The sequence below is a fragment of the Podarcis muralis genome, chromosome Z (genome assembly GCF_964188315.1).
Source record: "Podarcis muralis chromosome Z, rPodMur119.hap1.1, whole genome shotgun sequence".
In the NCBI taxonomy this organism is placed as follows: Eukaryota; Metazoa; Chordata; class Lepidosauria; order Squamata; family Lacertidae; genus Podarcis; species Podarcis muralis.
In genome coordinates, this window is record NC_135673.1 from 1,131,869 (window position 1) to 1,391,095 (window position 259,227).

A 259,227-nucleotide genomic window follows, 5' to 3' on the forward strand; every position below is an offset into this window, starting at 1 on the left:
GGGTGTTAAATAGGAGGCCATTTGTGGCTGCGGATCATTGCTGCCACCCAGCTCTAACCTGCAGGCTGAAAATGGCCTGTTACAGTAGCCTGAAATCCCGAGGCTTAAGAAATCGCAGCCTGCTTGAGAAGAGGCTGAGAAGAGCTGTTCTTTGGCTGCTGGGTCAGGCCAAAGGCACAGGAGCCTGCTCCTAGGGGCCATGGGGGCTTCAGCCCCCACAATAAAATATTTGAGGGGCAAGGCTTCCACAAAGTGGACGGACATTCCCATTCAAATGGTGTGTGTGCACTGCATCATGTGATCAGTTATGCAAGGTGGGGCTTACCTGGCCCCCCACAATATTTTATTCAAGTTCGCACCCCCTGGCCAATGGTCCATCTAGCCCTGTTCCCACAGCGGCGGCCCATCACATGCCCCAGTAGAGAACCCTCGAGCAGGATCCGAGCACCAGGGCAGTGTGTGTGTGAGAGTGTGTGTAGGAACTAACCTACCGCACAAAGGCAATTATTTATAGTAGCTGCTCCACCTACGCTTCTGGCATGTGGCCCCCAGAAGGCTAACCAGAAGGAATGTTGGCCCCCGGGCTGAAAAAGCTTCCTCACTCCCATAGCAATAGGGAAATGTGGCTTACATGACTTCGTGTGAGATTTAGGTTTGGTGAGGCCCTCAGCTCCTGAAGGTCATGGGGCCCTTTCTATGTCCAGCTGTCCTTTGTCAACAAGAAATTGTCGCTGCTTTTTTGTGTTGAATATATGCTATGTGGTAATTTATGGACCTAATAGGTATCTCAAGCCATTTGCACGTAACAAAATATGCATTTTATCAAAGTAATGGTTGAATTGAAATACAATTAATAAAAAGTATATTAATAGTGAAATACAATTAAGAAGAAGTATATTAATAGTGAAATAATTATTAAGCTCTAACTGTATGTAGGTTTTATTTTATTTGTTTTTTATCTCATATTTTGGAAATGTACACCCAGGGATTTTTTTCCTTTAAATTTTTTGGGGGCCCCCAAGAGAGTGGGCTCTGGTTCGCCAGAAGTGGCTTAGTCCTGCTGGCCACATGACCCGGAAGCTGTACGCCGGCTCCCTCGGCCGATAAAGCGAAATGAGCGCCGCAACCCCAGAGTCGGCCACGACTGGACCTAATGGTCAGGGGTCCCTTTACCTTTTACCTTTACCTTTACTCTACACAGTACTGTGGGGGATGCACCACAGATTTGTGTAACAGCATTAGGATATTTGCAGTTTTATTTTCAATTCCTTTCCTACTGAATTTCTGGCATCAAATTTGCTTTGACAGATCCCCAGCCTCTTCCTCCCCCTGCACCCCAGAGCATTGCTGCTACTCACCAACGTTCTTACTCCGGATGGTGACTTTGGGCCTCTCTGCACTCAGGAGCTGATGGAGGTTGGAAACCATCTTGTCCATGTTTTCCACAACTGTCATAGGTCCATCAAGGATCTGAGGAGCACAGGAGCAGCTGCCCAAACCTTATCATCATCATCATCATCATCATCATCATCCGACTTTGCCCATGGGCTTCCCTGGCCCTCCTCCCTTAGGGAACTCAAGACCTACACTGGCTCCCAGGACATTTCCGAGCACAATTCAAAGTGTTGGTGCTGACCTTGAAAGCCCTAAACGGCCTCGGTCCAGTATACCTGAAGGAGCTTCTCCACCCCCATCGTTCAGCCCGGATACTGAGGTCCAGCTCCGAGGGCCTTCTGGCAATTCCCTCACTATGAGAAGCCAAGTTACAAGGAACCAGGCAGAGGGCCTTCTCGGTGGTGGTGCCCGCCCTGTGGAATGCCCTCCCGTTAGATGTCAAAGAGAAGATCAATGACCAGACTTTGAGAAGACATCTGAAGGCAGCCTGTTTAGGGAAACTTTGAATGTTTGATGCATTACTGTATTTTAATATTTGGTTGGAAGCAAATTATTATTATTAGTAGTAGTAGTAGTAGTAGTAGTAGTAGTAGTAGTACCCTGCCCATCTGGCTGGGTCACCCCAACCACTCTGGGCAGCTTCCAACAAAGATTAAAAATACATTCAAATGTCACACATTCAAAACTTCCCTGAACAGGGCTGCCTTATTATTATTATTATTATTATTATTATTATTATTATTGCACTCTTCCAATCTCTGAGGGGCTGCCCCATTGAAGAGAGCAAAGGCTGCTTAATGCATTGCAGGGGGCTGGAACGAAATGGCCCCTGGGGTCCCTTCCAACTTTACAATTTGAGGGTTCTATGAGTCTATGACTTCTCTGCTGCTATAAGCTACTGGAGGGTAGATTTCGGTCAAAGATTAGGGAAGCTTCTTGATAGCAGGGAGGGTTTAAGAATGGAGCCAGTCACACAGAGAGAGGTGATATGAGGCGTCAGATAATCCTGATGGAAACGGAAGCAGAGTTTCCTTATTTGCCCCATGTCTGGAGCAGAAATCAATGAACATGATTGGTATTCGCCTTTGTTGTGTTCAGCCTGCCAATGATATGGAACCAATTGGGATTCCTGCATTGCAGGGGGTTGGACTAGATGACCCTGAGGGATCCCTTCCAACTCTGCAGTCCTTTGATTCTATGAACTGCCCTTCCAAACTGAATTGCGTTTCCTTTGCATTGAAATGGATGTCGTGGAATAATGTAGTAAATCATGTAATAAAGTACATATTCAGTTACGTAAAATTCTGCCCAGAAGCCTAACTGCTGTGAGCGTAGGTGTGATGCAACTCATTTAATTAGGGTGTGTACCCAGGGATGTTTATTTCCTTATATATTTCTACCTTCCTGAAAATCTTCCAGCAGAGGCCGGACAACCATCTAGTGTTTGTTTATTTATTGTGTTTCTGTCCCACCTCCCCCCGCCCGCCAAAAACCCCTCCAAGGAGCTCCAGGTATCCCCTCCATATTTAACCCCCCAACAACTGCCCTGTGAGGTCAGTGGGACTTCGATATGATATCTTTATTGTCGTTGTCCCATTCAGAACAATGAAATTGAAAAATCTACATAAGACATTCAAAACCCCTAAAAACTCTGAAACCCCATTTTAAAATGCAATATACTCCTATAGAGACTCCTTATACTGCGTTTAAAACCAAAATCGCATTTGGGTAGAAACTGTTTCTCAGGCGGCTGGTCCTAGTCTTGATAACCCTGGACCTTCTTCCAGAAGGCAGAAGCTGAAAGAGATCATTTCTGGGGTGCACACTATCCTGCGCTATCTCTGCAGCTTTCTTCTGACACCTGGAAGCGTAGATTTGATCCAAGGTGGGAAGAGTGCAGCCAGTTATTCTCTCCGCAGTCTCGACAACCCTGGACAGCATTGTTTTTTCCCTGACTGTGCAGCTCCCAAACCACATGCAGAGACTATAAGTTAATACACTCTCCACAGTACAATGGTCAAGTGCCATCAACATTACTAAGAGGCCTGCATTGTCTTCCAAGGTCACCTCTGTCATCTTCATGGCCCTAGGGTCTCCCATGGGTCCTGGTCTGACCACATACTCTCAAGGACGGGAAGGGATGGCAGACTATCAGGGCTGCTTCAGCTTTCTGGATTTCCTGCCTCAAACGGTGAAGCTCACCAGACCCATCCCCCTTACTTCTAGGAAGCCATGATTTTACCGGCTTTATTTCGGACCACTCCTCAGCGTTCTGCTCCTCCAGGATTGCCCCGGCAATTGCCACGTAGTGCTGCCCCAGCTGCTCCAGCGTTGCCAGTTCCTCCGGCTCGTTGGCATCCATGTCTGAGACCTCCTTCAGCAGCTGCAAGATGCCCAGAAGAGCAGCTGGCTCCAGAGAGGGAGGCTCAGCCTCCGTCAGGACTGTCTCCACCACCCCTAGGTAACCAGCGGCTACTGAAAGGTCCACACCTCGGGCTTCTGCCTGGAAGACACGCTCGGGAATCTGTAGCCAGAAACAAGACCCCCCCCCCCCGGCAGGTTAGAGAAGGGGGACTACCATATTTTTTGCTCGATAAGACTCACTTTTTCCCTCCTAAAAAGTAAGGGGAAATTTGTGCGCATCTTATGGAGCGAATGCAGGCTGCGCAGCTATCCCAGAAGCCAGAACAGCAAGAGGAATTGCTGCTTTCTCTGCGCAGCGGTCCCTCTTGCTGTTCTGGCTTCTGAGATTCAGAATATTTTTTTCCTTGTTCTCCTCCTCCAAAAACTAGGTGCATCTTGTGGTCTGGTGCGTCTTATAGAGCGAAAAATACGGTAAATGGGGGCAGGGTGGGTGAAGGGGTTTGTGTGTGCCTCCCCTTTTGGAAAAATCCACCAAGATGTGTGTGATTTGCACACAGGGTCTGTCTTAAGCATATGCGGCGCCGGGGTGCAAAGATCCGCCTGGCATCTGCCCCCCCCCCAGGTTGCCCAGTCCCAGGCACACAGGAAGGGAGAGCTGGCCAGCCACCTCAGCGTCTTGCTGGCTCAGTCGCCCCCACACTCACGGCACAGAAGAGCCCATCACGTCACTCCGACCGACGTGCAGACTCTTCCCCAGACTCAACTCTTGGGCCCTGGACTCTCGGCCTGGCGCCCCTGAGAGCCCGGCGCCCGGGTGCCCTGCAGCCCTAGTGCCTATGGGTAAGACGGCCCTGTCTGCACAAAGCCGTATTTGAAGTATTTTTTCGTAGCCATGCTTCCAAAATCTGTTATTTGGGGATTTTGGGCTGGGAGCAGCGCACAAACTGAAGTCACTTTAGGGAAGCCACAAATCTGAAATCACTTTAGGGAAGGGTGGGAGGCAATGTGGAGAGGTGAGATGAGAAGATGTGCCAATAGCTGCCTGTGCCCCACAACCAGACCTTAAGAAGCTTTGCCCACCGTGGGTCTCCTGAGACAAGGCTAGACATGTGTCACGTGTTCCCAGAGCTGTGGCTCAGTGGAAGAGCCCTGGCTTTGTGTGAGGAAGGTTCCAGATTCAACCCCCCACCCCCCATCGGCATCTCCAGGTAGAGTTATGAACAGCCCCTGCCAGAAATCATCCTGAAGGTGGGAATGTAAGAAAGTAAAAAACTTCTGGGAAATGATATATAATGAGATGAAAAAGATGTTGAAATATACATTCTTAAAAAAACCAGAAGCATCTTTACTTGGTATTATAGGTGAGGATATTAATAGACAAGATGTTAAATTGTTCTCATATGCAACAGCAGCGGCAAGAGTATTGTTAGCCTAGAAATGGAAGCAAGGAGAAGAAATTCCGACGAAAGAAGAACGGCCGACGAAATTAATGGAATACGCAGAATTAGACAAAATGACAGGAAGGATTCGAAACCTGCGGGACTAGAGATTTACAGAAGATTGGAAGAAATATACAAACTATTTGAAGAGCAACTGTAATCAACAAATTACGCTAGTTTTGTAAGGAGAAATAGATGAAATATTGCAGAGAAAGAAAAGAGATATTAGTTATGAGATTTAAAGGTAATAGTGAAAGTAAGACATGTATATTAAGTGAATAGATTGGAAAATTTTCAGACGTGATTGATGGAAGTAAAAAAAATTGTATAAGATGTAAAAGTATGTTTAATTAGTGTTGAAAATGATATGTTTTTTTAAAAAACTAATACGCACACACACACACACACACACACAAAAGGTAAAGGTACCCCTGCCCGTACGGGCCAGTCTTGCCAGACTCTAGGGTTGTGCGCCCATCTCACTCAAGAGGCCGGGGGCCAGCGCTGTCCGGAGACACTTCCGGGTCACGTGGCCAGCGTGACATCGCTGCTCTGGCGAGCCGGAGCCGCTCATGGAATGCCGTTTACCTTCCCGCTAGTAAGCGGTCCCTATATATCTACTTGCACCCGGAGGTGCTTTCGAACTGCTAGGTTGGCAGGCGCTGGGACCGAGCAACGGGAGCGCACCCCGCCGCGGGGATTTGAACCGCCGACCTTTCGATCGGCAAGTCCTAGTCGCTGAGGTTTTACCCACAGCGCCACCCGCGTCCCAATATATATACATACACATACATAAAAAGAAATCATTCTGAAGTCACTGTGAAGTCACACCAGTCACTGTGCCCAGTGGTCTGCAAGATGGCTCAGGGGTCTGGTAGCTTCTTACAGAAATTACAGAACTGTGACGTTGGAAGGGACCCCATGGATCTTCAAGTCCAACCCAAATTCTCCCAGAAATCAACTTCCCCACCGACTCACCCAGGGAACACTTGGGGGCCCTGAGAAAAGGCTTCGGGGCCCATGAGGCCTGGCCAGCAACACAGTGACGCTGGGCCACAGGTGGAAGCCCTCAGGAGTCAGGGATGAGGCCAATGCTTTACTCACCACTGTCGCATTCGCTCGCGCATTAACCTGAGCTATGAGCTGTGGGACAGGTTTCGACTGTGTTTTCTTCAACTGCAAATAAAGATCTGAGGGGGAAACAACAGACATGCAAATGAAAGGCTGTGTTAGAATTCCTGCTCCGCGATTGCAGTCATGGGATTGTTGTCTTTCACATGACAGTGTATGTTTTGACTCCACAGAGTGGGAAGTGACGGAGACAGGATGTTTGTTTTACTGTGTTCTGTGAAGTGGGAATATTGTCCTTTTTCCTTTTTCTCTTTGCTGTCTGATGCTAGAGAGAGAGGGAGCCATGTTGCAGTGCTCCGTGTGTGTGCTGACATGTAAATAAAGTCGATTAGCCAAAATGCTGAGTTGCTGAGGTCTGTCACGCATGATGCACAAACTTTGCGGATCCCTAAGTGTGACGGTGTCGCTTGGCATCGGTCGCTGTGATGTTCGGGCTGAAGAAAGCTTATGAAGCTCCCAAACGATCGACCAGGAGGGAGGGAACATGCCAGTCGGGCACGTGTCTCTGCCAGGGTGCTACTCGAGTGTAGGCTGAACTCCTGACAGGTTGTGGAAGGTGGTTTACAAAGTTAGTACCTTGCCCATTTCATGGAGCCAGGCAAAAACATTCCTCTTCCACCAGGGCTTTGGCTGATTAAGCCATCTACGGCCTTTTAAGTTTGATAGTGGGGGAGTGGCGTTGTTGTTTTGCTATTATGCTATGTAATTTGTGTTTTCATGTTGTATTTTCATGTTGTAAACTGCCCTGTGATCTTCAGGTGCAGGATGGCATATAAATTTTAATAATAATAATAATAATAATAATAATAATAATAATAATAATAATTCTTTCCACAGCCTTGCAAGGTAGACGAGGTCAAAAGAGAGCAACTGGCCCAAATTCACCCAGAGCACTTTGTGGTCAAGGGGGGAGTTGAACCGGTGTCTCTCAAGGCCCCAGTCTGACCACAAATCCAGGCTGATCCAACAGCTGGAGATACCAAAAGGACCCTTTCTCTCCTGGAAACCAACCCAGTGATGAAGACCTCCTTCAGAGGTGCAGTTTCCTTGCTGAACAAGGCATGACAGGGCCTTCCCAGTGCTGGCTCCAAAACCTTGGAACTCTCTTCCGGGGGAAATGGAACCTGATCCCTGGCTCCCAGCCTTGTGGCACTTTGGCATGAGGAATATGAGCATTTAAATAAATAAGTATTCCATTATCGTTATCAAATAAACATTCCCATTAATAAAAAGTGGCTTGTGTTTTAATTAACGGGAAGAGGGGGTGAACCACTCTGGTGATTGTAGCTTTGTGAGAGGAATAGGGGTCTCTTGACAACTCTCAGAACTCTCAGTGGACTACAGTTCCCATTATTATTCTTATTTCGGGGGCGGGGAGTGCTTTTAATGCACTGTGCAGATGGGACCATACTGACCAAAGTAAGAGTCACACCTGTTGCTCCACCCACCTCCCTCTGGTCCACCGATTGCTGGCAGAAAGGAACGGGGACCTTGGGCCACAGTTTGAGCCTGGAGATAAGGACAGTCAGAACCGCCATACCTTTTTTGTAATGGCAGACAAAAGGTAGCAGCTGCAGGCAAGGAGCATAAGCGAGGCTTCCCTGGACGACCTGAAACATTGGGCATTCCTCCACAGGCCCTGGGAGAGGAGAATAATAATAATAATAATAATAATAATAATAATAATAATAATAATAATAATTTATTTATATCCCGAAGCCGGGCTCAGAGCGGCTAACAACAATAAAAGCAACACAGCATTCTGAAATCAATTCATTCTAAAATCAATTCAAAATCAAATTAATGGCAACCATTGGGCTAGAACAAGAACAACACTCTCCGTCTACTAGATGTTTGGGGAAATTGTTTGTTTGTTTGTTTTCTATAGGTTGGGACACCCCTCGAAGCATCGTCACCAAATTCGGTTTCCTGAGGGCGGAGTTGGCAGAGTCTGCCAACATCTTGGATTCTAGGTGTCGCTTTGAATCAAGGCGTCAGACCAAAACGCGACTGTGAGTTTCCCCAATTTTGGTGTCATAAACGCATGAGTTTACCCAATTTTGGTGTCATGGGTCCAAAATCACAAATCACGCTATTTTTAGTTTTAAAATTGCAATTTTTTTATTTCCTAAAAACTCCCAGGCAGCGGCAGGCACTCACTGCCACTAGGACCTTATAAAGCATCTTACTTCCACCCAGCTCTCCTGTTGATGCCTTTGCCCCATCTCCCTGCCGCCCCACCCCTCCCCCACTGCCTCCAGGTAAGTGGCGTTGAGTTGTCAGGAGGTCCAGTCGCAGCCATCGCCCCTCCCCACCATCTGCTCCTGCTCCACACCGTTTATTCGAAATACACTCTGCCATTTGTGTACTTGCAGGTAGCCGAGTCACACAACCTGATCACCATGGACATCTTCAATCTTTGGAGAAAGAAGACCCCGGCAGGTATCTACCTACCTATCTCAACAAGCCAATGGTGAGAACTGGAGACTCAAGAGAGTTCAAAGCTCTTCCAGCCCAAGATGCCTCCTAAACCAGGAAGGAGAACCGGTGGCCCTCCAGTTGGGACTACAACTCCCATCATCACTGGCCATGGTCTGCAGGCCACAGGGATCCCCACCCTTGTCCTGGGGCAGCTTTCTCTCCTGCCCCCATCCAATATAGGCAAATAACCAGCCACACCAACTAAAAAGAGGGACATGCAAATCAACCAGCTCATCACAGACCAGACAGCTGGTGAGGTCACAAGCCGAGAGCGCTTTACCTGGGCAGGTGAGCTGCACTGTGGCCTGCTGGATGCTGGCTTCCACCTCGAGGATGTCGCTGCTCCAGGCAAACACGAGGCTCTCTTGAATAGGGATGCAGGAGCGGACTTTCTCTATCTGCTCCCTGCTGAGGACCCTCCGCCAAACATGCAAACCAGTGAGGTTCCCGCTGAAGGACTCTTTCTCCTTGAAGGCCCCACCCAGGGAATCCTGGTCTTGCCCGATAATGAACGTCCCGTGGCCATCCACGGCATGGGAGGCTGAAAGCCCTGTGGCTGAGGCCTTCTCCTTCCCGTCAGCGTGGATGGCCCATGCCCCATTCTGATGCTGCCATGTGACACAGAAGTGGTGCCACTGCCCATCGGCACGAAAAACGGGCAGGTACGGGGAGTGGTGCCCATGGAGGATGATGGCAAACCGGACAAAGCCATCCTCGTCGACGAAGCCACGCAGCTGGAACTCGTTGATGAAAGCCGGGACCGCGTAGGAGAAGACAGTGGAGATCTCCACAGCCTCAGGGTCCCACTGGACGTGGGCGCAGGCACTCACAGCGGGCATCTCTGGGAAGTCGGCTAAGACCTTCACAAACTTGGTGTCCGTTTTGTTCTTGAAGACCAGGATTGGTGCAGAGATGTTTCCTGGGGGTGGGGGAGAGAGATGGGGATGTGACCAAGGACTGTGAGGAGAGAGACTCCATCAGGCAAGGCCTCCTTCCACCTGCCTTGCCCCACCCTCCAACCCTAGGAGTCCTCATAAGGGAGCTGGTCCTGAAAGAAGAATTGTGAGGAGAGAGACTCCATCAGGCAAGGTTTCCTTCTACCTGCCTTGCTCTACCCTCTAGTCTCTGCTTCTCAATGTGTATTGTATTGTTTTATGTACTGTGGCTTGCCATTGTTTTAGTGATTATAGTTTAGATATTATTTATTGTAACCGTTGAGTGGATTTCTGTTTAACTTTTATATGTTGATATTATTATTTAATACTATTCTAATGATGGTCGAATGTTACTTTTTTGATGGAGGTTGCCTATTTTAAAGTTTTGTTTTATTATCACATTTTTGTATTGCATTAGATTGTTATAAGATGTACATTTTTTGTTTCTTCAGCTTGTAAACCACCTTGAGTATTGTAAGATAGAAAGACAGTATACAAATTAAAAATAATGATGATGATGTTGATGATGATGACCCAACATTTGAAACAGTTCTGGTTGCCTGACATCAAAAAGCACGTTGTAGAGTTGGGAAAAGTTCAGAAAAGGGCAACCCAAATGATCTACGGGACGGAGCGATTTCTGTGTGAATAAAGGTTGTCGTATTTGGGACTTCTTAGTTTGAGAGAAAAAGCAAAGAAGGGTTACATGATAGGATTTTTATAAAAATTATGCATGGCCAGGAGAAAGTGGAGAGAGAAAATTTTTTCTCCTCTCATCACACTGGAACTTGTGGTTGTCCAATGAAGCTGAATGATGGAAGATTCAGGACAGATAAAAGGAAAGGCCTTCTTCTTGCAGCGCAGGGAGTTAAGCTATGGAACTCTGATGGCCACCGACATGGATGCCTTTAGAAGAGGGTTGGACCAATTCCTGGAGGAGAAGGAGGAGGAAGAGGAGGAGGAAGAGGAGGAGAAGGAGAAGGAGGAGGAGGTGGAGGAGGAGGAGGAGGAAGAGGAGGAGGAAGAGGAGGAGGAAGAGGAGGAGGAAGAGGAGAAGGAGGAGGAGAAGGAGAAGGAGGAGAAGGAGGAGAAGGTGGTGGTGGTGGTGGAGGAGGAGGAGGAGGAGAAAGAGGAGGAGGAGGAGGAGGAGGAGAAGGAGGAGAATGTGGAGGAGGAGGAGCAGAGGGCTGTCAATGGCTATTAGCCAGTATGGCCGTGCTCTGGCCTCCACAGTTGGGGGCAGCCATGCTTCTGAATACCAGTTCTTGGAAACCACAGGAGGGGAGGGAGAGGGTTCTGAGGCCCATGTCCTTCTCCCTGGTTTCCCACAGGCGCCTAGGTGCACATGGTACTGTGAGAGCCGGTTGCTGGACCAGGTGGGCCATTACCTGATCTAGCAGGCTTATCTTAGGTTCAATAGAGCAGCATATCTCTACTCACGCCTCTGCTTCGGCTTCTGCAGGAACACCTCCCGGTCATCCAGCCAGACTGCGCTCTGGACTTGGTAGGACTGCAGCTTCTCCCCAAGAGACGCCAGCTCAGATGGCAGCCGAGCGAAGCGCTGCTGGCAGTACCCGTCTGCATGCCACCAGTCCTGGAGGATGGGCACGTATTCATACACATCTCCCAGCATCTCAATGATCTGGGGGACGGAGCCAGGATCTGCAGGGGAACCACATGGAGGGAAAGATAAAGTAGCTGCTGTGATTCCTGCATTGCAGGGGGTTGGACTAAATGGCCCTCCAGGTCCCTTCTGATTCCATGATTCTGGGATGGAAGTGAGTTCCAGGATTCTGGGATAAGCATCCCCCTATGGTGAATTCAACGTCCTCTGCCAAGAAGTCCCTTGGCTGGCATCATTTTATCATTCATTTTATCCAAAGTGCTTTTACCCTGCTGTTCAGCTGAAAAAACTTCCAGAGTGGCCAACACTCTGGAAGGAAAAAACAATACAGCCCCTGTAAAGTTGGGCCAGAATTGGGGCCCCGTGCTCAGATTGCCTCGCCCAATGAGGAACTTGGATGCTGACTTCTGCAAATAAACACACAGAAGCACAACTCAGGATACTCACCCCTTGCTGTGCGGTTTTCAGCCGGTATGGCGAACGCCAGTGTGCTTCTTGGGAGAAGGCCAACCTGTGAAGGAAACTCAGCTGCTGTGTTTGGGAGACCAGTACCACCCCCTTCCCCTTGCAAAAGAGACATTGGAGGAGACTTTCCTCCATCCTCCCAGTCATCAGCCAGCAATCTGCATGGCAAAGGAATGGGAGAATAGCAGTGGCAATTCCTTCCTTCCTTCCTTCCTTCCTTCCTTCCTTACTTACTTACTTACTTACTGCATGTTTGTACCACTTTTTCCTCCAAGGAGCTCAAGCTAATGTATACTATCCAACACTCCTCAGTTCATCTCCACAACAACCTTGTGAGGCAGCTTAGACTGAGAGGCAGGGACTGGCCCAAGGTCCCCAAGTGAGCTGCATGGCGGAGCAGGGGGATTCAAACCTTGGTCTCCCAGGTCATAGTACAAGAATCTAACCATTACAGTGCACTGCCTTATTTGGGATGGGTAGGAGATTAGCCCTCATCAATATGGCCAATAAAAGTGCTGAAGGAAATGCTTTGAATGAAGTGCCTCTGAGCAAAGTGTCCTTCAGAGGCTTCTAGGTCAATTACCACCAACCTGCTACTGTAAAAGGTTAAAGCTGTGCCAGTTTAACATATATTTAAGCCTTAATATATATTTAAGGGACGTGGGTGGCGCTGTGGGTTAAACCACAGAGCCTAGGGCTTGCCAATCAGAAGGTCGGTGGTTTGAATCCCCGTGACAGGGTGAGCTCCTGTTGCTCTGTCCCAGCTCCTGCCAACTTAGCAGTTCGAAAGCACGTCAAAGTGCAAGTACAGTGGTACCTCGTGTTAAGTACTTAAGTCATTCTGGAGGTCTGTTCTTAACCTGAAACTGTTCTTAACCTGAAGCACCACTTTAGCTAATGGGGCCTCCTGCTGCTGCCGCGCTGCCGGAACACGATTTCTGTTCTCATCCTGAAGCAAAGTTCTTAACCCGATGTACTATTTCTGGGTTAGCGGAGTCTGGAACCTGAAGCGTATGTAACCTGAAGCGTATGTAACCTGAGGTACCACTGTAGATAAATAGGTACCGCTCTGGCGGGAAGGTAAATGGCGTTTCCATGAGCTGCTCTGGTTCGCCAGAAGCGGCTTAGTCCTTCTGGCCACATACCCAGAAGCTGTCTGCTGACAAACGCCAGCTCCCTCGGCTTATAGAGCGAGATGAGCGCGCAACCCCAGAGTCGTCCGCGACTGGACTTAACGGTCAGGGGTCCCTTTACCTTTAAGCCTTAATTGTCACTGACTAATTAGTGCATCTCCTTGCCATTCTGCTCCCACCATACCGCTTCCCCCAACTAAGATTTCAATTCAGGCACCTGGCAGAGTGAGCTGCAGTCGCAGCAATACATTTCTTAGCCTTTAAGGTTCCACAAGAGTTTCCGATTGTTCCTCCAAGTCACAACTTTGCCCGCCACCTTCTAGACTTGCATGATTCTGGAAATTGAGCACGAGACATCCTGCAAGTGCCTCACTCGGCCAAGTGCTTGTGTGAACAGGACAGAGCCAGGGCTCTCCAATCCGCAGGGCTGAACAGCACTTGGGGACACAGGTTGATAAACCATCAAAAGATGTATGGCTTTATCTGCCGTGGCAAAAACAGTCCCTTGCTGCAACTTTTTTAATGGGCAAATTTATTAGGACACCAGCTTCTATGGGTCAGCATCTGGGGCAGGCATCCAGGGCCAGGGCCCCACTCCGCAGAGGGACCAGGAGGGGCTCCGAGAGCCAGTTAGCAGGTCGGACAAGGACCTGGGAGGCCAGGCTTCTAATCTCTGCTCCCCCATGAAGCTCCCCTGGGGGGGGGGCAGCCTCTGCCTCTCAGCCTAGCCTTCCTGGCAGGGCTGTTTTGTGGATGAGAGCCTTGAGCTCCTTGGAGGAACAGGGGGGACTTGAATGCAGAGAGTAAGGACAGCAAAGCGCCTTTTGGAAAGTAGGGCAGACCCACTGAGGAACATTGGGCCACTCGCTGCTTCTCAGCCTAGCCTGCCTCACAGGGTTGTTGTGAAGATTCAACAAGGAAGGGGAGGACCATGGACACCACCCTTGGGTTCATGGAGAAAAAAGGTGGGATATAAATGTAATAACAATATTTTTTGAAGCAAGTAAGGTAATACACATAACCACCTTAAAAGACCCCTCCTCACCCCACTCAATAAGACCTGAAATGACTTAACTGCAGCGTTTGCAGACTAGAATCTATGGAGGCGGATGGCAAACGTTTGTTGACCTTTAAGGCAGACAAGCTTTGTCTTGGTTGTTACCCGTCCTCCAAACCTCCACACCAGAGCATGGTAAAGGGTAAAGGGACCCCTGACCATTTAAGTCCAGTCGTGGCCAACTCTGGGGTTGGGGTGCTCATCTCGCTTTATTGGCCGAGGGAGCCGGCATACAGCTTCTGGGTCATGAGAAGGACTGAGCCGCTTCTGGCGAACCAGTGCAGCGCACGGAAACGCTGTTTACCTTCCCGCCGGAGTGGTACCTATTTATCTACTTGCACTTCGACGTGCTTTCGAACTGCTAGGTTGGCAGGAGCAGGGACCGAGCAATGGGAGCCCACCCCGTTACAGGGATTCAAACCGCCAACCTTCTGATCAGCAAGTCCTAGGCTCTGTGGTTTAACCCACAGCGCCACCCACGCCCCACATCAGAGCATGAGGAGAGGCCAAAGGAGGACTATCTAGACCAGCGTCCTGTTCTCACAGTGACCAACCCAGTGCCTCTTGTTGCGGGAAGCGTGCAAGCAGGACGGGAGCGCAAGAGCTCTCTCTCTCCCTGCAGTTTCCAGCAACGCGAATTCAGAAGCCTTGCTGCCTCCAGCTGTGGAGGCAGAGAAGGGCCACCGTGGCAAGTCACCCCTGACAGCCCACCACTTCACGAATTGGCCCAGTCCGTGCCCCACGGGAGTCTTGAACGGGAGACCGGTGCCGCCACCCAGCCATTGGGCAGAAGGATCGCCGTCTGCCTGCCCCCCCCCCCCTCCGCGACCACCTCCAGCAAATTTACCAGCAGTCCGAGAAGCAGAGAGCCAGGCGCCGAGAGTCTGCAGACCATGCCGACGAGCTTGCCAGATTTCATTCTCTGCGTGAAGGAGAGAAAACCCCTTAACTCAGGGCACCCCGAGGCTGTGCAGAAGGGGAGAAGGACCTGGGCTCCAGGGAGGGGGAAGGGGGTGCTATCTCGGTGGACCCAGGTCTCAGAACGCAAGAGGCGACCCAAATGCACCAGAGAGGCTCAGTTTCAGAGCTCTCTGGAAGATGGCTGTGTGTCCAGGAGAACCTGCCAGCAGAGCTTTTTTTGAAGATAGCGCGCGCGCGCACCCCCCGCGGCCCTCTCTAAATGTGGTTTGTTTCGCTTTTCTGAGCCACCTGGGCGGCTTCACTCTTCCTAGGCAGAGGTTAGCACCTCGCGGGGAGAGGAGGGCAGCCGCTGGCCCTTGAACAGAAGCTTGATTCCGCCCAAGTGTCTCCTGTCCATCTTTCCTGGGGCTCTGGAACCCCCCAGCTCCCCCCCCCCACAACTCCAGCGCCCCGGGAGGCGGGTGATGCGTTATCCTTCCTCACTCGCCACGGTCGACGACTGCTTTGAGGACCGTGTGCCCGGCGCTGCGCAAAGGGGGCCGTGGGAAGGGCCTTTAAAGCGGGCGGCCGCCCCTCGGCTCTTCCCAACACGCAGAGGCTCTGCTTAAACCCCGACAGCGCCCGACCCGTCGAAGCACAGCGGACTCCGTGGGGGCGCATGGGAATATAGCGGGGGCGCTATAATCCCAAGCGCCCCATCCCCGACTCACCTGTCCACCTGGGAGCGGGGAGGCGGCCCTGCCACCCTCATGATCGGTGCCACTCAGCGCACTGCGCTGTTGAGCAGAGAAGGTCCTGAAAGCGGGGAAGCGCCCGGGATGCAAACCGCTTTAGCAGAGGCGCGTCCAGAGAGGCCAGCTCTGCTCTCTACACCGCAGCCGCCGCCCCCTCCTCAGGCACTTTGCCCAAAGGGGGCCGGCAGAGCCCCGCCCAGCCAGGGCACAAAAGCCTCACCCTCCTTCTCTCTGGGAAAGGGCCCAAGCCCGGGAGGGGGAGTATGATTCACCCAAAGTCGGGGGGGGGGGGGGAGAGAGATGGAAGGACAGCCCGTTCTCAGGCCCCACCTCGGCGCTGTTTTGAAGAATAAAAGCCCTAAAAATTCTCCCCACGAATGAAGTCATTTTTAAAGAGCCATGAAAGGGGCTTAAGAGAGATTTCAGAGAACCTTAGAACTGTGAGGTTGGGAGGTACCCTAAGGGTCATCTAGATTCTAGACCAACTCCCTGCAATGCAGGAATCTCAGCTAAAGAATCCCTGACAGGTGGCCATGCGCATAGACGGGGGGGGGCAGTTACCCCCCTTCTAGAGCAAGTAAAGCCAGTGTGGTGTAGTGGTTAAGAGCAGTAGTCTCGTAATCTGGTGAACCGGGTTCGCTTCCCCGCTTCTCCACATGCAGCTGCTGGGTGACCATGGGCCGGTCACACTTCTCTGAAGTCTCTCAGCCTCACCTCACAGAGTGTTTGGTGTGGGGAAAAAGGGAATGTTAGCCGCTTTGAGACTCCTGAAGGGGAGTGAGAAAGCGGGATATCAAATCCAAACTCTTCTAAAGCAATAGAAATGCTTAACTAACTGACCAATTACGTTGGTTCTGCCCCCACCCAACAAAAGTACTAAAAGGTAAAGGGACCCCTAACCGTTAGGTCCAGTCACGGACGATTCTGGGGTTGTACGCTCATCTCGCTCTTTAGGCCAAGGGAGCCAATGTTTGTCCGCAGACAGCTTCTGGGTCATGTGGCCAGCAGAACTAAGCATGGAGAACCAGAGCAGTGCCGGAGCGGCACCTATTTATCTACTTGCACTTTGACGTGCTTCCGAACTGCTAGGTGGGCAGGAGCAGGGACCGAGCAATGGGAGCTCACCCCTTCGCAGGGATTCGAACTGCCGACCTTCTGATCGGCAAGTCCTAGGCTCTGTGGTTTAACCCACAACGCTACCCGCGTCCCTATCAAAAGTCCTGCCTCCCCACAAAAATCCTGGCTACCCCCATGCAGATGTCCACCCAAACCTCGTTAAAAAAACCTCCAATGAATGAAAGTCCACCCCCTTTGGGGGTCGTCTGTTTCACTGTCTAACAGAGAGGGCTCATAGGCCTGTATGCTTAGGATCTGCTAATCCGGAAGTTGCCAAAGCATGAAGGACCAGGGTCAGCAGTCATAAACCTGTGTCAGAAGAAGAAATCTTTCCAGCCAAAACAAAGGATCAAGAAGGGAAGACCAGGGACATGGAGGAGGAGGAGGAGGAGGAGGAGGAGGAGGAGGAGGAGGAGGAAGAGGAGGAGGAGGAGGAAGAGGAGGAGGAGGAGGAGGTTGTTCGTAGACCAGCATCACTTTTCCAAGAGAAGGATGCTGAGCAGCTGGCTGGCTTACAGGAGAGGAGGGCTTGGTGCTCTGAATCCCCCTTCCTTTCCAGGCATAACTTCCAGGTGCAGGATGTGGGCCAAGCCCTTTGGCAAAGGCTCCAGTTTAGAGTCTTTTGCAGTCGAGTAGCAGTGCCAAGCCATCCCATCATCAGCCAAAGGTACCAGTTCCAGAGTGATGTTGTGGGTTGGTGGGGGGCAGTCTGGATGATGCCCTGAGTCCCTTCCGATTCTTAGGGTCCTGTGCTCAGTGAAGGGCTGAGGTCTAATGGCGGAGGTTGCTAGACTAGTCAGACAAGTTCATTTGTGAGACTGTGACCTTGGCTGGCTGCTTAAGTGTCCTCATCAGCATCCCAGGCGGATGGGCAAAGCTGCAAGAGCTACAACTAGGTGCTGGTGTCCTCCAGGCTTATGGGCGGACCTTTCTGTGGGATTTGAAATGCAAGAGCAGTCAAGTACAGCATTCCTAGAGTGAACGTGTTTACACATGGGGCAGAATGTTTGTCCAGCCAGCAGTAAACTTCCTGTTTTCTTCTGGGCTGGGACACACTTCCTCTGCATGTGACTAGAGGTGGGTAAGAGCGGTAGACTCATAATCTGGTGAACCGGGTTCGCTTCCCCGCTCCTCCACCTGCAGCTGCTGGGTGACCTTGGGCCAGTCACACTTCTCTGAAGTCTCTCAGCCCCACTCACCTCACAGAGTGTTTATTGTGGCGGAGGAAGGGAAAGGAGAATGTTAGCCACTTTGAGACTCCTTCGGGTAGTGATAAAGCCGGATATCAAATCCAAACTCTTCTTCTTCTTCACCCGTGCAGGTAATGACAAAAGCACAGGGCAGGGCAGCCATCTCTCTCTCTTTTGACTACATGCATCGAAGAAGCAACATCTGCTTAGCCAACGATGCCGTCTTGGCTTCCAGCCAAGAGAGAACAGTCTTCTTATGAGATAGTTTCCAGGTATATGTTACTTTTCTAAGCTACCGCAAATCTGCCTTCTGGGATCCGATTGTGAACAGAATGATGCGTGAGTAAACCTTTTTATACTTTTATAGAAGACTGTGTCGTGTCTTATCTTTTAGGAGGGAATAAGGGGAAAATACCAGGTAACTTATTTTAGAGGCTTTAGCGAGCCTGAGCAAACGCATCCGCTGAGTTTAAAAAAAGGGGAATGTTAATCTGCTAAATTGTGAACTTGTTAACACAAGTTGGAAAGGCTATAATCAGACAATATATCCTCTCCTGCATCCCTGAACATTCCCACACTTTCATCCACCCCCATGACCTAGAATCATAGAATCATAGAATCATAGAGTTGGAAGAGACCACAAGGGCCATCGAGTCCAACCCCCTGCCAAGCAGGAAACACCATCAGAGCACTCCTGACATATGGTTGTCAAGCCTCTGCTTAAAGACCTCCAAAGAAGGAGACTCCACCACACTCCTTGGCAGCAAATTCCACTGTCGAACAGCTCTTACTGTCAGGAAGTTCTTCCTAATGTTTAGGTGGAATCTTCTTTCTTGTAGTTTGGATCCATTGCTCCGTGTCCGCTTCTCTGGAGCAGCAGAAAACAGCCTTTCTCCCTCCTCTATGTGACATCCTTTTATATATTTGAACATGGCTATCATATCACCCCTTAACCTCCTCTTCTCCAGGCTAAACATGCCCAGCTCCCTTAGCCGTTCCTCATAAGGCATCATTTCCAGGCCTTTGACCATTTTGGTTGCCCTCCTCTGGACATGTTCCAGTTTGTCAGTGTCCCTCTTGAACTGTGGTGCCCAGAACTGGACACAGTACTCCAGGTGAGGTCTGACCAGAGCAGAATACAGTGGCACTATTACTTCCCTTGATCTAGATGCTATACTCCTATTGATGAGGCCCAGAATTGCATTGGCTTTTTTAGCTGCCGCGTCACACTGTTGGCTAGAACAACAGCCAGAGTTGTATGTAAGTGAGCTGGGCTAGAAGCAGGATGGAAGCTGGAGACCTAGAGACATGCTTGCTCTGGGCTGGATCCAAAGCTTTGATTACTGTCTTTCATTCTGCAGTTGTCTGATTGGTGCTCATACATAACAGAGAAGGAAGATCGGTTAATTCTGCGAGCCCCTCCATCTTATGCTCAGGTTGCATAGATGTGTAAATAAAACCATATGTTCTAAAGACACCACAGTCTCCACTGAGCTTCATTCTGGGGAAACAAAACCTGCGCAAGCACTTGGAACCCCTGGATTCTCTCATCACTTGTAGATTGGGGTGGCCTGCAACAGTTTGCATTGAAAAACCTTTGCAGGATCCTGCCTGGGGCCGAGTCTTGCTTTGGAAATGCCAGCTTTGGTGTCCCTGTTAAGTAGCAGTGGACACTGGGAGAAAGCAAGAATATACACTGGGGAAGTATTTCTAAAGTTTTGGGGAACTTTCCCCCAACCTACCTCCACTCTCCTCACCCAGAAGAAGAGGAGAAGAAGAAGAAGAAGAAGAAGAAGAAGAAGAAGAAGAAGAAGAAGAAGTAAGAAAGCCAAAAGGTTGGATTTGCAGACAATACTTCTTGCCATAGCCCAGTAGTAAAAGCGTTTCAATGCCATATAAACAAAAGTGGTGAGATTTTAAACAAGTGCTTGATTCAAAATGTTTAAAAAGTGTGAAAACAGGGTCCCTCGAGAGTTTCAGATTCAAGTGAGAGATCTGATAAACATGGTCTCTCTCTCTCTCTCTCTCTCTCTCTCTCTCTCTCTCTCTCTCACACACACACACACACACACACACACAAACACACTTCTGAATGCCTTAAGGCCAACGCCAAGAATTTCCCGGTTCCTCCATTGCTGTCTTTCCCACAGTTGTTTCCCTTGCCATCCGCTCAATAGCAGCCAGCTCAGAAAAAGATGGGTGGCTGGCGCTGTGTCTTCTCCCCCGCCCCAAGCCATGGGCAAACCACATTCTTCCCTTTTTGAGGGAGACGTTCCCCTTTGAGCAATGCCCCATTTGAGTGAGACTCCTCCCGAAGGATGGGATGTTTGTGCTGCTCCTCAGACTGGTGGGCAACTGCCTTTGTCCTTCTGGGCCTCCGGATCCCATTGCCCCCTCCAGCACAGCAATAAATCTCTGAAAGAAAGGCGGGGGGAGGGAACCTGCGGCGCTGCCTTCCTTAGTCATTGCAGATGACTAGCGGATGGTTTCATGAGGAAACAATTCCACCTGAATCGCATCGCGAGGGTGGACAGTGGCTTTGGAGTCTGCAGAGAAACACCTGGCCGCTTTGGGGAAATCTATTGTATAGGGTGGAGGGGCTTGCCATGTTAATTCCCCAACCTAATTCTCCAGTTAGGTTTCTAAGTCACAGCTTTGGGTCCAGCCCAGAGCAAGAGACAGTCTTTTGTTGTTCCAGCTTCCAGCGTCAGCCAAAAGCCAGGCGCACAGTTCCACCGGGCCCATTGTTCCCCATTCTAGGATGACAGGGCGCCCAGCCAGAGGAGGCCACTCACTATCTCTCAGCCTAACCTACTTGTTGTGAGGATGAAATGGGGAGGAGAAGAAGCATGAGATCCTTGGAAGATAAAGGTGGTATATTAATGTAACTGGGACGCGGGTAGCGCTGTGGGTTGAACCACAGAGCCTAGGGCTTGCCGATCGGAAGGTCAGCAGTTCGAATCCCCGCGATGGGGTGAGCTCCCGTTGCTCGGTCCCTGCTCCTGCCAACCTAGCAGTTCGAAAGCACATCAAAGTGCAAGTAGATAAATAGGTACCACTCCAGCGGGAAGGTAAACGGCATTTCTGTGTGCTGCTCTGGTTCACCACAAGCGGCTTAGTCCTGCTGGCCACATGACCCGGAAGCTGTACGCTGGCTCCCTTGGCCAATAAAGCGCCGCAACCCCAGAGTCGGTCACGACTGGACCTAATGGTCAGGGGTCCCTTTTCCTTTTTATTAACGCAATAAATAAGCAAGCAAAATACAGCAAAAAAGAGGGGGGAGCATTCAAATATTTTTGGAATTAAAGACATTCTGAGGACCTAACAATAAGTGTGTTATGTTTCCAGTGTCTGTGTGTTATTAAGTTGATGTGCGGAAGCGATTTTGCAGGAGGACTGCGGTGCCTGGGGGAGAGAAGCTGAATCTTTTGCACCGCAGTCATGGAAGGATACAGAGAGACTTTGAACTCTATGTCAGGCAGACCTAACCGAAATGAAGACGACCTCTGGTGCCTCTTCTGCAGCCTCTAAAATATCAAGAGCGGAGCTGTGATAGAAAAGAGGGGGAGGTAAGCTGTCAATTGCGTGAGTAAGTGCCAAGTGGCAGCCATGTCCCTGGTGCTTTCCGGCAGTGGGGGAGCCCTCCTCGAATCTGATGGGGGGTGACCAAAGAGATCTGGGCCCCTAGGAGTTGGTGCCTATGATTTCCACCTTAATCTTTTGAAAAGCAGGTGACTAAAGGATTCTTGTTGAGTTAGTCAGCAGGTTGGCCTTACGAAGAGTTATTATTGCTGTTGTTTTCCCATACGCTCACCTCCTGCCTTCCTGAGTCCTGGCGGATTGGGCTCATTGAGAGTCTAAAGCTGCCACCAATCAGATGCCTTTGGCTCCTCCGACAGATGACTGGTCTCTGAACCCTTGGCAACCGCTGTCTGGGCCAGCCAATCCGCAGTGGTTGTCACTGAGGTCCCTGTTTGCTCTTTGAATTCCTGCTCCATGGATGCAACCTGGTGCCCAGAGCTCATCAGGGAGGGAGGGTGAGGCTGGTGTGCCTCACAAGAGGCTCTGCAGTGCATGGATGGGCAGCCCAAAGTGGGCTTCCAAGAAGTAGCCTTACAGTAAAGTTATCAGATTTTTTTTCCAATGAATTCAGGGACACTTTTCAACTTCAATGGATTTTGCATGAGGACTGATCTGTAAATCCGAGGACTGTCCCCGGGAAACGGGGACGTCTGGTAACCTTAGGGTAAAGGTAAAGGGACCCCTGACCGTTAGGTCCAGTTGTGGCTGACTCTGGGGTTGCGGCGCTCATCTCGCTTTATTGGCTGAGGGAGCCAGCGTCCAGCTTCTGGGTAATGTGGCCAGCATGACTAAGCCGCTTCTGGCAAACCAGAGCAGCGCACGGAAACGCCGTTTACCTTCCCGCTGGAGCGGTACCTATTTATATACTTGCACTTTGACATGCTTTCGAACTGCTAGGTTGGCAGAAGCAGGGACTGAGCAACGGAAGCTCACCCCGTGGCAGGGATTCGAACCACCGACCTTCTGATCGGCAAGCCCTAGGCTCTGTGGTTTAACCCACAGCACCACCCACATCCTTAAAACAATATCCCTCATTTATGTTGGGACAGAGAGACAGAGACACAGAAAGGAAGCCGTCCCCTGGGTCCTGTCCTGCTGCGGCCCTTCTGCAACCTGCGCCCTGCAGACATCTTGGGCCAAAGCTCAGACCTCCTCTCCCTCAGAGCTGTCACCTGAGTGCAGCCATTACAGCAGAGGGAAAGATGGGAGGCCGTGGGGCTCAGCCCCTCCAGCTCCATCAGGCACCTCTGGCCCCAGAACTTTGCAAGCTGATCATAACAGGTGTGGGATGTCAAGTACAACATTACCTGTTTTGCTAGAGTGGACATGCAGGGGATGTTGGTCCAGCCGGTTGAACTTCCTGTTACACCTGGCTGGAGCATCCTTCCTTTGCATGTGACTAGTAAGTGCGTGTGGCCTATCCAGACCTGGTAAAAGGCCAAGTCAGGTATCCATCTTCCCTTTTTTCTGCTTCCTGCTTTACCTGGACTGCACTGCTGCTCTCAGCCAGCAGCTCCTGGGTTATCTCCCATGTGGGTTAAAAGCAGAGACATCCCCTTGCCAACAAAGGTCCGTATAGTTCAAGCTCTGGTTTTCCCAGTAGCGATGTATGGAAGTGAGGGCTGGACCATGAAGAAGGCTGATCGCCGAAGAATGGATGCTTTTGAATTCTGGTGCTGGAGGAGACTCTTGAGAGTCCCATGGACTGCAAGAAGATCAAACCTCTCCATTCTGAAGGAAATCAGCCCTGAGTGCTCACTGGAAGGACAGATCCTGAAGCTGAGGCTCCAGTACTTTGGCCACCTCATGAGAAGAGAAGACTCCCTGGAAAAGATGTTGGGAAAGATGGAGGGCACAAGGAGAAGGGGACGACAGAGGGCGAGATGGCGGGACAGTGTTCTCGAAGCTACCAGCATGAGTTTGACCAAACTGCGGGAGGCAGTGGAAGACAGGAGGGCCTGGCGTGCTCTGGTCCAGGGGGTCACACAGAGTCGGACACGACTAAACAACAACAACAACAACAACAACAACAACAACAACAACAACAACAAATGTGGGGCGTACAGCTTCCATGGAAGGAATGGGAAATCTCCCAAGCTGACAATGTGTGGGTGGGTGTGGGTCCAGTAGGGAGGAAAGGCACGGGTGGCTGCAGTTTCTCCAGGACAAGAAAAGTTATTTTTCCCTGCAAGGAAGAACCATGTGCAAATGCAGCCCCACAGTCAGATCCCAAATGTGTTGCGTTGCAGGACACAGAGGAGGAAAAGCAGCTAATTAGAGCCAGGGATCACTCTGTGGCAGCGTTATAGCCTGAAGCAACAACCCAAAGCGTCACCTGGAAAGAAATCTCAAAGCAGCAGCAGCAGCTCCCTGTGCAAGGCGAGGATTGCAAGAAGTTCAAAGTTCTTCCCTCTCTGCCACCAACACACACACACACACACAGTTGTGGGTAGATTCTCACAGACTGCTTTTCACTTCTGCAGGAGAAAACCAAGTAGTTTGGAAGCATGCGTAGTTCTGTTTTGGGGTGCAAAACTCCAATCTCTGCGTGGCATACACTCCAGGGGTTCCTATTTTACCCAGGGATCAGTTTCCCTCGAATGAGGGTCAGCAGAGACTGTGGTGTCTTTAGGGTGAATGGTTTTGTTTACACATATGTACAGCCTGGACATTTTATTTATTCCTTTTCCCATTAAAATGTATATACCTCTTGATTGTATGAAAACCCCCACCAAGGCCCTCAAAGCAGCTTACAAAACAAACAATGAAATTATTAGTAAAAAACAATTGAAACATTCAAACAGTTAAAACCATCAGTCAATTAAAAGCACAGGTAGCATTCTGGAGATCTGGTAGGCTTGACTAAACAAAAACATTTTCATTTTAAATTTACTGCTTTTCTATCCCACTTTTCCTCCAAGGCAGCATACATAGTTCTCCCCCTCCCCATTTAAAAGCACTATGTCACCCACTTAAAAAAAAAAAATGAAAGCAGATAAACCGCAGACTTTTGCTGTTAGGAAAGTGATAGAGAATTTCCCTGAGTAGTGTAAGGGGAAAACAAGCAAACAAATGATGAAGCCTGCTCATTGCCCTACTATTGCCCTGTAAACAAATCAGAATGAAGGCTCAGTAAAGATCAGACACATCATCTAACCTCCATGAAAGCTTTATCGCAAGCAAATCAGGATGCTCAATAAAGGGGCCATCTATGTGAATCCCAAATGGGTCATTCCTGTGAAATATTACCTGCTAGAAACTAAATCCAAATGGAAGGATTTTTTTGTGCTGGAGCACAAGAGGTGCAATGGATGGGGATGGGGCCACCTAGAAGCAAGGCCACCAGTCCACTCACACAATCCCAGACACCATGTGCCATTCAACCTGGTGCAGGGCAGAACAAGGCCGCCAGACTGCCCCTCCCACAGAGCCAAGCAAGTGGCAAGGCGACCTGCGCATTGGAAAGGTTGTTGTTGTTTAGTCGTTTAGTCGTGTCCGCCTCTTTGTGACCCCAGGGACCAGAGCACGCCAGGCCCTCCTGTCTTCCACTGCCTCCTTCGAGAACAGTGTCCCACCATCTCATCCTCTGTCGTCCCCTTCTCCTTGTGCCCTCCATCTTTCCCAACATCTTTTCCAGGGAGTCTTCTCTTCTCATGAGGTGGCCAAAGTATTGGAGCCTCAGCTTCAGGATCTGTCCTTCCAGTGAGCACTCAGGGCTGATTTCCTTCAGAATGGAGAGGTTTGATCTTCTTGCAGTCCATGGGACTCTCAAGAGTCTCCTCCAGCACCAGAATTCAAAAGCATCCATTCTTCGGCGATCAGCCTTCTTTATAGTCCAGCTTTCACTTCCATACATCACTACTGGGAAAACCAGAGCTTGAACTATACAGACCTTTGTCGGCAAGGTGATGTCTCTGCTTTTTAAGATGCTGTCTAGGTAAGGTAAGGCAAGCCAAAAAGAACAAGCGGCTAACCCAAAGTCACCTCTTGAGCTTTGGGGCTGAGCTTGGAGGGCCTAAAAGGATCTGGGAGTCTAACCCTATGGCAATAACACTATCCCTTTTTTAGGTTCATAATGGCAAACCCAACCTTGCCAGTACATAGCACATAGTTGCAAGTGAGCAAGGGCATGTGCGAAGGGAGGGCATCCAAAGTGATCAAGGGGCTGGAAACCAAGCCTTAGGAGGGACGGCTGAAGGAGATGGGGAAGTTTAGCCTGTGGAAGAGACGGCCAAGAGAGATGTTAGAGCTGACTTCCGATATCTGAAGGGCTGTCCCATGAAGGCAGAGCAAGCTGCTGCTGCTGCTTTTTGCTGCTCCAGAGGGTAGGACCCTGGACCTAGGACCTAGCCCAGGGGTCTGCAACCTTTAAGACAAAAAGAGCCACTTGGACCTGTTTCCGAAGAAAAAACAACAACTGGGAGCCGCAAAACCATTGCGACATTTAAAACAAATATATCTCTGGAGCCGCGATCTGACAGCGGGCGGGAAGGTGACATCGGGACGGTGTGTGACTAACGCACGCACCGCCCCCATGCGACGTCACAGCCAGTACAGTGCCCGCCACAGTGGGGAGTGTCGGGGCGCACAATGCACCTCCTCCCCTTGCTAGTATCCACCCCGGAGCCGCAGCAAAGGTGTAAAAGAGCCACATGCGGCTCCGGAGCCGCGGGTTGCAGACCCCTGACCTAGACCAATGGATTCAGAGGACAAGAAAGGAGATTCCAACTAAATATTAGGAAGAACTTTCTGAGGGTAAGAGCTGTATGACAGTGGAATGTATATCTCTCAAGGTGGTGAACTCTCATTCGTTAGAGATTTTAAAGCAGGAACTCTTTAGCTTTATTGCAGGGGTTTGGACTATATCCCCCTCGGGGTCCCTTCCATGTAATAATAATAATAATAATATAATAATAATAATAATAATAATAATAATAATAATAATAATAATAATTTGTTATTTATACCCCACCCATCTGGCTGAGTTTCCCCAGAAACTCTGGGTGGCTTCCAACAAAATATTAAAATACAGTAATGCATCAAACATGAAAAGCTTCCCTAAACAGGGCTGCCTTCAGATGTCTTCTAAAAGTTTGGTAGTTGTTGTTCTCTTTGACATCTGGTGGGAGGGCGTTCCATAGGGCAGGCACCACTACCGAAAAGGCCCTCTGCCTGGTTCCCTGTAACTTAGCTTCTCACAATGAGGGAACTGCCAGAAGGCCGTCGGTGCTGGACCTCAGTGTTCGGGCAGAATGATGGGGGTGGAGACGCTCCTTCAGGTATACAGGACTGAGGCCGTTTAGGGCTTTCAAGGTCAGCACCAACACTTTGAATTGTGCTTGGAAATGTACTGGGAGCCAATGTAGGTCTTTCAAGGCTGGTGTTATGTGGTTTCGGCGCCCACTCCCAGTCACCAGTCTAGCTGCCACATTCTGGATTATTTGTAGTTTCCGGGTCACCTTCAAAGGTAGCCCCATATAGAGCACATTGCAGTCGTCCAAGCAGGAGATAACCAGAGCATGCACCACTCTGGCAAGACAGTCTGTGGGCAGGGAGGGTCTCGGCCTGCGTACCAGATGGACCTGGTAAACAGCCGTCCTGGACACAGAACTGACCTATGCCTCCATGTATCTATGTATCAGAGCATTGTGTAGCTGGACACAGTTCCCTGCCATTTGCTGCAGTGGGGACAGATTATACTGTTTTCCAGCATGGCGCTTCTTCTGAAGGGTTGGTTCTTTCTCTCTCTCTCCAAGCACGAGGTTTCATTGAGAGTTTTATTTTTGCAAAAACAAACCGCGCTGGGGACCCATCATATAACAAGCTGCTATGGATGCATCAGGCTTAATCTTCCCTTCGCAGACCCTCCTCATTGTCCGGCCTGAAAAGCGCAGCTCAGAGGCCCTCCCATTAATTGCCAGTTTTACGTTTTCTCATGACAGGTACATTGTCTGGTGGGGACTGGCTCCATTGTGCATCCGCACAGCAAGACGCCAGCTGTTGATTCTGCCGAGAGGCTTCTGGGTGGGTGGGGGCAGGAAGAGAGGCTGGGCAGAGCAGGGTCCTCTGCTGCCATCTTCTCTGACAAGCGCAAGTAGCCGAGAAATGCTTTTGGAAAGGGGAGGAAGTGGGCTAAAGTCCATCACACACACACACACACCCACCCACCCACCCACCCACCCACCCATTTCCTTCAGGGGAGCCTGAAGATGTCCGGGTTCTGCTGCTCAGCATGGCTAGGAGCAGGGGAGATCCGATACAGCGCACAGTCGAAGCCAAACGTCCCTCAGTCTGCACTCTCTGAAACAACATGAGGACCCAAACAGAGCCGCCCTATGAAATTTGCAGCTCTTCCAAATCTTGCAGTGCAATTCCCCAGCCAAGTAATGTGCAGCAAAAAATGCGTAAGTAACATACAGAAATGCATTGTATCAGGGGAAAATAAGCACACAGGCAAAGCTGCATACGATCTATATGAGAAGAAATTCACACTGAAAATATGGATGACTTTCTTTGTTTGTTTGTTTGTTTGTTTGTTTGTTTGTTTGTTTGTTACAGTCATAGACCAGCTCGCAGGGCACACCTGAGAAAGCTTTCACAAGGATAAGACATGCATTTGAAACAGTATACAGCAAACAGCTTAAGAATTAAAGTTAAGTTAAACGCATAGACACGTGAGAACCTAAAATTTAAAATTTGAGATACCGTACAGATTGGCCCTATCACCGTGGAGGCTCACTTCGAATGTTTTCCTAACAATTTGTTCCAGGGAATGGTCTGTGCCTGCAAATCTGTGCGCAGAATCTGGCGACCATCCAGGTCGTCTTATGATCTTTGCCTAAGAGGAGAGCATTAAGTTTAGGCTTAGCCAGAATATCAGCAAGCCTCTCCAGTCGGGGGGGGGGGGGCAATGGTATCTCTGCTTACCTCGATATGGATGAGTTTAATGAGAGCCGCTTCTTATTGTTTTAACTATCTTTCACAGGTACTGTACAATGTAATAACAAAAGGGAAATCAATGCCCTCTCCCACAAGAACAGTTACAAACACTATTCAGAAAAAATACAAGTTCCACCCAAAGCAAATATTAAATAAAATATCTGTCCACAGCTGTCCCTAAGTTGCAGGAGGTCCTTTGCAACAACAACATACGAAATAAAATAAAACCACCCCTTTTTTTGAGAAGCATCCTTTTTTAATGTTTTGCTTGCTACTTCTGCGATTGTGCATCTTATCCATTAATTTGCCTGTTAGATCTAAGTCCCATATTTGCATTAGCCACATTTCACATAAGTCTATATTCAAGGTTTTCCAGTTAGGACTTCTTTTTTTTAAGGAAACTGGTGGGGAACTGAACATAAGACTGGAAAAAATTATTAGATGGTGGTGATGATGATTTACTAAATTGCTATACTGCCCTTCACTTCAAGACCACAGGGCAGTTTACAATATAAAAACACGAAAATACATAACATAGTAAAGGTAAAGGGACCCCTGACTGTTAAGTCCGGTCGTGGCCGACTCTGGGGTTGCGGCGCTCATCTCGCTTTATTGGCCGAGGGAGCCGGCGTACAGCTTCCGGGTCATGTGGCCAGCAGGACTAAGCCGCTTCTGGCGAACCAGAGCAGCACACGGAAATGCCGTTTACCTTCCCGCCGGAGCGGTACCTATTTATCTACTTGCACTTGACATGCTTTTGAACTGCTAGGTGGGCAGGAGCAGGGACCAAGCAACGGGAGCTCACCCCGTCAGGGGGATTCGAACCGCCGACCTTCTGATTGGCAAGTCTTAGGCTCTGTGGTTTAACCCACAGCGCCACCTGCGTCCCAATAACATAGTAACCAGCAAAAAACAATAAACTCTCCCATACACACACAGTTTAAAGGCCATGGATTGTATAATTAGCCAAAGGCCTGGAAGAAGAGGAATGTTTTTGCCTGGCACCTACAGATGTGTCACAAGGGCACCAGGTGGTCCTCCCTGGAGAGAGAATCCCACAAGTGAGGACCCACCGCAGAAAAGGCCCTGTTCTCATGTTGCCACCCTCTGGACCTCTTATGGAGGGGACACACAAAGAAGGGCCTCAGATGAGGACCACAGGGTCCAGGTCAGAAGCACCCACCCCTTTTCTGTTGGGCTACAGACCCCACCATCCCTGATGGTTGGAAATGCTGGCTGGAGCTGATAGGAGTTGTGGCAAGGAGTTCCACAGGCAGCTGGACTTGCACATCCAGGATAAGAGGAAGGTAAGGCCTGTTTCTGATTCTGGTCTCTGGACGGCCACCACCACGGGAATCAGACAAGACTGTGGCAAACAACAGAATCAGGACCATTAGCTGGTTCTCTGGTATGCTTGTTATTGCATCAGGATGGAAAGGAAAGGAGAAATGGACGATAATGGGAAAATGGAATGACTATGTTTTTGAATATATACAGTCTGATATATCTGAACAGGTAATGACAGAAGATACATGGGAAAACAAATGTCAAAAGATTTTGAAATAATAATAATAATAATAATAATAATAATAATAATAATAATAATAATTTTATTTATACTCCATCCTCCCCAGCCAAGACCGGGCTCAGGGCGGCTAACACCAGGTATAAAAACAATTGATTAAAATACAACTTAAAAACAAGATTAAAATACAACAGTAAAAAGCAGCCTCATTTCAGTAGAAACTCAAATCAAAAAACGGACAAGTTATAGGAATTGGATAGCACGGGGGGGGGGGGGAGCCAACCCAAGCATCCAAAGTAGAATGAAGAATCTGTGCACAGGGTTAAAGACTTGAAGAGAGAACATTTTTGGGGGGGGAGGGGTCAAAGGGGAGGGAGGAAGGAAAAATAAATTAGGATAAATGCGTAGGGACAAAAGTATATACTGTTATGCATAACGAATAGGAGGGTGGTTTTGATGCATGGTTTTGTTAGATTTTCGACTGAATGGTTTTTCTGTAAGTTATTCGACGTCCCTGGATGAAAGTGTGATTATAAAGAATGGATAATAATAATAATAATAATAATACTTAATAATAATAATAATAATAATAATAATAATAATAATAATAATAATGGCATGTTCTGTCCCAGCAGAGATACCTGCTCCCTCCAAACCACACAGGCTGCTTTGAGTAAAAAGGAGAAGCACTTAAGGATTTTTGCACTACCTGTGATAGGGTATCTGGTCCAGCCTGGGATTTGAAGGATTGCACCACTCCATACATGCCCACTCAGCTACTCCACTACCTCAACCTGTGGAAACGGCACTTTGACAGGCGCTGAATTATCTTCATTCCTCACTCGCAAATAATTGATATTATTGACACCTTCAATGTATGTTTTGCATTATTTGTCAACTGCTTTGAGGCTTTATGGGACATAGGTGGCGCTGTGGGTTAAACCACAGAGCCTAGGGCTTGCCAATCAGAAGGTCGGCGGTTCAAATCCCCACAATGATGGGGTGAGCTCCCGTTGCTCGGTCCCTGCTCCTGCCAACCTAGCAGTTCGAAAACACATCAAAGTGCAAGTAGATAAATAGGTACCGCTCTGGCGGGAAGGTAAACGGCGTTTCCGTGCGCTGCTCTGGTTCGCCAGAAGTGGCTTAGTCATGCTGGCCACAGCTTCCTCGGCTGGCCACAGCTTCCTCGAGCTGGACACCGGCTTCCTCAGCCAATAAAGCGAGATGAGCGCCGCAACCCCAGAGTCGTCCCTTTACCTTTAAGCTGAGCAAAAATTACAGGGACATGAGAGTGGAGAGTGAAGTGGGAGGCAAGGCCTCAGAGAAGGGTAAAGATGATGATGAGCTTGTCCCCCTGGGCTGCTGCATTGTAGCCCCTGTCATCCCTGACTGTGGGGCTGATGGGTATCCCAACAACATCTGGAAGGGGCGACACAGGTTCCCCTTCCTTACCGCAGAACCACAACCAGCTTTTACAGATGTTGGTAGGATCTCCTTGGAACACCTCCCAACACCAACACCTCTACCCATCTCCCCCAGTGCTTTGGCCCAATTTATAAATTCCCCTTATTATCTTGGGGGGGGGGGGATCAAGAGCTGCAGCTGCACTGTTGGAAAGCTACAGAAATAATATATGACTACAATTGAAGGAGGGACACGGGTGGCACTGTGGGTTAATGGTGTTTCCGTGCGCTGCTCTGGTTCACCAGAAGCGGCTTAGTCATGCTGGCCACATGACCCAGAAGCTGCACGCCGGCTCCCTCAGCCAATAAAGCGAGATGAGCACTACAACCCCAGAGTCAGCCACGACTGGACCTAATGGTCAGGGGTCCCTTTACCTTTACTATCCTTAATGGGGACGCGGGTGGCGCTGTGGGTGAAACCACAGAGCCTAGGACTTGTTGATCAGAAGGTCGGCAGTTCTAATCCCCACGACGGGGTGAGCTCCCATTGCTCGGTCCCAGCTCCTGCCAACCTAGCAGTTCAAAAGCATGTCAAAAGTGCAAGTAGATAAATATGTACCGCTCCGGCGGGAAGGTAAACAGCGTTTCCATGCGCTGCTCTGGTTCGCCAGAAGCGGCTTAGTCATGCTGGCCACATGACCCGGAAGCTGTACGCCGGCTCCCTCGGCCAGTAAAGCGAGATGAGCGTCACAACCCCAGAGTCGGCCACGACTGGACCTAATGGTCAGGGGTCCCTTTACCTTTACCTTAAATCTCATTTAGAAAAGAACTCCTACAACTTTAGTAAGAAGCTTCCTCCATGCAGTGTTTGCTCCCCTAATTCTTTCCTGCTCAATGTGGACATGGTATTACTGAATTTTCCCTTAATCAGCCAGTTCCTGATCCCCATGGTGACGTAGGCTCTAATTACTGACTTTTTTTTTTTGAAAGAAGCACTATCTTACCATTGTCAAAAAGAAAGAGAAATTAAGAAAGGGGCACACAGACACACACACACGCACACACACACACACACTCAAATATGGAAACAGACTGACAACTCCAGCATCTCTCAAGGAAGCAATTCCAGGGTCAGAAGTGACTGGAGGAAGCTTCTAATTAAAGGAGAAGTGCCCAGGAAACCTCAGGGGCATTCTGCTAGCCCACGTTGGACAGCTTGGCAATGCAGTTTCATTTTAAAGTAGGAAAGACAATACTTTTATTTATGCAGTTTTACATTCTTGGCTTTAAAAATTATTTTAATAGCACTTTACAATCTGTATTATGTTTTATTTTCTGTTCCTGCACACCACTTGAGCAATCTCTGAATAAAGGGTGGTTTTAAAATTCTTAAATAAAATGTAAATAGCACATAATTCACCAAAATGCAATGGGTTGGGATGGCACTGTTAGATTCTCCATTTAAGGTGAGTGTGTGTGTGTGTGTGTGTGTGTGTGCGCGCGCGCGCACATGTGTATGTAAGAGAGAGAGAGAATAAGCAAAGCATGGTAGTTCTAGGCAGAATCAGTGCACAACTTTAGCTTCCTGAATATTGAAACAAAACAAAGTTCTGGCTGTTAAGGGCACAGAGCTATGTGGATACTACCTAGGGAAACTGCAGAAGCCAGGGGGGGCCTTGAAATTGGGGGTGGGGGACACAGAGACACTTCAATACTTCATTATGTTTTGTGTCTCTTTCCTAGCAAGCAAGGTAGAATAAGCGGTGCAGAAAATACATATATTTATATTTTTGCAAAGTTGGACAAGAAATTCTAGTTGCCTGTTTTGGCCCCAGTGCTCCATCCATTGGATAAATCCCAAATAAGAGCGCAGAAGTGTTTGCAGTTGTAAAAGGGCAGTGGATTCTTGACATCTCTCTGTTGGTGGGGTTTGTGCTATTTGGCAGCCCTCAAAAGTGCAGCTCCTGCCCTTTCGTGTGGGGTAGTCGCTCGCTCTCTTGCTGAAAAGACCTTTATGGTGGCCAGCAGGGAGCCAAGGAACGCGGGCAGCCGGTTTGAAAATTCCAGAGTTCTCATCTCTGTTCCATTATGTCTGCAAGATGAGTCACAGTTTCCAGCCACCCTCCAAAACCTTTCACATCCCAGGACCCTGGCAAATTCATTATCCAAGCGTGGGCACTTATTTTGCCAAAAAGTTAAAAGGGAGGAAACAGGCTTGCTTGGCAAAAACTGAAGGATTGGAGAACGGTCTAAACAAACAAACAAATTGGGGACAGATCCTGGGAGTGGAAATCCCAGAACAGCCCAGTGAGCAGGACTGAGCATGCTCAGTGGCCACAGAATTCGGGGGGGGGGGACGGGGGACGACACACCTGCTTCCTCCTGACAGCCTTGGTGATTTTCATGCACGAAAGTTTGTCACATTGCCCACACAATGTTCCACCAGCCTTTAAATCCAAATTCACGATTTCTGCAATTCCCCCCCCCCCGCAAAAAAATTCAAATGGAATAATTTGAATTTGAAAATTGATGTAAACAAAGAGGAACATGGCCAAACACCACTCTCTGCATATAAATGTATCTGGCTAACACAATAAGATTCAAGTTTTAATTACTGGATAGTATTGATTCCCTCCCGCCACAAGATAATACAGTGGTGCCTCGCAAGACGAAATTAATCCGTTTCGCGAGTCTCTTCGTCTTGCGGTTTTTTCGTCTTGCAAGCATGGCTATTAGCGGCTTAGCGGCTATTAACGGCTTAGCGGCTATTAACAGCTTAGCGGCTTTGAGAAAAAGGAAACAAACTCGCAAGAACTCGCAAGACGTTTCGTCTTGCGAAGCAAGCCCATAGGGAAATTCGTCTTGCAGAACGACTCAAAAAACGGAAAACCCTTTCGTCTAGCGAGTTTTTCGTCTTGCGAGGTATTCGTCTTGCGGGGCACCACTGTAAGGGGAATTTATGAATTGGGCCAAAGCACTGGGGGAGATGGGTAGAGGTGTTGGTGTTGGGAGGTGTTCCAAGGAGATCCTACCAACATCCACAAAAGCTGGTTGTGGTTCTGCAGTAGGGATGGGGAACCTGTGTAGCGCCTTCCAGATGTTGTTGGGATACCCATCAGCCCCACAGTCAGGGATGACAGGGGCTACAATGCAGCAGCCCAGCAGGACAAGCTCATCCTCATCTTTACCCTTCTCTTTTTTAAAAATGTTTTTTATTAAGTTTTCCATTTAACAATCCAATCATATCACATTAATTATTCCAAATTATACCAATACATATCATAAAGTCCAAATATTTTGCCAAATTATCTATTTTTGTTGGGGGTTCCCATGTTTCGAGTTCAGTAAGGGTCCAGTCATCTCATATTTCTGCTGCTTTTAGTGTTCACCAGTCCCATCTTTCAATCTTCTTGTTGTTATCCTTTTTCTTCTTAATAGCCTCTGAGTTGTTTCCACAGGCGAGTTAAAGTAAGCAATATTATGCTTCTGTGTGAACTTTTAAAGGCTCTCCCTTTTTTAAAAAGTTGGTAAGCCTTTTGTTTGCAATAAATTCTCACACGCTGATCCAAAAGTCCTCCTTGAGCGGCAGATGCCATCATTCTCAATTTCGATGAAATAAAATCTAGGCATTTGCTCATTAATTTTCCCAGACAGGTTGCATCATAAATTAGGCTTTCCAGGGAAAGATTTGCCAAGTCGAACTTAAAATACAAACATGATAACAGAGTAGTGGCTCACCTCCCCCTATGCCTATTAATCTCGCAACAAAGTCTGTCTCATAATGGCGGATCCCGATTAAAAACTGCATCACAAGAGAGCCTTTTATTTTCTTTCCAGATCTTTCAAAAAACAAAGGCTTTAGTTGATATTTTTATTTCCACACAGTTTATTTTCCAATCTCACTTGTTATAAGTCGTATGGCGGTTCTTCTGGCGCGGGGGGGGGGGGGGTTGTTAGGTAATATCATAATAAAAAGAAGAAAAAGTCCCGTCCCCCCCACTTTCCGTTCCGTTTCAACATACCGGCATAGATGTTACTCTTTGATGTTATCTTCTGTCCAGTCCATTCCATCACTCTTAATTTCTCAGTGGCAGGCTTAATTAGCAGCTGGCATACCCTTTTCTTTGCTCGAAGCATGTGCAATAACTTTTATATCCAATTTTTTATCTTAAGTAATGCAACTAGAGTCGCTCTCAGAGACAGTGTCCGGGAGATCCGAACTCACCCGAGGGCTTCCCGTCCAGTGCCCTCACCCCCTCCTTCTTTCGAACTGGGGGGTGATTTATGGGCAACCGCGGACGAGGCTGCATCTTCCCTTCCACCGGAAAGAATTTGGGAGGCTGATTTACTACCATCATCAGCCCCTTAATTACCTCGTGTGAGCCGGAGAGATGGTATTGTCGGCCATCTTCCAAGGCGCCCCTAGTGGCCCCCCATCTTCACCCTTCTCTGAGGCCCTGCCTCCCACTTCGCTCTCCACTCTCATGTCCCTGTAGTTTCTGCTCAGCTTAAAGGTAAAGGGACCCCTGACCATTAGGTCCAGTCGTGGCCGACTCTGGGGTTGCGGTGCTCATCTTGCTTTCCTGGCCGAGGGAGCCAGCGTGCAGCTTCTGAGTCATGTGGCCAGCAGGACTAAGCCAGAGAAGGCCCTCTGCCTGATTCCCTGTAACTTGGCTTCTCGCAGGGAGGGAACCACCAGAAGGCCCTCGAAGCTAGACCTCAGTGTCCGGGCTGGACGATGGGGGTGGAGACGTTCCTTCAGGTATACTGGACCGAGGCCGTTTAGGGCTTTAAAGGTCAGCACCAACACTTTGAATTGTGATCAGAAACGTACTGGGAGCCAGTGTAGGTCTTTCAAAACCGGTGCTTGAGGGCTCTTGGGGAGTTTCATTGATAAACTTGATCCAGCGACACTTCCACCTGCCTTGGGAACCATGGGCGGAACCCTTCAGAGTGGCTTCTGAGAGCTTTCTTTCCACTGAAGACAGGCTCTTTCACCGTTGGTCATCCTGTAAAGAAGGCCAGGGTGTAAAATCGGCTAACCCAACACCACACGTTTCTCTGACGGCAGCCCCCTAAGAAGGCATTTCTGCCACTTTCCCAACAGGTAAGAAAGCCGACGATGGCACTCTCCCCATTTTTCTGGCTGCTGAGAAGATCCAGGAGCACGCCACTCAATTTGGCTTCCTTTGGGAGGGAGTCACTGGAGGCTCATAGTGCTTTGTAATGTTAACTTTCCACCGCAAATATACAGGTTGCGTGGAGCTGCTTCCCTGCTATGCACTTCCCTAAGTTGTTTCCGCCCTGTGGAACTCCCTCCCACCAGATGTGAAGGAAATAAGCAGCTAGCTTATCTTTAAAAGACATCTGAAGGCAGCCCTGTTTAGGGAAGCTTTTAATATTTAATGCTGCATTGTTTTAACACTCGATTGGAAGCCGCCCAGAGTGGTTGGGGAAACTCAGCCAGATGGGCGGGGTATAAAAAATAAATTATTATTATTATTATTATTATTATTATTATTATTATTACTACTACTACTACTACTACTATTTTCAAGGCTCAAAACTCAGCTGTCTCCCACTTTCATGTTTCTTTTCACATACACATCTGGCTTGCACCATCTTTAGCTGTGGGGAAGAAAGTTTTTTCCCCTGGGTGAGCCCATCTCAAGTAACAACTAACACAGGGCTGGGGGATATTTCCAGCCCACTGGGCCAGATCCTTAGCTCTCCCACTCATCGCAGACCACTGCAGTCGCCTGGCATGACCACAGCATCAGGTGACCAATTTTCCTTTGCAGCGGGGCTTGAGATCCAGCCATACTGCACAGGAAGATGCCCCTGCTTGTGAGCTGATCCAGTCCCCAAGGGGCTTGCATTTGGCGCCAAACCTAAAAAAACCCCTTAGTACAAGCCCTACTTGCCAAGGCTCAATAGTAAGAACATTTTAAGGCTCCCCACTGTCCTTTGCCTGCCCCCACACCTGGCATCATCAGGTATGAGCATACAGGTGAAACTAGAAAAATTAGAATATCGTGGAAAAGTTCCTTGATTTCCGTAATCCAACTTGAAAGGTGAAACTAACATATGAGATGGACTCATGGCATGCAAAGCGAGATATGTCAAGCCTTGATTTGTTATCATTGCGATGATCATGGCGTACAGCTGATGAAAACCCCAAACTAACAATCTCAGAAAATGAGAATATTCAAGGAAATCAGCAAAACAAGGATTGCAAATCGAGCAAGATTGGACCTCTGAGAAGTAGAAGCACATCTCGCTTTGCATGTCACGAGTCAATCTCATATATTAGTTTCACCTTTTAAGTTGAATTACTGAAATCAATGAACTTTTCCACGATATTCTAATCGAGTTTCACCTGTACATGCCTCCCAGACTGATTTCATGCCCTTTCCTGATCAAATGCATTTAAGATGACGTGGTTCACCACTAGATGGCAGTAGCACCCTCCAGTTCAGTCCCGTAAAAACAGGAAGTTTGAGGGTTAATGAAGAGGTTAATGATTTCAGAGCTGGGGGCCTGATCTGGAAGGGCCCTAACCCCACACGGTTCAAGGCCATGCGCATTTCAAATCTAGGCTGAGTTGTGGGGAGGAAAGGAGACCACATCCCTGGTGATTGCCACTCAGTGATGTCACTAAGAAACATGTTCCCCCCACCAATACCTGAAGCATTTTTTTTTTAAAGTTCCTTTTCTAAGGATGTGAAAATGGATATTCAAGTAGTCCCATGCAGCTAAAGATGTGCAAGCATGAAATTCCTGTGGGTTTCTTGTAGCATAGGGAAATACTTGGGGTTTGATATTCCAGAAAAAGTAGAAAAGACTGTTCCCTGATACAGTGGACACTCGGGTTGAGAACATGATCCGTGCGGGAGGCACGTTTGCAACCCACAGTGTCTGCAACCTGCAGCGGCGCATTTGCGCACACGCGGGTTGCGATTTGGTGCTTCTGCACATGCGCAAAGTGTGATTTAGCGTTTCTGCGCATGCACGACTCCCGAAACCCAGAAGTAGCCCATTCCAGGTTTGGGCGGCCTGAGACGGGGTGAGCTCCCGTTGCTCGGTCCCAGCTCCTGCCAACCTAGCAGTATGAAAGCACCTTAAAGTGCAATTAGATAAATAGGTACCGCTCCAGCGGGAAGGTAAACGGCGTTTCCGTGCGCTGCTCTGGTTCGCCAGAAGCGGCTTAGTCATGCTGGTCACATGACCCGGAAGCTGCACGCCGGCTCCCTCGGCCAGTAAAGCGAGATGAGTGACGCAACCCCAGAGTCGTCCGCAACTGGACCTAACGGTCAGGGGTCCCTTTAACTTTAACCTGAAAAAACGCAACATGAAGCATCTGTAACCCGAGGTATGAATGTATAGCTATATATAAAATTTCATGCATTTCAGTTAATATCTTGACCCTCCTCCACGAAAATAACTGTTTACGTGGCTGTTTGCATATGTTGTGAAGGCTGAAATTCCAATTCAGTGGAGCCAAAACACAATCCATCGTCTAGATTTACGTATCTCTCCGCAGTCGCCTCCTTGTTATCAGAGGCCCATAATCCACATTCCTTTGTAAGAAAATATGAAATAACATAAAATCATTTTTGCAGGAAAAAATAAATCAATGTGGTGGGGACAAGAAATTTTCCTCACTGGGTACCACCTGAACTTCGTACGCTTCTGCCAATGTGTAAGGGCAGAAAGCCTGTGTCCACTGCCCTTTGTGTGGCCAGGCTGATACCCTGGAATGTTTCAGTGATATCTTCACCATATTTTAGGTTCTGAAAATAGAGTTTTTGAGCCTATAGTGTTCAAAGCGAATTACCACATCTCTCAGGGCTTCCCCTGTTATGCCTCACGGAATCTGATGAGCTCTTTCTGTGTCATTGGGGGAGAGTGGTATGTTTAAAAACAGGGAGAGTATCCACTCAATAATGAACTGAACCACATTCCACCCCCCACCCCCTTCCTGGTTCTCCGGTAGACCTCAGAGACCAAACCTTTCCTCCCATCCCTGTCTGACGGGTGCTCCAGTTTCATAGATAAATCTTCAGTCATCATTTGTAAGAGCTGCATCTCAGACTGGTTGGTTAGAGCAGGATTGTGTGCATCACTTGCTCTTTGAGAAATATCTGATAGAAAGCATGTAAAATTTCTGCTCCAACGTAGCTAAGGCCTAGTCCAAGGCCAGGGCTGCCTTATTTTGTTAATATACTCATCTGAAACCATGCCTTCCTCCATTATGGCAGTTCCTTTCCTGCCTCCTTGGTCTTTCATATTGCCTTTGGTCATGACAGTGTCTGGGGTCTCTTCTGAAGACTCAGACAGAACTCACTCTGTTTCTTCCTGAAGGTTTGCTTTTTGGATCATCACCTTGCTTAAGCTGTATAAAACATTTTGTTTGGATGTCAATAAAATCCACTCTGCTTAGATTTTGTCCGGGGGCCATCGGAGACCCAGAAGTATGCTATCATTTAGCTTTCCAGCTAGCCAAGCCCCCCGCCCCCCCCGCACCACCACTAATGACCATACTTAGGTGGTAACTATATCACAAAGGAAGGGACATGGGTGGCGCTGTGGGTTAAACCACAGAGCCTAGGACTTGCCGATCAGAAGGTCGGCGGTTCGAATCCCTGCGACGGGGTGAGCTCCCGTTGCTCGGTCCCTGCTCCTGCCAACCTAGCAGTTCGAAAACACATCAAAGTGCAAGTAGATAAATATGGACCACTCCGGTGGGAAGGTAAACAGCGTTTCCGTGCGCTGCTCTGGTTCGCCATAAGCGGCTTCGTCATGCTGGCCACATGACCTGGAAGCTGTACGCCGGCTCCCTCGGCCAATAAAGCGAGATGAGTGCCGCAACCCCAGAGTCGGCCACGACTGGATCTAATGGTCAGGGGTCCCTTTACCTTTACCTTTATATCACAAAGGAACTTGCCTGGCTAGTTCAACAATGGAATCCTCCATTGGATTTTAACCCCTGCTGGACCCAGGACCCCAGGATTCAAAAAGGACTCAGGCATCATGCAGACTAACACAGCACCAGTGTTACACACCACCCCAATCTCTGAGCAGTCAGCAAACCTTTTCATCTGTCCCTCAGCCCTTGTGGGGGGCCGGACTATATTTTGAAAAATAATAATAATGAATGAATTCCTATGCCCCACAAATAACCCAGAGATGCATTTTAAATAAAAGGACACATTCTACTCATGTAAAAACACGCTGATTCCTGGACCATCCGCGGGCCGGATTGAGAAGGCGATTGGGCTGGATCTGGCCCCTGGGCCTTAGTTTGCCTACCCATGCTCCAAGGGTTCTACTGCTTACCCCAAGGTAAGGTTTCCTTGGGTTGAAAGGCAGCACATAGAATCATAGAATGATAGAATTGTAGAATTGGAAGGGACCCCGAGAGGCATCTAGTCCAACCCTCTGCAATACAGGAATCTCAACTGAAGCATCCGTGGCAGATGGGAATCCATGATGGACTCTGCCACTGGCCAGAGGAGCAGGGGCCATGAGGAAGCTGCCGCCCAGGAAGAACAGCAAAGCATAGGGAAGGTCACCTTGGCCCCATCCGTTGGCCAAAGAAGGAGCAGCTGCAAGGAGCTCACTTCACTGCTCCCTGATGGAAAGAACACTCTGCTCTGAGTGCCAGTCGTTCCGGGAATGCGGAGGAAAGTAAGCGGGGAAAGGACAGTGGTGTAGCATGGGTTGCCAGAGCCCGGGGCAAGGCAAGTATCCTTGGCAACCTACCTGAGTGGCAGCCGCAGCACCCTGTGAACATCAGGCACAGCAGAGAGCGGGATGGAGGATTGCTCAGGAGCAGGTATCTTTCTAAAGCAAGGGTCAGCAAACTTTTTCAGCAGGGGGCCAGTCCACTGTCCCTCAGACCTTGTGGAGGGCCCAGACTATATTTTGGGGGGAGGAAATGAACGAATTCCGATGCCCCACAAATAACCCAGGGATGCATTTTAAATAAAAGCACACATTCTACTCATGTAAAAACACGCTGATTCCCGGACTGTCCGTGGGCCGGATTGAGAAGGCGATTGGGCCGGCTCTGGCTCCTGGGCCTTAGTTTGCCTACCCATGTTCTAAAGCCTATGCTCCTCAATCTACCTGTGCAAACATTAGGAGATTTTCTGTGCGAGGGGGAAGACACACTATTTTAAAATTTATTATTTGCTTTGTTTTTCTTTTGACATTTCGTGCCCCTAAGAATTTTGCACCCAGGGCAACTGCCCCTGTGGCTCCGCCTGTGCTGTGTCCCAGGGAAAGAACTGCCATTCAGGTAAGGGACAATCTGCCAGCCTGTGCTGAGTAAAAATGCCAACTTCTATATCTCTCCTCCTTCAGCTTCTCTTCTTTCTTCTGGAGGCAAGGACTCTCTTTCTCTTCATTGATATGAGCTGCTTGAAGAGACAATAATTGTCTGTAAAGGGAAAAGTAAAGGGACCCCTGACCATTAGGTCCAGTTGCGGACAACTCTGGGGTTGCGGCGCTCATCTCGCTTTATTGGCCGAGGGAGCCGGCGTACAGCTTCCGGGTCATGTGGCCAGCATGACTAAGCCACTTCTGGCGAACCAGAGCAGCGCACGGAAACGCCGTTTACCTTCCCACCGGAGCAGTGCCTATTTATCTACTTGCACTTTGACATGCTTTCGAACTGCTAGGTTGGCAGTCTGTAATTGTCTGTAAAATAGATTAAAACTAGTGTGAATAAATCATAGCCAAATAAGGCACTGTTAACCCACCAAGCAGAATACTCCGTTTCCCACACAACTCACAAACTTAAATCTTTCTGTCTGCCACTTTGGGCAGCTTTGCAGAAAAGTGAGGAATGTTGGGCTCCTCCAAATAAACTGTTCATTGAGCACTTGTCCTGAGCTGCTTTCATAAAGCTTATGTGGGGGTTAGATTATATCCATTATTCATTCCTTCATATTCGTTTATGGTGCTGGAGGCGATACAATATTGAGAATTTTCAGTGCATTTTCCCACCGCCTTCCTACTTGGAAAAAGTCAGTTTCTTTTTTTAAAGTGGATTTGTATTCTAAATGGTATCTGCTTGGTGGCTGATTTCTAATTTAACTTTTTATATGGCTATATGTTTTTTATGTACTCTTATTGTAATTGTTTTCCGGGCTGCTTGTTTTTTTTTTTTTAAGTAAAAAAAAAAAATTAATAGCAACATATACATGCTTTTAAATAAATGAATAATAGACAATTGTGTTGTGCTGGCATGAAAGAATAAGTTAATCCAACTAAATTGCACAAAACCTGAGCTTCCAGTGCTCCAGTTAAGTATTTTTATTTATCTACTTGATTTTTATTTTGGTGGGGGAGCTGCCCCCCGCTTGGCTATGCCCATATATTCCAGCGCACTCTCCTATCCATCTTGCAACGACCACGCGCGCCCCAGCAAACCATCTCCCCATTTCCAGGTGTCGGCGGCAGGTGGCGCCCTAGCTGCGGGGAGGACGGCTTTGAACTGCCGCCAGGCTCACCTGCACATCTGCAAGAGAGGCAGACACGTGTACCTGGGAGGATAGGGAAGAGAGGCATAGCCATTACTAGAGGTAAAGTAATAATTGTAGGACATCTGCTTCGTTGTCAAGGACCAAGAGGGAAATAAAGCCGTTGTCCCTTCTAGCGAAAACCTGCTGTTTCTTTTCCCCCAGACTGCGCCCCCCCCCCACCAACTGCTCTGTTTGTTTGGATGCCAATCCAGTTCTGAAGCCTGCAATTCACCCCAGAGATTGGAGTTTAACTTCATCAAGTGAGGAGGCGGAGGGTAGGGAAGTGGGGGGGGGGGGAGAAGAAACCAAACAAAAATAATATTAATAAAGGAAACCGTGTTGGAAGGAGAGAGAGAGCAGCTGGCTGCTCATCACAGCCTTTTTGCTTTTCCTATTCCAGCGAGGGGGCCAGAGGAAGGGGGGGGGGGTCTCTGACTTCCTAGTGAAGTTACTCATGTTCTGGGTGCCAAGGTGAGCAGAGGGAGAGGAAGGGCAACTGGAGACAGAGGAATATATATGTTGGGGAGAGGGTATGCAGACCCTGCAAGAATAGGACCAACCCAAAAGTTCTTGCTGCCGGCGGCAGATCAAATGGTACCCACCTATCCCACAAAGCCGGAACGTGTGTGGAGGAGGGGGACCAAGATGATCAAAGGTCTAGAACATGGGTGTAGCCAGGAGTCATTTTGGACTCACAGCTGTCCATGGAGGCGCAGGTCAATTCTGTGTCCAGGGCGGCTGTCTACCAGCTCCATCTGGTACACAGGCTGAGACCCTACTTGCCTGCCCACTGTCTCACCAGAGTGGTGCATGCTCTGGTTATCTCTCGCTTGGACTACTGCGATGCTCTCTATGTGGGGCTGCCTTTGAAGGTGACCCGGAAACTGCAATTAATCCAGAATGCAGCAGCTAGACTGGTGACTGGGAGCGGCCGCCGGGACCACATAACACCGGTCTTGAAAGACCTACACTGGCTCCCAGTACGTTTCCGAGCACAATTCAAAGTGTTGGTGCTGACCTTTAAAGCCCTAAATGGCCTCAGTCCTGTATTCCTGAAGCAGCGTCTCCACCCCCATTGTTCAGCCCGGACACTGAGGTCCAGCTCCGAGGGCCTTCTGGAGGTTCCCTCATTGTGAGGTTACAGGGAACCAGGCAGAGGGCCTTCTCGGTGGTGGTGCCCGCCCTGTGGAACGCCCTCCCTTCAGATGTGAAGGAAATAAGCAGCTATCTTATCTTTAAAAGACATCTGAAGGCAGCCCTGTTCAGGGAAGTTTTTAATATTTAATGCTGTATTGTTTTTAACACTTGATTGGAAGCCGTCCAGAGTGGCTGGGGAAACTCAGCCAGATGGGCGGGGTATAAATAATTAATTATTATATTATTATTATTAGGGTAACTGGAGACAGAGAAATAGTTTACATATATATATATATATATGTGTGTGTGTGTGTGTGTGTGTGTGTGTGTATGTGTATATATATATATATATATGCTTTCGTAGATTTTCACGGGTATAGGAATGCAGGTTTTGGTGTCCTCGGGTGTCTTCCCGTGTAAAAGTTGGGGTGTCTAGGCGACGTTTCGACGAGGTCTCACTCGTCATCTTCATGAAGATGACGAGTGAGACCTCGTCGAAACGTCGAAACGTCGTCGAAACGTCGCCTAGACACCCCAACTTTTACACGGGAAGACACCCGAGGACACCAAAACCTGCATATATATATATATATATATATATATATATATATATATATATATATAAAGTTGGGTAGGGGATATGCAGACCCTGCAAGAATAGGACCAACCCAAAAGTTCTTGCTGCCAGAGGCGGATCAAATGGTACCCACCCATCCCATAAAGCCAGAACGCGTGTGGAGGAGGGGGACCAAGATTATCAAAGGTCTAGAACATGGGTGTAGCCAGGATTTATGTTACGGGAGCCGGCTTTATGTTGGGGTGGGGGCAGAACCTCAGCTAAGTATTTTTTATTGATTTACTTAATATAGGGGGGCAGCTGACCCTTGCCCCACCCCCCAGCTATGCCCATGGTCTGGGAACCAGACCTCAGGAGGGACTTTGGTATGTTTTTAAACAGAGGTTGCCTAGCCACCTGTAGAATCACAGAGCTGGAAGGGACCCCGAGGGCCATCTAGTCCAGCCCCCTGCAATGCAGGAATCTCGACCCTGAGATGAAGAGTCTGGTGCTCTGCTGGCTAAGCTATAGTTGAATCTCCCACACTAGGGATGGATGGGCAGCAACTGCAAAGCAGGGGTCTGGCTTAAGAGGTGCAGAGCAGACAGCTTAGCACACAAAGTGATGCTCTTCTCCAGCCGCCTGAGAAAGAGGGGCCTGCCTGTTGCCACTTCATATATTTGGTCTGTAACCTGAAACTGTGTGGTCCTAGGGCAGGAGCTCCCAAAATGCAGGCAGTGGGCTCCTGCTTCATCCCAGTGGTCCATGGTGTGCCCATGGATTTGTGGCTGCAGACAGGAGGTCTTGTTATTAAATATACCAAGAAAGAAGCACACCAAGAACTCAGGCCCATGTAGGACCTAGATCCCTAGGACCACTCCCACTATTGAAACTTACGTACATTGGCCTGAGTTCTTGGTGTGCTTTTTTCTTGCAGACGGGAGGTGGCGCACGGCCATCGCTCCAAGCATTCATATGGATTTCTAATTTTATTTTCATTCCTCCCTTTCTTTATTCTTTATGCTGTATTTTATGCATTACCATTTAAATTAAGAACATAGGAACATAAAGAAGAGGCTGCTGGGTCAGGCCAATGGCCCATCTAGTCCAGGATCCTGTTCTCATGGGGGCCAGCCACATGCAGGGGGTTGGACTAGATGCCCCTCAGGGTCCCTTCCAACTTAAAAAAACTTATGAGTCTATGATTCTGTGCCCTAGGGAAACCCAGAAGCAGCATTTTAACACAAGAGCACCCTCCCCTCCCGTGGTTTCCAGGAACTGATGTTCAGAGGCATAAAGGTTCTGGTGCGGGAAACAGAGTTGAGCCATTCTGGCCAGTGGACACCCACCACGTGCAAAGCTCTCTCTCTCTCTTTTTTTGGTTGTTTAGTCGTTCAGTCGTGTCCACCTTTTCGTGACCCGATGGACCAGAGCACGCCAGGCCCTCCTGTCTTCCACTGCCTCCCGCACTTTGCTCAAACTCATGCTGGTCGCTTCAAGAACACTGTCCCACCCTCTCGTCCTCTGTCATCCCCTTCTCCATGTGCCACTACGCCCAATGGTAAAGACGTCTCTGTTCTTCAGGGTCTTTGGCAGGGAAGGTCCCTCTCCCGCCTCCCTCACACTGCAAACCAACCTGTGACACTCAAAGGAAGGGTGGTGTCAAAATTTCATGAATGGTAAATAGTGAGGTTCAACATCAAAAAAACGACGATCATGGCCACTGGTCCCATCACCTCCTGGCAAATAGAAGGGGAAGAAATGGAGGCAGTGAGAGTTTTTACTTTCTTGGGCTCCATGATCACTGCAGATGGTGACAGCAGCCACGAAATTAAAAGACGCTGCTTCTTGAGAGAAAAGCAATGACAAGCCACTGATATTCCTCTCCTCCTCTGTGAATTTGTCTACTCCTTTTTGAAAGCCATTAACATTGGTGGCCATCACAGCCTCTTGTGGCAGGGAGTCCCATCGTTTAACTCTGTGCTGCAGGAAGGACATCGTTTTGCCTGAGGCCTCATCCATACTCGTCCGTTTGCCCCGTGATTCCTAGCCATAGGTCTGCATGGTTTTAGGGCTGTTGTCTTTTGCTGCTTTCCTCTGGAAAACCAGCTGTTTACTGCTGAAGTGGACCAAATGCCAATCTTCAGAAAGCCCAGTGGATGCTTGCATTGATTCAGTCGTTGTCCCAGGGAAAGCGGAGGAGCAAAATAAAAACCTCTTGGACCCATGACTCGAAATCCTGGGACAAAAGGCGAGGAGAGGCAGGACTGAGATGTGGAGATTTGCTTCAGAGATCCAGACCATGGGGAGCTCCGAAAAATTAATAATTATAATTTGGACTATAATTTGGTCTTTTTTATTTTAGTTTTTTAATTTTAATTGGAGTATTATGATTGGATATATTAATTGGATGTTTTTTATTGTGAAATCAATAAAAATGATTTTTTAAAAAAAGAAATCTTGGGACAAAAGGGAGTGTGGTGAAAGCCCCTATCGCTGGGCTGGAGGAGCTGCTGCAACAGGGTCTCTACACCCTAACACTGTGCTTTGCCTGCCAGCTGATATCCTGTCTCTTGCCTTTGCCCGTGACCTGATTGGACCCTCAACTTGGACTGCTCCGACTTCGCCTCCTGCCTGCCTGGCCCCTTTGCTGTGGGCTCTGCTTGCTTGGACCCTGACCTTGGACTGGGCCTGGGTATTGCTGCTCACTTTGGAGCCCCGGGAGAACAGGATGCTGCCTCCGGCTTGGAGATGCTCCACACCAGCTGTCAGGGTCCTGTCCCCCCCCCCTTGCAAACCTCCTCCCACCCTTGCGGGGCTACAGAAACAGAAGAGATGGAGGACCAAGCAGGAACTGACAGCAAAGGGGCTGGGCTAGCTGTATGCAAGTGTACTCCCGGAGGGAGATGTACATGAAAGCACCTGCCTGGATCAGGGCCTGGCAGGGAGGAGGAAGAAAGGTGGACCCACACCTGCTAACACTTTGAAAAAAGGGAGATGGGCAAAAAAGGAAACCTTACAGCTCCCCCCCCACCCAGATCCCACTGAAGAATTCGCTTCTCCCTAGAAGCGAATCCTGGCCCACCTGTAGCTGGAACTGTCATGGTGCACTGAAGGGGGAGAGAGAGGTCAGCTTGCCAGGCTCTGCACAGGATGGCTGCACCTTGCTAAGGGTCAGTGCCTATGGGCACCTGGGAGTACCAAGGCGATCTTCATCTGAGGCACAGGCGCTTTGCTGGAGCCTCTGTAATTAGGTGCACACATCTCAAGCTCTAAGCCTTTGGGCTAAGCAACTAATTTAGTGGGCAGCCTGCTGTTCCTGCCAAAATGCCAGCTTCCCAGCACTGAATAGCTGAAAGGCACTTGTTAAGCCCATTACGCTCCAGCTGTACTTTTCCACCTGTTCAAAAGACCTAGTTCAGAGGCTACCCCCGTCCACTGCGTGAGTCACCCCAGCCAACCCCAAGTGCACACTTCTTAGGAGCACGTGCTGTGTGTGTGTGTGTGTTGGGGGGAACTGCAGGTCTTAGTTCCCACAATCTATGGCGATGCACACATTAAAAGCGCAGCAAGATTGTTTCTCTCCCCCACCCCCCGTTTCAAGTTTTTTTTTTTACTTTTCACACACTAGACAAGGGGCAGGTGACGTCTTAACCTGATGCACGTTTTCTGATCTATTTCCCTATGCCTCCAGCTCCCCCCCCCCAGCTGTCATTTGCACATGCACAAAGGCTGCCTCAAATGTACACGCCTGAGTTTAACTGCAGCTTATGTTTTCAGATTGGAAAGGCACTCTGCATATACTCAAAGACACTGTATTGGTATTGTGAAAGCTAATGCTCTCCCAATATTTTGGACCATCAGCCCCAGCAACGTAAGGCCCTGTCAAATGGGATCAATGAGAGTTGTAACCCATAAAGAAGGCTGATCGCCGAAGAATGGATGCTTTTGAATTCTGGTGCTGGAGGAGACTCTTGAGAGTCCCAGGGACTGCAAGAAGATCAAACCTCTCCATTCTGAAGGAAATCAGCCCTGAGAGCTCACTGGAAGGACAGATCCTGAAGCTGAGGCTCCAATACTTTGGCCACCTCATGAGAAGAGTAGACTCCCTGGAAAAGCCCCTGATGTTGGGAAAGATGGAGGGCACAAGGAGAAGGGGATGACAAAGGACGAGATGGTGGGACAGTGTTCTCGAAGCTACCAGCATGAGTTTGACCAAACTGCGGGAGGCAGTGGAAGACAGGCGTGCCTGGCGTGCTCTGGTCCATGGAGTCACGAAGAGTCGGACACGACTAAACGACTAAACAACAACAACAATCCACAACACACGCAGAGTTCCAGAATGGGGAAATCTCCATTCAATAGTAGGGGTTGGTTTTTGAGAGTTCTGGTCAAAAGACCTGATAAAGCAGGTTGCAGTGTAGCTACCCTCTGGCTTTCACACCTGCCCCCATGATCCAATGTAATCTCTGCTCAAAATCTCTCTTGGACTCTCCATTGGAGAGGCCAGGGTATTGGGCATAGAACCTTCTGCCTGCAAAGCAGCTGTCCTGCCACTGAACTGTGACCTCTTCCCAGCCATTTCCACATCCTCATATGAAGAATAGCTGGACTTGAGAAGGTGCAGGTAGACAGAGCTTTACAAGCACACACTCTAGGAGCACAGCAGCAGCTGATGTTTTTAAAATCCAGAAAAACTTTCACTACTGTTTGCTCCACACTGGATCCCAGCGAACGGACGCCCTCTGAGGAACCCAACATGCCTCTGGCTCTGTAACATGGACTAACCCTCTCCCTGCTCCCTTGGCTGCCTCTAATAGATTTCTCAGGGAGATTGCAAATTGTTCCCAACTTCAGTTGCGTATGAGGAGTCAAATCCCTACAGGAGGGGGAGGTCAGCGCAGAGGTGCTCAGAGTCCAGCGCCAGATGAGGCTCAGGTTATTCGCATCCCACTCGCTAGAGGTCTAATTCACCCAATTAGAGGCTGGCTCCCTGCTTGCCACATTCCAGCTCAGGGCCATTTGTTTGTAGACCTTCCTCAGGACAAGACTTCAAGTGTGCTCAGCTGAGCAATGCGCCTGGGCCCACATGCAAGATTTATACTCAATTTTCTGCCTGAAGAAGCAACTGTCACTCACGCCAGATCTTTAAAGATTATGCATAACCTGATGAGATGTAGCAGTCAAGGTAGTTTTGCCCAACTTAAACATCTAACTAAGCAGCAGCTGCACACCTGCACTCGTTGCAAACCTGCCGAATCACTCAGGCAATGTGACGGCCACAGCTAGGTGACTGGGCTGCCGTGGCCTTCTGTGTCTGAGGTTTGGGGTTAAGCCTCGGTCTCTCCTCCACCCTCAGTGCCTAGGACAGGCAGGCACCCCAGCTATTCCTGATTTTTGCCACCTAAGGAACAAGAATCAGCAATTTCTCTCCTCACCCTTAGTTCGGTAAATATGAGAAACTCTTCAGGTGTCTTAATTGAACACTGGAGAAGTTGCTTGTTAACTGTGTGCATTAAAGAGAGAAGTTGGACCCAGTCTCATTTTTGCAAGACACCCTGGGGGAGTCCATAAACCCTGTGTTTTGATTTTGGGTATGTGCAGGGGCGTAGGAAGGGGGGGCGGTGGGGGGGCTGCCCTGGGTGTCATCCCTGGGATGTGTGTGACAAAATGCCCCCCTGGGCGGATCGCTGTGCCCCCCCCCGGGCGCTGATCGCTGCGCCAATCGCCCCCCGGGCAGCTCACCCCCCCCCGGGTGCATAGCATGTGTGCCGCTCTGGGTGCCCAAGCAGCTAGCTCCGCTGCTGGGTATGTGCGCTGTGATTTGTGCTTTATTTGTGTAACAGTTGATGTTACATGTGTGTGTGTGTGCGCGCACATGCAAAACCAGTTATTTATTTTGAACTGTCCAGCAAATTTTATGTTATATGGCAGCAGCAGCAGTGGAGGATGTGTTGGGGCTGCCGTTCCCCTCTGTCCGGCTGAGTCACTGCGGTTACACCAGGATGGAGAAAGGGAGGGGCACAGTGGCTGTGGTGAGGCTGGGGAGGGGGGTTGCAAATGTGCTTGCGAGAGCACCGGATTGGCTCCACTGGCATGTTTCTTCTGCATGAGCCTTGATGCCGCACACCTCCCCCACTCGGTCCCAACATGCTGCAGCGACTCACCTGCATGAATCTCAGGTGAGCAGCTATTCAGTCTTGCTTCCATAGAGCAGTACACAAATGCCAATCTGTCGTGAATGCTTTAGTTGAGATTCCTGCATTGCAGAGGGTCGGACTAGATGACCCTCAAGGTCCCTTCCAACTTGACAGTCCTACACATCTATGGTTCCAATAAGGTAAACAAACACAATGTTAGGAAGAGGATTTTATTTATTAGATATCTTATCTGCCCTTGACCAGAAGGTTCCATGACAGGTAACCGTAATAAAATGTACTATTCCCCTACCCTATTCCTTAGTAAAATGTTGCTGTTGCTGGTTTTTGTTTTATATTGATTTTAATACATAGGAAAGGTTTACTTTAATATACATCTATAACTTTAGATAGACATTGTGGCGTTTGCCCTCCTGTGTGTGAGACATCATACTGGGTTCATAGGGAAAGGGTTAACTAATTGTAAAATGACTAACCAATGGGAACCCAGGGGGCAGAGTTAACTGTGTACAGTGGTACCTCGGGATGCGAACTGGATCTGTTCCGGAGCCCCGTTCGCATCCTGAACGGAACGTAAGACGCGACTGCGCATACGCTGGTCACGTTTCGCCGCTTCTGCGCATGATGTCATTCTGAGCGTCTGCGCATGCGTGAGTGGTAAAACCCGGAAGTAACGTGCTCCGTTACTTCCGGGTTACCGCGGAGCGCAACCTGCAAAATACTTATCCTGAAGCGTATTTATCCCGAGGTATGACTGTATAAGGTTTAAGCGCAGAGGATTTTTTTAGAGAGTTAGAGTGGTTGAGAAGACAGTCTGGAGTTAGACGAGACAGAGAATTCAAGTCCGTGGGTTGGGCTAGTCTGGTGTGAGAGAGAGTGAGAGAATTTGTTAAGAGGAGTCAGTCAAACAGTTGAGATCATCAGTCAGAGAGTATTAGGAAGGTATAGAATCATAGAATCATAGAATCATAGAGTTGGAAGAGACCACAAGGGCCATCAAGTCCAACCCCCTGCCAAGCAGGAAACACCATCAGAGCACTCCTGACATATGGTTGTCAAGCCTCTGCTTCAAGACCTCCAGTATAGGCCAGTAAAGAAACTAAAGTTAAGATACTGACAGGAATATTATCTGAGAAACCATAAACTTGTTAATGTTTGTAAAATAAACTTGGTTTTTTTGGTTCACTTTTAACAACTGTCTGGACTCAGTGTTTTACCAGAGAGTAACGGGTTGGTGGCAGCAGGGAAGTGAGCACAGTGGTGGCACAGGGATCAATAGACCGTTAAATGTCCGGGGACCCTGTGTGATCGCCACAGGCATCTTATTAGAGGGCATTTGAAAGATAGATCTGATTGCTTCTATTATTACTGGTTGTTCGGTGATTTGTTGTTTTAATGGATTGTGTTTACTAAAATAAAAATCTGGGCCGGGGGGGGGACGACAATAAGGCATACCATTATAAACCAATTACCACCATAAAACAAGAAAAGTGTAAAAGCAGCTCCACATATAAATCAATTCCATGTATCAAAGCAAAACAAACATTTAAAAATAAGTCCAAATATAAAAGCAATTTAAAATAGTTCCAAAAAAACAGGTCGTCGTCCCCCATTTCAGGGAATAATAAGTTCTTTTGGCTCAGATCTCCTATAAACATTTGGACCTGATTAAAGTTGTAATAATTAGAAAAGAAGGAATGAAAAGATAGGAAGCATGTTTTCCAACAACTAATGACTGCAGTGCTGCAATCTTTAATTTTAAAAGATTTATTAAAACCACATTGCAAAAAGTCTAAGGCTGTGCCTGATCTTCAGGTGCTACTCCTAGAAGTTTTTTGTAATTTATTTATCTTACGACTAAAGGATCCCCCTCTTGTGCTCCACAGGAACGTAGGAAGCTCAGTGCATCTCACGCAGTGTTGCCTACATACTGATGGCAACACCTCCAGGATTTCAGACTGGGGTCTCTCCCAGTCTTACCTGTGTATGCCAGGGACTGAACCTGGGACCTTCCATGTGCAAAGCTCTTTTGGGGGGGGCGTTTAGTCATTTAGTTGTGCCCGACTCTTCGTGACCCCATGGACAGAGCACGCCAGGCACTCCTGTCTTCCACTGCCTCCCGCAGTTTGGTCAGACTCATGTTTCTGGCTTCGAGAACACTGTCCAACCATCTCGTCCTCTGTCGTCCCCTTCTCCTTGTGCCCTCCATCTTTCCCAACATCAGGGTCTTTTCCAGGGAGTCTTCTCTTCTCATGAGGTGGCCAAAGTCTTGGAGCCTCAGCTTCACCATCTGTCCTTCCAGTGAGCACTCAGGGCTGATTTCCTGGATAGGTTTGATCTTCTTGCAGTCCATGGGACTCTCAAGAGTCTCCTCCAGCACCATCATACAAAAGCATCCATTCTTCGGCGATCAGCCTTCTTTATGGTCTAGCTCTCACTTCCATACATCACTACTGGGAAAACCATGGCTTTAACTATACCGACCTTTGTCAGCAAAGTGACGTCTCTGCTTTGTAAGATGCTGTCTAGGCCTGTCATTGCCCTTCTCCCAAGAAGCAGGCGTCTTTTAATTTTGTGACTGCAGTCACCATCTGCAGTGATCATGGAGACCAAGAAAGTCAAATCTCTCACTGCCTCCATTTCTTCCCCTTCTATTTGCCAGGAGGTGATGGGACCAGTGGCCATGATCTTCGTTTTTTTGTGTTGAGTTTCAGACCATATTTTGCACTCCTCATTAAGAGGTTCTTTAAATCCTCCTCACTTTCTGCCATCTAAATTGTGTCATCTGCAAATTTGAGGTTGTTGATATTTCTTCTGGCAATCTTAATTCAATCTATGTCAGAATCTTGGATCCCATTTCAAGACTGCCTTTATCTCCAACAATTTGTCACTTTCCTCAAAGCAAGGGGGGAGGGGGAAATAAAAAAAATAAAAATAAAGACCTGTACCTATTAAACAGTTGGCAAAGTACATCATTCTCAACTGTCTTCATCACGAGTTGCCCCTTCCCCAAAATCTCTGGAGGATCTTTTTCTCTGCCTGTATTCCAGTTGGGTTAAAGAATCCAGCTTCTCCCTTCTGGACCACCAACAGCACCTGAAATTCAGCAGATGGCGCACCGGATGAGCAATTGCAAATGTGCCAAAGTTAATTACTTAAAAGTCTCTAGGGCTGATCGTGGCAAAAACCTTTTGCACTTGTGTAGCTCCTGAGAATGCGTGCAGCTGAATAGGCTTCAATTATAGCAACGGCGCAGGCAAAGAAATGAGCACAGACGGGAAGAGACAGAAGGAATAACAAAACGACACAAACCACGTGTGCAAGGAGTATAACTAGGATGGGCCATTGCGTGAAAAGACGGGGAGGGGGTAGTCTAAGGAGTATTGACCCAGACCCTCGGAAGCTGGCAATGACCTGTAATGGACATGACTTCCCACAGTCAAGATGAGCGGGGGGGGGGGGGGGAGTCAGTCCGAAGAGGAAGAAAGAGACTTGTCTTTTTCTCAATGAGTAGAAGGCAATGGAAGGGACGCGGGTGGCGCTGTGGGTAAAACCTCAGCGCCTAGGACTTGCCGATCGCATGGTCGGCGGTTTGAATCCCCGCAGCGGGGTGCGCTCCCGTCGTTTGGTCCCAGCGCCTGCTAACCTAGCAGTTCGAAAGCACTCCCGGGTGCAAGTAGATAAATAGGGACCGCTTACTAGCGGGAAGGTAAACGGCGTTCCGTGTGCTGCGCTGGCTCGCCAGATGCAGCTTGTCATGCTGGCCACGTGACCCGGAAGTGTCTGCGGACAGCGCTGGCTCCCGGCCTATAGAGTGAGATGAGCGCACAACCCTAGAGTCTGGCAAGACTGGCCTGTACGGGCAGGGCTACCTTTACCTTTAGAAGGCAATGGGCTGAAAAACCAAAAAATGGCTCTGAGGTTAATGACTGTGTATAATAAATCTTCTTGAAAATACAACCACTGCTTGCTGATTACCTAAGACGGCTGCCCGCCGGTTCCTGACACTACCTGTTAAAGCAACTGGACTCCATAGCGAAAGGATGGCGACCCTGCCTACGGGCAGTAGCAGCCAATGGTGAGGTTGGTGAGTTTAAGAAAGGATGAAAGCATGTCCCTGTTATATACACCCAGAAAGGGAGATCAATGACACCAATCGCTGGGTGGGACAACACGAAGTGACACACACTGCTTAAGGACTTCCTTACATAGCACTCCTGCTAAGCCTAACTGAGCTCAACTCCACAAGAGTCCCATTATCTTGTCCCCAAATTACATCCACATTTCCCAGCCAAAAGCACCTATAATTGGATTGCAGACTGAAATTAACTCACTGGGGAAAATGGCATTAGACCCCCCCCCCTTGGCCCGGGACGGAGGCCTCTGCACCCTATATTAACCAGTCCTGCATTTATTATGTAAACCAGAGTGGAATCTGTAACTCTGATAATTGCTATTGTATTGGAACTTGGGTGTATTTCCTTTCCTTTCAAGAATCAATGCTGTTCTAGGTTTGCTCCCCAGCACCCTCAGTTGTGGTACCATTGAAGGAAGGCGAGACCATCTGTTGAGAGATGCGGGTGGCGCTGTGGGTTAAAGCACAGAGCCTAGGACTTGCCGATCAGAAGGTCGGTGGTTCGAATCCCCCCGATGGGGTGAGCTCCCGTTGCTCGGTCCCTGCTCCTGCCAACCTAGCAGTTCGAAAGCACGTCCAAGTGCAAGTAGATAAATAGGTACTGCTCTGGCGGGAAGGTAAACGGCGTTTCCGTGTGCTGCTCTGGTTCGCCAGAAGCAGCTTAGTCCTGCTGGCCACATGACCCGGAAGCTGTACGCTGGCTCCTTCGGCCAGTAAAGCGAGATGAGCATGTTTGCAACTGAACCTAACGGTCAGGGGTCCTTTTACCTTTACAACAAAAAATGAATAATGAAGTTGCTGGGTGGGAAAGCCAGCCACCTCATTATGTACTATTCATGAAATTTTGACGCCACCCTTCCTTTGAGTGTCACAGGGTGGTTTGCAGTGTGAGGGAGGTGGGAGAGGGACCTTCCCCGCCAAAGACCCCAAGGGGCAGGGACGTCTTTACCATCGGGCGCAGTGGTGTGGCGAGCCAGGGCGCCAAGCAGTGGAGGGCCTGGGGAGGGTAAGCGAGGCGGAGCGGGGGCTTGGTGCCTGCACGCCTCCAACACTCGTTGGAGGCGGGAGGCTCCAGATTCTTTCCCGCAGTCCGGAGCTCTCTCTGCTGGCTCCGCAACACACCACCTCCTCGTCTGCATGGTGTGTGCATGCATCCCAGGCTTTGCACATAACAAACGTGACTCTACCACTGCTCCCTGGTCCACTCGACCTCAAAGATCCCCGCGCTTGAGCAGGCCCAGACAGGGGGGGAGCCATATGGGCCACTTGGCCTGGGCCTGATTCCAAAGGGGGCCTCAGTCAGCATATTCACAATCGCAGGGGGTGCACTGGGGCGAAGGCGGAGGCGCAAAGGCGGTGGTGGAGGAGGGCGGATTCCCTGGGGCCATGGCTGGCAGTCTTTCTTTCGATCAAAAATGGCTCAAGAACCCCTAAATGGTTTAGTCATAGCTGTCAACCTTCCCTTTTTTTGTGGGATATTCCCTTATTCCAGCGCCGTTTCCCGCTTCTATCCCGGATTGTTAGATATCCTGCAGACTGTCCTCAGGACAGGTGAGGCTTCTGGTCCCTTATTTTTGAGGCTGCTGGTCCCTTATTTCCAAATCTGAAAGTTGACAGCTGTGTGTTTAGCAATGATAAACATAGACCATGATAAGGCAAAGTTGCTTGATTTTTCCTGCGCAATTCCAGAATTCGCAGAAAAGAAAGCTAGGAAAGCATTTTAAAATAGAAATACTTAATCCTTTCCCCTATGTATTTTTAAAAAGAACTATTGTATATCTATATTTTCCATTTTGTCTTTATATGCAGATACGGTTCAAGCCTTGAAATAAAATTATTTGTCAGCGTAACTTTTGTGAAAATTATTTATATGCTTACTTATTCACAAGACTTCTGTTATCCCGAGTAAAAAAAAGGGGGGGCACATTATCTACCTGGCCCGGGCCTCTGCCTGGCTCTGCAAGGCCCTGCGCTCGAGGCAACACGCTGCAAATAATGAATACGGCATGTTTTGATATTTTGTTATGTTGAAATTGTTAATAATTTTTTTTAAAAAAGGGAAACCTTGGCTCCCCTTTAACCAATCAATGAAAACAAAACGGAATGAAGGACCACCGAAGGCCCCGCGCGGGGTTTCAAATGAGAGAGAGAGGGAGACCTTTTTATTTTGGTGGGGTGTGTGGTTTAAACGTGACGAAGGAACGAGGACTTTCATTCCCCTTTCCCTCAGCGCTGAGGGGAACCGTCTCCCTCAGGTTTTGGCGGGAAAGGGGCGGGGCCCCGCGCGTGACGCAGCCGCGGAAGCCCCGCCTCCCCCTCCCTCCCTGCGAGGCCGCTTCCGCTTCCGCCGCCGCCTGAGGGGAAACCGATCCACCCCGAGCAAGATGGCGTCGCTCTCCGTCTTGCAGGCCTCGCCGGCCGGCGCTGCCGGGGGATTCAGCTTCCACAACTGCGCCAGGTCAGTGGCGGCCCCGGGGGGGTGGCGGGGAGGCGGCGGCGGCAGGACGGGGGGGGGCGGAGGGGGGGAGAGCGGGGGCGGCGGCGGCGTCGCGGGCGCCGGAGGGGAGCCGGGCGGGCGGTGACTCAGGAGGCTCCGAGGCCTAGCGAGGCCCTGGCGCGGAAGGGGGGGGGGAGGGAGGGAAGGGGCTCCTCTGAAGAAACAACAACAACAACAATGGTAATAAGTAGCGCGCGCGTCGGCGCTGCTGCTGTTTCCCCGCGGAGCTTCCTTCACGGCCTTGGGATTCGCCTGAGCGCTCAAGCCGCCTTGGGGTCCGCGGGTGCTGCGGTCTTTCCGGGGGGCGGGAGGGGGGAGGAGGAGCCCCCCTCGGAAGTGGCTGAGCGAGACCCCCAAGGGCCGCCCATGGGGTGAGGGGACAGCGGCGGGGGGGGACGGGGACGGACGACCTTTCCCTTGATCTCAGAGAGAGGAGGAAGGGCTGTCGCTTCGTCACTCTCAACCTCTTGGAAAGCTTAAGCCTGCCGGTTTCTTATCCACGCGTGGATTTCTTTCCTCCTCAGTAACTAGGCAGCTGACGGAGGGTGGAAATAGCGCTCAGGTTCTTTGCTGGGAATTATTATTATTATTATTATTATTATTATTATTATTATTATTTTATTAATAATAATAATATCCTGCCCTCCCCAGCCAAAACTGGGCCGAGAGCGGCTAACATCAAATGTATGACACATTAACATAAAACCAGACAATCAGTTAAAATACACCCTAAACTCAGATCCAGATCAGCATAAAATCCAATCAAATGGCAACCCGCAGATTAGGATTGGGGACCTTAAATGCTGACCAGGCCCAACTGTTTATTGGGAGGCCACTTTCATGCAAGTTCTTATGATAGGGGATGGGGAGTCAGACTGAACCCCGACCAAAGGCCAGGCGGAGCAGCTCCGTCTTGCAGGCCCTGCAGAAAGATGTCAAATCTACCTTTTTATCATGCTGGGCGGCTCATGCAGCGGCTCTCCACCTGTGGGTCCCCAGATGTTGTTGGACTACAACTCCCATCATCCCTGAGCTCTGGCCTCTCTAGCTAGGGGTGATGGGAGTTGTAGTTCAACAACATCTGGGGACCCACAGGTTGAGAAAGGCTGGCTTAGAGCTTGGTGCTGATAATCCAAGGGAAAACACACTTGCCTGCTCCCCAATAGGGTGGGTGGAGCACGCAAAAGCGATCCAGTGTCGTAGCAAACAGGTAGTCCAGCCCTTGCGCAGGCTTACTTAGAAGGTAAGTAAGGTTTGATTTCATTCTAGCAGGACCTGCTTATACTCTTTAATTTCTAAGAATAAAAATTCTAAATGCACGACCAGTGTCCGGGGTGTGTGTCCTATAATGAACTAGTCGGGGCCAGATTCAGGGAGCGATGGGGGTAGGTTGTTACCTTCCTGACAGGGCTGTCTTTCTTTCATTAAATCGGGAGGAGTGGGGTGTTGGTGGGCTTGGTGCTTGCATTGGTTCCTTTTGCTGTATTCACTTCTTTCTCATCCTCTGGCAGTTAGAGTAGTCAGGATCTCCTTACACTATTTATGGAGCAGACTTTTTAATTTTTAGCACCAGTGCCTCGTTTTCATGATTACCTCCTGTTGTAGGAATTCTCACCTTGAAGCGGAGGGGACCAAGAAGGGTCTGCGTCTTCCCACAGCCCGCAAGACTGGCACCACCATTGCTGGGGTAGTGTTTAAGGTGAGGCCCCAATGCTTGTTGCAGTAAAATCAGCTCTTTCAGTGTTCGTCCTATGCATATCAGAAGCAAGTCCCACTAAGCTTAGTGACACTTGCTTCCAGGAAAGTGGGTATAGGATTGCCATCTCCCTTTCTCTCTCTAGGATGGGGTAGTACTTGGAGCAGATACAAGAGCCACTGAAGGGATGGTTGTTGCTGACAAGAACTGTTCAAAAATACACTATATATCTCCAAACATTTAGTAAGTATACCTTTTTCTAGGCCTGCTCATGACCACAGATTTTCTGGAAGTGGAAAGTTGCAAAGTATTTGTTTCTAATGGAGGGAACCAGTGAAAAGTAGGAAGAAAAAACATGGGTATTTAATTGTTGATGTTTCACAAAGGGATTTCTCTGTCCTCTCCTGAAAATGACCAGCTGCTTTAATGGACTAAGACTGTCTAGTTAGCTCTTGATTCCTATAGAGTGGCAAATGTGTTCACGGGGGTTTGTGGGGCGGCTGCCAACCAAGTGTGGCCATGGCTTCTAGATAATTATTCGGAAGCTGCTTGTTTACTAAAATGAAGTAAATACGTTTGCAGTTGTTGCGGTGCTGGAACGGCTGCAGACACAGAAATGACAACTCAGTTGATCTCTTCTAACATGGAACTCCACTCGCTCTCAACTGGACGGCTTCCAAGGGTGGTCACAGCCAACCGGATGCTCAAGCAGATGCTCTTCAGGTAACTGGCTTGTGGACTGAGCAGTGCTGTTGCCACTCTTTGCCTCCTCCCCTTTCTCCCTTCATTCGGTTAAGCAGTGTACAGACACATGTAGTTGGGAAAGTTCAGCAGTCGAGTGGCATGTTCTAAAATATGTGTGTGTTTAAACAATTTTGCAAGCAGAAGCGTTCAGGGGCAGCATTTAAAAATGGAAATTTTTGTGTTTGTCATCAGCATTCAAAATTAACCAGTCTCCCATCTCTTTTTCGACTCAGTAGCGCCACCTAGCAACCAAAATGAGATTTTCAGCTTTGTGATTTGTGACCAAGAGCTCTGGCTGTGCAGGAGAGCCAAGGGCAGCATCTGAAGTGGGGTTCCCTTTCCGCTTGCTCCCCAGGGAACTTTTCGATGAGCTAAAGGAATTTTCCCCTGGGGCCCAAAGCAGCCTTACTTGTGGTTCTTTCTCGCTGCTGTTTTTGTTACCACCCCGAAATGCAAGTGTTTAAATACCTCCCATCTAGCTGTGGCTGCCGGGCCACTGCACACTTCAGCACAAAGGCTTGGACTTGCCAGCAACGAGCTGCTGACCATGGGAAAGAGAGCATGACCCCCATCACATGGTGGGAGAGAGGAGGGTGGGTGGACGGACTGGTGGGAGGGAGGCAGGATTATGCAGATACGAGATCTCCAGGGCAGAGTCTCTTCCAAAGGCTGCTAGGGGAGGGGATGAACTGGAAAGGACCCCTCACTGCAAAAAGAAGAGAGAGAACAAACCAGAAGCTGCAGTGTGCCTCATTGCATGGCCTCTTCCTCTACACCACAGTTGCATGTAGGCTTTGTGTGGCATCTCAGTGCCCTGTGTGGAGGGAGGGAGTCGGGAGGACTACCCCCTCAGCCCAGCTGTCCAGCCTCACTTCCTCCTGCCCTTTGCTTCCATGCCCTTCCTGCCCAAAGCTTTCACCCTGTTCACCTCCAGAGCAGGCTGGCTGGAGCCACTGGCACATCCTACCAAGGGGGCAGAAAAAACTGCAGCAGAGAGGGAGGGAGAGGCCGAGCATGTGCCCCTTTGCTGTGTGGGTGGCTACTTGCTGGTCATGGGTGGCTGGCTTGTGTGAGGGATGCCGCCTATCCGCTGGCCTAGCAGAACGGGCAGGCAGGAAGCAGCCCTTTACTGCAAAGTAAAGCCTTTTATACTGCAGAGTAAAGGGCTGCTTCCTGCCTGCTGAATCTGCAAGGCCAGAGAGATGCTGCTCTGTGAGCCTGCCTCCACCCGCCAACTCCATGTGTCTACGTCTCTCTGGCTGGGACTCTCTGTCCTGCAAGCCAGAGACTTTGGGCAATGCACAGCTGACAGGTGGGCAGACAGGCAACACTTCCTCCTCACCCCTCTCTCTTTGGAAAAGCTTCAAGTCCTTGTGAATCAAACCAGTGGTGAAGGCTGCCGGGTGTGTGGCCACCATGTTTCCTCTTTGCTCAACTTCTGTTTGTGCAGCATAAGCTGGGCGGGTGGGGGGGGGTTGCAGGTTTTGGGGCAGCTACTTTTTACTCCCTGGGAAGCCCATCTGTTTCACAAGAGGAGTCTTGACTTTTCATCACTCTTAAGCAACCCCCTTGTTTTCCCGATCCCTTTTATGGGTTTAAATAGTTTCTGCTAGGAAGGGTGAGATGAGAGAGAGAAAACTGCACAGAACTGCATGGCTTGCACTGCTCCTGCCCTGCTTTTGCAAGTTGGCTGTGGTTGTGCTCCTTTGGTGCTGCGCTGCTTGCAGATCCCCTGGCTCACGCAGGCACACAATCTCTTTTCCCCAATGAAAAGGCACCTAGGCATTCTTGTAGTGCCTGGAATGCAGGTTTAAGGTGTCATTAGGCTCCTAGCTTTTATATCCCGGTTTCTAACACTGTTTGGAATGCATTTCTGGTGTTCACACACTCTTATGCTAAACACATTCATGTCTTCCAGGTATCAAGGTTACATTGGCGCAGCCCTGGTTCTGGGTGGGGTGGATGTCACTGGAGCCCATCTTTACAGCATCTATCCTCATGGATCTACTGACAAATTGCCTTATGTCACAATGGGTGAGTCTTTCCCTGTTACAATTTAGGTAACTGCACTGCCCACTAGTGGAAATCTGTTGTAATTAGTTTTTCTTTCCTCATCTTTACTCCTGTGTGTGTGTGTGATTCTGAAATGTCGTTAGCGTTGTAGAAAGTGAAAGTAAAACAGGGATCTCATACTTTGTGTGATCCTATCTCTTGATGCCTAATAATAATACTTTAAATCATTGGCAAATTGTAAATGGCTGTGTGGGGAGATGGGAAATACAGCTTGTGCAAATTTGCCAGAGACTCCCAGAGTGTAGCTTCAGTGCTGAATGGCAAATGTTTTGCTAAATCGAATCCCAAGGCAGTGGTTCTTCATCAGAACATTAAAGCAATCACACACAAAGTTTCTGAAATGCCATCAGAACCTCTAGAGAAATTACACTGTAAGGATGATTTCAGATTTCTTAAAGCAGCCCTGTAGCTTATATAGGGGTTGTCAGCAGCAAAAATAATGTTAGCTGACTGAAAATACAGATGTGTAGCACTTGTCAGTGGAGAGTGTGAGAGCTTCTAATGTAATGTTTTGCTCTTGAAATGGATGCAGTAGTTAATAGGCAAATGCTACTATGGATGTTTGGTTCACATAGATTCAGTTCATTCTGACCCCAATTTCACTTTGCTCGAATGCTTTGCCTGCTTATATGTACAAAAACAACAACACCACCTCTGTGTTTACTAGGGTCCAACATTTTTCTTAAATTACTTGAAGAAATGATGTGTGTGTGTGTGTGTGTGTGTGTGCGCGCGCGCGCTAACAGATAAGCCCTAGTTAGATTATGGAAGAGGCGTCCTCAAAAATTAACTGCATCTGTATGGTTTATTTTGATGTTCTTTCATGCCAGTGTTCGGGGAAATTGGAGTCCTGGGCATAGAGAAGCAGAGTTGTACAAAATGCTTAGAACACCAGAGTGTAGCTTTTTTACACCAATAGATGGTGCCATGGTTCCCTACAAAGTAGTAAATTATTTATTCTGTGCATGAAATCTATTTTTGAAAGAATGCTATTATAGGATTTATGATGTAATATTCTATTCAGACCCTTATATGAATTAACATAAAATATGAAATTGGATTAATATTTATAAATGTGCCCTGAAACTTATAAATTATTAAACTGCTGAACAATAAATTACCTTGCTGCATTTGTATAGTGAATGATTAGTGACCCAAAACTGCAGGATTCATGTCTGCCTTGCACCAGGAATCCTTTGACTCTGTTTTGTTTGAAGCTGTAGAGCATGGCTATCCTATGAATATTGTTCACTGAACCCAGGGAAAGAAATCTGACTGGTAAGGACTGCTGTCATTAAATGGGAATAGGCTTCTAAGCCTATGAAGCCTGACAGTATTAATCTGTCTGTTTTATCTACCATGCTGCTATTCCTTTAAAAAGAGAAGAAGAAGGAGGCTGCAATTCCAGCATGTTTAAAAGCAAACCACACTGAACTCCACAGCACTTGTTTCCAAGTAAACGTGCTTCGGGTTGGGCTATTGCATACCTGACAATGCTTCATTACAGGGTACATTGTGCAAATCTCTGGTCTGGTAAATATCATACAGTATGGACAACTTCAGTCTACTGTTTAAATAATTTGTCCAAATGTAGGGGCCATGTTTTAGATGTGATACTGCAGACTGAGAGTCTGAAGAATGAATTTCTTGCTCCAGTGTGCAGCATACCTAAGGCTTAGGGATTACAATCTTGAAATGATCATAAAACCAGACATCAAAATTCATGCCCTCAAGCTCTGTTCTTGGGATGGATATCTGGCACAGACATGAATGTTTTGCAGTGCCTTTACATTGACACAACCCAGTTTTGGCCTCTTCTGGAAAGAAAGGAGCACATCCTTTTGATGGGCAGATGTGATGCAATATGAACACAGTTTGTGTTTTTAGTACTCCTGTGAAGGCTGACTGATCTCTTATGTGCCAAAATATTATCATGATTTTTAAACTCAACATTTTGACAAGCTCCACACTTAGGTTGGTGGCAGAGAATACATATTTAAGCCAGAAGGACTTAGCTATCACAGCAGAATAGTAAATACTCAGACCTGCTCATATTTGATCAGATGTTAGGCACACACAAGGCAGCAGTATTGCTATTCCATGATTCCTCCATGTATCTACAAACTGAATGCTAATTTCCCCATACCTTTCTCTCGTTGTTTTAAGCAATATTTTACATGTGTGTGCGCGTAAGGCCTCTGTATTGTTGCTCAAAACAGGCAAAGAATAGAAATCCAGCATTTTGTGCCTAAATAAGAGACGAGTGTCGTTCCTTAGAAGGAGTTTAAAACATACTCAGTGCTTACTCAGGAGTGAAAACATCAAATTAAAGTGTTTATGCTGACAAAGGACAAATGCGGATTTCAGCAAACGATGCAAGATTGTCTGATTGCTGGCTTGTCTAGAAAAGCTTCTGGCCATGGCTATATAATGAAATGCATGCATACAATTAAAGGGCTTGAAGTCTGTACTTCAGACTTGGGAAGCAGCAAGATGCATTCTGGTGGTCTCTTGTGGCTGAGGCTGATCTCTTGGCACCAGTATTGTTTCATATTCATAAATCAGCTCTTCATGCATTGGCAATGTCTGTCTGCCGCACAGGCAATGCCACCAAGAGACCAGGCCTCTCAGCCAGGAACCAGAGTGAAAAATGATGCCGATCGATGGGTCTGTGGAGAGCACTGGATATCTACCTAGGAGGAACAGCAAATTGAATAACAATGAGCGCTTGTGAATAAGTGCGCTGTCAGGGACTGTTGACACTGATGGATTAGAGAAATCTAAATGTTACTCTCTTCACAGTGCATTTGTTTGCCAGTGTGGCAGGCAGAGGCAGCAGCAAACAGGTTCTTGAATGCTGGAAGATGCAGAAGGCTATTTAGTAAAAGAAAGCACTCTTCGCTGAATGTTTGACGTTCAGAAGGCTGCTAGCTGCAGTGTGCAAATGGACAAGTCCAATATCTGTTAAATATGGGACAGCAAGGTCATTTTAAAACACAAAAAGTATCTCTAGGTCATCAGATGTATGAAGAGGAATGCTGTGACTCTGTAATGTAACTGTAAATAGAACATCATTCAGATATTATTATTATTATTATTATTATTATTATTATTATTATTATTATTTATATATCACCCTATACATGGAGATCTCAGGGTGGTTTACAGAAAAGAGGACAGTTCACAGAAAATATTCCCTTTCTTGTTATTCTTTCTGGGCCTAATAAAAAAATCACTTTTGGGATTGGTGTAGGACTTATTTCTAGGCTGTTTTTAATTTAAATGCAGGTAGCACTGAGAAACTTATGTGCCCTGATCAGTTTATTTTAAAATATTTTTGAAACCACCTTTTATCAGTTAAGATATCCAGATGATGTGCAGAATAAGACCAAAAGTGGCCGTATAACCACAAAAGCCCCACGTATAAAATACAGCCTAAGCAACTTTACAAGGCAGCAAAATATAATAGAGGGACGACACACGCAAAGCAGCTCAAGCAAGCAGGAAAGTTTTGAATTGGCAGTGTGAAAGATGACAGAGTTGGTGCCTATGGAATTCCGTGGGGATGTTCCACAATTGAAATGCCCCGACAAGAGGCACGTTCCTTCTTGCGGCATGTTCAATAAGAGCCTGAACCCCACAGCAGGTTGCAAGATGGTTGTAGGCTGGTGTAGAGGCAGGTGCTGCGTCAGGCATTTAAGAGTGTGCTCTCGCAGACGCAGACTGCCTTGTGACCAGCGTTGTGCAGTTCTCTTCAGTGTTGGGGGGGGCGCATGGCATCCAGAGAGCTTCGTGCAGCTCTGTCCCCAGATGCAGGCCTGTTGACTGTGGGCTTCTGGCGCTGAAGAGCATGAGCTAGTTGATGAAGCTGCCTTGAGTATTTTGTGGTGCTTTGGGAATGTTCTGGTTTAGTGCCTCTTACTTCATTAACCCTTTTGGGTTGTTTTTGCCAAGCTATATGCCCTGATAGCCATCGCTTAAAATGCCAGCTCTGTGTCTTGGCCAAACACCAGCATGATCAAGAAATGGGAAACCAGGGTGAATCTGTGCAGAAAGAGGCTGCCTCCCCTAGTTGAGAACATAGTTCCTGGACATAGCACCTCCTCTGCTCCAGGGAGTGAGCTGACCGAGTGCTTGGGGTGAGAGATAGGATGTGCCCCCCCCCCCCCCGGCAATATCCAGTCTCTGAACCCATTAAGGCTCTTCTTTGAAAGTCAGAAATGAGAGTGCTGCAGCTGCCAAGATGGGGATCAGAACCTGGTTGGGTAACGGGCTGGTGGTAACTTCGTGCCTGTGTATATATCTTTACAGTATGTTCTCTATTCACGTCCTACTCATCCCTTGCCTTCCAAAATGTTGGGAATTTTGCTAGCGTGTGAATGCAAAATGGGCTGTTTCAGAAGCAAGGCCTAGATATAAATTAAATAAAAAATAGATTGTTGTGAAATATTTCTTCTGCCACATTACAGCTCTTGTCTTGCCTGTTAAAACTCCAGTGCGAGGCTCTTCCAGACACCTTGCTTGCCTCTTGTTCCACCTGATTCTGCTTATTCCCGTTGTGGGGAGCTTGGCAATAAGGCTTGCCTCATAAACTGCATCCAGAGCAGCACTACAGGACTTCACTTTGACCTCCTTGTGGTTCAGCGCAGTTCTTCTTGTTTGCTATTTTTGGCAGCTGGCATATTTTGTGCATGTTGCTCTCCTCTCCTGTTAGTCACTTGCAAAGAATTCCTTTTTGTTTCCCATTCCTGCCTTTTTGAAAATGGAGCTGTGCGTGGCTCCGAGGCAGAAACGAATAGCCCTTGCCTGGAGTATGAGAAGATGCTTTGTGCACCCCGCTGTTTATAAATGTGATGTATTTGGTACTGTAAAGGTAATGATCCTCAACCACAGCAATATTCCATAACAGGAGGAGTCTTTGTCACATTCGCTGGAATTACCATGTTCATTGATTTGTGTCTGTAAATCTGCCTCTACCCTTTAAATTTGATCTATAATTGGACCTCCTTAAATGGTTCAGATAAGATAGTCTGTATTTTCTCAGCAATGTCACTGTCAGCTTCTCCCTTTTCATTATACATTCAGCAGACTTGATAAAATCAGCAGGACACCTCATTTGAAACTCTTTAATCGCTGCCTTTTTCTTTACTAAACCATTGAGGTGGTCAAGCGATGTACACAAATCATTTTAAATGGAAAATATGGCTTTCTGGGTGACCCAGCTAAACAGATAGTGGTATGCAAAACAAGTTAAAAAGTAATAAATGCCAAAAAATCTCCTAATTGGCATAAAAAATTGTCGCTAACTTTATTCAATCTCCAAAAGCAGAGCATCCTGAAATACTGTCTGGGCTGCACTGAAACATGATGATGATGTCTATGCAGGGAAGATTCACATTCTCTTCTGAACAAAGCTTATTTAAGATTGCCAAATAGTTCATAGCCGCTCTTTGCGTGGACCTGTAATGCCTGGAGCTGACATCGGAAAGGGGGTTCTTCTGTTAGTGTTTTTGTAGGACGGCTCTTGGAATTGCCAAATGTGTGTGTTTAAACCTTTGTGTGTGATTCATGTTTGCCTCTCTGGTCTGCTCTGCCTTACTGTTTTTTTAGTGCAAAGTAGAAACAACCCAAAACACAATAAAATAAAACACAATTGAACTGGGGCAGATGAGACTGAATGGCCACCTGGATTCCTCTATCTTTCTGTGCATGTGCTAAACCAACCCACCGAAATAATCTGTTCCTTTCAGCTGATCCAAATGATTTTAAAGCCCTGGTCTGCCTCTTCTCAAAGCTTCTGGCTTGGTCAAACGTGGCTCAGTATATATATTTCTAGAAAACGTCTCAGCTGTTCTAGAAATGTTGCCACAATCTATAAATAAAAAAAGCAACTCCAGGATTTAGAGAGGTGCTTCTGCTGCTTCTAAAGGCTTGGTCATACCCAGTAGGATTTTTTTACTTGCCTTGAACAGCATGACCACCCACCACCCTCTCTGCCATACCACACCACTATTCACTTTTGATATTGAGAATATTTTCAAAAGCATTTGGGAAGGGGGCTGGGGTTCAAGAAATAAAAGCTGAAGATGCTCCCGCTAAACCCTGGTGCAGCTTCCGTTGGGAGCTTGGTACGAGTTACCAACCTGCTTTTTCCCTTTGCCTTTCTTCAGAGTAAGGCTCCCTTTGTTACTGAGCTTGAACCAGAGGTGCTGCTCTAAAGTAGCAAAACAAATGTATAGGAATGTAAATCAGTATTTGTAAAGTTCTTGTCTCATTGTCGACTTTTCTGTTCTGTCATTTGAAAACCATAATGGTGTATTGGATGCAACAAAAAAATTAAAACGAAAACTTCTCCTTGCTCTTTTCAGGTTCGGGTTCATTGGCAGCTATGGCAGTTTTTGAAGACAAATTCAAGCCTGACATGGAGGTAAACACTCTCTCCGCCTCCTGTGCTCCCACTGTTTATTTGTATAATTGTGACAGTAGCATAGTGTGGTTTGTAGGATGGGGTCCTTTGAATGATCTTTAATGGTTGGTTTTCAGTTACAGCAATGCCACAACCGTCTGAAGAGTCACTTTGTTGTCTTCTGTGGAGATTATCCAAAGTATTGTTTCTGTGCTAATAAATATGCACAAAACTTGAGTTAGACACAAAACTGTAAAATGTGTGTACCTATGGAGAAATCCGTGCAAGTCTGACACCTGTGCCTTGTGGACGTAATTGCAGGAATTCTGCAGGATGTGTTAAACACATACCTGATGTTTCCTCAAATGCTGGTGCTTCCAGATATTTTGTGCCTGACTCTTTAAGCTATGAGTGCAAAAGTGGAAGGTATGGGTGATTATTGGGTCTCTAGTCTGTGCATGTTCTTCACAAAGCCACATTCTGTGCCCTTGAGGGTTTGTTTAAATGGAGACGGGCATTGAAGTTACTTTTTGTGGCTTAGTGGTTCTCTACTCCCAGCTTGTCAAGGGTGAAATCCTCAGTACCATATTTGTGTGTTGAAACACCAGAATGGCTAAAAATGGGAGCAGAAATAGTATGTTTCTAGTTGCTTAAAGGCCAGCCTGATTTAAGCGATTGTCATGTACACAATCAAGCGGCATTTTTAATTGGCTGCTGAATTGAGCATAAACAGGAATCCATTAATTTTGGTTGGCCATGGTACCTGCTACTGCTGCCTCTCTGAGTATCTGAAAACAATGTACTTTGCTTTCTGAGTCCTTTGAAGGAAGCCCAGTGCAAAGTAATGGAAGAGCCCCTACCTGTCCCTTGCCAGAGGTGTTCACTGTTGGAGGTTCCATTTATCCTCACAGAAGAGCAAAATGTGACTCAGCACTCAGTTGAAGTTGACAGCTTGTCTTGGGAAAGCAATCACCTTCAGCCCAACATTTTTACTTGATGGGTGATTGTATTAATGAGTTGGATCTTAACTGCTGCTATCCTGGTAATATCACTACTTAAGTCACAGTGAATGTCTCCTAGATAGGCCAGGCTCCTTTGTCACCCTCGCAGAGTACACAAGGCTCAGATTAGCAGGCCAGAGCTAACCCAGCAATTCTGAGCTTTTATTCTTGATTGGGAATGGATGTGTTGAGAATGTAGAAGACCAATACTTTGTGTGCCTGTGGTGTCACTCGTCAAGGTGCAGAAGCATCACAAAAGAGGGGCTGCCCCATTTGCCCCAGGGTCTTCACACCTGACTGTACTGCCTTGGCAGTCTTTTTGTTTGTTTATGATTTTACTGGTTTATTAATTTCCATACCACTCTTCATCCAAAGATCATCATCATTACTATATTAATGCTTTGGACAGAGCAACTTGCTCTGTCCTCTGACTAGAAGAAAGAAGCAAGTTTCCATTTTGAAACAGCTTATAACCACATTTTTGGGTTTATATGGAAGAATTGGAGTGAGGATCCCCTACACTCTTGCCCCATTCCTTCTCCTTCATCTTTCAGCCACTCCACTCCCTAGTTGGAAAAAACAAATGTTTTATTGGCTAATCTGGTTTTATGGGAGGGAGAGAATTGTATCCGGCTCTGCCTACTATAGATAGCGTGGACTACCCAGTGCATGTGGGTTTGGATGGCAAAAAGGCTATAATTCTGTTTGTTTGTGTGTGTGCTGTTTTTAACTATGAAGGGAGGCTCTATCTTGGCCAGGATGAAGTGCCCCTTTTTAGATGGGTGTTCTCTAGCACAAATTCCTTGAAGGTTTAGTAGCATAACAGGTTGCACGATGACAGCTCCTCTGTGAAAAGACTGAACAATATTTGGTAAATCTCTGTGCCACCCCAATGTGTTAATGCTGAATTGGTCAACTGCTGATGCACATGCAGTGAAAAGAACTTTAAAAATCTTGGTGCCATGGTCATTAAAATGTGTAGAAAATTAATATTATTTCTGTCAAGATTAATGCAGCTCCTTTGTTTGCTAATTGTCAGAATATCTTGATAGAGCTTTTAAAGGGCAGTGGTGTTCTTCAAGACCATCACATCACAGAGAAATGATTCAAAGGCAAACTGTCCTGCACCCTCTGGTATCAACTTGCAAATTAGCATCTGGAATCTAATTAAACAAGCTTAATGAAATCAGCAGCTGAATACTGCAGGAAAAGACAATCAGCCCCCACCCCCTCTGATATATATTCTGTACTACTGAAGCCGTTCACCAAAAGCATCGTGTGAGCACAGTTAAAGAAATTAGCATTTATTTGAAGACAAGGAACTGTTTTTTTCATTCTGTTACGCTTTTGGCATGCGCCAGCGTCCCCAGAGAGCCGTGCCACAACACATAGTGCACAATATTTATAAATCTGACAGGCAATAATAGCAACTTGAAAAATTTCTTTTGCTGGAATTTCAAGTTGAGAGCTGCCAAAAGCTGAGAGGATCAAACCTGCTCTGGCAGCTGCTGTGCCCTACAGTGAGAGTAGCAGGCTTTGAAGATGTTCGACTTAAAAAAACCAGGACTGCAGGCTTAGCCAATTTTTGCAGGTTTCTCCAGCCCTGGCTCTCCGCCGTTTGAAGATGTCGAAGCTTCTACCACTGCCTCAGGCATCCTCACACCAGCAGGGCTTGTCCCCCCCCCCCCCCACCTCCGACCGTGTCTTGAGTTTTAGGTAGCAAGTGGCTTTGTTGGTGCCAAGTGTGACAGCCCTTCCTTAGGCTGTAGCGCAGAGTCTGTCTGTCGAGCCTTCTCAGGATAGATCCGTGGTGGGATGCTGGCCTCCAGAGGGGCTGTTACGGATTTCCAAGGATGGCAGCTGCTTCAGGCCTAAAGCTCAGACATGTTGTTGATGCCTCAGACAGGAGGTTGAGCCCCTGGCCACTGGAGGGCAAGCACAGTTGTTCACATGTGCACCTAAACTTGCCTGAAATAAGAATGGGAGAGTGGTAAAGCTGTTGATGGCTTGGGTTGAATTCTTGGAGCAGGGTTATACTGTTTGCATTCTGTAGCATCTTCCAGTGGGAGAAATTCTAGGCCCCTAGGGACTTTTCCCCCTCTACCCTTGTGCAAGGCTAACATCTAAACATTTAATGCTTATTCATTTTAACTGAGATTAAATCTAGCTTGGGCAACCTTGGGGAGAGGCTGCATGAGGGAATACGCCGCTTCCTCTTGCTTCAAGGAGATATGGTGGCATTTTTATATGGGCAGCTCTTCTTCCAGTCTCCAGTAATCTTGAACCTATTCATATGCTTAGCAATCATGACAGAAAAGGGTATTTCTTCTCTTTTTTTAATGGTTGAATACTGTCATACTTTAGAGGCTTGGAGGCAAAACGACCAGAATTAATCTTGGCCCAGATGAACCATGCTGATTTGTTTCTCATGTCTGCCTGGAAACACCCCTGAGTTTGCAGGACGGGTGCATGGCATGCAGGACTTGTGGAAGGCAACAAGGGCACATTCTTGAATGCTGGTAGGTTTGCTGTGCATCTTGCTAACAGGGCAACAGAGCTGGACTACAGCTGATGAGGCCTGAAGAGGAGGAGGAGTGTGAGGAGGCAGGAAGGTGAGGGAGTCAGCTCAGAAGAGGGGGAATTGCCTGCTGGGCTGCAGTCCTTCCTTACAGTCACATTTACTCACCATTTAGCAGCTTGAAGTTTTTTCCCTCCCGCAGCCTTGACCTGACTTTAGAAATAGTTTCTCTAGCAGTTTGCTGTTCCCATTGTGGCGGTTTGGTCTGTCGTGCTGGGGAGGGTGGGAGAAGCATTGTGCCGTCCAATTTCATTGGTCCATCATGCTGACATATTATTTATGCTGCTGTTAGGGTTGCCCTTCTCTGAAGAAGGCCTTGCATTCCATTCTAGGACTAGTGGTGTATTATCAGATACTTTGCACTTCCTAATAATTCTTTACAGTGGTACCTCTGGTTGCGAACGCGATCCATTCCGGAGGCCCGTTCGCAGCCTGAAAAGAACGCAACCCGTGTCTGTGCACGTGTGGGTTGCGATTTGCCGCTTCTGCGCATGCGCGTGACGTCATTTTGTGCATATGCACGAGTGGTGAAACCTGGAAGTAACCCTTTCTGGTACTTCCGAGTCACCGTGGCACGCAACATGAAAACACGCAACCTGAAGCAAACGTAACATGAGGTATGACTGTATATGAAAAAAGGGCTCTGGAGATGCTGCTTCTGGAACTTGAGAGCCTCTGTACCGCTGCGCTTTAGGGCAATGCACTATGTATATTACTGCTTTGGTAATAGAGACAGTCATGCAAAGTACCAGTGAGCCCCCAGTGAAAAGTGGCAAGTGCTGCCCCACGCCTTTTTCAACCATGGGGGCTAAAAGAAAGCATCATTCAGAACACCAAATTCAGCCCCACATGTTGGATTTGAACATCGGAAGCTCAGCCCAGCCAGCCATCTGAAATCTGTTTTTGTTTGCAGTTGTGAGGCATTTCGCCTGAAAGCCATTAAGCTGTAGCCACTCCCCAGAAGCTTGTTCCCATCATGCAAGCACCGTGACAAATGCATTGTCTGCAATTCTCTTCACATTCCCACTGCAGTGGAATGTGAAACCCCTCTGCTTTAATAGGATGAGGGTGGCTGGTGGGTTCTGTGTGCAGATCTCACACGCACTGCAAAGTCTGTGGAAAGACACAGTCCAGCCTCCTGCCTCCCAGAGCGTTTTGAAACCACAGCTCTAGAGTGCAAGGGTGGACTGGCCAATGGACTGCTTTTCTGGACTTAAACGGTGGAAGATTCAGGATCTGTAGTTCAGGATGGATGTGAAAGAACAGGGCTCAGATGGGGATGTTGTGGAGAGTGAAGGAAATGACGGACATAATTATTTGCGGCCGGGCGCCTGATTAATGGCTGACAACAATGCTGATAGTTGGGAGTTTTTGTTTGTTTTTTGACAACCGCCGAAACTTAAAACTTGATCAGGTGCTGGCGCCTCATCAGTCTCATTTAGGCTTCCTGTGTGAGTGACTGACACTCTGGAGCGGTGACACGCTGCATATGAATGCTGGCTTCATTAGTGGGGCTGATCAGAATGCCCGTGTCCCTGCCACAGGGCTCAGGTGTGGCTGTCTTCTGGCTAATCCCCCCAGTTGACACTTGGTGTTTTAATGACTCCATAGGAAGGTGGCCGCGTGCTGGGGGGGGGGGGGGGGTTTGCCAGCAGACGGCGGAGATCAAGGGAGACAGCCTGCATTAAGCGGGAGAGCTGCCTGAGCGACCTGCATCCCCACTGGCAGCGCACACAGCTTATGCAGAATGCCTTTCAAAAATGGGGCCCCTTTGCAAGGGGGGGGGGGAGCGCCCACCGCTTTGTGTATCTCTGGTGTTTGGCGCTTGCACTTGGCCTTGCCGGCTGCAGCCTCTCTGCCTTTTTTTCTGGGGCAGGAATTGTGAAGATTGGTGCAAGGATGCTGGTATTTCTCCAAACTTCGCCCCCCCCCCCCATTTCCCTCTCTTAAATACAAACATTATTGGGGGTGCTAATTTGGATTTTACTTCATCAGTGGAACTTTCTACCTGGCATGCAGAAAAAAAGAATCCTGTGGAACTAATTAGAGAAAAAACTCTTGCTTTTTATTTTTTATTTAGGGGGTGGGGGGTTTCCAGTGATTGAGTATCTTGAGCTATTTCATCAGTGTTCTCCCATAAGGAAATTAAACTCTGGAATAAAGCATCACACTATTATAAGTGTTCCATCTGCAGAAGTATTTCAGCTAGGCAGATGAAACTATTCCCCTTTTCTCCCCCCATGTAGCGTTCCAGGGGTCCCCCCAACCCAATTTCAGGGTCCACACAAGGGGAAGGGGAAGAGGAAAGCCCCATTGCACCAGCCAAAGTGCTTGCATAGGACTTCCCCACAGGGTTTCTTAGGTGAATCCCACCCAAAGTTACCTTAAGGGTCTGATTTCTGTTAACATTGGCAGGCCTGCAGTTGCTTGCTAGTTTCTTTAGTACTGTGTATAATTTGAAAATGTATGCTGAACTGTAGCACCTTTAAATCGAGAGGTGCAGCAACAGCCTGCTGAATTTAGTGGAAACGAAGTTAGTGCCGTTTAAAACTTGTATCCTATTATATGAGCAGGTCTGCTCACAGTGGACTGTTGAAATCTGGTGGTTGCTTTCACTCCTCGCAGAGTAGGTATGGCAGACAGGTAATTATTTTTGATGCATTTCTTAGGAGCCAAGCATTCAAACAAAAGTTGTATTACTGTTGTTTCTCAAACTGAAGGAAATGGTGAGGTTTTCCTGGGGGAAAAAATCCCCCCCCCCCCCAATAATGCAAGACTGGTTTGGTGCTTCTGCAGCAAGCAAGAGTTCTTAATACAAAATACGTTTTGTATGCAAAGAGCCAAGAAATACTAAGTGGCGGAGGGGGTAGAGGGGTAGGGAAATATTGGTTGTGAACTTTGGAGAGAGGTTTTATTGGAATTCCCAGAATACTTTAATGATGTGGTTGTGGACTCTTCCCCTGCCTCCAAGATTGATTTTTTTCCCTGTTGACAGTAAAACATGAACAAATGCACCTTAATACCCCACAGAGGGTTGCTGTTATAACACCGTTCACAATTCTGCAAGCTGCCTTTTCTTTTTCTTTTTTGGTTCTCTGTCCATTTCCACCTTTCTTCTGTCACACAGATCCAGCTCCTCACTGCAGCTGTGAGAGGGTGGATTAAGAAGATTTGTAAAATCAAGGCTTTTTTTCTCGCAGCATTCGCTTGCTTGAATTTTGCTTCCAATCAGATCTTGGTTCCGTTTGCTACAATTTGTATCAGTAACAAATTAAATATGCCTGTGCATTTGTGTTTATCTTGTAGCAAATGAAAGCCTGGTGTAGCCTCTTGCAGACCCCTTGAAAATTCAGGTGGAGGCTGGCTCTGTGATGTGAGGTTTTATCCAGCAGAATGGCGGCGGTGGCTGCTCATATAAGAATGAAATAAGAGTAGCCAGCCTTACTGAATGGTAGTTCTAGAATCATACATTTCTGCCTTGGCAGGTAATTCAACATAAATTGTTAATGTAAATTCAGGTTAGTGGGGAAGATATTTTTTACTAAAAAAGATAAACTGCTGATTAATTCAGTATAGAACTCAATTACAAGTTGAAAGGGCCACTGCGGGACTCCAGAACCCTAAAGACAGCAGATGTTGAATTGATACTCCAGCATATTTCACACTGGTATGAAATATTAACATGGTTTATTGTACTTGTGATGTAGATATGAGAAAGGGGAGGCCTGGCTTGCGTGTGTTTGTACTAGTGTGTTGTGAAAACAGCAAAGGTTCAGCCAGCTGTAATTAAAGGCTTTAAGAGATGGCTGATTCAGGGAGGATCTGAAGAACAAAGCCCAGTAAGTCTGTTTACAATTTGTTTTTAGATGTTTACAATGTGCAGAAGACAAATCATGCAGTGTGACATTTTTGCTGAATGCCCCAAAGGCAAGGACTCTTATATTGAACCTTGGCCTGCTTCAGATCAGGGTGAAAGAATGCTACTTTTGACCTGTGTGTCTTGTGATTCCATTTGGAGATTCAGCCTCTTTTTCCCCACATGTCAGAAAAGGTGGGTTTGCATGGTGCGTGGCTGAAGTAGTAATGTTTCCTTGCTTCTCTGAAAAGCTCCTACCTGAAGTAACCCATTGCAGAGCACCTGTGTTCTTGTAAAATGTGGCTAACAGAACAGCCTGAAGGTTTGCTGTGCCAGAATGTGAGCCAAGGATAAGCTGCAGCAGCATACATGTTGATGGTCAAGGCCCAGCATTACTGCCAGGAGGTCTCATCCATGCATGCAGAGTTTATTGTCATGCAAAGCACACTTCAAATATCAGCACCCATACAAGGAGTGAATTCTCGTGATGAAACAACCTCTTGTTTATTTATTGTTGCCAAAGCTTGTGTGTCTGTGCTGTCTGTCATAGCTATATAGGCATCCTAGACAACACGCCCCCCCCAACTCCCAGATGTTTAAATTTTGAAACAGCGGGGGACCCATGACCTCATAATTTCTCTTGCCTTGAGATCTGGAAGATTTCTGTGTGGTTACATCACCTGTTTGATTTCCTGCCTCATTGAAGCAAACATTCACATGGCATTTGGTCTGTAACATGGAAAGCCACCACCTTTCGGTTCCCAGTGTGGAACTGAGAAGTTGTGAATCTTTTGTGTTCCTAATGCTTTTACTCCTTGCTGCTGAATGGTAACTAGAACAGCCTGGCTCTGCTGCATTAGGGATATTACCAGTGAGGTAAAATGCTTCAGAAATGTACACAGCTTGCTATAGCATTATATGCTGGAGGCCGGGTTAGGGTCACTTCATCCAGCTATTTCTGGATGCAAGGAAGAAATTGCTTAATTGGGTGAGGGTCAGTACAGGAGTAAATCTAGTCAGCTTGGATAAAGTGGTGCCCATTTTGAAAATTATTTGTATGGCAGCATAAACTTCTGTGCTGCATTATTTTTTATGGGCCCTTCAATGCATCAGTTCATGAACAAGTGTGACCTTTAATTACGTAACTCACTAAATTAATGTGAGAGTGTATATCCTGTACTGAGATTTTTTTTTATACCTGTTACTAGTATTAAATTAATACAGCTGGGTTACTGCGCGCTATCCTATGAATGTTGATTTGGAAGTAAGTCCCACCAAGTTCACTTGGATTCCTGGGTAAATAAATGCACCTTGGATCGCCTCCTTTCCATGGATGCTAGATGATTCTGTGTTGTGGGGTGGGGGAGGAAGGGAAACCTGTGGCCCTCCAGATGTTGTTGGACTTCCAACTTCCCCCAGCCCCAGCCAGCCTGGGGCAGTAGTGATGGATGGTGGAAGCTTTAGTCCAGCATCTAAAGGGCCACAGGCTCCCCACCCCTGCTGTAGGAAATTGTCTCTTTAATTTTAGCAAATGGAGACTTGGTGTATGTGGGGTGACCTCACATTGATTTCCTCTGCCCCTGGTCTCCTGCCCTTGTGATAGCAGACAGCAGCGTTCTCCAGTTACAAAACTTGTGTTTCTTGATGACTTAGGAACTTGTGTGAAAAGCGTTGGATCGAGTGGAGAACTGGCACCACAAATTTCCCTTGTCCCAAATAAAACAATTGCTTCAGCAGTTTCTGGGTGATTGCTCGAAAGCTAAAGTCAGAGGAAAGCAATAATCTTGCCATCTTATTCCACTAGGAGGTTGTGCTTCAAAGCAACAATATCTGAATTGCTTTCCCCTCCTGTTGTACTTTGGGAAATAAGGAGCATTAGAACTCAGGTCTCTATAAGCCTGTATGTCTCTGTCAGTTGAAGTTGGGGGCTTCCAGCCTTCCCTCTCCTTTTAAAAAATAAAATAAGGGAGGGGATGCAGGAAGTAATCAAACCTTTTTGATACGGAGCAGCTGCCCTGGGTTGGTTCTCTTCCTGAGCTTCCCAGCAGATTTAGCTCCGCTTCCAGTTATGTATTGATCTCGACAGAGTTTCTCCCAGAAGACAGGCATATCCACATTTCTATACAATCGAGGCTGCCGATTACTCTTCCATGGTCTAATTATCCTTCTCTAGGCTTTGGTATCCTTCAAGAGCTATCGTTTTGCTAGTCCCAAACTCCCAGCACTTCTGTATAGATTTTACTGCCGCTCTGACCTCCCGAATGCCCCCCTCCCCAGCCCAGTTATCTCTCTCAGATTCTCACTTAAAGTAATTTGTACATTTTATCTTTTTTATATATATAGTGAGGGCATAGAACATATTCCATTCTTCCACATTGGAACTATGGTGATGTGTTTCAAAATGTCAGGATGCAGCTGTTTACAGACAACCCAGAATACTGTCGGTGAATTTATAGGCACCTTTTCATGAGGTTGGAGTAGCTGGATGCTGAAAAGCTGAAATAACTTTATGCAGGCTCTAAATAGGTAGAAATTTATTCACCTCTCACCCCATTTCAGTGGCACAGATTATTTTTTCTAAGGAAAGAGACATCCAGAAATGGACATGAGGCAGTTCTGGCGTAACGTTTTGTAGATGATGAAGTGACTTCTTTGCTTGCGACACAGCCAGCCTGCCTTTTCACCTGCAGAGTTGCCTCCTGTATGTGGATCTGGGTGCTCTATACTCTTCCACCTGCAAATCAGTGAAGTGACCAAGGCACTTACTTGTAAAACAAATGTGGAACTGTTGTGTCCTGGGGATGGGGAAGGGGAGAAACAGACCTGTCTTTGGGACTCTTGCCACTGCTGTTGGAGAGGGAGGTAATCTATCAGTTTTGGAGCATCTACAAAATGCAACTCTCCTGATAACGGGTTTAAAGTAAAGATTTAATACCGTCCTCTCTCTACTATGATGTTGCAGTGACAGTTTAAAACTCATTCTCTAAATCTCAGCAGACTTTACAGCCAGCAGTGGGCCAATATAGAGTTTAATGGCATTACAACACATAAATCATCTTTTAAAGATGCTACCAGTAGCTCCAAAATTAAATGCAGACAATGTCCTCAGTTATAAATAATTTATCAAACACCATTTCGGATGAGCCTTCATGCTGAGTTATTTATTTTAGCCTTTACTGTTCAATTCCTCAGATACGTTTTGAGAGATCCATTACTGGTCAGTTTAATGAACTTGGGGGTCTGCTGTGCCCCCCTCCAGCAGTTTGGCACATCTGTGGTGACCATTACATGGCTGGTCCAGACCTCTTTGTGCCTTTTACAAGTGCTGCCCATTTGTCATGTGGCGGTAAATGGAGGAGCACATTGGAGCCTTGGGACCCATTGCGTGATGCAGCAATGGAGGCAAGCCGAGCGCTCCATAAAGGCTGCTTGTCACAGCTGACTTGTATTACAGTCCATCACTCTTACTGTAATCTCATTTAAGGAGCAGCCGTGGGCCCCAGAGAAGGATATTCCCAGTTAGCTTGGGCTTTGCAACCATAAAGGAGGAAGTGCTCCTTTTATATACTCAGAACTTTTAGGGTACTTTTTTAGATTAATTATTGCCCTGCGTCATTTGTGCTACCATCGTTAAGACTGCGACTGTCAGCACATTCAATATACACCTCTGTTTTGCAGCTTTAAGAACTTCATTCGGTGGTAGGAATTAGCATATGTGGCATGTATGCAGGGCCAGTTTTTCCTGAGCAGTGTTTCACAGTGCCATTCTTGAGCAAGAACAATATTCCACTCGTATGCAACCGTTTCTTTATTTAATAGGATTTAATAAAATGGATGTTAAAAGTGCTACGTGGGCCTGATGGTGGAAGGTGGTACTTGATTTGGTAAAGTGGAGTTTGGTTTTGTCAGTTTAAACATGTAAAATGGCTTTGAAAGAAGGCTAAAATAGAGCTGAATTTGGCACAGAGCAGGCAGGCAGCTGTATTTTCAGTCTGAGGAAGAATGCCTCTGTTTTTCTGGTGGTGTCAAATATTATGTTTGCTTATTTCAGTACATCTTTTTTCTTGCTAAACTGAGGGATGTAGCTGAGATGGGGTCACATGAACACGTCTGAGGCTTGTCTAAGGACTCATATTTGATGACAAAAATCCTGGAAGCCCATCTTCGCAGGTTGGGGTGTCTGCTTTTAATTCTGAACCAGGACAAATCTTAGTTTGAGTGTGTTCTGAATAATCATTTTGTTCAGTGGAAGCAAATGAGGCAAGCAGAATGCAGACCTCTCTGCCTGTGTCACAACTGAGCTGTGAGACTCTTGGGGGCCTCTGCAGGAAGCACCTCTTGTGGGGAATCTCTGGGGAGTGCTGAACAACTGCTGGGAACAGGCACAATTTAATTTTTAAAAATTAATTAATTAATTACTATACCACCCTATACTCTGAGGTCTCACAGAACAAACTCAAAATAAAAACCTACAAAATATATAATCAAAATAAAAACAATTACCCCCCCCCCTATTTTACAAGGGCATAGGATGTCAGTTAAATCAACCAAAGCTTGGTTAAAAAAGAACGTTTTTGCCTGGTGCCTAAAGGTGTATAATGAAGGTGCCAAGCAAACTTCCCTGGGGAGAGCGTTCCATAAATGGGGAGTCACTGCAGAGAAGGCCCGTTCTTGTGTTGCTACCCTCCGGACATCTCATGGAGGAGGCACATGAAAAAGGGCCTCAGAAGAATGTTCTCAGGGTCCAGGTTCAAATGGAAAGTGGTACAGTATTGCAATCTTGAGCCGTTTAAGGCTTTAAAGGTCAAAACCAGCACTTCAAATTGGGTCCTTTGAATTCAAAATATTCAAAGTGTGTACTCCAGAATAACATCTGGCTGTATTGATGTCCAGCTGTTCCTCAGCCTGCTATGTGTTGTTTTCTCAATCTTCTATACCAGGCACCTAAAATTTGCCCTTTTCTACCCAAAAAGTCCAAAAGGAGCTCTTCAATATTATTCTCATTAAATGTCCAAAATAGTTCTTCTCTGTTCCAAGAAGATGAATTTCTCCCCAAGGATTCCGACAGATCTTAATAGTACTGTGTAATAGTCCATATTTGTTTACTTGTTGTGTCTTTATTAATTCTTACCCAATTCCATATATTCAAGTACTATTTCCGGTTGACCATGCCTCATCTTAAAGAAAAAAGGGAAAACACTTCTTCCACTTCCATTCTTTTTCCAAACCAATAGCCAAAAGCTTAAAGGCTTTTTCTTCTGTCTTCACTTCAGTTTGTACCCACGGCCCTTTCTCTCTCAGCTCCATCTTTGCCATCTCCGCTTGTCTCTTAATGTCTATATTCATAAGTCCCTTCATCATCATAGCAACATCCACTGTCCAGACAGCTATGTGGATGTCATTGCATGTTCAGGCAGATATGGGTCCATATCTTTTCCCACAGGTTCTGAGCATTCTTTAATCTGATGTATCTTTGACGTATCAAATCTTTTTTTTTTTTTAATGTTCTATGCATTTCAGCTCTTAACTTCTGTCAGTTGTTCATCTAGTAGTTTGCATATGATACCAACAATCGATGAGGCATTTGGTGTTGTCTTTGCCGTATTGGGTTCTATTAATCTCTCCCTTGGCAGTATCTGGTTCACAAGAAGCTTATGTCTGCTGCTTTATATATGCAATTCCTTTCTCACACATATAAGATTCAGTTTTGTTTTCGCAGCCAACACAGTATGCATAAGATGGAGACTTACAGGCAGTATAAAGTGAAGATTTAAAACAGATTCAGAGTCATCTTATAAGTTGTATTCTTTCTTAGTCACCAGTGATTAAGATAAGCTTTTTGGTTATTTTTTTAGCCTCTTAATTAGTGTCATTTAGTGCTTTTTTATGTTCTGGGTGCTAATTAACTAGCAGATAGAAAATCCACTTTATATTTATTTCCAGTCTTAGAAATAGTTAGAAGTAGGTTTTGCCAACCTGGTACCCTAATCTAAGGGCTGTTATGTGGTATGTGGGCCCAGTGAATGTTCCTTACTCAACCTCCAAAAACTTTTGCCTCTGGTGTGATGAATGTTTCCTTCTGAGCATGTGAGGCTTATCCCTGAACTCCCTTATCTCAAAAGGGAGTTTGGGTAACCAAGATAAATACTTTGGTTATCGTGAATCACCGCATAATTATCTCTGCCAATAGGAGTATCAGCAATCAATGACTAGTTTGCTTTTTTCCTCCCTGGAAGTCCCCAATGCCCTGCAATCCTGGGAAAGGGCATTTCGGTAACATATTAGCTGATTAGACCAGGAGGCTCTCGCCTAAAAAATGCTGAATTCATTATTTGTAAGCATCCTCCGTTGCGCTGGAAATCCTTATCCCAAGCACCTTTTGAAATCCAAATTTCCTCCCCTCAGTGGGCCTGTAGAGGGTGCTAATGTAATGGGAATCACTTTCCATTTTCTGCTGTGATTTGGTTCAGAGTACTGGTGGCCAAAACATAAATTTTCTACTGGAAAATCAATTAAAAGGAGGAGTTTTCTCTCATAAAAAAATAATGAGTGAGCTTTGGTTACCTGCATAGGATGTTACTTAACAATATCCTTGAGGGACTAAGTAATATGGTCTCTCTTAATGACATTTCCAAGTCAGGTTAGTTTGCCTTTCTGTGAGTGTGGAGACTCACCAGAGTGGGTGATCATGAATTTGCTAATTCTTTTCTTACCGAAATGGGTCCCCTTTCACCATATAGGGATAATGGTGCTGGACTGCAACTCGCAGCAGCCATTGAACGCAGCCAGAAATATCTGGAGGACCACAAATTACTCATCCCTTCGATCAAAATTCCCTCCTTCCCCTGCTTGCTTTCCCAAGTGGGTTTTGGTTTGGGTGTTCTCTTCCTTGGAATAGTTACAGCCTTTATGGATACACTTCGTTGCTGATTTGAATTGAGCAGTATTTCCAGTTGCACAGGTTCCACCGAAGGGTTCCTGGGCCTTGCAAACGGATCCTGTCCTGCATTTGGTTCCTATGCAAGTTTTGCTTCAGGAGATGATCACTCCAATGGAGGCTGATGGCCGGCATTGTGCAGTTGCTTGGAAATATGGGAAGGGGGGCAAATGTCTGATACCCGCTTTGAATTTTTTTCCTAGGAGGAAGAAGCCAAACAGCTTGTGAGAGACGCCATAGCAGCTGGCATATACAACGATCTGGGCTCTGGCAGCAACATTGATCTTTGCGTGCTCAGTAAGAACAAGCTGGACTTTCTCCGTCCTTACGATATGCCCAACAAAAAGGGGGAAAGGTGAGTGTGTCCCTGTTTCAGTTGTTTCCACAGACAAGAGAGTTAAACCTTCAGATACCAGGAACAGGCAGATTATGCCTTCCGAGTGCAAACACTTGTAATTGAAATGCTACAGGTAATCGTATCCCAATTGTTGAGGCTGCACACTAGAATCATAGAGTTGGAAGGAGACCACAAGGGCCATCGAGTCCAACCCCCTGCCAAGCAGGAAACACCACCAGAGCACTCCTGACATATGGTTGTCAAGCCTCTGCTTAAAGACCTCCAAAGAAGGAGACTCCACCACACTCCTTGGCAGCAAATTCCACTGTCGAACAGCTCTTACTGTCAGGAAGTTCTTCCTAATGTTTAGCTGGAATCTTCTTTCTTGTAGTTTGGATCCATTGCTCCGTGTCCGCTTCTCTGGAGCAGCAGAAAACAACCTTTCTCCCTCCTCTATATGACATCCTTTTATATATTTGAACATGGCTATCATATCACCCCTTAACCTCCTCTTCTCCAGGCTAAACATGCCCAGCTCCCTTAGCCGTTCCTCATAAGGCATCGTTTCCAGGCCTTTGACCATTTTGGTTGCCCTCCTCTGGACACGTTCCAGTTTGTCAGTGTCCTTCTTGAACTGTGGTGCCCAGAACTGGACACAGTACTCCAGGTGAGGTCTGACCAGAGCAGAATACAGTGGCACTATTACTTCCCTTGATCTAGATGCTATACTCCTATTGATGCAGCCCAGAATTGCATTGGCTTTTTTAGCTGCCGCGTCACACTGTTGGCTCATGTCAAGTTTGTGGTCAACCAAGACTCCTGTTCCAGCTTAAATCATTAAAACGCACGCCTGAAAAATAAATGCACAAGAATTGTTTTGTCTGAAGTAGTTGTCAGCCTAAGAGAAAGTTTGCTCGTTCCAAAAGTGGAGGGAGTTAATTTTAATAGGAACGAAGGGTTTTTTCGAGAGACATGCACAAAGACTCCTGGATAAACTGAGCACTTAGGGAACATGAGGAGAGGCCCTCGTGCACATCAGAAATGGTTAGATAGCAGGAAGCTAAGAGAGTGGAAGTACAGGTGGCTCATCATTTATGTGGGAGTTCCATTCTAGGCCCCTGCACACATACGCAAAATTGCACAAAATGGGGAGCACCTGGTGGCTTGTGAGGAGACCAACCCCAGAGCCCAAAGACAACCTTTTCAGGAGGGTTTACTCATGACTGAGCCTGAAGGGCGGCATCAGGGCTGCGTTGAGCTACTCAGCCTCTCTGCCTGGCAGCTGCAGGTGCCTCTTCCCAGCGCATCAGCTGAGCAAGCCCTGCCACCCCCTGGCTTGTGAGTAGAACCTCCCCAGAGCCCTGCGGTGGGTGTCCTTGTGAGCCAGGATTCAGGCTGCTCCCCATTTCCAGATACCTCTTCTGGGTCCCCGGCACCACACGTGTGTGCAGTCGTGCACAAATAGATTGCACATAAATGGGGACTTGCTTATAAATTGACAGTTCTCCGTATGAAAAGAGGGTGGAGCTGTAGAAAGCGGAGACCTCCAAGGATCAGTATTGAGACCTGTGCTTTTTAACTTGTTTATAAACTATATTTGCTTAGGGGTGAGCAGTGAGGTGGCCAAGTTTGCTGATGATACTAAATTGTTCAGGTTTGTTAAAACAATTTGAGACTGTGAAGAGCTCCAAAGGACCTCTCCAAGCTGAGTGAAAGGGAGGCAAAGGAGCAAAGGCAGCTGAGTGTAAATAAGTGTAAAGTGATGTATTTTGTAGTGGATAGCTCAATGAAGATGTTGACTCTGTGTGTGGCAGCTGTAAAAAAGGCAAATTCCGTGCTAGGGATCATTAGGAAAATAATGTAAAATAAAATGGCCAACATCATGGTGCCATTATACCAATCTATGGTGGAACTGCCTTTGAAACCCTATACACAGCTCTGGCCCCCTCACCTTAAAAGGGTAGAGCTGGGAAAAGTTGAGAAACGTTCAACCCAAATGATCAAGGTGGAGCAACAGGTTGAAACCTTTGAGACTTTTAAGTTCACAGGAAAGGCAAACAAGAGGTGACCTGATAGACGTTTATAAAATTGTGCATGACATAAAGTGGCTGGGGAGGTTTTCTCCCCAGAACTCATAGACATGCAGTGAAGCTGAATGTTGGAAGAATCAGGATATATAAAGTGCTTCATGTGGACCCTCTCCCACAGGAGGCAGTGATTACTTTAAGGGAGGTTAAGGCTACCAGGGGCTACTAACCAAGATGCCCGTGTTCTACCTCCACTGTCAGCAGTATGCTTTGGAAGACAAGTTGCTGGTAATGGCAGGTGGGCAGAGTGCGGTTTTGCTCATGTTCTGCTTATGGGCTTCCTCCATGTATCTGGTTGGACACTGTGAGAAGAGGATGCTAGACTAGGTGGGCAATTGGCCTGATCCAGGAGGCTGTTCTTAGCTTCTTAAAGTGCAGTTGTCCAGCGCAAATAGTATGGTGTAAAAAGGCAGCAGCTGAGATTGTGACCCTTTAGGGAGACCAGTATTCCCTGTACATCTGCTTTGTCTTTGCCAAGGACATGGCTGTAGGGAAGAGTCAGAACTTTCCATTTTTGTTGACAAGGGAATAGCCACTTTGCTGTGCAGTTTTTCATTCTGTTCCGTGCACCAGGTTATTCTTGAAGTTGCACTAGGATGTGGGCAATAACAAGAACGGCATCATTTTGCATGGCAGCAGCTATTTGCTTCTTTCAAAGACTAGAAAGGACCATTTGGGAACATACGACTGACCGACCTTGAAAAAGGATCCTGTCTTTGCAGGAGCCACTTTCCCTGTGCTTGTAACCTTCTGTAAAAAGAAAAGGCTTATTGTAATCAGCTTTCTGGGTCACTGTCCTAATGCAATCCACAACTCCCCGGAAAGGTCACCTGGGGTTTCCACTCATAGCCTCCAACTGGGCTAACTGGCGGCACTGACATTCTCTCTGTCCAGGAGAGGTTCTTCAAAAGCCATAGTGCAAGAGGGATATGGATTACAAATACAGAATGAGGTCTCTTGGCAGGGGGCGAAGCTCTAACTTGGCTTTCTGCTCCAAAACGGAGTCTTCCTTTCCAATAACTTTGTCTTAGAACGTATTCACATGCAGCATTAAACCGTTGTATTTTAATCTATGTGTCCAGATGCCTCCCTCTTGGCCCATGTCTAACTGCCCTGCAGCAGAGGAAATAAGCTGGAGTCTGGCTTGCTGTGACTTGTAACTGTGGGCCTTGTGGTATTGTTTCCTCTGTGTGGTAGTCAGAAGTGGGCCATTAATCTGCTGTGTTCTATTTGGGAAAAGGGCAACTTTACTCAGTACAGCAACTAGATCTAAGTATGTATCTCAAGTCTCCATCTACCCCCCTTGTTAGTGGGATTTCTGGCAGACACACAGTACTCTATAATTGTTTCTCTATTCTCCACCCTCAAACAGGCAAGGGCGATACAGCTGTGAGAGGGGAACTACAGGTGTGCTCTATACGAAGGTTACACCCTTGGATCTTGAAGTGGCAGATGAGACGGTGCAAACAATGGATACATCTTGACTTCCTGGAAACTTCTGGGCAGTGGAAGAGGATTGAGAATTTTCATACATGAATTCTGTATCTGTATGCTGGCATCAATGTTCTGTATGCAGATTTAATAAAAACCAATAAGAATTGACCGGTTGACTTGCGTAATAACTGGGCCAGGGAAAAATAATTTTCTAAAATGATTATTTGCTTCAGTAGGTCAGCCCAGTTGTACATCCAGCCTATTATGTGACCCCAGCCACTTCACAAGTAGAGCAGCAGTCACTCTTAGATGTAAAAGTTAACAGATCTTATCCCCTGTGTGCTAATGGTGTATTTATGCTGAAGCTGTCTGGTGACCAACAAGCAATAGCCTAGGCTTGTGTGGACTAAAAGCCTGCTTCATTCGATAAATCTGCTGAAGCAAGTTTTAGGTCATGAAAACTTGTGATGTAAATTTGTTGGTCCTTTAAGGTGCTCAGCAGATTCCTTGGTTCTGAATGCAATATCCTTTTATATTTATTCATTCATTTCCCATATTTTTCATAACTCAAGAGGAATAAATAAAGTGTGGTCACAGCATTTTTTGCTGAACATTTTCACGTACCTTAAGCAGGTATGGCAGAGGCAGGGGGTTACAGATCATTTAGTAAGGCAACAAAGCAAAAGTAACAGGCATAAGGTGGAAATTTGACCCTGGAACCCGTGTTGCTCTGGATTTTACACCAATCGGCCCCAAGGGACTTTACCTCACCCCACACCTAAGCTTTTTTTTTTGGGATATAGTACAGGTAAATGAGGTGACAAGTATTTTTCCAAGGAAGAGGAAGGGCAGAAAGTCGGTGTCAAGCTCAGTACTATTCAAACTAACTTTGATAAATGGCTATTATCTTACCTGTTACCCTTGAAACTTACATTTACAGTATTTAATATGTGAACCAATTACCTAGTCCTTGGTTTAGCGGTCAACCATTTCAGCCTGTAACCATGGGAAATTCTTTCCTCAAGATTGCAAAAATATGTGCTCAGACAATATGCTTTTACACCAGGCACCTTTTTCTTTCTACAAAGAAAACTGTTTATTTTGCAAATCATTTAATCTTATCTAAAAATGCACATTCACAAAAAAATTCTTTGGAAATACATGTACTTAAGCGCTAATAGATCTTAAGGAGGAGTAAGTATATGAGACCAGATTTTAGCAGACACACCTGTAACGTGGAATTGCCCAACAGACAGAAGTTTCATGTTGCACCCCAAGACCAGGTTATATATAAATTCAAATGAAGCCTGCAGTTCCAGGGAGAGACTACCTTGCTTTTAAAGACACCCACCAGCAGCAGCACCTGAGAGTTTGTAAGCAGATGTGCTGCCGCTGCACAATAAAGCTGAAATATTCTGACTCCACCAAGATTGATAGGCTGGACTTCCCTGTGGCTTTCCACAGCCAGGATCTTTCACAGCAATTAAACACTAGCCTTATTACCCTTTGTGGATTGTTTCAGAACTGCTTAGTAGTTGGCATTGCCCTTCTCAATTTAAGGCAGACTGAGCTACACAGAAATCCACTGAAAAAGATGCATGTATATTCCATTCTTTATTTCCAGCAAAATAACCTGCTTTGAAAATAGCCCAGAGGCCAGGCCACATTTCAGCCCCTGAAACGTGGACATCCTTCTCTGAATAGCATCCTTCAGTACTGAAGCTGATTGAGCACCATTACTCGGAAAGAAAAGAGAAAAGACAGATGCAAGAGAAAGCTGGCTTCCTGAGCAAAACCTTTCTTGGGCCAATGGAAACTGAATTACCAAGTCAATGAAGTAATTTAGCTGATTGAAAGTATGTGTAAATGCAAAGTCTTAATATGTCCTTCAAATCAGCTTGTTTAAAATATTCACATTCTTCAATGAGTCTTCACAGTTAAGAAGTGTGGGTGATCATTTGAGTTAAAATGAATGAATTCTATTTTAACTTACCTTATTGCATGGTCAATATAATACCCTTTTACATTATGTTTTGAACACTGCTTCAAGGTAGTTGTAGATGGCCAAAGTACCACTGATTTTATAAAGCTTCCCCCCCCCCCCCAACCCTGTATTCTGCGTGCAGTAACACTGGTCATGTAATATTAGCTATTGAGATTCTCACAAGATCTGTGCCGGCAGCGGCACAGAAACTGACAAAAAAGAGAGCTTTGGTTTGAGGCCTTCAGTGGAGGCCTCACTGACTGCAGCCATAGTGACAAATAAAATGCATTGCAAAATATTAATCACAAAGTTTCAATTTCTTAAAAAAAATCTTCAAACATGTTCCCTCACCAGACCCTATTATTGCAAAGGAGGGAAGTACAAAAACTCCAGGCTGGATGTTCCTTTAAAAAATATATGAACTAAAAACTGAATTTGCTATTAACCGTTTGCAAAAGAGGCAGAAGTAGCAGTTATACAAATTACACAAAATCTACTGTAATTCTTACATTAGTATAAAGTGATTTCACCAAAGGAATTATTTCAATATTTCACATTAGTTAAGATACAAGGGGTGTGTCAAATACACAAATGAGAAACCCTTGCTATAATAACCTAACCTAGATTACACACAACAGTTTTAAGAAAGGACCTTTTAAGAGATCTATATCTGTAACGTGTTATTTTAAAAAGTAACACACTTGCAGCAGCATCTCACAGCCTTCACTCAGAGCGGATCCACTCTGTGAGCGCCCCTGCAAATGGCCAGCAGAAATCATGAAGCGTCTTCCTAGGAAGGCTCAACTCTCCCATGTAAATTGGCGAGGCACCTCTTGGTTTCGTCCGAGACAGAAGGTTCAAGTAAGACTACGCTGGGATGGCTTTTCTGGGAGCATGTCGATCAAGTGCTGGAGGTCCACACATGCATCTGTTTTGCTAGCTGGTGCACATAACCAATGTCAGGTCTCTGGTCAGGATCTGGGTATATGCACATGCTGACCAGCTCTCGCAACTGCAAGGGGAAAAACAGAGGACCGTGAGACACACCCTGCCGCCCATCGCCATGCGCACCTGCTGCCTGGTGGTGCAAGAGGGGGCCATTCCCATTTGAAGGCACCCAAAGCCTTCCACTGCCAGCCTATGAATATTCTAACATCCTTGAGTTCTAGAGTAGAGCTCGGTCAGCTCCATGGATTTTAAGACAGTTTAAAGACAAAACATATGCATGCACACCCACCCACAGATGCTCAAGTTAGAGAGTGGCACACTTGACTGGGGATACCAACATTTTTAGATGCAGGTTTCAAAATTCCCACACTCACTGTTCAATACTCATTAGTCCAACCCCACCTCCCTTTCCCTCCCTAATGGGCCTGGGCATACCATCAGAAAATGGCTCAAGCATTCAGGTTTTGCAGTAGTTGACAATATTGGAAAGTATCCGATGAAAGAAGTATATATCTACAGAGAGAGGTCAATGTGAAAGCCCTCATTAGCAATAATTGGCATTCTGTTAATATTCTGTGTTTGGTGGTGAAGAGAATGGCATGTTGAGGTTCTGGCTCGAGAGGAAGCCGAGCCAGGACCTAATGGATATTTAGCCAACCTTCCTGTATGTACAACTGGAATAGCTGGGTATATTCCAAACTCAGAGCAGCAGCACCCCCACCCCCACGATGTTGATGGAATCCCAACCAACCAACAATGCCAATGGCCAGGGATGGTGACAACTGTAGTCTTAGAAGGCACCAGGCAGTGAAACCCACCTGAAGGTGAGAATGAATTACCATGCAGAAGGAATTATTCAGGAGGGTGAAGAAGCCTAATGGAATCTCACATAGACATCTCACTTGCATACCAGAGGACAGAGAAGATGAAGAAGTCTACAGATAATCTCACTGAGCCAGTCCCTGGCGGTGGAGGCTGTGTAGAGCACAGGAGAAGGAATCGCTCTTGCAGACACTCCTCCCTATATCAGAGCTTTTTGCTTGTTAGCTTAGAGCCAGGCTATGCTGATGAGAGTTGCAGTTCAAGACATCTGGAGGGCACCAAGTTGGCAAAGCCTGAATCAGACTGGATATCCTGACAGCGACCCTCTAACACTGCTGTATAATAAAGCAAGTGTAGAAAACAGCTCCAGTTCCCACCCCTTTTCACTTTGCATTTGAAAGATGAGCTTTTAATTGCACAGCCCCTGAAAGCAGCTTAGACACCCTATGGCAAGAGAGAGAGAGAGAGAGAGAGAGAGAGAGAGAGAAAGAGAGAGAGAGAGAGAAAGAGAGAGAGAGAGAGAGAGAGAGAGAGAGAGAGAGAGAGAGAGAGAGAGAGAGAGCCTTGAGCCTCTGATCTTTTCTCATCCTGCCAGTAGCAATAGAATCAGTTATTTTAGTGGTAATTAAAAGCCTGACCATCCCACAATCAGGTCCCGTGCATCAGGCAGAGATCCTCGCAGGAGTAAAAAAAAGCTGTTTCCAGCCAGCAAGAGGGTCAACTGAAGATGGTTGCAGAACACCTTCTGTACTTTTGTCAAATGCAAACCAGTCACGAGTGTTTCTACACTAGTGAAAGAGAATAACCAAGCCCACCCCCACCCTCCCACCCCGTCCGCATGTCCTCAAAGGAAGCCATTCATGTAACTAGGAAGGGAGACACTGCTAGACATGGAAGGCGTTTTGTCAGGAATTAAGGAGCCACTCCAGACAGGGCTGCCTTGTCTTGTTCTGCTCCGCTCATCCAACCTCTCTCCTGAAAGGGATGCCACCTGCACCACTCGCAAAGACAAGACCCCATAGCCACCGCCAAATATCACTCCCCAGTCTCCTCTGCCTCTTCTTCAGCAAGGCACCACAACTTTACAGCATAGATGCCCCCCATGAAGCATTTTCCTGACCCACACAGACTGAATCATTATGGAGTGCCAACTCAATACTCCAGAGACTAAATGTTTACTGACATGGCTAGGAATGTGTGGTGTGTGTGTGTGTGTGTGTGTGTGTGTGTGTGTGTGTACTGGTGCAGTTTCACACAACGGCAATTCACCCAGTGTGCTGGCCTGTTGCATGCAAATGCACCATCTGGAACGGAGTTCTCTGGGACCTGCCACTTTTATTTGAGCTCTCAACCATCCTCCTCGCGCTGAATTGTATCACTAGACTGCACACTCTCTTTAGCACTGCCAGAGGGAGGCAAACCGACAGTAATTGGAAAGACAGGAAACACATCTGTCAACTTGCACTAATTCCTGCTGCCAGAAGGCAGATTCCAAGAAGCTGGAGCAGCAGCAAGGCGAAGGGGAAGACAATGAACCTGGCTGGGCCACAGGAGTGGTCTGCAAGAAGGAATCGTGCTCAAGCAGCCAGAAAGTTGCCAGGAGGGGCCGGCATGGCTGCATCAACACTCCTGCGCATCAGGGAGGGGAGAGGAAATGCAGGCACTTCTCCAAAGTAGGACCAGCAGCAGCCAGGGCCATTTAGCATAAGCCTTCCAGTGTGGAAAGGGATGTACACCACCGGTTTCCTCAGAGAAACAGCCAAGGAGCTGCGTATGACAGCCGGGGTGGAAACTCTGTGCCAAAAAATGCCACAGCCTACAACTTGGACACTGTCCAAGACCGGGGCTAATGTGCATATTGATGTTCCTTCTATTCTGAAGAGGAGGACACAGCACTGGAACCACCTCTTCCTGCCTACTGGAAACTCTGCTCAGGCACACTCTGCCCTTCCAGCTAAGCAATGCTCTGGACTTAGCAGCCAAGAGAAGCGACGGCAAATTTTGCAACAAGCTGATTGGAATGCTCAAGACTGCCTGCTCCTGGTGCAAAGGCTGCCACAACTCTTTCCCCCCCACACCTCCACATCAAACTCTCAGCAACCTATACACAAGATCCCTGTGCATTCATGGTGATCTGCCTTTTACACACTGAATTCAGAGAAAAAAACTTGCTGGAATACTGGTCACCTTGCTACCCATAAGTTGTGTGTGTGTGTGTGTGTGTGTGTGTGTGTGTGTGTGTGTGTGTGTTAAATTCAGAGCTTGTTCCTAGTGCCCCTTCTCTGGCATTTATGCTCACCCCCACTTCCATTACTAAACAAGCAGGTTCACATTTCCTTAAAATCTTAATCAAGACTACAGAAGCTACTATTGGTGTGCGGGAGGCAGCAGGCTTCCGAAAGCGCACTTGGGTCTGTCATCTGCCCTGATCTCATCACCTGCTTTCCAACTCCAAAGGGTTAATATATTTGTTTAAAAGCTGCAGAGGCGCACCTGTGCTGGGAGCACAATCACCTATCGGACTACAGAATGTACGGTGAATATGTGTGTGGCAATGCATTGCCGCTGTTGTGGTGAGATCAAACAACAGAGAAGCTTCCCATCCTCCTTGCACTGCAATAGAAAGGCCTCTGGATTTTTTTACCTCCAACTGGACACTTCTCAAGTACTTGGGTTGCATAAAACATAGTAATTTCTAATGTGGCTATTGCAGGAAAGCGATTTTTTCCAATGTGTGGGTGCCAATACAGCTCCTTGCCAAGGGCGCAAGGGACCCTAGGTATGCCTCTGGAAAACTGGCAGGAACACTGTCAACCAACCTCTCCCACCAGGTGCTCCTTCCATTCGTTCTTAAAACACTGCATTTCACAAATGATAAAGCTCAAAGCTTATGCTGAGATCCCCTGAGGGCTTTACTTGGTCCAGCATTTGACAGGCTACTTTTCAGCAGATGCCATGGGGCAACTTGCAGCACATTTGGGCCCAGTCACACGATGCTGTGCACTGGGAGAAGGAAATCCAAGCTTTAGGCATCAAGGTGCCGCCCATCCTGCTGCCTCAGCACTGCTCTGCTTTCCGTGAGCATCACACTTGCTGCTTTATGGTACCTGATTAGAAAAAGTTTCTGAATATGCAGCTGTGTAAGCAGGAAGGCATTTCTCCCTTCTGAAAAGGCTTTGAGGATGTGCCAAGGCAGTTGCCTGAAGATGCTCCAATCTTGAGCTCCCTGCCATGTGTGTGCTTGTGTGTGTGTGTGTGTGTGTGTGTGTGTTCCTTCCACTCAGGGCCCAAGAGAGAGTACAGCTGAAGTTACTCACCTTGTCAGAATAATGTTCGGTTGGAAGAGGGGGGTAATCACACTGCTCTATCTTTTGGCAGAGCGAAAACAGGTTCATTTTATCGCCATAGAAGGGACTCTGGAGAGCTGCCATCTAGAAAGAAAATATTGGAAAATGAGTAATACAGGAGAAATGTTCAGGGAGGACCAACTGAAGTCCGCATGGGTCTGCTGCTTGGCAGTTGTGCCCAAGTTGGTTGTGACCATTTCCACAAGCACAACTTGGAAACTTGCCAATAAACAGGTGGCTGTTCCAGGAGGTTCTAAGGACTAAACCATTACAAATGAACTTCTTGAGGTGTCCTTGGCTACTGCCCAGCATTGCATTGGGATGGGCCATTGCTACCTCTACCTCCTCCTAGCTCCCAATCCTTCAACCAACCAAGGTCATGAAGCAGGAAGAGTACAAAACCCACAGCGCCATCCAAAAAAGCAGGGAGGACAACTAGTCATTTTCTAGTGAAAACTATTTACCTCCAGCAACTGTCCCCTCTTCCGAGAGCTGGATCTGCTGCCACTCTGTGTTCAAGACTGAGACCACCACTGGCTCTGACAAGCCGGAAAAGGTCCTACGGCTGCCGCCTCACAACAGAGCATCCTGCTGGGGTAGCTCATGCTCAGCCAGATGCCATCAACTATGACTGCCTCCCATAACATATTTCTGGCTCTGACATTACAAATAACATTTTCCCACCTCTATGTACACCTTCCTCCAAATAGCTTCATATGCAGACTTTGTAAGTATCTCTCAGCCACAGGTTTGGCCGGAGAAGAGCAAGTGCAAACTTTTCTGCCAATGGTAAAGACTCATGCTTCATGCTGATGGAAACATTTTGTGTTTGCTTCATTCAAAGGGCAAATTATAACCTTGTTTACTGTACAGAGAGATCCAGCTTCTTACATAACAGCCCTGTCACTTTTTTGGTCCATTTGGTTGCAGAAGAGACACTTGCCCTGCACACGGGAAACATTTTATGCAGGCTTTGCAGAAATGTGAGGCAGCATTGCAAGTGTCTGCTGGACAACCAATCCCGCAGCCCTTATACATTCAAAGCAATTTATAACTTCAGAGATGGCAGAGGATAATCCAGCTGGATATTTTGTTAATTCACCCTCAGCACCTTTTAAAAATTCTGCGGTTGCTTCTTTCTTTCACAAACCCAACCACTAAAAACAAGCAGTGTGGCTGACTGTAAACACACGCAGAAGAGTCAAGCAACAAGGCTAATGGCATGAAAGGGCCTTTCAAAACAAACAAACAATGGGTTGCATCCAACTAAGCCCTACTCAAGAGTCAACCCACTGGAATTAATGAATCCAAGTTAACCATGCTCATCAACTTCAGTAGGACTAGCATTACATACAGCCCCATGTCTCTTCAGTCAAATCCTGCTTCCTACTTGAAACTCTTTCCCAACCCAAAGAAATATGTAAATTCTAGAAGCTGACCTGAACTTCAGCAGGAGAGAGAAGCAGCTCAGCCGTTTGCTCAACTTCACGAAAGTACAAAAGCAGCAATAAGATGCCACTGTGCACCCCAAATACCTTTTCTTCTTCAGGCATGGGAGCAAGCAAACACACACACACACACACACCGTGCCCCCAACAACACGCTCAGCAGAAGCATGAGGCCAGCCCCCCTCACCTCCATCTCCAGGAAGAGAGCCCAAGACCCACACACCCCGCTCCCCATTTACACCCGGCTCTAATAAGGTTGGTCTCCAAAGTGAGCGCCGCCAGCGAGTGGCACAGAGGCTCGGCAAGCGAGAGCAGCGGCCTCCCCTCAGCATGCGGCCCCCACGGAGCCCCAGCTGCTTATTAATCCATAATGCTATTCAAGGGCTCCCTGTCACTCTCGCTGTCACAAGCTGCCCCTCCACAATGAAATAATCCTCCTCCTAATGAAGCACTATTGGATAATTGTGGATATTATCTACTCCGGTTAGAAGATCTTTTAAAAACCATTTTGCCGCAAGCTGCGGCAGATCGGCAAAGCCGCCGCTTCTTTTTATTTGTGTTTGCGGAGCCTCAGCTCTGAGCCACTGTTTTAATAGGGAGGGTCTATTTGAAAAGTGTTAAGTCTTTTGCTCATTATCATGCACAGGGGGTAGCGACCTAAAGAAATCTGCCTCTTGGCAGGCAATCAGCAATCTCCCAGCAAAGGTGGTGGTGGTTGTTGTTGCTGTGGTTGTTTTTAATGCAGGGAGGAGGAGGAAGAGGAGGAGGAGGAGGGAGAAGTTACTCCAAGGCACTTCTCACCCATTTTATACTTTTATAAACAATATTGATAGAGAACACAGACAAATTACCAATATCCATTTGGGCAGTTTAGAAATTTGGCAGTGAGGCAGAGGTCCCTTGATTTACCCATTAAGAAAAGGTGCCCAAATCAAACTGGATTTCCGTGATATTAAAACTTTGTCTCCTTTAGTCACGGGCCTCAATTCTGCTTAATACACCCTTCCATGTGTGTGTGTGGGGGGGGGGGAGGCACCCACCCCAGGGATGTGTTGGGAATGGGGCGTCAGCCATTGACTCCACTGAGGCCCACTGGACACAGGCAGCTCTCCAACCCCTCCAGCGCAGACTGGCTATTCAAGACCCCTTTGCCCATACAGGGGCCTCCACCAAATCCGCAGGTCGTATCCTGCAGAGACGGCTGCAGTGGCAAATCTGAAAACACAATGGGAAGACTCCCAGCAGTGCTGGCCAGAGCCCTGTTCCCCCGTTCTTGTCATCTATGGACAAGGGCAGCCTATCTGAGGCACTGAGCAAGAGCCCCCCTCACTCCCGTGACTGGAGTGGCCAAGGTGGCTGGCTGAGGCCTGTGGCTTAGATGAAGGCTTCATTTTGACATCTGGATTAGAACAATTGCAGTGGAATGGCTGGATCCCCGTTTCAAACTGACCACCATGCTCTACGACTGGTCTAAGAAAATAAAAATTGCTCCCTGTGTTTAAATTGATTATCTTGTTAGAACTGCTAAAGCCATTGCTTGCAGCTATTTACAGGAGAGGGAGAACTTATTTTTATCCCTTGCAAGTTATCTTGATGACAGATCCTCGGGAGACGGCGAAGCCTTCCCACTATTTTGATAAGATTTAATATAAATCAATGTGAGATTGTAAATGTCAAGTTTAAGTGGCATTATCTGGCTATACCCACACCCACACACACCCCAGCCCAAATAATGTTAAAGTGAATTCCAACTGGCATGTGTGCCTCTAGGCTACTTGGAGACAAAATTCCCCCAGTTTATCTGCACAACATAATCAAAAACAAAAAGCACAGAGAAAGCTTCTTCCTCCCAGCCCACCGCTGCTTTCCCTATTTTTAACAAAGCAAGAGCAGAGGCATGAGGAGGAGAACAGAGCAGATCTTTGGTGGCCTCCACGGCCACTAAGCAGCGGGCAGGACGGGGCTTGTTCAGGGCTGGCCACATCTGAGAAGATGCTTCCTTGGAACAATATCTGCAGATACGCTTATCTCCGCTGAACTGAAACTTCAAGATTACAGCTGGAAGTGCCACGGCTGGCTTTGAACTGACTTGGGCCTGAGTCACGGAAAAGCAGGCAATTATGAATTAATATACTAATATATACACACAGAAATAAGGAACACTCTTCCTGGTTGCTGACCTAAATGTGATCAAGGCCTGACTAGAGAGCCTGACTTAATTACAAACTGCCACCATTTATGGAAGGTGACAAATGTGGGGAAAGGGAAAACACACTCTGAGGGAGCCAACCCTCTTCTCGTGCTGTTTCTGAGACAAACATAATCCCTGGAAGGTCTTTTTCAGGAACACCAAGGATAGGGCCACCTGGGGGAGAGCAGTGTCACCTGTGACTGTGGCTTTCCCAGAAGAGTGAACCACAAAGGTTGCAGTTCCACCTGAGGAACAGAGGCAAGAGGTGGGTCACTGGTGGGAATGGCAGAGACCGGCTGTGGGGGTTCCTCCTTTCAGAGTTAACAATACTGGGGAAGGGGGATAATTTTAGAGAAAGTCACACTGCTGTACTTTCCCCACTAGAAGACACTCAAGCAACCGTAGACACAAAAACACACTCCCACCTAGTGCTATAGTTCTAACAACTGCTAACGATGGCAGTATGGAGAGGAAAGCATTTTCATTTCATCTTGCCCATCCTAATGATTCTGAGCAGGACACAATGGGCTGGGTGAGCCTGTTTGGGCTGACAGAAACCACCACCCTATATTTATTTCATTCAAGAACTGCCCAGGGTGGCTCACAACACATTTGAAAGCCACAAAATACCAAAAAATAAAATAAAATAAAAAGCAATTCAATAAGGCAGGAGACAAAAGTAAAATATAGTTAAAACTCATCTTCCAAGGAGTCATACCTGCTTCTTTGTCAGTAACACTCAGCTTGAGGACTGCTGTCCTCCCCCTGCAAGCCTAATCAAGCCTATGGTTTGAGCATATTACACCCATCTGGGCCCAAATGCACTGGCTGACAGTTATTTTCTGGGCCCAATTCAAAGTACTTGCCTAGAACTACAAAGCCTTAAACGACTCAGGACTGCAGTATGAACCTACCTGGATCTTGTGATCATAATCTGAGGCCCTTCTTCATGCGCCCCCTCCATGAAAGGTCCTTTCTCATGTGGCCAAGACTGGCAACACGAGAAACGAACCATTTGAAGGGCTCCCTGTTTTGTGCAATACTGTATATACTCGAGTTTAATGCCGACTTTTTCAGCACATTTTTATGCTGAAAAAGCCCCCCTTGGCTTATACTCGAGTGAGGGTCTCTGTCGGCGGCGGAGGAGGAACGAGCAGCCTGAAAGCAGCCCTTTTGGGCTGCTTGTTCTTCCTCCGCCGCTGCCACCACCAGCCTCTGCCTCTCGGCAGCACCCTAGGTAGGCAGGGGGACAGGAGGGGCTGGGGGGGAGAGAAGCCCCCTCTGCCATGTGTGCATACGCACACATGCACTCTGGCCTACCAGGAGGCTTGTGGTGTGGTGAACCGGCTTATACTTGAGTCAATAAGTTTCCGCAGTTTTCTGTGGTAAAATTAGGTGCCTCGGCTTATATTCGGGTGGGCTTATACTTGAGTATATACTGCACTCGCCCTGGGAGGCTTCCCTGGTACCATCACTACTTATCTTTAGGCACCAGATGAAAACATTCCTCTTCTCCCAAGCCTTTGTTTAAACAAAATATGGCCTTTTAAACTGGGTTTTTTATTGATTTGTTTGTTAATATGTTACATATTTTTGTGCTTTTATACTGTAAACTGCCCTGTGATCCTTGGAGAAAGAGCGGTACAGTGGTACCTCGGGTTAAGTACTTAATTCATTCCGGAGGTCCGTTCTTAACTTGAAACTGTTCTTAACCTGAAGCACCACTTTAGCCCAAGGGGCCTCATCCTAAAGCAAAGTTCTTAACCTGAGCTACTATTTCAGGGTTAGCGGAGTCTGTGACCTGAAGTGTCTGCAACCTGAGGTACCACTGTATATAAATTTAAGAAACAAACATACATACAAACAAACAATTTCAGTCGGAGAACCAATCTCAGTAAGTCCTGCTGCTGTTTGCTTGGCAGCAATCAATGCCAAGGCTCGTTCCTGGCCAAAGGCCCTCTCTCTCTCCACCAGAGAAACAGCAGAACTCTTTCTCCTTGCTATGGTGGCCCAGAAGGCCTTCCTGACCTGGGCTGGGGTGATCCATGCAGGTGTGGACCAGGAGATCCTTGGGGTCTTAGGATTCCCAGGCCAATGTCTGGTAAGATGAACTTCAGGGTCCGCTCCTCAGAAGCAAGCACTGTGTCTCCTGGGGGGGGGGGGGACTCACTCTGGACACATCAGGAGCAACTGGATGGCTTGCCTTGATTAGGTCTGTTTTAAGGGAAATCCCTCCCATCACCCACGACTTCAAAGTCAGTGGCAGCAGAGCTCCTGCAAGAGGAGCAGAGGGCTGTTACGAGTCACGCTGTGCTGCTCTCTCAAAGGCTACTCAATCCCTACCACGGCATCTCATTGATTTCATTTATTGACTTCTCCACACCGATATTTCTCTCTCCCTCTTGATGGACCCTGCATGGTGCTTTTGCACACTGCCAACAAATTAATCAGCACCTATTGAGCTGCTGGATGACTCAGACCTGAAACCCCAACAACAGCACACTGCCTGGTCCAACAAGCATCTCATTACACCTTGTCAGCCAAGCTCCTTCCCCCCGAAGGAACAGCACCATCCCCATGGCTCTTATCTGACTTAGGAAGGGCCTCCTGCACCCAATATTTTTGAGATTCTTCACCTCAAAACACAGCAAGGAAGACTGTGTTCTGGGGAAATGGGTCTTCTCAGGACTCTCTCATCTGCCCTTGGACCTCAAAGCAGAGTCAGCAGCACCTGAGTTCCTAACGGAGACTGTTTCCCATCCTCTCCAGGTTGTTGTTGTTTTAAAGGCAAAACTATTGCAATTCATTCTGTCATTGGCTGATGCCAATACAAACACAACACAACACAACACAACACAACACAACACAACACAACACAACACAACACAACACAACACAACACAAGGACCATTGGAACTCTACCTTCCAAAGTAATACCCTACAGGTTACCCTGACCATGATCTGGCAGACCCTGGGGTTCCCAAGCAGCTTGCTCTTCCAGGGGTCTTGGAACCAAGTCTCTCATGGAGTTTTAAAAGCAGTTCACATTTATGCACAGGAAGCTTAAGAAGAGCACCCAAGAGGCAGCCCCCTGGGATGTTCCTCTGCCCTTGCCATCAATGCTCAAGTTCAGGGTCAGACATGTACTTTCAACACCACTGGTTGCTTGAGCATTGCAGCTCTCAGACCACATCACAAATCATACATAACTTCCTTCTTTAACGGGTACATCCAGTATCAAAACTTCCATGGTACTCACGTTGACAATTATAGTTTAAAACAAGTTACACTTTTATACCAGTGGCATAGTTTCAACAGAGTATTTTGAGAACAGCCCAGGACTAAGTAATATACTAAGTATGGATGGAGCATGAATCCTCTGTGACCAACCCAAGATGCAAGCAGTTTAAGTTTCTGAAACTCACTATTACACAAACTAAACAGCATGAATTTAAACTCTGTGTCAGAACCAAATTTTGGGGCAATGTAATTAATGATTTGCAAAACAGGAATCTGACTTTGTCCTTGATTCTTGCCTTCTTTGGTCAAGATCCAGTAATCCTGTGTGGACTCCTCAAAATTTGGCATTTCCCCGGGTCTGTACTCATCCAACAGTCTACTAACTCGTGATATTCAGAATGGAAGGCAAGTTTTATTCTCTGAACTATTCATTTGCCGCTTATTTCCATTTTTCCACATTGTGCATAAACATGAAAGTGATACTTACCTCATACAATAAGCAGCCCAAGGACCAGATGTCTGATTTAAAATTATAGCCATTTTCATGTATCCTTTCTGGGGACATATAGTAGGGTGTTCCCACTGCAAGAGACAAGCCCAGAAAGAGGGATCACTCTCTGAAACAAGAGCACCATTTGTGCGATGATCTGTAAACAAACTAACGGACCAGAAGCTGTGGGAGCATACTTGACATTAAAGAAATTAAAGACTAGGAAATGAAAACATGGATATATTAAGAAAAACACATACTCTGAAGAAGACTCCATCTTAAAACCAAAGGTCACGTTTTCCTACTGACCACATTCAGCAACACAACTGCTAAAAGTTAACAGCCTCAATTTGCCATTAAATAGAAGATCTCTCTGCCAGACTGTTGAGGACAATGCACAGATTAAAATGGCTTCTCCGGTCCTCATTAATCCAAAGCCAAAGGCGACAATGGGTTCAGTGATTTGGCCCCCCCAAAAAATTGTTCCAGATCTTCCCATTGTCCATCTATAGTATGAATAGGACTGGAATCATATGTTGAACCAAAGGTCAAACGTTCTGGAAGGCCTGCAAATGCCATCTTCCTAGTTAAGATAACCCCAAACTAATTAGTAATTGTTGCAAGAATGAGCTCATGTATGTTTATATTCACTTGGTTTGACATATGTGAATTGGCTAGCTTTGATGCTGTGCTTACCTGTTGGCCTTGGGCTACTGGGCTCTAGGGCCGGAGTGGGGAGAAGCTTTGGACAGCCACCACTCAGGTGTAATAAGGGGTTCTGGGCAAAATGATGTATACTGCTTTGTGCATAAAGGCTGTATGAATGGTTGCTTGGGTGTGGACACACGTCTGTAAGGGCAGTGAGGCTCTGCACATGGTGGTGTAAGCTTACACCTTTCTTTATAAAGCAATAGAACTGGCCATTTTGGTCTTTTTGAAATCCTCCTTTGGTATCCCTGCACCAAACCACTCACTCCTGCCATTCTTGGGAGCCTGCAGTTCAGAACAATTAAGGACTGACATAGCAGGGAGCAGTTCAACGTTTAAGCCCATTAAAGAGGGGACATTGCCACTGCTTCAGGCAAAGCATGATAGCCTCAGTTAGCCCCACCTCTTATAACATAGGCAGTCAGAGTGCAGTAAAAACTCTCAAGGATTTGACAAGTTCAGTGCAGCAAGACATTTGATGTTGGAAACACAGGAGATACCAGATCAGTGTGAGCTCCAAGACCACCAAAACCCGGCCTGGAGTACAGAGGAGAAATATACCAAGCTAAGCTTGCTGGCTCCTCCGGACAGCTGGAATATACTAAAGTAATAGAGGAAGAAGGGCTTTCTCCTCCAGCTGCCTGCTACTGGGCTTTTGCCTTTGACAGCGGCTGGGAACCAATTATCAATATCCTAGTCTCAGTACAAAGTTGTGTGATTTAAGGAGCATCTCTTCTGGTTGGGAATTGGGTCAACAAAGAGGGAGGCTCATTCCTTGTGAAGAGCAGCCTTTTAAAAAAAAAGCCACACTGTTTAACATGCCTACCTCCATTTCTCCCTCCTGTGCCCAAACCAGCATTTCAAGTGAGATAAAATACTCAGTCGAGGTCTGCTTCACCTGAGCCCTTGACCCAGGTCTGCTCTGACTGTGCAGCGGCGCAGAAGCCGGATTTGGGATGTGTGTGTGTGTGTGCTCATTAGCTAGCACCTCTTTTAATGAACTACACAGGGAGACACACGTCAGGACAGCAGAATACTAAGAGGAGGCAAGGCTGGGTGCTGGCTTTTGAAATCCTTGTCTGGCTAGGTTCTTAACTGCACACTTCAGGAAAGGGAAGCATATACGGTAATCAATGACTATTTTGCTGTCTCCTTCCAAAATGCATTCAATCATTTAATCATGCTCTAATCATCGCCCTCCATGTGTTGCTGGACGTCAACTCCCATCAGGTTCAGTAAGCATACTCAACAGGCAGGTATGATGGGTGTGCAGCAATATCTAGGGGGTCACAGGTCCCCCCCTCCCAACCTGATGGTTTCTAAAATTAAGAAAGTCAACTGCTACAGAAGAAATGAATTATCAGAAGCCTCTCCAGAAGGCAACACCCAAGGTCTCTCCTGAATCTGGATACCCAGCAGGACTAATACTGAACATTCCCAATGGCTCCAAAATACTAAGCATTAACTGTGTATGTAGCACTTTTTCTTATTGTGCTGATCTTACAGTCATCCTCTTATTCATATCCACAAAAATTCTTAAGAGGCTGAGAATGATCTGCTTAACACCACCCACAGGCAGTGAAGAAGACCCTTGATTCTTGGCCTCCTCGATGGAGGTTTACAGCTCTATCCATAAAACCTACTTCTCACTTTCCTGCCCCCTCCTATGATTTCAAGTCCTACTAGGTACATTTTCCTGTACTGAAATTAAAGCAGCCTTGGCCCAGCAGGACTCTCACATTCATGGGAGTGCTTGATTTTGAAGGAGAGGATGGGGATGGGCCCACTGAACACCAGATTTTGTTATCCAGAAGACGCACATTCTGTAACCCTTTCCTGCGGTATCCTTAGTGAAGTAACTCTGCACACGCTCAAAGGCCCTGAGCCCTGAGTGAACCTGTGCACAACAGTGGGAGTGAGAAAATGTGTGTGAGGAAACACACACACCTACCCAAACCTTGGGGAGTCCAGAGCACTCTGGGGGCAAAGGCAGAGCCTCTGGCATTCATGGAATCAGAACACAAGTCTTGGGTCACCACAGAGTCCTTTTGCGGCAGATCATGAGGAGACTTGGAAAGTTGCTGCTTTGCATTCTGCAGTTGTGCAATCCATTGTTGGATATAAAATTGTCATTCCAAATAATGCCTGAAAACGACATTCAATCAAAGCAGAACGACAGTGTTTATGTTATGGGTGAGTGCGCCATATTCCTAATTTGACTTCTGCACATTAAACTGTACTATTACGGGAAGTAGGTCTGTGGAACAGCCTGTTTGTCACCCTGGCCTGCTAAGGCTACCCTGGGCATCTGCCTATCGCGGTGGTGGTGGTGCTGTCAGCAAAGAAATGAACAGGCAGGTCTCTGAGCTTCAAAAGAAGGAGAAGGAAGGGGAAATGTATTATTTTTTAAATAAATGCCAAGATAAAAGACTGACAAGCCCAATTGTCTTCCTGGCCTGTCCAGCATTAAGTGGGGATCTCTTGTAATGAGCATCTTCCAGGAAAGTGCACAAGACTTCCGATTTAATCAGCCAGGACTCAGCAACGCATCACATCAGCCAATTTGACAAGAGGAGGCTAATCAGAGGCTATTAACCAGAAAGTTTCCATGGCAGAGAAGACAAGAATCCTGGGGGTGGAAGAACAGCCTATGGAACAAGAAGGCTTGGGATGAAGACCTGGGAGCCAGTTGTCAGGTTTCATGTATGGGCTCTTTTGAGGGACAGGTGGCTACTCTGGGCTGGGCTGCTGAAAGCACCTTTTATGGGTTATGTCATGTATGCAGGGCTGGTGGGCAATCAGAACTTTACCATCAATCCTCCCAGGCTGAGAGAGGAAACTTCACAGGAACATAAGAAGCCACCGCTGCTGCATGCGCCGGGCATGGCTGGACTCTAGGGACGTAGGCTGCGGCCATACACCAGGTTAGGCTATTGGCCCATCTAGCACAGCACCATCTACACTGATTGGCAGTGGCTGTCCACGGCTTCAGGCAGAGAACGACCCCAGACCCACCAGGAAAGGCTGCCATGGAGCCTTTTCTGCATGCAGAGCTGATGGGGTGGCACTTGCCCTGAAGGAGCAGGTTCACAGTTTTGGGGAGCTTCTGGATCCACCTTTGTCACTGGGGGCTCAGGTAGCCTCAGAGGCTAGAAGTGCCTTTTACCAAGTGCAACTGGTATGAAGCCACGGCCATTCCTGGACTGGGAAAGTCTGGCTACAATAGGTAATGCACTGGTTACCTCAAGACTGGATTACTGCAATGCGCTCTATGTGGAGCTTCCCTTGCGCTTCATGAGGAAGTTGCAGTCAGCAAAGAGTGCTGCACTGGCTGCCAACTCGTTACCAGGTGTTGCTCTTAGCATAGAAAGACATTAACAAGTCGGGGCCAGTTTACCTTTCAGATTGCACTCAACCACATATGGTGAACTCAACCACTTTGATCTGTGGAACTGTTGCTGATACAGGTGCCATATAAGACGTGATCCACATTTGTGAGACACAGTATTTTAGTGTGGCAACAGCCACCCTTTGGAACTCCCTGCCTGTTGACATCAGACAACAGGCCTTCACTGTACTCTTTCTAGCACCTACTAAAAACATTTCTGTTTAGGTAAGTCTACCTAGATATGTAAATGTTGATGCGTGTTTTGTTTTCAGTTCTTCTGATCGCATTTTTTTAAAAAATGTTTTAACTATTTGTTTTTAAGTTTTTGCTGCTAGTTTTATTCTTTTATTCTCTTTGTAAACCATGTTGAAGTTTTGTACAATCAAGTAGTTTATAAATTTAATTAAATAAATAAATGAATAAATTGTTAATGTATTAGGGTTTGTGCATGCAGAGAAAAAGGTTTGAGTTGAAAGGGTTAAGTTAGGTGTGCTTGTTCATTCTGGGTGTGAAGCATGGTTATTTGTGCTTGAAGCAGTGCTTCAGGGTAGTACAGGGATACAGGGGTACGCATACCCCTAAATGTTTTGTGAATCTAACAGGAGAAGAAACTAAAATTTTAAAATGCTAAGTTTCTTCTCCAGCAACTGAATCGTCAGTTCCGCTGCCCCCCCCCCAGCTTCCCGGTGTTTCCTGAGTCTCAGACGGAAGCGGGTGTTTAATGTGTGAAGCAGTGTGGAATGTGGATGTGTGATGTTTTACTGATGAAAGTTTGGCCTCCTTGAGGGGCAGTATTTAAATCTGAATAGGAAACTGAGTATTTTTCATTATCACAGCCACCAAAGAATTGTAAAGTTAATGATGACCTCTGTAAAAACAAAAGATGGCACAAGAGCAAGCAGAGGAATGGGGAAGATGTTAGTGCCCACAACTTCATACCAATGTGGAAGTTACTGTCAGCTGTGGGATATGAGGTAATGCATGTTCTTTGTACTTTTGTCCAATTACTGTATTTATTTTCCCCGCTTTGAACTATAAAATAGTGATTTTCTTGAGTCAAAATGATAGTACCCCTAGATTATTATTTTTTTAGAAAAAAAGCACTGGTTTGAAGTCAGTTTGCTCTTGGTCCCTCCTGCCCTTGGCCAGAGCCTAGCCTGTAGGAACCCGGCAAGGAGACTGTGAGCTGCTGGAAGAATTGTGCAACATACAACTGCATGCCTACAAGCTATGGATCTGCACTATACTGTCAGTAAAGGAAGTGACTCTACCTGGAACTGTCTGGTGTTTTTCTGTTCCACTGGCACACTCCACGTGCCACAACATAAATAAGTAAAGATTTACAATCCATTTGGCTACACGAAAGATTGCCATACACACAGCTAATTTAGTTCTTAGATAATTAGCACATGCATTTTCAATTGCTTCCATAGCTATTCATAAGCTATTGTGAAGGCCCAATTTGGGCAAAAAGGGTTGTTCATAGATTTAATAAATAAAATGTCTAAGGCTGGAGAGCCATATTTATGCTTTATGTACTTTAATGGGCAATACAAATGATAGGCAGCCATGTGGGTGACCAGACAAGAGACTTGGGTTCAATACACGCGTCTCTGCCATGGACTCGCTGGGGCCAGTAAGATGGTCTCAGGCTTCCGGTTGCAAGATGGGAACAGTATGGCTGACCTACTTCACAGTTTGCACAAAAAGGGGAACTATTACTTATACTATGCAACTTCATTTTCAAACACCTATCCACATAGTCAGACACTAAATGCTGACACAGAGGTCTAGACATGAAACATGCATGAAGAGATGTAGCTCCAAATGACTTCTATAAAAAGAACACCAATTTGATGTTTGCTTCCTTTGAACAGATACACTCAAAATTTAGAAGTACTTTTCCCTACCACAGCATTAGCTCCAAATATATAAGCAGGCTGAGGAGCAGGAGATGAGTCTTCATTTTACCACGCTGTAAAAATTATTACTATACTATATGCTATTACTATATATCCTGCCCAGGATAGTTTAATTCAAGGCAATTTAGATCACAAAAATGCTGATTTAGAATTCTAAAACCCTGTTTATTAATTAGACAAAAACTTCCTGATTAGAAATGCATGCTAATTTGTTGCAAAAACTATAGAAACTTTTTTTTAAAAAAAAATTAGACTACTGACTGTGAGCCAATTGCAGAGATCAGATAGTTACTAGACATAAAAACGGAGTGAAAGATCATTCAGGGAATCAGTGGAGGCCGCTAGTCCTCAGCCTGTAATAATATCAAGCCAAAATGGCTTTTTCTTTCTCAAGGAAAACAGTTGTAAGAAAATCATAAATTCAATTTTAATTCAATTATATATTTGCATTAAATTCTGTTTTAAAACCATGCATATATATATATATATATATATATACACACATATATATATATATATTTAACATTAATAAAATAATTATAATAATTATAATAATTTAAATCAACTGTTATCTACCCTCACCATGCAAAAAAAAAAAAAAATGTAGTTTCTCCCTAGGAACCACCACCCTAAGGCAGCCCTAAATTCTGACCTTCCCCAGTTTCAAGCCAAGATACAAGAGGGCCTTGAAGGGGCAAAGCTGCTTAAGGCAGCAGTGAGTTCCAGAGATGCTCTGCTCCTGTCAAGACAAACCCTGCAGGTTTTGAGGCATGTTCATGGCGTATGAAAAAGGCAAAGAATGCTCCCTTCAGAAGATGCCTAACTGCTGCAAAGCTCCAGCCATTCAAAACAACTATTTTTTAGGAATACTGAGTTTTAGAGTGTCACTTGCACCTTGGTCCAGTTATGATATAACTCCAAAGCTAGAGAGCGACATTCAGGGTCATTTAAGCCTGAACATTCTTCTCCAGGCACATGAGACACATGGCCTGCTTCTTACGAGGAGCGCTGCTTCTTCAGCAACACTCAGTTTACTTCAGGTATAAATTGAAAAAACAAGTTTCTTGAGGAGTATGCTGTAAAAAGAAAATCTTCCATTTTTTCACCTCCCTACTGTAAATCATCCGGTACTTTTAAAACTGTCTACAAAATAAGACTGTGTCAAAATATTTTAGTAAATTAATATTTTACAATTCATCTATTCTGGTAAACTATTAATATTTATTTTTTTCTTTAAAAAGACATTACCTCTTAACTCCTGTGACGTGGCTGACTTGTACAGAACAAGCATAGTGAATTCTCTGTCAAGACTATTCAAAAGGTATTTTGCTGATTAGAAGCCAGGAGCTCAGCTCAGTGGCTGAGGACCCACCTTGCAAGCAGGAAATCCCAGGTACAATTACCAGCACCTTCAGGTCAGGCTGAAAAAGACTCCTGCCTGCAGCCCAGGAGAACAGTTGCCAGCTAGCAATGACAAGACTGCGCTAGATGGAACAATCCCCTGACTTGGCATAAGACCGCTTCCTGAATACAGAACGAAAAAGCCTTGGTTCCTCCTGCCCTCAGCCCAAACGCTAATGGCACAAGGGAGGCTTCACTACACATGTGGGCTCCTTCAGTCTTCCTGTTCTAGCTAGGGCCCCGTCCACAGGACAAAGCTGGTCTGGCATGAGGAGCAACACCTTGATGTTCTCTTTGGACAGAAATAGAAAGAAAACCAAAGGGGCATAAGTCTGGATAAGATCAATGTGTGTGTGCCCAATCCAGGGTCTTGCTTCCAGCACTGACTAGCCAGGTGCGTCTAGGAAGTCCACAAGCAGTCTATATTAAGCTGTCCAGCCCTGCCCACTGGGTAATAATACTGTACAGATTCCATCTGCTGCCCATCAGCTATCAATAGCTGTGTATTACTTCCAGTATCAGACAGTCTGAATACCAGCTGCTGGGGAACACGAATGGGCGGGTGCTACGACCATTAGATCCTGCTTGCAGGCTTCCCATGGACATCTGGTTGACTGCCAGGAGAGCAAAATGCTGGACTAGGGAGGCCCTTAGTCTATGTTGTGTTACCAAGACTCTCTTTACCACAACATCATTTCCCCAATCCCACATCTCTGCAGTTTTCTACAAGACCAACACAAAAGTTGTCCTCTGAGAGAGTAAATACACAAGACCAAATCCTGTAAGGTGTCTGTGGCATGAGAGCAGTTTCTGCCATTTGGGAAACAAGGCCATACATCAGGTTTCCTCAAAACAAAGAAAGAATGCCATTATTGAAAAAAGACTATTTAAAAAATGCAGCTGTGGACTGTGCCTCATATAGTAATTTCATAAAAGTGACAACTCATTGTATATTTCAACACTGGGTTGCAATGCTAACATAGTTACTTGTAAGCTATTCTAACAGCATCCCATGAAAATCCAGGTGCCCACCTGTGCAAGTCTGAATGTATAGTAATTAAATGTTCCTGGCACAGAATAAACACAGGCTGTCAGAAGAGTAGGCAACCAAATGTATGAAATCCTTAGTTTGGAAAGCTTCTGTAGCTGGTCACTGTATTACATGGTCCCCATATCCCACAATTATTTCCCGGAAGAACTTGCAAGTCAAGTATCTCCCAGCAAACCGTTAAGTGTATTCACTGAACTACAGCTGAACTGGGCAATCCTGACATATGAAGGAGAACGTCTCACCTTCCAACGGCAAAAGGCAGGTGGTCAAAGGGAGAGCATCTGCAGAACACTGCCTAGACTTTGCTAAGGATTTTCTAACTGCTTGCAATGAGCCAATGTCACAATTTTCCCAGTGAGACCGAGATGTTCCCTTCCCATGTTTGAATAAGGTTTGGGGTTTACTAGCATTAAGGACTCAACATGTGGAATGATGTGCACCTAAGTTTATTCTGCCAGCCTGCTGTCAGGTATTTATTTAAGTGGGCCTCACCCCTGTCTTGCTTTATGAATGCAGACTTGTGGTGAAGAAATAGGAGCCTCGAAATCCAGCCGTGTAATTTGTCGTGCAGAGCCGAGACATTCGCTTGTATCTGGCGAGGAGCGTATGGGCAAATCTTTCATTTTTCTTTCATTACCCCGGCATGTACTGTCACTTAATTTTTATGTATGCAATCCTTCCTGACAAATATGATCTGCTGCTGGGTAATTCGTTTGACGTTCATTCTGTTCCTTGCTCTAATTATGGCTTCCATTTCTGACATGGAGGCGTCTGTGCTGCCACAGCCAGGAGTACACCTGTCAGACAAGTTGTGGTACTGCCTAATGCCCTTTTATGCCAGTCTGATGTTAGCAAATACAAAGGGAGGAAAAATAGGTGAATCTATTTGCATAAGCCCTGCACTCAATTCATGGGTCAGCAGCCTTAGATATTAGAGTTTAGGACGGTTGCCAGGGCAACACTGAAATGGGGGGGGGGGGGAATTCCAGTATCGCAAGCAGAATGGCTGTGCATATGCATTTCCTAATGTCTATCAAAATGTAGATTTCCAGATTAAACTAAACCCAAGCTTGTGCTACTGTGGAGCAAATAAAAATAGTAAAGTGAAGGGAGATGAGTTGAACTTCAAGGGGTTGTTTTAATTTTCAAATGAAACATTTCTCTGGCTGCAAAACAGACTTGCGCTTCGGTGCAAGACCAAACTCAGGATCCTTTGGCATTCCAGCACTCCAATTTTGCTGCTCTAATTTTGCTGTTTCTCAAGAAGGGCAGCCTAGCCATTGCCAAGGGGGAAGAGAGAGGCTTCAGCAAGTGCTCTGTTAAAAGCACTGACACTGGTCTCCTGCCTTCCTCATGACTGCCTGGTCCAAAGTCTTCATTTCATTATTCTAAGCGTAGCAAATGAGATAAAAGGATCCTATTTTTTACCACATCTAATGCAATTTTAAGTTGTTCTGAAAGTGAGAAATTCATTGGTGTGGCCCAGCCTGACCACACATATACCACTAAGACAGCATCCTTGCCATTTTCTGTTGAATTCACAAGATCACCCAGGCATACTTTCCATAGCAACCAAAGACCATACTTCTTCTCCCACAGTGCTGCAATGGCATGCAACCTTGCAATCTCAGAAACACATGTTCAATACAAGCAAGTTAACGCAAATCAGTAAGGCCAAATGGACAGCTTGTGAATTAGATGTCAGGAACCAAAGGGGAAAGTGGACATCAATTGCACCTGTAAAAAACCTTCAATACAAAACAGCTAGATGTTGATAATACATTTATCATAAATAAATTTAAACATTTTTTAAAAATTATTTCTAATTGTATTATTTCATCACAGATGTGCTTGCTAGCCTCAGCTCCTTTGAGAGAAGGGATAGAATGTTTACTAACTAATACAAAGTGTCAAGGAGTTTACATTTGCTGGTGTCAAATAAGGTCACACTGGAAGTCTGCTCAATGCTGAAGGAGATACAAAGTCCACATCATTCTACAAGTTTGGAGTGGATAAAAATAATGAAGAAACAAGAAAAATGGAATAAAGAGAGTCATGGAAGTTTCATCCTTCCTTGGTTTCATATTGTTACCTCAATATGTTCCTTCCTTCACACAGTGGTACCTCGGTTTACAAATTCTTAAACTGAAAACCTTCTTAAAACTGAGGCGCGCTTTCCCTAATGAGGCCTCCCGCCGCCGGTGCCCTTCCACCGTTCGGCTTCTGTTCTTAGACCCAGGTAAAGTTCGCAAACTAAGACACTACTTCCGCTTTTGCGGAGTTTGTAAACCGACTGTTTCTTAAACCGAGGTACCACTATATTGTCATCTCAAGTCATACTGCACCTCAGGTGAGTTTGACTGGGAGCGAGTGACACAAGGATGAGACCATTCGGAAAGAATTTCCCCACAGGATACGTGGAAGCAGGTAACTGAAAACAGCAAATCCTTGATAGCCAATAAATTAAGTCTTCTAAAGTTATACAGTATGAACCAAATAGGTATCTGTGGCTTTATGAATAACGCACAAAAAACATTATATGAAGCAGTCCAATTCTGAGTTGCATCCCCTCGCCACTGTCTGAAAGAAGATTCACAGCCTGTTTTTCCTTATAGTCTATAAGCAGGCCTAGTGCATGCAGAAGACTTGCTCAGGCTCCTTTAACCATCTTGATCCTAAACTGTAGAAGAATGTCATGTAAACAAAGGAAGAGCCATCAGAGGCCACAGAAAGTTGTTAGGATCTGACCTACTGCTTGGCCACAGTAAATAGTCCTTTCCATGGTGTGTCTGAAAGTGGCTGCTATATTACTTGCATCACACCAGATAGTCAGAGGTCCGCCTGTGATTTCAGAATTCCCTTGTGAAGAACAATAGCAATTACACCAGCAACCATTCCACAATTCAGGAATGAAAAGAGATTTTTTTCTTTTTGAGCCTTCGTAGCAAATTATTCATTTACCTTCTAAATGGTGTTTCAGATCTCCAACAAAACAAAAAGCAAGGCACTCAAAGTAGAAGGTAATAAATATTGGCTGACGGGGTAATGTTGCAGAATAGCATATTGCACATCTTAGCTGATGATCATAAAACATATAATTTAATCACTAATAGGTAAAAAAAACAGCAACTACCATGTGACCAAGAAATCTCTGACTGAGTCAGGTGAATCGGGCAACTGTCACTCAGGCACAATTTCATGAAGGATGTTACCTAAGGAATGTGCGGCAGTAGTTTTAGAGCTAAAGAAGCGGCCCAGTCCAAGATCTCCAAGTTTCACAACTCCAGTGGCTGTTATGAACACATTGGCTGGCTTTATGTCTGGAAGACAGAAGAGAGAAAGTAAGTCAAAACAAGAGGGCTTTTTTGGGGTCCATCACAGCCCACAATCTCCTCCCCAAGGATGAATGACGAGGTATGCATGTGCAGAACTTTGAAAACTGAATTTCCTAAGCCACAGTATTGATGCTTTCCCAGTCTATTTTACACACCAGGAGAAAGGAAATTTGTGGGGAAGGATAAACATATTTTCCCACAACAAATGAAAATTGAGTCTGGCTTAAAACACTGCAAAAGCATAAAGCGCCGTTATGCTCTTGAAGGGTAGTTTTATTTTTTAAGGATTTTGAACATTTGGAGGAATATAGCAATAAAAATAAGCATGCACCTGGACAAAATACTAAAATTAGCAACAATATTTTCTCTTTCCAGGTTACAATTGCTTGCATTCAGATTGGAATGAGTTCCTAGGAAGACCACTGCAGCCTCATAATTATAGAAATATTAGTATGGTATTTGGTGAGGGTGTCGTCATAGCCAGGAAGGACTGATGGGACTCCCTAGTGCTGCTTTCTCATCTGTAAAATAGCGAAAGAAACAGCAGCCTCGTGGGCCTGCAGTGGGATGAAAGGAAAATCCTCATGAACTTGGTTATGAAGCAAAAGAATTTGGAAGAGCAGGACAAGAGCAGGGAAAACCAATCTGAGGACAGCATCAGGACAAGCAACTGTTGTTACACATTTGTGTTTTCCCGAAGCATCTCTCTTTCAGAACACTGGCTATGCATTCAAAAAGGGGAAAGAGCTTGGCTTAGCATTCCCTGCGCCCATTGGTCCCGGCATTGTGCTTCCAATGCTGTTCTGAATAGATGCTGTGACACTTCTACCGAATTTCCGTTGTGGCAACTGGAGGCACCTCGTCTCCATAATCCTGCTGATCAGCTCAGACTGAACGCTTTGCAATCAGGCACAAGGAGAAATCCATCTTGCGAGCTCCACTGTCTCTAAGCATGCAATGGCTGAACATCAGCATAATTGTTTTTGAATGTAGGCGCTTACTAATTGGAACATTATACTATTATTCAGCGAAAAGAGAGTGAATTAATGTTACCTCTGTGCATCACCCTGCGGGAGTGCATGTGTTCAACCGCACTGCACAACTGCACAAAATATTTCCAAACCGTCCTTTCTGGGATTAGCCGCTTCTGCTTTTTAAAATACTGTGATGGGAAAACAAACAAAAAGATGAACAAGACAGCACTGAATCTCTCTCTCTCTCTCTCTCTCTCTCTCTCTCTCTCTCTCCCTCCCTCAGTCATGGCTAATGTGTTCATCAGCTGCCACCTTACTGTTGTCCTCAAGACCATCAGGCAAAGTAGTTCGGCCTCTGCTTCCCATTTAACTCCTTGCCTATGTATAGAAACTTCAATGCAATTCACTAATTAACAGCATTATGAAAAATATGCTTAAATAGGTTTGACATTTTTGAATGGACACCAATTATAATCAGCATTAATCTCGTTAATTACCTTGCAGAACATATTTAATGCCTCAAAACAACAAATGTCTGGAGTGCTTTGCCTTAAGAAACAAAAGGATTTGTTAGGGGTGTGTTGCTGTTTTTTTATTTTTATTTTTAAACCCAGCATCTTGAAGATGTTCATCAGAAGCATCATTATAAAAGAATTCTCCCTTTAGTAAACAAGCTGCTGAATGCTCCTCTAATATCAGATATGGCAGCACTTTTGCAGCAGTTTGCACATGGATAAAACGCCCCAGAAAGTTGGGATGCCCAAAAACAGACAAGATGCCAGATTACATTAGTTGCTATTCCTGTATTGCAGGGGGTCAGGCTAGATGACCCTGGGATCCCTTCTAACTCTAGAATTTTGTGGTTCCATACTTGTAGCATACTACTGATCGAAACAAATGGACTGCAGTAACTAAGGCTGTGAGTGTTCATAAAATGATGCCTTACAATGCGGTGGCTCAGGTCCGCAATACCTCTAGGACGACCTCTCCCCATAGGAACCTACCCGGATCCTGTGGTCATCATCTGAGGCCCTTCTTCATGTCCCCCTCAACAAGGGGTCCAGAGGATGGCAACACGAGAAAAGACCTTTCCTGCAGAGGCTTCCCATTTGGACAATGCTCTCCCCAAGGAGGCTTGCCTGGCATCTTGTCTTCTCTGCTTACTGTATTTTTCGCTCAATAAGATGCACTTTCCCCCTCCTAAAAAGTAAGGTGAAATGTGTGTGCGTTTTATGGAGTGAATGCAGGCTCCATGGCTTCAGCGAAAGCAAGGCGAAGCCTCCAGAGTGCAGCGGGAGCGCTCCCGCTGCGCTCCGGAGGCTTTGGGCGGCTATCCCTGAAGCCAGGAGAGCAAGAGGGATTGGTGCGCACCGATCCTTCTTGCTCTCCTGGCTTCGCTTCGCTGGAGAGGCGCTGTGCAACTTTCCCTCTCTGCGCAGCGCCCCTTCAGCGAAGCGGGAGGAGAAATGGAAGGGGCTCCATTTCTCCTGCCACTTTGCTGAAGGGGCACTGCGCAGAGAGGGAGAGAATATTTTTTTTTATTGTTTTCCTCCTCTAAAACTAGGTGCATCTTATTATCAGGTGCATCTTATAGAGCGAAAAATACAGTATTTTTAGGCACCAGGCTAAACATTCCTCTTATAAAAGGGAAAGGATCCCTGGACAGTAAAGTCCAGTCAAAGGCGACTATGGGGTTGCGCCACTCACTTATACCTCTCAGGCCTTTGGCTAATACACAATCTGTAGCCTTTAAAATTTGTTTTTGTTTGTTACTATGCTATGCATTTTTGTGTTTTTATATTGTAAACTGCCCGGTGATCCTCGGATGAAGGTGGAATAGAAATTAAACAGACAGATATGACATGGCATTTCAAGAAATCCCAAATTCTGCACACTGCCTAATTTATACAGCATTCTCTCTTGAATGTTTGTTTTCCTATGGAATTGGAACTCTGAACATGATCAGAGTGGCAGAAGGCACGAAGGCAAGACTCTGAACCTACTCCCCCTTCCACCCACTGAACTCCAAAGACTTCCACCACTGCCAAATATTTCCTTAATACATGTATAACAGAAATCAACTTTAAAAATCAGACTTTCAAGGTACTACACCAGGACCAATTAACAATTTCCAACCTTGCACAGTGTAAGCATCCTCAGAATTAATTATCAACTTCTGCCACCGTTTCAGCAGAAAGCAAAATACTGTATTTTCTGAGCAGAAAAATAAACACAATAGACCAGAAACTCATGCAGGGGTTACATTCTGGAGGTCAGTGCAAAAGGCAAAAAACATAAAGTCAGGAAACCCCCCCTGGAACTGTGGCCCCCATGTGACGAATCGTACCCTACCAAGCTCTGGGAAAGTCATGTGAGGCCACTGGAAGGCTGTGGGTGACACAAGATCTCCTGGGGCCTTTATGAGGTCTTGTGAGATCTTAGATGGCCCCTTCCATCTGTTTCCCCCGTTCTCCATTTATTTATTTATTTCCCCACCACCCGCGCAAAGCAGCAATTGCGAAAGTAAACTACGTGTAAGCTGTGGGTCTACTGTACAGCCTTTGTTTGCAAGAATCACACACCTTTAAGCCAAGTGGTACATGTCCTTGCTGGAATGAAGCTTAAATGGTCATCCAGTCCACCTAAACCAATGCAACTGAAGACTTTGGTTGCACCTAGTGATACATCTTTTAGACCATGTTTCCGTTGTGCCCTCCTTCTCTGGACAGATCTGGAACTACATCTGTTTGGAGTAGTACTGTAGGTCCCACCCACACACCCACCTCCACTTGACACCTATGTTAGTTAAAGGCCACAACACAATCTTTACCATTTTCTCTCTGAGGATTACAATAAAAAGGGGAGGAATTTATAAACATTCTACAATTCACACTCTCACCAGAGAGCCTCAACCACTCTTACGGCTTCTATGCCACACTGCAGCCACACCTGGGACTCAGCTGTCTTGAACACAGACTATTCCACACTGGAGCATTAAAGAGTATGTGAATGAGAAAGTCCTGCGACTCCTTGCAGGCATTTCAGACTGAAGTTCTGTGAGATGCAACTTCCGGTTTGATCACATCCCGAAGCAGGTCATGCGTTTGAGCTCTCTGGAGATGAGCACGATCGCTGGGGGATTTTTGGGGGTAGCGTGAGAGCGACGCACACCCCAAAATGCTCAAGAGGGTGTCTTGAGCCCACAAAGAAAGCAGCAGCAGCGTGAAAAGTGGACCCTTGATTCCGTTCGCGGAAGCAAAAGGGAAAAGGTCCCCCCCCCCCCCCAGTGAGAAGCCTCAAAACCTGAGTGGCAATAGCAGTAAAACTTTCCAGAAAATAAGGAACTAAATTACACTGATTAGCATCAAGGCAATGAAGCTATTACTACTATAAACTTAAGAAATAACTGCGGGAGGACAATTAAATAGCAATATTAGGAATGTCATCAATATTTTGGAATACCTGGAGGATATAAGTGATAAACCAGCAGTACTCATGTTAGTAGACGCTGAAAAGGCATTTGACAACATCTCCTGGGATTTTATGAAGACACAAACTAAACACATGGGCCTAGGAGAGACCTTTGGCAGAGGAATAGAGGCAATCCACAAAGGATTTATGAATCACATGATTAGGAAATCGCTTTACACAGTGTGGGCCAAATATAAGGACCTACTAGAACCAAAGACACCATGGTGGCTGTCCCTGACAGAGGCATTCTCAGTTAAGAAAAAAACCATGAGAAGAAATTGGGCTACTTACAAATACTTATTGGGAGAAAAAGAAAACACATTCTACGATTTCCCTGACATTTCACAGAAAGCCAAAAATTCTCCAGTGAGTTGTACTGCTAGCAACCCTCAGTTACATCAGCTTCGTAATGCCTCATAAATAATGTAGGCAGCAGGGGCCGGGCAAAGAGGGAGCCTGAGGGGTGGGGGTGGGGGTTGGGTGTGCTTTAAACCACTCCTCACCTTCTAAGCATTGTTGCAGCTATCCTACTATTTCTCTGAAAGGACAGGGAAGTGACTTTGTTTCCCAACAATTCTGTCTCAATACAGTGGACCCTCGGATTACGTACCTCTCTGGATACGTAATTTTCGGGTTGCAAAAGTGGCAAACCTGGAAGTATTTTTCCAGGTTTTGCCGCTCACACATGTGCAGAACCGCTCTATCGCGCTGCACGTGTGCGCAGAAGCGGCGCCTCTGGTTATGGATTTTTCAGGGTGTGCACAGACCCCTGGAACAAATTAAATCCGTATCCAGAGGGTCCACTGTACTTGGATTTGGTTTAAATAGGAAAAAATCATGGGAACTGAATCTGGAAACATAACAGCTGAAAGGGTGAGCACAGAAACGCACACGCCGCAGAGTAGTTACACACCAGAGAGCTGTGGTCCACTTTACTCCCACAACATTTATTTCCATGTGTTCAGACACCCACCTCCTCTTCAAACATGAAAGTATTCACCGGGTTGAAACTCGCAGTGGACACACTGGAAGTATGCAAACCATGAAGGGCTGTAAAGCCACGTACAGTAGATGCTTGGGTTGTGAACGTGATCCATGCGGGATGCACGTTCGCAACCCACAGAATTCGCAACCTGCAGTGGCGCGTCTGCGCACGCGCGGGTTGCAATTCGGCACTTCAGCTCAAAGCATGATTTAGTGCTTCTGCACATGTGCAACTGCCAAAACCCAGAAGTAACCCATTCTGGTACTTCTGGGTTTCAGCGGGTGCGTAACCCCAAAAAATGCTACCTGAAGCGGCTGTAACCCGAGGTATGACTGTACTTACTGAGAGTCATTTGGTGTAGTGGTTAGAAGACTGGACTTGAACATGGAAGACCAGGTTTCAAATCCCCACTTGGCTATGAAGCTGACTGGGTGAACCTGGTACAGTGGTACCTCGGGTTACAGACGCTTCAGGTTACAGACTCCACTAACCCGGAAGTAGTACCTCGGGTTAAGAACTTTGCTTCAGGATGAGATCAGTAAATTGTGCTCCAGCGGCGCAGCAGCAGCAGAAGACCCCATTAGCTAAAGTGGTGCTTCAGGTTAAGAACAGTTTCAGGTTAAGTACGGACCTCTGGAACGAATTAAGTACTTAACCCAAGGAAACACTGTACAGTCATTCACTCTCAGTCTAACCTACCTCGCAGGGTTGTTGTGAGGAGAAAATGGAGATGAGGTGAAATATGCACACCACCTTCAGCTCCATGAAGGAAAGGAAATAATCAATATCCCAGAATCACGACAGCAGACGGAGCTCACGTCCCGCTGATAATAATGAAGAGCCCATTGTGCTATTTTCCACATTAAGCTCTCTTTTCTTATTATCCTTGCCCATGTTAAAATTCTTTTACACATATTCATGTTCTGTGAACTGTTTACTCTAATCCCTCCCTGACAGTGTGTCCTGAAATTATGAGCAGACAAATATTAGACCAGTGTGGTGTACTGATTAGAAGGGCCAGAGTGTTGGACCAGGGTTCAAATCCCAATTCAGCCATGAAGCTCCCTGGGTGACCTTGGGCCAGTCACTGTCCCTCAGCCAAGCCTACTTCACAGGGTATTGGTGAGGACTAAACGGGAATGAGAGAACCATGTACATCACTTTGAACTTAAGAGGAAAAGGTGGTATATAAAGAAATAAATTTCAGAAATGTAAAGGTAAGAAGCCCAAGTCCGAAATAAGCCATTGCCTGCCTGTTAGAATTCCTGGCCTATGACTGCAGTCATGGGATTGTTGTCTATCCCATGACAGTGTATGTTTTGACTCCACAGAATGGGAAGTGACGGAGACAGGATGTTTGTGTTCCTGTGTTCCGTGAAGTGGACCTTTGTTCTTTTCCTCTTTGCTGTCTGATGCTAGAGAGAGAGAGAGCCATGTTGCAGTGCTCCGTGTGTGTTTATATGTAAATAAAGTAGATTAGCCAAAATGCTGAGTTGCTGAGGTCTGTCACGCAAGTTGTGCAAACTCTGCGGATCCCTAAGTGTGCCGGTGGCTGTTGGCATCGGTCACTGTGATGTTCAGGCAGAAGAAAGCTTTTGAAGCTCCCAAACGATCGGCCAGGAGGGAGGGAACATGCTAGTCGGGCATGTGTCTCTGCCAGGGTGCTACTCGAGTGTAGGCTGAACTCCTGACAGTAAACACAGCACTGCCCCAAAGAAAAGAGAATGCTTCCATGCAAAGCGCTGACTTGGCCACACCAAGAGTTCTTTTAGATCACATCATCTCAGAATCTTGGAACGGATTATATGAAGAAAACATTGTGCTAACATGAACCTTGGGACTTGCTCGGGTCACCGAAAGCCAACTCAAAACAGAGATGTTGTACTGCACTGCAAGGGCAAGGCTCTTAAGTCTGCAGGGAAGACCAGCAGAACAGCAAAATAATCAATATATGCCGCACTCGGATCAGAGCCTTGAGAAATTCTCTATAAATTCTCACAGAATCAGACATTCTAAACCCAAGTGGTATCTAAGAGCCTGGTCTTATACCCTTGATGAACGGCTGAGACCCTACCTGCCCTCAGACTGTCTCGCCAGAGTGGTGCATGCTCTAGTTATCTCCCGCTTGGACTATTGCAACGCGCTCTATGTGGGGCTACCTTTGAAGGTGACACGGAAACTACAACTAATCCAGAATGAAGCGGCTAGACTGGTGACTGGGAGTGGCCGCCGAAACCACATAACACCAGTCTTGAAAGACCTATATTGGCCCCCAGTACATTTCCGAGCAGAATTCAAAGTATCGGTGTTGACCTTGAAAGCCCTAAACGACCTTGGTCTAGGATACCTGAAGGAGTATCATTTTGCCTCCCATCATTTTGCCCCATCATTTTGCCCAGACACTGAGGTCCAGCGCCGAGGGCCTTCAGGCAGTTCCCTCCCTGCGAGAAGCCAAGTTACAGGGAACCTGGCAGAGGGCCTTCTCGGTAGTGGCACCCACCCTGTAGAAGGCCCTCCCACCAGATGTCAAAGCGAACAACTACCAGACTTTTAGAAGACATCTGAAGGCAGCCCTGTTTAGGGAAGCTTTTCATTTTTGATGCATTACTGTATTTTAATATTTTGTTGGGAGCTGCCCAGAGTGGCTGGGGAAGCCCAGCCGGATAGGCAGGGTATAAATAATAAATTATTATTATTATTATTATTATTATTATTATTATTATTATTATTATTATTAGCAGCAACAACAGGAACGACAGGAGGGCGCCCAGGGGTTAATGAAGTGGGGGGCAGAGGGGATGGGCCACCCCAGATGCTACTCTTTGCTGGTTGATAAGATGGCCCCTGCCTCCCCCGGCGGTAGATCGGCTGAATGCGCGCGCAGCCCATACGGGCACAGTTCGCGCGGTGTCCATATGGGCTGCCGCTCTCGTGCACCATCCATACAGGCTTCCATACAGGCTTCCTCTTGCACAGCGACTGTATGGGCTGGTGCACATGCTCACTCCATATGGGATGCCACACATGCGCAGTCTGTACGGGATGCCACTGGCGCAGCAACCCGTACAGTTGTCGTGCAAGTGACAGCCCATACGGACTCCGTACAAGTGGCAGCCTATACGGACTCCGTACAAGTGGCAGCCTATACGGCTGCCACGTGCAAGCAGCAGCCTGTACGGAGTGCGCATGTGCGGCATCCTGTACAGATTGTGCATGTGCAGCATCCCATACGGTTGCCGCACATTATTATTATATTAGTGGAACTGACCTGGCTTTGCCCAAGTGTGGTTATAAAAATATAAGCTGGAAAGGCCCTCTATAACAAACTAGCCATCAGGACAGATGATGAGGTTATTATTGCTGAAGGGCAAGCGGGATTTAGGCAAGGCAGATCCATCCTAGATCATTGCTTTGTCCTAGCACATCTCAGAGACAAGTATGCTAAGAAACAACATGGTGTGCTTTACACAGCCTTCATCAAATTGAAAGCTGTATCATGCCCCTAAATTGGCCACAAAACCCATCTTAATTTGATTATATGCAGATGATGCGGTTCTTCTATTCTATCGCAAACAAAAGTAGGCTGAAAAAGACCTATGAGAACATTTTCAGGATAGTGCCAGAGAGAATAGCTGACCGTGAATTACAAGAAAACCAAAACCATGGTTTTCTCAAGAAACTATAGATGGCGCATGGACAACCAGCCAATTGAACAGGTCAAAGTTTTCAAATATCTTGGCCTTATTTCCCAGGCTACAGGGTCATGGGGAGCACACCAGAAATGTGCAAAAGAAAAGCATCCGAGAGCACCAAAATTCTGACATGCTTCTTCTACACAAAAGGTGGTAAACATATACCATCGGTCCTGAAAGTGTTCCAACCTAAACCCCTAGCACAGTTTTTGTATGGGGCTCAGATTTGGACAGGCACTTCCCTTGGATGTACGGAAGCTGTCCAATCAAAGTTCTTAAGGCAAATTTTCCCTGTACCACCCTGTGTCCCAAACTCCTCATTGCAGCTAGAGGCTAATCTTCCCTAGGTAGAATTATGGATCTGGCGTAGGACACTTAACTATTGGCTTTGCCTAAACTCAAATCACCCCGGTCTAATATCCCTAGTGCTGTAAGATTGTCACAAGAGCCCCTGGACTAAAATTGTCTATCAAAAACTTCACTCTTGTGGGTTATCACCACAACAACTGCTCACTTTGGGTTTTAGTAAAGCAAACAGTCTAACTTGTCGGCACCTAAATGATACTGAGCGTCAGAACAACTTGGCCACAATAAGGAAATTTTGCCCATGGTATGATTATTTTCCACCTTCCCATTTCGACTCTCTGGCACCCTATCTGCATAACCTAGCAATTCTAAAATATAGACGCGCTTTTACTCTCGCAAGATTGAATGTCTTGCCCTTGGCTGTACTGAAGGGATGATTCCAACAGATTCCACATGAAAAACGCTTATGTGGAAATGGCAGTACTGTGGAGATGGCATCCCTGTGGAGCTGGCAGTACTGAATCGGTGGTGCATGCCCTTCTGGCTTGCACTCTTTATAAAGACTTGAGGAATGAGGTTATCACCCCTCTTTTATTGTCCATTCCAGGTCGCCCAGCCACAGCCACACTGCCCTTTCTCTTGGCAGATCAAGATGAGCAGGTGACAGCAAAGGTGGCAAGGCTTTTAGCTGGGGCAATCAGAATAAGATCCACTATTTGACTATTGATTCAAAACCCAAAAATGTATTTTATATAATTGACTTTTTACTTCTATTCTTTGTATATTGTATTGTTGTTTTATTGCTATGGCTAATGCAAATAAAGATTCATTCATTCAATATAAGCTGGGGTTTTCTTGGCATGTGGTGAGCTTTCTAAAACGATCATTTATGATAATCTCAGATCAGTGGCGGCAAAACGGGGGGAAATATGAGCGGCTACATCTGTTCTCACAGGGAATGCCTGTCTCCAGATTAACATGTAAGAAACGATTGAAAACCAGGTGACAGCAGCTGAGCTGAAGCAGGTTCCACCACACAAGGATTCCTGAGAACAGCACAGGGAAAGACACACCCCCCCCCCCAAGTCTCAGGCCTTAAAGCAAAGAAGGCCAAGAGCCGTTGGGAAAGCTTTCAGTAGCTGCCTAAGAATTAGAAGTGCCTATCAACTGAATACCAGTACAGAAAAAGTTACGTGGTCAAAGAGGGTAACTGCCTTTCACAGTTTCATGGCTGCCAATTTGTTACTAGGCCAAGTCCAAGGTTTTACTATGGCTATATAAAGCCCATGGTGCTCGGAACCAGTTTTGCTTGAGAAAGCACCTTGCCCCATATTTGCTTATTTGACTGTTTCAACCTGCAGAACTTGCCCTCTTCTAAGTGCCACTTAATCTTCATTCATTTGCAAGGAGCCAATATTTTGACATGGCAGCGCCTGTGCCTTAGAACTCTCTGCCAATAGACAGGAGGCAGACACGTTTGGTGTAACATTTCAGAAACCTGCTGGTCACCTTTTTTTTTTATCTCAGGCAGGAAGGTAAACAGTGTTTCCGTGTGCTCTGGCTTCCATCACAGGGTCCCGCTGCGCCAGAAGTGGTTTAGTCCTGCTGGCCACATGACCTGGAAAGCTGTCTGTGGACAAACGCCGGTTCCCTCGGCCTGACAAGCGAGGTGAGCGCTGAACCCCATAGTCGCCTTTGATTGGACTTAAGCGTCCAGAAGTCCTTTACCTTCTACCTTTTTTACCCAGGCGTACAAATTAGTTACCTATATTCATTGTTAAACATTTCACTGATTCTTATCTGTGTTTTGATAATTATTTTATGCATATTTAATTGTTCTGTGAATTATAGCTGGCTGCATCTACTATTTTATGATGAATGACACTTAGAGAGCTTGTGATTTTTAATACTTTATAAATTAATTCACTAGCACTGGCCCAAATTATTAAGAGCATAGCAAGTTACACCTCTGACCCAAGGCTGGGAAAAGGGCACTTGGCTGCTCCGCCCTCTAGCTGCTTCCAGCTAGAAGTCAGTAACAGAAATTGAGAAGCTTTTTCTAGTTTCTTATATGACAAATGCACCACCCTGTGCTGACTTTTAAATGCTCCATTTCCCCATGTGCCCTTGATTCCAATCTTGAAAGTTTGCTTTAGCAAAGTAATTGTGTAGCCTCAAGAATAAGGCTTCTCCTTACCTTAATCATCTGAGAGAGGTCACCTGCATCTGCCAGTTCCAATACAATGTTAAGTTCATTGTCCTCAATAAATGAATCCAAATACTTGATTATGTTGGGGTGGTTCAATTGCTGCAAATAGACAGAGTAGAAGGACAATCACTATATGAATGTAGAGAAGACCAGGGTGTCATAATGGCTCACAGGTATGCATGGAGCAGGGAAGGCAAGAGTCTGATGGGGGACTTCTCAGTGTCAACAACTCCCTCAAAGTTAGGGGGAAATCCATGAGGGAATCTAAACCATATTAGCAGAAAGTCAATTTATGCTGTATGAGAAAAATACAAGAACCTATTAGAGAACAAAACCCCATGGTGGCTATCACCATTAGAAGCGCTGTCAGTAAAAAATAACTAATATGGAAAAGGTTTGGGCAACATATAGAGAATTGCTAATTGAGGAGGAAGAAAATCAACTGAATGTAAAAAAAAATTGAAGATATAAGACACTTGTTAACTGATTGGCTCCAATATCATCAATTAAATGACATTTTAGGCTGGATAAAGGAGCTGGTTTTGGTAAAGAATTTTCAAGATTGCAGAGAGAACTGTTGGAAAATAATGAAAAATTTCTGCCAAAAATGTATAAATTGGGGCTGGAGTAGAAAACAAAAGATGAGGAAGTAAAATCTGTAATGATTCATTGGGCAAAAGATGTGGGACATAACATACAAATTACCTCAGTAGAGAATGGTACAACTTTATTGAATACATTAAGGAACACTGTAAGAGTTTAAAAACATTAGCAGGATTCACATAACACTTAAATTAGCATAATGTTAATTTATATTAACAAAGGATAAAAATGGAATATAACAAAGTTAGATAAAGTAAGTAGAGGCAGTTAAAAGTGGAAGAATTGTGGAAGCCAGGGGAGGGGTGGGAAGAAGTCCTGGGGTTCAGGGAACCCCATAAAGGCATTGACATGAATATGGTTTTGTGAAAATAAGTGTATATGTCTGTGTGTATATGTATGTGTGTGTTTTTAAAAAAGTATGTTTTCTTTTTGAAAATATGAAAAAAAAATTAAATAATAATAATTGTACCTTGATACGGTTTTTGTTTCTGTATGTTGTCTTGAGTGTCCTTCACTACAAAAAGCTAGTAATCATTATTAAAAAAATAAGTGTAGCATCACACTCATACTAAAAACGAGGAACAATCATCTCCAGAATATGATCCATTTGGAATAAAATGAACACCCAAAAACATTTCTCACCTACATCTTGTAGGCTTAATGTGGACATGACAAACAAGGAGGTTTTGTGGGCGTATGAAGACCTCGCAATGCTTATTTCATGTGCCCCAGTCAAACAGCTACCACAGAGGAATTGGAGTCAGTTGCATAAACAATTGGAAATGATTATGTTGATTGGTATATTATTTGCCTTTTCTAAAACAGATAAATAAATCTGTTAATATTTATATACTGTTGACTGATATTACATTAACATTGCTAGGTATATCCTGTTAATTTTTTTTAATGGAAATTGGTTCTAGCTTTGAATTCCTATTTGTTCTTATTTTTGCTGTTAACTTTTATGAACCTGCCTGTTATAAAGCAGCATCACAATATTAAATCAAACCAAAAAGGCAAGTTCTGACCTTTTGGATACTGCCCAGAAAATGAAGGACTAAAATAAATCCTCACTGAGCAGCTATGAAACTACAATTTTACCAAGAACACTTTAAGTGCTGTCTTATGCACCCAAGTGCCTTCCTTTCCGGTCACAATTCTGGCCGACTCCTTATTATGCCTCCCGCTATTGTGTGCTTCATTAAATGCAGCCTTCCCACCCAGGCATTCAGGACCAAACTCTGCCTCCAGAGCTCCCCGCTCAGACTCATGTTCTTTCCAAGTACCACATTTATCTGGAGCTCTTGCACCCACAAGAAACAATGCCAGCGAGTGCATTTGTATACTAATAGGGTTGTTTGAAATTTCTGCCTTTTGACATGGGGGAAAAAACCTGCAGAACCTTCACTCCAGCTTCATCCTCTAATGCACATAAACACTCTGGCTCAGACGACGGCTATCCTCTCATTTTGTAAATGCTGCTGAAAAGTTTGATGGAAGCAAATGCCTGATGTATATGTAGAGCAACGCTGTCAGCGACAGGCATGCAAAAATGCAAGTGGCCGCTAACGGGACAGAGTGATGCTGGCAGGCCAGCTGATGTTCAGAGCCACATTACTAGCTGCTATTACTCTCCTTGCCGTTTAGAAAGTGCTCCTCATTCCCCCACCCCCGCAGCCACGACTTTTTATAGGACTAATTCCCAATGACTAAGGTTTCCTCGATTAATGTAGTAAGCATAGAAGTTTAATGCAAAATTTAAAACTGGTTATTCTTTAACGGAATCGTAGAATATTGTAGAGTTGGAAGGGAGGGACCACAAGGGTCATCTAGTCCAACCCCCTGCAATGCAGGAATACTTTGCCCAGGGTGGGGCTTGAACCCACAACCCTGAGGTTAAGAATCTCATGCTCTACCAACTAAGCTATCTACATTTCTTCTCCCGTCTCCAATTAAGAAACAAAATGTTGTAACACAATAATTTAAGCAGCCCTTGCTTCTTCTTCTTTTGTAAATGACAATCTTGTTCTAAGTACAATGCATAGAAAATGTAAATACAGGTTTGGTGCGTGAAGAGGTGGAATCCAGGGACACAGAATGAAGAGCCTTGCAGGGATAACATTCCCAGAAGGAGAGGTGGCTACAAGGCAAGCTTACAGACCAAAACAGATTCATGTACACCTCTCTGAACCACCCACACGCCCAAATACCCCAGACATGAACCACAGGCTTACTACTTCACTGAGAGGAGGTCTTCACCTTTTCTGACTAATATGTTTAGATTATATCAGAATGGCTCTATCTATTGTAAGGACTGGACGCTTAAAATTTTTATTTCCTTTTAAACAACTGAAAAATATGTTTCTTCATTTGTGACAAAAGATGCAACTTTATATATTACTATCTCTATCTGATGGGGCCTGTATTCGAAGAGAGAGGCATTTCCTGAAACAACAGCAAATAAAGCAAACCAAATAATACCTAACTTGTTTAATTGTACAGATGAAAAACTGAAGTTTCAAAGCACACTTCAAAGCTATGCAGGGGACAGTGGGGTGTGTGTGTGTGTGTGTGTGTGTGTGTGTGTGTGTGTGTGTGTGTTCTGTGTCTCATGGCAGAGAGTAGTTGGGAGTTAATGGTAGAACTTTACTTGTTTCCATAGAGCAACCCTGCAATACATCCCAAAGACTGCAGAACATAAGCTAACTTGTTTTCTCTTGGATAAACTGTACAAGTATGAAATTTCTGCATAAGTATACATTATCCCTACCTCTGCTTGTGTACAGCATAGCAAAACAGCCTTCAGTCTGCATATATTTGTAAGAACAATTGTCCAGGGAGCCATCAATTAACAAGAAATGAGTTGCAGATATTTATTTGACATGTTATTAGCTGTGCAGGACCGATCAAAGCGCATTCCAATTGCTGATGCTGACAGACAGACTGAAGCAGTCCCCTTGCCTCTAAACAAATCCTTGAACAACTCTGCCCTCCTAGACTCTGTGGGAAAAATCTGGCACCTGAACCAAATTATCAAAAAACGCTGACCTGCATCATGTCATTAAAAACTGCATCTCAAGTTGACATTTAGATCTTTGCTGTGGTATGTTCATCTCTTCAGAGCTGAATTATATACATCTTGGGCAAAATCTGTCAGATTTGGTTGGAACTTCCAGTCAAAAACTTGGATACATTTGAAAGGAATGCCCGATAGGCAACAACTACTAATAGATCCCTCATGCCTTTGCAACACAATATTATTTATCAAACTGACTTTCTACCATGCTTTGAGCAGCATGCATGCAAGTGTTTGACCAGCAGTGACTGCTCTCTGTAATTTTTCACAATGCTTTCCAACAAAGTGTATTACGCAGTAAAACGAGTTTGTAGACAGCTGCAAATCCAACAGTGTCCTGCAAGGCAAGTACCACAAACCAAGTCCTTGTCACGGATTCTAGAAAAGAAAAATGATCAAATTTGGTACCAGGAGTCTTGGGATGCTGCAGATCGTGGGTGTCTTCCTAGCACAGCAACTTCCATCCACCAGAAATGCCTTCCTCAGGCCAAGCTGACCTCTCCATTCCAAGCTCAAGAAATGATGAGCCAGGATAATGACAAGTCATCACATCGGTCCTACACAACAAGAACTAGCTGCCTTTCCCATACAACTCCACAGCACGCTGTTTCTACAGATGCCAGTGCGCAGAGATTGCCGGCCTCCTTCTCACAACCTGAATCCCTCTGATTCCCATGTGCCTCCAACTATGCTGGGTCTATTCCATTCCATTCACTACTGGTCCTGAATGGAGGACCAGGTGTGCAGCCTAGGAGTCATTCTGTACTCACAGCTGTCCATGGAGGCGCAGGTCAATTCTGTGTCCAGGGCAGCTGTCTACCAGCTCCATCTAGTACGCATGTTGAGACACTACCTGCCCACCCACTGTCTCACCAGTGGTGCATGCTCTAGTTATGTCCCGCTTGGACTACTGCAGTCCGGCTACCTTTGAAGGTGACCTGGAAACTATAACCCAGAATGTGGCAGCCAGACTGGTGATTGGGAGCGGCTGCCGAGACCACATAACACTGGTCTTGAAAGACCTACATTGGCTCCCAGGATGTTTCCAAGCATAATTCAAAGTGTTGGTGCTGATCTTTAAAGCCCTAAACAGCATCGGTCCAGTATACCTGAAGGAGCATCTCCACCCCCATTGTTCAGCCCAGATACTGAGGTCCAGCTCCGGGGGCCTTCTGGCGGTTCCCTCACTGCGAGAAGCAAAGTTACAGGGAACCAGGCAGAGGGCCTTCTCAGTAGTGGCACCTGCCCTGTAGAATGCCCTCCCACCAGATGTCAAAGAGAACAACTACCAGACTTTTAGAAGACATCTGAAGGCAGCCTTGTTTAGGGAAGCTTTTAATGTTTGATGCACTATTTTATTTTAATATTTTGTTGGAAGCCGCCCAGAGCGGCTGGGGAAACCCAGCCAGGTGGGCGGGGTATAAATAATATTATTTTTATTTATTTATTAAATTTTATTATTTTATTTATTAAAATAATATTTTATTACTACTACTACTACTACTACTACTACTACTACTACTACTACTACTGTCATGGGCCAATTTATCTGCATGCTGCTCTGGTAAATTCCACTAGCACTACCTAGATCTCAGTGTAAGCACTCTCTCAATTCAGTTTAGACTCCTTCCTTGCGAAACCTGGCAGCATCCCAGCAACCTGACCCATCACCTGTCCGCAAGCTGTCCTAATGCCCGAGTGAAAAATAATAGGAAGCTGTAGACATTAAACTGCTTTGGAAATATATGCAGGAAAAGTAGGGTGTGAATTATTTAACTCAAAATAAGACACACATTGCGCTTGTTCTTTTCATAGTTCAAAAATCATCATTCTGCAATGCCTTGAAGCGTCAGGTTCCAGCCTAACTCCCACTTTGTGCAGGGGAACCTTGGCCAAACAAGGACAATGTTAGGGAATGCAGGTGAAGCCAGAGAAGGAAGTAAAATGCCTTCATAAAATACACAGGGAAGCAGAGAAGAAAGTGCTAATTATCCCAGTGTATCATCTTTCCTCGTTTTTGTCTTCACAGCCCAGCTAATATGGCATTCACAACTTAACATCTGGCTCCCTGGTAAGCTTGGCACAGGGAGATCTGCAGTTGCCTCTGGACATCTTATACAGGAGGGATGATAATTGACCATCTCAATTCCCCTGTCATTCTGAGGGTTTTGATTTCACTTCTCCTTGATTCTAACATATGTGGACATAATGTTCTGAATATATCTAGTACCATATGGGAGACTCTTCCCCTCCACCTTCACTCAAGCCTTATTTTGTATGGAGCGCTACAACACCCAAAGGCATTACTGATTATCTTCACTTTGTTTGGTTTGGCATTCTTTGCTCTTTCCTCACTATACGTTTACCAGCTCACACAGAACAGCTCTGATGTAATCTCATCTTATGGCTAATCTAGTAATGAAGCTGCATGGAGCCCAAATACTGGTTTAGAGCCAGAATAGAGTCATGCCTTCTTCCAAGGAAAGGAAAGTATGGAAGAAGCACATCTCCTCAACTCTACACTGACACAGAAAGGGGATCATTTCAGCACCAAAGAAAAAGATTATGCTCCCTCCATCAAAAGCATACAAATCTTAAAGATAACTCTCTATTGCCATTCCACAACCCACACACACATCATCCAAAAAAGGAGGAGTTAAGTACAATAGTGGGAGATCATAGATTGCTTCAAGGGCCTCTAACCACACACCACTTTTCTCAAGTTACACCAGAAAACAATAATCTTTTCCATTCCCAGATAATCATCAAAGGTCTGGAGAAATTCTTACCTTCAAAAGGTCTATTTCTTTAATGCAATCTTGTCTAGCCTTGGCATCCATCATTTCAAATATCTTCAAAAGGAAAGAGAGTTACATGTTGAAAGTCAAGCAAAAAATATGGACGTTCCCACATGTTTAAGATTCTAGATCATCCCTAAATTATCTCATCTCCTGGGCAACCATGACCTTTCTGAAGCTCCCTAGTTTCTTGGGGTTCTTAAGAATGAAAAAGACCTGCAAACAAAGCAGAAACTGAAGCACCAGCATTTAGCACATAAATGCAACTGGAGAAAGTATTATTAAGTTTGTTGTTTTCTCATCAATTTGTTGACCTTAATAAACACAAACAAACAAACAAACAAACCACACAAACCAAAGTAATTACATTATACTGTATAAATAAATGTGTATCTTAAGAATACGCTGAAAAGTGCCAGGGAAATGAGTACAAATTATGATCTAAGACTTTTTGGGTTACACAATTAGACTCTCCTCTTCTATTGATAAAATAAATTGCCTTCTTTTGCATATTCCTCTGCACTAATTAAAAGCAAAGAGGCTTAGATATTCATCCTAATAATCAGAGGGCTATTCACTATTTTATATGAGAGTAGCTTGGGTATAAGGGACGCAGGTGGCGCTGTGGGTAAAAGCCTCAGCGCCTAGGGCTTGCCAATCGAAAGGTCGGCGGTTCGAATCCCTGCGGCGGGGTGCGCTCCCGTCGTTCGGTCCCAGCGCCTGCCAACCTAGCAGTTCGAAAGCACTCCCGGGTGCAAGTAGATAAATAGGGACCGCTTACAAGCGGGAAGGTAAACGGCGTTTCCATGTGCGGCTCTGGCTCGCCAGAGCAGCGATGTCACGCTGGCCACGTGACCTGGAAGTGTCTCCGGACAGCGCTGGCCCCCGGCCTCTTGAGTGAGATGGGCGCACAACCCTAGAGTCTGGCAAGACTGGCCCGTACGGGCAGGGGTACCTTTACCTTTACCTTTAGCTTGGGTATACTAAAGAGATACCCAAAATAGGCCCATGTAAAATCAAAATCCAGCCTACAGCATATGGTAGAAGGGAGCCAAAAATATTAAAGATTGTAACATTTTATACAACAAACAAGGGTAGGCTTCTGGTTCATGGCCAACTCCACAAATGGATATCTATAAGTAGCTGCTGTCTGATCCATCCACAGGTAAAAACAGTTCCAAGAAGCAAGGAGGTTCACGACTAGCCCATTTGTGCCACCAAGAGGCACATTCATCCAGTCTTACTTGGGTACTCCAGTGCTCACCTGTACTTTCTTTAATGCCACTGGTTTTCTGTCCAGAAGGCAAGTAGCCTTGTAGACTTCACTGAATTGTCCTCGTCCAATTTTCTTCTCTATCTGAAAGTCTGCTAAGGTGCAGCGATAAGGGTATGAAGTCAGATGCCTCTGTTTAGGGAGGAGAAAAAGAGGATAGTGGGTTAAATGAAAACATATATTCCTACTACCATAATGCTATACTACATCAGAAGGCAACTGAAGCAGAGCTCTTCCACTAGATCAAACCTCTCCCAGCAAAAGTATTTCAGAGCCACCTATATCAGGCTGACCTGTGAACGGAAGGTGAGCTATAGTGCTATATGCTGTGGCTTGTGGCATTATTTCTGGGAGGGACCATAGACAAATGGTAAAGCATTCTGCAAACAGGGTTTCAGGTCAACTCTATGGTACCACTATGCAAAAGGGCTCGCTGGAAGGAGACTCTGGAAAGACTTGTGTATGAGACCAGGGAGAGCTGCAAGCTAGAGTATACAGTGCTGGGTTAGATCAAGGATAGCTCCCTCCAGAAGTTACTGGATTACAACTCCCTAACCATTGGCCATGCTCACTGGGACTGATAGGAGTGCGAGTCCAATATCTGGAGGGAGCCACTTTGGCTACCCCAGGGCTAGGTGGATCAACCTACCAACCAAGACAGTTTCATACGTTGCCTCCACAGAATCTTTCAGTGGCTATTTATTTATTTATTTAGCTGTAAGTCAGGAAATGTTGTTGTTGTTGTTTACCTTGCTTTTCAGTTCCAAAAATGGCTCCTAGAGCAATTTACAAAGGACTTTTTTTAAAAAAGTAAAACAATAAAAACAAGCAAAATGGTAAATAAGAATGAAAACAGCAAAGCAACAACATATTCAGTATGAAAAACAGAGATTAAGAACTAGTCAGAAGCTGTAAGAAACAGAGTGACTGAACTCTGTACTGCTGTACAAAACTTATGCTTTACTAATGTATACTTTAAACCACCCCCTGAAAAAACAACTGCCCCACATCCTCTCAAATGTATTCAGATCCTTCACTATTCAATACCTTGAGGGATTTTGGAGTTGAGAGCTTTTAACTGTAAACGGCACCAACTTTGTCATGGTGTTTCCTGCTATGAAAACAAGGGTTTCCCCAAAGCAAATGGTACAATGGCTTGGTAACATTTTTACAGTATAGCAGGAGACACAAGATCCACATCCCACTTCACAAGATGCACCGTTTCTAGCAGAATTTACTGAACCAATCAGTATTCAATACTGCTTTGGAAAGCCTTTGCCTCAACTGTTGTGTGGGGTTCAGGAAGGATGCCTGTGATTCCAGCGCTGGCATGAATCAGCAACTGGACAATAGGAGCTACTGCATAGATGGAAAGGTCCTGCAAAGCTCAATGATTCTGAACTGTGCTTTCAAAGCTGGGTGCAGGCTTAGAAGCTGGAACGGTAGCAGGGATAACTACACCCTGTGTAGCTAAGCCAGAACCTGGTATGTCAGGTGAAGCTCAAAACAACACAGCTTTTTTTGACAACAAACATGAGGAGCAGTAACTTCTACACAGAACATTACTGGCTTGAACTTTATATGCACTATGCAATTCTATCAACCCCACCAGCCACTCCAATATATAGTCCAGTGAACAGAGGATGCAACAAGGTATCATAATTATGCATAAAAGGCTTGAAATACGCAATAAGTAATGATAACATTCTCATGCACATCAGTACATTAAAGGAATGCCAAGAGCAGTTCTCTGCTGCCTTCTTCACCTGAAAAAAACAAAACACGCAGCAGAGCAGCATAGTTTCCTGCAGACAAGTTCTCACTCTTTGCAATATGGCTCAGCCACAGAAGTCGGCTCACCAAGCCCCATTAATGCCGGGAAACGACTGGACACCTCAGCTGATAGACTCTGGCATCCGCCAAGGCTACAGCTGCACATTTACATATGCAATGACCTAGATTTGCATTTGCTATCACAACCTATCAGACCTAATTAAAGCAATGGAGCCAAAGAGAGGATGTAAAATTATAGCATGAACAAAAGTAGCATATCCAGGTCAGACCAAAACATGCCAAAACTTCCGTATTTATTAGAGCAGGCCATTTTCCCGCCATGTTTAGACAGTTATTAGTAAAATATTGTGTCCACAGCAGACACGCTTTCAGTCTAAGTGGGGGGTGGGAGTGGTAAAAAGAAAGAGAAATGCTAGGCCACAAAATCAACCCACTGCTTGTCATCCAAACTGTCTACAGTCATGGGCGGCTCTTCTAAATTTTTTCCTGCTACCTACCTAGCAGCAGACAGAAGGTACCGTGCAGGGATGAGAGGCAGTCGCTTGTTTTGGCTGAGCACACCTCAGCTGGCATGAAGAGCTGCAACTCCACTCTCCGCTGGAAGCCACCAGTGGGCCAGAGAAGACGACAGACCTCTCCTCTCTGTCTCTGAAGCTATCAGAGGTGGGGGGAGAGAAGAAGGGGGCTTGGAGGAAGCTCACTCTTTGGCACAACGGTCTCTGAGCCCAAGTCTTTCTGCCCTCCTTCCATCAACCCATGTAGGAGTTAAGGGCATGGGTGTAGCCAGGGGGGCAGCTGCCCCCCTATATCAAGTAAAACATAGAGATACTTAACCAACTTATCAATAACATCGGTTCTGCCCCCTAACAAAATTCCTGTCCCCTCAACAAAATCCTGCCCCCCCCAACAAAAATCCTGGCTACCCCCATGGTGAAGGGATTCCCCCCCAAAAAAAAATGCTTTCCCCCCTTTCTTCTATGAAGTTGAACCTCCCTGCATATTTCACAAGGTCCCAATGCATCATTCATTTAGTTCACAATTCACCATACATTTGACCCAATATCAGTTACTCTTAAAGGTCTGATAAAAATAAAAGGGTGTTCACCAATATGAGGATGATACCCAGCTCTACCTCTCATTTAAACTGGAACCAGTGAAGGTGGTGAAGGTCCTGTGTGAGTGTCTGGATGCAGATGGAAGATGCATGGAGGTTAACAGATTGAGGTTGAATCCCGACAAGACAGAAATACTGTTTCTGGGGGATGGGGGTGGGCAGTGAGGGTGGGTGACTCCGGGTCCTGAATGGGGCAACTGTGCCCCTGAAGGACCAGGTGTGCAGCCTGGGAGTCATCCATGAAGGCGCAGGTCAATTCTGTGTCCAGGGCAGCTGTCTACCAGCTCCATCTGCTACGTGGCTGAGACCATTCCTGACTGCAGACTGTCTCGCTGAAGTGGTGCATGCTCTGGCTATCTCTCGCTTAGACTACTGCCATGTGCTCTACATGGGGCTACCTTTGAAGGTGACCCGGAAACTACAACTAATCCAGAATGCGGCAGCCAGACTGGTGACTGGGAGTGGCCGCCAAAACCATGTAACACCAGTCCTAAAGGATCTACATTGGCTCCCAGGACGTTTCTGAGCATAATTCAAAGTGTTGATGTGGACCTTTAAAGCCCTAAACCAGGGGTTGGCAACGTTTTCTGAGGCTGGTCTGGTCCACTCCCTGCCAGACCTCTCAGAGGGCGGGAGCGTGCATGCCCGTGCGTGCGCTCAAGCTATTTCCAGCACACTTCCGGGACAGTGGAGCGCAGATGCTCATGTGCACACGCTATTACCAGCGCTCAGAAATTGGTCCCCGCGGCAAGAGAAAACATAGCGCTGGAAAAAAACCACGGAATCTCCACGCCAATCCACGGAACAGCTGTGGGCCGGTTCCAGGAAGTTCCTGGGCTGGAACCGACCCATGGGCCTTAGGTTGCCAACCTCTGCCCTAAACAGCCTTGGCTCAGTATACCTGAAGGAATGTCTCCACCTGTTGTCCAGTCCAGACATGGAGGCCCAGATCCAAGAGCCTTCTGGTGGTTCCCTCACTGCGAGAAGTGAGTTACAGGGAACCAGGCAGTTGGCCTTCTTGGCAGCAGTGGCGCTCTCCCTGTGGAACACTCTCCCATCAGATGCCCAGGAAATAAAGAACCACACAACTAATAAGAGACATCTGAAGGCAGCCCTGTATCGGGAAGTTTTTAATGTTTGATGTTTTATTGTGTTTTTAGTATCCTGTTGGGAGCTGCCCAAAGTGGCTGGGGCAACCAGTCAGATGGGCAGCTTAATAATACGGAAACTGTATGTTGGTACACAACTGAAAGTTGGCAAAAATACTTCATTGTGTCACTGCGGTATATGTTTATGTGCCAGTACTGGGAAAGCGGAAATACCTATTTTTAAAACTAAGGCAAGAGGCTGAATGTCTGCCTGAGCAGTACACACCACAGTACAGAGCCAATTAAAGGCATCTGTAAGGTGCACCTGACCTGCCTTGTCAGCCTCGTAACATGCTTCCAGCCTACACCATCTGCACTGACGCCACATGGGAATTGGTGAAGCCATGATGTAGAGCATGGTGTTACCACACTGAATATTGCAATGCATTTCATCTTGGATAAAAGTGTATGGGTAGAAAGCACTTATTGGGCACCATGAGTGTTGTCTACTCAACAACTTTGCTCACAACATGAGGTCTGCAGTTAAAAAAATAAAAAATAAAAATAAAAATGCAATTGCACAAAATAAAGCCACAGCTGCTATCCATGAACGTAACAATATTTCTCAACTGATTGGGAAGCATGAATAGAGCAAGTATCATACCATTAAACCTCCTCAGGGACAGTCCAGTTGCTCCACAAGAGAGAGCACACAAATAGATATGAGAACAAGCAGATATAAACATATGTTAACACTGCAAATTCTGGCAGAATGCATGCCTTGCCTGCAAAAGTTTCTAGGTTTAGTCCACGGCATCTCCAGCTGAAAAAAAATCTGCAAAGAAGGCTGAAAACACTCTTCTCAAAATCAAATTCATTGGATTCAAATGGTAGATTGGGAAAGACTATGGAAGAATGACATGAAATTTACTTAAAGAGAATTATATGAAAATATTATACAGATGGTACCTAATCCTGGTTAAATTAGCAAAAATGTATAAAGCAAAAGATAATAAGATTTGGATATGTAAAGAAGCGGAGGGCACTTTTTACCATATGTGGCGGCAATGTAAAGTTATAAAAAAAGGGAAGTGATATATAATGAATTGAAAAAAATGTTCAAAATAACCTTCATTAAAAAACCAGAAGCCTTTTTATTAGGTATCATAGGATTGGACATACCGAAAAAATACAAGACTTTGTTTATGTCTGCAACAACGGCCGCTCAGATATTATTAGCACAACGCTGGAAAGAAGAGGAAGTCCCCACTAAAGAAGACTGGCAAACTAAGTTAATGGAATACGCAGAAATTAACTGGGAGAATTAGAAACCAAGAAGACAATAAATTTAAAAAGGAATGGGGAATGTTTATTGCATATATACAAAAGCAATGCATACAAGTTAATACATTAGCAGGATTTTTTAAAAAAATGCTTGTAATATTATAGATAAGGTATAAAATTGGAAAGCAAAATGAGGTAAAGAATTTATGGACATGCATGAACAACACAAAATAAGGGAACTGGGGCCAGAGTGAAGTCAGGGGATTCTAGTAGCCCCATGTTTCGGATTTAATGTGGATAGTGTATATAGTTGTTTTTAAGGTTTTGGTGTATGTTTTTTCTTTTTTATGTGATGTTTTGTTGTTGTAAAAATTAATAGCAATATTATAAAAAAGGGGGGAAAGAAAACACTCTTCTCTGCTGAAGACCCTGGAGGACTGCTGCCAGTCAGAGTAGACAGATGGGCATATCACCTGTCCTGGAATAAGGCAGTTCCACATGTATCAAAACTGCACAAAGGAACCCACAATGTCTTAAGTTAACTTGAACACTGTGAAACAGAAAACCAAGCTGTGGAGTTCCCTTGATGTTTTATCGTGTTTTTAATATTCTGTTGGGAGCCGCCCAAAGTCGCTGGGGAAACCAAGCCAGATTGGTGGGGTATAAACGTATTATTATTATTATTACTACTACTACTACTACTACTATTACTAGGGAAGCGGGTGGTACTGTGGGTTAAACCACAGAGCCTAGACTTGTCAATCAGAAGGTTGGTGGTTTGAATCCCCGCAACAGGGTGAGCTCCCGTTGCTCGGTCCCTGCTCCTGCCTACCTAGCAGAAAGCTTGTCAAAGTGCAAGTGGATGAATAGGTACCGCTCCGGCGGGAAGGTAAACGGTGTTTCCGTGCGCTGCTCTGGTTCGCCAGAAGCGGCTTAGTCATGCTGGCCACATGACCTGGAAGCTCCCTCGGCCAGTAAAGCAACCCCAGAGTCGTTCGCGACTGGACCTAATGGTCGGGGATCCCTTTACCTTTACCTATTATTATTATTACTATTATTATTATTTCAGGAGCCATTTTTATTTAAGTCTCACTTAAGGCAACACTAACTAAAATTAATTTGTTGCATTAGCTTCAAGCACTAAGAAATGGCTTGATAAAAGTATCAAACCAAATTAGTAGGCAGCAAGAATAATAAAATGCAGATTTTAAACATTTCCCCCATTAGAAATGCCAACGAATTTTGAGTTATTGCCACCTTTAGCTAAGAAAATTCTCTCCATTCCAACCTACACCAATGCGGTGTGGGTCTGACAACAAACTGGCAGCAATTCTAGTTATATATTCACTTACTCTAATTAGAAAACTTCTAAATAGAAAGTTCTATTGTGAGTCATAAGGAAAAGGTTAACCATAATACTAAATATAAATACTGCAGACGAGCAGCAAGGGATGATTCTAAACCACCTCTTCAAGTCTTCCGGGACGTGTATGCAGCAAATTGTGGCACGTAACCAATTTATCTGTCAATGTTGCAACTTTATTCCCTTTCCCAAAAGTGGTTCCCCAACTCTGTGTATGAAAGCCCACAAAACAACTACTGCTCCCACTTTTGCATAATCCTTTAGAATGCAAGAAGTCTATGTGCTTGTGATGTATGTTTGGTGGACAATGTGACAGTTAAAATTCCCCTGCATGTTTTGCCTTTCAGAACAAAAACCAGAGTTGCAATGGATCACAAAAGTTACGTCCGGTGGTACCTCAAACAGCCTAGTTCATGAACAACTTAGAACCTGAACGTCGCAAACCCGGAAGTGAGCGTTCCAGTTCTCAATATATATATTTTTGAAGTTGAACGTGTCCTGAGCTTCCATTTTTAGTGTTGCACTTCCGTTGAGAGAGAGAGAGAAAGAGAGAGAGAGAGAGAGAGAGAGAGAGAGAGAGAGAGAGAGAGAGATCGTGCTGATTGGGGTGGTGGGGAGAAGCATTTTAGGGGTAGTTTTTCAACAGCCTGGAACAGATTAATCCGTTTTGCATTACTTTCTATGGGAAAGAGCACCTTGGTTTTGGAATGTTTTGGTTTTGGAACGGACTTCCGGAACGGATTAAGTTTGAGAACCAAGGTACCACTGCATAGTACCTGAATTCTCTAAACCTGCCTTCCCCAACCTGGTGCCCTCCAGGTAATGTTGGACTTCAACTCTCACTAGCCTGCCCCCCTGGCTCTGCTGGTTGGGGCTGACGGGGGAGGGCACCAGGTTGGAGAAGGTTGCCTTAGGCATTCTCAAAACTCATCCATCCTTTTTGTTGTTGTTATGAATTTTGACTTTAAGAAAGTTATTGTTCTATAGCATATCAGAATGTTATGGATGAAATCCAGTAGAAATGCAATCAAGATACAAATACAAAAGTAAGCGAGCCCAATAATTTCAAATAGCCATACTTGGTCATAGTTTGTTTAGTTATAGGAATTTATAGTGTACTGTTCAGTGTGCAGTCCCAGGGTGGGAAAACTCTATCTCTGGAGGAAGGTTAGATAACAGTTTTATTCTACACTGATTAACCATTTTGCTAAAATTTTACAGTAAAATATCCTTAATCACCAGTCATAAGATCTAATCAAAACATGGACAGAAGATGAAAAACAGATGACCTAATCCTGGCACTGACCTAAACCAGTCATTGGGAGACCAAAATACCCTCTGATAAGGAAGACATCCCATGCTTCTGGCTATGTAACTGTTCTGATAAACAGTGGTGCCATTTAAAAGGATTATCATCTGACTTTTCAGGAACCCCATACTTATGAAGGCTATTCCTAAGACATTTTCTCTCTGCTGAGTATAAAATAACCCTATTTGTTTTTTGAAAAGTTCTCTCCACAGTCTCCCCAAAAGGATGATCTTTTAAAATAACTTAAATCCATTTTGTGATCTGAGTGGTGCTCAAATATTTTAATGTCTACCAAGACAAACACATTTTGAAGTACAACGATTGTATAATTGATATATTCTTACACATCTTGAGCTAGTTTGTTAAAATGACTCTTATTTCCTCCCTCTGGAACACCCTTCCATCGGATGTCAAGGAAATACAGAACTACACAACATTTAGAAGACATCTGAAGGCAGCCCTGTATTAAGAAGTTTTTAATGTTTAATATTTTATTATGTTTTTATATGTGCTGGGAGCCATCCAGAGTAGCTGGGGCAATCCAGCCAGATGGGTGGGGTATAAATAATAATAAAATTAATATTGTTATTGTTTTATTGTTATGGTTATTATTATTCCAGGAGCAAAAATGGGACAATTATTTCTGGTATCTTCTCTCCTTACTGCCCATTGAGACAAATGACATAAAATACCTGACATATCAATCAGACCAACTCCATTTTCTCAATCAACAATCTTCTCTAAAAAAAATAAAAATCAGCTTCTGTTAACGTCAATTCAATAATGTGTAGTGATTCAGTTAACAATAATAGCTGTCATTTCACTCTTAATCTCTACAATATAAAGTATTAGGATTATAGTCAACAATACAAAGACAAACTGTCAGAAACCCAGTCTGCCAAAATCTGTTAAGCTTTATCAAATCACAAATCGATCCACATTTAATAATGTAGCAGTAAACTACTGCAATCAATACGCACAAAAATGTATTCAAGAAGCTCAGTAAATCTAGAACAAGATCAGAAATAAGTAAGAAAATTCACTGAAAAGCTGAAAGAAAAAAAAGAGCTCATCAGACACTGTCCGTCAAACATCCATGGAAGGCAATTCCACAGATTCCGGAGATTATCCGCTCCATTGCCTAATTCTTAGTACAGCCAAGTATGTTTCTTAAAATCCAATTGAAAGCAGCTTCTCAATACCTTAAACAGGAGCTCTGATCAATACATTATCCTCTTTAATAATAGCCTCCAAGAGACTCAAGAGCTGCTACCACATCATCCCCACCTTCAGTCTTTTCTCTTGTAGTTCCAGTTCTTTAAGCCTCTCTGCAGGACAAGCTTCCAAACCCTTAATCATCTTCACTGGTCTCCCTCCTCCATCTCCAGTCTTGAGTCCAAGAGTATAGACACAACTTTAACAGAGGCTGGAAGTGGCCAAAAATGCACTTAAAAATGACCACTTCTGACAATGATGCATCCTGTCAGGCCCACAGGAGAAGACAGTATTAGCCACTAATTACATTTAACTATGTCATTAGAAATTCCAACATGTGCTCTAAGAAGCCATGAATGTATCTGCTGCGTAAGAACACTTCCTAATCTTGTTCATGGAATAATTACATGGGCTCCATCCTGCCAAATGAGACTGTAATTAACCCTAATTGCTTAAAATGTAACTTGGCTAATTCAAGGAGATCAATTACTATTAAATGACTTAATATGACAAATTACTGCAGTAGGGGAGGGGGGGAGCGTTCCACACAGGCTATTTCAACGCAGCACTGAGCACCATGTGTTCACAAGCAATTCATTTTTTTTTCTAGATCTCATAGTTGTACTTCGCTTTTGCTCTCTTAATGAATTAGCTCAGCAATGAATGGCAGGACTCACAATCCAAATGCTACCAATTTTCCAGGAAGAGCCTTGCCGGATTCATAATTCTGCAGTATTGATGGGCAACAGCAACCCAATGCTTAAGGAAAGCTAGTATTGCTTCTTCAGAGTAGACCTCTTCAATATGACTACACGCAATATGCAATACTACACTTAAGAAACGTGACATGGCCATGGCCATAGAAAGAGAGATCAAACATTTATTACAACAACAACATTCTGGGCAGCTTCCAACAAAATATTAAAACACAAAAAAACCCCTCAAACATTAAAGACATCCTTGTACAGGGCTGCCTTCAGATGTCTTCTAAAAGTCAGACAGTTGTTTATTTCCTTGACATCTGATGAGATGAGAGGGCGGGCACCACTACCGAGAAGGCCCTCTGCCTGGTGCCCTGTAACTTCACTACTTGCAGGGAGGGAACCGCCAGAAGGCCCTCAGCACTGGACCTCAACGTCTGGGCTGAACGATGGGGATGGAGACGCTCCTTCAGGCTTCTATGGGCCGAGGCTGTTTAGGGCTTTAAAGGTCAGCACCAACACTTTGTATTGTGCTCAGAAACGTACTGGGAGCCGATCTAGGTCCTTCAGGACCGGTGATAAAACACCGGCAGCCCCTCCGAGTCATAAGTCTGGCAGCTGCATTTTGGATTACAGTCAAACCTCAGTTGTCAAACGTAATCCGTTCTGGAAGACTGTTCGACTTCCAAAACGTTTGACAACCGAGGCGCAGCTTCCCATTGGTTGCAATAGCTTCTTGCACTCAAGCGGAAGCCGCATTGGATGTTGAGGTTCCGAAAAACACTTGAAAACCGGAGCATTTACTCCTGGGTTTTCAGCATTAGGGAGCCAAAATGTACGATAATGGAGGCATTCCGGAACCGAGGTTTGACTGTAGTTGTAATTTCTGAGTCACATTCAAAGGTAGCCCCACGTAGAGCGCATGGCAGTAGTCCATCACAGCAATCCTGTGAGGCAGGTACGCTGACAGAGACTAGCCCTTTTGTGTCTGGACGGGGATTTTAAACATGGGTTTCCCCAATCCAAGACCAACAAGCTTGTTTTCTCCTGCTCTGGAAGGCGGGACTTGAACCAATGCCTTCAAGTTACAAGAAAGGAGATTCCGACTAAACATCAGGAAGAATTTTCTGACAAAAGAGCTGTTCCACAGGGGAACGGATTTCCTCAGGAGACGTGGGCTCTCCTTCACTGGAGGTTTTTAAGCAGAGGTTGGGAGGCCACCTGTCCTGGTTGCTTTAGCTGAGATTCCTGCATTGCAGGCGGTTGGACTGGGTGACCCAGTTTTATGATTCTAACCACTACACTACAGTGACTCCACAGTCACATAAAGAAAAATATTAGCTGGCACGATGTGGGAGGAATACTTGCTTCAAGCATTCTGGTCAGGAACTTCCCTGTTTTCCCACAAATAGATTTTGTAATGCTAATGGCATCCTACATTTTGAAATTATTGATTTTAAGAGTTGTCAAATATTTGAAGCAGAGGACCAAGAGAAGGAAACCGGCTGCTTACTTGTGCATCGTGCTGGTATTCCTGGCTTGCCACTTTGCAGAGCGGGCTGTTCTGGTCCCCCAGATGATGTGGATGACTGTGTTGTCCTTCCATAGTAACATTCCAGACTTTGCCTTTAAGCTCTGCGGAAACAAGAACACACCTGTGTCAAAGCAAAAGGCACCTACATGGCTGAACTCAAGCGGATTAGCAGGAAGAACCAGTAAATGTCACTATTCTCTGGTGATATACATACAACTTCACATCTGAACAGGAGTTCTTCCTTGTCCCCCCATCACAGGCAATTATCTGACCAGTATCACAAACTCTACATCCCACAAGGAACATAATTCTTGATAAAGAAGCTAGCAGAAATGTCTGCCTCTTCCTCTCTCACTGCCAATCTCTTCCTTTTGTCCTTCACTGCTTATAGCAGCTGCTAGCACCCAGGCCCCATGTTTCCTGGATCCTCTGTCACAGGTGTGCAGTACAGTGGTACCTCGGGATGCAAACGGGATCCGTACTGGAGCCCCGTTCGCATCCTGAACAGAACGTAAGACACGACTGCGTGTCTGTGTATGCGCAGGTCGCGTTTCGCCGCTTCCGTGCATGCACATGATGTCATTTTGACCATCTGCGCATGCGCGAGCAGCAAAACCCGGAAGTAACGTGCTCCGTTACTTCTAGGTTGCCACGGAGCGCAACCCAAAAATACTTATCCTGAAGTGTATTTATCCTGAGGTATGACTGTATTACAAAGGATATATGGGGACTGGGCCGCTTTTACCATCACAAGAGGGAAGGGAGACCCTAGAAAGGTAAGTACCAGTTTGTCACACATTTTCACAGAGTACTGACCCAGAACCTTCCACCTTGCCGACATAAGGACATGAGAGGTTGAGGACACTCACTATATTCCAAGCACAGCAAGAGAGAAGCAAGGCATAGCAAGCATCTAATATTTCAATACAAACTTGCACATTCTTCTGAATGTCACAGAAGCAAAAGTTTGCCATTTTTAATTATACCACAAAACCCTTATTTAAGTGCAACTGGTTATATATAATGGTTACCGCTGTCAAGGAAGGCAAATGCAAATTCCTGTCTAAGGAGATAATACAGAAAACGAAAGAACACCAAACATTACTTTTTTGACCATTATAAAAACCCCATGTGACAGTCTAAACATATGGAGATTAGGCTACGATGACTGGATCCTCTTCTATGGTTACATTCATGAAATATAATAGCAGATGTGGTCCACGTTATCCTCTTCTGGCTCAAAGAAGATGAAAATAATACTGCCAACTTTAGCTGGGGGCGAACCTGTGACAATTCTGTGGTACCAGAATGACGCAACCCAGACAGAGTTGTGTTATGACTGATGTTAAACATGAGTTGCTCACAGATGCTTGTTGTAATTGCAAGTCCTTCATAAACTAACTTGCAACACGACACATTCTAGCTACAATGCTTATGTCAACTTGGATTCTTCCCACTTGCCACCACCCTGTCATGCGCATGCCACTGCCAGGGGAACTTCATTGCACCATGAAGACACTTCCCCTTATCAGTCGGTGCAAAGATCCAACCATGACACTTCCAAAGTACACTGCCGAGGCAGATGGAAGATATGACCCCAAATCCCAGATTAGCATCTACAGCTTCCCAGAAGTGGGAAATATTCCCCAGGCTTCTGTAAATTCCTTTCTAGAAATATAAGTCTCCAGAGGCAGTCAGGATCAAGAGGGAAGCAGCAGTAACATTAGGGACACTTAGTAATGCTCCCCAGGAACAAGTCTGTAAAGCACTAACTTTAAATATTTGACTCCATAAAGTATATGACAAAAGCTAACTAAAAGAAAGAATTTAAATTAATTGTGGGGTATCATTCTACAGCCCCATCCCTGGACTCCAGGCTTCAAAAACCATCTTTTCTCTGCTGCCTTTAGGCTTTGGTTTCAACATGGATTGCAAAAAATTGTGCTATTTGATTTTTCTTATAGTATTTTTAGCTTTATGCTGGTCATTTTTTGGATTATGGATTTGGATGTTTTAAATTGTATAACAACAACAACAACAACAGAGAGGGAGACACAGAGGGAAAGAGCCATGTTAGCTGTTTTTAGCAAGAACCAAGTTTTGCAGCACTTTAAGGATAAACACAGAACTTCAGTTTTTTAGGATAGCTGCCAAATTGAGGTTCCACAGCCACAATAGTTTTGTTTGTTTTTAAAGTAGAGACTAGAGCACTAATACCATTTCTGAAGCTCCTCCAAAAAAAATCCAAACAGATTTGTGTTGATAAAACTCAAAGGCAGTCCAGAGTCCGCAGCTGGGTGACTAGAGAGAAGACAATCAGAATACCTGCTTAGAAAGCACTACACACTGCAACTAGAGTGATGGCGAAGGTGGTTCTGTTAGACTACAAACCACCTGAAAGAGTCTCCTGGCACCGTTTCCCACAGATGCAATACAGGTGGTGAAGAAGGTCCTCTTCCCCGTAGCTATCGCCACTTGGTAGGCTCAACGTTGAGCTCTAACCCATGTTCGGTTCAGAACAAGTTTTTCACCCTGGAGCTCTAGCCAACTCTGCAATTGTTTCATTGCCCTCAGCTTCATGGAAAACTATGGGGCCATCTGTGCTCCATGCAACTGGAGAGGGCGCTTCGGAGCCAGACGGTTGATAGCCCTGGTTAACTCTGCATTCCAGGGAATCAGCTGAAAGGACATCAACATGGGATAAAACATCCCCTACCACTCTCTGGAAACCACTTGGCTCCGTTAAGTGGCGGGGGTGGGCCATCCGAATCGGCTCCACCTCCCTGCAGAGGGGAAGGTTTGTGGAGAAGCCTAGCTGCTTTGTTGGATCTTATATTGGAGTGGATGAAATGAACGTTGTTTATAGCAGACAGATGAAGAATCAGAAGTCCCTTACCTTCTGAATTTTTTTTCTCTTTCTCTCTCAGCTAACCTCTTTTCTATTTCTTTTTCTTTATTTCTCTTTCATTTTCTTTATTCCTTTACTCCCCCTCCTTCTCTTTATGTTCTTATTGTATTTAGATTTTAAAAAGGGAGAATATTTCATATTAAGTTTTGTATTTTTCTCTATCAGCACCAATAAAATTTATTCCGGGGGGCAGAAATAAAAGGAGTGAAAAGGAACACAAAACCCGCAGACAAGAAGCACAGAACTCCAGCCTACAAAGCAATCAAGCTGCAACTTCTCCCACTAGACAACAATATGAACAGCTATCAGTTTCACTAAGTACTTGTCTTACTCATTCACTAGAAATGACATCACATTTACAGTGTAGCATTTCTCCAAAAAACAATTCTGCCCCCCCCCCCCGTTTTAGAAACTGAGTCAGTATGTAAAAGAGAATTTGGTAAACACTGCAATTGCTGGGAATGGGCAGGGGTAAAATCCGGTCCCGTTACAACTGTTTGGTTAAATCTGAAGTGAAGGGCTAGAGATTACCAGACAATGAATTAGTACCATGTGACTGAAATGCACAGCTCTGAAAGTACACAGGAGAAGGAAAGGAAGCGGGTAACTAGCTGAATTGAAGAAACTGAGAAATCAACAGCCATATCTAATTTGCAAGGATGTTTGTGGTATTTCTCAGTTCTTTGGAGTTGTCAGCATTTTATCACCATCCACACTGTTTTAGATATTGCAAGAGTTTGTGGGTTTTCTGTGTACAACTAGACAGTCCTACTTTGAAAAACACACTTCTCAAAGAGCACCATGAATGGGATTTCTGATATAGAACATTTCATAAAAGCTATACAAATTGCACAGAGATGTTTTAATATTTGTCAGAATTAACCCTTGGCTTTTCATTTGTGAACGGTATAAATTTCATGCCAAAGTACAAGAATTAAATCCCCAATGGCACATTCCTGCTGTTCTAGTTTAAGGTGACTTCCTCACAGGCACTGAGCCATGAGATATCTCAAACAGAAAAGGGCTCCTTTCTGAAACTGTGAAGCTTAGTCTGTCAGCAACACACACATGGAGAGCACACATGCTTCTGGCAGGCTCATGATTCTTTGGGGGCTGCAAGGAAGACAAGGTGTGCTTGCTTCCTATGAGAGATCAGAGACAGCCATTAGCAGCTCAGGACAGTACAGCTGCCACAAGTAATTCAGTTTGGCTACTTGTTTCAAAGCATCTTTGCTTGCAAAGCTTTGGAAGGAGTAACAACAAAATATCAGTTTTGAAAAGTGATATGCGTCAGCTCACATGATACCAACACTGATTCTTGCTGACACCCAAGGGACACACTGTCCTGCTCAAAACTAGCAGCTATTCTGGGATGCTGGGAAAACATGCTATAGGTAGATCAGAGCATAACTCACGAGAGGCAAGGCAGCAAGTTGCAAATACCTACTTCTGTTGGTGAAAAAACTACCCTACCCTCAGCCAGAGAATCAACAGACTGCACTATCTTTACTTTTAGAGTAGACACACTATAGAAAGCTGCCTTACACAGAGTCAGACCATTGGTCCACCATTGCCATTCATTAGATCAGTATTGTCTACACTGATCAGCAGTGACTCTTCCGGGATTCAGGATTGAGCCTTTTTCCAACCCTACCAGGGGGCTTTGGCATTCAAAGCAGATGTTTTACCACTGTAGAGATATGTGTGTATTCTAGGGTTGCCCATGTCGGAAAATTAAGAGCAGGTTTTCAATATTTAGTTCTTGACAGTAAATAAGCATAGTGATATACAGTAGTTCCAAATTCAGAATTCCAAACCTGACTTCTTTCATTTGTAACTGCAAAGAAAGTCTTTGATGGCTGTTAAATCAAGTTGATGAGTAAAATGAATTATGAACAACTCAAAGGAAAGTTTTCTGCTTGCTATCATTGACATAAGAGGGAAAGTGGGCCTATAAACCCTACTCAATACAGAGGCTGGATTTTTATGCTTGCCTCTTCACACCCCACCAGACACATACAAAAACATATATCCACATGTTTGTACACCAGCAGTATTTGGCAGAAGCAACCATGTTCAACGTTATGAAGAAAATTACAGGGGTTCTAAAGGTAAAGGTACCCCTGACCATTAAGTCCAGTGGGGGATGACTCTGGGGTTGCACATTCATCTTGCTCTAAAGGCCGAGGGAGCCGGCGTTTGTCCGCAGACAGTTTTTCTGAGTCACGTGGCCAGCATGACTAAGCCACTTCTGGCGAACCAGAGGAGCGCACGGAAACGCCGTTTACCTTCCTGCCAGAGCGGTACCTATTTATCTACTTGCACTTTTTGGTGTGCTTTCGAACTGCTAGGTGGGCAGGAGCTGGGACAGAGCAACGGGAGCTCACCCCGTCGCGGGGATTTGAACCACTGAGCCCTGGGCTCTCTGGTTTAGAACCCAGCACCACCCGCATCCCTATAGGGGTTCTACTATGACACAATTACGGTAATAATGCAGCTCCCAACACTATACAACCAGAAGTTAAATTGTATGGCCATAATCTGAACTGCTGAGCTGCACAACACAAAACTCAATCCACTAATTTAACCCCCATAATGGCTACAATTTTGCAGAAATACACCCAAAGGTACACCAACAAAGCATATCCAAGCAACATTACTCTATTACGCTGCATCACAAGGCACCAATTTTGTTATACTGAGTCACAGAAAACTGTAAGGGCTACTGGCACTAATGGATTTATGCATGAGAACTGGCTCTTTCCTGTATTGGACTACTGTAACAAGTTCTGTGTGGAACTTCCCTCAAGACTGCTCCAGAAGCTGCAAGTGGTACAGAATGCTACCAGCGGGTTGCTGAATTAAGTAGCTGTGCTGAGGGAAGTACCATAAAAAAGGCTGATTGCCGAAGAATGGATGCTTTTGAATTCTGGTGCTGGAGGAGACTCTTGAGAGTCCCATGGACTGCAAGAAGATCAAACCTCTCCATTCTGAAGGAAATCAGCCCTGAGTGCTCACTGGAAGGACAGATCCTGAAGCTGAGGCTCCAAGACTTTGGCCACCTCATGAGAAGAGAAGACTCCCTGGAAAAGATGGAGGGAAAGATGGAGGCCACAAGGAGAAGGGGACGACAGAGGATGAGATGGTGGGACAGTGTTCTCAAAGCTACGAATATGAGTTTGACCAAACTGCAGGAGGCAGTGGAAGACAGGAGTGCCTGCCGTGCTCTGGTCCAGGGGGGTCATGAAGAGTCGGACACGACTAAACGACTAAACAACAAAGCTGAGGGAACTTCACTAGCTGCATAATAGCTATGAAAGTATATTCAAGTTCGTGTTACTTACATATAAAGCCTTGTACATCATCTTGGGATCAGGTTTCCTGAAGGACCACCAGCCCCTGTATGGTCCCATAACAACACTTTGGTCACCTGAGGAAATTTTACTCCTGGCACCATACAAAATATCATTTGGCAGCAATCCCAAAATGGGAATTTTCTGCTATAGCCGCTTGAAATGCCATTCCTTTGACCATAGGTCAATAATCTGACCATCATCAAATATTTGCTTCAGAGATCTTGCTAAGACATATTTTTGCACAGGCTTTGTTTTATAAAACTAGTCCTGATGCCATTTTTATCTCTGTTTACATGATACTGTTTTACTGCTTTTATGTTTCCACTGCTTGTATACCATGTAAACATTTTTTACATATCAAGTAGTTTAGAAACATTTTAAAATAAATAAATAAAATCTCACAAGTCAATGCTCTTTGACATGTTCCATTGTCAGAATTATTATTAAGTGTCTTAGTGACACGGCACCAGGGATTTTTCTAACCCTGCTCATCCATCAGATTACTTTTATGCATAAATCAAGCCATCAGCCAATTTATACTGTATTTTATTCTAAATGAAGTAAAACTATCACATTTTCCTTCAGCTGAGCACTTAGCAATATTATCTGAAAAATACACTGAACATTTTTTCTTTCCAGGATTAGATGTTCTTGTTCTCCTTTCCAACATAGCTGCAGGCAAGTTTCTGGCCTGGAATTTACTTGCTCCTAAACCAGCAGGGAAAAACATTTGTAATAACAACAACTACCACCACAACAAAGAACTGCCCATAAAACATACTGGCTCACTGTATCAAGGCCTATACAATCCCCAGCATGTGGGAGACGAAGGGTTTCATCACTTAAAATGAACCCCTCAATCTGAATGGTACTCCATTTCACAATATGCAAATACAATTTTGGAATCTCTCCCTGAACTCTGACCGTCACCTACTCACACATACATACAATTCTTCTAAAAGCGATATTCCAGCAAATGTTCCTGCAACCTAGGGAAACCAAAGCTTACACCACCCCCTGCAGAAATCTGACAGGTGCACTTTAGAAGGCAAAAATGCCCAGGGCACTTGGTAGCGAAGCCCAATATCATTAGTTACAGGATACCTATTAAGGAAAGTAACTTCAGTAACAGCAGCCTCTGCTCATAACTGATGCACCCTGATAGATGCCCAATGCGCACTCCCTTTCCAAATCAGCCTCGATAACAGCTGTGATCAGCTTAATAAGGTATAAGTATGTAGCTTTGGATGCCTAGATCACATCCACAGGCCAAATTATTCTCCCTGATGAACAAACAGCTTGAGTAGCAAGGAATACTTCCCAAGCAGAAGAAAGCACAGCAGCAAGAATTGTGCCCACATGTCTGTTTCCCTATGCCAACACACCTATCCTCTTGCTGTGTATATCCAGCTGTTTTCCATATGGCTAGCGCTCAACCCTCTCTGTTGCTCACAATGCCACTGAGCAGTAGCAATGCCAAATCTTAAACATTTCAGGTAATCTAAAAGGCAAAATTTTCTAGCTCTAAAAACACTGAATTTAAAAAACAAAATGAAGCACCCCCAAAGCTATTCAGCACCTGAGATTTCCCAGTTGAAAAAGGTGCATAGTTCAGAATGTTGGGGAAAATATATTGCACATAATTGCTGGAATACTCAAAAACAGGAGGATAGAGAGGGAACAAGGTTTAATCAACAACAGAAATTTGTGTATAAATTCACTGCTTCTGTGCTCCTACGCACAAACACATTCCCCTCTTACCTGCCTATATGCATAGGAGAAGGAGATTTGTTTCATTTTTACCAATGCAACTTGCTACTTCCAGTGTTGCATATCAAAATCCAAATCAGTGGCCTAAGCCCATTACTCATAATGTGAGGGTAAATGCAGAAGTTGGGAGAACGAAGTGGATCACTGCAGTCTGTGAGAGAACTTCTCCAAAGACCTCAGAAGCCCACTCTACAGTAATCTGGAGCAGGGCTTTAGTGTGGCTGCCCTTGCCCTGTGGAATAGCATTCCTGTTGAGATACAACAGCCAACTATGTGCACTTTTCAGAAAGAGTCAAAGACTTTTTTGTTCAAACAGGTTTTCCCAGCTGGATAAATGGGTATTTATCACAAGTGCCCACTTGTAGGGGGTCTAGTCTTGTTTTAAACGTACAGTGGTACCTCCGGTTACGAACTTAATTCATTCCGGAGGTCCGTTCTTAACCCGAAACCGTTCTTAACATGAGGCGCTCTCGCTAATGGGGCCTCCCGCTGCTGCTGGCACAAAACTTCCGCTCGTATCCTAGGTCAAAGTTCACAACCAGGAGCATCTACTTCCGGATTAGCAGAGCTTGTTACCCGAAGCGTTCGTAAGGAGGAAGGTACGTAACCCGAGGTTCCACTGTACCTGTTGTTGTTTTTTTACCTATTTTATATATCTTATATCACCTTAGCATTGTGGTTTAGAAGGCGATTAATAACTAAATGATGATTATTCTAATAAAAATAGTAATAGTAATAATAAGAATGACGATAAAAACAATTTTAATGCCAATTCACCCAGTTTGGAGTTCATCACAATCACTTCTTCTTCCTCCTAATTCTTTGTATTATCAGTGAGCTGCCACCTCAGTGCTCACCTGCATTTAGGAGCACAAGTCCCAATAATGATCCTTGGTGGGGAGGGACTTCTTACCTCTCTTCTTTGTAAAATCTGTTTCCTGTTCCTTAACCAATTCCTGACCTACGAAGGGATGGACCTTCGTGTTGTCTTATCCCATGACTGCTAAGTTTACTTGGGAATCTTTGATAAGGGACATTACTGAAAGCTGGATCACCCCATCTCAAGTAACTCTTACCAGGTTAATCAGACAGGACTTAGGCTTGCAGAAGGCATGCTGGTTCTGCTTCAGAAACACTTTCTCTATATTATTGGTATTTCTGTCTTTAATAATGCTTTCCACCAGTTTTCCCACAACAGATCTTAATAGGCCAGGGATGTCCAACCGGCTTGCAACTTTGATGAAGTGTCCCCAGAAGAAGCTCAACAACTGTACTGTTGGTCTTCCTCCCCCGAAAAAGCTCAACAACTTTATAGTTTTTATAGTGGGAGTGTGAGAGTATATCACAGTCTCTTTGGAGTTGGACATCCCTGCTCTAAGCAAACTGCTGTTACATTGTCCATCTTTGTGTATGGAAGCTGAACTTAGGGACATTGCCTGTTTGTTTGTTTTTGTTACAAGATCAGCAGTTACACAGTTCTTTAAGACCCCTCCAGACCAGTAGCGATTCATTTGTTTTTCATTTGTTAATAAGCCCTAGAACAATCTCATTATCACTCAAATTACTCAGACCCCTTCCTTAAAAAGTTAGTTCAGGCACAAAGATCTGCCCTACGTCTTCCACAGTGTAACAGATCAAACTTCCTTTTCCTCCTTTAGCACACCTTTAACTCCCTTGTCATCCAAAGGTCTGATCACTTTGTTAGCCAGTTTCCTGTTTCCAAATTACTTTTTTTTTAAATGGCCTTAATGCTTTTAAGGATGTGCTTCTCAGATTTGTTTTGGCATCTCTTTTTGTCTGCTTGCATTTATTTTGCCACAGATTGTGTTCTTTTTTTGAACAAGACTTTTATTTTTTGAAGAAAGCCTTCTTATCTCCAACAGCCTCCTTGACTCTGCTGGCTAACTACTCTGGCTTTAGCTAAAGCCAGCAAAATAATCTGTCCCAGAACAACTGACTGGCAGAATGCAATACAGTGGCACATCAGTGACATGCACATTGGACATCCCTTCATGTTTCCTTGCCAGAGCCATCTACCTGAAACCCTGGGCTGCCGGCCAAAGGCAAGCTGTGGTAGGGAAGAAGCCTGGCTAGTGCAAAGAATAGGCTGGCAAGACTGGCTCATGTTCACTGCTTAAAACATGTTGCTCTTACATTTCTGAGGTGCCATAGCACACTCATTTCAGGTACAGGTTGGCGATAAGGGGGGGGGGGGGGGACCTTGATAAATCAATAGGCAAAGTGACATTATTACGCTTTTTCAGCCAAAACAAAGGGCAGCTCATGGAAACTGAAGTACAGTACAGTACTTCCACTCAGTGAGCAGTGTTTGGATCTCACTTAATACTAAAGTTTTATAGAAATCGCAAGTGTGAAAGACACTTCTATAAGGTCAATTGCAATCTATAGGCTTTATTTTCACAAAAATACATTTGGGACCGAGGTGGAATATATGTGTAAAAGAAGCAGAACACCTTCTACTGAGGCCTCCATGAAAGAACAAAGTGACTCAAACTATTTTGAAAACTAAGCACCAAAATGATTCTGCCTTCCTTTCTCTCTCTGCTGCCTGATAATGTTCTCTCTCTTGCTGGCTCATAAAATAAATCTGTCAAGATGCTATACAAGATTACTGATATATTTAAATGATGGCCCTGGCTTGTGATTACATTATCTCCTGGCTCTGTACGTGTGTGACAAGGCAGCAGCCCTACCCTGGGAGAGTCTTATTTCTGAGTGACTTTTATTGTCCATTATCTTACAGCATTTATGCCACAGCCATGATGTCTTGTAGGAATATTTCACAAAAGAAATATCTTTGTCGTTAGTATTCTCACTGCAATTTAGTCAGATCAACCTTTAAATCTCATCCATCATGCTGAAGAGCTTTGGCAAAGCAAGCAACAGTAATATATGCCTTCTTGTAGGACGTAATTACCAGCTAGGTTAAACAGCAGTGCCTCCCCGCATCCCCTCCTGCAACACAAACAGAAAACACACAAGCAGCCTCTGGCTTCTCACTCTCTCACTTCTTCTGGGTGGAAGCGCATAACCGGTTCACTGCAAGCAGACTGACACTGTCTGGCACATGACAAATATACTTGAACCTAACAATTAAGCTTCTGTCAGCACTTCCAAAAGCAAGGAGTATTTACAGTAAATCCCTCACAACTTTTAACTCCTTTGCTTGCCTTTCTCAGGAATCAGTTCAAGATGAGTCAAAATCACCATAGGCAGAGCAGTTTAAGACGAAAAGACACACAAATGTATGGCAATACAGTAACATATACCTTTCAGGACCTAAGCACTGGTAAGAGAGATGGCAACAGACAAAAGAGTCCTAGGGAGCGTAAGGGAATTGTACAAAAAATTAGTAATACTTCTTTCGATTCCTATAGCTGACCCTCTCCTGACTTTCTACAGCATACATGTTCCTACTACAGCTTGAGAGAGGGACACATATTGAGGCTATCCACAAAAGTAGGAGTTTGCAGGGTTTGCAAGTGTTCTCAAATTGTGAGGACTGCCTTTAAAGAAACGTTGCCTTTCCCCTGCTTATGGCAACCACGGATTTTCTAGGCCTTTCGACTGAGCTTTACGGAAACTTATGAATATGATGCATTCCCACACCCACAATGGCTTACCAATTATATTGCTTGGTGATGTGGGGCAGGGCTGCTCTTTTCTGCCACTTTTTAAATTTTCCATCCTCAGGTTCTCTCTCTTAGAACTTAACAAATAATCTGCTCCTTTCTTATTCCCAATTATCTGCCTTGCATGAAAGAGGCAGGGATTCATTCTGGTGTATTAATGACACTTGGGGAAGCTTTACACAATTTACAGAGAATATTTTTAAATGCTTACATTATTACCCAGAAATATGGCTAAAGTCTCAAAAATAAATGCTGAACATTTATTTTTAAAACTTTCTTCTTCTTCAATGTGAAGAAATGCAGAAGGGCTGGCAAGGAAACACAGTAGTGCCTCAGTTCCTTTCAAAGGAGATGTCACTGTCTATATAGCATTTGAGATATACTGAAAACCAACAAAGCTTATAGTGGGACATCTGTCCGGAATAGGCAACGCTCTAAGATCCAAGCCAGAAGCTAAACACCCCTGGAAGCTTGTGCAGATTGTTACAAGAGTGTTCTCAAGGGGAGCAGATGCAAGAACCAGTTCCCTGGCTACAGCCCTGGGATCCTGTCTCAGAGGCATACTTGCCACAGGCTCAGAACCTACATATAGGACTGGAGAGAGACCACAAAATTTCCTAATCTGTAATAAAAGACTGCAAAAAGGACACAATTTTTAAAAATAGAGTGTCAGGGAACTGCCATCGGAAGGACAGGAGGTGCAAAGGCTCCCTCAGGTTGAAAGAGACGGAGCAGCTGAAGAGGGAACCAGTAGGGGGCGAGCAGGAACTTCCAGGGAAAGTGAGTCGGAGGGGTGGCTCAGAGACGTTTCCAGCGAAAACAGTGGAGAGGTCTCAGGACCTCCTATAGGGACACCCACGCCTCGCCGGAAACTGTCACGCAGAGAGTCCAGAAGACGTGTTTCCGTGAAAGAGCTTTTATGTTGGAAACGTTTCCGAAAGCAACCACTTTCGGATTCTACTAGCGATTGACGCAGCCATGCCGGAGGGGCTCCGTCACAGGCAGAGGTTTGAAAACCTGATCAAACTCTGAGGGACTTGCATTTTACGCACAAGCAGCTCATCATCCCACCACAGCAATCCGAAAGTCCCTGAAAGCCAGCTTGTGCAAGCAGCGGCATCATGAGCAACCAGCCGGAACCGGAGGAGCAGGAGCAGCTGGAGGAGGTCCAAGCCTGGAAGAAAGGTACAGGGCGTTGGAGATCCAGCTGGCCATGCAAACGGCGAGGCTTGAGGAGAGGAGGGCTCAGGATGCAGAAAAGGGAAAGGAGAAAACCACCTCGATAGCCAGAAAGGTGCCAGGATTGGTGCAGAAATTCGGGGGAGATCCCAGAAACTATCATGCCTTTAGAACTGAGATGCAATACGCTCTCAACCTGCAGTATGATGACTTCCCCGACGAGGAATCGCGAGTGGCTTTTGTAATTGGCCATCTCGAAGGGGGGGCGAAGGATTGGGTTCGACCCCTGATGGCAGTGAATAATGAGATACTAAAGGACACGAGGAAGTTTTTTCGTGCCATGGACCTGATGTTTTCCAGTGACATTGAGCAGGGGGTGGTACGAAGGCAGTTAATGGCTTGCAAACAGGGGAGCCGATCTGTCCGTGAGTACTGGACTGAGTTTACTATGCTGATTCATAAATTGGGGTGGGACCTATCGGCAGAACCCATCCAAATGCTTTTTGAAGAGGGGCTTTCTTCGGCCGTTAAAGATGAACTTTCCCGGGGGCCAAGGGCGGAGTCTATGGATCAGCTGACCAAATCCGCGCTGGCCATAGGAGCGCGCCAGGAAGCGAGAGCTTTGGAAAGGCGGGAAGGGAAAGGAGAACGTTGGAGGGAACTGCGCATTACGGACATTCCAGAGCCACCTTTCCCGCCGGCAGAGCCGATGGAAGTTGGAACAGCGCGGGCGCGCGCAGTTTCAAATCCCAGTGAAGGGCGGAAGAAGGAGGGAAAGAGCGCCAAGAAATGTTATCTCTGCCAACAGCCAGGGCACTTTGCCAGAGTCTGCCCACAAAGAAAGGAATGGCAAGGGATGGCAGGAGCTGTGGGGGAAAGGGAGGAGGAAAACAAGGAGCAAGTAAAAGCCAACGCCTGGCTGCCACCGTCGGGGCACAGCAGCCAGGCCAAAGAGCAGTGAAAGTGCCCACGCCAGAACCACCCAGACCTGCTTTAGTGATAGAAGTGTCACTAGAGCTGCCAAATGGACACCCCCTACAGGTCAAGGCGCTTTTGGATTCAGGCAGCTCCTGTAATTTTATGAGTAAGGAGTTTGCAGCTGAGCACCAGATACAGACCATCCCTTTAAGTAATCCCTTGCAGGTGACCACGATTGATGGCAGAGAGCTGTTGGGAGGAGAAGTTAGCCAACAGACTGTCCCGATGATAATGAGGGTGGCAAGGCACACCGAACGGATAGCGTTTAATGTGGCCACCTTGGGAGGAGCTCCCATCATTTTGGGGATGAGCTGGCTGGCGCTACACGATCCGCTAGTGGGCTGGCATCAGAGGGTGGTCTCCTTTGGGTCAGCGCATTGCCTAGAACACTGCAAGCAGGGGAAGGTTCAGGGCGGAGACAGAGTCACCCTAGCCGGGATGGAAGTAATGGGCAGAGGGAAGGTGCCCCCGCAATACGCAGATCTGAGCAACGTATTCAGCGAAAGGGAAGCAGACAAACTGCCGCCGCATAGACCCTTTGACTGTCAAATCAACCTACTCCCTGGGGCCCAACTCCCAGTGGGCAAGCTGTACGCCATGTCCGACAGGGAGATGCAGGAGCTGAGGGAGTTCATTGACAAAAACCTGAAGCGAGGTTTCATCAGAGAGTCCCGAGCGGTGGGGGGCAGCCCAGTGTTTTTTGTGGACAAAAAAAAACACAGATAAGCCGAGACTTGTGTGTGACTTCAGGGCCTTGAATGCAGTGTCGGAACCCCTGGCTTTCCCTATGCCCCGAATTGATGACATTTTGACCAGGGTAAGGAAGGGAAAGATTTTTACAAAGCTGGACCTGCGGGGGGCGTACAATCTGATACGCATAAGGAAGGGAGATGAATGGAAGACCACCATGTTCACCCCTTTGGGAGCCTTTGAATACCTCGTTATGCCCTTCGGTCTACAAGGAGGCTCCGCGTGCTTTCAAGCGTTTATTAACCACGTTCTGGGGCCTTTGCTCTACAAGAACTGTGTGGCCTTTTTAGACGACGTGTTGGTGTATTCGGAGGATGAGGAGCAGCATGTGAGGGACGTTCGAGAAGTGTTGGGCAGGCTGCAAGCCAACCAGCTGTGGGTGAAACTGGAGAAGTGCCAGTTTCATACCAAGGAGGTGGAATTCCTGGGGTACCGCTTGTCAGACAAGGGATTGGCCATGGATCCAGGCAAGGTCCAAGCGGTACTGGAATGGAAGACACCGAAGACCAAGAAGGATGTGCAAAGATTCTTGGGGTTTGGGAACTTTTATCGGAAGTTCATCAAGAACTTTGCCCACTTGACGGCGCCCATCACCGACTGCCTCAGCAGCAAGAAGAAATTTGTTTGGACGGCGGAGGCGGAGCGAGCATTTGAAGAACTGAAAAGGGCTTTCGCCTCGGAAGAACAACTTCTGCATGTGGATTTACGAAAACCCATGAGAGTGGAAACCGATGCGTCCGACCGGGCGGTAGGGGCGGTACTTCTTCAACCGGGGAGGAGTATGTCAGAGTGGAGACCGTGTGCCTTCTTCTCGCGGAAGCTGAATAAATCCGAGAGGAACTACACGGTGTATGACAGGGAACTACTTGCCATTCACGAAGCGTTCCGGAGGTGGAGACATTTATTAATTGGGGCACAACACAAGGTGCAAGTGTGCACCGACCACAAGAATTTAGAGTATTGGAGAACAGCTCGAGTGCTCAACCAACGACAAGTGAGATGGGCACAGGAATTCTCTAAATTCAACTTTGAAATTTGTTATGTGCCAGGTCCAGAAAACGTCAGGGCGGACGCTCTCTCACGCAAACCAGAGTATTGGGAGGGAGAGGGGGCGATTGAAGAGAGACATGTCATCCCTGAGGACCGCTGGGTGTGTGGGGCGGCGCTGGTGGGGCAACGAGAACTGGTAGAGGAAACGGAAAATGATGAATATGCCCAGGATAAGCTCAGAGGACTCAGGGGGGAGGGCGAGAGCCCCGAAGGTTTTGAGGAAAGAAATGGGGCATTGTATTACAAAGGGGCACTGTATATACCCGAAGGTGAATTGAGGGGGAGAGTACTCAAGCAGTTGCACGATAGCCCCACGGCGGGACATTTTGGGCAACACAAGACCATGTGGTTGGTTACCAGGGAATTCTGGTGGCCCAAGGTGAGGGAAGATGTAAGGGAGTATGTAAGAGGGTGTGACCAATGTCAGCGAGCCAAAGGGGAAAGACGGGCGCCGGCAGGGTTATTAGAACCATTACCCACACCAGAACGGCCTTGGGAAGCGGTATCAATAGATTTTATGACGGATCTGCCGAAGTCCAAGGGGAAAACAGCCATCATGGTAGTAGTAGACCTGTTAACAAAGATGTGCCACTTTGTAGCATGCTCGCATGCAGTCACAGCGGAAGAAACAGCGAAGTTGTTTGTAGAACACATCTTTAGGTTGCACGGGGCTCCCTTGAGGGTGATCTCAGACCGCGGCAAACAATTTACTTCCAGGTTCTGGAGGAAGCTCATGAGCTTGCTGCACGTGGAAGTCAATTTTTCAACGGCCCGGCACCCTGAAACCAACGGGCAGGCGGAAAGAGCAAATGGCATTCTTCAACAATATCTGAGGTGTTATGTCAATGACAGAGAGAACGATTGGGTCGAAAAGTTGGCGCTGGCAGAATTTGCCTACAATAATGCGGAGAATGTGTCCACAGGGATGAGCCCCTTTTTGGCTAATTACGGGTGTCACCCCAGGGCATTTCCAGGGGAGGGAGGGGAGAGATGGAGCGTTCCAGCGGCTGAACATTTTGTAGAAGAGATGGAAGCGATCCATCATCAGCTCCAGCTCAACTTAGAAAGGGCCAAGGCACAATATAAGAAGCAGGCAGACAAGAACAGAAGGGAAGGTGAAACCATAAGGGTGGGGGATCAAGTGTGGCTGTCAACCCAAGGGTTGCCGTTCAAAGGGGGTTGTAAGAAATTGAGGCCCAGAAGATTGGGACCCTTTGAGGTCATTCAGCAGGTCAACCCGGTGGCTTTCAAACTCCGGTTACCCAACCACATGAAATTGCACCCAGTGTTCCACAGGTCGTTACTGTCACCATACAGGGGGGGACGGGAAGGGGAGCACGTCAGGGGACCAGCCTTGGAAGAGAGGGAACGCAGCAACCATGTAGCGGAAATCCTCGATTCCAGGTGGAAGGGAAATCAGGTAGAGTATTTGGTGGCGTGGGAAGGGGAACCGGAGTCAGAAAACACCTGGGTGACTGCAGGGGAGGTCAATGACGAGGTTTTAACAGAAACGTTCCACCAAAGATTCCCTAGGAAACCACAGCCGGTAGAAAGGTTTAGGAGGGAGTACTTCGGCACCACCGACGAGGAACAGGAAATGGAAGGATTCACGGAGTCGGAGTTGGAAGAGGGAATAGACTCCGAAGACGAGGAGTATCGAGAGACGAGGGACAGTAGCAGGTGGAGGGAAGTGTTCGAAACTTCGGACGATGAGGAAGGTTCTTTCAGGGGTTTTACTTCCTCCCAGCCCGGAGGGGAGGAGACGGGAGGGGGTGAAGGGGGCCCTGGAGGGGAGGTGGATGTCAGGGAACTGCCATCGGAAGGACAGGAGGTGCAAAGGCTCCCTCAGGTTGAAAGAGACGGAGCAGCTGAAGAGGGAACCAGTAGGGGGCGAGCAGGAACTTCCAGGGAAAGTGAGTCGGAGGGGTGGCTCAGAGACGTTTCCAGCGAAAACAGTGGAGAGGTCTCAGGACCTCCTATAGGGACACCCACGCCTCGCCGGAAACTGTCACGCAGAGAGTCCAGAAGACGTGTTTCCGTGAAAGAGCTTTTATGTTGGAAACGTTTCCGAAAGCAACCACTTTCGGATTCTACTAGCGATTGACGCAGCCATGCCGGAGGGGCTCCGTCACAGGCAGAGGTTTGAAAACCTGATCAAACTCTGAGGGACTTGCATTTTACGCACAAGCAGCTCATCATCCCACCACATAGAGATTCAATATTAAACACTAGAAGAAGGACAGGGTTCTAAGGGAAAACCCCAATGAATTTGTTCTCGAGGGTCACTCTATCCTTAAATCATACAACCAAACGATCACTGCTACCCCATGCAGTTCATAGTAACTTAGCCCTGCATGTGCACCTGCTGATTTTGCCACAACAAATCTGTTTATCGTAAAGGTGCCACAAGATGCTTTCCCAACAAATCCCAACAAACTAGTAACTTAAAGTTGAAAACCAAAGCTGCTCTGCTCATTTAACCATACACACAATTTTATGAATGGCAGAACAATTAATGTGGGGGGTCAAGGAAGAAGATAATATAGTTGGGGCTTTGTTCAAGATATATGTAAGCTTTACCAGAGCATCAACAGAGGCAAAGAGCTAAACCTCACCTTCTGTTCAAACACCAACATTAGAATGTTAAGTTAAAAAACAAAGAGAAATCCCAGAGCTGCTTTCTCATTATTTCGGTCAACAACAGATATTCATTAAACTCAGTGGTACAACAGCTGTAATTCACTGTTCCGTACCTGGAACCCAAATGATGTTAACTCAACAAATGTGAAGTTAGCCAGAGCTGGCTCATTCTAGACGTCAAAAAAACAAATGCTGCTAGCCTATATTTAAATATTTGTGGCAAGTTTCCCATCCTGTTTGAAAGAAATTCTCCACCCAGCTCATGTTTACGTTCCTGTCTTTAGTCAGCAAGATTAATCTTTCAACAGAAATATAGTAAGATGTTTCTATGCTGCATTTATTCATTCACAAAAAGCTCCAATGAACACAACTTCTTTCTAGAGAGTAGTGTGTATCATCATTTCCATTTACCAAGACATAGAAGCAGCGAATTTTTGGTAGAGGTTTTTTAACTACCAAAAATGAACTTCCTCCATGTATTCAACTTTGACCACTTTCCTGTAATATAGATCAAGGACGACCAAATGTGAGCTATATTTACAGACCAATTTAATCTGGCCTCAAATGACCCTTCCACATTTTACTCAAATTTTAGTGCTTTTGCTTGTTTGTTTTAAAGCTGCCCATATCATTTACAAGGGGGAAAAAAGAAAAGTGTACTGGAGTGCAAGAAAGAAATCTTCACTTTAGTGTTCACTCTGATTTGGATTTTATATTTTGTGTTTTGTAACAGCACAAAAGTTTCATCTCTCTGAACACCACACACATATGGAGAAGGGCAGCAGCTATTTTGCCAGAAATAGTCAGACTTGCTTTTTATACTAAAATACACCTAACATTTTGCTCTCCACCCCAAACTACAATGGTTAAAGTTAAAATGTTTAAATGTTCATTAAACAGAGAAGACCTTTTAAAAGTTATTTTAAAAGCTGAATCTCAAAGTAAAGCTTCTTTTGGCATTCATGTCAGAGAAGGAATTGGACCTTAAACAACAACTAATTTGGTGCCTTTTGTTCTCTGTTCAGATGGTGGCAACAAATGTTTTAGTGGGTACAGTACTTGTCTATGCGAGCTTATTACACCCATTTTATAATTTGATTGAATTGTACCTGGAAATGAATTGGCAAAGTGTTGTGATTAAAGTCCCAAATATAATGGGCTCAGATACTAAAGGGGTGGTGCCGAGATCATGGGAAGCTCCTCCTAAGATGCAGAAGGTGGCCGTTTGTCCACACTGAGGCTGTAGAAGTCCCAAACTCAGGAGGTTCAGCTATCTTGCTTTCTGCAGCCTGGCCAAGACCTATCCACAAGGTATTTGACCTGGTGGATGGGACCAACTCCTTCATTTTCATATTGGATTTATTTGCCCTACTTGACTGCCCTAGTGTTGTAAATTTTTGTTACTGTTTGACTACTGTGTTAATTTGTTGGATTTTATTTTTTAAAAACAGTTCGAAGCTGCCCTGAGCACTGTGCATACAATGCAAGTTTGGATATAATTAACTGAATCCCAACAAGACAGAAGGACTGTTTTGGGGGGACAGGGGCGGGCAGGTGCGAGGGAATCCCTGGTCCTGAATGGGCTAACTGTGCCCCTGAAAGACCAGGTGCGCAGCCTGGGAGTCATTTTGGACTCAAAGCTGTCCATGGTGTCACACTTTAATTCTGTGTCCAGGGCAGCTGTCTACCAGCTCCATCTGAGACCATCCCTGCCTGCACACTGTCTCACCAGAGTGGTGCATGTTCTGGTAATTTCCCACTTGGACTACTACTGCAATGAGCTCTGTGTGGGGCTACCTTTGAGGGTGACTCAGAAACAACTAATCCAGAATGTGACTCCCAGACTGGTGACTGGGAGTGGCTGCCAAGACCATATAACACTGGTTTTGAAAGACTGACTCCCAGGATGTTTCCAAGCACAATTCAAAGTGTTGGTGCTGACCTTTAAACGGCCTTGGCCCAGTATACCTAAAGGAGCATTTCCACCCACATTGCTTCGCTTGGACACTGAGATCTAACTCTGAGGGCTTTCTGGTAGTTCCTTCACTGCGAGAAGTGAAGTTATTGGGAACCTGGCAGAGGGCCTTCTTGCCAGTGGTGCCTGTCTGGTGGAACGCCCTCCCATCAGATGTCAAAGAAATTATATGAACTTTCCATAGGAATCCGAAGGCAGTCCTGTATCAGGAAGTTTTTAAGTAATAAATGCTTACTACTACTGCTACTGCTACTACTACTACATCTACATTATGTGGGGATATTAAACTTGTGTCTCAATTAATATTGTTTCTTTATGCATGTTTTCGTTTCCGTGAACTGCCTTGAGTCTCTGCTCTGGGGGAAAGGCAGGATATAATAAACAAACAAACAAACACTGTAAAAATACCATATATTGTTCATGCAGATGCAACACTTCCTGCCACTAACAATGACTTGTATGTACTTGAACCTATATGCTGAACAAAAAAATCTGCTGGCAGTGATGCTTAACTATGTGCATAAACAAACTGGTATTTGGAGGGAAAGCATTATAAACCTGATGTAACAGGTCTTATCAATATAAAACAGGAGGGATGAAAAAGTTCAGAAGTGAATCCTAGCGGGGTGGGGCAGCAAACACATCAAATTATGGGCAGTTTCTATTCCCAGGGCTGCAATAATGAAGCAGCTCAAATGGAGTCTAAAAATCTGAAAAGTTGTTTATGTACTTGTGCTGTAAAGCACACATCAGCGTTTCTTTGGTGGACAAAAAGCATGGTGTCTGCTTTAAGAGAGGAAGAAACTCAAGGAAGAGGGGTCCCAAAGTGTTTTCGTCTCACACGAATTTCCGTCTTTCTTGGAGTTGGCTCAGCAATTGGCTATCAGCTCTGCTGCCCTGGATTCTAGCTTTATCAGCCTTGAAAAAAAAATTTTTGAGAGATGATACTATAACAAAATGTCTCAGACTGTGTGTACCATTACAATGAAAGCAAACACACCCAAGCCCCACTGCAGTAGACATTAGAGACAGAGTCATCCATATTCCACCTGACTACCTATGTACTTTTTAGATTATTTTACAATGTGCTTGAAGACACAAACACCTGTTATAGCCCTTAAGTTTGTATACTAATGAATGTGCACCTCAACACTGAATTAGATTCCCATCTTTGCTGGCTGCTGGTACCAGTAGTGTGAATGATACTAAAGTACTGCATGCAGTTATTGCAGAATGTCTGAAGATAAAGGGCCTTCATTGCTCCATTTTTCTTATCCATTAAAGGGTCGTGGAAAAGTAACACGTATACAAAAGGAAGCCCCTTCCCTGAAACTTTCTTACACCACCAGTGATTCAAAGGGACAGCTATGTCTTTGAGAGAGTTATAAATACAGTTGCATTAGCCAACACAAAACTCTCTGTGGTGTGTTGTATACCCAAGAATATTACACAAGTTGCTGTCCTCCATGAGAAAGAATTAGTTTTCCACTGAAAAGAAAGGAAAGTAACTAGAACAGGAACTCCTTGGGGGACTTATTAGATCCTCAAAGAGCTGCTGTGATTGCTGCTTTTGCCAGAAGTTTCATCTTACATGTATACAAGGGGAAGCCATAAGAGAGGAAAACCCTGAAGACTACACTTCAATGTTCCTAGATAACTGAAGAAATATCTTTCAGCAGCAGAGTGCTACACTAGGCTTTTTCTTAAAATTTTCCTAGCATAGCATGAATGTCAGAATTAGCATCCAGGTGAGATTTTCTGCAGACACTCATGATTTGGTCACTGAATCAAATTTTCCGCTTAGCTTTCCCTAGACCTACAGTATGAAATTTTAAGAGAAAAGCAAAATCTGGCCGCTGATGGGAAGGAGGAAGATGGAAAGTCTTAAAAATACACTGTTAACAGCTATCCCTAACTGAAAATGGTTGGAATCTCACTGCCTGTTTGACTAAAGAGAGCTTAAAAACTAATCGGAATATATCTTGTAATTTTTATAGTCTCTCCTTGTGTTTTTATTAGTTTTCAGTTTGAGATTGTATTCCCACAGAAGACTCCACTCCCACAAGATAAATTATTTTACTCACATTTCTACGTACATTTATTACTTAAAGAGGCCACAGGAGCAGTGAACATCCCTGAAGCAGCAGTGTTCCATAAGCCAAAACTGAATACATTTTATTTTATCACAGTAACTGAGTAATATGCAACTCCTCTTGATTATTCATTTCTTCCATTCCATGCCCAGTACATGGCAACACTGACCATACTGATACACCAGTGTTTGTGGTCTGGGGAACATGTATTAGCTGATCCACAACCAGCCTTAAGCCCACAGTACATAAGAGCATAAGAGCGGGCCTACTGGATCAGGCCAAAGGCTCACCTAGCTCAGCATTCTGTTCCCATAGTGGCCAGCCAGATTCCTAGGGGAAGCCTACTTGCAGGACACAAGGAGGGAGAACAGCGCTCTCCTCACCTGTGCCCCCCAGCAGTTGGCGTTCAGAGGCAGACCAGTTCAGATACTGGAGTTTTTAAACACACACATCATTAATAGCTATCAATAGACAAATTCATGGCTAAATCCTTTTTAAAACCATTCAAGTTAGTGGCCATCACTACATTTTACTGCAGTAAATTCCAAAAGGTTAAGTATGCACTGCATGAAGTTGCATTTCCTTTTGTCTGTCCTAAATCTTCCAATATTCAATTTACTTTATTTATTTACACACCACTTTTCAGGTGGACCTCACAAAGTGGTTCAATTTCACTGAATGACCTCAGATTCCAGGGTTATGAGAGAAGGAAACATCTCTCTATCCCCTCTCTTCACACCACACCCAGCATAATTTTTCTAAACTAAAAATCCCCAATTGTTGTAAACTTTACTCATGGGGAGTTGTTCCAGTTGCACAATCATTTTGGTTGCCCTTTTCTGAATCTTTTCCAGCTCTAAAAGATCCATTTTGAAATGTACTATAATATAAACCATGGGCAGGCAAACTAAGGCCCGGGAGCCAGATCTGGCCCAATCACCTTCTCAATCCGGCCCACAGACGGTCCAGGAATCAGTGTGTTTTTACATGAGTAGAATATGTCCTTTTATTTAAAATGCATCTCTGGGATATTTGTGGGGCCTGCCTAGTGTTTTTTACATGAGTAGAATGTGTCCTTTTATTTAAAATGCATCTCTGGGTTATTTGTGGTGCATAGGAATTTGTTCATTTCCCCAAAAAAATATAGCCCGGCCCCCCACAAGGTCTGAAGGACAGTGGACCGGCCCCCTGCTGAAATGCTGTTTTGATTCCCCTTGGATTATTTCAAGTTTCTTTTGTGGCCTTTTGGGAAATGGAAGCAATTAACCATTCCAAAAAGAAAGCATGAAAAATAAAAGGAGCACCTCAAACCATACCTTTGTATTTTGAGCAAATTAATCTGGAGTAACTACAATTTCCTCATTCTGTACTAACAAAAGCACATATTACAGGCCTACACAACTGATGGCCCACCAAGCTGAATGCAGCCCACCAGACACGCACTGTTACTACACCCGTTCTTGCAAGGCAGGCAGCAGGAAAAAGGTGCTTTGGGAAGTCTCTGGAGGGCCGCTATGCATGGCTGGTGGGCTGCATGGGTGGTTTAGAAATCATGCACTAAAATCCCTACTTTTATGTTTGCAGTAAGCTTTTAACACACACACCAAGGCAAGGCTTAGTCCTCAACAGAACTGATACATTCCCATGTACTAACACACACACACACAAGTAGAACACATTTAAAAGGGGGCGGGAATTATCTGCCCTACAGGAGACCTTCCTTGGACAGCAGGGTAAACACAGAGCGAGGGGCAAAACTTGTCATTTTCTTACTTCTTGAAGGGGAGGAAACGCTTTTTAAAAAATACTACTTTTATAACAAAGTTTGCGATTTAATATCAGCCTGAGCTCCCCTCCTGCCCCCAAGAGAGAAGCAATCCATACAACCAGGTGAAAGTGTTGCAGCTTGTTTGTTTACTTATGCAAAGAGCACCACAATGGAGTGAGATTCCCTCTTCAGCACATCCAAAGGCTTCATGAGGAGTAGAGTTCAAAGGGAATGCTAGAAGCTCAATAGCTTATAACAACTTTTCAGCTTTTGCAGTCAGTCAGGGACACTGCCCTCACCCTCCCGTGGTGGAGATTTCAGTCGCAAACCTTGTGACAGGAAACCACTTGGCTGCCAGGGGGTGCTCCCGAGTCACAAAAAGCGCCTGGCGCCTGGTTAGTTTCAAACACTGTTTTCAAATGAGATCTGCTATGCTGCAGCACAAAGCCAGTGAAGCTGAAACCCATAGATATAAAATGAGGGATGCAAACCAGAGATGAGAAAAACTGGAAGGCTCACAAAGAACAGCACACCAACGTCACAGAAGGTACGCGGTCTTGAAGGATGTTCTACCAGCCACTGCCAATGCAGTGCCAGGAAGCGAGCTGAGCGGGGAAGGTCAGTTGTACATGCTAGCGACCACCTCCTGAGGGAGGGACACTGGTTCAAGCTCTGGAACAGGCATCTCCAACCGTCAGCCCTCCAGATCTTTTGGACTACAATTCCCATCATCCCTGACCACTGGTCCTGTTAGCTAGGGATCATGGGAGTTGTAGGCCAAAACATCTGGAGGGCCGCAGGTTGGGGATGCTTGCTCTAGAATATTCAAAAGTAGTCAGCTTCACATTAGTGCAGATCCCATATGCGGGACTTCATAGAGGCTATGAAGACACCAAATAAGAAGAATTAAACCTCAAGCCTCAATCACTAAGGGAGAAGAAAGTCTGAAGAATCAAATCAAGCAGGTAAAAAAATTACAATCTGCACTGTACTGTTGGATGGTAATGTTCTTATAGCTGACAAGATGTTATTAATTGGAGTAATTGACCTGTGAAAGCAGTAAGAAGCTCAAGCGAGTTAAAAAATTATCCTATAAATACCATAAAGATTAACAGATCTTTAATATTCACCCAAGAAGCGCTTACACTAAGTACGATGATTATGGTAACAGAGTTTATTTACTAATGTAAGGCTGACTTTAATATATACAACTTGCCACAAAAAGCAGCTCTGGTTCTTAATCCTCTAAGAGCTAAAAGTCATCGCTTAGATTTTCCAAACTGATTAAACAGAGTCTGCAAAGGAAAGAAAAAGAATCCACTACTCATTTCTGATGTACGAAGAACTCTGCATAAATGTTTTACTATAGTAAGCTCTGCCTGGCCCAACTGGGAGCCCGAAACACACTCCATCACCAAGATCTTGCACACAGGGATACCTTCTTCTTCTCTGGCAACAAAGATTAAGCACAGGTTGTTGAGTGAGAAAATCAAAGACTAGGAGGCCAAGAGTTTTTCATGGATTCTCTGGGACTAACTAATTACCTTGTTTCTGTCAGGGAGCAGGTTTCCCACAAATCAGACTGAAAAGCAGTAACAGGGTTTTACTAATTGTGCCCTAAAGCTTAGAACTTCTAGAATGAGATACCATGGCTGGTCTTTTTTCTTTTTTAGTGACAATAATGTAAATAATATTCATACACAGCTAACAAAGTAGCTGGAGCTTTTTAGAGTTCCATAATCAAAAACAACGGGCCCCTGTACCAGGGAGCTTCAAGCAGAATTTCAATACAGTGGTACCTCAGGTTAAGAACTTAATTCGTTCTGGAGGTCTGTTCTTAACCTGAAACTGTTCTTAACCTGAGGCACCACTTTAGCTAATGGGGCTTCCCGCTACTGCCCTGCCGCTGCTGTGCAATTTCTGTTCTCATCTTGAAGCAATGTTCTTAACCTGAGGTCCTATTTCTGGATTAGCGGAGTCTGTAACCTGAAGCATCTGTAACCTGAGGTACCACTGTACTGGGAAGGGAGCAGAGTGGGTGGAGAAGAACAAACAGCTAAAAAGGATGTGAATATCATGGATTTATTGTAGAAGTGGGCTTTGAGGAGCACACTGCTAAAAATATCACTGCCAACAACAAAAACATGTTAAAATTTGGAAGCAGGAAATCAGCTGGTGAGGCAGTCAGATGGTTGGATGGCAAAGGAGTTAAACAGGAAGGCTGAAGAGGACTTCTCTAAAGAGGAAGACTGGAGGAATTCTTTGCTAGACTGCACTGTGGAATATGCTGGATATCAACCACTGTTTGAAAAGTTAACAGTGTGGTCCTGAGGAATCAGCATTGAGACCAATGCCACGTAACTTGTTCACAATTAGAGCCAGTGGTGACAGGTGAGGTAGCCAACTTTGCAATCAAACCAAATTACTCAGCAATAGTGAAAATTCAAGCAGACTGTTAAGAGTTCCAAAAGCATCTCTCCAAATGGAGCAAATGGGCAGTAAAATGGCAGATGAGGTTCAGTTTAAGAAAAGATAATGTGATGCACATTAGAGCAAAAATATCCTACTTCACTCTTAAAAGTGATGAAGTCTGAATCGGCAGTGACTATCTAGGAGAGAGACTATGTACAACAGCACTGAAAAGGGCAAATTACATGATAATGTTTATTAGGAAAACGAAAATAAAACTGTCCGTATCGTAATGCCTTTAATGTATGGTGTGGTCATCTCAAAAATGAAAACATAGAGGGGTTTTAGCCCTTTCCACATGATGCAAGCCTAAATTACGGAGGTGTTTTAGTTTCAAAAAAGGCAACTCACAGCGGCATGATAGTTGTAAAATTATGCATGGTATGGAGGAAGTGAAAGCAGAGAATTTTCTCTCCCCCTAATCTAGCTTTAAAATGAAAGGTCGCCCAATGAAATGAAAGGTCATCCAATGGGAGTAAATTCAAAACAGACAAAAGGAAATAGTTCTTCACACAGTGCAGTTAATTTAATTCTTCCCATAAGATGGGCTGATGGGCTGCTTAGATGCATTTCAAAGAAAAATTGGACATATCCAAGGTGAACAAGTTTACAGACTATTGGTCATGACGTCTAAAAGGAATCTTCATGTACAGAGACAGTTTACAACTGAGCATTAGGGCTGTTGAAACTGGTGGACCTCCATTGTGGGGGGGAAAGAGGCTGGACTAGATGGATCTTATCTGGAAACAGTGGGATATTTCAGGGCACTATTTTTGGACTGAAAATTCAAGTCTGCCCTTCTATAGATTAATTCATGTGTGTTGCAGCATCAGGGCAACGGTGATGAAAGACAAGAAGATGAAAGCACAGCTGCATCACATTACAAATCTATTAACTCCCGCCCCCTTCCCTTACACAATGCTCTTTATACCTAGCTGCTCAGAAGTACTTCAGGTAAAAATTGTTTATGGATATCACAGGCCCGTTCCTTCAGCAGCTCATTCAACCAACTCACAGACATGCCTAGGAGTTGCCTCTAGATCTCTATGGAGGGGCAGCTTGAAGAACACTGACAATTTCTGAACAAGCAATCAAGTGAAAATATATTTTGCAGACCAAAAACATCCATCTTTTTTCAAATTATTCTGCAAGCCAGCTTGCCCCAGTTGGCTCTGACATTTTGCAAACCAAAAAGTGTAATAGTCCTTAGAATCTTGCAGTGAGCACACATATTCTATTCCATTAGTCCAAAAATCTTCCTTTTTAAAAAAGATTTCCTCTCCTCCCTGGCACACATTCAAATTCACAGCATGCTCAGAGTCACTCTCTAGTAGTAATACGGACAGCAGCTGGCTCATAGGAAAGGGGAAAATTTGGAACTTGAGCTGTCCTACACCCACTTGAGCCAGGAGCAGACTGCTGACTCAAGAGGCAGACACTGACAAGCAGATGCCCGGGTTCCAGTCCCCTCCGCGTCACTTTACAAATGCATACAAACACACAGTCTGAAAAAGCAACCCGTTACTTGGCACCCATCCCCTCCCAAACAGCTTAAGAGTACAGGTTCAGTTTCATGTCCATTCAAAAGGCTGAAGGACGTTTCTCATTTAATAATAAAGAGAATTCTCAAAGTTCACAGATGAAGCAACAAAAGTAATTAGAGAACAGTAAACATCACACCACTCTTCAAAATGGAAAGGCTGCGAGCCCTTTGAGAGGGTGTGGGCCAGCACCTGTTCCAAGAGCATTCTAGACTAGGGCAAGAGTTCACGGAGCCTATCAATTTATCCTTCATCTCTGCAATAAGAGGGCACTAAACCATGGCGTTTTATTTATTTCAAATAAAGAGTTCAACAGGAGAAAGATACAAGACATGTGCCCCCACCCCAAGAGAGAAAGAAGCAGCCATCCTGCCCTTCCCAGCATTATTTTTAAATAACCAATAGGGAACTGCTTTCCGCATTTCACAGTTCTGGTAAAGTGGCCAGTTTATGAACTCTTTTAACAGTTCACAGTTGTTCCATTAAAGAAAACCATTCAGTCATGAATTAATATGGTTCTAACAACTGGTCTAAAATTTAGGCACTGAGAGTCTCTATTGCCTTCAACTTCAAAATATATACGTTTTTCTAACTATGGGATTTCGTTCAGTGTCAAAACGCTGAACAGTGCAAAAGGCTCCACTTTTATGACAAGAATATTACATTTGTTTCCTTTGAGTCTCTACAGCAGAGGTAATTATGAATGAGGAAAGAACTTGCTATTATTAAAGAATTCTCTAGGCTCCCTGACTTTCTTGTGTAAAAGCAAGAATAGAATATCATCATGTTTATTTTGATAAAGTATAAAAAATTCTAAGAAGTTTATTGCTTTTAAAAATGTAGAGGGGAAAACATTAAATACACGCTCTTACAAGAGAGTCGCTGCAGGGACACTAGTTGAATTCCAGGGGAGAATTACTATTTCAAAGCAGCTCTGGGCAATGTGTCAAAATCAATATTAAGCAAAGTTATCTGCACTTCTAAATCTGCTCTTTAAAGAAGGATCTATAAAGCAATGTGCTCAGCCTCTTGAGTCAGAAGCATTTTACTCAAAAATATTAAGTTCTATGTCTCGCATTCTACTATGCACCTCTATGGTTTATCTAAAAATTTTATGAGGCAACACAGCCAGATGATCTCCTATAATAGGAGGCTGGGAAGCCTCAAACTGAGCAGTTTGGGGCAATTCTGCAGGAAGTGATCCAAGTATTGCAGACAGTATTTGCTAGCACAATTTCTGTGGCCCAAATCAGCACAACTGCCCACCAGGGGAGAGAGAAAAAGGCCTGCATCTTTGAAAAGATGCTTGTTCCCCGCATGAAATCCATCTGAGGGAAACAACTAGGAAGACTCCTTCAGATTCCACATGCAAGTCGGCTCAAGTCATTTCAATAAGACATTTTAGCACACAAAACTTTGGAAACATTTTTGTTAGTGTGTGTAAGAAAGCGTAACATTTAAAACGGAAGTCACAGCTTTATTACTATTTGGAAGGTTGAGGAACAACAATAAATCATTGTCCACCATATGAGGAAACTGGAGAGAGTATTTTTAATTACAACCCCCCCCCCCCCACAAAACATAATGTAAATCCCACAGTTCCCACGGCAAAGAACTGAGGCAAGAACACTCTTAGGATGAGGTGCTTCTGGAACTTGCATAGGAAGTTCAAATAGGCACATTAAACATAACAGAAATGGTCCCACTTTTATTGAAAAGTGCCCTTTACTGAATGACTCAAATTGGGTATATTATCTCTACTTCACTAAATCAGTGGTTTTCAACCAGTGTGTCGTGGCCCCCTGGGGTGCCTTGAATGATGGTCAGGAGTGCCACGGGCAACCCTGGCCTCTGTCCCTCTTCCCTTCCTTCCCTCCCTTCTCTGATGCCCTCTTGCCTCCCCAAGGCTTGCACAGCTGTTTGTTGCAGCAGCCCTGGCTACAAGCTCCCCAGGTGAATGGTGTACCTTTGGCTGGCCAGGGGGTGCTTCCCCAGCCCCTGTGGGGCAGTGTGAGGATGCATCTCTCTTTGGGGCAGAGGGGGGACAGCTCAGAGACCAGGGGCAGCAGCTGCCCAGAGGACTCCCGGGGAGAGGAGAGGAGGCTGAGGGAACACTCCACAAGGGAGGGTGTTCGAAAAAGGGTGAGGGGCTGCCAGCTCGGCAGGCAAGGGGGGACGTAACTGGGCCCCTGAGCCCCACAAAGAATGGAGTTGGTCAAGGGAGCTGTGGGCTCAAAAAGGTTGAAAACCTCTGCACTAAATGATGATACTGATGCTTACACCATTTTTAAAATATTGGTATACACTTTTAAAGTGCTAAATTATCACTGTGTGTGCTAACACCAAAAATTTAGCTCACTCAGAGAACACATCAACATGAACAATACTCAAAGGGATAGAGGCAATTTTGGAGGTTGCAGTCTTTGTAGAGTTAGAGGCTTCAAATGAGGCGAGCTGTAAATAACAATGATGTGTTATGATCTGCCTGAATATTGAACCAAGATACCATACACCTTACAGGAAGACAATAATGGGCAATGTCTTTTGACTTTTGTTCTCTTGAATTTAAAAACAATGTATGTAAAAAGATACTTAGTCTTCTCATAAAGAGAACTACTGTACAAGGTTGATTTACTCTGCACACAAAGGGAAAATAAAGTCTTACGTTCAGCTATTAGGCCTATAGGAGCAATCCATTAAAGCAGGCACTTGATCTTTGGAATATTCTAACTACCTTTCACTAAGCATTTTGTCAAAATGTTAAAAAGTCTACTTCATCTTATGAAGCCTGAAAATCTGGCAAAATCTTACAATAATGCCGCTTCAGGCAATCTTAAGCACTAGGAGATTATTTACACCATTTCAAGTGGGAAGACACTGTGAAATGGCTATCCAGAGCCCATTTTTAATCAACATTATTTAGCACTATCCCTAGCTTGTAACAGCAGGATTCTCAGCTCTGGTAGCATCCAGGTGAGGCTTCCGATGACTTATTTCCCTTCTATATTATAAGTAGCAAATTTAGTGATAGGAGCAACTGAAATATATTCATATGCAAATGTGGAGACTATCTTTTTTGTTTATTTGTATTATTATTATTATTATTATTATTATTATTATTATTATTATTATTATTATTATTATTATTCCCTACCTACCTGGCTGGGTTTCCCTAGCCACCCTTAACATATATAAAAACATAGTAAAATCAGCAATTCCAACCCAATGATTAATGTATAGTCTGAGGTGCATTCAACTGATGAGCGATTGCACAGGTCCTTTTGGACCCAGAAGAGAGCAGAACAGGGCAGGGCAAGGCAGGCTGGGGTGCCCTTATTTGCCTTCTGCCATCGCGCACAGAGGCTGGGAACAGAACCCCTGCGCGAAATGGTCGTCGCAATTTCTTCTTGTTCAGAACCTTCTATATTAATGGCAAGCATTTCTTGTAGAATACATCTCATAATAAAGATTAAAAGAAGAAGAAGAAGAGGAGTTTGGATTTGATATCCCGCTTTATCACTACCCTAGGGAGTCTCAAAGCGGCTAACAATCTCCTTTTCTCTTCCCCCCCCCCCACAACAAACACTCTGTGAGGTGAGTGGGGCTGAGAGACTTCAGAGAAGTGTGACTGGCCCAAGGTCACCCAGCAGCTGCATGTGGAGGAGTGGGGAAGCTAACTGAAGTAATATTACTAAATGAGCTAGTTAGCTAATTTATATATCATTTCATACATTCAGAGGCACTCCAAAGCTATTTACAATAAAACAAAAAAGGCAATAAAATACTAAAAGCGCTCATCCAAAAAAAGTCCCAACCCCCAGTACAAAATACCACCGCCCCTGGTTGAGCACAGCAGCCACCTGCAGTTGAAATGCCCAGGAAAATAAAAATGTTTATTCTGCTGCTGGGAAGAGGACAAAGTTAGAACTCATGCCCCAGGCTGTGTTTCTTTAAAATGCTAACGGCTTGTTTGCTCAGTGTTAGCTGCATGTTATAGTCCACAATTTTGCTTTTTATCCCAGGGATTCCCAAGCGTGGCCCTCCAGCTGTTCTTGGACTACAATTCCCATCAGCCCTGACCACTGGTCCTGCTAGCTAGGGATGATGGGAGTTGTAATCGAAAAACAGCTACCAACAAACACCCAAGTTTGGGAATCCCTGCATTAGTCACACTGTTCGCACCAAATAAATTATAAATGTTAGGAGGGAAAGTAACCAATTATTTTTGTAAGCCTACATTTTTCTGAGGGAATATGTTGTTTTCATTGTACTTTCTCTCTTCTACTTTGCAGTGTCCACAAATGCCATTCTATAGAAGCAACATAAATTACAGTTATTTACAGTTATTGTTCCAATTCCTATTTGGGCAATTAGCAATCAAATGAAGTTTACTTCTCTCTAATTGTTGCTTTTTTACTTTCCTTCCAAAAGAGTTATGCTCTATATCAGAGCATCCCAAATTTCTCATGTTGGTGGCAAACTTTTTAGACATGCATCAACATTTCGCGACACAGTAATTCAGTTTTACTAGCAAACCGGAGATTAAGCTAACTGCTTTTTCCAGCCCTGAGAGAAGTGTGGGGAACATTCACGTGACACACCTATACACTGCAAATGACACGCTAACGTGTCGCGACAGTTTGGAAACCTCTGCTCTATATGATATTAAGTCCTACAAACTGCAACAAAGCACATCATTATTTCTTGTTTTAAGGTATTTGGGCTACAAGCCATAACCCTCTTATTCCTTGGATAAAAGAGTTCAATGACTGCAGCTAAGCTACATAGGTTATTCTGAGAAAAATGAAGCATTGTATGTGTCACATATTCTAAGGAATTCACTGTACAGATTCACAAGTTTTGTCTTCTGGATAACGAAGTTTCAGGGCAACTAGCCTGACTCCTTAGAAACTTGAGGAAATAAACATCACCAGCAGTTTAATGCTGTTCTGGCCTTTTAATGCTGTTTATGTTGTTGTTGCAACACAAACACTCACAACACTAAAAAAATAAACCTAAAAAGAGAATACAAATACAAGTATGAATATAGATACAAATACTAAACAAACATATAACCATATTTCACTTCTTGTTTTCTTCTAATTGACTTCCTTCGTCCTCAACGCAGGTCTGCTTTCATATTTAATAAACTGTTTCCTTCTCATTCCGTTTTTCCTACTTTTCTTTCTATTTTAGACTTTTATACCTTAATTTGTTTTGCAAAAGTTAATCAAAACAACTCCAGGTATTAATTTGAGGGCACAGCTTTTTAAGATAATCTCTATATTTTCCCCATTCCTTTTGAAATTTCTGTTTAGACTGACCCCTAACTGCATCTGTCATTCTAGCCAGCTCAAGGCAATCAAATAATTTTTCTTGTCATTCATTTTTGTTAGTCTGACTAGTTTTTCCAGTTTTTGGCAACTAGGATTCTCGCCACCAATATTGAATACAGGAATATTTTTGTGTTTTCCCTAGCAATATCTGAATCTAATATTCCCAATAGAAAAGCTTCTGGTTTTTTTTTACAAAAGTTTGCTCATGTATTTTCTTCAACTCTTCATATACCAAATCCCAGAAGCTCTTGATTTTATCACAGGTCCACCACATATGTAGGAGCGTCCCCGATGCTTGATTGCAACTCCAACACAATTTAGATTTTGTTTATACATTTTAAATATTTTGCTTGGTGTTAAATACCATCTATAAAACATCTTTAACAAATTTTCCTTTATCACCTCACAAGCTGTAAATCTCCCCAAAAATTTTTTTTAATTATTAAAATAATTCAACATTAATACATACATATTACAAATATACAAACATACATTTCATACAATCCTTAAAAATATTCATACATACCCACACTCAATCCCACCCAGCCTCACAAGCTGTAAATCTCCAATTCTCTTTCCATAATCTTCCCCATGATGATAATTAAATAGGTTTGCCTATGTCCATTGCCCATTTAATCATTACCTCTTTTACTTATTCATCCTTCACCTCCCACTCTAGTAAAGTTTCATACATTTTAGAGATTACCTGTCTTATTTTGTAATAATTCTTTGTCCCAATATTGAAATTTCTCTTGCAAAACCTTTTTTGTTATCTGCTCTGAACACTTCGTTTAATTGGTAGTACTGAATCCACCCTGTTAGGTGATGTTTTACTTCCTCATATTTTTCCCATTTCAATTTGTTATCTTTTTCTTCTAGCAGATCCTTTTATGTGCCCAATTTGATTCCGTATTTTTTCTTTTCACTGCTATCGCCTCCAAAGGTCAAAGCCACCAGAGCATTTTAAAGGTAAAGGTACCCCTGCCCGTACGGGCCAGTCTTGACAGACTCGAGGGTTGTGCGCCCATCTCACTCAAGAGGCCGGGGGCCAGCGCTGTCCGGAGACACTTCCGGGTCACGTGGCCAGCGTGACATCGCTGCTCTGGCGAGCCAGAGCCACACACGGAAACGCCGTTTACCTTCCCGCTAGTAAGCGGTACCTATTTATCTAATTGCACTTTGACATGCTTTCGAACTGCTAGGTTGGCAGGCGCTGGGACCGAACAATGGGAGCGCACCCCGCCGCGGGGATTCGAACTGCAGAACTTTCGATCGGCAAGCCCTAGGCGCTGAGGCTTTTACCCACAGCGCCACCCGCATCCTACCAGAGCATTTTAGGTTCTAATAATTCTTTGTACTTTTCAGACTTTATATATCAACTTTCTTACAATATGGTTAAGAAATCCTCTGTGGACTTTCCATGCCACGCATAACGGTTGTCAAACCCTTCTAAATCCAATAAATCTGCATTTTGCAGTATCATCCATTCTTTTAACCAATTTAGACAGACCAAATCATAATACAAATTTAAATCAAGTGGTGCCAATCCACCTCTATTTTTCTTATCTATTAATAATTTATGTTTAATTCTTGGCTTTTTGTACTGCCAAATGAATCTTGATATATCTCTTTGCCATGATTTAAAGCATCTTACCCCTCCAATTATTAGTATCATTTGAAATAAAAACATCCTTTTGGGAAGCACATTCATTTTCACTACTGATATCCTACCACAGAATGATAATTTTAACCTGTTCCAAATCTCCAGATCTCTTTTAATTTCTATATTTTTATATAATTATCCTCAAATAGATTGCTATTTTTATTCGTCAGCCAGATTCCCAAGTATTTAGTCTTATTTACTATCGTTAGTCCTGAGCTCTTCTGTAATTCTTCTTTTTCTTGTATAGACATATTCTTTGCTAGCATGTTGGTCTTATTTTTATTTAACTTAAATCCTGCCACTTTTCCAAATTCGATGATCTTTTCTATTATTTTTGTACGCTTTCCTCTGGATTTTCAGTGGTTAATATCAGGTCATCCGCAAATGCCTTTATCGCGTGCAATATCTTCCCCACCTTTTATGTCTTGATATTTCCTTATTGCAATTGCTAGGAGTTCTAGTACCATAATGAACAATAAAGATGAGAGGAGGCAGCCTTGCCTGGTCCCCTTACTTATCTTAAATTCTTCTGTTATCTCATTATTTAATATCAATTTGGCTCTCTGATTTCTGTATATCACCTTGATACGCCTGCTGAAATTTTCTCCGAGTCCTGTGGCTTCTATAGTTTTTTTTCATAAATCTCCAAGAGATGTTATCAAAGGCCTTCTCGGCATCTACCAGCATCAAGATATCTTTTTTTCTGTTCTTACTTCCAAATATTCTAATATATCTATTATATTTCTCATATTATTGCACATGTGTCTGCCTGGTAGAAAGCCCACTTGATTCTTATATATAATTTCATTCAGTACTCTTTTTAATCTGCTGGCTAGGATATCAGCAAATATTTTGTAATCGTTATTTAATAGCGATAAAGGTAAAGGTAAAGGACCCCTAACAGTTAAATAAGTTGCAGACAACTCTGGGGTTGTGGCGCACATCTCGCTTTACAGGCTGAGGGAGCCGGCATTTGTCCGCAGACAGTTTTTCCGGGTCAAGTGGCCAGCATGACTAAGCCACTTCGGGGGAAACCAGAGCAGCACACGGAAATACCGTTTACCTTCCTGCCGGAGCGGTACCTATTTATCTACTTGCACTTTGACATGCTTTCAAACTGCTAGCTTGGCAGGAGCTGGGACCGAGAAACAGGAGCTCACCCCGTCGCAGGGATTCGAACCACCGACCTTCTGATCAGCAAGCCCAAGAGGCTCAGTTTTTGATTGATATTGGGTGCATTCCTTGTTGGGGATCAGAGTGATAAATGCTTCTTTCCAAGACTTTAGTATTCTTCCTTCTTTTAAAATTCCATTCATAACTGTTTTCATTGGTTCGGACAGTATCTCTTCTAGTTTCTTATAATACGCTTTTAAGGAGGCTTAAGGCCTTCTGAAGATGCTTCTGCCTACCTGGACAGTTCTTCACTCTGCCCACTAGTACAAGGAGAACCAAAGCCAGGAAGAATGAGGGCTGATCAGGTGCAGAGTTCCTTGCAGTCACATCATCTTCCTGTGTGTGGGCTGCAGCAGCCCAGGATCCCCCTCATCTGCTTTGTGAGTAGGCAGGAAGATCCGGGGAGATATCATGCACCTTGTTAGTGTGTGCAAAGCGACAAAACACACACACAAGTCTAGGCTATTCCCAAAGAGAACAGAACATGCAAGGGAGAGAACAGGCTGAATTCCCTGCAAAAAGAAGCTACATGAGAACAACTGTTCTATGTTATGCCTTTGGGCAGAGGAGGCAGCACCAGCACCAATTCTAACATTAAAATTTGCAATCTGATACTAAACCACACAAAGAACCCTATTTTTAGCAAAAATTTCAACCATGCACAGTTCCAGAAAAAATTCTTACTGAATACATGAGTAAACTCAGATTATACCAAAACTGTATGAGGAGGGAAATGTTTGTTTCAGGAACTTCTTACTTTAGCTATGTTGACCAAAGAATGAAAGACAACAATGGGACTTTCCATTTGATAAGCTCTTTCAAATTTATGACCTCCTTAACCTGGGTTTCCATTCAGATAAACACCCTGATGTAGTCAGTGTTAGAAATTAGCCAGGCGCCAGACCTCAAGTTTGCATTGCTGTGAAATACTTTTTATTAAAAACGCTTTTCCTATTAACAGTCTTAAATCATGAACACTTACACAACTAGATATTTATTTATAACCCTTCATTGTTCACACAGCCCCATATGTTCACATATTTGAATGTATGTGACTATGGCGTACAGAATCAGATGGTTGATTTTGTGTTGTCTACTCTGAAATGAAACAGCAATCCCAAGTTTTTTTCTGCACTCCTACCTAAGATCCTTTGAATTTAAGTTGCCAGGGAAAGAACTGGGGACCTTCTGTATGCACAGCCTGTGCTCTTCCCCTCAAGGCCACATGAGACTCTTCAAGTAGGAAGCGAAGGGATACTCTATGTGAGTTCGAGCCCCACGTTGAGCAAAAGATTCCTGAATTTGTAGGGGGTTGGACTAGATGTTCCCTGTGGTCCCTTCTACAATTCTATGGCTCTATGAAAACAATTTTCTATCCATACCAAGAGCAACTCCCAAAAATGAATGTGGATGATGGGTATGTGTGCACTGACAAACAAATTTCTGCCTTACAGACATAAATCAAGGCTCAGAAAAAGACACTGGGCAGGATTCTTGGACAGGATCCCCAAGGCCTGCCTCTAATTTTTCCTTTGATAGCAGGAATGAAGAGAAACCTGTCAGATAATGAGATGACAGCAGAACTGTACTGGAGAGGCCCACATGGATTCTGCATCAGAAAACACACTGCAAACTGTTGGGATGTTTTTAAAAACCAAGTAAAACAGACACATTAAAAAGTAATGGCACCAGAACGGCATTCAGCTGCATGCCGACAAGTTCACCTGCATCACAGAAGTGACCATGGCAAATCCCCTGGGGTCAGAGGCACCACCTCAAGGGTGGCACAAGCGACCCCACCAGACGATCCCTAGTGCGCCCTGTGCCCCCTCGTGCCCCTGACCCACAACACCTGGAGAGGATCCCTACGGCCACCCACCGCGAGAAGAGCCGTGGGAGGAAGTTCAGCTGGGAAGGGCAGGGCAGGGGGCGGGGTGGGGTCCCGCCTCCCGAGGTGAAAATGAGAGCTGATCCCGCGAATCCAACAGGTCCGTCGGTCGTCGTGGTTGAGGGAGACCTTCTAAGAGGCCAGCACACCTGGTGCATTTAAAAAGGGAGCCATTCCTAAAAACAGAAATAAGAATACCGGGGGGGGGGGCAGGGAGTTATAAGGTGCTGGAGGTGTTTTTAATGATGCGGGGGGGGGGACGAGCGGGCGAAAGCGACCCCCTCCCAGAAATGCCACGGGGGAGGGGTGACCTGTGGGGGTCGCGGGCGGGGGGGGGGGAGGGGCGTGTCCCGAGTCCGAGGCGAGGCTGAGGGGAGCCGGGGGGGGTTCTGCTCTGCGCTCCTTCGCCCCCCTCCCCTCGCCCGCCCGCCCAGGTGAAGAGGCCTCTCGGCAGGTCGCCGCCCCCGCCATCGCTTACCTGCTGGCGGCTGCTTCCGCCAGGGAGGCGCCTTCCCTGCCGGGGGGGGCTCCGCGCCGCCACAGCAGCCCCCTCCCCTGCCCGCTCTCGCTCGGGTGGGGGGGGGCGGGGGGAGCCGCAGAGCCTCGCGCTCTCACCCCTCAGGCAGGCGCTCGCTCGCTCGCTCACTCACTCAGTCAGAGGCGCCCGGGCGCAACTTCGACCCACTCGCCACCCGACCGACAGACCGACCGCCGCGCGCGCACACACACACGCACGCACACGCGCGCCCCCGCCTGCCCGCCTCTTCTCTCTCTCTCTCTCTCTCTCTCTCTCAGCCCTGCGTCCGTCCCCAAGCTGCCACGCAGGCCTCCCTCCGTCCCTCGTCGGGAGCGAGCGCGTACGCGTCACCGCCGGCTTCCCGCCCGCCACTCCGGAGGGGCGAGGGGGGCGTGGCTTCGCCGCGGGGCTCCTGCCCCCCCCGCTCGAGAGGCGGGGTGCGCGCGCAGGCGGGGCAACGGCCGTTGGCGGGGGGGGGAGGGGCGGCGCTTCCTTGATCCCTCGCGCGAGCGTGGAAGTGATCCTCGCGCGTGGCCCCTCTTTCTTTCTTTCTTTCTTTCTTTCTTTCTTTCTTTCTTTCTTTCTTTCTTTCTTTCTGCAACAGGAATACCGCTCTAAGGTTTTTTTCCTACTTAGAATTCAAAAATAGTAACAGTAATGATTACCAATACTAAATAATTTTAATTTTATTTGCAGGAAACATACTTTATTTGAAGCATGAGATACTTGCAGCATTCACACAACATGGTAAGCAATGGCTGGTGGTTTACTGTGAAGGTACAGACCCTGCTTGGACCTGAGAGCAACAGACCACAATGCTTAGTTTAGTAACCCAAGGACAAGTTGATCCCTGATTCTGCTGTAAGGCTAAGCCAAGGATCGTGGTTGGTTTCTCCCATCCTCTACTGGGAAGGAGCAAAGGGAGAGCAATCACAGTGGTTTCGCAGAAACTATTACCTGGTGGTTTACTGTGACATATGAACACACAGCTGTATTCAAGGGATCACACTAGCCAAAAACAGTTTCTTTTCATGAGTTGCCATTTCTTCTTCTGAATTAATGCCAGTTTACCTTCATCCAGCCAAGGTTCCCTATGTTTCTGAAATCTGGGTAAGTTTGCTTCCCTTTAGGAGCTGCAATATGATTTTGTGGATGAAACCAATGTCAGCAGTGTTACCCAGTGAACTGATGTATCCATATCCATTCTGAATCCTTCAGATTTGGCCCAATTAAGTTTATAGTCCAAAATACATTCCAAGCAGGTGCTTACAGCGCTTTGGGTACTAATTCCAAATGGGATGGGAAACGCTTCATCAGCACAAAGCTGAATTTTCAGTTCTTAGTCACTGATTATAATACCTTCATATCTTGCCACATGCAAGAGGTTATAGAAAAAGGCCTAGGAATAACAGAGACAAGAGGGAACCCTGCCTCACCCCCCTTTGCAAAGATGCTGGAGTTAAACAAAGTCCTTCTTTAAGAAGTGAGGTCCTTTATGAATTAGTTTTACCTGTATTTAAAAATGCAGCCAGTGTGGGAGTTCTGTGGCTTCACTTACCCAGGAGTCCACCGAAGGGTAGAGAAGGAAATAAAAGCACAGATGGTGACAATTACGGTACCTTATGGACAGTGGCCATTCAACAAAAATGGTAGTTGATAACACAGACCTCTACATTTTGCTTTGTTTTGCCTTCACTGTTTACATCTCCCCTCCGCAACTCAGGATAACAATACATCTGATGAAGTGGATTGCATACTCTGGGAAAAAGTAAGAGAGGCCATGATGGTCATTTCTTTAAAGTGGGTATGGCAAAGTCATCCGTTTTACACAAAAAACGTTTAACACTAGGTAGAAAAACATACTCTGCTTTGATTCTAGGAAGAGTTAAGGCTTGTACGTGCATAAATTTGTACCTGTTCTAACAACCGGCAGAGGGGAAAACACATTCCTCAAAAAGATTTGCAGTCAACATATTGGAGCAACATGCTAATCCATGAAATGTGTAGATTGGGAGAACTAAGAGCAATGAACATATGGACCTCTCTGTAGAGCTTAAACTTTTTCAATGTTCCTAACAATAGCAAGATTTTTACGTTTGATAATCTTAAAGAGATTTGCTCTTTTGGGCAGGCACCGGAGCTGAAAGTGCTATGCCAGTCTTTCCATTCTTACCCAATTGCTGCTGCATGTTTGGGCGCTGATTGACTAACTGAGCCCTTAACAAAACAGAGGGTGAGCATATACTGCTAGGAAATAGCAAAACCTTGCTTCCTCAAAACCAACATGCAAAATTTGTTTCGGGGACATTTCTGCGTCAGCTGTATCCTATGAAGGACTACAAGTTCTCAATTTCTCTCCCCTCCCCTCTTTTTTTGCAGCTCCATCTTTCCATGCACATAGAGCAAACACACAGCTGGCTTCCCCAGAATGTCTGCCACATGCAGGCTCTGTTCTCATATTTCTGTAAGATCTGAGTCCCAAAGGAAGCATTAATGCTAGAGGAATGCATGCTGGCATGTGACTCCTGTGAAAGGAAGTTGGGGAAAGAAAACTCAAATAAGCTCCTCAGGTCCACTGTGGGAACCACCCTCTGCTTAAAGATTTGTGGGTCAACCTTTTAAATATTTTTCAATAGATAACACTGTTACAAGGAGGAGGGGGAGGCATGAGCTTCAGAATTGCAGTCAAACTGGTATCCATGAGGAAATAGCAGCCTAGACTGGTCATGTGGTGCAGAAAAGAAATCTGGACCAGCTGCCTGCAGACCTCATCAGGGGAGCATGTAACTGATGGCAAACCGAAAAGAGAAAAATACCCCCAGCACAGGATCTGAAATCAAAGGTTGCCATGCAGGAATAGGAAAATGGGGAAGTGTAGGGGGGGGAACGGTGGCAGTGGCGTGGTGTGGGTAGCCAGCACCCCGGGCTGCACAAAGGGGGTGGGGGTGGGAGGGAGGTAAACAGACGGAGTATGCATGCACATTCAACTGCCTAATGGCATTCGCGTCACCCAGGAGATCATAGCTGCAGAGATAAGAAAATAAGAGTCATTCCGTTGTCTGGAGATGTCACTTCCTGCTTCTCATGAAGAAACCATTTTCAATGGAACCCAGCAAAGGAAACATGTAGCTGTATTGAGACAGCACTCAATGGGTGTTGAAGTTTTGTGCCCCTAACATTTTTTGGCAACCAGGGCAACTGCCCGTGCCCCCATCCCCCTGACACTACCCCACTAAATGATGGGGGTATGTGGAGTTCAGTTGTTCGTAAGAAGATTTTAGGTTGCATACACACCATACATTTACATCAGGGGTCAGCAAACTTTTTCAGCAGGGGGCTGGTCCACTGACCCTCAGGCCTTGTGGGGGGCCGGACTATATTTTTTGGGGGAGGGGAGAATGATGCACGAGCCCTAGTGGCTGCTTACCTGTCTTGCGAGCGGCAGGGGCTGGCAGTGGCGGCGGAGGGACGATGAGCGGCACACGAAAGGGCTCTGGAGAGGAGCTGCTTAAAATGGCAACCACTCAAGCACTGCTACTGCTGGCACTAACAAAGCCCAGCCCCCTTCCTCCTCTAGGCAGGGCAGGGAGAAGCAAGTAGGAGCGAGGGAGGAGGGAGGAGCCGCCACCGCCGAGGGAGGGAGAGGGAAAGAACGCTTGCACACTGGCCATCCACATGGCGATTCCCGGACCATCCACGGGCCGGATCCAGAAGGCAATTGGACCTGATCCGGCCCATGGGCCTTAGTTTGCCGACCCATTATTTACAGCATACAACACCCTCCCCCCCCCCCCATAATCCTAGGAATAGAGCTACAACTCTCCCCTTCACAGAGCTACAATTCTCAGCACCCTTAAGAAACCCATGTTTCCCTTGGGGGAAGTCACGTGCTTTAAATGTTATGGTGTGCATACAGCCCTAGACAAAAAAAACCCTCAAGGATGCAGACTTGCAGGGAGAACATACTGGTTCTAGAGCAAGCAGGAGTCATTGTTTCTCCATCACACCACCCTCTTGGTTTTGTAATGCCTGGTGTTGTTGCTGCCAGTGCCTGGCATCTCCTGTTGCTCAGGAAACGTTATTTGCCCCAGTCATGTGCTCCTATTTGAAGCCTTCACTGGCATTTCTTACACAGGAGGCTGGATAACAAGTTTATTCCACATGTGCATACTGTATACTGTATCATCTCATGGCTTACTTTGCCTCTTGCCATCAGGTTTGCTTACATCAGGGTGGCTAACCTGGGGCCATTCAGATGTTGTTGGATTCAACTCCCATGAGCCCCAGCAGGCTTGGACGTTAGTCAGGGATGGTGGCCGTCCTACTCCAAGAACATCTGGAAGGCCACAGGTTAGCCAACTTGGCTGAAGCACTGCAAGGTGGTGTGTTTCTTTACACCCTTTCTTCTCAAAACTTAGTGTGCAGGGTGATTCCCAATGGTCTTCCATCCAGGGTCTGGCCAGTCCCAGACCTGCTTAGCTTCTCAAACAGAATTGTATCAAATGCCTTCAGACTAGTCACTTTTCAAGAGCCCCTTATAGCAGGTCAGTCGTCCCGCAAACAGAAATAAGCTGCATGATCATCGCAGCTTATTAAGAGCCCACAAAGAGAGGAGAGTTAAAACAGGTAAAGAAGACTCCAGTCTTCTTTCAGAATTTAAATTGTGGCAGTGAACATTTAAAGTGCGATTGTACCACAGTCATAGCTTTCCCTTAATCATCATGGGAACTGCAGTTTGTTGAGGGTGCTCTGTTCCCTGCACAGAGCTACAATTCCATACCCTCCAAGTATCCCAATTTTCCAGGGACAGTCCCAGAATTACAGAAGCCATCCTGGTTTCTGATTTGATCCTGGAATGTCCTGCTTTCCAACTCTGTTGAATGTCCTTATTTTCATCAGAGAAATGTTGGGATGCAATTCCCAAAGTTCCATGGGAGGAGGGATCGATTGTTGAACTACTCTGAGAATAAAGGTAAAGGTACCCCTGCCCGTACGGGCCAGTCGTGTCCGACTCTAGGGTTGCGTGCTCATCTCGCTTAAGAGGCCGGGAGCCAGCGCTGTCCGGAGACACTTCCGGGTCACGTGGCCAGCGTGACGAAGCTGCTCTGGCGATCCAGCACCAGCGCAGCGCACGGAAACGCCGTTTTAAACTCTGAGAATAGGAGTTACCTAACAATAGGGTTGCCATACGTCCAGATTTTCTCAGACATTACCCGGATTTCAAATGTGGAATTGATGTCTGGGGGAACTTCCAAAAGGCGGCACGTTTTTGTCTTTAAAAAGTTCAACAACTTTCGGGTTTTCCTAAAAAAAAACCTCAACAACTTTCAGGGCGTCCTGGTTTTTACTTTTTGAAATATGGCAATCCTACCGAACAACTTTAGCACCCTTACCAAACTACAGTCCCCAGGATTCTTTGGGGGAAGCCATGATTTTTTAAAAGTGGTATGATACTGCTTTAAATGCAACCTGCAGATGGGGCCTACCTCTTTCAGGCATTCAGGTGCTTAGCAGTTTCTTCTCCTTGATTTGCTCACTCGCTCCCTTGCAGAGACCTTGCCCTTCATGCACCAAAGTTTAATCCCCCATTTCTCTTTCTTCCAGTCCAGTTTCAATGCAGCCTCACATTCTCTCTACAGCTGGAACTCTCCCCCCACATTCTACAATGCTGAACTTTTCATTTCTGTTATTTTTGTGAGTTTTGGCAGCTGCAGATGTTCTTTTGTTTTATTCTGTCCCCTTTTCCCCACTTAAATTGAAGCCAGGTACACCAATTGCGAGTTTTAACAGCACCACCCTCCCCTTATTCCCCCCCCCCAACATTCTTCCTCCCATTCTGAGTGTTTTTCAGGCAAGTTTCTTTGGAATGTGCAGATTGGCTCCAGCTCCACGTATGCTGCTGACTGCTGTTGTTTGGAGCGAATTGGCGGCTGCTTCCAGCATTCACAGCCAGATGTTACAAATGTGACCCAGCCAGAAGCTGCAATGTGCCCACACTCACTCTTGCTCCAAGCTGCAAAGCTTTGTGTGGGACTTCTCTCGCCTCCTCTGGAAATCTGAAGTCTGCTTTGCTCGCTAGTTTTCCCTCCTCTCTTTTTTAACTGGTAGTACAAGCTCTTTCACAACATCTGAAGTGCTCTCTGAAGAAAAGCAGGACCTTTCTTCGTGACTGAGATTTTGCACTCCCAAAAACTCCTGGATCCAATGCCCAGAAAGGATCGTTTTCAGTTCTTGGAAGGCTTGGTGCAGCTCAGGCAGGTTAACAGGTTTTCTCAGCTAAGTGTTGAGAATGGGAGTGGGAAGGTGGAATTGCAAGGTCAAAGTAGGAGCCTAAATCACCCACATTTGGGTTATAAGGAACTGGCAAATGCCCCTATATTTGGCTTGGCCTATAACTAGACTAATGAGCTGAGGCTGTGCCTGAGGTTTCTGGGAATGCATCCATGGTAAGAGTGGACTTTACCCATGCTCCTTGCTGGCTCCTAGGAAACTCCTTGTGCTGTTGATGCACAGCTATGTCTTCCCATTCCATCTCAGCTGGGAGTGGCTGTCAAGGTGTTGGGCCAGTGAGTGTCTGGAAGCAGTGATGGGCTGGATGGAGGACAATAAACAGGGCAAGTCCTTAGAAGTTGGAGGTGCTCTTGGTGGGTGGTTTCTGGTTCAGAAATTAGACGCACAGCCTTTTCTCGTAGCAGGGTCAATACAGGAAAGCCTCATATTCTTTATTTTTTTGTTATTCTTTCTTTATTGAAAAGAGGGAAATGGCAAACTAGAAAGCCACATTTCTTCATATTAGGCAAGCTGTGAACTATGCAGCCTTACCTGGTGGGTTCAGTTAGCCCAGGGAGCCAGATGGGGTTGTGTCAGAAATGTACAGTGTTCCAAGCCATAATTAAAACAAATTTAAATACTTATTTTTTCTAGGGAGCTGTGGAGAGTGCACATAGACCCCTGCAGCAGAGAAGGGGTTAAGTGGGAAATATTGAAGGTGCAAAGGCCACCCTGACCCCTGTCACTGGTGGTCCTTGTCAGTGGAGCTGGAGATTCTGGGAGCATCATTAGAGCTGCTATTTAAATTGCACGCTCATAGGGCAGGGCGGTGGGTGAAGGCAAGGAACACCATTGTTTGCAGTTCATTAGCAACAGAGAAACAGGCGATTGGGGAGAGAGGGTGAAGGGGCATCAGAGCAGCTCCATCCTGCCTGGCACGTATGGACTGAGTAGCATAATGTTGAAGAAAAGAGGACTGATTATGTAGTAGCCACAGCACTAAATAAAAGTCGCTTAAATTGACATCTGTTGGAGGACGGCTCAGAATATAGCAAGAAAGTTCCCAATGAGAGCAAGGCCAGGTTCACAAAGAGCTCTTTCCCACCCAAAGTTGGCATGAAGGGCATTTCATTTTTTTATGGGAGATATTCGGAACTGGGTGGTGTTGTGTTTTGTTTTTGCAAAAGTGAGTATTCTCAGGAAGCCGTAATCGCTGCATGAAATTCAAGTTGCCTGTGACTGTGTGTGCGTAATTCTGGCTGTCTAAATAGTGGGAAGACAAGTCTTGGCACCGTCCAATTCTAGAGGGATGGCTATGGTAGCAATCTTTTTTTGATGAAAACAACACACAGTCCTGCTGTTGCACCTTGGAAACTACACCACTGACCAGAAAAGCCCATTTTTCTTGGTTGCGTCTTGCAGGGACACTTTTGACTTTTTGCATTAGGAGGGCTGATTGGATTTTTCGGGGCTTGGCTTGGACTGTTGATACTTTGAGGACAGGCCTCTGTGAGGCGAGGCGAGGCATCTGTGCCAGAGGGCAAATTTTGAGGTGCAATTAAATGACAAGAGACTTTCAATTATTGACTTAATAGTTGATCTATCTCCCAACAGAGAACCTTAATTGTTCCTTCTCAACCCATGTTATTGATGATAAAGAGGTCTCACAAATATGTCATAAATTGAGAGAGATAGTTACAGACAACCACTTCATGGGAAAATCAGCTGCAAGGGGGTTACTAGGTATGGGCCCATGACACAAATTAGCACGATATTTTTATTTATTTTTTGCAGAGTTTGCATAAATGTTTCCAAATAAGCATGAATTTGCTCATTGTTGCAACTGCATATGCTGAATCTACTATTTGGAGGGAGAAAACAAACTCGGCCTATCAAGACTTCCTCTGAGCTATAGAGTGCCAAAAGGTTTTTCTGAGTGCAGTATTTTGTTTGGGCTTCCTCCACCTGGAATATGTTAGGAAGAGCTAATGTTCATATGAAAACTAAAACAAGGACTGCTGGGTGGATTAAATTGGTGGGTGTATGTGGTTTAATTATCACTGCTGCTGTGCACCAGGGTGAGTTGTAAGCAGAGGTGAAATATGCTCGGAGTCGAGTGTGTGGATTTCATGCTCTTTATTCAGCTCATAGTAGTGAGGAATGAAAGTTCCTCCAAAATATCTGCTTTATATACATTGTTTACACATTGGGCTGCACGTGATTGGCTAATTCTGGGATTCTCCTGTAGGCCAATCAGGTTGCGGATTCACTTCCACCTGGAGCTGGATTGGGTGGCTCCTGCGGACCAATCATACTGCTGCATTGTTCTAGGACCAATCAGACTGCTGCATTCTGAATCCTATTGTTCTAGGACAAATCAGACTGCTGCATTTTGGATCCTATTCAACTCAGTACATAACGAGGAATAACGTGGGTTGCCTACTCCAGGGACCATGTGGAGGGGTGAGTGGGAGAGAGGGAAGGGGACGGAGTGCGCATGCACATTCAACTGCCTAACGGCATCTGTGTCACCCAAGAGATTGCCGCTGCAGAGATAAGAAGAGTATTTCTGTTGTCTAGAGAGGTCACTGCCTGGTTTACATGGAGAAGCCATTTTCAGTGGAGCCCAGCAACAGAAGCATGCAGCTGTATTGAGGCAGAACCAGGTGTTGAATTTTTGCACCCCGTCACAATTTTGCTCCTGGGGCAGCGGCCCCAATAGCACCCCCCACTCCATGCTACATCCATTGCCTATAAGCAAAGACAAGTGTATGGAAGGTAGGGTTGCCATATTTCAAACAGTGAGAATCCGGACAGAAAAGTTGTTGAGCTTTTGAGGTATTTTTATGCAAAAATGGCACTGCCGACATAGGCTGCCATTCACCCGAATTTTCTGGACTTTTTTTTTGCTGATTTCTGTCTGGACACTGCTCTCAACTGCAGTATTTTGGATATGTCCTGGAAATTCCGGACGTATGGCAACCCTAATGGAAGAGACATCTGGATTTGGCAGAAAAAAATCCAGGGCTTTGGCCCCCTGGGTCACCCCATGATAAAATCCCCAGGTACACCTATGAAATAGATTGTTGAACACCAGCTCTTACGATGCCTACAGGTGGCAGTAGGGCCAGGTCTACCCTTAGGCAGAATGAAGCACCTGTTTCAGGCGCCAGGGGCTGAGAGGCAGCCATAGGGCCACTGAGTCCCCTGTGTTAGCCTGCTCAGCGCTTCCTAAGCTACCCAGCTGCCTCAGTATTACAGTGGAGCAGTGCCAGATTTACATATTAGCTAAACAAGCTATAGCTTAGGGCCCCACTCTCTTGGGGGCCCCAAAAAAATTCAAAGGGGGAAAAACTGGGTGTGCCTTTCCAAAATATAAGATAAAAAACAAATAAAACCTACATACAGCAACAGTGTTTTGTGATGTGTAGGCTCCTATGATGTAAGTAATGAGCCCCACCTGCTAGCCTGCACCCTAAAATATCACTAGTTTGCTCATTTCTATATATAGGGTGCCTGCATTCTACACATGCAAATGGCTTGAGATACCTATTAAATCCAAAAATTAGCATATGTCAACACAAAACCAGCAGCCATTTGTTGTTGACAAAGGACAGCTGGACATATAAAGGGCCCCATTACCTTTGGGAGCTTAGGGCCTCCTCAAACCTAAATCTGGTCCTGCAGTGGAGGGTGTTGTCCCATCAATGGTGTCAAAATAAAATTCAACTGCCAGTCCAGCCAGACTGTATGTAGAATGATGTGTGAGGGTTTCCTTTGCTTCAGGCAGCAAAATGTCTTGAGCCAACCATGAGAGGTAAGGATCAACGCACTGTCCTGTCGCACCTAACTAGGTGCTTCAGCAAACCAAGGAGTCCCCAAGGAGAAGCTATGGGGCAAAGGCAAATCCCTTGTTGCTCCTGTTGAGCTGGATGTGTCCCCTCCTGCCCCCTGTTCTGCCTGCCAAGCTCTAGCTTTCTACATTCTGGATACACTTAATTACGTAGGTTTTTTGACCAGCTGTTTTTCATGCATCATTGAGAATTTGTGATGGAAATACGAGCAATCCATGTTAAACACCCTGGGCTAATTGAGCAAAGTGTGCAGGGAAGGAGCTCTACAGGAAGCAGAATCCATACAGCCATACTGTATATGCAAGTTAGCATATGAAAAATTGATGTAGATTTGTGTCCTTTTTTGGCAATACATAAGAGGCCACCGGTACATCGTACACGGGAAGCAGTCCTTGGCTATATGCACTACAGTATGGATCATCCATACTGTAGGCAGATCACCGAAGAATTGATGCTTTTGAATTCTGGTGCTGGAGAAGACTCTTGAGAGTCCCATGGACTGCAAGAAGATCAAACCTCTCCATGCTGAAGTAAATCAGCCCTGAGTGCTCACTGGAAGGACAGATCCTGAAGCTGAGGCTCCAAGACTTTGGCCACCTCCTGAGAAGAGAAGACTCCCTGGAAAAGACCCTGATGCTGGGAAAGATGGAGGGCACAAGGAGAAGGGGACGACAGAGGACGAGATGGTGGGACAGTGTTTTCGAGGTTACCAGCATGAGTTTGACCAAACTGCGGGAGGTAGCGGAGGACAGAGGTGCCTGGCGTGCTCTGGTCCATGGGGTCACGAAGAGTCGGACACGACTAAACGACTAAACAACAACATGGATCATCCACTTGATTTCTGCAATTTTGTTTTAAACTGTTTTAATGCTGCTTTTGTTTTAATCTTGTGTTTTAATTGTTGGATCCTGTCCTGGGGCCTTAGGGTGAAGAGGAGGTTGATAATAATAATAATAATAATAATAATAATAATAATAATAATAATAGATTCTTTACACTCACACATAGAATCATAGAACTGTATAATTTGAAGGGATCCCAAGAGTCATCTAGTCCATCCCGTGCAATGCAGGAATCACAGCTGAAGAACCCCTGACAGTTGACCATCCAACCTCTTAAAAATCTCCAGTGAATCTTAAAAATCTCCAATGAAGGAGAATTCACCACCTTCTGAGGGAGTACGCTCCATTGTTGAACAACTCTTACTGTCAGAGAGTTCTTCTTAATGTTTAGCCAGAATCTCCTTTCATGTCATTTGAATCAAATGGTCTGAGCCCTACCCTCTGGAGCAGGAGAAAAGAAGCTTGCTCTAGCCTCCATGTGACAGCTCCTTAGCTATTTGAAGATGGCTATCACATCTCCTCTCAATCTCCTCTTTCCCAGGCTAAACATCCACGACTCTACCAACCATTCCTCATAAGCCTTGATTTCCAGACCCCTGGTCATCTTGGCTGCCCTCCTCTGCACACGTTCTAGATTATCAGTATCCTTCTTAAATTGTGATGCCCAGAACTGGACACAAGACTCCAGGTGTAGTCTCACCAAGGCAGAATAGAATGGTGCTATTACTTCCCTTGATCTGGACACTAGACTTCTGTTGATGCAGCCTAGAATAGCATTAGCTTTTTTTTGCTGCTGCATCACACTGTTGATTCATGTTAAGCTTGTGGTCCACCAAGACTGCTAGATCCTTTTCACATGTACTGCTAGTAAGCCAGGTGTCCCCCATCCTATATTTGTGCATCTGGTTCTTCCTGACTAAGTGCAGAACCCTACACCTGTCCCTATAGAAATCATTTTGTTAGCTTGGGCCCAGTTCTCCTATCTGTTAATGTCATTTTGAATTCTGATTCTGTCTTTTGCAGCATTAGCTACCTCTCCCAGTTTGGTGTCATCTGTAGATTTGATGAGCATCTCCTCAATTCCTTCATCTGTCATTTATAAAGACATTGAACAACATGGACCCAGGACAGAACCCTGCAGCACCTCACTTGTCATTTTTTCCCAAGATGAGGAAGAACCATCAAACAGCACTCTATGGGTTCAGTCAGTCAACCAGCTACAAATTCACCTAACAGTTACCTCATTCAACCCACATTTTACTAGCTTCCTTACAAGAATATCATAGGGGATTTTGTCAAAAGCCTTACTGAAGTTAAGATACAATATTTCCACAGCATTCTCCTGATCCGCCAAGCTAGTAACTCCATCAAAAAAGAAATTAGATTCATTTGGCATGACTTATTTTTGAGAAACTCATGCTGGGTCTTAGAAATCACAGCCACTTGTTCTAAGTGCTCACAGATTGACTGTTGAATATCTGTTCTAGGACCTTTCCTGGTATCAATGTCAAGCTCACTGGTCAGTGATTACATGGGTCTTCCTTTCCTCCCCTTTTGAAGATGGGGACACTTCCAGTCTGTAGGGACCTCACCTGTTCTCCAAGAATTCTCAAAGATCATAGACAGAGGCTCTGAGATCACATCTGCAAGATCCTTTGGTACTATTGGGTGCAGCTCATCAGGCCCTGGAGATCTGAATTCATTTAAAGTAGCCAGGTGTTCCCTTACCATCTCTTTTCCTATCTTGGGCTGCAGCTCCCTCCTTACACAATTTGTTCTGTTATCACCAGGTTGGGCATCGCTTTCCTTGTGGGTGAAGACAGAGGCAAAGTAGGTGTTGAGTAGTTCCGCCTTCTCTCTTGTCATCCAATAGCATTTCCCCATCTTCTCCATGAGAGCCAGTGTGGTGTAGTGGTTAAGAGCGGTAGTCACGTAATCTGGGGAACCGGGTTCGCTTCCCCGCTCCTCCACATGCAGCTGCTGGGTGACCTTGGGCCAGTCATGCTTCTTTGAAGTCTCTCAGCCCCACTCACCTCACAGAGTGTTGGTTGTGAGGGAGGAAGGGAAAGGAGAATGTTAGCCACTTTGAGACTCCTGAAGGGGAGTGAAAGGCGGGATATCAAATCCAAACTCTTCTTCAGAAGACCCTCCACTTGCTTGTTCTTCCTCTTACTTCGGACATAGCCCCCAACCCCTTTTTTATTATTTCTAACCTCTCTTGCAAGCCTGAGCTCATTCTGAGCTTTAGCCAGCCTGACTTCCCCCCTGCAACTGCTGGCTACTCATGCATACTCCTCCTTAGTGATTTCTCCCTTTTGCCATTTCTTGACTCTCAGCTCATCTGTAAGCTCCTTATGCAGCCACAGTGGTTCCCTTAGATGCCTCCCACTTTTCTTTCCTGTTGGAATTGTCTGCAATTGGGTCTTCAATATTTCTCCTTTTGGAAACTCCCATCCATCTTGGACTCCCTTCTCTTTGAGTATTTCTGACCATGGGATCTCATCCAGTAGCTGCTTAAGCTTTTTAAAATTGGCCGCCTTAAAGTCCAGAGTGAATGTCTGACTACACTCAGCTGTCCCTTGCCTCTCTACCATGAAACCCAAGAGGACATGATCATTTCCTCCCAAGTTTCTGAGCACTTCCACTTCATCAATCATCTCCTCCCTGTTGGTGAGGACCAGCTCCAAGATAGTCGATCCCCTTCTTGCTTCTTCCATCTTCTGGGAAATGAGACAGTCAGCGAGGCAGTGGAGGAATTTGCTGGACCTTACATTCTTGGCAGAGTTTGAATTCCAACAGATATTGGAGAAGTTGAGGTCTTCCATGACCACTATATCTCTCCTTTTTGAATGTTTGGTAATCAGCTCTAGGAAGGCACCATCCAAGTCTTCAGTCTGGCTTGGCGTCTGTCAGGGCCGCCTCAGGTCCCAGCTCACAAGAGACCAACGCCAAGTCCACTTTATTTACAAAAGTCTTTATTGAAGTACATTGTTTGTTACACAGCCGAGGCGCGCAGCCCCACGTCTGTTACGCTTAGACCGCTGAAGTCCCCTCTGAATCAGTCCCGCCTCCACACCAGTTTAAGAGGCTTCTGCTGGTCCACCTCTTCCTGTCCTTCCTTTTCCGCAGGGTCTTTCTGCCCCCCTGGGTTCCTTCCCTCCTGCTTTCCCCTGACGCTGAGTCCCCAGACGCCTGCTCCCCCCTCCTCCGTGCTTTGGGACCAGGCTCCTCCTCCGGGCTCTCCGCATTTCCGCGCGCCTCCACATTTGAACTTGGCGCGCGTTCGCTACCTCTGACCTTCCTCTTGACAGCTACACTACTCTCTGTGCTACTCTCCGCCCCTTCCGGCAGGACGTCTTGCCCCGATCTCCTTCCCCTCTCTGCCTCCTGCTCTGCTTCGTCTGTCACACTGGGAACTCCACCCTCTTCACTCCGTTCCGGCGGGGAAGCCGGCCCCGATCTCCCACTCCCACTCAGGATTTCCCTGCTGCTCCCCTGCTCCTGACGAGTCCCCCCTGTGGCTCCCCTTGGCCTGACCAGGGGCGCCCCCTTTTGGGAATCCTCCGATTCACTTGAAAGACTCATGGAAACCCTCAAGTCATTGTCATCCTCCTCCTCCTCGTTCCGGGATTCTTCCCCCTCGCTCTCAGTCTCCTCCCTCATCTGTGCCTCTCTCCCTGAACCCCTGACAGCGTCTATAGCAGACACCCACAGGAAGGTCACTGTTGTTTATCTCGCCTACAGTTCTTACCCATATACTCTCATTCAGCTTTCCATGCTCCAGGTCATGGATTTCTTCACAAGTGTACACATCGTTTACATACAATGCTACTGCTTCTCCCTTCCTGTTTGGTCTGTTCCTTTTGAGCAGGTTATTCGCCTCAATTCCTATATTCCAGTCATGAGTCCCATTCCATCATGTTTCAGTAATGCCCACCTGATCATATTTGCCATTCTGTAATTCATCTTACTTGTTTCCCATACTCTGTGCATTTGTGTAGAGACAATTGAAACCATGAGTCCTTCCTTCCAGCTGCTCCCTTCTTGTACTTTCTTGCCCTTTAGCAGGTTTCTGGAGACCACCTCTGTTTCCCCTGCATCAATGAAGCTATTATCCCCAGTACCAGGTGTTCTTCTGTCACCTGTAATGTTGTCTCCCTGCCTCCCAGGATTTAGTTTAAAGCTCTCCTGATCAGTTTGCAAGACCGTTAGCAAACACATTCTTGCCAACCACTATGAAGTGCAGTCCGTCTCTCAGTAGAATTCCTTCTTCAAGGAAGCGGAGACTGTGATCCAAGATGCCAAACACTTCCTGACGACACCACCTGCACACCCAGTGATTTACTTGAGTATTTTCCTCTCTCTTTCTGGGCTACGACCTTCAACTGGAAGGAGTGATGAGAAGACCACCTGTGCCCCAAGGCTCTTCAGCTCCCTGCCCAGAGTCTCATAGCCCCATGCTATATGTTGAAGGCTGTGTGTGGCAGTATGATTTGTACCCACATGAAACAGAATGACTCCGTCCTCATCGCAACTGCGTTAATTTTTGCACAGATTGAGCAGTGACCTATGTTTGCGAACAGGGCTCCTGGTGGAGCTGCATTGCGGACTCGGCTGTTTTTGCTGAATCAGCGGCAGCAAAATGAACAGGTAATTACGCCCTGCCATGTGTGTCTAATTCTGACACAGGCAGCAGCTGAGCAGCAGGCTGTGTGACGCTACCAGTGGACGATGGGGAAGGAGCAAGGAATAAATTGGTCCCCATGGCCAGAGGGAGGGGAAGGGGACTTTGTCAGATCCCTCTGTCTTCCTATGGCACCGAAAAGCTGCCTTTGCTGTGATGGCATTATTTAATACCGCTAAGATGTCAACAGGAAATCCTTTCAAGCATAGTTTGATACATCATGACAGAAAATCATTCAAGGCAGGGGACAAGGTACCCAGCCGCGATGGAGGGTCTGGGGTGGGGGTGGGGGGCCATTTCCTTCAAATCACCAAGTAAAAAACATGATGCAGCAGCAAAACAGAAACCCCCTTCCCAGAGGAAATAAAAGCTCTTTAAGGCATCCAGTTTCCCCCTCCAGTTGGTACAGCATGAGATCCTTAATCCTAGGATTGTGGGTTTGATCCCCACATTGGGCAAAAGATTCCAGCATTGCAGGGGGCTGCACTAGATGACCTCTGTGGTCCCTTCTAATGCTGCAATTCTATGATTCTATGCTCCCAACCCAACAACCCCCTCCATATCGTGAACTGAGACACAACTCTTCAGAAGTTGGGTCTGGGCTCTTCTACCAGCAAAAAAACAAGAATTAAAATCCTTTGGGAGATGGTGGACTCCTTCATTGGAGGTTTTTCAGTGGAGGTTCAATGCCCAACTTCTCAGGGATTCTTTAGCTGTGGTTCCTGCATTGCGGTTGGACTAGATGGCCCTCGGGGTCCCTTCAAACTCCATGATTCCAGAGCACAATTAAAATGCAGTTTGCCCTGACAGCAACCTGGTGGGAAGCATCACCCTCACCTTAGTTTTCAAAGGCCTGTCTGAAGAGGAAGGCCTTAGTCTGTGGGCAGAAGAGCAAACCACACAGAGCGAACCAATCTACCCTACATGGTCTCCTTTTAGCCCACATCCTGTACCCAGTGCTTTTTTTAAAAGAAAAAAAAAGGTGCTGGGACTCACCATGAAGTTGTCACAGTAAGTGCCACACTTTTAACATTGGGGGGGAGTGGTGCTGGTACTACATACACTCGAGTACCCCCATAAAAGCACTGCCTGTACCTTTTGGCACCAGTGGTCTTGGGAACTGCTGACTCCAGTGCCTCCTCTGACAGCTCTAAAGGTTAACCCCCAGCAGCCCCCTCAAGGGGTCATTGGCCTGTAGGGTGCAGGATTAATCCTCCGGGGACTCCATGTCTGACACCAGGTCAGGGTTAGGCTGGGGAGCAAAGTGGATCCAGCTGCCACTGGCAGACTCAGCACAACACCACTGCAAGGAGATCTTGCTTAAGGTTACCAGACTTTTTTTGAAGAATCCGGGGACACTTGTGCCATTGAACCAATCACGCAACATTCATTCCCAGATAATAAATCTACAACACTTAAAATATAAATCCAGGGACATTAAATGAAATCTGGGGATATTCCGGGACCAGATTTTGTCCGGGGACAGATTTGTAAATCTGGGGACTGTCCCCGGGAAACGGGGACGTCTGGTAACCATAATCTTTCTGCTGACCTGTAAGAGCTCCTAAAAATTCTATCCCACTCTACTAAAAGACAAGCGCTACAGCAAATGCCTGGGTAAACAGGAATGTCCTTGTTTGGTGCCTAAAATTTAATGTGATGGCACCAGGCACAGCTCTCTGGGGATAGCTTTTTTAATTATTTCATAAAATGTATATGCCACTTGAATGTAAAACAACCACGAGGACTTCCGGTTTCTGTGAATGGCGAAAAGGAGTGCTAGTCTGATCATCTGACGGACTCAAGCACCGCAGAGATACAGGGGGAAGCAACAAGGTGAGACGGACCCCCTAAAAAGCCTTGAGAGAGTTCTCAAGGTGTCGAGGGGTCCAGCAGTCCACAAAAGGGCTCTCCTGTGACCCTCAAATCCCTGTTCCAAGAGGAACGAGGGGACGACGACCGGTGATTGAGCCTGCGGACATGACAGCAGTATTGGGTATTTTCACTCTGTTTGGACTATTTTTGCTTGTTCTAATAGTAACTTATTGAACATGGCAATTAAAAAGCAACCAACCCCAAGTTCTGATAGAAGGACCTCTGTACAGGACACGGGGAATAAGCTTTATGGTGAATGGGTGGAATTCTTTTATGAACTGAGAAATGAGTTGATTAAGAAGATAAAGGAAAATTGGATAAGACAGCAAATAAACTTATAGCCCCAATGGACAAAAATACTGAAATGGTGACAGAACTGATTCTTAAGATGGAACCAGTGACAAAGAAAATAGAAGTGGTGGAGGTCTTTAGAAAAATGGAAATTGTGATTGATATGAAGAAATACCAGGAGACACTCAGGGCAGATATGGATGGCATGGGGGGGGGCAGGGAATATTTGGGAATGCCTTGGTGGCTGAAATGGGGCAAAAATTACAGCCTCCGAGACTAGGAGGAGACTGTGAGGGAGGTGAGCAGGATTTTAAATCAGACGTAGCTGATAGTTGCCTTCCAGCAAAATTTAAATATGCCAAAGTTAGGAAAAAGAATGGGAAACACTTATTGTATATGTGGAATAATAATGTAAATAAATTGATACATTGGCAGGCTCAGACTACACACTTGCAATCAGCAAAATTTGGATAGAAGAAGAAGAAGAAGAAGAGGAGGAGGAGGAATTGATGAAGTATGTGTAAGGAAATGCAGAAGAATTTGTTAAAATCAGAAGAAGAATTGCTGAAGTGTGTGAATGGAAATGCAGAAGAATTTTTGTTAATATAAGGAACCAGAAGAGGGAATGGAGGGAAGTCATGAGGTCTAAAGAACCTCAAAACAAGGTTTTGCAATGTTTTTTGTGAATGGGGACAGGGGGAATTGGTTTTTTGTTTTTTTGTAGTTAATTGTGGAAATTAATTGTGAAAAAAACAATAAAAATTTATTTGCAAAAAGAGAATGTACAACAACAACAACTCCCAAAGTGGTTTGCAAAAAGATAATATAATCAAGAAAATAATGTGGGTGCCTTGACTCCCCTAAACTCCTAGGTGCCAGATCCTCGCCTAAGACTCCTGGGTCTAATGGGTGTTGGAATATTATAATGGGCTGCCAGACACTGGATTTAGATAAGGGTTAAAATACAGGCCAAACCAGTTTCCTGATCAGGAAATCACCTGGGAGAAGAGCCATTATGGAGAACAAAAAGAAAGTAATGGGTGATTAACAAACCAAATACTCTGTGTCCGATAGCATATGGCTGTGAGCCCTCCTTCAACAGAAAGATAGTTAGCAGAGACAAAGCAGGGTTGGGCCTTAGGATTGCAGTCGGGGATGATGTGGACTGGAGAAAAAATAGTTGCAGACTGGAGAGAAAAGTGACAGTCTGTTAAATGCAGCGAGCTGAGCAGAGTCACAGAGACCATGGCTGATTTCTGCGGGCATCCAACCGTGGGCATGGGAGAAGCAAGAACCTCTTGGAGTGTAATACTCCGAGCCCCTCCATCCCAGACTTGGGTTGTATATATGTATAAATAAACCATATATCATGAAGACACCACAGTTCCTACTGTGCCTGTTTCCAAAGGCAATACAAACCTTGGGTAAGCACCTAACCCCCTGGAATTTTGCATCGTTGGGAGATTGGGGTGGAACATAGCAATACTAAAACAGATTAAGATTCACACCAACTTTCTAAGGCTTGTTTAAACAAGAATGTTTTTGAAAGAGTACAGGGAAGGTGCCTACTTGATACCAATAGGCAGGGACTTCCAAAGTGTAGGTGCTGCCACACTCAGTGACCAAGTTCATAAAAATGCACAGAACAGGTACTATGTGGCACCAGTAGTAGTGCCAATTCTGCTGATCAAAGTGGGCATGTGTGCGGTAAGATGTTCTCATAGGTAAGCTGGTCCCAATGTTGTTCAGAGCTTTATATCCTAAAGATAACACCTTAAACTTCTCTGAAGAAGTGTGCATGCACACGAAAGCTCATACCAATAACAAACTTAGTTGGTCTCTAAGGTGCTACTGGAAGGATTTTTATTTTTATTTTGTTTCGACTACGGCAGACCAACACGGCTACCTACCTGTAACCTTAAACTTAGCCTGGTAGCAAATGGGGAACCAGTGCAGGTCTCTGAGCAGGGATGCTTCTGTGCAGCCACTCCTGTCAATAACCAGGCTGCAGTATTCTGCAGCTTCCAAATCAGGTTGAAGGGAAGCCCCACCTAGAGCGCATAGCAAGGCTTTCCTAGCCCAGGAATGGCTGTCACTAGTCAACAGCACTTCCTACCTTGACACACCCCTCTTCTCCCCCAGCTCCTGCCCATCTGCTTCCCTGCTTTGCCTTGCCACCAGCATGCGGAAGTGCACCCCCCCTCCAGCCTCATCACTTGCCTCGGCCAAAACCTGTATCAAACGATGACGAAACCCTGAACCTGTTCGCCGGCCTCTGGACCGCAGGTGGCTGGAGGTTTGCGATCAGATAAGTTGCCGAAAGCGCCAGCCAATCCGCTGCCATCTCAAAAGCTTAATGGCTGCAGCCCATCCTCCTTACCCATCCCTTCAAGGCATGAGCTTTGGAGGATCCGGCACAGGGGGCTCACTTAATTACCTCCAATTGTATATGACGTTGTCATGTTGATTTACTAAATATACGTGGGAAACCTCTTTATTTTGCCAGCCCATAGAGGATATAATCCAGAGCTCCCAGGAGCGGCTCTGACACCAATTCCCTCTGGTTATGTTACCTGTCTTTTCCACCTGCAATTGCACCGATGAAGCCCGGAAGGGATGTCAATAACTAATTTATTCATTTTACTTCTGATTTATTATAAAAAGGAGAAGATGTCAGGGCAACTTGTATCGAGTGACAGTGAAGCTCGCAGTACCTTCAGAAAACTCTGTGCCTTCAACAAGTAGGAATCAGCACGTGTCCCAGCACAGCATCGTATTTCTTGATGCAATAATAATAGGGCACTTCAGAGGTCCGTGGTTGTGTGTTTGATGGCCAGGAACATTTTTGTTCCTTTCCAAGACACTACCCCCCAAGCTGTGACCATGCAAATTCTTTGTTTGTTTGTTTACATTTCTGTCCTGACATTTCACCTGACAAGACTTTTCACCTGACAGGGCTTTCCACACCAACTCACACCACCAAGGTCCTTGGCACACAGCTCCCCTGGATTGCCAGAGTGTCACAAAGATGATGGGCTGTGTTTCCAGACAGGTGTGAGGAACATTTTTTGGTCTGAGGACCACATTCCCCATTCAAGCAGTTTCTAGGGGTGACATGGCAGCTGTGGGCAGAGCCAGAGGCAAAAGGTGAGCGGAACAACAGGTGTGGCTCTTTTTTCATATTTTCTATTGCTCAATTTCCACATAACAAATTATCAAACCATATAATCGTCTACATAATTTCCCCCTCCCCCCCCACCAAGGACTTCCCTCGGCTCCTCTCCCTGATTTCTCTGCACATATTTTCTCTGCATATTATAAAATTGTATATATCCTTACATATCTGTCCATCATGTTATCAACAATAAATTTGTGTATGTTTATTCAAAACCTGCCAAGGAGTCCAGTTCATTTTGTTGTGTTTTTAAATAATTTGTGAAAAGTTCCCATTCCTCTTTGAAATCACAGTTGTCCTTGTCTCACAATTTGTATGTCAATTTAGCCAGTTCTGCATAGTTCATCAATTTCTCTTGCCACTGTTCTTTCATCGGGATTTCCTCATTCCTCTATCCTTGTGCCATCAAGACTCTTGCCACTGTTGTAGCATACATAAATAGGTTTCTTATTTACCTTGGCAGGTCTTGTCCTACAATCCCTAACAAAAATGCTTCTGGGTTTTTTACAAATGTCATTTTCTTCAATTCATTATGTATCATTTCCGAAATTTTTTAAACTTCTTTACATTCCCACCACATATGATAAAAAGTCCCTTCTTTGTCTTTACATTTCCAACAAATGTTAGAGCTGGTTTTATACATTTTTAGGTGTGGCTCTCATCTTTGCACGGGAGGCTGCATTCCCTCTCTTCAGAGGCCAGCACTTCCATGAGGAGAGGCAAAGAAACCCCTGACCCCTAGTGCCACTGTCAGCCCCACCACAGTTTCACCTGTGCCAACACCACCACAGTGCCCTCACCGCCAAGCCTGCACCCTCTCTGCTGTGCCATGTGGGGGTCAGCAGCATCACAGGCACGACAGTGGGGACAGGAGGGAGGACTAGGTCAGTAGGGCGCTTTGCCTACAGTGTCTAAACATCCCAGGGTTTCCCCTGCCCAAGCAAGGGATAAATCCAGAGGAGGTCACTCACACAAACAGTGAATCAAGTAATAAAAAATTAAACAAGGTTGGTTAGGGAAACTGGAGCTTTGCTACTGTGTAGGTGTAACCTTCACAGAAACAGCAGACAGCTCTGAGGATGCTCACAACAGATATGGGTCTACAAAAAAAGTAGACTTGCCAACATGGCTGGATTGCCATCGTGAGAAAAGGAGGAAGAGGGATGCTGCACAGCCAGGGATAAGAGCCAGCAGCTTCATGGACATACACATTTACTATCACATTGCTTGTCTTCCTGGAGACAGATGGTGAGTCCTCCTGGCCATTACAACGCTTTTGGATTGAGATGGGCTGAGTGGTGCAGAGAACTGATTGGCCAGAGAATGGGAGGTTGACAGGTAATAATAATAATAATAATAATAATAATAATAATAATAATAATAATAATAATAATAATATATTATTTATACCCCGCCCATCTGGCTGGGTCCCCCCAGCCACTCTGGGCAGCTTCCAACAAAACACCAAAATACAATAACCTTTTAAACATTAAAAGCTTCCCTAGATATGTCTCCCTGACCCTCTATAAATTCAAATGGATTATGGATCATTCCTATATATGCTATTGTGTTTTGTCTGCACCCACCCACTTCCCTGCCTCCCCACCCAACAGGAACATGCTGAAAGAAGGATGTAAGGTAAAGGTAAAGGGACCCCAGACCATTAGGTCCAGTCGTGACTGACTCTGGGGTTGCAGCACTCATCTCGTTTTCCTGGCCTAGGGAGCCGGCGTACAGCTTCCGGGTCATGTGGCCAGCATGACTAAGCCGCTTCTGGCGAACCAGAGCAGCACACGGAAACACCATTTACCTTCCCGCCAGAGTGGTACCTATTTATCTACTTGCACTTTGACGTGCTTTTGAACTGCTAGGTTGGCAGGAGCAGGGACCAAACAATGGGAGCTCACCCCGTTGCGGGGATTCGAACCACCGACCTTCTGATCAGCAAGTCCTAGGCTCAGTGGTTTAACCCACAGCGCCACCCGCGTCCCACTAAAAGAAGGATGTAGCTTAGTATTACTGTTATTTTGCCAACTCAATATAATAGGAATATATGGAACTCACCTTTTTAGAACTCCCTACTGTCTGATCTCCAGAAGACTACCGCACTCCAGCCTTTTTGGAAAGCCTGGAAGACTTTCATAATCAATAGCTGTGAAGGCTGTGGTGGCTTCCTTCCATCAATCATTCTGTTGAAATTGTGTTTTATATCATGGACTGTGGATGTGGTTTTTAATGTCCGCTGGGTTGTTAGTTTGATATTGTGGATACTGTTCTAAATCTTACTATGTGAACTGCCTTGGATGAGTTGTACTCAGGAAAAACAGCCTATGGCGATTTTTAAACAAACAAACAAACAAAACAGTATATTTCCTATCTAAGGGAGATATTATTTTCAAAACTTGTAGGATACTTTGTGCATGACTCTTCTCACAGGCAAACTCTGTGCCACAGCAACACATCTGGGACTGCCGATAAACTTTGAATACAGAAGGAAATATTGGGCCCATTCACACCATCAGTTTAAAGTACTATGATGCCCCTTTAAACATTCATGGCTTCCCTCAGTGAACTCTGAGAGCAGTACAGTGGTAGCTTGGGTTACAGACGCTTCAGGTTACAGACTCCGCTAACCCAGCAATACAGTGGTGCCTCGCAAGACGAAATTAATTCGTTCCGCGAGTTTTGTCGTCTTGCGATTTTTTTCGTCTTGCGAAGCACGGTGTCGGGAAAGTTTTGGAAAAGCTTCAAAAATCACCAAAGTCTTTAAAAACCTCAAAAAAGGCTACCACACCGTGTGCTATGAGTTGCTCCTTGAAGTCAAGTCGCAACTGTATTAACGGTGTTAAGAAAAAGGAAACAAACTTGCAAGACGTTTCCGTCTTGCAAAGCAAGCCCATAGGGAAAATCGTCTTGCGAAGCAGCTCAAAAAACAAAAAACCCTTTCGTCTAGCGAGTTTTTTGTCTTGCGAGGCATTCGTCTTGCGAGGTACCACTGTAGTACCTCAGCTTAAGAACTTTGCTTCAGGATGAGGACAGAAATCGTGCAGCAGCAGCGGCGCAGTGGCAGTGGGAGGCCCCATTAGCTAAAGTGGTGCTTCAGCTTAAGAACTTTGCTTCAGGATGAGAACAGAAATCGTGCTCTGGCGGCGCAGCAGCAGCAGGAGGAGGCCCCATTAGCTAAAGTGGTGCTTCAGGTTAAGAACGGTTTCAGGTTAAGAACAGACCTCCGGAACGAATTAAGTACTTAACCCGAGGTAACACTGTAGTTTGTTAAAGGTGCTGAAAGTGGTTTCACAATTAATTCCTCTTCACAGAGTGCTGTATCTTTGTACTTTTGTTCTTCTGTGGTGCTTTTTGGTTTACATTTTTTATTCTTGTGTGTGTGTGTGTTATGCTTGCAGCTCTTTGCTGTTGTTAACAAATCAATAAAATACTGTTTCGTGGGGGGAAGCCACCATTATTCGGCACTCACGTAAGTGCCCATTCTGCAGATTGAAACAGTCGAGTGGTCGCAAACTTATTAAGATCAAGCCTGTTTGAAAGTGCAGTGCCTTTCATCAAAGCTCCGTCAACCACCGAGGCTGTTTCTTGCTTTCTACTCACTGGCCTCTGATGAGTTGTGATACACAGCATTGGTCAGACTTAGGGGTGGGGATACTTGTGGTTTTCCAGGTGTTGTTGGACTCCTGCCATCCCCAAACAGCATGGCCCTTGTCAGGCATGATGGGAGTTGAAGTCTAGAAGTCTCTGGAGGGTCGCAGGTTCCCCATCCCCGGTTAATTCTGAACAGAGTCACTTCACAGGGGCCTGCCCAGCAGTGTGGGAAAATCCCCAGCGTCCTGTCAGGGCACTTAAAATATTTTCCAGTTCACTGGCTGGCAGCTGAGCAGCCCCAGGAGATTACATGAGCAGCTCACTTGGCACGGATCCATTGTTACACCACGGATGCTTTTGTGGTCACCACTGGTGTGTTACCCTCTGAGTGTCAGGACCACAAGAGGTGCCTGGTAAGGAGAGTGACGATTTGGGCTGCTTGGGGAGCTTCTGTAAAGACCTAGAAAGAAAGAAAGAAAGAAAGAAAGAAAGAAAGAAAGAAAGAAAGAAAGAAAGAAAGAAAGAAAGAAAGAAAGAATCAACAGATTTCTGAATGAGTAACTGCATTTGGAATACTGAGTACAGTGGTACCTCTGGTTGCGAACAGGATCCGTTCCGGATATCTGCATATCTGCGTGTCTGCGCGTGTGTGGGTCGCGATTCACTGCTTCTGTGTATGCACGTGACGTCATTTTGAGCATCTGCGCATACGCGAGTTGCGAAACCCAGAAGTAACCCTTTCCGGTACTTCCGGGTCGCCATGGGACACAACCTGAAAAGACGTAACCTGAACTGAGCGTAACAAGAGGTATGACTGGCACAGAGAAAGTGGACAGAGGAAAGTATACAGGACAGCTGCCTGTTCCTGCCTTGCAGTGGAGTAGCTGATATGATCCTCAGGGTCCCTTCCAACTCAACAATTCTATGATTCTATTGTTCTAGCAACACTAGATTCTGGATAGATTTGTTATTGTTTAGTCGTTTAGTTGTGTCCGACTCTTCACGACCCCCTGGATCTGAGCACGCCAGGCCCTCCTGTCTTCCACTGCCTCCCACAGCTTGGTCAAACTCACGTTGGTAGCTTTGAGAACACTGTCCAACCATCTCGTCCTCTGTCGTCCCCTTCTCCTTGTGCCCTCCATCTTTCCCAACATCAGGGTCTTTTCCAGGGAGTCTTCTCTTCTCTTGAGGTGGCCAAAGTATTGGAGCCTCAGCTTCAGGATCTGTCCTTCCAGTGAGCACTCAGGGCTGATTTCCTTAAGAATGGAGAGGTTTGATCTTCTTGCAGTCCATGGGATAGATAGAAAAGATTTATTCATGCATCACATAGTTGCACTATGAAACTCGCTACCACGGGAGGCAGTGATGGCTCCCAACTGGGATGGGATTAAAAGGGGACCAGCCAAGTTCATGGACGAGGAGAAGGCTACCGGTGGCTATTAGTCACAATGGCTCCGCTCTCCCTCCACGCTCAGAGGCAGCAGTGCTCATGAATACAGTGGGACCTTGGGATGTGAACAGGATCCTTTCCGGAGCCTCAAACAGAACACAAGACGCGACAGCGCATCTGTGCATGCGCGGGTCGTGTTTTGCTGCTTCTGCACATGCGTGTAAGTCATTTTGACCGTCTGTGCATGCGCGAGCGGCGAAACCCAGACATAACACACTCCGTTACTTCCGGGTCGCTGCGGAGCGCAAGCCGAAAATATTATCCTGAAGCGTATTTATCCCGAGGTATGACTGTACCGGTTTCTGGGAACTGCAGGAGGGGAGAGTGTTTGTCTTCCTCTCAAATCATGCTTGCTGTTTTCCCACAACCATCTGGGTGGCCACTATAAGAACAGGATGCTGGACTAGATGTCCCCCTTTGGCCTGATCCAGCCGGGCTCCTCTTACATTCTGAACAGCTATCAGCCATGAAAACTAAAGGCTTATTCATTTAGTTTTGACGTTCCATGATTTCTTGGGTTTGTCCCATGATATCTCGGCATGCGTCTGATGGGTTTTTCTATGGCCCCCCTGGAAATAGCTGCTGCTTACTGGTGAATCAGAGCAAACATCAATCCACAGAAAACCCAAGAGACGTTTGTTCAAATTCAGCAGTAAACAGTGAGTTTTCAAGGGGAAAGTGACAGAACAAAAGCAAAACCTATCAGGCAGACGTGTGTCTAGAAATCAAGGGGCAAACAGGTGTGGATGAGCCCTAAATGAGACTTCCATGGTCAGAGGCAGTTTACCTGTCAATTCTGAGTGACTATGGGAAGAGGCACCCTTCTGAGAAATGAGAATGCATCAGAGCTCTGCTTGTGTGCTCATCCTCCACTCTAGAGGATGCTGTCCTGGTCCCAGCAGACCGGCTTCCCCCACCTCTGCATACAGTGGACCAACATGCAGCTTCCTGGGCAGGGACCACAAAGGCTCCCCAACCCCCCCCCCCTCTGGCAGGAGCCCCCTTTTCCCCCCTCCCCATGCATTAGGTGCACTCTCCCTTCCCGCTCTCCACATGCTCCTTTCATCAGATGCCTTTGAGGTTCTTTAGAAAACAGTACTTAATTAGACCCAGTTACTTCCACTGGTGCAGAGAGGCTTCTGTCTGATCTTAAAGGCCTCCCTGTCAAAGCAAAATAATAGCCCCAATTAAATGCATTTTGTTTATTCTGTGAAGTTCAAAAAACAGAGGGGTAGCATGCTCCCTCTTCCCCTGTTCTGGAACATGGCGAAGTTTGCACTGCACTTGCAAAACAGCTGCAGAGAAGACCAGCAACAGCAGTGGGCAGGTCGACCCTGGGGCTCTGGCAGCCGATCCTGGGCCAAGAAGGGGCTGCCTGGGGGTGGGGCCAAGCCCAGAGACTGAACAAGATGGCTCTGCCCCATTTCTCCTCCGCTCCGCTACCCTGAGCAGCTCACCACAAGGGCGCCCCAGCATTCAAGCCCCAGCAGATCCCGTTGCACACCATCCAACTTTTCCAGAGCCAAAACTGGAGTGTGCGTTTTCCGGGATGCATGCCCAGATGAGTCAGGTGACCCGTGCCACACTCTCAACCTGGGGGGGGGGGAGATGGCCAAGTCACTCTGCACAGAGCTGGCCCCATGCCACCACAGCCCTGTCCACGTCATTTTATTTAATAAAATTTACACACCATTTGAGGGACGTGGGTGGCGCTGTGGGTTAAACCATTAAACCACAGAGCCTAGGACTTGCTGATCAGAAGGTCGGCGGTTTGAATCCCCGCGATGGGGTGAGCTCCCGTTGCTCAGTCCCTGCTCCTGCCAACCTAGCAGTTCAAAAGCATGTCAAAAGTGCAAGTAGATAAATAGGTACCACTCCGGCAGGAAGGTAAATGCCGTTTCCGTGCGCTGCTCTGGTTCGCCAGAAGCGGCTCAGTCCTGCTGGCCACATGACCCAGAAGCTGTACGCCGGCTCCCTCGGCCAGTAAAGCAAGATGAGCGCCGCAACCCCAGAGTCGTCCACGACTGGACCTAATGGCCAGGGGTCCCTTTACCTTTACCTTTACACATCACTTGATTGTAAGGAAAACTTCTAAACTGTTCACAAAGAGGTCTATCAGTAAATAACAACTCTTTAAAAAGCATTCAGAAGATAAAATCAGACACACTAAAATACTATTCTCTTACAGATGTTCAGCACATCTTATGTGGCACCTTTAACAGCACCGATTCCACAGGGGGAAGTGACTGAGTGCACAGAGGTGGGATAACATAAACGGGTCACAAGTTGTTAAGGGCTGCATAATACACTACTAGTGGCACCTTGAAAGTAGCCTGCTAGCCAACTAGCTCTCTAGCCTCCTCGCCAGGTGTTGGTCTGGCCTCGGTGCCCCAACCCTCCCTGCGGACTGCTGAGCCCCATCACCAGAGGAAGGTGGCTGGCAAAACCCCCCTTTGCGGTTTTGGCACCCCTGAAGCTTCCCAGCGCACTTATCTCACCGCAGGTAAAGCCATGACTCATTTTTCCTCTGCCTGCTGAGGCTTGAGGTCGCTTCTTAGAAAAAAGGAGATGGGGGAGAACGCGCTGATCTGTCACCAAGAAGAACAGGATGTGTGATTCTCCATTTCTACTCCCTCCTGCTTTTGAAGAGGTGTTTCATAACTTTCACTTTTATTTTATTCCCTCTCTCTCTTTTCAAATCCTTTCTCTCCCTGCAGGTATTCAATGAGATGGACAATGAAATTAAACATGAAAAGTTTTATTTCAGAGAAGGAAAGAAAAGTCTACCGGTAGATCTGCAGCTGGGAGGTACCTTCATTAGCAGCGACAGCCAAAAAGTCACAAAACCGCATAACTTTTCACGGGATAAGACTTTACACGAGGTAGGAGGTAGGGGTGAAGAAAATACCCCAGAAGAATGAAGATGAAGCTGGGCAAAGTGTGTTCGCTCCCAGTTCCAAGAAGAGACCGCAGGTTGCCTTCTAAACCAGGAGTCAGCAAACTTTTTCCACAGGGGGCCAGTCCACCCTCCCTCAGCCCTTGTGGGGGGCCGGACTATATTTTGAAAAAAGAGAAAAGAACGAATTCCTATGCCCCACAAATAACCCAGAGATGCATTTTAAATAAAAGCACACATTCTACTCACGTAAAAGCATGCTGATTCCCGGACCGTCTGCGAGCCGGATTTAGAAGGCGATTGGGCCAGATCCAGCCCCTGGGCCTTAGTTTGCCTACCCATGTTCTAGACCAGGAGTCAGCAACCTTTTTCAATCCACTGTCCCTCAGACCTTGTGGGGGGCCGGACTATATGGGGCAGGGGGAAAGAATGAATTCCTATGCCCCACAAGTAACCCAGAGTTGCATTTTAAATAAAAGGACACATTCTACTCATGTAAAAACATGCTGATTCCCGGACTGTCCACAGGCTGGATTGAGAAGGCGATTGGGCCGCATCCGGCCCCCGGGCCTTAGTTTGCCTACCCATGTTCTAGACCATCACTGTGCTTGGAAAGAATTGGGAAGGATAATTGTTTGGGAGCTCTTGTGCAACAATGCCACTTCCCCCCAAGACCAGATGTTTTGTGGCAAAGCAATGAAACTGATGAGGATGCTTAGGATAACAGTTCCTGTTGATGCAACATCACCTAATCTCCTTGCGAACAAATCAGGATGAATGCTCATTCAACAGGTAGACCGCAAGGATGTCGCTGCCATTTTACCATAAGAATGTAAGAGGAGCCTGGCTGGGCCAGGCCAAAGGGGCCCATCCAGCCCAGCCTCCTGTTCTCACAGTGGCCAACCAGATTCCCAGACAGAAAGCTAAAAGCAGGACAGAAGCACTAGAGCACATTCCCCTCCTGTGGAACTCATTCCTGCAAAGTAAGAGGCAGGGATGGCCACCAACCAAGGTAGCTTTGAAAGAGGGTTGGACCAATTCATGGAGGAGGAGGAGGAGGAGGAGGAGGAGGAGGAGGAGGAGGAGGAGGAGGCTATCGATGGCTGCTAGCCAAGATGACTATGCACTGTCTCCATGGCTGGAGGCAGCAGGTTCTGAACACCAGTTGTGGAAACCCCGGGAAGGGAAAGGGCTGCCTCTGTGCTCATGTTCTGCTTACTGTTTTTCCACAGGCATTTGGTTGGCCACCATGAAGAAGAGGAAGAAGAGTTTGGATTTGATATCCCACTTTATCACTACCAGAAAGAGTCTCAAAGCGGCTCACCATCTCCTTTCCCTTCCCCCACAACAAACCCTCTGTGGGGTGAGTGAGGCTGAGAGACTTCAGAGAAGTGTGACTGGCCCAAGGTCACCCAGAAGCTGCATGTGGAGGAGCGGAGACGCGAACCCGGTTCACCAGATTAGGAGACTACCGCTCTGAACCACTACACCACACTGGCTCTCAAGTGTTTGACTTGTGCTCAAATCCTGTTTGCGGGTTTCCCAGAGACTACTGCTTGGCAACTGGAGGAGCAGGGAAGCGAACCTGGTTCACCAGATTACGAGTCCACCGCTCTTAACCACTACACCACACTGACTCTCATTTTGTGTTCCCCTTTCCCTTCCTCCCCCACAACAAACACTCTGTGGGGTGAGTGAGGCTGAGAGACTTCAAAGAAGTGTGACTAGCCCATGGTCACCCAGCAGCTGCATGTGGAGGAGCGGGGAATCGAACCCGGTTCACCAGATTACGAGTCCACTGCTCTTAACCACAACACCACACTGGCTAACAGGGTGCTGGAGCAGATGGGCCCCCTTTGGCCTGACCCAGCAGGCGGTTCTCATGTTGACAGATCTCCAAGGTCATCCACAGGGCAGCCATCTTTTAAGGTGGAGGAGACGGGCGCTGACCACGATGTCCTTTCTGCACCAGGACCCAAAGGTCTCAACGCACTCAAACGCCTCTTCTCTCCTTTCCATTCTTCAGTTCCCCTTTTAAAGTATCAATAATGGGAGTGCTTACTGGGACCCCTGAACAATTCAACCCTTATATTTTATTTATAACCACTGGAGCTCAGAAAACAGTCAGAACAAGGACACAAAAAATAAAATAAAACCATAACACTTTAAATAATTGAAGGCAAAGGTATTAAAAGTACACAGGCAGTTACAGTTGTTGCAGAAATTCATCCCCACAGACCTGACGGTGCACACAGTGGCTGAATTTTTAATTTTTAAAACATATTTCTTTCGGAATTATCCAGTAATACAAGAGAGCCGCATTTATGGGGTGATAAATTACTGCAATAAACTGCCTGATGTCCAAAGGCAGAGGGAACGAGCCACCACCGAAGGAGGAACGCAAATGGGCTGGCCCTGGAGAGCCCCAGGAGACCCGTGAGCAGAGGAGGGAGAAGGCTGCTCCTAGCAAGCTCTTGGCCTTAATTACTGGGAGGGCTTCATCCTGCCTGTTCTAGGGGGCCCTTTTTTTGCTTCAGCTTCAGATTTCTTTTTGTCTGTCAGCCCTGGGTGTTGTGCATATTGAGAGGAGCGCTGAAACTGGAATCCCACACAAGAAAAACTCGCTTTGCCACAGAAAAGGGAATGAGGAAGTGGGGGGAAAGAAGGCAATCCTAGCTTGCATCAACATAAGTCAAGTGTCCAAATCAATCATAGCACTACAGTGGTACCTCGGGTTAAGTACTTAATTCGTTCTGGAGGTCCGTTCTTAACCTGAAACTGTTCTTAACCTGAAGCACCACTTTAGCTGATGTGGCCTCCTGCTGCCGCCGCGCCGCCAGAGCCCGATTTCTGTTCTCATCCTGAAGCAAAGTTCTTAACCCGAGGTCCTATTTCTGGGTTAGCGGAGTCTGTAACCTGAAGCGTATGTAACCTGAGGTACCACTGTACAGTGGTACCTCGCAAGACGAATGCCTCGCAAGACAAAAAACTCGCTAGACGAAAGGGTTTTTTGTTTTTTGAGCTGCTTCGCAAGACGATTTCCCCTATGGGCTTGCTTCGCAAGACGGAAACGTCTTGCAAGTTTGTTTCCTTTTTCTTAACACCGTTAATACAGTTGCGACTTGACTTCGAGGAGCAACTCATAGAACGCGGTGTGGTAGCCTTTTTTGAGGTTTGTAAAGACTTTGGTGATTTTTGAAGCTTTTCCAAAACTTCTCCGAAACCGTGCTTCGCAAGACGAAAAAAATCTCAAGATGACAAAACTCGTGGAACGAATTAATTTCGTCTTGTGAGGCACCACTGTACTCTATTCAGCCCTGGTCAGTTCTGGGCGCCAGTTCTGTGTCCAGTTATGGGCACCACAATTTAAGAAGGATGTTGACAAGCTGGAGTGTGTGCAGAGGAGGGCAACCAGGATGACCAGGGTCTGCAAACCAAGCCTTATGAGGAACACTCCAAGGCATCGCCAGATAGGACTGGGAAGGACCTTGTTAAGTTGTGGGTGAACATATCAGACGACACAGCGATTCTTCAAACAGCTCTTGTTTATTCACAGGCTAGAACAGAATTGAACTGAAGAGTTCAGTCAGCCTGCTTATATAGAGCTCCAGTACAACGTAACTGTAACAACTTTCTAAAACTATCCAATCACTGAACGTCACTTTCAATCCCTTATTTGCATAACTATCTACAGTATCCCCCTCCTGGCCCAGGGTGAGAACTTCAGTACATAACAGACCTTCCATTTCAAACCCTGCGATGCCACAACTGAGGTAGACGGACTTGGTCTGGCTCAGTATGTCAGCTTCCTATGTTCCTGTGTTAAGACAGAAAGTAGGAAGCTATTCTGAGATGTGTCTGCACAAGAACCAGTCTCAGTAACCACTTTACTGCTACAAAGCCAGTTCAGTCATATCTCAGGTTACAGATGCTTCGGGTTGCGTGCTTTCAGGTTGCGCACTGCGCTGAACCCAGAAGTACCATAATGGGTTACTTCCGGGTTTCAGCGCTTGCGCATGTGCAGAAACACCATATCACGACCCATGCGTGCGCAGACGCAGCCCTGCAGGTTGCGAACGCAGCGGGTTGCGAACGTGCTTCCCGCACAGATCACGTTCACAACCCAAGCGTCCACTGTACAAGTAGGGATGGCGTTATAAGAGGATTGGATGAATTCATGGAGGGGAGGGCTATTGATGGCTCTGCTTCCACAGCTGGGGGCAGAAATGCTTCTGAATTCCAGTTACTGGAAACCACAGGACAGGGAAAGAAGAAGAAGAAGAAGAGGAAGAAGAAGAAGAAGAGGAGGAGGAGGAGGAGTTTGGATTTGATATCCTGCTTTATCACTACCAGAAAGAGTCTCAAAGCAGCTAACAATCTCCTTTTCCCTTCCTCCCCCACAACAAACACTCTGTGAGGTGAGTGGGGCTGAGAGACTTCAAAGAAGTGTGACTGGCCCAAGGTCACCCAGCAGCTGCATGCAGAGGAGCGGAGACGCGAACCCAGTTCCCCAGATTACGAGACTACCGCTCTTAACCACTACACCACACTGGCTCTCAAGTGTTTGACTTGTGCTCCAATCCTGTTTGCGGGTTTCCCAGAGGCATCTGCTGGCTAGTGTGAGACCAGAATGCTGGACTAGGTGGGTCCCTTCGACCTGATCCATCAGGCCAGGATGCCAGCCTCCCAACAGTGAGCAACAAAGGAGCAAACAGAGCACAACGCAGATTGGGGAATGGCCTGCCTCCCTTTTAGCTCAGTGAGATGACTTGGAAAGACACTGTTTTGCACAAGTGTCCTCCTGCACCAGGCAGTAGTCAGGCAAGGGCAGACAGGCTCACCGCCGTCAGCCTTCTCCATGATGGGAAAATCAGACCCCAGCTGCACACGCTGCAGAATTTCCTTTGGCCTCAGCCTGCGCTTCACCTCGGGACTCTGGAAGAAGCTCAGCGTTTTTCAGACAGTGTCCTATTAAGTTACCCTAAAGTATTTTCAAAGAGGGTGTTCTCTTGCCTGCAATTCTGCTTGAGTTAACAAGAAATGACAGAGTTGGGGAGATTATATATATATATATATATATATATATATATATATATATATATATGAGAGCCAGGCAAGCAGAAATCTAACCGGAAGGCAGACAAAGCAACAGGAACAAACTTGAAATTACGTGAATAAGTTTCTGCTTGTTCTGAGCTGCTCTCCCAGGGCGAACAGCGCCAGAGGTCGCTGTTTTGAAAAGGACCCAAATCACTCATCATGCTGAGTGACTCAAAATCCATTGTCATGGTTTTTTTTTATGCAAAGTCTTTTCATTTTGGGGGAGAAAGACCTGGGCTTGGATTTATCTGGGGCCTCCGGAAAGAGGCTGTTCTCTTTTTTAAACAAAGTTTTATTAAGACCTTTTATAATACATTACAATATAAAAAGCTACTGATCAAAAACAAACCAATAAAGAGAAAAGAGGAATACAAAGTGAACCCTCCCATCTCTCACCTGGGAGCTTCCTTCCACCCTGGGAGACCTTCCCTTCCCCCCCTCAGCGTCCTGCCAACTATCCACCACCTTCATCTGCATGGTTAAGGTAAAGGTAAAGGTACCCCTGCCCGTACGGGCCAGTCTTGACAGACTCTAGGGTTGTGCGCCCATCTCACTCAAGAGGCTGAGGGCCAGCGCTGTCCGGAGACACTTCCGGGTCACGTGGCCAGCGTGACATTGCTGCTCTGGCGAGCCAGAGCCGCACATGGAAACACTGTTTACCTTCCCGCCAGTAAGTGGTCCCTATTTATCTACTTGCACTTTTTGGCGTGTTTTTGAACTGCTAGGTTGGCAGGCGCTGGGACCGAGCAACGGGAGCGCACCCCGCCGCGGGGATTCGAACTGCTGACCTTTCGATCGGCAAGCCCTAGGCGCTGAGGCTTTTATCTGCATGGTAACCCCTTTTAAATTCCATCTGTGTTCCTCAGAGGAAGGAGGCTGTTCTGGGCATCTCACCTCATCATCACCCTCTGCTGTCGCTGAGCAGCATCTAAGCAGCAAAGGGAGTGATTCCTGTGACCCTGACCAGCTGCCTGAAAAGGCACCAAGAACTTGGGCTCCCTTGGCAAAGCATGAGGCATATAGTAAGAGCATGAGAAGAGCCTGCTGGATCTAGTGGTGGTCCATCTAGTCCCACACCCTCCTCTCAGCAAGCAGCAGCAGACAGAACATGAGCACAAGAGCCACCCCCTCCCATCCTATAGTTTCCGGCAACGTACAGTGGTACCTCGGGTTACATACACCTCAGGTTACAGACGCTTCAGGTTACAGACTCCGCTAACCCAGAAATAGTACCTCAGGTTAAGAACTTTGCTTCAGGATGAGAACAGAAATAGTGCTCCGGTGACGCGGCAGCAGCAGGAGGCCCCATTAGCTAAAGTGGTGCTTCAGGTTAAGAACAGTTTCAGGTTAAGAACGGACCTCCGGAACGAATTAAGTACGTAACCCGAGTTACCACTGTTTTCAGAAGCAGCGCTGCCTCCAACAGGGCAGGCACCAACTCTAGGGGGCCGAGTGTCTTTGGCCCCCTCACTATTAGTTTTAAGGGGACCGGGCCCCTCAATATTGAGGGGGTGGTGAAGGCTGAGTATGGAGCTGAGCGTGGCACAGCGGACTGCCTCGCCAGAGTGGTGCATGCTCTGGTTATCTCTCGCTTGGACTGCTGTCATGCGCTCTATGTGGGGCTACCTTTGAAGGTGACCCAGAAACTACAACTAATCCAGAATGCGGCAGCTAGGTTGGTGACTGGGAGCGGCTGCTGAGACCACATAACACCAGTCTTGAAAGACCTACATTGGCTCCCAGTACGTTTCCCAGCACAATTTAAAGTGTTGGTGCTGACCTTTAAAGCCCTAAACGGCCTCAGCCCAGTATACCTGAAGGAGCATCTCCACCCCCATCGTTCAGCCTGGACACTGAGGTCCAGCTCCGAGGGTCTTCTGGAGGTTCCCTCCCTGCGAAAAGTGAAGATACAGGGAACCAGGCAGAGGGCCTTCTCGGTAGTGGCGCCTGCCCTGTGGAACGCCCTCCCACCAGATGTCCCAGAGAAAAACAACTACCAGACTTTTAGAAGACACCTGAAGGCAGCCCTCTTTAGGGAAGCTTTCAATGTTTAACAGACTACTGCATTTTAATACTTTGTTGGAAGCCGCCCAGAGTGTCTGGGGAAACTCAGCCAGATGGGTGGGGTATAAATAAATAAATAAATAAATAAATAAATAAATAAATAATTCAGTGGCTGGCTCCTCCAGACATCGCAACGTCACAGGCATGTGACATCACATGTGGCTATGATGTTAGCTGCTGCCTCCTCCTCCTCTTCCTCCTCCTCCTCCATGAATCTGCCTGGTCCTCTTTTAAAGCCATCCCAGTTGGCGGCCATCTCTGCCTCCTGTGGGAGGGAGTTCCACAGTTTAACCACGTGCTGTCTGAAGACGAAGGAACTTCCTTTTGTGTGTCCTGGATCGTCCATCATTCAGCTTCATCTACCAGTTCTGGTGTTGGCAGAGAGGGAAGAAAACTTTTCTCCCACCACTCTCTCCTCGCTGTGGGGTGCTCTGAAAGAAAAGAAATGAAATAAACGCCCCCTCCAGCAACTGCATAAGGCAGATCCGTAGCATCAGCCCCGTCAGGCAGAATCGCTAAGTGGTGCTGAATGTCTGTGGCATGAACAAAGCCATCGCATTAATGCGCTTCTCTGGATTCCTGTCATGGGAGCCAAGCCTATGCAGCCCAGTAATGATTGCGTCAGTAATCTTGGGACACGGAAGAGGGAGGAAATGCCAAACACCGGGGCCGCTAATGGGCGGTTGCCATGATCAGTCACAGATCGACTAACGGGCAGCTATGAGAGATCTTCATGTCGCTTCTCTCTCATTCTTGCAATTCCAGAAAGGGGGGGGGGCGGGGATGCAGCTGGAAGGACTTCTGAGAAGGACAAGGGTGCCCACTGGCAATCGCAGGGAGTACCTGGAGGCCCACTGGGCAGAGCTGTAACTATGGGGAGAGGGGCTAGCCGGGTGGGGGGTTTGCCCTGGGGGGAAGACATTCAGAGAGGTGCCGGTGAGGCTCCCAGCCCCCCCCTCTCTCTGTGTGTGTGTGTGCAATTGTGAATGGGAGGGGGTGCCAAACTGGGTCTTTGGCCCAGGTGAAATAAAGCCTTGTTTTGCCTCTGCATTGGGAATAATGGGAGGTGGAAACGGATTGACTGGGAATCTCAGAAGCCAGAACAGCAAGAGGGATCGCTGCACAGTGAAAGCAGCAATCCCTCTTGCTGCTCTGGCTTCTGGGATAGCTGCGCAGCCTGCATTCGCTCCATAAGACGCACACACTTTTTAGGAGGGAAAAAGTGAGTCTTATAGAGCAAAAAATACGGTATGTATGCTTGCTCTGAATGGGCCGCAAACAAAGCAAGGGATGGATTTGGAGAAGGAAGGGAATGGGTCACAAGTTTCGTGTGCATTGGTCACATGGATAGGGTGAAACGTGAAGTCTTAGGAGTACTTTGTGTCATAAATAAATACATTGAGAGGCTGGCCAACAGTTTCCCTGAAAGACTGGATATTTATACAAAAAGTGGGAGTGTGCTCTTAGGGCAAAAGGAACACATTGGATCAAAGTGAACGGGATACATTCAAGGAAAAACATTTTATATTTTACTGACTGTTGTAAAAGTCATATAAAGGTAAAGGTAAAGAGACCCGTGACCATTAGGTCCAGCCGTGGCCGACTCTGGGGTTGCGGCGCTCATCTCGCTTTACTGGCTGAGGGAGCCGGCGTACAGCTTCCGGGTCATGTAGCCAGCAGGACTAAGCTGCTTCTGGTGAACCAGAGCAGCGCACGGAAACGCTGTTTACCTTCCCGCTGGAGCGATACCTATTTATCTACTTGCACTTTGACGTGCTTTCGAACTGCTAGGTTGGCAGGAGCAGGGACTGAGCAACGGGAGCTCACCCTGTCGTGGGGATTTGAACCGCCGACCTTCCAATCTGCAAGTCCTAGGCTCTGTGGTTTAACCCACAGCGCCACCCGCATCCCAAAAAGTCATATAGCACACCCAATTTAAACATAATTTAAATAAATGTGTGTCACAAAACAGAAACTTAGACTGCACTGATCTACTGGGTGTACAAGGGATGAGGTGGCTCTCAGGCAACCTGGCTGCCCAAGGGAAGTCCTGAGGTGCTCAGAGGGAGCCCTGGTGGAATGGATTTGGCCTCTAGGCCTGAGGTTCCCCACTTTGCCTTAAAGACACCACACTCCTGCTTTTCCATTCATATTTGGCTTTGGCACCTCTACAAATAGATACGTACATAATCAGATCTCCCCATTTGTTTTGAGCCCTCTGACTGAAATGTGTGGAGTTTAATTTGCTTTAACGAAAGATACTTAGTTGTTATCTCCCTGCTCCCCCCCCCCCCACATCCATGCGCACAAGTCTTTTTGATGAGCACCCACTGGCTTTTAATGGGAAACTGATTAAATGAACATAATGCTGTGATCTTAAAGGAAGCCGCTGCACAACTTTTACAAGGCGCCGCTCGCCCACAAGTAATTAAAACCTATCAAGGCCACCTGGGAATAAAAGTGAAATGAAGTTAGAGCCCCTGTTTAAGACAATTAGCGGGAGACAATGATCTGGCAAACGGGCTAAATGATTGAGGCTCCATGCAACTGGAGAGGGTGCTTCGGAGCCAGACAGTTAATAGCCCAGCCGCCACCAGGGAATCAGCTGAAAAGCCATCAACATGGGATAGAGCATCCCCTACCACTCTCTGGAAACCATTTGGATCCATTAAGTGGCCGGGGCGGACCATCTGAATTGGCTCCACCTCCCTGCAGAGGGAAAGGGTCGTGGAGAAGTCCAGATGCACCAGGAAGTGATCTGACCATGGCACTTCTTTCGTTTCACTTTTACTTAGATCACCCACGTCCATAGAGGTGACCACCAGGTCTAAGGCGTGTCCATGACTATGAGTGCGGCCAGATTTCTTCAGGAACAGCTCCATGGAGGCCATGCTTTCCACAAAGTCCCAAGCAGCCCCTTGTAAGGTTGTGTCAGCATGGATGTTATAAGAATAGTTATTGTTGTTGTTGTTGTTGTTGTTAATTTTCTACCCCACCCATCTGGCTGGGTTTCTTTCAACGGAACATTAAAAACAGAATAAAACTCCAAACATTAAAAACTTCCCTAAACAGGGCTGCCTTCAGATGTCTTCTAAAAGTCAGATAGTTGTTTATTTCGTTGACATCTGATGAAAGGGCATTCCACAGGGTGGGTGCCATCACTGAGAAGGCCCTCTGCCTGGTTCCCTGTAACTTCGCTTCTCGCAGTGAGGGAACTGCCAGAAGGCCCTCGGCGCTGGATCTCAGTGTCCGGGCTGAACGATGGGAGTGGAGACACTCCTTCAGGTATACTAGGTCAAGGCCGTTTAAAATCACCCAGGACCACCAAATTAGGTGTTTCCAGGAGAACATCCGCCTTGAGCTGAAGCAGCTCAGGCAGGGAATGCTTGGTGCAGCAGGGAGGTCGGTACACCAGTAGGAATCCTGTACTGCCCCTATTGCCAACTTCCAGAACATGCACTCAGAAAACTGGGTCTTCCCAGTAGGACACCTGGTGCAGACTAATGACTTCCTAAAAATCACTGCAACCCCCCCTCCCTGCCCACATGACCTGGGTTGCTGTGTGTAAGAGAAACCTGTTGGACAAGCAGTAGCTAGGACAGGCCCATCTGCTTCATCCAACCAAGTCTCTGTCACACATGGCCAGGTCAAGTCCTCCACCCACGATCAAGTCATGGATGGCAGTGGTCTTATGGATCATTGACCTGGCATTGCACAGCAGCACCAGGTCATGTGGGTCTCCTTTGTTGATTCCAGTATCATCCCGGTCAGGACCAGACCCGGAGGCAGGGATGGTCTTCAAACAATGACTAAACCTGCTTCCTCAGTGATGATATGGTCTGGTCCCAGCGCAACCTCTCCTCCTACCCATAATCCATCAGAAGGAGAGGAGGAAAGGGAGGAGATCTTTGTTGGCAGGGCAGGTCCAGATAGTCTGCTAGGATGTCCCAGCAGAGGAGGGAGAGTCAAGCCAAGCAGCCACCAGGCCACCTCCAGAAGTCAAGGTTGCCCTGGAAATCAGGGAGGCACATGAGACTGAGTCAGACAGTGAGCTGGCTGCAGTGGCGTAAGAAGGGGTGTGCAGTGGGCGCAGGCCGCCCCCGGTGTCATCACTGAGGGGGTAACAAAATGGCAAAAATATGTGTTTTTAAAATAAAATTTAAAAAATTGGGCTCATGACACTTTTTAAAAAATAATTCCTGCACCCCCCTTCCTATTCCACTGGTACTGTGAGGCGGGGGGCACTGGGCACCACACTGCGGGGCCTGCAGCGTGCCTGAGTCATGTGTCTCTCCTGAGGGGGAGGCAGCGGGCAGACTGCCTGCAAGCTCCACCCTGCTTTTTCGGGCAGCGCGAGGCTTGTGTCTGCCCACCACCTCAGCCACTCTACAGCTGTGGGGAAGGCTGTGGAGAAGCTCCACACAGTGCGCCCTGCCTTGGCTTGCCCTGCCCCCATTGGCAGCTTGCCTCTCCTCCGGCTGCAGGACGCAAGCGCCACACTGGGCACATGAGTGGCTAGCTACGCCGCTGGCTGGCTGAGCCAACTTAGATCACATCTCCATGCATCGGCGCAAGCCGGCTCAGCCTCCTCATAAAAGTTCCCACTCACCTGGCCTCATTGCTTGGGAGAAAAACAAGCTAAGGGGGAGTGTCAGGTGTTAAGACAATGTCTTAGTTTGCACCTAGCCATGTATCTTGGGGCAGATCCACACCACACATTTAAAGGTAAAGGTAAAGGGACCCCTGACCATTAGGTCCAGTCGTGGCCGACTCTGGGGTTGTGGCGCTCATCTCGCTTTACTGGCCGAGGGAGCCGGCGTACAGCCTCTGGGTCATGTGGCCAGCATGACTAAGCCACTTCTGGTGAACCAGAGCAGCGCACGGAAACGCCGTTTACCTTCCCGCCAGAGCGGTACCTATTTATCTACTTGTACTTTGTGCTTTCAAACCACTAGTTGGGCAGGAGCAGGGACCGAGCAACGGGAGCTCACCCCGTCACGGGGATTCGAACCGCTGACCTTCTGAACGGCAAGTCCTAGGCTTTGTGGTTTAACCCACAGCGCCACCACACATTTAAAATGCACCAAATGCACAGTTAGAGCACACGGGAGTCCTGGGAACTATAGTTTCCGACTCACAAAGCTATGATTCCCAGCATCCTTGACAAGCTATAGTATTCAGGGCGATGAAGCTGGGCATGCATGAAAAAAACACATTTGAAGACAAAGTGCAAGGCTGGCACCTGCAATGAGGGTGGTCCTTTGTCAGTGAAAAAGAACTTCGGTCTCTCTTTTGAAGGGTTTGCTGCTCTTAAAGTGACCCTGAGGGGAAGGAAGCCAATAATTTTTCCATAGCAGCCATCATTGCATTCTTCCCCAACAGGGACAGGCTTCCTATTTGCCATCCTGGTGCTGTAAATCTTGGGATCTGGCCCACCTCAGTGGAAATCAGCAGAAAAGTCCCAACTCCTGGGACCCTCCGAACCCCACCCTGGACTGCTGCTACTTGACCAGGGCTGCAGCAGAGATGACATTTCAGTCCCTGCTCTGAAGGAAGAGATCAAGTCATGTAGTTAATGCAGGAGAATGTCCAGCAAAGCAAGGGGGGGGGGGAATGGCCCTCTGAATATTTGACCATCCTCTCCCATTTATAAGTAGTTTTGTTGGAACAGCATGAGCTATCATTCACCAAGTGTTGCATTACACATTCAGTGTTTTGTCTTCCCATCTCTCTGCTGGAAAAGGCAATAAATAGCGATATTGTCTGTGTGCCTCGGAAGCACACATTTCCCTTCAGCCAGGCTGCACAATCCCTTTCCTTCCAAGCCAGCACTGCGTATGGCAAACAGCAATTAAAGAAAGACCAGTCCACCCCCTTGCCGAGGTGAAATCACTTGAATTTTATGTTGTTTCAGGTCATCCCAGTCTCTAAGCAGTGAGAGACCCCAGGGGTTCCAGGCTCTCACCTAGCTTCAGTTTCCTTGGAATGAAGGCCAGCGGAGTGTGGCGTCTTTAGGATGTTGTTGTTTAGTCATTTAGTTGTGTCTGACTCTTCGTGACCCCCTGGACCAGAGCACGCCAGGCCCTCCTGTCTTCCACTGCCTCCCGCAGTTTGGTCAAACTCATGTTGGTAGCTTCGAGAACACTGTCCCACCATCTCATCCTCTGTCGTCCCCTTCTCCTTGTGCCCTCCATCTTTCCCAACATCAGGGTCTTCTCCAGGGAGTCTTCTCTTCTCATGAGGTGGCCAAAGTCTTGGAGCCTCAGCTTCAGGATCTGTCCTTCCAGTGAGCACTCAGGGCTGATTTCCTTCAGAATGGATAGGTCTGATCTTCTTGCAGTCCATGGGACTCTCAAGAGTCTCCTCCAGCACCATAATTCAAAAGCATCCATTCTTCGGCGATCAGCCTTCTTTATGGTCCAGCTCTCACTTCCATACATCACTACTGGGAAAACCATGGCTTTAACTATACGGACCTTTGTCGGCAAGGTGACGTCTCTGCTTTTTAAGATGCTGTCTAGGTTTGTCATTGCTTTTCTCCCAAGAAGCAGGCATCTTTTAATATCGTGAATGCTGTCACCATCTGCAGTGATCATGGAGCCCAAGAAAGTAAAATCTCTCACTGCCTCCATTTCTTCCCCTTCTATTTGCCAGGAGGTGATGGGACCAGTGGCCATGATCTTGGGTTTTTTGATGTTGAGCTTCAGACCATCTTTAGGATATATCATTTTATTTATGCATCTATACAACCTGAGCGTAAGATGTAGGGGCTCACAGCATCAACCCCCCCCAAAAAAGTCTTATGTCTCCATTAGTCACAGCTTTGGCTCCAGCACAGAGCAAGCAGGACTCTGTGGTCTCTGCTTCCAGGCTGCTTTTAGCTCAGCTTCTATGCACTACTCCAAAGAATTCTAAAAACTGAAGGCTATTAAGGGTGCCAAGAGTTGTTAGGAAGCTGCTGTTGCCCCCCCCCCCCCGCCAAACTACAATTTTCAGAATAATTTAACAGTCAGCCCCTTTTCCAAGGGTACTCTGGGAATTGTAGGCCTATGAATGGGGGAGACGATGTCTCCTAACAAAGGTTATATACCAAGAAAAAAGCACACCAAGAACTCAGGCCAATGTAAGTTTCAATAGTGGGAGATTACAAACTCAAACTCATAAAGATATGTATAACACAATAATTTGTTACAAAGATTTTCTCTTTTTCACTCAACAATATAATTTATCCTTATAATTTATCAGTTTGTAATCTCTATCAGAGTTTGTAATCTCTATTTGAGTTTGTAATCCTTGTCAGAACACATACTTTTGAATGGATTAGTTTTTGTTACTATTGACTATTGATTTGCGAGTAGGGACCACTCCCACTACTGAAACTTACATTGGCCTGAGTTCTTGGTGTGCTTTTTTCTTGGTATATTTAATAACAAGAACTCCAACTTATTTAACGTCCTAACAAAACTTAGCACCCTTAACAAACCACAGCTCCCATAATTCTTTGGGAGAAGCCACAACTGTTTAAAGGGGCATCATAGTGCTTTAAATACATGGTATGAATGTGACCCTGGGTACATATGTATGCAAATCTAGAAATAATTATGACAGTTCATCTCACCCCAGTGGGGGAAAGTCTAACAAGGTGCAGCATGTCTGCTTTCTCCTCCTGTTTCCCGGTTGCTCCAAGCCCCTTCCTGCTCTCTCTCTTTCCTTTAAACCACTGACCCCCAGCCCCTTGGTCTCATAAACTCAGGCCCCCAACCCCTTGGTCATAAACTCAGGCCCCCAACCCCTTGGTCTCATAAACTCATCTCCAGTGCCCCCTACTCTATCCTTTGTTGTTGTTGCTTAGTCGTTTAGTCGTGTCCGACTCTTCGTGACCCCCTGGACCAGAGCACGCCAGGCCCTCCTGTCTTCCACTGCCTCCCGCAGTTTGGTCAAACTCATGCTGGTAGCTTCAAGAACACGGTCCAACCATCTCGTCCTCTGTCGCCCCCTTCTCCTTGCGCCCTCAAACCTATCCGATAAAAAGCATTATTCAGAAGATTGGTTTGCACAACCAACTAAGGAAAACAACGCAATAAAATTCAAAACAGCAACAACAATTAATTGCACACCTATCCAAAATCCAATTAAAACTATTTGGTTAAATTAATTCAACAAAACTGATGAACTTGATGCCATTGTTCAAAAGTCTGGTCGTCATTTACATGTCCAGTGCTCCCAACTCCACCCCTGGTAATCCCATTGCACCCCAGGGGGTGGAACAACCTACTTTGGGAGCCCATGCTTTAAACTGAGCTTGAACCAGATCATGGGTAGGCAACCTAAGGACCGCGGGCCGGATCCAGCCCAATCGCCTTCCAAATCCGGCCTGCGGACGGTCCAGAAATCAGCGTGCTTTTACATGAGTAGAATGTGTCCTTTTCTTTAAAATGCGTCTCTGGGTTATTCGTGGGACATAGGAATTTGTTCTCCTTTTTTTCAGTTTTTCCAAAATATATTCTGGCCCCCCACAAGGACTGAGGGACAGTGGACTGACCCCCTGCTGAAAAAGTTTGCTGACCCCTAAACCAGATGGTCCTTCAAATAGAGGACTGCCTTCTGTAAAGCAGGGAGCATGGTCACCCTAAGCAGACCACGTGGAGAGCACCAACTCAGCTCCAACATACGGAGGCACCAGGAGCCCAGTGACAGCTTTAAGGCTGGTTTATTCTGCGGGTGCCATTACAAGGGGGGAAGCACGTTTGACCCGCTGAAGCCACGCGGAGCCACTGCAGCCACGCGGGTCCCCCGTCGTTCTCGGTGGCCCCATTACCAAGGCCAGGCTGTTTGGAAGCCAGCACAACAAATTCCAGCTGTCTCCAGCCGAAGTGGCCTGCTCCCTGGGGACCCACAACCCTCCTGCATCAATATAATACTTGAATCACACTTGTATATCACATTAGCACTCCTGCCTCCTATTTTCATCTCGATCCCCCAACATTTACTCCTGGCTCTAAATTGTTCTTTATAAAAGGGTCTGCAGGGACCTTGTTATTTTTATGACTGCAATAAGCCAGCTCCACAGTCAGGGCAAGGGCGGGGGAGGAGGGGGGCAGCTCCAAAAGGCGGAGAGAGCCCAAAAGTCAGCTCCAGAGATGGAGGGGGGTCTCGCCAAAGGTGGGGAGAAAGTGGTGTCTGTCCAGGAAGCGGGCCTGAGCGTTGCTGACCTTTGAGAAAAGAGAAACTCTCTGGTGGTGGTGATGGGGTTTCAGTAAATCCGGGAATATTCTCGGCAGCATATTTAGCTGTATGATTAATCTGGCTTCAGTCTGGGAAATTAGCAGGAAAGAAAAGGGGGGGAGGGGGGGAGTGCCCCAAGAGTTCTCAATGTTTCTTTTTAGATCTCACAAGGCAGCGATTGATGTGCCCATTGCACTGGGCCTTCCTAATATTTCATTGCCCATCTTGTTTGATTTTGGTTCAAAGAGCTCATTATCTGGAAGTATTATTCCTCCTCCTTCCAACCACCAGTCTACCCGCCCCCCCCTGCCCAAAATAAAACCCTGACCCAGAAAGGAGTGTTGGGGAGAGAAGGTTATGTACCTAGTGCTGAATGCAGAAATACCAAGTGCTCGGCTAATTATTATTTCACTGAGGTTTGGTTGCTGGAAAGCTGAATCAGAAGCCCAGCTCGTTATCAGTTGTAAAACATAATTTCCACAGCTCCATTAATTAGCTACCGAGAAGAAAGAGGAGAGGAAAGGAGAGGGGCATAAAGAATTCATCATTGCAAGAAATTCTTGTTTCTCAGAGAGGAGGTGTGATCTCGGAAGGTGAGGGATTGGTGGCCTCTGTAGGCCTACAGAAAAGCAAAGAGTCTGGCCGGCTGATGAAAAGCACAACAGCACTCTTGGGCATGTGCAGAGTGCCTTTCCTCACCACGGGAAAGGGTGTGTGTGTGTGTGTGTCTCTTGGCAAACATTTCAGAAGCAGCAAAATTCTTTGGCAATTGCCTCATGAGAGCTGGGAAACGCAAGACACCTGCACAACTGAAACGGTTTCTCCATCTTCTTCATGGAAACCCTTTATCAAAGGAAATATTTAACACTTCCTGCTAAAAGCTGTTTGGGGCAAATTCCCTACCAGTGTTCTCCATTGCCTCTGTGAGGGACAGCTTTGATTAGACACAGAGGAGCATGACACCACTCCTGCACTGCAGGGGGTTGGACTAGATGACCCTCAGGGTCCCTTCCAACTCTACAATTCTATGGTTCTGTCGTTCATCACTTTACTCCCGCTTGGCCAGGACAGCCTGTGTGGTGGCTCAAGGGAGAAGATGCAGCAACGGTAATAAAAAATGGTGCTGAGAGACAGCTGGGAGGTGAGTGACAACAGAGAGGAGGATTGCTGGGTGGGGAGAAAATTGGTGGGTCCCCCTCCTCCCAGAGGTATTTCTCCTCCTCCCTTGAAAGCACCTCTTTTGATGAGAAAATTGAAACGGAAGATAAGAGCATAAGAAGAGGCTGCAGGATCAGGCCAAAGGGGCCCCACCCAGTCCAGCATCCAATTCTGCACAGTCAGGGGGAAAACAATGCTGTCCAGGGTTGCAAAGACTGCGGAGAGAATAATTGGGTGCACTCTTCCCACCTTGGATCAAATCTACGCTTCCAGATGTCAGAAGAAAGCTGCAGAGATAGCGCAGGATAGTGCGCACCCTGGAAAGGATCTCTTTCAGCTTCTGCCTTCTGGAAGAAGGTCCAGGGTTATCAAGACTAGGACCAGCCGCCTGAGAAACAGTTTCTACCCAAATGCGATTTTGGTTTTAAATGCAGTGTAAGGTAGTCTCTGGGACGCGGGTGGCGCTGTGGGTTAAACCACAGAGCCTCGGACTTGCCGATCAGAAGGTCGGCGGTTCGAATCCCCACAATGGGGTGAGCTCCCGTTGCTCGGTCCCTGCTCCTGCCCACCTAGCAGTTCGAAAGCACATCAAAATGCAAGTAGATAAATAGGTACCGCTCCGGCGGGAAGGTAAACGGCGTTTCCGTGTGCAGCTCTGGTTCACCAGAAGCGGCTTAGTCATGCTGGCCACATGACCCGGAAGCTGTATGCCGGCTCCCTCGGCCAATAAAGCGAGATGAGCGCCGCAACCCCAGAGTCGGTCACAACTGGACCTAATGATCAGGGGTCCCTTTACCTTTACTCTGCTACAGTCATGACATTCAGGTGTGTTCCACCCCCAATGTATTTCACTGTAGAATAAGGGTGGGGAACCTGTGGTTCCGCCAGTTGTTGAGGGACCTCTTCTTCCCCCATCTCTGACCATGCTATAGGAAGCTGTCTTGTACTGAGTCAGAGCAGTGGGTTCCTCCCCCCCAGCAGCACCTACCTGGAGATAGCCCTGGGGACTGAACCGGGGACCTTCGGCACACAAGGCGGATGCTCTGCCAATCAGCTACATCCGTTTCCCATCCTAGGAGACCACAGAGGTCTGGAGGGACAGAGGTGCCCATTTCCATTTGGGCGCTAAGCCTTGAACAACACACCTGAATAATCCAAAAGTTGGTGTAAGTCTCCAGCTGGACTCCCTGAACCCGCTTTGGGCTTCTGGGGAGGGAAACCGGATGCAAAAGCAGCTCCTTGACTTCGTTCAGCAAATAATTTGGGTTTATAATTTGATTTGATAATGTTATGTATTTTTATTGGGTGTTCTTGTTCAGTTGTAGGATGTTGGATTCGACTGTGGTCTGCTTTTCATACAAAAGAGGGAGAAATTTTTATTCAGTTTGCATTTAAAGGCAGGTCTACCTAAATCACACTTTCTGGAACAATGCGAGGACCAAAAACACAGCCATCCTTCAAAATCCACCCCCCACCCCCCATTCTGCAATGCTGCTCTCCAGCTAAGCAAAGTGTACGAAGGTCCATATACAATAAATGTACCGTACATATAAATGCATATATTAGCAGGAACATACATTCAAAAACGCATAATATTAGGGGAAATCAGTTCAGAAAATTTGGTACATTAGGCAAAGTGACTTGCAAAAGTGCTTGCTTTAGGAGAAATTCACACTAAAGCTCTGATGGCATTAAAACAACAACATCAAAAATCACTGCAGAAATGTGCAGAACTGAGGTTTAAGGTAGGAAAAATGAGAGACTGAAATTGTTCTTGTTGTGAGCTTCTTTCACCTCAACATTGTTGTTGGGAAAGCAGGAAGCCCACATTACAGCCAATCCAATTGAACTGGAACGGAAACTGACAGATTTCTCTGTCCTTGGTGTTTATTTACTTCTTTTAATTGACGTGCCGTAGGTCTTCTTTGGGTGTTTTTGGTGAGATGTAAATCCCCATAGAACCAGAACGGCATAGGGACCCACGCCTTCCCTGCATCTTTGTCTAGACCAAATCTCTCTCTCTCTCTCTCTCTCTCTCTCTCTCTCTCTCTCTCTCTCTCTCTCTCTCTGTGTGTGTGTGTGTGTATCTCTGCTGGTGTCCAACACATTGCCCGATTCTGTGCGCACAGAAGCTGAGGTTTTGTTTTTTGATTCCCAGAGCACAGAATAGAGCTATTAAAGAATGCATCCATTTGTCTGCCTTTATCCCATTCCCTCCTCTCCTGATTCTGTGGCACGGGATGTGGGAAACAGCTTCTCCCAAAGGCTCCACCATAGAACTTGCCTTCCATCAGAAAGAAAAACACACACCAATAAATAAGTTTTAGAAAGGGGCAAGATTAGATCCGCATGCACAAGACATTTTTTTAAAAAACTATCAAGACTCCTTGCACCCCGTTCCCCCATCCTTCCTGTCCTGGGCGCCCATGCCCTCTGCCTGCCCCCCAGGTCCATCATGTCACAGGGGGCAGGGCCTCCGCAGCCCCCTCTCCTCCTCCTCCTCCCCCACTCCAGCCCAAGAGAGGAGGCTGGTGGAGGCGGCCAGGGAGAGGGAGCAGAGTGCCGCTCCCTTGCAGCCGCAGCTGCCTCTCGGGACAAGCGCCGCTCATCCACCGCACTGCTGGGGGAAACAGGTACATTTCAGGATCAGATCAGAACCCGGGCTGGCTTTTGTAATCCCAGGAAAATCAGGACACGTGGAGAATATGCATAGAGTCCACCGTGTTTTGCTGTGTCATGTTTTGTTTTGAATGTGGAGTTCGTCTTCTGGAATTGATTAGTCTCTTGCTGAGGGGGTCGGGAAGAGCATCCCCCACCCCCAAAACGATTTAGTATTAAATGCTCTGTTTTTAGTTTCGTGATTTGCGTTTTAATGGTTGGGCCATTGTTATTTTAACATTTGTCTTTATCTACACAGACCACTTCCTGCCAACCTAGCAGTTCGAAAGCACGTTGAAGTGCAAGTAGATAAATAGGTACCTCTCCAGCAGGAAGGTAAATGGCGTTTCTGTGCGCTGCTCTGGTTCGCCAGAAGCGGCTTAGTCATGCTGGTCACATGACCTGGAAGCTGTACGCTGGCTCCCTTGGCCAGTAAAGTGAGATGAGCGCCGCAACCCCAGAGTCAGTCACGACTGGACCTAATGGTCAGGGGTCCCTTTACCTTTACCTTACATAGACCACTTTGAGAAACTCCCCTGTGGAATGGAAAAGTGAGGTATTATTTTTTTCAGAGAGATAGAAATGAACATATAATCCTTATTAACACTTATGTACTTATTCCTCATTTTGATTCTAGTCTCACGCTATACAGTGGTACCTCGGGTTACATACGCTTCAGGTTACATACGCTTCAGGTTACAGACTCCGCTAACCCAGAAATAGTACCTCGGGTTAAGAACTTTGCTTCAGGATGAGAACAGAAATCAGTCTCTGGCGGCGCAGCAGCAGCAGGAGGCCCCATTAGCTAAAGTGGTGCTTCAGGTTAAGAACAGTTTCAGGTTAAGAACAGACCTCTGGAACGAATGAAGTTCTTAACCTGAGGTACCACGGTAATAACAACAATGACAATAACAACAACAAGAAGAAGAACCTGCATTTCAAAACGCATTTTCATTGTGCCCACTGCCATAACATTTCCGGTTGAAAGAGAAGCAAAAGGGGCGTGAGCTGGGCTCTCTCCCTGGCAAGAAAGGCAGCCACTTTGGGTGGATTAAGGCCAGTAGAGGCTTTCAGCCCAAGTCACTTTGGTGCCCAAGGCAGGAACCTCGGAAGCATCTCCCCCTGGCAGCTCTGCCCAGAACACACGCCCACTGAGCCTGGTTGCCTTGGAAGGAGTCACTCCGCCCATCACCACCATCTCTGTCCTCCTCTTCAGACCAAGGGGGAAGGCCGGTCCTGCCGCCGCAGCCTCTCCCAGCCCTTGCTCCTTGATTGAGCTGCCTTTCATCTTGAAAGGCCTCTTGGTGCCCCTCCCTTTCCCGCTTGCTCCTGCCCGCTAGCCAATCTTCAGACTGCACAGCAATTCTCTTCCTCTCACCAGCTCCCCACTTTTAGACAGTAACCTGCGATGTGGGACGCTGTCAAGGACCCTCTTGAAGTTCCAAGCCCCTCTGTGGCTGCCACTTTGCCTCTTGTCTACGCCGACAAGGAATGCATGTTCTGAAGAAGAAGATGGAGGGAGCGGGGGAGGGAGAAGACATTTCCCAAAGTTAGTGAAGCAGAAAAGTTCCTTTCCGGAAAGCACTCTGGCTACCTTTGGTCAAGCTGTGCTTTTCTCCACACGCCACCTTTAATCTATTAAAACATTTTCTAAGACTTCCCTTCACCTGAAGGCAAAGTGAACTTGCCAGCAAGACCCCGCTACAAGGCTGGGTCGCTCCTCAAATAATGGCAGGAGGTTGGCCGCCTTCCACCTTTGAGGAATCTCCGGTGAAACGTGCCAGCTTTGTGAAGTTGCCTTTCTAATTTGGAGCTGCAGTTCCTTTAACCTTTTAATAAGAGAGACGGAGGGGAGGAGGGAGGGGCCAGGCCTTCTGCTTTGTCTCTTCCATCTCTGCCCGGCTGCAAGCAAAATTTTCTGCACTGCCTTTTGAGGAAAAAGGCCTCGTTCCCCACCTTTCTACTTAACAACTTTGGTTTCAAGCTGAACCACTTGTGTGAAAAGGGTTCTCCCTGTCCGACACTCCCATCCGCCTCATCAGCATTTCTGTTCTCAGGTTCAGTGTGGAAATGAAATTGCAAACTCTGTTCTCTGGCCGTCTCTCTCCTGGCTGTCAGAGCCCAGAATACCACCAAATCCTGCTCTGTGCTTCTACTTAAAAGCTGCCCCACAATTATCAAGGAGTCCCGTATATTCTGCCTGCGTGCGATCGTTCCCACAACGTTATCCTGTGGCTGGATTCATGGCCTCTGCCGAGAAAGAGCAGTAAAACTGTCTGGAGTTTGCCATTTTACACCTGCCTGTTCGCTCTCGAGAGTCTCTGGAGTAGCTGTGTGAACTTCAGCCTCACAGTCTCCTTCCTTCCTGTTTGCCCCCGAGGTGCTGGTGGGGAAATCACTCACCCAGCCATGGTGGTGGCGGCGGCGACAGCTCTTGCATCCCCAATAAAGGTAGGATCGTTAAGTTGGCCTTGTGACATGGGATCCTCGCCATCGCTGTTTTTTGGATCATTGCAAAGAGCCAGCCAACATATTTAAAGTAGCCTCACATTTAGAGCAGCCTTAGTTAAAACATATCACAGTGGGTGGTGTTTTATGTCACCTCCTTTGCACATCTGCACTTCCACATCATGCTGAAGGAGCTGCAAGTTTTTCACTGGGAAAGATTAAGGTCCAGGTAACATGAAAGTCAAGACAGGGGTTTCGTGGCACAGCCAAGGGGAATCTGATGGAGGAAATGGTGACAGGAGGAGTGGAGAGGTCAGCCTTGACCGGCATTGCTAACCATAAGGCCAGTCAGGTGGCTGGGAGGAGCATCAGTACTGGGGAGGGAATGATGAGCCAGACTCCTAAAGGGGCACAGCTGTTAGAAATGAAGAACCAAGGACTTGGCAATATATATATGCAAGGCTCAGCCGCTCCAGGCCAAAGTTACCAAATGGCTGCATTCGCACATAACACTAACCTGTGGTTTGTATTAACTATGACTTGTTCCAGAAGTTGTCTCGCAGATGAGCAAACTGTTAGCAGTGACTGGAATAAAGCAGATCAGGTGGAAAAGTTTCACTGAGGGTAAACTGAAGAAGAACGAGGTACTGCATGTGGTATGAGGGAGCTTTGTCTTATTCACAGGCCTACGTAGGGGTGCAACTCATTCAGAACCACTTTTCCCTCCCCCAAGTGTCAAATTTCAGCCATCTTCCACATGGACAGCTGACTCCCACCTGACTAGAACCTTCATGTCTTGTCCCTCCACAGCGTGGCTTCTTTTCAAGTTGCTTTGTGCCTCTGTGGTTTGGTGAGGCTCTGAGGTGGGGTGCACAAACAAACCTTGTACGGGCATAGCACCAGACCATAGTTATCAAAGTATGCCATCATTCAGAAGTGAACAACAGGCCATGGCTTCACATTGTGGTTTGTTGCTGGAAAACAAACCATGGTTGGTCTGAAGTCAGACGGGTGGTCAAACAAACTACAGTGGCTCAGCATTATGTACAAACTAGCCCAGTGAGAGGGAGTTGAAACTGGACCAAGTGGACAGAAGGAGCAAAGGAGCTGTGTGGTGGCCCAGGGAAGTGAAACAAAGCAGCAGTGTCCAAGAGGACAATTCCTACCCCTGGATGGGGAGACAGGGAGAATAAGTAGGCTAAGAGCTGGACAAGTTCTCGTCCTTCTCCTCCACTGCAGAACCCAGAACATCAGGGTGTATTTCCCACCCGCCCCAGAACTCAGCAGAAAATTAAAGCCCTGCCCACTGTGTTCCTTGGTAGCATTGCAGGCCAAAGCTGGCCGACCAACCTTCTTCAAGACGCTGGCACCCCCGTTTCAGACTGCTCTTCTCCCCCCCTGTTTTGAAATATGAGTGGACAAGACAGGATCATTTCATTGTTAGTGCAGCTAATGCAGCTCATTAGATTTGTTTTAAACTCTGGGAAGCAAATGAATATCTAATGAGATTTCCCCCCCAGGTGTAATTAGTGACAAAGCATCGCACGTTTCTCTAAATATACCCCCCCATTCTCTCCGCCTTCCCCCCTACACTTAACTGAGTGCAGGAGACCTGGAAGCTGCACTTCCATTTAATGAACTGAACAAAGCAGATTGGGAACTAAGAATATTTTAATTATGTTTATTTAGCCTTCAGCAAAGGATCAGAGAGATTGGTCCAATCAAATTAATTTCAAAAATGTGCCCATATAAAGTTGTCCAGCCGCTGGAGATGTCCGCATGGATCATTTGTGGCAGGCTGTGCCCTGGACGGACAGTCAGTTGGATAAACAATGCAATGACCAGGATACAAGGCCTTCTTCAAAGAGGAGAAAGGGAGGGAGGAGACCCAGCAATAGATTTTTATTCATCCAACAGAAAGCGAAAATGGTGTTCACAATTCCCACAATGATAGATAGCAGTGTCTTCGTGTGTTGGGGTGACGTGATCAGCGTTGATGCAGAAGGGTCTTCTCTAAATTTGGCCAAAGGTGAGGGTTACACCAGCATATTTTTTTTCCATTTATTTATGTCATAAAACTTTTACACTGCATTGTAAAAAAAAAAAAAAGCCTCAAAAGCTTCAAAGCCGTTTACAAAGAGAATAAAATGATCAGTAAGAACAATAAAAACAACACTAAAACAATCAAAAGATAAAATTATCTGTAAACTAAAATCCACATTAAAACATAGGCTTAAATTAAAACATAATGCCAATAGGCAGGGGATTCCGGAGGGCAGGTGCTGCCCCACACCAAGAGAAGGAGTTCTCAAACCTACATCAGGGGAATTATGTGGCATGTGCAGTGGTGCCATTGCTGTGTCTGCCCTGGAAACATCCAGGGATTGGTGCAAGCACAGCTGGAGGTGTGGAATGGCTCTCATTGAAACTGCTTAGCATGGATGGGGAACTGGGGAACCTCCGTCCGAATCAGGACCCTGCAAAAATCTACCTTCCCTGCAAAAGTCAATGATTTGCTAGAAATGAAAACATCTTGGGTTTTAAACAGTGTTAGTCCAGCTCAGAAGACTCCCATTGAAGTTAATGGCTATGACTGATTTACGTCCTTGAGCTTCAGTGGGTCTTAGTTGGATGTTGTTGTTTAGTCATTTAGTCGTGTCTGACTCTTCGTGACCCCCTGGACCAGAGCACGCCAGGCACTCCTGTCTTCCACTGCCTCCCGCAGTTTGGTCAAACTCATGTTTGTAGCTTTGAGAACACTGTCCAACCATCTCGTCCTCTGTCGTCCCCTTCTCCTTGTGCCCTCCATCTTTCCCAACATCAGGGTCTTTTCCAGGGAGTCTTCTCTTCTCATGAGGTAGCCAAAGCCTTGGAGCCTCAGCTTCAGGATCTGTCCTTCCAGTGAGCACTCAGGGCTGATTTCCTTCAGAATGGAGAGGTTTGGTCTTCTTGCAGTCCATGGGACTCTCAAGAGTCTCCTCCAGCACCAGAATTCAAAAGCATCCATTCTTCGGCTATCAGCCTTCTTTATGGTTAGTTGGATAATAATAATAATAATAATAATAATAATAATAATAATAATAATAATAATAATTTATTAATACCCCCGGTGGATGCTAACAACAAGCTCAACTCTCTAGGTGTTAATCTTTATTATGGATGGAGGAGAAACTGGATTCAGTCCACATTTAAAGGTGAGCCCTTCTAATTCACACAACTCTAATCAAATATATAAACCAAAACACAGCTGTTCTTCGAAATCTGCACTTTTCTGAATGTTGCAGTGCAGTTCTCCAACTAAATAATGTGCAGGAAAGTGCACCTACATATGGGAATTACATACCCCAAGTGAATTATATTAGGGAACATTGCTTTCCAAAAATGTTTATATTAAGGAAAATTGTGCATAAATGTATGTGCAATAGAATCATAGAGTTGTAGAGTTGGAAGGGACCCTGAAGATCATGTAGCCCAACCAGGAATATGCAGCTGTCCAATACGGAGATGTAACTTTCTCAGCAGGCTAGAGCAGGACCTCAGGGTTTGTAAAACTACAAGCAAATATATTATTATTATAGGGTTGCCATATTTCAAAAAGTAAAAACTAGGACACGACCAAAAAAAAAATTATTCAAAACCACCAAAACCACAAAATTTTGATTGTCTTGCCTAAGATCCAGGACAAAGCACCGCCTTTGAAAAATTCCCGCCGTCAAGTCCACCTTTCAAATCCCGGTAATGTCTGGGAGAATCTGGACGTATGGCAGCCTTAATTATTATTATTTTAGCAGGGGGGGGGGAATGGCAGCCTAACGAGGACTGAGCATGCTCAGTGGGCATGGAATGCTTACTGGCTGTTAGAGAAGGGAGGGTGCAAGACTAGGGCGGATATAGTTGGCTGGTTGGAACCCTGAGCAAGGGCTGTTCAGGCTGCAACATTTTATTGCAGGCCCCACATGTTATGATAGATGCAGTAGGAGACCGCCCTCCAAATGCAATACTTAAACCATGCGGTATTTGACTGGCCTCTGCCTGACCCAACTTTTGTAAAAGAGAAGGACTTATTCAGCTACCATTGCCACATGCCTCTGTGGAAATGAAGTTCTCAGAAGAAAAGCTGAAAATTTGTTGTTGTTTAGTCGTTCAGTCGTGTCCGCCTCTTCGTGACCCCCTAGACCAGAGCACGCCAGGCACTCCGGTCTTCCACTGCCTCCCGCAGTTTGGTCAAACTCATGCTGGTAGCTTCGAGAACACTGTCCAACCATCTTGTCCTCTGTCATCCCCTTCTCCTTGTGCCCTCCATCTTTCCCAACATCAGGGTCTTTTCCAGGGAGTCTTCTCTTCTCATGAGGTGGCCAAAGTCTTGGAGCCTCAGCTTCAGGATCTGTCCTTCCAGTGGGCACTCAGGGCTGATTTCCTTCAGAATGGAGAGGTTTGGTCTTCTTGCAGTCCATGGGACTCTCAAGAGTCTCCTCCAGCACCAGAATTCAAAAGCATCAATTCTTCGGCAATCAGCTGAAAATAAGCTCCCTCAAAAGCCTGCTGGAGATGTCCCTTTCATATCACTAAATGTAAGAACCATTCTTTTTTTAAAAAAGAAGTTTTTCTGGAATTTTTCCACCACATCAGCAATTGAACAAAAATAGACTTTGGAAGGATAGCAGTTGGGAGTCAGCAGAAATCTTCACTCTCCTTAACCACAAAGTCCTTCTTGGAAGATGTCCGGGGCAAATGGTCTTTCAGAAATAGTTGATGGTTGTCGCAACCTGCATCTGTCCTGCACCCCCGCCTCTTGGTTTGCTTCTGCAAGTTTTAAGAGGATTTTTGAAAGAAAAAAAACCCTCCAAAGGCCTTTCTGCACCAAAAAGTGTCACTCCTCTGCTGAGTAACGGATAGGAGAGAGAGAGAGTTAAAAGGGCATCTTCCTCCCCTCCCCCCCTTTCCAGATCCAGAAACGTGTCTTGGAATCCCTCTTTCCCCCATGGATTGGGTCTCCCTCCCACCCACCACATGTCTAGATAGTCACATTGCATCCTCCTCTGACAAGTCCCTGTGTGCAAATCGCCTGCCCCCCTCCCTCCAGAGTTCCACTAAAAGGAGAGCTAATTAATTCTGACCATCCCTAATGGTCTTCTAGGTCAAAAAGAAAAGGGAGATTCAACTGCACTAATTTGATCTCTAATGTCTTCGTCCCCCGCATTCTCTGCCCGATTAACTTCTTGAAATTTAGTTTCGATAAGTGGAGGCAAGCAGGGCAGAAACTTCCAAAGAGATTTTCTTCATGAGCAGCGGACGGACGAAGCCTCTTTGGACCTGCAGGGAGAGAGCAACCTTAATTCAATTCCTCAGCAGCCTTGACGGATGTGGTCGCTTGGGCACAATCTGGGTCATTCCGAAGGCCCAGAAGATCTTGATATGTACGGGAGGAGAAATATGAAACGCGAAAGAAGTTGGTCGTAGTAGTTTTAGTAGCACAGCAGTTAAAACAGCAGCAGCGGCGGCAACTAATAATGTGGAAAACACTTAACAGGAGTACCATGAAATGAACCGAAATGTAAGAACAGGAGCAAAACAAAGTCAAGCAAGGGGTCGATGGGTTCGCTTTGCTGGGGGCTGCCAGCTGCCGACCAACCCACCGCCAGGGGCACCGTAATAGCTACCTCCGTGGCCCTGCTGTTGGTGTGACCAGGGTGAGCCCTCTCCAAAGGGAAGTGGGGTGGTTTTTGCCAACTGCAGCTCCAGGGACAAAGGGAATTTCCTGCTGGGGAGGCCTGGGGGCCTGGGGAGGGGGCCAGAGGGTGTGTCCCGCTTGGCAAGCCGAGTGGAGACGCACCAGGCCGGGCAGAGGAAGCCAGCTTTCTCCCACAGAAGTCTCTGCCCCCCAATGCTTAGCCGGCGCAAAGCATTCTCCCCAGCCAAGGTCTGTTCGACCGGGGCCCTTTGACCAGCTCATTGTTCCCTTGCCAAAGGGCCACACACAGGAGGGGAGAGACAATGGGGCAGCCCTTGCATTCACCCAGAGAGATTGGGGGCGGACGGGGGGGGGGGAGCAAGCCTAGAAAGTGTTTGCTGCTCTGAGAGAGCCTTTTCAAACCCCTTCTTGGCGGACGCAGAGTGACAGTTGAATTGCAGCCCCGCTTCCCGAAAGAGCCAGATATTCCCCTCGGCCACTTTCGCCAAGAGCGACACCCCCCCACCCCCACCCCCGTTGCATTCAGACAGCTCCCAGCGCAGCTGCAGTTGTTGGGAGGTCTTGCCATTGTCTTGCCCAAGAAGAAAGGTTCCCCACTCCCTCCAGTTCTGCTCCCCCACCCAAAACCCTGCAGACCTCTATTGCTGACCAGAAGATACAAGATGAATGGAAATGTTAGCCAGAGACGTTGGGAAACTGTGAAGAGGGGACCTCCAGCGCTCTGTGCCCTGGGCTCACCCTTTTCACAGCTGGAGGGGCAGGGGGTGGGGGCAGGAGGAGGGCAGCCTCAGGAACCAAAGACCTTGAGTGTGGAGAGGAAGAAAAAGTTAGCAAGGACACAAGCTGCATGCGGTTAGGAGGGGGACACTGGAAAAAAGAACCAGAGAATCATGGAATTGAGGAGTTGGAAGGAACCTCAAGGATCATCTAGTCTAACCCCCTGCAAAGCAATAATCCCAACTAAAGCATCCATGACTGGTGGCCCCGCTTTACCCCTGCTTTACAGCCTCCAAAAAAGAGGAGTCTACCATCCTGCCATTTAGGAAGCCGGGGCCATAATTACAGATGCAGCTAGAGATATGGGCACATGTAATAATAATAATAATAATAATAATAATAATAATAATAATAATAAAATTTATTATTTGTACCCCACCCATCTAGCTGGGTTTCCCCAGCCACTCTGGGCGGCTTCCAACAGAACACTAAAATACAATAACCTGTTAAACATGAAAAGCTTCCCTAAACAGGGCTGCCTTCAGATGTTTCCTAAATGTTATATAATTACTCATCTCCTGATGGGAGGACGTTCCACAGGGCGGGCGCCACCACCGAGAAGGCCCTCTGCCTGGTTCCCTGTAGCTTTGCTTCTTGTGGTGAGGGAACCGCCAGAAGGCCCCTGGCGCTGGACCTCGGTGTCTGGGCAGAACGATGGGGGTGAAGACGCTCCTTCAGGAATACTGGACTGAGGCCGGTCAGGGCTTTAAAGGTCAGCACCAACACTTTGAATTGTGCTTGGAAACGTAACACAAGCATCCACACTGGCTGCCCACTTAACTACTGGGCCAGGTTCAAAGTTCTTGTACTTATTCACAAAGCCCTATGCAATTGAGGTCCATGAAACCGCTGGGACTGGGCTGCCCAAACTCTTATATTCCAGCTCCACTACTGAGATCATGTGCAGGAGTGTCACTGTCTGCTCCTCGAGTTGGTGAGGCTCATTTGATAACAAGAATAAACTAGCCTTTAGTGTCATTGGGCTATTCCTGTGGAACGCTCTGCCACTAGAGAGTCAGCCTTCTGTGTCAATGCCAGCTGGAAAAAAATTCCACCAAGCTTATGCAGGCAATTATAAACACATCCTTCCGCAATGTTTTATAGCTGATGACTGCTTTTAACTTTTCAGTTGTTTTCATTGTATGTTTTTTTGCTGTAAACCACTTAATTTTTTTTAATGGCACTCTTATAAATAAATAAATAAATAAATAAATAAATAAATAAATAAATGAATGAATAAATAAATAAATGTATAATAAATACGGTTTGGCCTGTAACTATGTTTAGAAAGTGAAGACTGGTAAGTAGCGGTGAAAAAGGAACCTTTTATCACATGTGATAGATGTAGGGGAACCTTCAAATTTGGGATAGAAATATTTTGTGAACCGGGTAAAGTTTCCAATCAGATGATTCAACCAATCCCTGAGATATCATCACTGCTGTTGATTTTTAATGACTCACCTCAACAAATACTTTTTTAAAATTTAGTAATAATGGCATTGGGCCCAACCCCCAGAGGCACCTCCAGTTAAGGCTGGGGAATAATCCGAAACCCCAGGGAGCAGTGGCGTAGTGTGGGTTGTCAGCACCCGGGGCAAGGCAAGTAATTTGCGCCCCCTAACCCGTGGATTTGCGCCCCCTAACCTGTGGATTTGCCCTAACCCCAGATGTTACGCCCGGTGCGGCCGGCCCCCCCTGCACCCCCCACGCTACGCCACTGCCAGGGAGACTGCTGAAAGTCAAGGTAGTAGAGGAAGCCCTGAGACAGCTATTAGGCAGACCTGTGTCCTGACTCTCTGCAAGGCAGCTTCCAATGGCGCTTAAGGGAAATGCAGGCAGATGGCGTTGCACAAGAGGTTTCTGTTTCAGCAAGCAAGAGAATTGGGGTCACCTCAGTGGGCCTTTGCACACATGTGCACATTTGCTGCATAAATGTATTCCTGTCACTACTGATTTTAAGCCTGTGGTGTGTATACAGTGGTACCTCTGGTTGCGAACGGGATCCGTTCCAGAGGTCCGTTTGCAACATGAAAAGCCCGCAACCTGAAGTGCCGCATCTGCACAGGTGCGTGGCGTGATTTGATGCTTCTACACATGCACAAGCGGTGAAACCCGGAAGTAACCCTTTCCGGTACTTCCGGGTCACCGAGGGACACAACCTGAAGCAAACGTAACATGAGGTATGACTGTACAGCCAATGAACTCAGACCCTTCAATTGTCCCTATTTTCCAGGGAAGTCCCTAATTTAGAGAAGCCATCCCGGTTTCTGATTTGATCCTGGAATGTCCCACTTTCCCCTAGGATGCCCCCATTTTCCTTGGAGAAATGTTGGAGGGTATGGATTTATCCGATCCCCAAGACATCTGAAGGCAATCTTGTACAGAGAAGGTTTTTTTAATGTTTTATTGTGTTTTTTTATATTTTGGAAGCTGCCCAGAGTGGCTGGGACAACCCAGTAAGATGTGTGGGGCATAAATAGTAAAATTATCATTATTGAATATGGGGTGTCCCTATTCTCATCGGAGAAACGTTGGAGGGTATGTGGAGGGCATTTTCTGAGTGCAGGCAATGCAGCCATTTGCCACTAGATGTCAGGCTCACAGCCGCAACAGAACCTTTCCCTCCCCAACTGGATGTTACGATGCTGTGATCCTCTGTTTAAAGGTGTGCAAAAAATGAAAATAAAACAAATGAAAGAGAGAAGGGAAGGGAGAAAGGAAGGCCCCTCCGAAAACCATTTCTCAGACACCGACACTGCCCCCACATAAAGACCTGAGCTCAGCTGCAGAGAGCGTGCTCTGGGCATCTGCTGCCTCCACTGCTGGTACCTCTGTCTGAGAAGGGCCTTGCGAAGGATGGCTGTGGGTCATCCCTGGCCCTTCACCCAGCTGACTGGGGAGACAGAGCTCTACAACATCTGGAGGGTCCCAGGGTTCCAGCCCCTGCGCAAGACATGGTCTCATCATGTGCTGATTGCAGACCAGGTCACCACCTAAATCTGCCCCGTAAGAGCAAGCTTTAAGTTGGCCACACATTCAGAAGACTGAGAAAGGATAGGATTGTTGTGGTTGAGTCGTTTAGTCATGTCCGACTCTTCGTGACCCCCTGGACCAGAGCACGCCAGGCACGTCTGTCTTCCACTGCCTCCCGCAGTTTGGTCAAACTCATGCTGGTAGCTTCGAGAACACTATCCCACCATCTCGTCCTCTGTTGCCCCCTTCTCCTTGTGCCCTCCATCTTTCCCAACATCAGGGTCTTTTCCAGGGAGTCTTCTCTTCTCATGAGGTGGCCAAAGTCTTGGAGCCTCAGCTTCACGATCTGTCCTTCCAGTGAGCACTCAGGGCTGATTTCCTGGGTAGGTTGGATCTTCTTGCAGTCCATGGGACTCTCAAGAGTCTCCTCCAGCACCAGAATTCATATCTCAAGGGCTGCCAGTCATGGAAGGTGGAGCAAGCGTGTTCTCTCCTGCTTGTTCTCTCCTGTTCCTGCGACCTGAACCAATGGATTCCAAGTACAAGAAAGGAGAACTTTCTGAGGATAAGCGCTGTGCAACAGAGAAACGGATTCCCTTAGAACAGTGATGGCCAGATGTGGCCCTCCAGCTGTTTTGGGACTACAATTCCCATCATCCCTGACCACTGGTCCTGTTAGCTAGGGATGATGGGATTTGTAGTTTGGCCATCACTGCCTTAGAAGGTGGTGGGTTCTCTTTCATGGAATGTTTTTAAACAGAGGTTGGGCGGCCATCTGCCAGGGATTATTTATCTGTGGTTCCTGCATTGCAGAGGGTTGGACTAGATGACCCTTGAGGTCCCTTCCAACCCCACAGTTCCATGAGTCTATGATTCATTCAGCTGTTGCTGCACAAGCCTTGGGTTCAATGTCTTCTTCTCTCAGCTGACCCAGATCAGGAGGCAGACTGAGGCAGCTGCCTCGGGTTACAGAATCCAGGGGGTGTCTCTGCAGATGCCCCTCCCCACAGCCACCGGAGGAGAAATGTCTGCTTCCGGTGAGATCTCTCTTGCAAGATCTTGCCAGAACCCAAAAGCCATAGCTGTGTGACCTCGGAAAGTGAGGCTTCGGCAGCAGCCGCAGAACTCGATGGGTCACCCCAAGCCCAGATGGGGAAACAGATGATTTCATTGTTTCAGAAACTCCTAGAATTCATGGTGCTGCCTCACAAACGAGAGACAGAATTTGAGAACCAAACTTGTTCAGTTTGGCAATTCAGCCTCCCCTCCCCTTTCCCTCTGATTTGTTTTTATTCCTCTGAATGAGGGTGACTGCTGCAATCTGTTTTTAGACAGTGCCGAAGCCACAAGATAAAAGAGGCAAAAGGAATCTGCTCATCTGCATATTTAACGTCTTGCGCTGCAGTCGCTGCATAATTTAAGCCTGGCATTAAAAACGCTGCCCAGATTTTAAAGGGTTTCTGTTTAAGCAAAGGAGGGCTCCTCCAAAGACAACCTATTTATACCAGGCACTCAACCGGATTTGCTCCCACAAAGCTCACACGGAGGTTAGACTATAACTGGTCTTTGTTGAGCATTTGCTTTGATTTGTTCGTGGGGAAGTTATACGACGGTGAGCTTTCATCCTGGCTTGCCTGTGGGATGCTGACGCATCTTCCTATTAATAATTCATTACCCACATTCAATGTGTTTTTCTGTCACTTTCCTAACTGCAAAAAGAACCATGAAATAATTTAATAACAATTAAAAGGAGGAATTTGAAATACATACACAAATACATACAGGGCTCCCCTCACATTATACAACGTTTTGTTTAACTTTAAACTGTTGTTGTTAATAATAATAATAATAATAATAATAATAATAATAATAATAATTTATTATTATTTGTACCCCAGTCACTCTGGGTGGCTTCAACAAGGATTAAAAATACATCAAAATGTCACACCTTAAAAACTTCCCTATCACCTTAGTAGTCCAGGATAATAACTTATATTAATTGGTTGTTATTTTGCATGTATTGTGTAAGCACAAGCTTCTGGACAACAACAACAACAACAACAACAACAACAACAACAACAACAACAACAACTCTCACATTTCTTATTTTAAAATGGGTGTGTTGCACTAGGGAAGGTGTGGGAGACCTCTGACCCTCCAGAGGTTGCTGAAAAAGCATCACCGTATTTGCTGGTCCTGATGGGAGCTGTCACTTGGCAACATCTGGAGGGCCAAAGGCTCCCCTATAAATACACTAAGTAAAGGTATGGCAGCACCTTCAACCCACTTTAGTTGTGGAAACCTGATTTCCACAGTATGCACTTGAATTCTACGATTCTATTATCTCTCCTGCAAAATACCCCTTTACAATCCCTAAATCAGACACCTGACAGCTGAGCAACCATCTCTCCCTCTTTTTAAAAGCACAGTATGGTTGCATCTTATGTGATGGTTCCGTTCCAAGGGTTCCATGTATACACAAAAATCATGTACGCCAGAGGTTCCAAGTTAGGGGTCCAGGGACCCCTGGGGGTCCGCAGCCCCATCCTTTGCCTTTCCCCAACTACTTTTTTGGTCATTTTTGCATGGTAATAACACAAATTTTATGGTCTGTTTTAGTGCTGTGCGGTTTTTCAATATATTGAAAATTACAGATGGAGGACCTGACCTGGCATGTGTAACGGAGACTTGGTTGGTTGAAGCAGATGAGCCTATCCTTGTCCACCAGGTTTCTCTTACACACAGTAACCCAGGTCATGTGGGCGGGGAGGAGTTTTGCAGTGATTTTTAGAAAGTAATGAGCTTGCACCAGGCGTCCTATTGGGAAGACCCAGTTTTCTGAGTGCATGTTCTGGAAGTTGGGCAATAGGATTCCTTTTGGTGTACCAACCTCCCCACAGCACCAAGAATTCGCTGCCTGAGCTGCTTCAGGTTGTGGCGGATGTTCTCCTGGAGACACCTAGTTTGGTTGTCCTGGGGGATGTTAACATTCATGCCAACATGACCTTACAAGGGGCTGCTCAGGACTTCATGGAAAGCATGGTCTTCATGGGACTGTCCCTGAATAAGTTTGGCCCTGAATAATTGTGGACATGCCTTAGACCTGGAGTTCACCTCTATGGATGTGGGTGATCTGACACTAAGTAAAAGTGAAACAAAAGAAGTGACATGGTCAGATCACTTCCTGGTGCATCTGGACTTCTCCACGACCCTTCCCCTCTGCAGGGAGGTGGAGCCGATTCAGATGGTCCACCTCCACCACTTAATGGATCCAAATGGTTTCCAGAGAGATCCAGATGGTTTCCAAACAGCCAATATGGCCAACTATCGCCCAGTCTCAATTTTTCCATTCTTGGGCAAGGTGATAGAGCAGGTGGTTACTGAACAACTCCAAGCATGCTGGGACCATTTGGATCCCTTCCAATTGGGATTCTGGCCTCATCATGGGACTGAAACTTGTGGGAATGTTCTGGGGTGCAGGAGAGGATATATTGACTAATTATATCCTTATCCAACTTGCGCTAACAAGTTCCCAAAATATCACCAGAGTTTATAGACATTCCCCTTTAAGTTTGCAACGGTAACGCTTGCACAGGTTCACTAGAACCTCTATAATAATTACTCTGGTAATTTCCCCTTTTGTTCCCTCTTAAAATACAAGACACGACACAGTCTTTATAAAAGTATAAAAGAGTTTACTCACGTTCTGTTCACAATATGATCCCAGAAGGCAGACAGCTTAAAAAGGTTACATACATTCAGAATCTATCTTGTAGCAAGATAGTCCTTATCTCCTCTCTTGGCTGGGAGCCAAGAGAGCATCCTTACATGTTTCCTCATCGAAGGAAGATGGCAGAGAGAGAGTGTGGCTGCCTGCCCTGTGCTTTTGTCATTACCTGCACAGGTGAGGCCACACCCACCTCTGGTCACATGCGGAGGAAGTCCGTCCCCAGGAAGTTTACCTGCTTGCTGGACAGACATCCCTTCCTCATGTTCTAACATGTACACTCTAGGAATGTTGTCATTGACTGCTCCTGTGTTTACATCCCACAAAACTGCCTTGGTCGCACTGGTTGATGATCTCCGGCAGGCTGGGGACAAAGGTGAAAGCTGTTTCCTAGTTCTGCTGGATCTCTCAGTGGCCTTTAATACCATCAACCACAACATCCTTCTGGATCAGCTAGAGGAGCTGGGGGCAGTGTTATGCAGTGGTTCCACTCCTTCCTCCTGGGCCGTGTCCAGAAGGTGGGGGGGATGAGTGTTGAGACCCCGGGGCTCTCACTTGTGGGTGCCTCAGGGTTCGGTCCTCTCCCCCATGCTTTTTAACATCTACATGAAGCCGCTGGGAGAGATCATCAGGAGGTTGGGGCTGGGTGTTCATCAGTATGCAGATGATACCCAGCTCTACCTCTCTTTCAAATCAGAACAAGTGAAGGTGGTGAAGGTCCTGTGTGAGTGGCTGGAAGCAGCTGGAGGACGGATGGTGGTTAACAGATTGAGGTTGAATTCTGACAAGACAGGAGTTCTGTTTTGGGGGGACAGGGGGCAGGCGGGTGTGGAGGACTCCCTGGTCCTGAATGGGGTCACTGTGCCCATAAAGGACCAGGTGCGCACCCTGGGAGTCATTTTGGACTCACAGCTGTCCATGGAGGCACAGGTCAATTCTGTGTCCAGGGCAGCTGTCTACCAGCTCCACCTGGTACGCAGGCTGAGACCCTACTTGCCTGCCCACTGTCTCACCAGAGTGGTGCATGCTCTAGTTATCTCCCGCCTGGACTACTGCAATGCACTCTACATAGGCCTACCTTTGAAGGTGACCTGGAAACTACAACTAATCCAGAATGCGGCAGCTAGACTAGTGACTGGGAGTGGCTGCCGAGACCACATAACAGTGGTCCTGAAGGACCTAGATCGGCTCCCAGTACGTTTCCAAGCACAATTCAAAGTGTTGGTTCTGACCTTTAAAGCTCTAAACGACCTTGGCCCTGTATACCTAAAGGAGCGTCTCCACCCCCATTGTTCAGCCCAGATACTGTGGTCCAGCTCCGAGGGCCATCTGGCAGCTCCCTTACTGTGAGAGGTTACAGGGAACCTGCGAGAGGTTACAGTAAGGTTACAGGGAACCAGGCAGATGGCCTTCTCGGTAGTGGCGCCCGCCCTGTGGAACGCCCTCTCGTCAGATGTCAAGGAAATAAACAACTATCTGACTTTCAGAAGACATGTGAAGGCAGTCCTGTTTAGGGAAGTTTTTAATGTTTGAAGTTTTATTCTGCTTTTAATGTTCTGTTGAAAGAAACCCAGAGTGGCTGGGGAAACCCAACCAGATGACTGGGGTATAAATATTGTTGTTGTTGTTATTATTGTTGTTGTTGTTGTTGTTGTTTTGGGCAAAATCGGTTTTGAAATCACACTGTGATAACAATACGCAGCAATATCTCACTCCTCCCTCGAGGGAGAGCAGGCTGATTTCAAGGCAGCGTGGCAGGATGATCTCAACCGATAATGCTACTGATCTGAGCTGCCTTCCCTCACGCTGAGGGAGACCAGGGCAGCCGATTGCGAGGCGCTGCCTTCCCCTCATGCTGATGGGGAACAGGGCAGCCGATCGCCCTCCCTTCAAGGCCCTGTGGCCCTACCTTCCCCTGGCAATGGGGCGGAGCAGCTTTCCTCAGTCAGCAGGAAAGTAGCAGCAGCAGCAGCAGCCACAGTGGATGTGCATCTTTGTGGGCTGCTCTGCCGATGCCCCCCTCCCCCCCCTCACTTCTTCCTGCTTCCCATCCGGGCTGTTCCTTCCCTCATCCCCATGCCTGATCTCCAGTTTCAGACATTGTGGTATTATTATTATTATTATTATTATTATTATTATTATTATTATTATTCTGCCCTATACCCGGGGGTCTCAGGGCAGTTCACAGAATAAATATATATATATCAGACTATCATGGTGTTCAGCTGCTGACATATCAGGATGTTGAAAACCAGATATTGCTCAGCCCTAGTCTGTTTTTTAGTATACCTGAAATCCTTTGTTTATTAGGGGCTACCTCGCATTTTGTTCATGAAATTGCTTTGCAGAGATAACTACCATAGAGTTATCAACATTTTCCAGAGGGGGGTCTGGGGGTCTGTGGCTTGGTGTTTGAAAAATAGGGGCTCCTCAGTAATTAGGTAATTGGGAACCACTGGTGTGTGCCAAAACCCCTGGAGTCACCCTGTGGCTAGCGGGTGGGGGGGAGAGAGGAGGAATACCTATACAGTGGTACCTCTGGTGGTGAACGGGATCCGTTCCGGAGGCCCATTCACAACCTGAAAAGAACACAACCCGTGTCTGCGCATGCATGGGTCGCGATTCACCACTTCTACGCATACGCATGACATCATTTTGAGCGTCTGCACATGCGTGAGCGGTGAAACCCGTAAGTAACCCTTTCCGGTACTTCCGGGTCGCCGCAGGACACAACCTGAAAACGCGCAACCTGAAGCAAATGTAACATGAGGTATGACTACTCCCAGAGCCTCTGTACTGAACAGGCCTGGCCCAGCAAGCAAGGAGGAGAGCTTAAAAGCTCTTTTTGCACTGGATAACCCAAGCAGACTCAGCATAAAAGAGCTTAGGGGGCAAGGTCTGCTCTGGTGCTGAGAATGCTCATGCAAGATCTCAGGTGGCCCCACAAGATCTCGCAAGAGCACCCCAGAGCCCATACACTGAGTGGGTCTTGCTCTGAAAGGAAGACAGGTATCTTTAAAGGCCTTTCCACACTGGGTAACCCCAAGCTCTTCTAAAAAGAACTTTCTCCTCCGTGCTTGGACTTGTGCACCTTCAGCCAGACCACCTTCAAGTGTGCATGGTTGAAACTGTGCAAGTTAAATGCACATACGATGTGATCATATTGGGAAACGGAACAAATGAGACCCGAAATAAAATGCCGCGCTAAATGCTGCAGAGAAATGGATTATTGGTGAGCCTTTTTGCACCTCATGCACCTGGCAAAACCAAGGTTTGCCACTGAGGGCACCACAGGTGGCTCTTCACATACGTGAGCATCTGCAGTCATGTCCCCTTGCTCTTCATGCTTTGCAGGAAACCCCTGCTGGTGCCAAGAAAGGCCTCTGTGGGGAGCGCATTGGCAAGCCCCATTTTAACATAACTATGTTCTCCGCCCTGGAACCTCAAGCAGAACTGAAATAATAAAAAAACAAAGTGGAGACCCGCAACGTTTTGTTGAAGTCTCACTTGTTTCATCTTATTTCAAAAGGGAGGGAGAGGCAGTTTCTCAGCTTAGAGGTCCCATTTAGAGATTGCAAATGGATTTGGTGGCAAGGTTGTGGATTCCCAAGGCACATAGGGAGGGGCAGCGCATCCCCACCCTTCCGATATTGCCCCATTGCCCTACCCTTGCTGAAGCCTCCCTTACCTGGGCTGCCTGGTGGTGCCCATGAAATGGCAACAACAGCAGTGAGTTCCGGCCAGATCTCATGAGATATCAGCAAGATTTCATGAGGCGTCTCCAGAAGCTGCTGCCAGCACCACTTCTTCTCCAGAGATCGACACCTGACAGGAGTGCTGCCTCTGGGGGTTCCACTGCCCAGGGTTGCTGCCTCAGCCCACCTGACTAGCATCTCACCTGTGGAGCATGTACTTCCTGCAATCAACGTTGCCTCCTTGTTTTCCTGAACTCAGAGTCTTGGTGTGATTCTGTCCCAGGGCGAAGAGTGCTCCTCCCAAAGGGATTCAGTGTGCAGTGCAGTTTCTGTTGGTGCATTTAAACTCCAGACGCCATCAGAGTGCAGGGGCCATTCTGGCTAGACCGGTAGAGGTCAACAATAGGTAACAACAACGTGAGCACATGGGGATGAAAGAAGGCAAAGGCGAGGCCAAGCAGTAAGTAACGAATTACGATTGATAACCTGCTGATCTGTTGTTGTTGTTGCTGTTATTATTTTGGCTGCAAAAGGAACCACAAAAATGATGAAGGAATTGGAATAATCCTCCCTCTCCCACTACAAGGAAAAGTTTAAATATAATTTTGGAAGAAGGGGAGACATGAGTGAGTTGTATGAAATTTTGCATGATGTGGAGAAAGCAAATGGAGGGTTTTCTCCCCGTCTCATACAAAGAGAACTTGGAGTCATCCGGTGAAGGTGAATGTTGTGGCGTTCAGGACAAACTTCTTCACACAGCATGGGATTCAGAGCATAGTTACAAGTAACGCACCGTTAAACTGTGGAACTCCCTCCCACTGGAGGCAGCAATGGCCACCAACTTTGTTGGCTTAAAAAAAGAGGATTGGCAACGGTAGAAGAATGGCAGATGAAGATGATGGACTTTATGGAGCTGGCTTATCTCACCGGGAGAATCCGCAACCAGAAAGAAGAGGAATATCAAGAAGACTGGAAGAAATTTAAAGACTATTTGAATAAATATTGTAATATTAAAGATTTGTAATTACTTGAAAGAACTAATTAGGCCAAGGATTAAATCAGGATTAAATAAATAAATAAGAAACAGTAGGATAAGAAAAGTTAGGACATTTGATTATAACTGGAATATTGTTATATGGAATAATGATATTGGAAACTGCTAAATTCAATTACAAGGAAATTCAGTTGGAAGAGATTAGAGGAAGTCAAGTAATGTGTTTATGAAGTTGGAGTTTAATCACTTAATTAAGTCTTATTTATGTATGTGGTGGTATATGTGGGGTTTGTAATACTTTAATTTCTTCATTTTCTTTTTTCTTATTTTTTCTTATTGCTTTTTCTTTCTTTGTTGTGTTAAAGTTAAGTCTTTGTATGAAATTGAATAAATACCATTGAAAAAATAAAAAATAAAAAAGAGGATTGGGCAAATTCATGAAAGACAAGGGCTATCGATGGCTGCTAGGCAGCACGGCTATATTCTGCATCCGCTGTCAGATCCGCTATCCTCGCTGGGAATCGCAGGTGGGCAGAGTGCTGCTGTTCTCGTGTCCAGCTTGCAGGCTTCCCAGAGGGACACCTGGCTGTGAGAACAGGACGCCGGGCTATTGGCCTGATCCTTATGCCTTATGCTCTTACACTCTTGCACTCAGGTTGCGCTTTGCGGCTTCCCACAGGCTTCTGGCTTGCCGCTGTCAGAACAGAATGGTGAGCAAGATGGACTCCCCTTGGTGCAATGCAGAAGGGCCCTTCTCCCATTATGATCTGCCCCATCAGCCAGGCTCACTGCTTTGCTTTGCCTGGGCATAGAACCTCTGCCTTCCTCTCCCTCCTGCTTGGCACCGCAGCCCAAGTCTCTCCCCCCAATAGCTCCCTCAGTCACTCCCTTAAAAACCTCCTCCTTCTCCTAGGCTGCCCAGCCGCCCGCAATGGCAGCCTGGCCCTCCTTGACCAGCTGGCGGCTGCCTGGCGCAGCTGACGGCCAGGGCTTCCTTCGTCCTGGGTTCCTTCCGCCACACGTGGAAGGACTGTGGGTTCCCCTCCCGTCCGCCCTCCGTGGCCAAAGAGGTGCGCGTGTGTTGGCGAAGCTGAGACAGACAGCTCGATCAATGTGGCAGATCCCCCGTCCCTTCCCCGGCAGCTGTAGCCCAATTAAACCCAACAGTGCACAGGTGTTTGCCGTAATGACTTTAACACGAAAAAAGCAAGGCTCCCTTTAGGGCCTTTAAAAGAAGAAATGTAGAGCTCTTAACGTTTTATATACCAACGACATCAAACCAAAGTAGGAAATAATAAAGCGGGGGAGGGGGAGGGGCGGCAAAGGGACCACGTGACACACGCCGTGGCAGCCTCAGCCAGGTGCTAATTAAACAAGAGCCAGCGGAAAGGAGGAGGCACAGTTCTCCTGCCCCCAAGGGATGGTCCCACTCTGGGGAAAGCCGGGAGCGCAGCAGCCTCCTGGATTGTTGGCTTGTTTCGTGATGGCTGCCTGTACCTTGCAGCACCAGTTGAGTGACTCAGCGTCACCCACTGCGAGGGCGGGAGCTGGGAGGCAACAGAAAGGCAGTTTGCCAAGCTGGGTGGACACAGACCCGGGCCACATCCATGCCACCTGTTTAAAGCACTCAGAAACCTATTTGAACAGACGTGCACCCCCCAAATAATTATGGGACCTGTAGTTTGTTAAGGGTTCTGGGAGTTGTTAGGAACTCCCTCCCCCCTCCCTTCCAGAGCTACAATTCCCGGTTCCCTGGAAAGAAGAATCAACTGTTAAGCAGTCTGGGGGCTGTAGTTCAGTGAGCTGGGAGCTGTTTCCAGAGGGCTTGGGCTGCCTCACTAAAAGTCCACTTTTCAGAACAAGCTAAGCATATCTCTGGGGCATGCGGCACCCTCCATGGTACCCCCATGTGAGCAGCACAGTTAGCAGACAGAGATATATGGGGGAGGCAATCCCTTAGGTAAGCTGATCCCAAATCGCTTAGGGCTTCAAATGCAAAAAGCAAAAGACTGGAAGTTCTCTACAGCCTACCCTGTGTCTGGCCTGTGTAGCCTTCTGCCCTCAGGTATGGTGGGGAAGGTGCTCTCATATTGCCTGGGTAGTCCTGGTGAAATAGAAGAGTTCTCAGGAAGGGTTTAAAAGTGAACAGAAGTTGCCTATAGGCACAGAATGTTCCACGAGGCTGGACTGATAATGCTAAAGGCTTGTTTATTTGTTGTTGTCCAAAGAGCGTCACCAACTTGGGGAACAACCAGAGAAGCCCCTGCAGACGATCTTAGTGAGCCAGCAAGGATAGAAGGGTTCAGGCGGTCCCTGAGGTACCCTGGACCTAAACTGTTTGGGGCTTTGTAAATTAAGACAAGGGCCTTAGTAATAGATGGGTAGCCAGAGCAGATGCTTTAAAAGGGTTGGCACATCTTGTTGGCCAGGTGGCCCCTCAGCAATCCGGCTGCCACATTCTGTACCAGATGGAGCTTCTGAATCAACCCAAGGGCAGCCCCACACAAAGCGCATTGCAGTATTCCAGCTTTGGGCCTACCAATGCATGTGGAATTGTGGGAGCACAATCTGTCACAGGCAGCAAAAAACATTGGGTCACCCCCTGTTGGAACAGGCCTCCTGTTCCACTGAATGGTTCACAGAAGGATTGTCATTGTCTCTTCACCAACGCCAAACGTTGCAAGAGTCAAAAACTCCTGCTGTGCTTGGAGCAAGGCCTCTAGGGCTTCAGCTAAAGGGAAGACACCCGTGTGAGTTGAGCTGGGATGGGATTCAAGAACGCTCACTAACCACCAGCATCTCCAGTGTTGTCAGACTTCGCATCTTATATGGTGAAACACATTTTAGTCCAGGGGCTGGCAAACTAAGGCCTGTGGGCCGGATCAGGTCCAATTGCCCTCTGGATCCAGCCCATGGACAGTTCTGGAGTCGCCACCTGGATTGGCACAATCACCATTAAAAAAAAAAAAATTGGGCACCATTTCCCCCTGTGATCCCACACACACACACACACACCGCGGCACCGGTGCCTCCCTCCTCCCTCCTCCCTCCCTCTTCCTGTCTTCTCCCTGCCCTATGGAGGAAGGGGGTTGGGCTTTAATAGGAAGCCACGCTGCGTACTGGGGAAAGCTGGCACGGAAAGGAGTGGCGCCACCACCACCGCCGGCTCCCAACCGTAGGCAGAGGGGCGGAGAAGGTAGGCAGGGGGAGGGGAGGGCTGAGAGAGGTGGGGGAGAGAGAAGCCCCCTCCGACGTGTGTGTGTGTACACACACATGCGCACGTGTGCAGTCCGGCCTGCAAAAAGGACTGGGGGACAGTGAACCGGCCCCCTCCCAAAAAAGTTTTCTGACCCCTGTTTTAGTCCATTCATCTGCAAAGTTTATAGTTTGTTTTTCCTCCTGGAGGGAAGTGGTTCTCTACATGAAGAACCCTCAGCACTCCATTGCAAACTAAGCCTCAGGAGGAAGAGTTGAGGGAGCTGAACATGTTTAGCCTGGAGAATAGAAAACTGGAGAAGATACAACAGCCATCTTCACACACCTGAAGGGTTGTCCCATGGAAGATGGAGCAAGCTTGTTTTCTTCTGCCCCAGAGAGCAGGACCTGAACCAATGGATTCAAATTGCAAGCAAGGCCCTAAACCTTAGGAAGAAGTTTCTGGCGGTAAGAGCTGTCCAGTAGTGGAACAGACTCCCACAGAAGGTGATGGACTCCCATTCCTTGGAGTTTGGTCCTCTGTGAGGGATTCTTAAGCTGTGATTCCTGCATCGATTCTGTGGGTGGGTGTGCATTGTGTTGGGGACTCTCATTTGCTCCGAGACCCATCTACTCCGTCTTCCACCGGCAGCTCTGAAGAGCTCCCTAGGGGCCTACCCCCTTCTTGCTCTCCCCAAACCCTTTCTCAACAAACGCAGGCAATGATAATGTACCCCTGGGCAATGAGTGCAGATGGCGCCAGTCTCCCTTCATCAAGAAGCAACATCTGAAGGAAGCCGACAGAGCGACATGGCGCACATCACAACATTTCCCTTCCCTTCCCCTCCATCTCCATTTCAATTTATAGTTCACACAAGCAGCTTAAACACGCCGATTTGAGATCAAAACAGAACTGGGGGTGGGGAGAGACTTCAGAGCATCTGTTCTATAGGAGGATGCCGTGTGCCTGGAGATAATTTTAGACGAACGTGTTATAAACAAGATCTGTGGAACTTCGCAGATCATGGCGAGCTGTTGGGACGGGTGCATGTGGGGCTGACTTACAGATTAAGTGTATAAAATGTTTAGCACGGAGCTGTGAAGTCAACTTTTCGTTTGTTTTAAGAAATATTTGAGGCAGGTCAGAAAGGAGAGAAGACGAGTCCTTTCATGGGTGAACCAAAACGACTGAGGAACAGAAGGAAGCAGGCGCTTCTCAACAGGCAAGTGTAAGAAAGGCCTTTTCAGATCAGGTTAAGGTCAATCCAGACCAATTTAACACAATATGGTGCCCTCCAGATGTTTTGGATTACAACTCCCAATCTGGCTGGAGGAGGAGGAGGAGGAAGAAGAAGAAGAAGAAGAAGAAGAAGAAGAAGAAGAAGAAGACCAACAACAACAACAACAACAACAACAACATTTATTTCCCCCCCGCCCATCTGGTTGGGTTTCCCCCTTGAGCAGGGGGAAGATCTGTAAGACAAAGCCTTTGGCCATTTCCAGCTGGCATTGGTAGATACAGTTCCATGTTTAAAATAGTTCAAACCCATCTTCCAGGGCAGACTGTCCTCCCAATGATTTTTGCAAAGGTTTAACACATGCAACGTAAGCGTGTTGTTGTTGTTTATAACCCCCTCCACTAATTTTATAAGCAGCATTTTTTAAATTCATTTTTAATGTCAACATTAAGCAGTGTAAGAGGATAAGAAGAGCCTGGCTGCTGGATCAAGGCCCATGTAGCCCAGCCTTGTGCTCTCACGGAGGGCGGAGGGCGGGGGAGCGAGTGCCCATATGCATGTGGACACGCTATTTCCGGCACACTTCCGGGTCAGAGGAGCAACGGAAATAGCTTGTGTGCATGTGCACGGGCCTCCTCCAACCCAGATTTGCACCAGAAACAATGCTTGCACATGTGCACAAGCTATTTCTGATGCTCCTCTGACCTGGAAGTGGGCAGCCGTGCAGCGCAGCGCCAGTGAGAGCAGGTGGCAGCAGCGGGCGGGGGCACCGCGGGCCGGATAAATGAGTCCCTCGGGCTTTATCCAGTCCGCAGGCCTTAGTTTGGGGACCCCTGCACTAGACCTCATGGGCACCCAATGAAGCTGAATGTTGCAGGGTTCAGGACACATAAAGGTCAAGGGACCCCTGACCATTAGGTCCAGTCGCAGACGACTCTGGGGTTGCACGCTCATCTCGCTCTATAGGCCAAGGGAGCCTGTGTTTGTCTGCAGACAGCTTCTGGGTCATGTGGCCAGCAGGACTAAGCCGCTTCTGGCGCACCAGAGCAGCTCACGAAAACGCCGTTTACCTTCCCGCGAGAGCAGTACCTATTTATCTACTTGCACTTTGATGTGCTTTCGAACTGCTAAGTTGGCAGGAGCAGGGATCGAGCAATGGGAGCTCACCCAGTCATGGGGATTCGAGCCGCCAACCTTCTGATCTGCAAGCCCTAGGCTCAGTGGTTTAGACCACAGCGCCACCCATGTCCCAGGACACATAAAAGGAAGTCCTTATTCATGCAGACCATAGTTCAGCCATGGAACTCGCTCTCACAGGAAGCAGGAAAGGCCACCCACTTAGATGGCTTCAAAAGAGGATTGGACAAATTCATAGAGCTGTCAACAGCTACTTGCCACACTGACTCTGCCCTGGCTCCACAGTTGGGGGCAGGAATGCTTCTTCATGCCAGTTGCTGGAAACTGGCACAAGGGGGGGGGGTGTGGTTCTTGCTTGGCTCTTCCTTGCAGGTTTCCCCCAGGCACCTGGTTGGCTGCCATGAGAATGGGATGTTGGACTGGATGGCCCCCTTTGGCCTGATCCAGCACGGCTCTTCTTAGGTTCTTATGCAGGGGTCAGCAAACCTTTTCAGCAGGGGACCAGTCCACCGTCCCTCAGACCTTGTGGTGGGCTAGACTATATTTGGGGGGGGGGGGATAGGAATGAATTCCTATGCCCCACAAATAACCCAGAGATGCATTTTAAATAAAAGAGCACATTCTACTCATGTAAAAGCACACTGATTCCTGGACCGTCCGTGGGCTGGACTGAGAAGGCGATTGGGCTGGATCCGGCCCCCAGGCCTTAGTTTGCCTACCCATGTTCTTATGGCTTTAAAGGCCAGAATTAGCACATTAAACTGGGGTGCAGAAAAATGAATGTGAGTCGTGTGGAATTGTTGCAATATGGACAGATGCCTGTCTCTCCTGCCCATGGTGGCCACTGCAACTTGGTTCTGTTAGTGATGCAATTGCCAAGCTGAAAACTGTTCAAATCTCCCCTCTCTCCCACTCTGCAGCTTTTCAAAATGACATTGTATTTACATTTTGATTCCCACCCCCCCAAAAAATACCCAAAAAAAACAATGAAAGAAAAGGAAAACACTTTTTGTACTGAAATATTGAAAATGTCAAAACTTGTTTCTGCTTTCCTCCGGCAGTGACAGATGTTGGTATCCTCAGTTGTGAAACGACACGTCAAAATGTCTAGTGAAAACATCAAACACAAGCAACGGCACAGCAGAGGATTCGAAGCTGTGCTCCTTGGAGCAACTGGATCAGGAAGGATGAACTGAGAGGTGGGGAGGGGCAGGAGTGAGAGGGTGATGGGGGTCTTGCCATGGCAAGAAGGCCTGGCATGTGGGGGGGGGGGAGACTGCGTGAGGAGGAGGAGGAAGGTGATCTGGTTCCAGTGCTCTGATGAACAAGGGCCTGTTCTGGGCCTTTGCTTTTGCTCTCCATTTTTTGCACTGCGTTGCTGGGGACAAATCTGATTCCATTTGCATTTAGAGGCAGACTTACCTCATCTGCACTTTCCTAAGCAATATGCAAACCGAAACACAACCGTCTTTCGAAATTCACACTTTTCTGAATTTTGCAACACAGTTCTCCGGCCAAGTAATGTGCATATATTAGAGAAAATAACATTAAAGTGTGTTATGATATACAATGGTACCTTGGGTTACATACGCTTCAGGTTACATATGCTTCAGGTTACAGACTCCGCTAACCCAGAAATATTACCTCGGGTTAAGAACTTTGCTTCAGGATGAGAACAGAAATCGTGCGGCAGCAGCGGGAGGCCCTATTAGCTAAAGTGGTGCTTCAGGTTAAGAACAGTTTCAGGTTAAGAACGGACCTCCGGAACAAATGAAGTACTTAACCTGAGGTACCACTGTATAGCGGGACACGGGTGGCGCTGTGGGTAAAACCTCAGCGCCTAG

General features: G+C 46.3%; 3 protein-coding genes across 13 annotated transcripts in view; 1 reads left to right on the plus strand and 2 right to left on the minus strand.

Moving 5' to 3' along the window:
- The window catches only part of ADGRD2 (adhesion G protein-coupled receptor D2), a 67,292-nt gene extending 51,457 nt beyond the window's left edge, over nucleotides 1-15,835 (minus strand). For all 9 annotated transcript variants that reach the window (XM_028715224.2, XM_028715223.2, XM_028715231.2 and 6 more), the window contains exons 1-9: nucleotides 15,656-15,835; nucleotides 14,872-14,946; nucleotides 11,817-11,880; nucleotides 11,186-11,407; nucleotides 9,091-9,729; nucleotides 7,870-7,968; nucleotides 6,303-6,388; nucleotides 3,638-3,919; nucleotides 1,359-1,470 (exon numbers count right to left, since the gene is read on the minus strand). In XM_028715224.2, the coding sequence (XP_028571057.2) occupies nucleotides 1,359-1,470; nucleotides 3,638-3,919; nucleotides 6,303-6,388; nucleotides 7,870-7,968; nucleotides 9,091-9,729; nucleotides 11,186-11,407; nucleotides 11,817-11,880; nucleotides 14,872-14,943 (1,576 nt within the window). In that variant the 5' untranslated portion in view covers nucleotides 14,944-14,946; nucleotides 15,656-15,835. The remainder of the gene's footprint in view (nucleotides 1-1,358; nucleotides 1,471-3,637; nucleotides 3,920-6,302; nucleotides 6,389-7,869; nucleotides 7,969-9,090; nucleotides 9,730-11,185; nucleotides 11,408-11,816; nucleotides 11,881-14,871; nucleotides 14,947-15,655) is intronic.
- A 41,424-nt stretch (nucleotides 15,836-57,259) lies between these two features.
- On the plus strand, nucleotides 57,260-86,765 carry PSMB7 (proteasome 20S subunit beta 7). The gene is made up of 8 exons (XM_028715362.2): nucleotides 57,260-57,409; nucleotides 59,054-59,147; nucleotides 59,290-59,387; nucleotides 59,727-59,867; nucleotides 61,807-61,922; nucleotides 68,330-68,388; nucleotides 82,943-83,094; nucleotides 86,536-86,765. The coding sequence occupies exons 1-8, from the start codon at nucleotides 57,336-57,338 to the stop codon at nucleotides 86,645-86,647; spliced, it is 846 nt and encodes a 281-aa protein (XP_028571195.2). The 5' UTR covers nucleotides 57,260-57,335; the 3' UTR covers nucleotides 86,648-86,765.
- Nucleotides 86,766-87,668: 903 nt separating this feature from the next.
- Nucleotides 87,669-182,645, minus strand: NEK6 (NIMA related kinase 6). 3 transcript variants are annotated; one of them, XM_077922288.1, is made up of 10 exons: nucleotides 182,467-182,645; nucleotides 143,641-143,762; nucleotides 132,251-132,391; nucleotides 130,978-131,040; nucleotides 124,498-124,608; nucleotides 113,926-114,034; nucleotides 112,750-112,857; nucleotides 101,065-101,159; nucleotides 93,669-93,782; nucleotides 87,669-89,593 (listed from the first exon to the last, which is right to left on the minus strand). In XM_077922288.1, exons 2-10 carry the CDS (start codon nucleotides 143,731-143,733, stop codon nucleotides 89,483-89,485), a joined length of 945 nt encoding a protein of 314 aa, XP_077778414.1. In that variant the 5' UTR covers nucleotides 143,734-143,762; nucleotides 182,467-182,645; the 3' UTR covers nucleotides 87,669-89,482. The 3 variants fall into 3 exon arrangements, with proteins under 3 accessions (XP_077778414.1, XP_028571196.1, XP_028571197.1); XM_028715363.2 differs by having other exon boundaries at nucleotides 182,330-182,644; XM_028715364.2 differs by lacking the exons at nucleotides 143,641-143,762; nucleotides 182,467-182,645 and adding an exon at nucleotides 141,499-141,654.
- Nucleotides 182,646-259,227: the final 76,582 nt, after the last annotated feature.

Coding starts and splice junctions, on each gene's coding strand:
- NEK6 (XM_077922288.1), bottom strand. CDS start 143,733: ATGGAAGGACAACACAGTCATCCACATCATCTGGGGGACCAGAACAGC. Junction 124,609..130,977: donor AAGAAATAGACCTTTTGAAG/GTAAGAATTTCT, acceptor GTCTATTTGCAG/CAATTGAACCACCCCAACAT. Junction 114,035..124,497: donor ACCTCTCTCAGATGATTAAG/GTAAGGAGAAGC, acceptor TTCCCATCACAG/TATTTTAAAAAGCAGAAGCG.
- PSMB7 (XM_028715362.2), top strand. CDS start 57,336: ATGGCGTCGCTCTCCGTCTTGCAGGCCTCGCCGGCCGGCGCTGCCGGG. Junction 61,923..68,329: donor ATTGCCTTATGTCACAATGG/GTGAGTCTTTCC, acceptor TGCTCTTTTCAG/GTTCGGGTTCATTGGCAGCT. Junction 83,095..86,535: donor CCCAACAAAAAGGGGGAAAG/GTGAGTGTGTCC, acceptor ACCCTCAAACAG/GCAAGGGCGATACAGCTGTG.